General features: G+C 46.1%; 3 protein-coding genes across 3 annotated transcripts; 2 read left to right on the forward strand and 1 right to left on the reverse strand.

Annotated features, from left to right (window-relative positions):
• The first annotated feature begins 38,197 nt into the window (after positions 1–38,197).
• LOC142571176 (uncharacterized) lies at positions 38,198–41,390 on the forward strand. The gene is made up of 3 exons (XM_075679451.1): positions 38,198–38,406; positions 39,117–39,263; positions 40,676–41,390. The coding sequence occupies exons 1-3, from the start codon at positions 38,215–38,217 to the stop codon at positions 41,222–41,224; spliced, it is 888 nt and encodes a 295-aa protein (XP_075535566.1). The 5' UTR covers positions 38,198–38,214; the 3' UTR covers positions 41,225–41,390.
• Positions 41,391–64,836: 23,446 nt separating this feature from the next.
• Positions 64,837–71,549, forward strand: LOC142571177 (isocitrate dehydrogenase [NADP] cytoplasmic-like). The gene is made up of 2 exons (XM_075679452.1): positions 64,837–65,416; positions 70,749–71,549. The coding sequence occupies exons 1-2, from the start codon at positions 64,838–64,840 to the stop codon at positions 71,499–71,501; spliced, it is 1,332 nt and encodes a 443-aa protein (XP_075535567.1). The 5' UTR covers position 64,837; the 3' UTR covers positions 71,502–71,549.
• An 18,598-nt stretch (positions 71,550–90,147) lies between these two features.
• LOC142570673 (uncharacterized) lies at positions 90,148–240,242 on the reverse strand. The gene is made up of 22 exons (XM_075679026.1): positions 240,166–240,242; positions 235,298–235,506; positions 223,863–223,990; positions 198,777–198,851; positions 195,821–195,994; positions 187,142–187,219; positions 184,600–184,763; positions 183,790–183,960; positions 178,579–178,650; positions 163,721–163,824; positions 162,766–163,009; positions 145,315–145,410; positions 142,895–142,984; positions 116,497–116,579; positions 113,123–113,181; positions 104,985–105,036; positions 102,562–102,629; positions 102,097–102,185; positions 99,200–99,265; positions 94,475–94,582; positions 93,516–93,592; positions 90,148–90,455 (listed from the first exon to the last, which is right to left on the reverse strand). Exons 2-22 carry the CDS (start codon positions 235,498–235,500, stop codon positions 90,341–90,343), a joined length of 2,316 nt encoding a protein of 771 aa, XP_075535141.1. The 5' UTR covers positions 235,501–235,506; positions 240,166–240,242; the 3' UTR covers positions 90,148–90,340.
• Between the last annotated feature and the right edge of the window lie 3,551 nt (positions 240,243–243,793).

Raw genomic sequence — 243,793 nt, forward strand, 5'->3', positions numbered from 1 at the left:
TGACCAGGGAGATGTTGAAAAGGGTCGGGGAGATCACCGCCCCATTAGCTGTTTCCTTAGGCCCAAGCTGAATTTCATGGGTCAAAAACACTTCAATCTTGAGTCAAGTGGACCTCGAGGAAAGAAAAGAGCGCACGAAATTGTACGCCCGCTTGCCGACGTGAAACATTGTTAGGCTCTTGAGAATAAATGCGTGTGATATGTTGTCAAAAGGCTTTTCCAAATCCAAGCCGAGAATCGCCTTAGTGTCGGCAGGGGTGGAGTCAATGATTTGGTGCTTGATCAGCCTCATGGCGTCCTGAGTCGAGAGCCCCGACCGAAAGCCAATCATGTTGTGTGTATAGCATTCGTTAAATTCGAGGTGGTCCGTGAGGCGGTTAAGCACGGCGTGCTCGGCGATCTTCCCGACACACGACGTCAGGGAGATGGGCCTTAGATTGTCGATGCTCGGCGCCTTACCTGGCTTAGCTATGAGTACTCTGTAGGCTGCTTTCCAGCTTTTGGGAATGAGGCCACTGCACCAGATTTCGTTCATCTCGTGTGTAAAAAACTCGATTGAGTCGGCGTCGAGATGTTTGAGCGTTTTGATGGTAACCCCGTCGGGCCCAGGGGCAGATCTGCTATACAAGGATGCGAGAACCTGCTTGACCTCTGTCACGGTAAAATCCTCGTCCACAGATGGCGCGTCACGCCTTTCGTACTCGGGAGACTAGGGGGGGGGTACCGGATCATCCATGGCCGCCAGGTACTTGTCTATGAGGTGCTCTGCGACCACCTCATGTGGAGTCCAGTCAGTGGCCCAATGGACAGCTTTCGCCAAAGCTCTCTTCTGATTGGACTTGGTGTTGGCATCGTACAGTACGTGCCTGAGGAGTCTGCGGCTTTTACCGGTCTTGAGCTGGCCCTCCACCAAGTCGCACAGCTCGTCCTATTGCTGCTTGCATAGCCTCTATCGCCTTGTTGATTTTGGAAATTTTATTGCGAAGTCTTCTGTTATGGCGCTGAGTCTTCCATCGCGCAAGCAGTGCCTGGTTCCAACAGATGCGCAAGCCTATTGTCCATACTGTCCACCTCCAGATCGGTTTTGACCTCCTTGCTGGCTCTAGCCACATCCTTTTTTATCTTGTCACACCAAGAGTCTAGGTCCATATCCTGGTTCAGGACGGGCGAGGAGCGGTTGGCTCGGAACAAGTCCCAGTCAGTGAACTTAAAGGTCCTCGTCTTGTTACGGGCAGCCTTGATGACCACTTAGATGATGCAATCATCGCTACCAAGGTCCATGGCTGTATTGGTCCACTTGACGTTTTCCATGTTCTTGGAAAAGGTAAGATCCGGAGTCAAATCTCGGCCCACCGAGTTCCCTCTCCTAGTCGGAAAGTCTTTATCTCTTGCCAGCGTAGGATCTTCCTCCGTTGCCGTGTGCCATATGTCTCTACCCTTTTTCGTATTGGCCAGATAGCCCCACGCCTGATGCTGGGCATTGAAATCCCCCATGACAACTAGAGGTTGACAGCCGGCCAAATGCACGGCCTTCTTGAGAATACCACCAGCCCTTGCTCTGTGAACGCTGGTCTACAGAAAACATTTAGTATGAAGATACTGTTTCTTCTTAAGCGGCGCATAGTTTACTGATAGGTTTGGACACTAGGTGTTTGCGTGTCGTTGTGGTACCGTCATGGTCGTTCCATTGTCGTCATGCTACCTTCGTCATCCGGCTCTCGTTATGTTGTCGTCGTCACGCAATCGTGGTCATACGGTCGTCATGCATTTGTCGTCATACCTTCGTTGTCAACCACTGCCCTCATTACATTGTGGTGTCATCATCCTAGTGGCGCCGTCGTCACGAATTCGTTGTCCTAGCGTCCTTGTGATACCAGTCGTCATTCCAGCTTCTGCATCTAACTTTGGTCATAACACTATCGTCTCGCCTTACAACCTAACCCATTGAACCAAGTCCCGTAATAGCATGGCACAGTAGGTACATGCCCGTCATTTTGATGCCGTCGTGGTTGTTGTATTGTGATTCCAGCTTTGTCCTGCAACACTAGTCATACCGTTGTCATCACGCCATCGTCGCCACGCAGTCGTCATGCATCTCTTGCCGTACAATCGTCATGATGCCGTTGTGGTCATTCTATGGTCGTTATTGCCCACTTGGTCATCTGACTTTCATGCAGTCGTCATCATGCCTTTCACGCCGACATCATGATCCAAGTTGTATAATACCTTAGACCACGAGGTATGTGCTCGCGTTTGTGATGACGCTATGTCGCTGTATTTTCGTAATTCCTGCTTTGTCACTAGACTCGCGTCATGCCCTGCTCTGCCATGGTCTTGATACAATCGTCACGCTTTGGCTGTCGTACTGTGGTCGGGATGCCGCCGTACTCTTAGCATCATCGTCAATCCTGCTTTGTCATCCGATTCTTCTGATGCCGTTGCCGTCACACCATTTTCTCCATAGAGTCGTCGTCATACAATTGTCTAAATTTCTCGAAGTAGGTCGTCACAAAAAAGCCGGTGAGTCACCGGACTTTTTGAGCAACATCATTTGCATAGATGAAGCCCATTTTCGCAGAAACGCCTAGACAGATTTCCATATTGCACACTATACGAGGGACTGCATCTACACTGGGTAAAGGGCAATCACCAGTACCAGTGGTCGCTCAATGTGCAGTTCGCAATTTACGCTGGAGATATAATCGGTTCCATCTTCTTCGATCAGAGACTGACTGGACAGCGTTACGTGAAGGAGAAAACTGGAGGACCTTTAAGCTTCGCCTTCAAGACCGGAACGCAACAGCGTTCCCATCGACCCGCCAAGGGGTGTAAGACAATGCGCTACGGCACAGCGATCACTTAAGAGGCGCCCCGCATAGGACCTTGCACCCACCAATCACGCGATCAGCGCCGAGCAACGCAGCGTTCGGAGCGGCAACGAAACGTGCGCCTGAGCAAGCGGAACGAACCAAAGAACTCGGTGTCTCGGAGGGAGAAATGATCTACGCGAGCCAAATGTCGTCATCGGCACGGACAGCCGGGCCGCGACGCGCCTCCGCACCGGTCCCCGCACGGCCGCGAGAAGTGGGCGAGTGGCGTGCCATCTGTCGGGGCAGCGCCGTACATTGCCAGGAGGGCTCCTATGTGTTTGCCCCAAGAGGGCTCTGCGTGTGCGGCAAGCGCAGAAGAAATGTAGCGGAAACGTACTTCGCTGCAGGTTTAACTGCGACTTCTGCAATTTACATGGTCATAATTACCGATATACACTGCAGTACAACTTTCTACGGCACGTTTATAAGGCAACACCGCATTCAGTAGAGCTGATTTTGTCTCGCTTTGAACTATCGAACTCATGGCTGAGTGGTAGCGTCTCCGTCTAACACTCCGGAGACACTGGTTCGATTCCCACCCAGCCCATCTTGCAAGTTGTTTTTATTTATGAATTGCCTTCTAGGACTTTTCGCTCACGGCCAACGCCGCCGACACCGGCGTTTCTGCGACACGTGCTCCTTAACGCTGTTGCGTTAATACTTGAAGGAGTGGTGGATGACTTTCTCAGCGAAGTCCCGCAGTCATGTTTTCCACTTCTGTGGTATCAGCAAGATGGGGCCACCCGCACACAGCAGCTGTCGAGCACGACATTGGCTGGATGCGACTTTTCATGCGCAATTAATCGGAAGGCACGGGCCTACGAATTGGCCGGCTAGGTCACCTGACCTCTCTCTACTCGATTTGTTTCTTGGAGGTTATCTGAAAGATCGTGCTTACATGATCTAGACGGGACGTCAGATTAGTTAGAGGCAAGGAAACCGGATGTCTGCCGCAGAATTCCGGCGTTGGTCATCAAGAAAGCCACTGACTATGTGATAAAACTTACACAGTACCGCGTAGCTGCAAAAAAGTAGACCTATTCGAACACGTCCTTTAGGCTGGTGTTCAACGGAGCTTACGAATTCATAGATGTCAGGGCACACTAAAATCTCACTTTTTTTTTCGTGCAGAGATCCTGATTGCCAATTCGGCTCACTTAAAAGTGGTTTATTTACTTTCTTAAACGCATCGGTTCTGCGTTTCCTCTGCACATTGGTCGCTTCTCGGTCGGTTTATCTCGCTTTTATTTTTTGAGACGAACCTATTTTTGCAGAACGTACACACTTTCATGAAAAATCAAACGGTCACTTTAATTTCTCGTTAGTCCGAAGCAAGTTTCTGGCGCGAAATATATCTTTGCGCGCGCTCTTTCGATGCGGTGCGAGCAAAGCCGGGATTTTGAAACATTTATGCCTATTACATTGCTTTTCGCATTTCGTGCGTGGTCAGAGCGGCGTTTCGGCCGCGTTATCAAGGGGCTTTTGTTATCAATGTCATCAGTCAGCCTTGAGAGATGGATAATAATTGTGACGTAGAAATGAGGCGAATGAATAGCTGCGAAGCCGCGAAACCTGCTGTTGGTGTTCCTTCCGTACCATTATAAAGGTGATGTGCTACCTCTTCGGTTTTGCGACAGGCAGTGCAGTTGCTTTCAATCAGCTTATTTGACGGCGCTGCTTCATTATGCAGATTTTTCATACCTCGTGAGGGTTCTTTGCCAGTCGGGAAAAAATTGTACGCAATTAGTACGTCGCTGAAAACACCGCAGTTAGATATTATTTAGCGGTGCCTACAAATGCCTCATTGATGCTTTGAGAATTCGGACAGCACTTCTCAAATTAGATAATTGAACGTAATTACCGAAAGAGCTCTTACCATAGGATGGTAAGAACCCGAATTAGCCTAGACTTGAGAAGTGAACGGAAGAAACTGGTACATAAGAAGCCGATCAATGAGTTAGCGATAAGAGGAAAACTAGAGGAATTCCCGATGAAGCTACAGAAGAGGTATTCGGCTTTAGCTCAGGAAGAAGACCTTAGTGTTGCAGATATGAACGACAATCTTATTCGCATCATTAAGGAGTGTGCAATAGAAGTCGGTGGTAACTCTGTTAGACAGGATGCCAGTAAGCTATCGCAGGAGACGGAAGATCTGATCAAGAAACGCCAATGTATGAAAGCCTCTAACCCTACAGCTAGAATAGAACTGGCAGAACTTTCCAAGTTAATCAACAAGCGTAAGATAGCTGCCATAAGGAAGTATAATATGGATAGAATTGAACATGCTCTCAGGAACGGAGAAAGCCTAAAAGCAGTGAAGAAGAAACTAGGAATAGGCAAGACTCAGATGTATGCGTTAAGAGACAAAGCGGGCAATATCATTACTAATGTGGATGAGATAGTTGAAGTGGCTGAGGAGTTCTACAGAGATTTGTACAGTACCAGTCGCACCCACGACAATAATGGAAGATAGACAAACTTGAAATTCCACAAGTAACGCCGGAAGAAGTAAAGAAAGCCTTGGGAGCAATGCAAATGGGGAAGGCAGCTGGGGAGAATCAGGTAACAGCAGATTTGTTGAAGAATGGTGGGCAGATTGTTCTAGAAAAACTGGCCACCATATACGCAATGCATCATGACTTCGAGCGTTCCGGAATCTTGGAAGAACGCTAACATAATCCTAATTCAAGAAGAAAGGGGACGCCAAAGAGATGAAAAATTATAGACCGATCAGCTTACTGTCCGTTGCCTACAAAGTATTTACTAAGGCAATCGCAAATAGAATCAGGAACGCCTTAGTCTTCTGTCAACCAAAGGACCAGGCAGGATTCCGCAAAGGTTACTCAACAATAGACCATATTCGTACTATCAATCAGGTGACAGCGAAATGTGCGGAATATAATCAACACTTATATATAGCTTTCATTCATTGCGAGAAAGCGTTTGATTCAGTCGAAACCTCAGCAGTCATGGAAGCATTACGGAATCAAGGTGTAGACGAGCCGTATGTAAAAACACTGAAAGATATCTATAGCGGCTCCACAGCCACCGTAGTCCTAAATAAAGAAAGCAACAAAATGCCAATAAAAAAGGCATCAGGCAGGGAGATACGATCTCTCCAATGGTATTCACAGCGCGTTTACAGGTGTTTACAGAGGTATTCAGATACCTGGATGGGGAAGAATTGGGAATAGAAATTAATGGAGAATACCTTAGTAACTTGCGATTCGCTGATGATATTGCCTTGCTTAGTAACTCAGGGGGCCAATCGCAATGCATGCTCACTGACCTGGAGAGGCAAAGCAGAAGGGTGGGTCTAAAGATTAATCGACAGAAAACTAAGGTAATGTTTAACAGTCTTGGAAGAGAACAGCAGCTAACGATAGGTAGCGAGGCACTGGAAGTGGTTAGGGAATGCATCTATTTATGGCAGGTAGTGACTGCGGATCCGGATCATGAGACTGGAATAATCAGAAGAATAAGAATGGGCTGGGGTGCGTTTGGCAGGCATTCTCAGATCATGAACAGCAGGTTGCCATTATCCCTCAAGAGAAAAGTATATAACAGCTGTGTCTTACCAGTACTCACGTACGGGGCAGAAACCTGGAGGCTTACGAAAAGGGTTTTACTTAAATTGAGGACGACGCAACGAGCTATGGAAAGAAGAATGATAGGTGTAACGAAAAGAGCAGATTGGGTGAGGAAACAAACGCGAGTTAATGACATCTTAGTTGAAATCAAGAAAAAGAAATGGGGGGAGGGGGAGGGCATGGACAGGACGTTGTAATGAGGAGGGAAGATAACCGATGGTCATTAAGGGTTACAGACTGGATTCCAAGGGAAGGAAAACGTAGCAGGGGACGGCAGAAAGTTAGGTGGGCGGATGAGATTAAGAGGTTTCCAGGAAAAACATGGCCACAATTAGTACATGGCCGGGGTAGTTGGAGAAGTATAGGAGAGGCCTTTGCCCTGCACTGGGCGCAACCAGGCTGCTGCTGCTGCTGATGATGATGACTGAAATAAATTTCAGTGACCAAATAATTACTGGCGGTTGTTAGCTCCACTGCACTGGAAACAATATGCACTGAGTTTTCTTAGAGCAACGCAATTGCTCTTTTTTTAAATGTCTCGATACATGATGGTTGGGGAACACTGTATCATTCACTCAGCAACCGAAATGAGGCCAAGCCGGATTCACTCAAAACCAGAATAAACATCAGTCATGCGCAGGAGCGCTTGTACTAGGACTCACAGAAAAAGAAAAAGAAGACAGAGACAGGCTGCAGTTTCGCCGTAAAGGCGAAGCAATAATAATGAGAGCGAAGTATACGACAGTTACATGAAGGAAGATTACACCACCGAGATGACTTCATCATCATCATCATCATGAGCTGGTTACGCCCACTGCAGGGCAAAGGCCTCTCCCATGCTTCTCCAACAACCCCGGTCATGTACTAATTGTGGCCATGCCTTGGCTGCAAACTTCTTAATCTCATCCGCCCACCTAGCTTTCTGCCGCACCCTGCTACGCTTCCCTTCCCTTGGAATCCAGTCCGTAACCCTTAATGACCATCGGTTATCTTCCCTCCTGATTACATGTCCTGCCATGCCCATTTCTTTTTCTTGATTTCAACTAAGATGTCATTAACTCGCGTTTTTTCCCCCACCCAATATGCTCTTTTCTTATCCCTTAACGTTACACCCATCATTCTTCTTTCCATAGCTCGTTGCGTCGTCCTCAATTTGAGTAGAACCTTTTTCGTAAGCCTCCAGGTTACTGCCCCGTATGGGAGTACTGGTAAGACACAGCTATTATATACTTTTCTCTTGAGGGATAATGGCAACCTGCTGTTCATGATCTGAGAATGCCTGCCAAACGCACCCCAGGCCATTCTTATTCTTCTGATTATTTCCGTCTCATGATCCGGATCCGCCGTCACTACCTGCCCTAAGTAGATGTATTCCCTTACGACTTCCAGTGCCTCGCTGCCCATTGTAAATTGCTGTTCTCTTCCGAGACTGTTAAGCATTACTTTAGTTTTCTGCAGATTAATTTTTAGACCCATTCCTCTGATTTGCCTCTCCAGGTCAGTGAGCATGCATTGCAATTGGTCCCCTGAGTTACTAAGCAAGGCAATATCATCAGCGAATCGCAAGTTACTAAGGTATTCTCCATTAACTTTTATCCCCAATTCTTCCCAATCCCGGTCTCTGAATACCTCCTGTAAACATGCTGTGAATAGCATTGGAGTTATCGTATCTCCCTGCCTGACGCCTTTCTTTATTGGGATTTTGTTGTTTGCTTTATGGAGGACTACGGTGGCTGTGGAGCCGCTATAGATATCTTTCAGTATTTTTACATACGGCTCGTCTACACCCTGATTCCGTAATGCATCCATGACTGCTGAGGTTTCGACAGAATCAAACGCTTTCTCGTAATCAATGAAAGCTATATATAAGGGTTGGTTATATTCCGCACATTCCGAGATGACTTAGGCTGTGAAATTGAACTATCTGCTACTGTGAGGTCTTGTATATGCTCATATAACGCCGTCACTTCAGCGCTCAATCCTGCAAGGCGGGGTTCGGAAAACTGGTCGAGCTTTAGCCCCCCCCCCCCCCGGAACAATGAAACCCCGCCTATGTGCATGTGTATGTGCTCGAATCAACATAATTCAATATAATTAAAATGCTGAGGTTTTACGTGCCAAAGCCAAGATTTGATTATGAGGCAACTCGTCGGGGTTGATCAGTGGCTGTGGTGTCGGGCTACTGAGCACGAGGTGGCAGGATCTAATCCCTGCCACGGCGGCCGCATTTCGATGGGGACGAAAAGCGAAAACACCCATGTGCTTAGATTTAGATGTACGTTAAAGAACCCCAGGTGATCAAAATTTCCGGAGTCCTCCACTACGGCGTGCCTCATAATCAGAAAGTGGTTTTGGCATGTAAAACCCCAGAACTTAATTTTAATTATGAGGCGCGGCGTAATGAGGCACTCGCGATGGCATTCTGCCCCCATCGAAATGCGACCGTGATGGCCTGGATTGGAAACCGTGTCTTCGTGCTTAGCACTGCAACACCATAGCCACGAAGCAACCACGGTGGGTTGGCAGCAACACAAGTCTCAAAATGACAACTACAGATTCTAAATAAAGGTGACCTTAAACAAAACACTGTGTCGCTGCATTAAAAAATTAAATTATGGGGTTTAACGTGCCAAAAACCACTTTCTGATTATGAGGTACGCCGTAGTGGAGGACTCCGAAAATATCGACCACGTGGGGTTTTTTAACGTGCACCTAAATCTAAGCACACGGGTGTTTTCGCATTTCGCACCCATCAAAATGCGGCCGCCGCGGCAGTGATTTGATACCGCGACCTCGTGCTCAGCAGCCCAACACTATAGCCACTGAGCAACCACGGCTGGTATGTCGCTGCATTTCTTGAATGCTAATCACATTACAGTGGACAGTCATCGGGAGATAAGTTATGCTGCAATTTCTTTATTATTGAAGGTGTTGTGATATGCCGTCAGATTGCTTTCAAGTCCCGACACTATCCTCACAATATGACTTACCTCCCTCAAGACCGCCGATTCATCGTTACGCATTCGTCGACATATGAGATAGCCGTCAGAAGCACGTGTGAATGCATACCTTCTTTGTCAGCAGCCATCAAATCGTGCACGAGTTGGGCATGTTCCGGCGTGCCTGCTGGCGGTCCGTAATCTCCGAGGCACGATGTGTAGGCAGGTTTCCATTTATCTACGGCTATGTGGCTCCAGTTGGACAGCATCTCTATATCAAAACTCGCAACGGCCACCTGTTAACGAGCGAAAAAATGCTGTCATTCATGAGTAGATGGGAACAATATCTGAATGTCTATCCCCTGAGCACCGTACAGCATACACTGTTTCCAATACTCCGAAGTAATCGAAAAGCTACGCAGCACAAATAACGGAGGTAACATCAAACATTTGGACTACCCAGAATGAGTGGAACGTGTGCATGCGGTCGCAATAGGATGTGGCGATTTGAATGCCCACAGTGTTTCCAGCGGGTGCTATCCTCAGCAAAAATTTTTGATAAATAAATAAATAAATAAATAAATAAATAAATAAATAAATAAATAAATAAATAAATAAACGCTGTGCAGCAACTAAATAACAATTTATTCTATGCGCATTTTTTGTATGATAGGGTCCTTGCAATTCCAGCTTCGTCGTGCAACATATAGGAGGTGTTGAAAGGTGGTAGTTGTAAATTCCGCTCAATCCGCTCCTTTGGCCCTCTCTGAACACAAATATCCAGCCGACGCTCAGCGTAGCAATGCGTCGCACTTTTGCGCGCCAGACGTTTCTTTTTTTCTCGCACACCAAGCCCTAACACACAGCGGGTACATGAAGTAGACAGGGCTGGTAAGAAATTCACGCATAGGAGTGGCTGCGAGGAATCCGGAAGATATCACTATGGAAAGCTGCGTACAGCGTGTTGCCATGGCATCTCTTCGCCAAGCCGAACACATTGCGAGAAAGACAAGCAGCCGCTCCTGTCTATATCCACCTTAGTTTCTAAGGCCTACGCGAGCGCTAAACTTACCTAGCGCTTTTTTTTTCTCCAACTCTGGCTCTGTTGCCATCCAAAAGAACCACTGTGCGCGATTGTTAGTGTTACCACGTGACACCCGCGGCCAAAAAGGGGTGTACATAATAAACCCTTGCGATTACCGAGCTCCTTGTGCATGCAGTACGCGTTCTTGAACTAGCCTGGATGCAGATTTTTTTTTCTGATGACATTCTTGAATACTTAAGATAGCTGTGGCACTCTTGGAGTCTGGGTATTTGGTCACTTTCGTATCGTCAAAGTAGACGACTTGAGGCTCTCCGGTGCAGGTATAGGAACACCAAAAGCTGTCAAAATTCATCTTGCAATGAGAAAGACGCTGCATGGCATAGCGTGGAGCTATGTACAAGCTAAAGAAGTGGGCCAATCTTAAAGATAGTGCAGGCTAGACAAGAAGAAACATGGTATACTTACACACCCAAGAAGACCCTGTCTTTTTTCAATTTCACTCACCTTTTCTTTTCAATTGGCTATTCACGCAGGCTACCTTTATCACCAGGATTCTCTTACATCGTCTACTTTTATCATTTAATTATGGGGTGACTGGAGCCGAGCGATAAATGATGGGACTAGAAAGACATCACATGGGCGATTATGTGTTCCGTTTCTTGGTCCGTTGTTTAGTACTGTTCCCAAGTTAGCAGCCACGCGCCCAAACGATCAATTTTCAACGTTTTGCGATTTTTTCGTTCATTTATGTGCGCTGTAATTTAACGCTGTGCTCTACTATCCATCTTCTTGTGCAGGGTGTTGACATTCCCTTGCAAACAGTATAGTTCAAATGCTACTACAATGACCTCACCATCAACTTGAAAGGCTTCGCCGGGTCCTCGATGAGGTCGAACACGGGTCGCATATGGATCAAGGCGCCCAGACCGTACTGCAGGGAGAGCTCAATGATTCTTCCTAGCACATCCTCGTCATTGTCGTCTTGCATCGAAGTGAGGTCCAGATTGAATTGACTCATGAACTTGCGCACGCTCTCCGCGTCGTCGACCGGCTGCGATGCGTAGATGAGGCAGGCATCTTGCAGTTGCTGGGCGCTTGGGGGAGCCCTTGCCTGAAGTGGCGCCATCCGCAAGATGTTGTGTTTCACGTCCGGAGAGGGGCTCTCAGGCGAAGTTGCGACAGCTCTTCCACGGTGTTTAGCCTGCGTCACATGGATACATATGCATCACGCGAAAACGTTACAATCAGTGATTGTGGCGCGGAAATGTTTAAAATAAAGTAAAAAGAAATGTGGCTGAAATAATTGCTCATGTTCATCAAAGTAAGCCATAGCCTTAAGGTATTCAATTGCATTGGTTCGGCATTATAGGGTTGAAGAAGACAAAACAGCTGCCATGGTATTGCACGGAAATTCCGGTAAGTGATTGTTATCGTTGTAATCATAGGCAATGGTTTCTAAGGGAATTTTCGTCGTTCATCGCTCCTTGATGATCGTGACAACGTTTGCGTCTATGTCGAACAGAAGACGCTGCCTCTCTTTGGTCAAGGGAACAGCACGTTTCTTCTCAGGTTCCTCCCACCCACAAAGCTCCTTAGCCACAACCTCAGCAGCATGACGACGCTGCAGCTGAGGTGATTGCCGCATGAAAAAACAACAACAATATAGGGTAGCCAAGATTGCTCATTGCCTCAATGCTCTTTGTTGTTACATCTTTACCGAAGCGCGCACACCAGAAATATCTGCGCCGGTCGCACTACGGACGTTGTCCGACTGCGCAAAGCTGCTTTGTTTCAGGTGACAAGATTTCGAACACCTTAACCCGCGAGTCGCACGCTTTCCAGCCGCAGAAAGAGAGGCTTAGAGTCTAACAGCCAGACAACGCTTTGTGTCGGAAGTTAATTGCACAGTGGTTGGGCTGTACCTCTGCAGTATCGTGTACATTGTTAGCGCAGCGTTTCGTGAACAAATTTTGAGTTTATACAAAGGATTTCTTTTTATTTTACGGACTTATGAAAGAGACTTTCGCACGAAGAATGCCCAAGTTGACGTCATTGGCTTGGGCTAATCGTGTGTACTTTGCATTTTGAGTCTCACGTTATGGAGCCCGCTGGCAGGCAGAGGTAGACGCAAAAACCACTGTCTTGCTGCGAGGAAACTCACGTGAATACATTTCAGCCGCACGCTCATCTGGAGCGCTCAAGGTTCTGTGCGGAGTTCCTCTTCGCAATTTAACAGGAAGACATCGTTTGCTTCTTTGTGTGCACCTTATGGCAGTGTGTCTGGGTGGTGCATCGTAAAGGCGCACCTAGCTGACGCTAACAGTATTCTCGCGTCGTGCTCGCTAGAGCACACCTGGGTAACGCCCCCAATAGGCGGTCGTCCTATATCGGTGTACGTATGAGCAGCGCTTAGAGCCCATTGTTAAGGAGCGTGTACCTGCTGAATGCGTGACTTCTTGGCACGGGGCAGTGGTGTGTGGCTGCAGAAAAAAGCGTTGGTCTCCCAGCATGGGTTCGCCTGCTTGCTGATCATTGGAACGAGCCACTTCGCCTGAATTTGACATGCAGCCGTTTCGCACGTTGGCATCCACCTGTACAAGTGTGGCTCCGCCCACTCGTTGGCTGGTGGCCCCTGCGGCGTGCGAAGTGTTGGCATTGCGCTTCGAAATTAATACAAGCGCCATCACTCGAAGAGCAGCGTGGTCTTGCGCGCTTCACACGAGCTCACAGGCCGATAAATTTTCCCTTGCTTAATAACGCTTACGGGCCTGTAAAGCTGCCATTGCTTTAGATTTGGCATTTTCAGCTGGCAAGGATACTTTATACAGGGTGATTAGGACAGCGTCTAGAATGACAGGTGACGTTCTGCGGGAAGACTCCTGGACATAGCGTCGTGACGCTCATTGTACTCGGAAAGCGCGGCACCGCGTAAGCGTGCAAAACCATTGCCCGTGTGCCAGTGGCTGTTAAAACCAGGCTCCAGAGGCTGGATACTAGACAGCTTGCGAGCATGTGGAGCCATGTTTCCTTGGTTTGGAGTCAATACTACCTTGATTGTGCCGCAGGTGCATGTGCTATGTCGATGGGAATTTAGTAGCAGTAAGGACAAGCAATATCCAAAATTAAATATGGAGTGCTAAGTGCCAAAACCACTATCTGTTAATGAGGCACGCCGTAATAGGGGACTCCGAAAATTTGGACCGCCTGGGGTTCTTTAACGTGCCCCTAAATCTATGTACACGGGAGCATGTTTTCGTATTACGCCCTCCGTCCACCGCCGTGGCCGGGATTCGATCCTGCGACCTCGTGCTTAGCAGCCCAACCGCGGCGGTTCAAGCACTATTCGGGAAAAAAAGGTATATCAACAGACCTCAACCCTTCTCCTGTGTTTAACTCAATTTATGCAACAAGGGCTACGCCCCTAACTTCTTCGAATGCTTGAATTCTCCGCAAGACTTCTTAGATACTGTGCCGACTCCCCCCTACTGTACGCCGCAAATACGACGTCACAACTAATAGAGCAGTCCGATGAGAACGGTGGCACGATGGTGCACGGAGTGGCATAATTAAACTCACGGGCACACAACGCAATCGCTTATTTAAGCCCTCAACAGCTGTTCAAGTAACTACATCTGATTATGAATTTAAGAACACCAAGGCAATGATCAGATGTAATGAACGGTCCCTTCTACAGGTATTAATGCCTTAGCTGAAAAAAAGCCTTATACCTAAATCACGAGGCCCACCATCCACAACCAGTACAGAGAACTGTGTAAATCGCATATTTATTTTTATAAATAACGAATTTGTGAATGTGGACGAAATTACTGTCAACGTAAAGGTGCTATAATAGGCAGTTTCAGAATAGCTTGTGTTGCCTTAATTTCGTTAAACGCAAACACATTTGCGAGAAGAAGCCACCTTGCCGCTTCAACGACGACCCATTTCGTTAGGCATAAGAACGTTATGGCATAAGAACGTTAGAGCATTATGGCTTATACCTGCCATGTCAGTTGCCGTCGTGTCGAGGAAGCATTCTCCTCGTCAAGCTACTAAACGTAGAGTAGCTTTAGTCAATGCTCCTCTCCTTTAGCAATGGTCCTTTGCACTAATGTAAATGAAAAGTAAAGATATTAATCTATTGATGTTTCGCGGCCTTGCCCCCGTGGCAACCTACTACTGGGCCTGTTTCCCTTCTGATCGTGCGGTGTACTGACATTCACATTATCTAAGTATTTCTATTCTTCGGAGCACCGCAACATTATTTTCAACTGCAACTTGACGTCAGGCGATACGGTCAAAGAAAAGAAAAAAATATTTTTTAAAGGAAGCTTTAAATATTACATGGCGCATCTCGCGAACAAATGGCGAAGCCAGCTTGCCCCTTTCAATTCCTATGACGCTGGCTGCGTTCAAAGGTGCATTGCTTTGCAGAGCTGCTCGTTCGGGGAATTTTTGAGCCGGAAGAGGAGGCACGCGTGAACACTGCCTCGTAAGTTTCTCTCTGTATGGATTCCAACAAAGCCCGTTGGACCTGCAGATTTCTTTAGGAGACAAGAGCTGAAATACTTGCCGGCGGTGCAGCTTGTCTTGCCATTGGGGCTACAGCGACTGTCGGTATCCCGACTACTGCTCTCGTAGGCGCCACTGTCCTTTCACCAACGCCAGACGAAGATTCAAAAAGCGTCTGAGAAAATAAAATCAAAATAAAATGAGTAAATTCACGGCGCTAGAGAAAATTAAAGAAAGTAGCACAGAACGACATAACATTGCGGGACAAGCTGAGAAGATAAAGGCTTGCGATTGACGGAAATGTAACATGAGTAATATATATATATATATATATATATATATATATATATATATATATATATATATATATATATATATACGTATATATATATATATATATACGTATATATATATATATATATATATATATATGTATATATACGTATATATATATATATATATATATATATATATATGTATATATATATATATTGTCGCGTAGTAGTGACGGTGAGGAACCCAGGATAAACTGTGTATTACAAAACTTATTCTTGATTGGGCCAGCTTGTGCCCCTAAAAGCAAGTGGCGTTCCAAGAAGAGCTCTAGCGGCATGCACGTCGGCGATCGCCGAAAATCTGGTCTGCGGATCAAGTCCGTCGGCTTTTAAGGCACGTTCACACTGAAGGAGCAGCGGGCAAGCGGACAGGCAGATCCGGCCAAGCGGCAACGAAAATCCGCAGCCACATTGCCGGATCGCCCGCACACATATTTTTCTCCTTGCGGAAAAGTTGGACCCTTTGGCCGCAGTCAATCCAAACCCGAGACGGTGGAAGCGCTGGTGAACGAATGCACGCATTCGGCCGAGAGAGTGCAAATGATGTCCACCCCGTCTGCACCGACTGGGTTCTCTATGGAGACGAAAGTACCGCCAGGAGGTGGCACGTCCGTGAAATCGCGAGATGCTCCGCCTCCCCGGCGGCGCGGGCAGCCAGACAACCCTGACGCTATGAACAGCCGAGCGCACTGGCCGCCTACCCGCTTTGGAAATCTGCTTGGCCACTTCACTTTCTGTGTGAACGTGCCTTTATAGACGACTCGTTGAAAGTTCCATCATGATCACTGGTGCCCGCGCGCCTTGCAGACACAACTACACAATTCGTGCCGTGCATACAATCTCATTATAAAATGTTCGTGGACAACATACACAACAGATGAAATCAACGATAATATTCGAGTCTGTTAGTAATCACGCCGGCGCGTCTTGCGCTGAGCGAAAACTAAGTTGTGAGCAAGTGAAATGCAGTGCTCGAAAAAAGGATAAATAATTATATGTGTCAATATATATATATATATATATATATATATATATATATATATATATATATATATATATATATATACATAGCTATTTCGACGGCTACATATAGAGTCATTTATATGTATCCATACATATGTGGTCTCTTGAATTCAAATTTTTGCGAAATCCAGGCAATATACAAAATTTCAAAAATAAATTGCCAGGTTTCACGTGCCAAAAGCACCGTCTAATTATAAGGCATGCTGTAATCACGGCCCTGGCTTACTTTTAAACGCCTGATGGTCTTCGACGTGCACACAATGCACGGTACACTAGCGTTTTTCCATTCCACACCCATCCAAATGCGGCCGCCACGGCCGGGACGGGAACCCGTGACCTCGAGCCCAGTAGCGCGGCGCTATACTCATCATACTTGCGGTGGTTGAACGGCTGCAGTGCGAGATTTATATGTAGGTTCTAGTGCACTCTACCTGTAGAAACAGTTTGAGGAATATCTATGGTTCAGCCTACCTTGCTCGTGTAGTACGCCGACAGACTGAAGACTAGCGCCGACAGGAGCACTACCAGCGTGCACTGCTGCACCCCGATGAGTATTCCAAAAATTTTGCCGGTTTCGCGGGTCCCGTCGAGCACAGAGCGGCTTTCGGGCTCGCTCGATGTTCCACGGTGGGGGGTCACCGGCACCGAATTGCACGCGTCGCGTATCGCGCTTACTGCGAGATCTGGCGTTGTACCGATGTCACTGCGTGTCACGCTGCAACATGGCAACAAGCTGGAAGAAAAATGGGCAAGATACCTGCTTAAAGGCATAATCGTTAATTCTTAAACACAACCCCTTTTGAAGCGCTTGTCCGCAGTAGATGCACGTGATGACATAAAATACAGTTGTTGCAATATGAAGCAGACGCGTGAGCAAGATAAAGTGCCAAATGCAATACCGCACACGCGTAAACATAGAAACTAGCCCATGAAACATATCGTTTCGACAGTGAAGGACCGAGGCAGCATCACAGCACAACATTCAAAATTAAATTGTGGGGTTTTACGTGCCAAAACCACTTTCTGATTATGAGGCACGCCGTAGTGGTGGACTCCGGAAATTTTGACCACCTGGGATTCTTTAACGTGCACCTAAATCTAAGTACACGGGTGTTTTCGCATTTCGCCCCCATCGAAATGCGGCCGCCGTGGCCGGGATTAGATCCCGCGAACTCGTGCTCAGCAGCCTAGCACCATAGCCACTGAGCAACCACGGCGGGTAGAGCACAAAACTGCACGGCACAATGCGTAACAGTACAGATCAAGATTTAAAAAAATTCACGCAGAAACTCTACTGGTTTGTCTAAATATGGGTAAGCATTCTGTCACTTGCCCATCTCTACGCAGCCCGGGGTCGTTATCAATCTTTTCAAACTTGATCCGACTACTACGGATACTTATCAGCCCTTATCGGTCGTTATAAACACTATCGGACGTGATCCGACCCTTATAAACACTTAACGCCTGTTGTCATCCTTATTGGGCTCGATCCCACCATTATCAATCTGGATAAGCTATCGACCTTATCGCAATCAATCTAATCCTTATCAATCCGTATCTGTCCTCATCAACCTTATCGGATTTGACCCGACCCTTATCAACTATTATATGTCCTAATGAACCTTGTCCGACACGATCCGACCCTTATCAACCCTTATCGGTCCTTGTCAACCTTCTCAATATTGCTGAGATCATTGCAAGCACTTATCGCTCTTTAGCACCTTATCCATCCGCCTCGAACATTAGCAAACGTGATGAAACCCATATAGCCCCTCACCTTTTATCATCCTTATCAACTCAATGCCTACTTATCTCTCAGTGTCGCACGACGCGAAGCGCATGAACCCTCAGAGGTTGATCGCATTGCGGTCGGTGCAGGCACGTACCTAGGATTTTTTTTTGCGGGGGGGGGGTGGCTAACCCAAGATAACCTTACTATGCAAATTAAGGGGGCAGTTAGCTTTACTGGTGCAAATGTAAATAGCGCCCACCATTCGCCATAAAGACGCGGAAACCCGCAAAAGAGAAATGAAATAAGGTGTATCTCACAGGTACGCCTGTGAGATACACCTCTCCTTTACTTGGCAAACAAGCAACCACGTCAAATGGACTCGCGCATGAAAGAAGCGCAGGAAGAACACTACCAACAACAAATAAACAAGCGAAAGTGTAAAATAAAGATTGCTGTAGTAGAATACAACTTAAACAAACAGCAGTTGGCAACCAAGGTGCACAAACCGCGCGGGGTTATGTTACTCCGCCAGCCACTCACAGAAGCAAACAAAATCGTCGTCATGCGGCATTTTGAAAATGGCGTCGTACTTAATACCTCCGGAGCGTCTGTTGTTCTTGAAGAGTCTTTCCATCGGCGGAAGCAATGAGGTATGCAACAGACATGGACAAAGTGTATGGAGTCTGAGCATTTCACTCTTCAAAAGTCTGCGGTACAGTTCACTTCACCGCTTAACCCGTCTCAGTCATGAAACTTCACTGCCAACTGAACTGAAACTTGACAATAAATAGTTTCAGAGAAGCAAACATTTTATTTCAGTCCAATAAAGAATTTGGCTTTCGCCATTCGACTATAATAGGCGAGAGAAAACGTATAAAATTACGCGCCACAAATTTTACTTTTTGTGGTTACCGTCTAATTAGGTAAGAGGAAGTGTTTGAAGTACGAATTATTTGCAACTTCGGGAGGAATGATGCTGCTCGTAATGAGGGCGTGGGCGGGGCTTCACTGCAGACTTAAGTTGTATCCGACTATAGTAGCGTGTTTTGAATGAGCTCTGAAAAAATTATAAATATGTCTTTACATATTTATATATATTATATAATATATATTTGCGGAACAACCACAGTTCTTTTGGATCCCTCGTTTACTGCTCTACTAAGTGCCAAAACCGACTCGTATTGCTATTTGGGAAGTTGCGTAACGATGCGTGGCCGATACCCTTACGAAAATGACTTTAGACTGTCTATAGAAAGTCTGTAGACTTTTAATAGAAGACCTTTCCTTTCTATAGATTTGGACTTTTGTTTATATAAAGTCTATAGACTGTCTATAGATGAAAGTCGATAAAGTTTCTATTTCTTTTTGTCTATTCGCAGTCTATAGACGGTCTATAGAAAAAAGTCGATAAGGTGTTTGTTTCCTTTCTGTCGGCTTCCCCTCTATAGAATACCTACAGACGAAAGTCGACACAGTCTCTATCTATTTTTGTCCATACTTTGTCTTTAGACTTTCTATAGACGAAAGTCGATAGGGTTTCTATTTCTTTTTGTCTATTCGCAGTCTATAGACGGTCTATAGAAAAAAGTCGATAAGGTGTTTGTTTCCTTTTTATCTGCTTCCCCTCTATAGAATACCTACAGACGAAAGTGGATACAGTCTCTATCTATATTTGTCCATACTTTGTCTATAGACTTTCTATAGACGAAAGTCGATAGGGTTTCTATTTTTTTTGTCTACTCGCAGTCTATAGACGGTCTATAGAAAAAAGTTGATAAGGTGTTTGTTTCTTTTTTGTCTGCTTCCCCTCTATAGAATACCTACAGACGAAAGTCGACACAGTCTCTATCTATTTTTGTCCATACTTTGTCTATAGACTTTCTATAGACGAAAGTCGATAGGGTTTCTATTTATTTTTGTCTATTCGCAGTCTATAGACGGTCTATAGAAAAAGTCGATAAGGTGTTTGTTTCCTTTTTATCTGCTTCCCCTCTATAGAATACCTACAGACGAAAGTGGATACAGTCTCTATCTATTTTTGCCCATACTTTGTCTATAGACTTTCTATATACGAAAGTCGATAGGGTTTCTATTTCTTTTTGTCTACTCGCAGTCTATAGACGGTCTATAGAAAAAAGTCGATAAGGCGTTTGTGTCTTTTTTGCCTACTTCCCCTCTATGGACTACCTATAGACGAAAGTGGATACAGTCTCTATCTATTTTTGTCCATACTTTGTCTATAGACTTTCTATAGACGAAAGTCGATAAGGTTTCTATTTCTTTTTGTCTACTCGCTGTCTATAGACGGTCTATAGAAAAAGTCGATAAGGTGTTTGTTTCTTTTTGTCTGTTTCCCATCTATGGACTACTTTTAGACGAACGTCGATACAGTGTCTATTTATTTTTGTCCATATACTTTGTATATAGACTTTCTGTTGACGAAAGTCGAGAAGATTTCTATTTCTTTTTGTCTACTCGCAGTCTATAGACGGTCTATAGAAAAAATTCGATAAGGAGTTTGTTTCTTCTTTGTCTACTTCCCCTCTATATGGACTACCTGTAGACGAAAGCCGATACAGTTTCTATTTATTTTTGTCCATACTTTGTCTGTTGACTCTCTATATTATGGACAATAGTCGACAAGGTTTCTATTTTTTTCTCTACTCCTGGCGTATTGAATGTCTATAGAAGAAAGTCGATAATATGTAATTCCGAGTTCCGATACCCCCCGCCCTCTGCGAACGCGATGATACGGCACTGGTTCATGCACGACGGCACCGCAAACCCCGCGGCGCGGCGGGCAAACCGTGCAAACTGCTAGTCTGCGTTCGGTGCAGCTGCACCGAACGAGGATCGCGGCGGAGCAGGCACCGTCCGAGTCACCAAGGTCTTCCGGGCACCCGAAGGCCCTAAACCTGGCTGCTTCCCGGACGTACACTTCGCGAAGACCAGGTGGTGAAGGTCAGATGGTGAAGATGTAGCAAAGGGGGTGAATAAGTGGCGCAAGCCCGCAGACCAGGTGGTGAATTCACCACCTCTGAGTTGTCGTGGTCTTGCATGTCTATAGATTAACAATAGACAAACATCTTTAATCTGGGCCCAACCCGTGTACGCTGTAACCAAGCGCAGGTACCGGTGGATAATACATAGCTGCATTTGATATAAGCCACTAAAGTTGTACACTGCTGAAATTGCTGTAGAGCCTATTGTAGACTTTAGTATACACATAGTGTATACCTCCGCATTTGTTGACCACATATGATCTACGTAGTCGCTCTCGGCAATCCCAAGACAGTCTTCACAGTTGTCGCATCGCTTTTGCGGCAGTAGAATAACGGAAGCAAAACGCCGATCCAATTGTTAAAATATATGTTATGAACGCCAGTTTCAGATACAAGTGGATTCGAAACAGGCATCAAGCTAACAGCAAAGACACTGGTAATGTTTGTAGCTGACAACGCGGACTTTTTGAATGTGCCATGAACTGATGTCGCGCATGTGGTGTTCGCGTTGTGTGTCGTCCGATTCTCGGATACTTTTCACATTGTCTTCATATCTCGGCTGCATCACTAACATCGGGCGACTTTTGTTGCCTAATATCCTGCACTATAAACTCATCAAAGTTTCTCATTCACTTAAAATAGGTGCCAAATTATCTGAGCCCACCCAGTATTTCGCCGGCGGTATGCCTGCGCAGCCACGCATATGCGTACCTCAATGCTGTACTGATTGCTTTGACCTATCATCGGAACAGAAAATTAGCACCAACATACGTGCGGGCATCACATTTGGCGGTACGCTGGAAGATATGCTACAAATACGCTGTATTACTCATCGACGCTGGCAATAATGCGTCTAAAACGTCTGAAGGGCCCCGTTACGGCTTTTACAAACATCGCATTCATGTTAGCGTTGCAATCTCATACGATAGCCCACAGCGTTTGTCATACAACCTGCCAGCGCATATCCTTCGTCCACGAAAAAAATGCATAACGGAAAAGAAAAGCCACCCGTTCCGGCGCGCATGGCGCGCAGAGAGAGAGAAAGAGACAAAGAAAAAAATGAAGGAGAAAAAGGCGCTCACACTCCTCCGAGCGCGCACGCCCTCCCGCGCGGAGCTCCTGCGCATGCTCGGAGCTCTTGCGCATGCGCGGCGGTGCGCCGTCTCAACGAGTGCGCCAGGCACGTAAACGGTTGTGCCGGTGTGCGGTGTCTCCCTGAACGTAGGTGTGTGGGTATGCGTGTCTTCTTTGTGGCATCACACGTCAACTACACTGAATGGTAAGCTTTATCAAAGACGTTTTGCGTCAATACCTCATGATTATGTGAGCGCATTTCGTAGCGCGAACCGGCTGCATGTAGCGCAGGCGACTCGGGTATAGTGTCGGTTTGTCGTTGACATGGTTTGATAACGCGCTCTTGTTCTCGCTTCTACTATACGGAATGTTTTACGGCGAGCGATCGCTCGTGCTTGTTGATTTTATCATTATAGCTTAGGTGAGTAAAAAAGGAAGTACACCATGTTTTAACTTGATACTGAGCTACCACTAAGCGGATTGTGTGTGTTGGGCAGCCAGTGTGGTAGATCTCATTTAGTGGCGCTTGATCCGGCCGCGATGAATGCTGCACCGTATGTGTAGTGAAATTCTCGTGACACGCTTTACGTATATATCTCGAAATTGTGTTAGCATCAAGAATTTTCAAACAGACAGGCATAGTTGAATAACTGCTAGCGTACTCGGATGAAAGGCCGTGTTTGCGGGGCTTGCATCAGCAGTGTGTGCGCTGCCGTTTTCGCATAGTTTAAATGTAGCAGTATTTTTAAGGTTCCTGGCAACCAATCTAAATAATTTTGGGAAGTTACAGCAAGAAAAACACGAGACTTGAAGAAATATCTAGTAGAAATCTCTAGATTCACCCTATCTATTTATATGCAACCACAAACGCTTTTGGAGCATGAAACCTGCGATAAGTTCAGTCACTTGTAGCTTCGCAACTTAGCCGAAAAAATTAGAGAACAATAAATTAGTCGCTCCGGGAACACCTTTACACGTTTCAAACTGAAGGCATTGCGTTTGACGGTAGTTGGAAGATTTGTTTTTTGTCTCTTTTTTAAACAATTTAGCAGCAGAAGTTATCTTTCGAGCTATATGAAAAGAAAGCGTTAAGCGGCTTCCGATGCTTCGGCGTTCTGCAGTTTACGTGCTCTTAATCACAAGGCAGCTGCTGACGCAGATTCGCATTGTGCTAATCGTGCATGGTATGAAGCCATTGTCGTGCGTAATAAGTTGTCCGGTTTTCATTACTGTTGCATGTAGTGCCGTCGTCTTGGACAGACTGCATACAATATGCGCTGTACAAAAGAAAAAAGAGCCAGATTATCAATTTGGTGGTCTTTTCTAAGTAGATAACGCACAGATTATTCAAATAATTCATTTGTTCTACCCTTATCAACACACCTAAGAGATCGTAACATGTTTTAGTTGATAAGTAACCTGATCAGTACGCCCCCAACCCGCCGTGGTAGCTCAGTGGCTATGGTGTTGGGCTGCTGAGCACGAGGCCGCGGGATCGAATCCCGGCCACGGCGGCCGCATTTCGATGGGGGCGAAATGCGAAAACACCCGTGTGCTTAGATTTAGGTGCACGTTAAAGAACCCCAGGTGGTCAAAATTTCCGGAGTCCTCCACTACGGCGTGCCTCATAATCAGAAAGTGGTTTTGGTACGTAAAAACCCCAAATATTATTATTATTAGTACGCCCCCATTCATGTGCATTCTACTGAAAGTGTGGCAAATGTATTCATCTCGAAGTATGAGAAAAGAGACATTGCAGATTGTTCTAAGCGGAAATAAATTGCAAATCTTAACGTGATTTTTCAAAACTACAGTCAGTATGCTGAGCATGTTCGTTCGGCACGGGCATATTGCATTAACACCTGAAAAATGTGCACAGTCAAGCCGGGTATCTTTGTTTCAACAAGTATTATTATAGGAATCGTTTGGGATTCTCGCATTTCTTTTATTTTTATAAGTACACTGTGTGTCACATGAACCTGTCTTAAAACGAAACGTACCGTTGCTGGCACCGGCGACCATTACGGTTGTCTAACTGCTTATCATACTGTAGTATAACGAAACATCATAATGGTACTAATTAATATTGCCATGTAGTCTTTAGTCAGAGGTAAACAAAGTTAACTAGAGGCATAAGTGATGAGAGCAAATTATATTGAAAACTACTATTGAACCGTAAAAATAACTAATTGTATAACTCATTGTATAGTTTTTCCTCACATTGTTGCATTTGCTTTACGTGTGTCTCTGTGTCTTCCGTGCTGTACTCGTGTGGCCATCAATTACGAACTTGCCGAAGCCCTTGTCAGCTTTATTAATCAAGGGATTCAAGTCAGTTGAATCTAATACTGCATGTCCAGTGACTGACGTGTTATTCGTTTTATCTAAATATTATGGACTGGCAGTACTTGGCAAGCATTAAACCACAATATTTTTTTTATTACACTTAAGCTGCAGGCGTCATAGATTGCCAGAAAATTTTCATGAAAACAGCCAGGGAAGGCTTGGAAAAAGATCGGGAAATTTTAAAATTGCCACATAGGTATGCTGTCTTGTTATACGTCATACAAAGTTTCCAGAGAATCTCTCAGTTAAATATATTTTTAAAACGTTTCACCTGATAAAAATTGAAGGAAATTGGTTCCATCTATAGAAAAATAAAAGAAAGTCAAGCTTACTGACAAGGCATTTCTTACTCAATATGTGTTTTTTTTTTGCGTTAACTAAACGTCCTGAACCTCGATAGCCTAGAAAAAATTTTCATCTTTCAAAGCACCTTAAATAATGTACTGTAATAGAATTCATTCGAACTATACTATCAGTTCTGTTTCCTAGGAGGTGCATATCTGTCGTGCCATGACACAAAGTGCTCGTGTGGTATTTCGGGTGCTCATGTGGTATACGTAACTTGGAAACCTGTTAGCTCGCCCAAGAGGCCTCATTACCTGTAACAAATTAAGTGACCATATCGATACAATCAGCCCATCTGCCTTCTGTTGAAGTTATGGCCAATCACCCATTCATTTAAAAGTATAAGAAAGACATTTAAATGTGTATTAACCAAATAAATTACAATCTTAGGCATGATACTGTGAATATTCCAGTCACGTCTTCTGAAAATATCCCTCTGCACGGGCATACTTAACTACCAGCCAAAAAAAAAAGAAAACGTATAGACAGCCCAACTGGGTAACGTTTCAGCAATAAATATGGAGACCATTTGGGATAAGTACAATAATGCATCATATATGAACTTGTCATAAAAGGGAACATACTGTTGCTGGCACGAGCAGCAGTTGTGACTGTTTAATTGTTCACCATACCATGCAATAAAACATTGTATAAAGGTGCTGATTTGTATTGACAAGCAGCCATTGGTCATAGTTAAACCGCATTAAGTATTGACTTAGATGGTTTGAGCAAATATATTAAGCTGCTTAATGAACACACAAAGAATATACACTTGTTATTTTTGCCTCATATTGCTGCATCTACTTATTTGCAGCATACACCTGCAGCACCTTTGCGACTAATGACACAAAGGTCAAGGCCAGCCTGGCGACCATGCTTGCCAAGGAGTAGTGTAAATATTTAATCTGTTTCCATAATAGCATACGACATGAATTTAAGGAATTCATCTATTATATCGAGCAATAAAAACGGTGAATGCGTTGCTGGTGCATTTGTTTTATTTTTCGCACTGCATGATTCAGCACTATATAAATTCTTTCTGTTTATGCAACATATATGAAAGTACAGCTGGTTCAGAAGCATTATTAATCTACTAACGGTAATGCATAAGTGCAGATGAAAAGGAACAGGTGCACATGCATAAATACATTCAAAACTTTTTGCTACCGCATGTAAACAAAAATGTAAACTAACTTGTAGATAGCCGCTATGGAGTTATGGCCTTATACACTCTTTGTAGACTTGTCTATAAGATGTCTGTGTATATAGAGTGCCTATAGATTAAAAAAAATTCATATTTGTTAACAAATGTCTGCAGAATGTCATAGAAAAAAAGTGTATCGGACTATAAAGTTCTGTTTTTGTAGACTGAAGTCTATAGAATGTCTATAGACTATCTATATACATTTGTATATAGACATTCCATAGACTTCAGTCTACAAAAGTAGAACTGTATATATAGTTCTACTTTTGTAGACTGAAGTGTATAAAATGTCTACGGACAAATCTCATCTGTAGACATTCTATAGACTTCAGTCTACAAAAGTAGAACTGTAAGCCTATACACTTGTCCATAGACAGTCTATAGACAGTCTATATCCGCCTTGAGCTTAACCATGCGACAGAATTTTTTGGTGTTGGTTTGAAGCATTGATGGCAAGCTGTTACCAAGAAAGTGATTCCTAGCTTGTTTAACTGCGGTCACATACTGTCGGCCGCCAGTATACATTTGGTCGATCGGGTTACGCTAGATGAACATTTGGCTGATTTGTGCAATCGTTTTTTTTTTATTAGACAGGCGCTTGAGACGGGATGTTATACTATGCGGCGTTTTGGTTACATGCGAGGGTGCGCCGTGGGATGCATTTGTTTGTTAGTTCAGCAATTTTTGCAGCAAACATATACCAGTTGGTCTGAACACTATGGCAGCCGAAGTCGTTCAAAAAGTCGTCTAGAAAAACAGATAATTCAGCATTGATGGCTTCAAAATTTCATTTGCGTAGTTTCTAAAAAATTTGAGTTTTATACTGGTTTTTAGTCGAAATCTATTTATGTCAAACGAAAGTACCGAATGGTCGCTCAAGCCGGGTAAATACGTGATGTCGGAAAGAAGATCAGCCCCCGATGTTAATACAAAGTTAAGTGTGTTCGTTCGGAAACAAGTTGTTATAGGGGAAAAAACAGAGCACATACGTAATAACTTATCCGCTTATGTAAAAGAAAACTTAGTGCCTTTTCACTCTGTGAAGAAGGATGTCCAGAGAAGCTGTGTATGTGGGTCCCTTAATTGCGAACTGCACCTCAGCCCCGGGTCGGCCCGGCATTGCACTATCTCCGGGATCGGCCCACGTATGGGGAGTGCTTAACGCCTGCTTCACGTCCGCTGCGGGTCGGCCTGGCATTTCACTATCTCCGGGATCGGCCCACGTATGGGGAGTTTTTTTGCTTAGCATGCCAACAACGACACAAAAATTTCCCTGGACGGTAGTGGTACACATCTTCGCTGTAAAAATGGTTTAAAGTTGGAAGTTCAGCGTTCCATATTCGGTAGATTAAGATCGGCAAGCAAAACTTAAGGTAATGTAGGATGACGAGATGTCACAATGCTAATGATATCATGCACCTCGTTTACGAAGTCAGATGAATAAGTGGAGGGGGGAGGGAGACGGGCGCGGCGGCAACTAACATCAATTATTAGCTTCCGGCAGTTTAGTTCATTGATGGCCCAAACCGTTTCGAGGTTAGTATTGACGTGAATACACTGAGATGGGAAATCTCTAGAAATGGCTAAGAGCACGCCGCCTCCCTGACGCATTGTTCAGTGTCAACGATACAGCGAAAAATGGTGCGCAGTTTGAGAAAATTCGTTATCTTGAATCTGTGAACGTAGGCGCGTTTCCGCAAGCACTAAAATGTAAGCATTGCAAGTATCTAAATCAGATGTTAAGGAAGCGCGCTTACGCATGATGCTTCGAATACTAGTAAAGAACATTAATAATACACGATTCTGGTCCACTTCCCCTGATGTTTTCCGAAGTGGGCACGTGTTCAGAATCTGCATGCTGGCCGCTATCTCGCGGTTCGTAAGCGCATTCTCGGTAACGGTGTCTGTTGCCGGTTCATATCCGAGCTGTTTTGCAGCGAAGATGTTAACGACTAGTTCCCCAGGATCGTGTCCGTGTGTAGAAACAAAACTTCCCATATGTAGGCCGATCCCGAAGATAGTGCAATGCCGGGCCGAGCCGCGGTTGAGGTGCAGTTCGTCATTAAGGGGCCCATATAGACAGCTTCGCTGATCATCCTTCTTCACAGAGCGGAAGGTCACTGAGTTTCTTTATTCATTATTAGTTGGGTGTACCTTAACTGGAAAGCGCATGGCTGAGGCTAGGTTTTAGCGGACTCAATTGGATTTTAAGAACATGGCGGCTTGCGGGCGAAAACGCTTCGGAAATCTAAATATCATTTTCTCTCAGCTTTGCGCTTGCGGAAAGTACTTTGTCTTTCGTTTTCGTGCGAGTGAATTTAACAACGATTGGCGACACTTACTGGGCATGTAGTGACCAATGCGATGAGCGCGTTCGATTACTGTGTCAGGGAGGTTGTCAGTTTCGTCAGTTAGTGCTTCTATTATGCGTGATTCGGACTCTTACCATGGTTCGCAAGAGTCACGGATGCCGTGACAAAGGAGGGTGTTGCGTCGCGATCTGTACTCGAATTCGTCATCGCGCAATTGAAAAGAGTCAAGCAGAGTTGTTTGCGCTTGTGCCAAAGCCTCAATTCCAGTAATTTCATGATCAAGATGAACGGAAATGCCCTCTTTTAGACAAATTCGAGCAAGAAGGGGGAAACGTGTTAGGCGCAAAATCGTTTTTTTTTAACTTATATGCGAAAGAGGCATGTTCCTGTATAAGCTTGAAGTGCAGACTTCGATATATTGTGCTCTCTGTAACATCTTTGAGACAAAAATTCACCGGCGATTACGATATTCCTCAATGCGAAATTTGAGCGCAGCGCCGTGCGTCTTTTCATTTCGCGATATGCTGGCTGGCGCGGACAATCTGTATCGTGCGGCACGTTGCAAACGGGTGTAAATGCAGCGCGGTGTCTTGGCTAGTGGGAGATCGCAAGAGGCAGCGCGCGGGTGACGTGCGGGAGCGCTTTTGGCAGGGTCCGCAAACAGACCTCCACGAACGCAGTGCTTTGTTTTCATATATCGACGAACAGAAGACGCGCGCTACTCTGGCGCCATCTCATAGCCATCGCCGCTGCAGAGCGGCACCACGCTTTTCTTCTCACGCGTTCACCATGCCCTCCTCCTCCACTTTCCGCCTCATGCTTCCACAGCAGCTTCCTCCTCTGCTTTTCTCGTCGCGCTCTCTTCGCTTTTAATCAACTGCTGCGATCCGCGTTTGCTATTTCATCGTTGGCTGTGGTTGTTTGCTCGGTTACACCGATGACGCTGATGCCGAGGCACGCCTATGCTCAAAGCAGGAACGGGCGCTTAAGAGCTCCTCTCTAATAGCGCCAAAACATGTTTCCGTGATGAAGCCCAACTAAATTTAAAATATATACACTCACAGAGTCTCGATATTCCACACAGTGCCGCATTGCTTACAGGTATTCGCCATAAGGGAGCCTCTTCGATCATCCTGCGCGATATGGAACTTCTTCTTCTTAATCTTCTTAAAGGGACACTAAAGGTTACTAGTCAAGTCAAAGTGATAAAGCAATGCTCTAGAACGTCTAAGGCGTCAATATGATCGCGAACAGAGCTTTAGTAACCGAGGAACTGAGATAAATGCATGACACAATTTGACACCCCCCAGCGACATTCCGGTACTAGCCCGATGACGAAGGCACTCCTCATCATGATTTATATCAATAGTACTCAACTACTCGTATTAAAAAGATCATTTCATTAGGTTATAAGACGGAAGAAAATGCTACTTGTCTACTTTTGTTCGATTCTAAGAAAAATTAACATTTTGACGTTAGCCTTCAGTAGTATGGGTGGTAAAATAGTTTCGTTTTCGCTCGACTCTGCGCCGCGCGCGCTTTGGAGTTTCAGTTGTTTCGGTATCGCGTCGTGCTGCGCTGGTTCGGCTGGCTCGCGAAACTTGCACTTGGAACAAGCAGCGAGAATGCCACGTCCATGTGATGTCGTGGGATGCGCGAATGGTCCGCGGAACTTGGCTAAGGGCAGTTGCAGCGGCGAATCCAACGTTACTTATCACTGTGTGCCAACGAGTGAACCTCTCCGTTCGAAGTGGTTAAGTGCCATACCTCTGCCACAGCGCGTTGGCAAAGTGCCGAAAAATTGCATAGTATGCTCGCTGCACTTTCGCCCCGAGGATTACGAGTTCAACGCCGACTTACTGAAGTCGCATGGAGTGCCTTTCAAAGCAATGCTTTTCCGTAACGCTGTTGCGTCGGTCTTGCCTGCATTCTCCGAAGCGCAAGAACAACTGCAGGTCGGTGAGTGCGGCATTTGGTTTTCCCGAAGGAAAAGCTACAAATGTGCGAATATGTATGTACAGCCATGACATACAATTGCCGTCGTAGTAGTACGCAACGACGCTGACAGCGCGAGCGCTCAGCAGCAGGTCACGTTCATCAGTGCTTAAATCGCTGAAGTCGAGCCCAGCATCGCGAACCAATGTGTCGTTGTGAGGGTCGTCCATTGCAACGAGCGTCAAAGTTGGCGTCATAAAATAAAGAACCAGCTTATCGTCGCGCGCTTTCCCTTCCGCTAGCCACCATAGTTCCGTTTTCACGCTGCTGTCGGCTGTCTTGGCTCTGTTTCTGGCCGTGCGTTTGCGTTTTGAGCAGAAAAGCCGTAGCGCCGTCTGCGGGCGCCGTTTTGCTCACCGACGGCGCAACGTCACTATGAGACCTTGACGTCACCACTCCTCAATCGGAGGGCGGGCGATTTGTACTGCGTTAGAGGTGCGCGGACGCTTCAGAACGCATTTTCTCTTTAAAAATTAGAGGACGCTTAAGCTTCGCCTTCAAGAGTGGAACGCGATAGCTTTATCGCACCCCGTTCGCACCGCCAAGGGGTGTAACACCCGTCGACCCATCAATGGGTGTAAGACAATGCGCTACGGTGCAGTGATCACTTATGAAGCACCCCGCATCGGACTTTGCACCCACCAATCATGCGGTGAGTGCCGAGCAACGCAGCGTTAGGCGCGGCAACGAAGCGTGCGCCTGAGCGAGCGGAACGAACCAAAGAACTCTGTGTCTCGGAGGGAGAAACGATCTACGCGAGCCAAACGTCGTGATCGGCACGACGTTTGGCTCGCGAGTCGGGCCGCGACACGCCATGAAGGCGGACGCGATCATGGAGCTGACGCCTCGATGGGATCGTCCTCTATCTCGCTTGGGAGCACCAAGCAGATGTATGACTCCTCGGAAGCAGCTCGGCACACATCGCAGGGGACGCTTTCCCATCAGACGCGCTACGGCGCAGCGATCACGGCAGAGGCGTCCCGCATCGGACGCTGCACCTAGGAATCGCGCTATGTGCGGAAAGAGGAGCAGCGTCGCCTAAACCCGAGGGTTCGAGTGACGCACGCTGGATGTTGGAAGGGGTGATAGCGAGAAAACTTATTAAACGCAAGGGTATTGGGGCATCCTCGCACCGGTCCCCGCACGTCCCAAAGGGGAGAAGCGGGCGAGTGGCACGCCACGTGTCGGGGCAGTGCCGCACGTTGCTAGGAGGGGGTCTTCTGTATTTGCCGCAAGATGATTCTGTGTCTGCGCAGAGCGCAGAAGAAATGTAGCGGAAACGTACTTCGCTACTCGTGTAACGGCGACTTTTATAATTTACATTGTTATAATACCGATATACACTGCAGTATAACTTTCTACGGCACGTTTCTAAGGCAACACCGCATTCACTAGAGACGCTTTTGTCCCGCTTTGAATCATCGAACTCGTGGCTCACTGGTAGCGTCTCCGTCTCACATTCCAGAGACCCTGGTTCAATTCCCACCCAGCCCATCTTCCAAGTTGTTTTATATTCATGACGTCCCTTGCGCGGTTTATCGCTCACGGCCAACGCCGCTGACGCCGACACCGGCTTTTCTTCGACACGAGCTCCTTAACGCTGTCGCGTTAATAAGTCTCTTCTTCGCATGAAACCAGCGTTTCGAGTTTTCTGGGATGGTATTAAAACAGTCCACGTTGACTTAATAATAACCTTTAGTGTCCCTTTAACATATACGGCATGTGCTCGTAGCGGGGTGTGTTTGATTGGTTCATTGTCCGTGGTTGAAATTGCGCAACGAGCTCTGGGGGCGCTGGGAGGGCGCAATATGGCGAAAACAAATTTGAATGACTGGATTTCTGCGCTATTTTTGGATTCAGTAGGCGCGGCTGATATTTACGTCCATTCCCAGAGGAGGAGGAGGAGGAACTTTATTATTGCAGAAACCGTTGCGCGGTTTACTCCTGGGTGGTTCCCTCTGACAGGGCTCCACTGGCGATCGCGGCTCGCCGGGCCTGGTCGAGGGTCGCCAGTTGGCTTCCCAGGTCCAGTTCGGAGAGTCTCGCCTCCCAAGACCACGTAGTGAGTGTGTGTGTTGTGACTCGTGGCGAAATTGCGTCGCCCGGACGGTCGGTGCATTCGTGTGTTATGTGCGCGAGTGTCGCTGTGTGGTTGCTACACCAGGGACATGTTCGGGACGTATAACTGTCCGGGCAGATTGCGTGTAGACGAGACAAGTGTGGGTATGTGTTAGTTTGCAGGCGGCGCCAGTTTCTTGCCTGGATTTTATTGAGAGCTTTCTGTGGGGGAGCGTATTGCGTTCTTCCGAGCCGTTGGTGCTGTAGTATTTGTTGACCTGTCGTTAATAACTCGTGGTGGGTCGCTCGTCGGTCTGTCGGGGGCTGAAGAACGGTGTGGTCTGCCGCTGGGCTAGTGAGACCTCGAGCTGCGCAGTCCGCCTCTTCGTTGCCCCGCAGGCCTTCGTGCTCGGGGCACCAGACGATAGCGTGGGTCCATTCTAGTGTGCGACCCAGGATTCGAATGGCTTGTATAGGGAGTGTTCCATTCATGTATAAATGACACGCCGCTTGTGAATCAGTAAGGACGCGGGCGGACCTTCCATTCCATGATGGGACATACGTACATTTTTATATGCGGTAAGTGATATATGTCTGTATCTTACATACATTATCTTGATGTATGTCACTGATTTTAGGTAACCAAGCCCTCGGAATGAGTGGCCATAGACACGAGTTTTTCAATGTGGCTTCTTCAGTTTAGCGTCCCGTCATGCGTGATTCTCAGGTATTTAAGACAATCCACCTGAGAACTCTTGGTGCTACATAAATGAAACGTAAACAGCAAAATCTAAAGGAAACAAGAGAAGTGCACCGTTACTAATATTCAGCGGCATGTTTATATTCTCAGTCCAAGTTTCAAGAGTACATAAGTAATTTTGCAACGATTGCTCAAGTGAATGTAGATCATTATTCTATGCTAAAAAGCGATTTCACCGGCGTAGACGTATTAACGTTTAGGTAAGATGGGTAGCATAAGCGCATGAATTTTTAGTACAATTAATGTCCTTGAGCATAGGAATGGAGCTTGAAATATATATTGAATAAAACAGGAGGTAACACTGACCATTGTGGGACCCCGCGCTTAAGTTTATACTTAGATGATGGGCGCCCGCTTTAAAAACAATAGAATTATCTTTCCTTTAAAAATTCTGAAATCGATGCCGTCGTGGATTTTAGAAAACTGTAATTCTCTAGTTGATTTAGCAGTATTCCATGCACCACGGAATATTAAGCTTTACCTTGATGTAGGACCAGTAAAGCTGAATATCTTCCTCGGCGCCGAGCAAGTTGTTTGCGTCTCTCTAAGACCGCGTGCGCACACCATGTCGAGCACACAGATCTAAAGCCACTTTGGCTGAGGCTAAGCATTGAATTTCCAGAAATACAGGGCCGTCATTCAGCAATTCACAATTTTTTCTATTAGTTTAACCAGAGTGGAGGGGACAAAAGTTGCTAAATAAGAAAAACGAGAAAATGGGAGAGAAAATCAAAACCATATCCACCTGCCTGTTATTTAAGTATCAGAAAGTCTCCAATCTTAATGTATCCAGGCATTTCTTATAGGTTAATTTAGCACAGTCAGAATTTCTTGCGGGTACAGTTCATTCAGAATTTTCATCATGGCTGCAGTAATTAGATGCGATCCTGGTACTGAAAAAGGCAAAGGGCGAACAACATTCCCCTGTTCTGGCAATGTGACTTCCCCGAATTCTTCAAGCGGTAACGGTTTCAGTAGGCACGGTGGGACGATTGAAGTGAACCTGTCTTCTGGTCACTTTCCGATATTTTCTCATCATTCGGACAATTCACGTGGTGAAAGGAAAAAACAATCGATATTTGCTGGAACCGGAATCATCTTTCGAGAATGTGAAAATCTAAAGAAGATTTCAATGGAGGCGAAATGCGAAAAAACCCATGTGCTTAGGTTTAGGTGCACGTTAAAGAACTCCAGATAGTCCAAATTTCCGGAGTGTCCCACGACGGCGTGTCTCATAATCGGATCGTGGTTCTCGTACGTAAAACCCCATAATTTTATTTTTTAAGAGTAATCTGAAAAGGGCTTTCTTGTTCTTAGATTTAGACAGATAAGTGAACTTGTTCATATCAACTAATCTTTGGCTTTAGACATGGTACGCTTGACAGCTGCAGCAATAAGAAAACAGCCGTGTACTTAGACTTAGGTGTACTTGTTAAAGAACTCCAGATGGTCCAAATTATTCCGCAGTCCCCTACAACATAGTTCAGTGCCCGCATAATGGGCAGCTCGAAGATAGGGTGCCAAGCAAAGCACGACAAAACTTAAGTGCGTTGCGACACCTGAGCGGTTTATGAAATCAATCTGCCTTGTAGAAAGTCCTATATAGGACAAAAAAGGCCGCAAACAGGTGCATGCTAATAATCTGTAGAGGGACTTCACTGCGCATCTTTCAATGCGCTGTAAAGCCTGCCCTTGTAAGCCGGTATTTCATGATGTGAGGAACCTGGGCAGAAGTAAAGATAAAGCGGCACGTGAGCTATTAGAAGCGTTTTACATAAAACGAAAAAGTGGTGCCTGCGTAAGCGCGACATCTGTTGTTTTGTACACTGCGGAGCTTACTTCCTTTAGATCTACAAAGTGATCTTGCCAGGTCTGATAATCGCCCTCGGTAATGGTAGGTGCACCTGCGTTTTGAGAACAGTTTATATACTCTTCGCGCTCTCTTTCAAATAAAGTTGTTAGTAGCTCCTGTGACGTGTTCTGTGTCTCTTTTTTGTAATTGTACCTTCACGCTACACTACGTCGATAAGCAAACGCCTACTAGCCCAACAACGAGCACCTCTACAGAATATTCCTTGGCTTCTGTCGGTTGGCTTCATGTAGATTGTGATTAACCACAATCATGACACTCCGTTTATTATTTTTTCATGCGTCGGAAGACCCTCGCCATATAACAACCAGCGTATATCTTCGCAAGTCTTGTAGTCCTTTTTTTCTGGTCTAACACATACTTTTAAGAGGTAAATAACCATGACCAATTCATTTTTTTTTCTGGTTGTGACAGCTGGCCTGGTGCTTCTTATCACGCTGAAGTTCGAGATATTAATTGAAAGTGTTACGCCGGGCTCTTCGAAAATATTTGGAGACTTTAAGTAACACTGTCATATATGTAACCAAAATGTCCAATAACGTATTTCCATCTACTATTTCCTCAAAAGAATCAAACTCGCCTTCTGTATTTTAACAGCAACGCTGCATCATTCACGGATGCGGTTGACTACGGTTCTGATATCATCTCACAGGTTAATGATAATCTTAAGCTTTCAGCAAGAGCCGACTTTCCCAAAGACAAATGTAACAACTCTCTCGAACTTTCCCAAGACAATTGTAATGACAACTGTAAACTGTAACTGTAAATGTTAAAAAAGCAACAAGCAGAACTTCTGTGCCGACTTCGTTTTGCCCTTTTTACAGCCTTCTTCAAGATATACCATACCAAACGACAGTAAAATAAAAAAGCGTTTCTTGTATTTGTTTAGTTCCGGTAACGCAAAATTTTCATTAAACTTCAAAGCGCAAAGAACACGTCATGCCTTCTTTGAAGTTTGAATGCCTTCAAAGCGCAAGGAACACGTAATTTAACCTCATGTCGTGGACTTTATCGATTCTGACTGTTTTTCTTTTCCGTTCTTCCGAGCAGCAATATTTCAAGCACCTGTCTTTTTCACAATCTTCCTGTTAATCATGTTGTTAACTGTTAAACAGACTGCACTTGTCATGACTTTGCCAAGGCTTTTTGATAAGGTACCGCACCAACACATAATGTTAATATTACCCTTTTGAAACATACAGCCTAACTTACTGGCTTAGATTAATGAGGTCTGGAATAATCGTTCTCAGTCAGCGTTCATGTTTTCCGTGGAAGTGTTATCCAGCATCGCTCAGGGCAAGAGCCAGGCAGCGCTGTCTAACGCTGCCACGGCAAATGTCTCGCACAAAAACCCAAGTGCGCGAGGGGATGGCGGCCGCAGTAGTTTTACTTGATAAAGCCTATCATGCGTTATGCGAAGCATGTGGGTTCACTCCACACCTTCGGCAAGCTTTCTTTTCGTCTACTTTCATTTCCCTGTGTACTTTAATATTGGTACAGTTAAAATAAACGTAACAATTACCTACCTCCATGATTCCTGCGGCTTCATTGTCTGGCACCTTGTATGGTTGTTGGGACAAACAAAAGATTGATCCCCTCAGATGTCCTGATGTTTCTCGCTCGTTTTCTCATTTGATTTATGTAAAGATCTTACGCATGTTTCGATGACACTGATAATCGAAAACTGAATTGAAGGTGTCAGTGTCGCTGCTCTAAAGCGCCCAGTCACGTGGTGTTTTTTGTTTTCACGCTTCGCATGCTCTCTGCACAACTTGTGAACCTTGTACACACCCCGACTATCTTCGTGTGACGAAACTGATAGGACATTTCTGAATATGGTCCGCAAGTTATTCGTTTTAGACTTGCATTCCAGTCACTGATGTAAATATTAGCTTGGTGATATTTCTTAAATCAGTAGTTTTATCGCAAAAATAATTTTCGTTGCCCAAGACAACTTTAAACAATACCGAGCTTTTGTTTTCCCGATCCTTACGTGTTGTTTCATTGCTGAAGCTTTCCACTAATTATAGCTGAAACACGTTGCGTAACGAAAATGGCTAATAGCGTTTTCACTGCTATGAAATCTCCTACACAGCGTACCAACTCGCCTGAGTCATCCTGGTCACTGACTCTCGGCATTAATCATATGTGGGGAAGTTGTCCTCTGGTCTGGGAGTTAACAGCACTGCATTCGATCTTTTGAAGAGCGAGCGGTTTTGCGTCACGATCATTGCCTTTGTTATATCGTGAAGAGGGCTATACATCCAGCGGTGCATGAATTAGCGCGTGTTTCACAGGTGCAGAGGGCGCTTGCGCTCATGCCTTGGAACGAGCCACATGCTGGCATTTTTTGTTGAGAAAGATTGCACTTAAAGCAACTGCCTGAAGTCCAAACTGGAGGCAACTGTATGCCACAGGAGACTACATCTAATACAAGGTTGTACCTGCTGGGTATTCGCTGTGTACCTATTCGCTGGTTTGTTACTGATTGCGCTGTTAACTATCTCGAATTTCACACGTTATTTCTCCTTCCTCAGAGCTACAGTCGCTAAATAAATGCAGAATGGTGCAGTATATAGTCGCGATTGGTCCCGGCGCAATGTTTCTTTAACCGTGGCAGCGGGGGCACCACTGTTAAAATAAAAAAAAGGCTGTTTGTGTTGCATTCATGCACTCATAATTACACCGTGGGCATCACTGCGTGTACTTGTACGTTAATTTACGCTAGCGCAACAAAAGTACTCTAGAAACAGTAATCCCTTCGCTCAACAAATGGCAACGTTGTGGCTGGTATTCATAAGGGGTTTAGGCTTGGCTGCCGGTTTTTGCATGACACGGTAAATTAATCAAGAAAAAGAAAGAACGAAGCTTGTAGCTTGACCGTGTTTCTCCATTAGTGCGCTAACATAACAAACAACACAACATAAACACCGGCCGCGTAAACGATGGTGAAAGGGCAGAAAGGCAAGAGAGTGTTTCTACAATCACGCAATACACGCTCACGATGAGGTCTCTGTCGCCACTGTCGCCGGCGTGCGGACAACGAGACAGCGTGAAATTCCTCCGCGCGTGTTAGCTTTCACGACGCGCAACAAGCATCTGCGCGCTTTCGGGCCTCCCGGTGAACTAGCTGCTGACCTGCCCGTGGCTGTCGGCAGTTTCCTACGTGTGTGGGGGGCAAAAGAATGTTTTACGAAATGCGATGGCCAGAGGCGACGCAGTGGGAGAGGGCGCTCTTTTTTTCGTTTTCGAAACTTGGCCATGTTTCGTCGTTCTACAGTATAAAAACATGCTCTGTTGGGGCGAAGATTCTGTAGACGACGGTTGTGTATTCCTTCGGATAGTGTGGTGTGTCGCTGGAACCTTCAAAGCAGCCGCAATGTTGTCGACGAAGGTGAGTTATCAGAACCCCAAACTTCTCCAACATATACGTTTTTCTTTATTTGTTTCATTGTTTGGTTGCTTGTTTGTTTATACGTTTACTCGCAAATTAAAGACTATGACAGAGGTTGAAATTCGCATAATCAGAACTGGCAAATTTTATGGGAAGGTTATATGATGTTTTTGTTATTATCGCCAGGTATCGCTAATGATGGGCAGTTTGGGATTCCCAAACTTTTCCCCACTCTCCATTGGCATCCCCATGATTGGTGTGGCCCCGTAACCTTTGGCCCGCCTATGATGTAGTCTGCTGAACATGTCTTTTTCTGACTTGCCTATCCTTGAAAAGAAAAATAGAAGAATGTCGAGAAGAATATCCAGAAGAATGTGAAATTATCCACAAGGAGATTTCAAATTATGTCTATAGAGCTCTCTCTACTTAAGCGAATGTTTGCACTCAAGCTATTACACGTCTTACCAAGGTATATTGCAGATGTATTTGCTTCACCTGCTTTCGTAAAGTTATCGGCCACAATTGTTCTTACTCGTGCATATATTACATTACTGGAGCGATGGCTAACTTCAAAGTCGTGGGTATATATCTTTTGCGGTTGAACTTCGGGTGTTGTAGAAGTAGGGGGCAAAATATTTCTGGGCCATCCAGACATAAGAAAGCGCTCAATTATGCACCTATAATTATGAGCGCCGGTGTTTTCTTCCAAGGCCCATGTTCTTTTTGCCTGCCTCTTGGCAAAAACCTACGGGCTCAGTCACCACCAGCCCGTGGCAGGATACCAGAACCCTGGTTACAACGGCTACGCCGCTCCAGTGGGTGCCGCTCCTTACCAAGGATACGCTAACTACGCAGCTGTAAGTGCATTATTTGTGCAGTATTTTGTTTGCTCGATGCACCGGTGACAACCGAATAACCTAATGCGCGGATATTATTATTATTATGTCTTACATAACATTCGAGATCAAGATTTAATATATATTTTCGTGTCGCTTGTATGAGAGTCATAGCCACTCTTCAGCTATTAGTTGTACTCGATTGTTAGTTGTTAAGTACACTCGATTGAAGCACACTCGCCACCCGCAACACTATTAGGATATTGTGAATACACAATAGCCAACACGGTGACAACGCAGTAGGGAGTTTAGCAGTACACACACTAATGCCTGTAGTATTCTAACTTCTGTTTTTCATCAAATCTTGGGCGTGATCACTATGCGAGTTGATCAGAATTTCGTGACACTTTAGCAAAAAGCTTTATTTTCCCTTTAATTGAGCGCTGTTTTGTTTCATATCTTTCTTAAAAATTTTAGCTCAGTGGGTTTGATGCTGAGTAATAAGCTGACGTAAACGATAGTAACACCATTTAGAAAGTTATATATAAAATATAAAATTCGTAAGGGAGAAATGAAACAAAATTTAAATTGAGTACAGTACATGAATTACTATTATTTACACGGCTTTCTTGTTTGCGCTATGAAACAAAATAAGCGCACTATGTATACGATGAAACCATTACGTAAGTTGGGATAGCTGGTAATGTTCTGAATTTTTCGAAACTTTTTTTTCGCTCGAAGGCCTGCAAGCATACTCGCATGAGTGTCAGCGTCAGTATAATTTCAGCCCCTCACAAGTTTTGATAACGACTACGGCCACTGTTCTGCGGCTCACTTGGCTGATTAAGATTAATTTACACGCATAGTGCATACGCCAGACTCAAATGATGAACCTCGCGCATGATTCACAATATTGCGCTTGTAATATAGTCGCAAAGCTTTTTTTCTGCGTACAATCTCTTCAGTGAATACTTCTTGTATTTCAATCATGATGAGTTGGGCGTTACGTCTTCTAAGTATCAGAAATGTACATAAAAAGTGACCTAATGTTTCAGTTATGTGTAATAAAGTGGGAAATGCCCAAACTTATTCTATTTTTCTCACGCGAGACACCTCTTCGATATGGCTTCATTAACGCCGCGTAAAACATAATTTAAGTGCTGAGTATTATACTAGTTCTGGTGTTCTAGTTTTATAGAAACGCATACCAAATTAAAAAAGAAACCATAACTTGGATCTCCACGGCTTACGTTGCCGTTATGGCCAACAGGCATTGATGCACAATGTGTTTTGGGCCTTTCCGTCCTATTGCGCAGTCGACCTTATAGGATGCCCCTATTTGAGAATAAATTCGTCATACATATTTTTGGACATGCCAGAAGCTAAGCGGAATGTTTATTTCTAGCACCAAACCCACACTTTTCCCTTTCTAGCCGCCTCAACCTTACAGCTTTGGCTACGACACGGTGGACGAGCTCGGCAACCGGCAGTTCCGGAGCGAGCAGGGCGACTCTAACAACGTTAAGACCGGTTCCTACGGATACCGGGATGTTAATGGGCTCTACCGGCGAGTAAGCTACATCGCCGACGCCAACGGCTTCCGCGCAACGGTAGACACCAACGAGCCAGGCACTGCACCTGGAGCAAGCGCGGACGCCGTGTTCAACGCCGCCCCGGTCGTCGCGCCGGTGCCGGCTGGAGCACCTACTGCCGGCGCATACGGCACCAGGACGCCAGCGCCGGCCTACGCCGGATACGGCGGATACGGTCAATACGGATACGACCAATATGGCCGTCGGGCCGGTGGCTATGGGTACGGCGGTTACGGTCAGTCTGGCTACGCTCCCAACGGACCAGCGCTCGGTGGGTACACCTACGGAGCTTCCTCTCCTTACGGCTACGGTGCCGCAGGCTACGCTGGAGGACGCTACGCGCCTGCCGCCTACGGTACCAGGGTTGCCGGTTGGCGCCGTCGGCGATGAACTGTGTGCGTGATGCGTGGAATTTCTCATCCGTGATGTAGTGGTCTGGCGGCATGTTAGCGCCCTCGTTCAGTATCGTAAATATACTGGTGACATCGTAGTGGGGTGCTGGCCACGTAATGCGCCATGACGCTCACCTCCCGCGTTTGGCGTTTGGCGAGGCGAAAGATGCAATAATAAAGTAAATTTATTAAACTGATGTCTTTTCTCAAGGTGTACTCTGGGGAAGCTAATATTAATTTCGCTGCAATGCTTGCGTATTTTATGTCTGCCGCGCCTCATATTGCTTTATGATGGCATTGTTCTCAAGCAAGTTTTCAAATGATTCCGCGCACCGTCATGTTCATTTGAAGCAAACTAAAATTACCAGGACTATTGGAAATCTATAGTTCATATACCATCAAGTTAACAATGCTAAAGCAATACTGTGAGAGAAAGAAAAAAAGAAGGCACGTTGCTTATACAAAGAGTAGTATCTCAGATGTGCAAGTGGGATGAAATACCTGTGCAATACGAGATTTAAAAAATTCAGCGGCGATTTACCGGTAAACGCGAAAGAAATACGTAAGCGTTGCGTCGCACTTCTTTTATTTCCCGGATTCTTTATTTAAACCAAGTTCCTAACGTTGCTAAGTGTGGTTCTGAAGCTCACTTCACAAGCGTCCTGCCTCTTCGAGGAAGTACGTGCCTTACAGCGCTGCCAATGCATTGGTGCAACAACAATAAATAAAATGCCAAATTGACAAATGTTGACAAATTCGATTTCGCCCTGCCATCTGCTAGCCGCCTGGTTAGCTCACATGGTAGAGCGGCTGCCCCGGAAAAGCGATGGTCCCGGGTTCGAGTCCCGGACGAGCACGACTCTCTCTTCAACTGCGAGGATTTTCTTTCCAGGAACCCGTATGGGTTTCCTTTGCAGCAATTGCTACTATTGGGTGGATGTGTCATTCTCCCTTTATTAATTACTTCCCTCCACCTTGCGGATTTCCGCAGAACTATAATGTCAATCTTGAATAATTATATAATCAATATTACCAGAAAAAATTATCAAGTTCGCCCGAGACGACTGCTGACAACACACAGTTGTTGCCATCTTTGTATCACGTAGCCCCTGTTTTCATATAACTTAGCCTGTGTTATCTTGGACACCCGTTACCCATATGAAAATTTTCATTTACGAAACGTACTCCTTCCTGGTAAATGGCCGCGAGTACTTCGGAAGTGGTTCGTACCTCTGCATGGATGTTGCCCTTCTCCACGCCACAAATGAGAAACGTATACAATTAAATTATGGCTTCAGCACAAAAATTGGGGATGGGGCGGATAAAAAATGGAGCACCCAATAATTTCGCTTTAAATAGTCAATGTTGACAACAAATGGTAACAGTGACAACACCACGGTTTGTCTAAACGTGTTTCTACAGCGTGAATGTCCCGACCCCCGGCCCTACACCGCTTGCTACTCGGTTATATAAATGTCCAGAACTTTATTACATGGGAAGGTGCTATAATATAATTTGCCGTTTCTTGCCGCGAATGTCTTGCTTCAAAAGCAGTGTTTAGTGTTCCCGCCTTGCGTTCGCTTTGATGCGATCTTAGGTAATGGTCTGAAGAAAAAAGATCCTAATTTGGATTTGAGTGCCATGCCAGATACATCCTTTGATAATCGTGGTAGTGAATGTTTGTCCTTGCTTCTACACTAATCACTATTATTTTCGTAGCGCACTAGGGAAATTTGATTATTTTTATTGCGATGGCGGTTATATGGATACTCCAGGCGCATTTATGCTGTCGGCGTAGCTGTGAGTTTGCGTATAAGGTGCAAGGGCGGTGCTTCGCAAATAAATAGAAATTTTAATATATCTAACCCCGCACAAGTGTAGACTACCCAAGGGATTCGCCAAGGAGAAATAGCGAGAGTATGAAGAAATCAAGGCCAGCACAAGTAACGGAGTCACGATCCCCATTGTCGATCACAGTCGAGTCCATGGTATGCTGATAGAAAAAGGACATTGCTACCGGACAGACTGTTAAAAGTCTCAGGCATAAGACTACAAATGCTGTCAGACTCCTTAAACGAGCCACCCTGAAGAGGAGTAACATGAGGGAAGACAGTCTTATTAGGCTGATCCACTCCTTCGTCATTTGTCATATTGCATATGTGACACTATGCACAACTGGTACAGATGCGAGATGCATACAATCAATATTGTCACGTGGTGGTGACGTAGAAGAACACAGTAGCAAATACTGTGAAAGACAAAACTAACTTTTATTGGGCGAACCTGTGCCCACAAAAACAGGCTACACTTATAGCACAACGATAGCGGCGAACACGGTCGGCGATCGTCGAAAATCTGATCAGCGGGTCAAGTGCGTCGGCTTTTATACAGCAGTCATCGAATGTTCCAGACTAATCGTTGGGACCCGCATGCCTTCCACAAAGTTCTACAACATTCGAGTCACGCGAAGAAATCAGATAACACAAGGTTCGGCGACAACAGACAGCGGATAGAAGCATCGATAACTTTCCAGAAACTTCGGATACATGCAGACGCGTCCCGCGCTGTGCGATAACATTTGTTAGGCGGCGAAACGTGGTCGCCCGTTAAATATAAGTACACGTGTCAATACCCCCCTCTTAAAAAGCATCGACCCGATGCTGCAAACAAACGAAAGTAATAAAAGAAAAGCACTCCTAGCAAAGAAAACAACAAAATAAGGAAGTTCGCCAGCGTCCGTAAAAGGGTTTAAAACGCACCACGTGGACCACTTCAGATCGTGCGCGGCGTCGCTGCGAATGTGAAATGCCGTCTGGCACGACCTCATAGTCCAGTGCGCCAATACGTCGGATGACCTTGTAGGGTCCGAAATATTGTCGCAGCAGTTTTTCACTGAGTCCTCGTCGGCGTATCGGGGTACACTTATAGCACAACGATAGCGGCGAACACGGTCGGCGATCGTCGAAAATCTGATCAGCGGGTCAAGTGCGTCGACTTTTATACAGCAGTCATCGAATGTTACAGACTAATCGTTGGGACCCGCATGCCTTCCACAAAGTTCTACAACATTCGAGTCACGCGAAGAAATCAGATAACACAAGGTTCGGCGACAACAGACAGCGGATAGAAGCATCGATAACTTTCCAGAAACTTAATAATAATATTTGGGGTTTTACGTGCCAAAACCACTTTCTGATTATGAAGCACGCCGTAGCGGAGGACTCCGGAAATTTTGACCACCTGGGGTTCTTTAACGTGCACCTAAATCTAAGCACACGGGTGTTTTCGCATTTCGCCCCCGTCGAAATGCGGCCGCCGTGGCCGGGATTCGTTCCCGCGACCTCGTGCTCAGCAGCCCAACACCATAGCCACTGAGCAACCACGGCGGGTTTCCAGAAACTTCGGATACATGCAGACGCGTCCCGCGCTGTGCGATAACATTTGTTAGGCGGCGAAACGTGGTCGCCCGTTAAATATAAGTACACGCGTCAATATAATCATCAGTAGGGTATACAAGAGTTCACCCAGACTGCCCGAAGCCACCAATAGATAAACGACTACAGATTGAACTACACAAGATGAGGTATCAGAAGCATAGATGATTTCGTACCACGAAAGACTCACCACCACTAGCACAAGAAGACACATTTTAAAGCGCTAAACAACACTTACTACTGTCACCACGTGACAAAGTCTATATGCCAAGAAAGATAGAAGAGAAAATCGAAGTAGCCTCGATACCAAGAAACATGCATCCATCTTACAACCAGGGATGCATAAAGGCCACGGCCATGACACTGCTACGTGAATATCACAACGAGATAGAGGCAAGATTCACAGACGCAGCTGGCTACCCGGATGGCCGACGATTCGCAACTGCAGTCGTCAACAGCGACAGCAAAGCTACGCACACAGCCAGTATCAAGACCAAACAATCCCAAATGGCCGAAGAAATGGCCATTGCTCTTGCTATGGCTGACATAGAAACACAAGTTATCCTGGGAGAGGAAGACGAAGTGCCTTTCAGGCAGAACACCGAGTCTTCCAGCTCTACTTATTTTGTGGATTTTTCAGACTTTGCCAGTGAACTGCTATTTCCTCCTTTACTGCGATGGAGATGGAGTCTCACGCGCGTCCGCCGGAGTCGGCAGTGCCCGCGGCGGCTTCCTCCAGGAAGCGCAACGGCACTGAGAGTGACACTGACAGCGACGACACCATGCAGTACTATGTCAGCGGTGAAGATTCTTGTGACGACGCCTTCGAGCTGGTGCGGAGTCGTAAAGCCAAACGAAGGTTTCTCAGCGCATCTTCGAATTCGAGTGAGTCCACCGTGAGATCTTCGCGGAATACCGAGGAGCTCACCATCCTGTTCACGCCAGTTCTCGCTACTGACAACCTGAGACACCTCAACAGGCAAGCCGTGTCTTCACATCTAGAGGGACTGGTTCCTAATGAAATCAAAGACATCAGAGTGAACACCCGTAAGAATGTCCTAGCGATTGACGTAGAACACGCGGCTGCGTTGGATTCGTTGCGCAATGTCAAGGAATTTGACGGGATGAAAGTCCGCCATCATATTCCGCTGGGCAAACATATCAGCAGTGGCGTAATTTACGATGTTGATGAGACCATTGTCGACTCCGATCTGTCGATCTTAATCAAGCTAGCTACAGAAAACACCACCATCACAAACGTGTTTCGTCTCGGCACGTCACGGTGTGTCAAAATCATATTTAAAGGCGAATCCCTACCATCGCATGTAAAAGTGGGCCACTTCCGACACGCAGTTCGCCCCTTCATACCAAAACCACTGCAGTGCTGGAAGTACATGAAGTTTGGGCATGTGAGTAGTGTGTGCAAAAACACTACCGTCTGTTCTCGCTGCACTGGGCCCCACACCGCTAACACGTGCGAAGCCAGTGTGCTGAAGTGCACAAACTGCAACGGCCCTCACGATGCCTCCTCGAAGGAATGCCCTTTAATTCGCAAGGAAATGGCAATATTGAGGAAGTTGGTTAGAGACCACTCGTCTCACCGAGAAGCAGCAACATCTATTAGGCGGCGACGATCGCGTCGCCGAAGTCGATCCCGAACCTCCAAAGCCTCTGCAGAGCGCCAGCCACGTACACTGCCACCCACTCTTCCGCCCAGACCAAACGCAGTCAGCACAAAGGACAAAGATGCAACGAACAGCCCTGCCGCTGACGCGTGGCCTGCACTCCCGAGGCTACATGCTCCTACTGAGCGAAATCAGCCTTCTACAGCAAGGGACACTTCGACTGTTCCTGATAGACTGACGGACCAAGATCAGCAAGTTGTTGTCATGATCAGCTCTCTGGTGAGTGCTATTCGTGTTCTTCTGGACAAGATAAAGACACCAACAGCTCGAAGTGCGTTGCAAATGCTGGATGCCATCAATCCGGTTCTAGCGAGCCTTCAGAAGTCCAGTGCTTGAGAACTTCTACAGCAGAACCATGGCTCATCGACAACAACAGCGATCGTTCCGGGATGATGTCAGAAGTGCCTCCATATTCCAATGGAATGCGAGAGGCCTAAAGTCACGTATTTCGGATTTTCGACAGTTCGTGTATGGAGCCCGTGAGGCTCCATTCTCTATGGAAGAGTTAGAAGCTGCTATGGCGCTCTGTAGGTGTTCGTCTTCACCAGGGCCCGATGGCATAACATATACTGCTTTGCGCCACCTAGGCCGAGAAGCACGAAGAGAACTCCTCAGCCTTTTTAATAGTTCATGGCAAGATGGTGTCGTCCCACAGGAGTGGAAACGCAGCCGCCTGGCACCGCTACTAAAAGCAGGGAAGTCGCCGCTCGAACTGGCATCGTATCGGCCTATAGCACTTGCCAGCTGCGTCGGGAAACTCATGGAACGCATTATCCTCATGCGTCTCGAATGGTACCTAGAACACCACAAGATTTACCCTGATTCTATGGCGGGAGTTCGACGAGGCCGTTCGTAGATTGACAGTGTCATCGATTTAGTGTCATCTGTAGAACAGCAAAAATCTTGGAAACGATTATCAGTAGCGCTCTTTCTGGACGTGAAAGGCGCTTACGACAACGTTTTCCATCAACCCATTCTAGACGCACTTTTGACAATTGAACTAGGAGGGCGAGTATATCGATGGATCAGAAACTACTTCGCACAAAGATCATTGTTCGTACGTACGGAAGATGGTCCGACTACCGACCACTACATATGCCGAGGAGTTCCCCAAGGTGGGGTTCTAAGCCCTATTCTTTTCAACCTCGCACTTCTTGGGCTGGCCGACTCCCTACCGAAAACAGTGAGTGCCTCAATCTACGCCGACGACGTCTGCAGGTTCGCGCAAGGCTGCAGAAAGCAGCAACACAGGCATCTCACTATCTTCACACACAAGGCCTTACCATCTCACCAGAAAAATGTGCGTTAGTCGCCTTTACACGAAAACTAATGTCTCGTTATCCAGTATGCATTAATGGCCAGCCTATCTCCTACAAGAGAAACCATCGGTTTTTGGGTGTCATTGTGGACCGGGACCTCTCTTGGAGCCCTCACGTTGCCCACTTGAAGAAGAAGCTCATATCTATTGTTCATGTCTTCAAGTTTATCGCCGGGAAAACATGGGGATCGTCAGTGGGCTCCATGCTACAGTTATATCGAGTACTTTTTATCGGATTGCTACGTTATAGTTCTCCCGTGCTTGCTAAAACATGCAAGTCAAATCTTCGAGAACTACAGAGCGTGCAAGCACAGGCACTACGTGTTTGCCTAGGACTTCCGCGGAGCGCTTCAACAGCAGGAACCATTATATTGGCTCGAGACCATCCGATCGCGACTTACATTAGCATCTACACGCTTAGGGCCCATGTTCGTCATGTTTCACGCATGCAATCAAGCTCTCTTGCCTGCCTGCCAGAACGACGACCACAGGCGTCCTTCTCCAGCGAGGTCAGCATCCATCGTGCCTGTCTACCATCGGGCTTCACACCCTCAGCATGTTCAACCTCAGCTTTGTGGTGTTTAAAACAACCTCAAGTGCGTCTCACGGTTCCAGGGATAAGAAAGAAGACCGATCTGCCTACCTTGGCCCTGAAGCAAGCAGCTCTGGATTGTTTGAACACTTTCTACTTTGACCGAGTTCACATATATACGGCTGGCTCTTCCACTCAGACCAGCTCCACCGGCGCAGTGGTTATACCATCACGATCAATTAGCGTACGATACAAGATTTCTCACATGACAACATCGATCGGATCGGAGCTTGTTGCCCTCCGAGGTGCCGTTGATTACATCAACAACCAACCCGGACACTACGTCGTGTTTCAGTGGCTGCCTGGCCATTACGGTATCTCCGGCAACGACCTCGCTGACGAAGCTGCTAGGAAAGCACACGAAGGAGCAACCCTTGTTTCTGTACCTTTATCGCGGACCGACGCATCCCAACACCTAAGCAAGGTAGCACACCGTATGACATTAGAGAAGTGGCACACGCCTGAATTCACCCAAGACTGATCGCATTCCCTCGACCCCTCTATGCAACTGCGGCTGTTACCAGGGCTTCTGCGAAATGAGGAAACAATGCTGTGCCGCTTACGCTTGGGCGTCGCATTCACCAATGCATATACGTTTTTGATTGGAATGACTGATAGCGCCGACTGTAATGCCTGCGGTGCCGAGGAAACTATAGAACATCTACTGTGCTACTGCCCATCTTTTCAAAACGAAAGACATGACCTCTGAACAGCTCTCAATCAGCTAGATGGAACACCGTTCACCTTGAAGAAGATCTTGGGACCATGGCCTCGCATATCGCAGCTACAAAAGGCCACAAAAGCTTTGCTGCGATATTTGAAGGCTGCTGGATTGACTCAGCGTCTGTGATCTGAACTGAGTGACCGAACGATATACCCAGTAGACTTTCTTTTCTTCTTTTAATCTTTCCGTCCCCTTTTCCCTTTCCCCAGTGTAGGGTAGCCAACCGGGCTCAGTCCTGGTTAATCTCCCTATCTTTCCTTTATCATTTGCTCTCTCTCTCTCTCAAGTTATCCTGAGCGACTCACGCACAGCAGTCCGAAATTACAGCAAGGGAAGAATTTCACCAGAAGCTTTCTGGATTCAACTCTAGCTCGGGAAGCCCGGATCACTGTGATCTCCTTCCCAGACCTCATAGGCGCAGTCAGTCTAAACTTACCAAACTTAACGAGATCGCACGCTCTGCTGCAGGCGACGTAATTAACCGCCACGGAACAGCCCTCGAGGTAGGCGCAGACAAGGACAGGCGAACGAGCTAGAATGAAATAAGTAAGGCAAATTTCTATCAGGCGCGACGAAGTTTCCCTCCGCCTAAGTAGAAGTTATGCAGAGCCCAAGTGACCACCTGGCGGCAACTACAGACTGATACTTATCCGAACACGCCAGCATAACTTAGTTTCTTCCCTGAAATCTATCAGCACAGCACCTGCAAGGTCTGCGGCTTAGAACCTGCTACACTAAAACACGTGCTCTGAGAATGGGAGGCAAACACTAAAGGCATTAATCCCGATGCTCTCTCGGCGAGGTGGACCGATGCCCTGCCGAGCTCCACGCTCGCTGACTAAATCTGGGTCGTTGAGAAGGCCCGCGAAGGGGCGACTAGGCAAGGCGTGGACGTTCCTACGTTGGAGACCTTAGCGCGGGTCATCATTCTGCAGGACAATCAATAAGAGTTTTTACTAACCAATGAATTCGTCCCCTAACGGCATGTGCTGTACGTGCGGGTGAAAGCTTCCGAGGGTAGCTGGCCATCGCAGCTCAATCTCGCGCACGGAACGGAGGAAAGCGGGCAGGAAGCGCGCCGTCTTCAGCCGCCCGACAGGCTACGGGGGAAGGGTACGGAGGGGGGGCGGGGGGCGTTCTACTCGGGGCCGCCGAGCACCGCCACCCAGGCCCCTGTATCTTGAGAGCCATCTGCGACGGGGACGGCAGCCGGCCACACGCAGTGTTTTCGCGGCTTTAGTTCACGTAGATGAGAGACGCAGCATGAAGGTCAATTCGCTCGTTGCTGCTGCCGCGCTTCCTCCCTCCAGCGTTTCGCTAGCATGTTTCCATGGCCAAGTGAGACGTGTTGGTGTTTGCTTGTGCGCGCGGGACACCATGCTTGATAATTTAGTTAGTACGCCTATGTTTACAAGCTTATACGGTCAATAAAACCGCTATTCATACTTCGCATAGCTAGCTGTCGTTTGCTATGGCAATCGATGCTTCGCCTTTCAGCACAAACTGCGACTTTTTTCACCCTCCCGCTGCTTCTCTTACCTTCGAAGAATGTTCCTCCAACTTGTCGCTACTATTCTATGACTGATTTTATCAATATTAAATCTATTGGTAAATTAGTACACGTAAGTTTGGTACCAGCCAAAGGATTTCATATTGGTCTGCATAAATGTTGATGTTGATTCCTGTACATCAGTTAATTAAATAATTTTTCTTGTTCATTCAAGTTCACGAACGTTATGATGATAGCGGTGTCAACTGCGTTGTACTTATAACTTTTCTGATAAAAATTCTGTTAGGCTAATGTTGCGCATTTTCCCATTTTATTTCTATTTCTTCGTCAATTGTCTTTGTTTTGTGTATATTTCGTTACCTTCAGTCAGACGATCCCCCTAGTGAGTACCTTCATTGGAGCAGCTTCATGCCACGTGGAGTGTAGTTGCTTGCTCAGAGTAAATACTTTCCAATCCAGCGAAGGTAACCGATACATATAACGAATTCCATCTTAGTCATAAAAGGGTGACTTTGCTCTAGAAAAGTGAACATTTAAAGAACAAATAGGAACAACCTGCGGCATTGAAACGACACTGCATTAGTGGCAGCAAGTATAAAGAACTTAAACTCATTCTCAAGGTCATATAAGAAAGAAATGAAGCTCTCCTTTTCCTAGACACAAACTATACTAAACTGATAACGGCAGTTGAAGGACAAGGGATTCATGATACCGTATTTTGCGCACTATACACCGCACCCGGTCTGTAGTCCGCCTGTGCCAATTTGGGCTTAAAATAATTATTTTCTTAGATAGCCCGGAGCCAGCTATATAGTCCACAGGGACGAATTTCTATTGAAATAGGGTTTTTACCTAGTCTGCAAAAACATAACAGTAGGTAAGCAAAAAGCTTTTTTTTTCAACCAGTAAAAGCCTGGAACCTTTATTAGACTGCATATACGGGTCAACTCTAAAGGCCGTCAATATCATTCTCGTCGGGGCTATCTGAACAAAAAAAGTCAAGCATGTCGGATTTGATGAACGGCCCTTGAATTCCTTCATTGCACTTCACAATCTCCAGTTCTTGTGCATGCTCGACTGCACGGAGCAGGAGCATTGCCATGGAAGCTCTTGGTTGATTTTTGTGCCATCACAACTGCTGATGTGTTTTGCGCATATATGAAGTCCCGCATAAACGCATCACGCATCTTGCAATGAGGTTTCGCGCATTTTGGCAACAGCGTTTTGCGCAAGTATTGAAAAGTGGACTGCTTTAAGTATTGCAAGCAGCATTCACTTGCATATCGCAAGCTGCCAGAATGAGCTGGAAATACTGCTCGTTGTTTGAATCCCACCGATGGCAACGGTTGTTGTGGTCGCACCGATGGTACGACCTGTTGGGAACTCGGCGCTGACGCCCGTTGTTGCACCTGGGTCGCAAGCCCCAAGGGTAGCGTTGGCCTGGCGGCCTGGGGTACAACTGGAAGCATCCGAAGGTCCCGGCAAAGCATGAGTCGACTGGTAACAACAAAACAACTTGTTTATTTTAACATCGCAAAGAGTTGGCGGTCAGGTTGACCGAAGAGAGAGAGACGGGAGTGCACTTTACTCAACAGAAGAAATCGGAGCCCTCCTTTTGGCGTCCGGGGGCAGCTGTTTTTATACTCTCGCAGTTGAGGGCAAGAAGGAACCCCTCAATAGACGAGCACGTGATTGTACAATGGGATAAGGTGACGCATACTGTCGTAGCGCCGCCGGTCGGGCACAAAGACTGGAAGGAGAAGGTGACTCCTGCTGTCGTATCGCCTCCGGTCGGGCACAATGGCTGGGAGGAGAAGGTGACTCCTACTGTCGTATCGCCTCCGGTCGGGCACAATGGCACATACACTCACACACGCACATGAAGACACGTGGCATCGGAACATGCCTGGACGCGCTTGGCGGGGAGCGTAGCGGCGACGCTGAACGGGCCAAAATGTCTGCCGCTTTGTTGCAGTCGCGCCGGCTAAACCGCGCGTCGTAGGCGAAACGTAACAGACCGCCCCGCCGGGGGAAGGAGATCCCGATGGACAGGGGACTGCATCCGCTGTCCGGAGGGATGTCGCTCGATGATGCTCATAACCGAAGTCGGGCGTCCCTCGACGTTTCTTGAGCGCAGCGCACAGAGAAGGCCTCGTTCTCTCGTTCAGGTTCGCACAGGACACTGCAAAGTGACTTCGGGAGAGTTCACATTCTTGTTCTCGTTCCCGGCAAGCGTTAGAACTACGCTGAAACTCAACCGCTCAGTCAGCAAGCACGGCACGACCCTCACTAAGCCCTGCCAGGCTCTTTCCCCTTCTATACCACTGCCTAGTTCCTTACAGTAGTCTAGCAGCACTTAGAACGCGTCCACAAATTGGAAAATTGCACTAGAAAGCATGTCATCACTTTGAAACACTAAACAAAAGCAATATGTTAAAAAATCCTGCCTCAGGAAGAAAAACATCAATAACAAACAATTTTGAGGCTGATTCCTACGTTAGGGGCTTCGACTTAAGCCATCGGCGTTACCGTTGAGACTCCCCTTTTTGTAACGCACCTCAAAGGAATATTGTTGCAAAGCGAGGCTCCAGCGCAGGAGGCGGCCATTTTTGGGAGAGATGGTCTGCAGCCATTGGAGAGGGCAGTGATCCGTCTCAATGATAAACCTCGAGCCGGCTAGATAGCATGACAATTTCTGAACGGCCCACACGAGACATGCACACTCTTTCTCGGTGGCGCTATACGCCTGCTCACGACTGGTCAGCTTACGACTAGCATACAGGACGGGGTGTTCTACTTCTCCATTTTCCCGTTGGCACAGTACAACGCCCATGCCTCGCTCACTAGCATCGCACTGAACAACGAACCCTTTAGTATAGTCTGGCGATCGTAGCACAGGCTGGCTTGTTAGGGCACTCTTTAGGGCGCTAAAAGCTCTTTCCTTTGTCTCGTCCCAGACGACTGTTTGAGGCTCTGTTTTTCTTAGAGCATCCGTCAGGGAAGCCGCGATATCAGAGTACCTGGGGATGTACCTCTGATAGTAGCCGGCGACACCTAAGAACGACCGAATATCGGTCTTCGTGCGCGGTTGCGGAAAGTCTCGCACAGCGGCCACTTTTATTTCAGAGGGGCGGCGACGACCCTGACCAATCACGTGACCGAGGTAGACAACCTCGGCCTGTGCTAACTGGCACTTAGGAGCCTTGACTGTCAAGCCCGCTTCGCGCAGGCGGGTTAGCACTGCCCGCAAGTGTGCCATATGCTCAGACCAGGATGCGGAGAATATCGCTACGTCGTCTAGATACGGTAAAGCGAATTCTTGCTGTCCCCGCAACACTTTATCCATGAGGCTTGAAAAACAGTATGGCGCGTTCTTCAAACCAAAACTCAACACTTTAGGACGGAATGTTCTCATTGGTGAAATGAACGCCGCATACCTACTAGCCTCTTCTGTAAGTGGAACCTGCCAATAACCCCTGACAAGATCTAGGGTGGAAATAAACTGAGCGCTACTAACTTTCTCAAGGCGCTCCTCGATGTTAGGGATCGGATAAATTTGATCCTTTGTGATGGAATTAAGCCTGCGGTAGTCGACGCAAGGACGAGGTTCCTTGCCCGGTAGCTCAACTAAAATCAAAGGGGAGGTATAATCACTCTCACCTGCCTCAATAACACCGAGCTGTAGCATTTTCTTTACCTCAGCCTCCATAATATTGCTCTGGCGGGGTGACACCCGATACGCCTTGGATCGTACTGGCTCTGGGGAGGTAAGTTCTATATCATGAGTAAGTACAGAAGTCCTACCAGGCCTCTCAGAGAACAGACCTTGAAACTCTTGTAAGAGCTGGTGTAGTTCGGTTTTCTGCTCAGGCGACAGCGATGCTCCACTGACTAAGTTACTAATGACTTGACCGGTGTCTTCCCTGTTCGTCACTGAGCCTAGTCCCGGAAGCTCGACCGGAAGCTCTTCAGGAACGTTTACCATCATGCACACCACTGCTTCCCTTTGTCTATAAGGTTTGAGCAGATTACAGTGGTAAACTTGCTGTGCTTTCCGCTTTCCTGGCAGACTTACCACGTAGTTAACGTCCGACAGTTTCTGAACAATTCGTGCTGGGCCCTCCCACTGCACGTCTAGTTTGTTGTTTAGCGATGTGCGCAATATCATGACCTCATTGCCCACCTCAAAACGACGGGCCCTGGCGGTCCGATCATAATAAACCTTGGCCCTCTGCTGGGCCTTTGTCATTGCTTCACCTGACAACTCCTGTGCCCTTCTTAAGCGTTCGAGGAGCTTAAGCACGTACTCCACCACGACTGGGTCGTCGCCCCTGCCTTCCCACGATTCTCGAAGCATGCGAAGCGGAGACCGAAGCGAGCGACCGTACACCAGCTCAGCTGGCGAAAACCCCGTAGCCGCATGCGGCGCGGTCCTTAAAGCAAACATCACCCCAGGCAGACACAGCTCCCAGTCAGTTAGATGTTCAAAACACAATGCTCTCAACACGCGCTTCATGACGGAGTGGAGCTTCTCAACGGAATTCGACTGTGGGTGGTACACTGAGCTGTGTAGCAGCTTTACCCCACACCTTTCGAGAAAAGTTGTCGTCAAAGCGCTAGTAAACACTGTGCCCTGATCTGATTGGATTTCCGCAGGAAAACCAACTCGCGCAAATATGGACAGTAGTGCATTGACTATCTCAACTGAGCTGAGTTCTTTAAGCGGCACTGCTTCAGGGAACTTTGTCGCTGGGCAGATCACAGTCAAAATGTGTCTGTACCCCGTGACTGTTACCGGCAGAGGTCCCACTGTATCAATAACGAGCCGTCTAAAAGGCTCCGTAATGATAGGTACCAATCTCAACGGCGCCCTCGATTTGTCCCCTGGTTTGCCCACCCGCTGACAGGTGTCACATGTCCTCACGAAATGGTCTGCGTCCCGAAAACACCCTGGCCAATTGTACTCTTGCAAGAGACGGTCCTTAGTTTTCTTAACTCCTAGGTGTCCGGACCACGAACCCCCGTGCGTCAAGCGCAACAGATCCTGACGATAGCATTGAGGAACGATCAGCTGATCGAACTCCACTCCTCTGCGGTCTAGATACTTCCGGTACAGGACTCCACCTCTTTCCACAAAACGCGCATTTTTCCTGGCGATACCTTCCTTGACATTGCAGCGTATGTTTTCTAGGCTACCATCCTTCTTTTGCTCGGCTATCAAAGCCGACCGGCTGACTTTTAGCAACCTGTCAAGTCCGTCTGACGTAGGCGCGATGAGCAAATCAGTAGATAGCTCTTCTAACTTTCCCGTGTCGGGCGTTTTCTCTCCAGTATCTGGCGCCTTCAACGCTACAGGCTCAATTTTATTCAGTTCGTCAGCTTGCTGCACCTCTGACCCTTTTTCATTGTTCGATAACGTCGGCCCCGCAACTACCGCCTTTGCAGCGAGCTCCCGAACCTTCGACCTGGTTAAGGCCTGAACGCTAGCCTCACCAAACAAAAGCCCCTTCTCGCGCAGGAGGTGATCGGACCTGTTCGAAAATAGGTACGGGTACTGGGGGGGCAGCATAGATGACACTGCGGCCTCCGTCTCAAGCGCTCGGAAAGGTCCTTCGATAAGCACCTTTGCTACCGGCAGACACACGCTATGAGCTTCCACGGCTTGCTTGATCCATGCGCACTCGCCCGTGAACATATGGGGTTCTACATAAGACGGGTGAACTACATCCATCGTAGCTGCGGAATCGCGAAGCACTCGGCACTCTTTCCCGTTCACGAGGAGGTCTCGCATGTAAGGCTCGAGAAGCTTCATGTTCTCGTCAGTGCTGCATAATGAAAAGAACACAACTTTTGGTGTTGTTTCCGGACACTGCGCCGAAAAGTGACCCGGCTTCTGGCACGTATAACACACGCGCGCTTGCCTCATCTCGAACCGCTTTCTGCGTTCGGCTTCGGCTGCCGCCGTCTCTTTACGTTTGGTCGGACTGCTTTCACTCGCATCCTCACTACGCGTGTTCCCCTTTAATCTCATGGGCGTGAACTTCGGCCTCTCAAACTTCGAGTCAAATTCACCCTTTTGACCGTCCTTAGCTCCGCGAGCCCGACGCGTCACAAACTCCTCGGGTAGCTCAGCGGCTTTAGCCACTGTACAAACGTCTGGCCTATCCAAGACCCAGTACCGCACGTTCTCAGGTAACCAACTATAAAACTGTTCTAGCCCAAAACACTGCAGAACTTTATCGTGGTCACCGAACGCTTTCTCTTCTTTGAGCCACTCCTGCATGTTTGACATAAGCTTGTACACAAATTCTGTGTATGACTCACTTCTGCTTTTCTCATTTTCCCGAAACTTCCGACGGAAAGCCTCCGCTGACAGCCGGTACTTTTTTAGCAGACTCGATTTCACTTTGTCGAAATCCTCTGCCTCCTCTCTATCCAAGCGAGCGACTACGTCGGCCGCCTCGCCGGGTAACAAAGTGAGCAAGCGCTGTGGCCACGTTTCCCGAGAGAACCCCTGCTTCTCGCACGTTCGCTCAAAGTTAACCAGGAACAAACCAATGTCCTCTCCAAGCTTAAACGGCCGCATCAGGTCAGTCATTTTGAACAATACGCGTTCTCCTGCACCGTGTGCCTGACTTCCATTACGAGCGCTTTCCATCTCTACCTCAAGACGCTTCATTTCCAAAGCGTGTTGACGGTCGCGCTCTTGTTGCTCTCGCTCTTTCTGTTCTTTACGTTCACGCTCTTCTTTTTCTTTCTGTTCTTTACGTTCACGCTCTTCTTCTTCTTTCTGTTCTTTTCGTTCACGCTCATCTTTTTCTTTCTGTTCTTTAAGTTCGCGCTCCTGTCTTTTTGCAGTCTCCCTCTCCTCAATGGTCTCAAGGCATTCCGACAGCTCGTCATCCTCAGCTTCTAACTCAAGAATAGCCTTTAGCAGTTCAGGTTTTCTGAGTTTGTCTGAGACATCCAGACCCAACTCTCTTGCAAGCTCCAGCAATTTCGGTTTGCGCAACGACTTCAAATCCATGGCTGCTCTGAATGCTGCTTTCTCTACTGCTTACTATTGTCTTGCCGCAAACTAACCCGGCAGCAACGACAACCACAATTACCAGCTCTGTTTCTGACACTAACAAAAGCCTGGCAAAGCTCAGAAGAAGAAAGTCCCGCACTCACCAAACCTCGCAGCCAAGAGTTCAGCGCAGTCGTTCCGCTGCAGGCAACCAGTCATCACACAGGGCTCGTTGCACTGCTCCCGGATCGTCGTTGAGCTGCTCAGCATACAGTCAACTGCATATCTTCGCTGCTGGCCTCCGTTGTCGCGATCTCACCGCTGGCAGACAGTTGTTTGAATCCCACCGATGGCAACGGTTGTTGTGGTCGCACCGATGGTACGACCTGTTGGGAACTCGGCGCTGACGCCCGTTGTTGCACCTGGGTCGCAAGCCCCAAGGGTAGCGTTGGCCTGGCGGCCTGGGGTACAACTGGAAGCATCCGAAGGTCCCGGCAAAGCATGAGTCGACTGGTAACAACAAAACAACTTGTTTATTTTAACATCGCAAAGAGTTGGCGGTCAGGTTGACCGAAGAGAGAGAGACGGGAGTGCACTTTACTCAACAGAAGAAATCGGAGCCCTCCTTTTGGCGTCCGGGGGCAGCTGTTTTTATACTCTCGCAGTTGAGGGCAAGAAGGAACCCCTTAATAGACGAGCACGTGATTGTACAATGGGATAAGGTGACGCATACTGTCGTAGCGCCGCCGGTCGGGCACAAAGACTGGGAGGAGAAGGTGACTCCTGCTGTCGTATCGCCTCCGGTCGGGCACAATGGCTGGGAGGAGAAGGTGACTCCTACTGTCGTATCGCCTCCGGTCGGGCACAATGGCACATACACTCACACACGCACATGAAGACACGTGGCATCGGAACATGCCTGGACGCGCTTGGCGGGGAGCGTAGCGGCGACGCCGAACGGGCCAAAATGTCTGCCGCTTTGTTGCAGTCGCGCCGGCTAAACCGCGCGTCGTAGGCGAAACGTAACATCGTGTGTAGCGACGCTGATTAGCGGAGTCTATCTCGCCACACATGATTTAGCCGCAGGAAATATTGCAAGCGTAGTCTGGCCCAACCAAACACTCGCCTCGTTAATAGGAGATTACGTTTGTTTGCTGTGAAAGCGAATAGCTTTGCCTAGCTTGACAGGCTCTCATCGGCTGACACGAGGCGAAGAGCGCGAAAACGTGGAGAGGGCTTTGGTAGAGCCGAGCTAGCGTAGCTAAAGGGGCCCGGAACCACTTTTTATGAAAGTCAAAAGATGCATATCTCGTTAAAATAGGTCATTTCAGAAATACTTTGCAGCAAAAAAAGTACTTCAATGCGTTCCGCAGAAGCGGTGCTTCTGCTAAACCGCTCCTTCTGTATTGCGTTGCACTGCGAAGGCGACGGCGCTGCTGGACTCGCCCAAAACGCTCCACCTATATACTGAACGCCATCATGGCGCACAGCTCAAATTTGATTTGGATGTTAACGCAGACGGCACTACTTCCGCTTTCGGCGCCGACGACACGACAATCGCAAGCCCAACGCGGTTGTCCTCAGCTCGCCGCAGTGAGCTCAGCCAGTGGGCTCGCCGCAGGACCACGCGGCGGCCAACGGTGTATGCGCTACGTAGCCGATCGCAGCTACATGCAACTCAGTGCATTCGCAGCGTTTCGCTTTGAGTGCGACAAGGCTTGAGTGCACGCTCGCACTCATACGCTCATCTGGCCATGTTATGGGGTGCGGACGGGCTTTGTAGATAGTCGCCAAATCGAACTTGCGTGTTTTGAAGCGCTATCAATAAGCCTTGGCAAGCTGTTATAACCAGGAGCGGCCAGGAGTCAGTGCACGCAGGGAAGTGTGCGTGTGGTCTGACCTTAAGTTTCGCGTGGTTCGAGGTTTGTTGAGTGTTCAAAACTAGTCGAAATCAGCGAAGACCGGCGGCTACGACACAAGTAAGCAGGGCGGCCTAAGCTTATCGCCTATGCGGCCGGCCGCGGCCGCGCATGAACAGATGATAATCCGCTTCTTCTGTTAGTACACAGTTACTATCAATATTCCTAAACAGATTGTCGCTTACTTCAATCTGTTTATTAAACTGCGTCAATGAATACACACTGTAACAGTCGGAAGAAGCACACTTCCTGAATGCAGTCCGCTCTTGGTCAATAGCAGCCGCGTGTAAGAATCTGCTGTATTACGAAATAAAGCGTCCGGAAGAGACTGAGTAGCAGGCTTCTATAAAAAAAAGAGCGTTTGAGAGACAAAAAATCATGAGCTATTGCACTATGTGAAGCTGGTCGACCAACGAAGCTGTTTAACACGGGACACGGTAAGGACATATAGTTTTGAACACAGGTACGAACTCATGAGCAATTATCTTGATCGCTGGTCGTCGTGCCAAACAGGTACGCACCCTCATTTCCTGCCTTCATCGGCGGTCATTATTTCACTCGCAACTGTAATCACTTTCATAGATAATGTCAAATCCATGGACGTACGCCGCCGGGTGGTCGGTTGGGCCAGATCGGTGTGGCATCGCAATGGATATGTCTGCAACACGGAACGCGTAATGCACTCCCTTTTCGGTACCGACACATCCACATTGAAATCACCGACCATGAGGACAGGGGTAGTGCAATCGCAGCTAATTCACGCGAAGTGAGTAGCCAATGACTCATAGTCCCTTACGGGACTATGAGTCATTGCATTTTTTGCTTGCTGATGGTGGTATGAGTCATTCCTTACAAGGGGCACGAGCCATTGATGGTGTCAGTTTTCGACATGCTGTTCTGTATGTTGTATGCGTAATTAGAAGCACTGTTCGCTTCACCTTGCTGAGTGCTTGCAGCCTCTGCTTTACGGGGCTACGAGCCATTGAAGGTATTGCTTGCTTACGGATCATGAATGCTTACGGGGGTGTGAGCGATTGATCATAATAGTTTTTCTTCACGGGGAAAAAAAACTGCACGATGCCCTAGCCGTATACAGCTTCGCTGTGAAAGGTGACTTCGCGCTCCACCAGTGAGCTCCACGTGCCTAGCGCGACTGCAAACTTTGGCTGAGATATTCACAGCAGCGTATCTTATCCGCGGACTGTGTTTCTTCACCAAGCCCAAGTGGTGGTTAAGGACCCCTTTAAAGTAGATAACCGGATGAGGGGAGTGGTGATGGTGTCTGCAAATAGGCCAGCTTCCTCTTGCTTACCTTGCAGTAACTGGTCAAAAATCGCGATGGCCTGCAACGGAAAGCTAAAAATGCCGTTAAAGCGGGTCCTCAGCAAAGAAAAGTTAGAAAAAGCGAATTTGTATACATGTCGACAAGATTCCATTGGCGCTGAAAACGCTTTTTTATTGCGTGCAAAGAAACCCATTCTTGTCGGCAGTTCCGAGTATCCAATACCAAAGCGATGCAGCCGTATTCCATTCCTATCGGAACGACGCAGTCTGCGCCTTTGTAGAAAAAAGAAAGTTTTTCCGTCAAAGTAATGCATCTTTACTGCGCTGACGTCACTTGGACGTAATGAGTTTTTGCGCTATTTTTCGGTCTCCTGACAAACCGGCGAAGTGGGAGCAACCCCGGAATAATATTTTCACCAATCGCGAATGGCTAATGGCGAAAAGAGCCCCGAACCAGAGAGCACTTTTTCTTCTCTTGGTCGGCATATTCGTGCGTGATCAATGCGTACACGTCATATTGGATGGGGAGTTCTTGCAGTCTGGCGAAGTTGGCACGGAAAGACAATTTTTGAGCAATCGTCGGAGGCTAATAGAAAAAAACTAGCATAGAAACAAATTGGTATAGGTTTATCTTATACCGCCCCAGCACCCCGCGAAATTTCAAGTTTAAAACTTGTATAGTGGGTGGACTATAGCCCGCAAAATAAGGTAACATTGAAAGATTGAGTTATGTAGAACGCTACGTTTTCTAGGATCTATAACAGACGAAGATCACAGCTCTACTAAATAATTTCAGGACAGTATGGTACCAGCAAAGAGAACAATGGGTAGATTTTGAAGCATTACGAAATGTCATAACTAAAACTAAATAATAGTGGGTTAAGGCTGTAGTTCTTCCCGTAGTGATGAAACGGTGTGTGTGCTGGACTTTGCGGAAGTTTGAGCGAAAGAAACTTCAACCTTTCGAGACCTGGTGCTGATGGAAAGTCTCGAAAATGTCACGTGTTGCCACACAAACCGATCTTTCGGTCATAAGGGAGGATAAACCAAATTTTATTTCGAAGGAAAATCGTGAAAATGAATCTTCTTTATTTCGGTCGTGTCAAGTGCGATGCCGCTTCATGAGACGCAAATAATGCTTCCTATTTACGAAAGTGCGATAAAACTTTGATACAATTGCAAGACGCGGGATTCTGCAGGCCACAGCAAGCGTCTAAGCCGGCGCAAAGAACTTGTTCCAAGCAGATCTCACTGGCTATTACATGCTCTTCGTGTCACCAAGAGTCGACAGCCAGTCGACGCTACGCAAACTTTGTAAGAAAAAAAAATGAAAGACATTGAATTAAGCATCCCTCCATCTGCACGGGAATGAGGGAAAACTACTCCGCTGCTCTCCGCAGAACCTCTTCTAACTCATTAATTCCACGCTTCCCGACGCTTACTTCACCTTATTTGAAGAGTTCCCGCTAAGTGCCTGATGTACGCTGCAGCCTCTGCGATCACCTGCCGCTTAAAACTGAAACAGCCTCTCCACGCAACGCCACAAAGTAGGCGAGGGAGCAAATTATTCCCGCAGTGTGGCGCTATCTGCGAGAAAAAAAAGTGGGATACAAAATTCGCACGCTAGTATCACATATATTTTGATAGAAGCATGCTCTTATTGATGCGTTTGTACTTAAAAGACATACAAGACTATGTAAGAAGCCTATGCATGCATACGTGAAAAATTATTCTGAAGCAACGACTGAGTCAAAGCACCCGCCTAATACTTTTCACATTTAAAACTTGAAAATCCTTATTTTTGAAGACTTATGCGCTCACACTCTGGTGCTGAGTTGTTCTGCATGAACTTTCAGCGGAAACTTCTTAGCGAGACCTGAACGTGATAGTGCTAATGATACAGCTATGCTCAAATCAGCTCAAGCAAGGCGCAATTCTTAGCACTTAGGATTTCATGTTACCTCTCTGTCACTGGCAGTGGGATTGCCTATCGCATCCGCTCATAAAAGCTTTTGTTTGTTTCCTTTAAAAGCTTTATCTGCTAGCGTGGGTAACAACTCAAAATTCTGTTGAGAGAGAAAGAGAGGGAGACAACGTTATTTACGGCATAACGAGGTCGTTAAATTATCTTGACGGCGATCAGAAGGGTGGTAAATTGCTTGCCACGACTGTTTCGGCCCAGTTAGCCACTTCTGCCTCAATCTGGTAGTCAGTCCACGACAGGAGTGACTCCCACATCTCTTGGGAGGGAGTTGACAGTATTAGCTGTGGAAGAGGGCTTCCCTCGCATTTCCAAAAAATGTGATTTTGGGTAGCCTTCATGCAGTTGCAATGTTGGCAGTTTGGTTGGAGTTCATCCGGGTACGACTAATTTTTGGCACTTTTGAGTGAGCCCCCATCAGCTATTAAAAATCAGGCAAAGCATTTTTGAAGTGCTATTAATTACTCACGGTGTACCTCATCGCTAGCTTATTTATCACAACTACAATACCTTTGCGAAGTAGTGCGCGTAGAAGCTGGCGAATCGTTAAAATGAAAACGAACGCTAGCCGCGTGCGTTCTTAGTGTTACAGCTCACGGATCCGATTTCAATTTTTATATCTTATAAACAAGAACCCATGGCCCAGGTTGAGTCTCTAAAACAATGGGGAATCCTCTATAATGATAGAAAAATCAACTGGAGTCGACACAAGAAGTGTAGCGTCTAAGGCTGGTATTGCCCAGGTTTGTGGCTAGTAATGTTATCTATCAAGAAGCGCGCCTACCGACATTGCCCTGCAGATTTCGGACCTTAACGATTCGAAAATTGCAGAAATTTAGAGCATGTCGCTTAGACGATCTGAATACGCCTTTATTAATTATCCAAATTCCTTTTTTCTTGCTCATTGGCATCGTTTTCACACTCCACAGATTGTATTTGTATAAAAAGAATTATATAGCCTAAACGTGAACATTCGAGATGTAATTCCATCAACTGAATGAAATCAAAATAATAAAACAGAATTTGATGATACTTCCACGAAACCCTAAGTTACAATCAGTCACCTTCTTAAATAAACTGTTGCGAGATTATCTTGCACACGTAAAAATAAAATAATAACTACAGACATTTCAGTGAACAACGAAAAGGCGGGCGTAGGCTTTTTCTCGCTTTTGCTTGCTTGGTAATTCTTTTTGAGACTGCCAGGCTTTATCTGCGTTTTTGAAGCCGAGCTTTTAGCAATGATTTTAGCGCTTTGTAAGCTCCCTTCGATCGCAATAAGTGCAGTTATTATAACAGATTCCCTTTTTGTCTGTACTTCGTTTACAGCTTCATCCAATTCGGCGACTCTAAAGACGTTTCTAACATTAGTTCCTCCACAGTTGAATTTTCTAAAACTATTATGGGTACTAGGCCACTGTGAATTATGTTTAAATGAAATTGCAGACTCATTAGCGCGAGCATCCCTGAGTGGACCTATAATGCCGGTTCTTTTAGTAGTGACGCAAATAACAGCAATTAGTTATCGAAAATATTCAATTCATAGAGATGTCGTTGAATCAATAATATATGAACAGAATTTCAGAACCTAAAATTTCCATGGAAAACCTAGTGGTGTCCACCAAAACCATCAGAACTGGTGATCACCAGATTATTCTGCCCTGTCCTTCCATTAACTCTAAATTTACACAGGAAAGGTCCGACGTTATCAGCCCTGTGTCCATACTGACAAGAAGCAGAATTCCTAGATCACTATTTTTGTAATGTTGCCGATAAAAATTGTTAGGGAAAATACTTCTAGAAATTTCACTCGCTAAATTAGGGCTAGTGTTATAATCAGAAGTAACACTACCTTTCGATACGTCAGTTATTGGTTGCAGCCACACGGACGAGTTTGATGCCGTTTGCGGTTACATACAATCAACTAAACGAATAACTTTTTCAGTATTCTTTCATTATTAGCTTGTCATTGAATGTTTTTTTTTCCTTTTATTAATCTATTATGTTCTCTTTTAAAAGATTAGGTAAATGTTTCGGCACACAATTCTTCGCCAATCTTCCAGTGTGGGTATTAGTCATCCTCATCATCATCACCTGTGGCACGATCAGCTCGTGGTGGCGAGCACGATCTGCCGCGAGACGAACGCGCTCGTTTATGCAGCAGGCTGCCGATAACTCTGCCCAGCGAGCATCGACCCAGCCCAGCCGCTATACGACCGGCTGTCCCTCGCGCTCCATGGAGAAGCTCAAGTGCGGGCCCGTGGTCGAGATGCGGGGCGACGACATGGCGCGCGTCGTGTGGGACCTGGTCCGCGAGAAGCTCATCGTGCCGTACGTGGACGCCGACCTGAGGGTGTTCGACCTGTCGATCGAGCATCGCAACCAGACCAACGACACGGTCACCCTGGAGGCCACCCAGGCGCTGAAGACGCACAACGTTGGCGTCAAGTGCGCCACCATCACGGCCGAGAAGGACGTCCTCGAGAAGTACCACCTGAAGCGCATGTGGATGTCGCCCAACGCCGCCATCCGCAACGCCCTCGGCGGTGCCGTCTTCCGGGAGCCCATCGTGTGCCGCAACATCCCGCCGCTCGTGAAGCAGTGGCGCAAGCCCATCATCATCGCGCGCCACGCGTTCGGCGACCAGTACAACTGCAAGGACTTCGTGGTCCCCGGACCCGGCACGCTCCAGATCAACTACTCGCCCACCATCGGAGCCCCCTACCACCTTGACGTAAGCGCCGGCGGATTTAATGCGTAGCAGATGCGCGGACACGTAGGTGCGACAGCACTTGGGAACAGGACAAGAAGACAGAATAAGATTAGACTGCACGAGTGCACTTGCTGGATCTAATCTGGTCTGTCTTTTCGTGGTTTTCCCATGTGTTCTCGTAGATATACCAGGTGATCTATAATAACGGAAAGACATCTTTTTTAAATACCGTTGAATTGGTGCCGATGACGCTTTCTTTACTATTCACTCTTTCAGCATGCCCGAGTAGAAATTGGTCACAAGAGAATGAGCTCAAGTAGCTCAGAATTAGTTCGAGTAGTTCAGATGATCGATTGGCAATTACGGTTCCTTCGCGAATTAGATAAGGTTGGTCAATTACATTGCCAATAATTGCTTTAATGCTTAGTTGCAAAGATGGTATTGGAGGAGGACGCAGTTTGAAGCACACGTAATTTAAAAGGTTTTAAATAAGGAGTCTCATACTGAGATATTCGTCACGAAAGCTTCTTTCCCTCGCTTGCGCGACCCAAAATGTTTCCAAAAAGAAAATGAGGGACTTTTGACTGTGGAAGATTGCCTGTGTTGCGCTTAAATATTGGTTTGCGTGAATACTAAGGACGACGACGCATTTTGCTGCGTCGGCTTGCCAAACTTCCGCCCAAACGGGATTATAATAGCCGACACAGGGTGTGTATTTGCGAAGTGTCAGTTGTTCTGTCGTCAATGGTTGGCTCGTGTCACTGGGGCGTGTAACATAAAGTTTGCCGTTTCGCAGTCAATCTTCGATGCTCAATTAGTGGGGCGCGTCATGGGTGGCGGGATGAGTACGTGCCACATGGGCACGCTCTGCGTATGCGCGGCGCAGCCATGAACATGAAAGTCCGTATAACGCGCAATTGATTATTTAACACTAAACGAATCTGCAGCAATAACGCGTGCTAATTTATTGGTATGCTGCATCGAACGCGGCATCTACCGAAACACTCAGCCCTCGCGCTTGGTGCCAAGTCGCTTCGCCCCCCTTGCCAGAAACCGAAAGCGTGATGGCGAAACATAGGGGAAACAGGTAAAGCCTAGTGGCGAAACGTAGCATAACAAACGGCAGTGTAGAAAAGAAATGTGAAAAATATATAATGATGTAGAAACTTAAAAAAAAGACAAAGAAATTGCGTGCAGAGTTTCCTATGTGAAGTGTAAGCGTGTGCTACAAATCAAATGCTGTTTCGTCATTCTATGATGATGTCTTTGGTGTGATGGCGACAAACACCACGAAAGAGTCATGACAACACCGAAATGTTGGCTGATGCCAGCATGCCATGAAGAGGTCGCGAGCAGTAGCAATGTTCACTCATGTCATATGATAGCGCGTTTGGAAGATGAGCATTGGCCGTTGCGTGCTGTAGTACGTGACGTTATTGAACAGTATCTCGTTGATAGACCTCGTGCATAGACGTGGTCGAAGACACTGCCTGCTCGCGATGTGAACCATTATCCATTGTAATCAACCACACTCCGACGGTGGCCGCGTATGGCGTGGCCGCATGGGCCCAATGCTGAAAGCTGCCTGCGATGAGGACAGAGTGCGTGGAGTGCTGATAGCTTCGTGTGCGCTGTGCTTTCGCCACTTAGTTCGGGTTGAAGCTCGAGGCAGCACGAATGTCCATTCGCTCGCTGCTGCGGGCTCTCCCTTGAAGCGATCGTTGCACGTGACAGAAGTGCGGACGGGTTTTCTCCTTGGGTAGGAAAAGAAACTCTTACGCATGTAAAAGCTGAACGAGGGAATTCTACAACACGCCCCTTATTGACTAGTCGAATGCTTCGGTGCGGCGCCACAAAAGCCTAACGAAGGGCTCCCTGAATCCTGAGTATTTATCCTTTGCCGCGAAATGCAGCTCGGCTAGAGACAAACGGAGCTAAGCTCACTCTCCTCCGTTGGACTAGTACCTAAGAAAGGGCAGCGTTCGAGGAGTAAAAGTCACCACGGCTCTCGCGCAATTCATGCATGCGCACAATGGTCGCGTAAGCGCGAGAAAGGAGGTCTCGCATATTCGCCGAGAAAAATGCATTTTTCGCTTTGCCACCGAGACGGGGACCCGCAAAGAGCTAATGCCCCGGGCACGGTATTCACGGTGCTGCCTCGAAGTAGCTCGCTGTGATGTCCTGCTGAGGCATTGAATCCGCCGTCGCTCGTTTGTGACGCAAGCGACATAAGCCTTCGTTTTATCTCACTCTTAACTCTTCTCTTATCTTCATAAGACGCCCGCACAAGCGGTCAACTCGTTGACGTAAAGAAACCAAACGAGGCGGAAAGCGCCAGGCGGGCACTCTGGTTGCTCATTGTGTGCCAAGTTTCGGTATTGGAGTGAGTGTGAAACGCCCATCTTTCGTCGATGATTATCTTAGGACTTTTTTAAAATCGCGTAAATTTATTTTCCTTTCTTGCGACGTCTTCCTCCAATACTCGCATTGCAGCATTGGTGTTAGAAGCAGTAATTACAAATTTAGATAACGAATATTAGTTAATCAGCAACAGACTACGACGGGCTGTTCGGCAACCTAGTGCCCGCTGTGCTGAAAGAAGGCATAGTGAAGAAAGCGTCATCGCATCATATAGATTCAATTTAAAAAATCTTATTCCACTGAAGTAGATCACACGATACATCAGCAAGTTCTTTTCATCCGCTCTGCAACCACGGAGCAAGAATTACTGACGAAGCGAAACAGCGCTCGCTCGGGCGTCCCAATAAAGTCATGTCATCGTGCACGGCGTCGACGCGCCCTCTGTCGTTAGTCGGCTGTCGTTAGTCGGCTGTCTGTCGTTAGTCGAACGCGCGCAGTGCGCTCTCTGATAAGGCTCACCGGTTCAAGGCCGTTCGATTACGATTTACCGCTGTTCTTTTACGCACGTTTCTTGCGTCTCTTCGCCGGCTCCAGATGCCTTGAAAAAATAGCAGAAAGAAATGCTTCACTTAGAGAGCAATTACCTCTGTGATGTATTTTTTAAAACACGAAATCCATAACGCATCCCTTTTTTTTAAACGCGAGATTGATACGTTATGATTTGTTCCAGCCAATGACAATACTTACCCTGTATGCCATTAGTTCACATTTAGATTGTTCCAGTAACTTGTTCCCCGTCGCGCCCTAGATGATTGAAAGCATCGTTAATGACCATTGCTGGGAAGCGCTTACTCCTACGAAATCGCTTCAAGTGTCTGAAGATGCGTAGGACGCTGAAAAATAAATCTGCGCGGTTTGCACTATGCCTTCTTTTGTATCCCGCTGGCGAGCTAATTCGAGCGAGCGAACTGTGGCAGCGTCGGCAGACGTCGTCTGCTCAGGGATTACAACTAGTTGCTCGTTTCAAGACCAGTGCGGCGTGTTATTAGGACAGTATTCATTAATAGCTGCGGCTAAAATGTTCGCCACTAATATTTATTGACGTTCCAGAATGAAATACGGGAAAAGTTTCAGTACATGTGACGATATCGCAATTTTTGTGTCTATAGAAGAACATGTAAACGCAGTTATCGCCGCAGCTCGACAGATGACCCGTCGTGCGTGTTGCCATCATTTAGTCCGCGCCCGACCGTGACTTTATCGGGCCGCCCGCGCGCGCTGTCGCGGCCTAGCAGATTCCGCTCCTCAAACACTTCTTTATCCATGTCTGCAAATTCGATATGCTGCACCACTTGGACGAGTCCGCGCCGTAGCTATTGTATCGAAGCTCTCTAATTATTTATTTATTTATTTATTTATTTATTGAACACACCTTACAGGCCCCTTGACAGGGCATTGAGTAAGGGGGCTAATAAAAAGTACAATGTAACTTGTCAGTGTACAAACGTATGGCTGAAATTTGCAATTTAACACAAAGGAGAGGAATCGATGATAATGTGGTATGACGGCAAATACAAGGTTGGGCGGGAAAAAGGATAACACGAAGAGGAAAAAAATATATATTGGCTGGAATTATACATATGGCAAAACTGCACACAAGAACTATAAAGTATACCGTTTATAATGACAACAGTAACAAGAAAAGAAACTAAAATCAAAGATAAACTGACAAATATGCGGAATCTAGGCGCATGAACAGTTGGCAGGGTTTAAAAGACGCACAAAGGTAGGGCATGATAAGAACGCAGGAACTAATGGCGTGCGCAGTAAAAACATTTATCAATATAAGAAATACAGTCGGGCACAAAGTGGGATACTGAAAAAAAAAACATATATATATATATATATATATATATATATATATATATATATATATATATATATATATATATATATATATATATATATATATGACACAGATATCATTTGTATACACTAAATTACTGACATTTTATTGGTGTTGTAGCTGTCTTTCCGGTTTTATTACCGCTCCAACAGAATACTACTCAAGTACCAAAGGTGTGTAAGAGCATATGGTGCACAAATTACCACAAATATTGCATACGTAAATATTTCGAATAACTGTTTCTCATAACGTGCTCATGTTATTCGATGTGATTTTTGTCAATGCGATGGTGGGCTCGTAGTGTGTGTCACCGATGACTCATTGCTTCTCATAAAAAGCTTTTGCTCCGCCAAATATAAATCACCGGAACGTGCATACACGTGATAGTTGCTTCAAATCAATAGCGAAGAAAATAACAAACTACATTTAGTAAAACCTATTCTGGGAGAATGGAGATCATTCAGGCATCAGGAACGTTTCATAGAAGTAATTTTATGCCTCCTGCGCATCGGACACACACACCTACCACAACTTTCTACTGACAAAACAAGACAAACCCTTATGTGAGAAATGTGGAGATGAACTCACTGTAAATCATATTTTATTGTCATACACACAACTCGAACGGCTAAGAAAAAAATATTTTACTGTATTTTAGAATGAATGCATTCCTTTCCATCCCAGTCTACTTTTAGGAGATAATCCACTTATAGGAACTTCATCTGTTTTTAGTTTTTTAAAAGACGCAGCGATACTAAATGAAATATATCACAGAACTACTAATTCAAAAAATTCTTACCCAGTTTTTTTTCACGCATCTTATGATGCACCTCACCCCTTTTCTCAGTCCTGAGAAGAAGGCTGAGGTCTCTATTTGATTTGTTGGGCTCCTCAGAGTCCTTGTCCGGACAAGGACCTTCGCTGAGGATACCCAATTTTTGAAATAAATTATACCATGTGTTTGGCACATGATAGCCTGCGTTGCTTAGGCGCCATAAAACCCAATACAGTACAATACAACTCAGTCTTTTCGCTCATTTGAAATAGGCCTACGTTACAACCGGACGTCCTTTGTATTCTCAACAGATTTACGACTTCGACGACACGCTGGGAGTGGCGGCCGCCATGTGCAACACGGACCGCTCCATCACCGAGTTCGCGTACTGCTGCTTCCAGTTCGCGCTGCAGCGCGGCTACCCGCTGTTCCTGAGCACCAAGGAGACCATCATGAAGAAGTACGACGGCCGCTTCAAGGGCATATTCGAGCTGCTCTACCAGAAGAAGTACAAGAGCCGCTTCATGGAGAAGGGCATCTTCTTCCAGCACCGGCTCATGGACGACATGGTGGCGCGCTCGCTGCGCATGGAGGGCGGCTTCGTGTGGGCCTGCAAGAACTACGACGGCGACATCCAGTCGGACTTCATCGCGCAGGGCTTCGGCTCGCTGGGGCTCATGACGAGCGTGCTCATCTGCCCCGACAACAAGACGACGATGACCGAGGCGGCGCACGGCACCGTCACCAAGCACTACCGGCGCCACACCGCGGGGCTGGAGACCTCCACCAACGCGCTGTCCTCGGTGTACACCTGGACCAAGGGGCTCGCGCACCGGGGCAAGCTCGACGGCGACGCCAAGATCATCGCGTTCGCCAGGTGTCTGGAGCGGGTGTGCCTCGACACGGTCGAGTCGGGCTTCATGACCAAGGACCTGGCGTCTTGCGTCAAGGGGTTCGGCAAGGTCGACCGGAGGGACTACCTCAACACCTTCGAATTCGTGGACAAGCTGGCGCAGCAGCTGGACGTTAGGTTCAAGGAGCTGTTCACGGAAGGACTAGAGTAGCCGCGCATCCCTTAAGAAATATATAGAACAATAAAATAGTGCGATTGCTCAACGACTTGGTCGAGTATTTGTTTGCATCGCACGCGAATCAGCATTCACTGTAGACTCAACATGCCGGCGCTGTTGTTGACGAAGTCTACCGCCTAACATGTTATCTACTACAAAAACTGACACACGAAGGGTAGAAGTTTATAGGCGTTGTTTGCGGGTAATTACGAAATCTTCTTCGTTGGTCTTAGTCCCGTTGGAGTGTAGGGTCGGCTCTTTATGTCGCTGTACATTTTTCCCTCAGTCGCCCGGGCCAGTTCAGTGCGGAGCCATGTGGTGACGAGATCGAAGCTTAGCGTATCTATCCAAGTGCTATTTCAATCGGCCCTTGGACACTTTGCGGGCACCTTTGTGGCTGTAGTCAATCCATGTTCTGTTGGATGTAGTCGCCGATACACCAACTCGCCCGGCTATTCCCAATTGTACGATACAACAAGTACATCAAAATTGACTGTTCATGCAAACGAGTTTTCAATATTTTATTACATCATGACCAATATACATGAAAACAACCGTGTATTCCAATACTTTTTCACGGGTACGGAACAGCAAGCTTAACGTTTGTATGCTCAACATAGAATATTTCATTGCGCACCTTAAGTTTATGCTTTCAATTTCATTTGTACACCTTCTCGTTAGGAAGCAGCTAGTTCTAATTTTTAAGGCACGCCTAATTAAGCAATATTACGGCAGTGCTCCTCTTACGATAACTTTAGAAGGTAATGCGAGTAGCATTCGAGCGATGTGGCGACACCGTATTTCTGTCTGTTTACCATGGGTTCTATTGCATTGGTTATATGTGGTAGAATACAGTATCTTTCCATGTTGATATAGTACTCGCATACCATAATAATGCTTGAAGGTGGTGGCATGGCGACGACTTTATGACGCCGATGAACTAACGTATATGGAATGACAAAGAAAGTGACTCCGACAGAAAGACAAAGGCCGTATGACGAAAATGGTATGATGACATGACATTAATATAACCACGTCGCCTCACCATACCGACCGGAGGACTACTGGATGACGACGAGTGTATGACGACGGTATGATGACAACCGAAAGATGAGGCCGAAATTACTAGAAATGCACGACGAGGATGGCATGGTGACGACGGTATGACAACGGTGGCATAGTTACGCTAAAAGCCGAAGCAGGATTAACGTTGATAGAAAGAAGGCATTACGACGACGAAGGCAGGACGATCATAAATGACGTTACTGAATCGACGACAGTTGTATGACGATAACTACGTAAAGACGGCGGCATGACGAAAATTGGATGACGAAGTTAGAATTAAGAGCATAGAACGACCGCGACGGCCTCATGATCACGGTGCGACGATAAATGCATGACGACGACTGTATTACAACCACAGAATGACGACGATGGCATGACAGTGGTATGACAAGAATCGGATGATGACGAGTGTATGACGACAATGGCGTAACGACGTCTGTATAACGAAGTCTATATGTCGACGATGGTCCAGCGACGATTGGGTGACGACAACAGTAGGACGAGATGCGATTGACGAAGCTGGAATGGCGATGTTGCAACCACCACGACAGCATCACCACCTCCAAGCTAATTGACATCTTTGGCCACTGGGTCGGCGTCGACGGTGTGCGACGCCGGCATGGCGAGATACAGGTCACAAAGCTGAAATGAGAACGATGAAACCACCACGACGGAACCACAGCCAGCAGCACATACCTAGTGGTCGAAGATATTAGACAACTTGGCCCAGTGGGTCGGCGTAGAAGGCTTGACGACTTCGACATAATTAAAGTAAGATAACAAAGGTGAAATCACGACGATGGAATGACCATGACGGCACCACGACAATGAGCACAAGTGTAATAGCTCAAGCTGTTAGGCAACTCGGATCACTGGGCAGGCGTAAGAGGCTAGATAGATAGGATACCACTTGAGCCCGATCCCTCGTCCCGATCCCCCTTCCCCCTCCCCCCTTTCAATAAAGTTTATCACCACCATCACCACCACCACTGATGGAATCAAAACGCCGGAACCAGGCAAATAATGCTAATAGCAGTAATCACAAATTTTAAAACGAAGCTTCTTTGCATCTTCCCCACGGTTTGGCGGGCGTCGTCGCTTGCCAAATATATATGTGGCTCTATACATGAAGTCCAGGAAAACCAAGGGGTAGGTAGGAGATGTAAATTCAAGACGATGAACAAAACTAAAGCAAGGTAAAAGCGGGCGCCAACGTTTCGACAAGTGGACTTGTGGCCTTGAAAAAGACAAGTGCGCTTGTCGATACGTTGGCTCCCGCTCTTACCCTTTTCTCTTTTGCTCATCGTCTATACACTAAGTTTACTACCAGCTTCGTGACAAGATGCGACGAACGCTTCCTCCTTCGAATTTGGGAGGTGGCGGGTTCAAACACCTTGCGGTGTATATTGTGAACCCACTACCGGTGAAACCGTGATTACGTCCAGCTGTACTTGGCGTCTCTGCGTGGAGTGCGTAAATAGGACTTATACACGAGTAGGTATAAGGGCATATACAAACACTGTATTCTAACCGCTGAAGTGAGGCGAATAAACGCATCTCCGTTCTTCGTAATAAGAAAAAAAGAATTACCGCGCAGAATGTGAACACATGAAGCTCGGCTGAAAGGCAACTCTAAAGCACATCGATATCTTAATAGAATAGTGCATTATAATCAGCGTCTTTTTTGATATACTAGATTTTCTTTGATGTAACCACTCGTCGTGTGCCAGTCTGCGAGTGCCCATTCTTGACTAATGCTCCATAATTGGTAAGTCCTACTCCAGAATTTACGCGTTGCCAAATGAATATTTATTGCCACACAGTTTGGGTTACAACGACACAACAGAATTAACAAAGCCTTCTTCTTGCACAGAAGCGTGCGATAAGACTGATAGCTAATATACCGTGGAATGTTCACACCAGAGAATATTTCAGGCAGTTCAATATTTTAAGAATAACTACCTTGTATGTGTTCAAACTGCTTTGAATTTACAAAACTGCTGTAGCTACGAACAATAACCTTAGGCTAACAATGTTTAAGCTAGTACGTGATCAACCTACATATGATGTACGTCACTCTATATCATGGACCGGACCGTTAGGTCGTACCAAATACCGTAGACAATCTTCATCGTACAGTCTGCGTAGGTACCTAAATGTTCTGGAAGATAATAGTTTTTCTCTTAGGTTGCTTTCTATACAAACTTTAATGGAATTCATAAATCTTTTGGAGCCTTCGAACGAATAGCTCACCTGTCTAACTGTATGACAATGCATTGTAGGGGACTTGAATGAATTCTATTTATCTGTATTTTTTGTCTACCTTGGCGTGAGAATTGTGTAATGGGAATTGGTGAAGAAATTGTGTAATTGCGTTAATTGTGTAAAATCATGACAATGTAATAGATTACGTGTGAAATTACGATTATGCAATAGATTAAGAGTATTGTGATTTTGAATTCTGTTTCTGTGTAGACTTTGCAACCTGTCGCATTGCCTTTGTTTATCACCACACTGCTGCTCTGTAGGGCGTAGGGGGTCTTCAAGCTGCATTCGGCAGCTTTTTCCCTTCCGTCCTCTCTCATTTCTGTACTTTGTTGAGAGAAATAAAAAATCTATCTAATTAAAAAAAACGGTACCTAAATATCCTCAGTGCAACAAATATACACGCCTTGAAGGGAATAATTCTTTTATTAAACAGATGTTCTACTGATTCTTCACCGGCTCTTGGCGCGTCTGCTCTGTCGGCTTGTTGATGAGTAAGGTTGGCCAGGTCATGGAGACATACAGCAGCATCGCTCAGCCCAAAGGTGGCGTAATGAAAAGTGGGTCTATCTCGGAGGCAGTGTGATCCACAGTCACGTGGGTTGCACGGTGGGGCTGTCCCTGTCTTGCTGATTTGCATAGAAAGCCGGAATTGTCTATGCAGCAAAACGCGTTGCGGAACTTGAGCAATTTTATGGCATTAAAGAGCGCTTAACCAAAGGATTTCATTTAACTGAAACGCAATGTGTGACCCTTTATCAGCACGACATTATCATAAATTCTCGTCTGTTCAAAACGCGGGCACGCTCATACTCCGCGCGTCAATCTGCTACCAGAAGCGCCGCAAACATATATCTCATCGAGCGACGAGCTCGCGATTTATTCTGCACATTTGTTCATGAATCTCATCTTAATAACCTCTGTACATTTCACTTAATTTGTAGCTCCGGTTAGCTGTTTTTTTTTCTATACTTGCATGACCGGGCAATGGACCCCTGGCAGCCTAGCTCCGGGTACCAACAGCTATAGCCGACGGACAAATAAAGTATATTCCTATGTTATCCTACACTTGCATGAGACCTGCCGTTCTCTTCTAGCAGCTGCTGTTAAGTATTACGTAATAAAGCAGGAAAACAGTGCGAACGTATGTTACATCATATATAGGGTGCCATGACTAACGAGAACCATTTTAGGTAGGAAATATATCCGCTACAAGATTCGATCATGGGACCAACGGTGTCTTGTTATCAGTAGCACACTGGAGCCAATGAAGGAATGCCCTTTATTCTAGAGCGCGCGCGCTTCTAAAGCTTTTGCCAAAACGCTGGCACCGTTTCCGAGACACTAGCGGCGCTTCGCAGACGCTGTTGGTGCGATGGCACTACACTGTTCACCCCCCCCCCCCCGCCACTTTTTTTTAATTATAACCCCTACGCTTGCGCTTCTGGCGCTCTCTTGTGCTTCTCTGGAGAGGGATGGGACTGGATGATTCTACGTTGTCCACGCCTGATTGGCCGAGGTCGGGGAATTGGGATGGAGTCGCTTCAGGCGTATGGCAAGCAGGTCCCTTTTCTTGTGGCGTTGCTTGCTCTTGTTGTCTGTCTTCGACAGATGGAGCCTATGCAGGCGAATCAGATTCTGTCGGAGGGAGTGTCTGCCGGGTTCTTGGGAATGGCACAGGAAGAGGAATCACGGACTGCTCAGGAGCAGGAAACGTTGTCTATACCAGATGGTCTGCGTGAACGAACCGCTCTTGGTTCGGTATGTGCACAACATAATCACAACACTGATTCGTTTGACGATTATACCAGTAATCCATGGCGGTTCACCTGTTCTAGTTCCCTTCACCCGCACTGTGTCACCTTTGTTGAACTCGTACCAGTGGGCAGCAGGCTGCTGGACGTGCCGTCGCTCGTCCTTACCCAAACGGTTGTGAAGCTCGAGGTGGAGCATGGTTAGCCGTGTCCTTGGACTCCATAATAGGAGAAATTCGGCCAGGGTTTTCCCGGTTGCCGCAAATGGGGTGTTTCTTTAGTAGAAAAGGAACTGGTCAACGCGATGTTGAATAGATTTGGAAACTCCCGCTCGCTCTTCATCCTTTAACTGTTTTTCCAGGATCCTTTTCGTGGTCTGAATGAGGTGTTCAGCAGCTCCATTAGACGCCGGATGATAAGGTGGTGTCGTCTTGTGTCGGATTCCGTTTGACCAGAGGAAAACTGCGAACTCCGACGACATGAACTGTGGGCCGTTGTCGGTTACAACCTCTTCCGGCAGGCCGAAAGCTGCGAAAATAGTTCGTGGTTTTTCCACCGTTTTGGCTGCAGTTGTGAGAGACATGCAGATGAACTCTACCCATCTCGAGTTAGCGTGTACAAGAACAAGCAACCAATGAGGTTTGCAGTGTGCGAAGTCAAGGTGAATTCTCTGCCACCGTCGTGTTGGCCAATGCCACGAAGTGATAGGAAGGCGTTGCGCAGCATTTTGAGTGAATTGGAAACTTGTGCATTCCCTCACTGTTTATTCAATGTCCTCAGTTTGCTTATGCCACCAGACATGACTTCGTGCAATCATTTTTATGCATCTCTCCCGGTTGCCCCTCGTGCAAGAGTTTCAGTACCAAGCATTTCAGCGAATTTGGTATGAGCACCCAGTTGAGCCATGTAATACAGTCATTGCCAAAACATTAGCTCATAACGCCTAACAAAGTACGGCATGAGCGCTTCTTCGGTTACTCTTGAAGGCCATCCGTGCCGCGTGTACAGCAGTATTTTCGACAAGACTCGGTCACGGCTGGTTTCTTTGGGAAACTTATCTGCCGATACCGGCAGCCCATCAGTCACAGAAAAGAATTGGACGTAGTCACTGACGTCGTTCATATTTTTCCCCGTTGCCTTTGCGGAATTGACACGTGTAGCGATAGGCTGCGTGCAAAAGCATCCATCTTTGTATGCAGGTTGCTGCTGAGGTAGATATTAGTTTATCATGTCCGAGCAACCCTTTCAGCCGCAGATGGTCCGAGAAAATGGTAAACTCACGGCCGAAAATGTACTTGTGAGAGCGTTTTATCCCCAAAACAACAGCCAATGCCTCTTTTTCTAGGTGTGAATAGCCCATTTCTGCTTTGCTCCGGATGCGCGAAGCGTATGCTATCGGCTTTTCATGGCCGTTCACAACATGAAAAAGAACTGCTCCTACCGTAGGTAGATGCGTCTGCCAGTGATCCTAGTGGTTTGGAGAGATCCTAGGAGGTCAAAACGTTGCTGCTTGTCAGCCATTGCTTGCTTTATTTGAAGCAGCGTTCTTCCTTATTTGACCAATGCCAGCTTTGATCCTTCTTCAGTAGGTTGTACAGTGGGTTCAGTTTAGCAGGCATGTTCGGAGTTAATTTGGCACAAAAAGCAAGCATGCCAAGGTAGGCCTTTAGTTCCGTCTGGTTTGTGGGTCGCTTTTGACAGCATTAACCTTCTCTGTGCAAGGGCGCACACCCGAATTTTCAACAACATGGCCTAAATACTTCACAGAGGGTTGGAAAAACTTGCATTTGCCTTGCTTTGAAACATTGCAATGATGAGATGATGAGGGGATGATGATGAGATGATGATGAGATGAAACCTTGCCAGCACAGCATCAACTCGATTCTGGCCTTCCTTGATAGATGCACCAGCAATGAGGACGTCATCACTGTAGCACACGACTGCTTCCAGTCCCTTCATAATCTCGTCCAGAACGGACTGAAAAATATCCAGGGCACTTGAAATGCCGTACGGCATGCGCGGACACTTGAACAAGCCAAGATAGGTGTTAATAGTAAGCAACTTCCGCGAATCCTCATGCACTGGCAGCTGCTGATATGCCGTGGTTAAATCAAGCACTGTAAAGACATTTCCGCGAACCAGTACTGTAAAAATATCCTCTACGAGTGGTAATGGGTAGTCTTCAGTCATTATGAAAGAATTTAATGCGACTTTATAGTCTCCGCATAGTCTCACCTTGTGCTCAGGCTTTGGGACGACTACAAGTGGTGTGGCCCAGTCGCTCTGCATGACTGGCTGCAAACACCCTCTGTCCTTGAGTGCGAGCAATTCTTGTTCAACGACATTTTTAGTGCATATGCAACAGGACGAGCCTTGCAGAAGACCGCACGAGCCTCTTCTTTTAAAACTATTTTCGCTTCATAGCCCTTTACCAAACCAACTTGCGAACTGAACACGTCAGGGTACTTCTGCAGCAGAAGTTTTACTTTTTGCTCTGCTTCCACGTTAAAAACGTGATTCCAGTTCAATTTAAGATGCGCAAGCCAGTAGTGCCCTAGTAGGCATGGTTGAGTTCCAGGAACGACAATCACTGCCAAAGTTTTCTTTTGACTGTCATACTCGACACTTACATGTGTCTGTCCTGTCGTCTCGAGCGGCGTGCCACCGCAAATTTTCAGTTCGAGATGCCACTTTGTGAGACCTGGCCTCCGAGGCAGTTGAGCGTAGATCTGCTCGTTGATAATAGATACGGCTACACCAGTATCTATATGCATCCTCACAGGTTGACCCGCAATTTTCACTTCTACCAGATAGGGCCTCTGAATTTGCTTGTTTAAATCAACTTGAAAAAGGTGCAAGTGGTCCGGCTCTGTCTGTACTTCGAGTGCATTTACCGCTTTGCTATTTTTCTTCATGCAAACCTTCGCTAAATGGCCTACTTTCTTGCACCAGTTACATCATGCCTTACGATATTTGCAATCATTTGCATTGTGCTTGTCTCCACATCCGCAAAGACAGAAACCTCGTGGTGGGCTTAACCTAAGATTTTGTTGTGGACGCCCTTTCTTGCTGAAAGCGTGGATGGCTTCGTCCGTTTGCGGATTTCCATTGAACGGTCGGAAGCTCTTTGACTCTCTTTCGGCGAGTTCCGCTGCTTTCGCCAAGTCGCACGCTGTTTCGAAGTTGAGCTCTTTCCTCTCGAGCAACGGTCCTTGAATTGCCGGGTTTCGGAGCCCCACACAAAGCGGTCACGTAGCGGGTCGTGCAGAATAGTCTCGAACGCGCACTGGGCAGCCATATGTGTATAGTTAAATGGCAAACGCTGAGACGGACTCCATTTCGAGCTGGTGCCGGCGATTGAACTTTAACCTCTCAGCTATTACTTGGCTACCCGGCGCGTAGTGCTCTTTCAAGACATGGACCACGTCCTCAAACGACTTGTCCTCCGTTGTAGCAGGCAACAGCAGGTCCTTGAAGGTCTTGCACGTATGTCTTCCGGATGCAGTGTTGGAAGCGTATTTCTCCAAGTTGCCGTCTTCAATTTGCGTTACTTTCCAGTAATGGTCGAAACGCTCTACATACGCTCACTGTCTTCGACGTAGGAATCGAATTCCCAAAACTTCGACATGTTCAGTCACTCTGCTCGACGCACTTCAATCGGTGCCAATGGTAACCCGACAGGCGCTGCTCAAAGACGCGATCCCATCCTCGTCGCCAGATGATACAGCAAGGCAGACGCACACTGGAGCCAACGAACGAATGCCCTTTATTCCAGAGCGCGCGCGCTAGTATAGCTTTTGACAAAACTCTGGCAACGTTTCCAATAACTTCTGTACATTTCACTTAGTTTCTAGCTCCGGTTAGCTGTTCTTTTTTTCTATACTTGTATGAGACCTGCCGTTTTTTTCTAGCAGCTGCTGTTCAGTATTACGTAATAAAGCACGATAACAGTGCGAACGTATGTTACATTATACATAGGGTGCCCTGACTAACGAGAACCATTTTAGGTAGGAAATATATGTGCTACAATATACGATCATGGGACCAATGTTGTCTTGTCATCAGTCGCTTTGCTCAAACTAGCAAGTTTTTCTGTTATTTTTGATGAACTAACTAGCAAAATTATTTACGTGTACAAGACTTACTCGCATATTGCAAAAGCTCGATTATGAAATTGTGCATTCCAATAGAAAATATTATATTGAACAGACTCCATCTTGGGAGCAATTTTACAATTTTTTTCATAGCTTGAATGTTGTGCCTGAAAACGCGAAAAAGAATGCGATTTCATAACGCGGCCATCGCATAAGGAATACCATACCATACCATAACGCGACCGCGCGCCTCGCGTGCGCTATGCGCTACAGCAGCGTGGCTAAAAGGGGTTTGATGAGACTATTGGGCGTGAGACCCACCACTGGGTATGCAGGTGATGCAATCGTTTTGACGTGCAAAGTCGGATCACGCGATCGCACCATGCCCCAAAGAAGGGAATGCGACGGTTGGAACGCAGTCTTTAACAGCGATTTCCTAGTGTTTCAGTTAGGCGCCCGTTCCTGCGGCGAGCGTAGGCAGCAGCAGCGGCGTCAGCGGCGTAAACCGACCGAACCAGCGCGGCGAAAGATGAATGAGCGAACGCGGAGCACTAGGTGAAAGACGCGAGACGCGAACGCGGAGGCCAGTGAGAGAAACCCCTTCGTGACGTGCCTGCGGAAAACTGGTTTCATGCGGACCCGCCCGACTGCTCGTGGCGTACTCGTATCTGGGGCCGTATAACGTAAAACTATTCCAATATGTTTTTCATTCAATCTCCTGACGTCAAGTTTGCGTAGCCGCCGACTCAAGCATCGGGCGGTCATCCGCAGGGTTGTCTGAACAAACCAGTCAAATGCTCCCCTCGTTCATAGACGGTCACTTTTGTTTGCTTGAAAAACGAATAACATTGCCTGCACTAAGCGGCTTGTCTTATCTAATTGGCTTACAAGAGGCGAGGAGCATGCTCAAGTGGAGAGGGATTCGATGGGGCCGAGCCGCTGCAGTGAATATTGATAACCGGATGAAGAGGGTGGTGCCGGTGTCTGCGATTGGTCCGCTTCCTCTCACTTGGCTTGCGGTTGCTCGTCGACAATCTCGGCGGCATGCAACGGAAGCTTAAGAATTACGCTAAAACGGAGCCTCAGCAAAGAAGAGTTGGCAGAATGAGCTCGTAAACGTGCCGAAAGTTATCGAAAACGTCACACGGCCACGCGGAAGGTTTGATTACACGCAAATAAGCCCATGCTCTCCGGAAGGGGCGAGTGGCCAGTGCCGGAGTGATTGGCAGCAGCCATCGTTTATTCCTTTCGGAAAGGGGTAGCCTGCGTCTATTCAGAAGAAAATTCACTTTTGTTCGGCATATTAATGCATCTTTAATGCGTACACGTCACTTTGACGCGGTAAGTTTTTGCGGTTTTATGACGTCGCCTGAGAGGCAGGTGAAGTGGGTGCCGCCCGAAAACTTTTGTCCAATAGCCGAGGGTTCATGGCGAAACGCGTCGAATCAGAAATAAGTATTTTTGTTTTGTTCGGTCAAATTATGCATAATCAGTGTGTACACGTCATATCAGATGGGGGAGCTATCGCGCTTTTTGTGACGTCGCGTCACAGAAATGTGAAGTGGGGGTAGTCCAAAAAAGTTTTTCACCAATCGCGGTGGGCTGATTGGAGAATTGGAATAGAAAAGCTTGGAATAGTTTTACGTTATAGCGCCCCTGGTCTTAGTCGGACCACTAATTTCGTACTATCGTCTGCTCGCGTTTGTTTGGTTAGCTTGCTTTGGTCTCGCTAGCGCTTGTTTCGATTGTCATGATTTGCTGTTTTGTATTCTGATTGTACGCGCGACGCGAACTGTCTAGTACTTTCTGGGAGCCAAGCGGCACCAGTATTTACACTGGGACCTTCGACGAGCCATGTACAAAAGCCGACACGCTTGACCCGGATGACAGTTTCGGCGATCGCTGATTCCGCTACAAGTCTCTCTCGAATTGTTTGCCTCAATACATCGCGAAATGAAAACACGCCTGGAGTTGCGCTCAAATTTCGTATTAGGAAGTATCGTAATGGTCGGTGTATTTTTTCCCTTAGAACAACGTTGTTTTGCGCTCACTTCATGTGCACGGCGCATGACTGATAAATCTCCGATAGGGTAAGCAAGTTTTCGGCAGGTCTCGGAAGCGTCTCTGCAGCTCGCAGGCTGGTCTATTGCCCCATTTTACTTCATTCTTTAATAAATATTTATTAAGGCTTTATGGCACATAAAATAGTGTTGTGTGCTTGTTCGAATGAAAATGTGATGAGAAAAAATATAATGCAACGCTGCCATACGAAGATACTTTTCACAAGGTATCTAAGTGGTGCGACACATGGAAAATGCAACTAAAACGCCAAAAGTGCAAACTAATGAGGATTTCCCACTATACTGCTTCGTCTAACCTATCCAATTATCACTCGATGAACTCTGTACTCAAAGAAGTCACTTCCTATAAATACTTAGGCGTCCACATAACATCTAATTTTTCCTGACAAACACGCATAAACCACATCACTAACAATACTAACCGCACGCTTAGTTACCTCCGTCGCAATTTCTCTATGGCCCCCTGCTAACTTAAAGCTGCTTCTGTGCAAAACACTAATACGTCCTATGCTTAAATATGCCTCTTCTGTCTGGGATCCTGGCTTAGGTTCATTAACAAATGCAATAGAATTTACAAAATCGTAGCGCACGCTTCATTCTTACTAACTATTCTCGGACATCAAGCGTTACATCTATGAAAGCTACTTTAAACATCCCTCTCCTCTCATCCCGTAGGAAGTTAGCAGGCTTATCACTGCTGCACAAAATTTATTACGATCCGGAATTAAAAAGTGAACTTTTCTTCGAACCTGCATACATATCATCTCGTACTGACCATCACCATAATTTCAGCGTTCCACATTGTCCCACGAACCTATTTTTTTATTCATTTATTCCTAAAACTACCAATAAATGGAATCATCTTCGAGCCTCAATTCTTAACGTAACCGGTACATCTGCTTCTAGAACTACTCTTGAAAAATACTTTTGTTAATCTGCATTATTTTATTTTCTCATTACTATCACCTGTGATCTGCACATGCTCTGTATTTCGTTCCACTCCCTTGTGTAACGCCTTCTGGCCTTGAAGGTACAATAAAAAAAATCAATTGGTTTGGCAGTCTCCAAATTGATACATGTTTTGGTGCAGCCACAATACCTGTGGCTGTGCCTCGGTAGTGCTTCGTCCGTCATAAAAATGGCGTCTGCAGACTTGCTCGTCTGATATTGTTCCAAGCTACTCTTTTAAGCCAAAAGTACGAATAATTTGGCGTGGAATCGGCTTTGAACAGCGCGGAAGGAGGGCGACAAGCGTGCAGGAATTCAAATTGAGAAAACGGATGCACTTACGATTGTCGGGGCACCGTGTACAAGTGGTCGTTACAAGAGGGATCAGCAGATGGTGCCACCACCGGATGCGACACGCTGGCCGCGCGACCCTTCTTAGCACTCCGCTTCCGCCCTCTGCAACCCCCCTTCTCCACTGTATCGTAGAATATTTTGAATATGCACGCCTTCCTGGTGTCATAGAGAATGGGGAACGAATTAAAGCGAAGCTATTAGCCCCTCTGTGGTCCGAATTTTTCGCGTCCGTCCATAAACAAATATTATCATCAGCAATGGCTCATACCCCAGTAAGAAAGCAAATATGCAATGGCTCATGTTCCGCGTACTACAGAGACATTATGCACTCAAACCGGACAAAAAACTCAAGGCACAAAGGTGAAACAGGAATATCAGGCACGAACTAGTCAGGCTCAACAAAGAAATCGAAACATGTGCGATTAAACTCAACGAGCAGTACATAAGTAAAAAACGCTAGTAAGTAAAAAATGCAAGCTAGTACAAACCAGGTGAGAGCGAGGCATGGTTTCATAGGCATACATGACGAGCTCATTAGAGGACTACAAGGGACCTCCCAACCCAGATCTCGATGCGCCCATCACCACGACAGAACTTAGAGCAGAGCTTAATAACCTCAGAAAGCGATCGGCCCCCGGTCCGGACGGGATAACGAACACAGCTCTCAGGAATCTAGACGATGAGTCCATCATCGCGCTAACCAAATACATGAACCAGGTGGGGGAGAATGAGAAATCCGAAAGATTTGGAAACGGGTGAAGGTAGTCTTTATTCCAAAGCCAGGCAAAGTACCCGGCTTGAACACCATGCGCAATATCTCCCTAACTTCGCCTGTAGCGAAATTGACGGAACATGTTGTTCAAACGAGAGTGACCAGGTACATGGAGGAGAACGATCTCTAGCCGTATGAAATGGTTGGATTCAGACCAGGGCTCAGTACACAATATGTCATGCTCAGACTTAAGCATGATATCCCAGACCGATACGACTCAACTGACACCAGGGCGATCCTAGGCCTCGACCTCACCAAGGCATTTGACAACGTTAGCCACACGGCTATCTTGGCATGCCTCGAAGAGGTGGGTGTGGGAGACAGGGCACATGCATACATCAGAGACTTTCCGTCACACAGGGAGGCCAATATAAAATTTCTGGATACAAAGTTCCCTCTTATCACACTTGGGAGCAAGGGGACACCGCAAGGGCCGGTGCTATCACCCTTCCTGTTCAACATAGCGAGGAGGGGTCTCCCTGCGGAACTCAATAAGATTAAATTCATAAAATTTATCATGTACGCAGATGGTATCAATACAAGAGTGGGTGTGACGCAACCATGGAACTTAGACTACAGATAGTGACGAATATGGTGGAAGAGAATGCGGCCAGGAGAGGCTTGGCGTGCTCGCCACAGAAATCGGAGCTATTAATCATTGAGCAAAAACATCAAAGGGGGCACGCTGAGAGCAGAAGACCCATCAGTGTTTTCGTAAATGGAAATGAGGTTCCCAAAGTGGAGGAAATCAGAATTCTGGGCATGTATATCCAGAGGTATGGATACAAGCTCACGACAATCAAGAAGTTAGAAGGACACGCGGCGCAGGTCACGGGGATCTTTAGGAGAGTTGCACTCAAAGGTAGTGGCCTCAAAGAGAACAGCCTCTTCAGACTCATGCAAGCCTTTATTACCAGCTGAATAGCGTATGCAACACCGTATCTACTGTTTAAACAAGAAGAAAATGAGAAAAAGGATGCGATCATTAGGAAGAGTGTTGAGAGAGCCCTAGGATTCCCAGGCTCGACCTCGACAAACCTCCTTGTCAAAATGGTGGTTCACAACACGCTAGCGGAGCTCAATGAGGCAGTACGAGTGTCTCAGTTGGAAGGATTAGGCCAGTCCAAAACAGGGATAAAAATCATGGAATGGGTAGGAATCCAATACGACAGGGGTGCCCCGATTGGCAAGGAGGACATTCCGTTGGACGTGCGTGAACGCTTCCGAATTGCTCCTCTACTAAAAATATGCATCCTATCTACAACAAAGAGAAGAGAGCTCACAGGGCTGAGGCGCTAGTAAATAAACTGAAAAGCACATCGGCCTCTGTCTCTGCCACACGTGGACGCCGCTTGCGGCAGAGACAGGGCTGCGGTATTGACGGTGGTTGATGGCATTGGGTGCGTTAAGATGGCGTGCTCCACGTGCAGGAGGGACGCCTGTACAGCCGAGGAGGTTACAGTAGCGCTCGCTTGTGCGGGTACATAAGCGGGAATCATATTATGCGATAGCAAATTAACTATCCGAAATTTTAGCACAGGGAGAATCTCGGAAGAGGCCCTCCAAATTCTACTCAAAAATCCTCCTAGGAGGGACATAACATTTACTTGGGTTCCGGCTCATGAAGAAGTCCCACGTAACGAAGCCGCTCACGAGCTCACCCGAGAACTCTACCACCGGGCAACTCTAGAGCAGCCAGTTCCAGGGATCAATGATAGCATCATCAAGTACACGGAAATTGTAGATCATTACAAAAACGAAAGAAGAATCTTTCCGCCTCCGAAACGGTCTCTCTCCCTGGAGGACGCTCGCATTTGGCGACGCCTCCAGGGAAACAATTATACATCACCATATTGGATCGACTTAACTCAAATGAGGGACTATAACGACGTCCTCTGCAACATTTGTAAGGAGAAAGGTGCGCTAGACCATGTAATATGGTAGTGAGCTGGCTCCACAGGGGCCAAGGAAAACATTGACAGTAGAGAAGCCTGGGAAACCATGCTCCGGAGCAAGGCTGAAGACCGCCAGCCTCGAGCAATCCGCCTGGCCGTTGAGGCCAGTGAAGACTCACTGTCTTCAACGCGCGGGGACTGCTTCGTCCTTCCCTCTTCTACCTGCGTGTAGGTTAAGAGGCGGGCACCCCAGCTCGGTGCAATAATAAAGTCTTCAATCAATCAATTATAGGCACTTAGCAAAATGAAGCGAACAGTGCATATAAGCAATGGAATCGCGCCTAGAACGCACAGAACAGCGCACGTTTAAATAAAGAACAAGCATTAAACAAGCATCTATCATCATCACCAATGGATCATTCCCCCTGTAAGGCAGAAGCAACAAGCGTTCAGCAGAGTGAAGCGAAGAGTGTATACGTTCATTTTAATGGCCGGCACAACAGTTAGAACATCGTACATTTCAATAAAGAACAAGCTGAAAGCAAGCATCCGAACCACCAATAAGGCGATCCATACCCCCTTCAGCGGACATCCTCTTTCGCAGGGCAGGGATGGCGATGATGACGATGAAACAACTTGTATTCAAAACGGCAGTTGTCAGAGAAGTTTACCACACCCCTCCCTTACATTGCGGCTAGGAGGCCTTGGGTCCTGGCGGCTTCTTCGGCTTGCCTGATGACTTGTAGTTAGACTTCGCTGTCTGAACTAAGCAGCGAGGCGTCCCACTGCTCCGCATTCCTACACGTGTTGTTTGGACCCCTGCACTATGTCGGGGCAAGCCCACATCATGTGTCTGAGGTCCGCCAGCTGGTTACAGTCTTTACATCTATCTGAATAGAGTTCCCGGTAACAATGATTATAAGCGATCTGGTTTGAGGAAATGTTTATAGTAGGCGACATGCTGTCTCCTGCTGTTTAGTTAATGAGTAGTGTGGTGGGAGATGGTACTGCCTCCCTAATCTGTAGTGTTTGGTTATTTCATTATGTTTGGCCGTGCGGTCTCTCTGCGAAATCGGGCCCCGCGTTGTCCCTGCCCCTGCTCGGCACGCTAACTCTTGAGCTAGGGTGTGTGCGGTTTCGTTGCCCGGGAGGGAGGAGTGGGTGGGCGTCCATATGACGGGCGGCGAGCCCATTTATTTTTTCTACCGTTGCCATACCAACAGCGGATCTCGCGCTGCAGTTGCAGGCTGTTCATAGATGCTGCCGCCGCCTGTGGTGCCGCACTCGCCGCTAGCGGATGATACGGCGCGGAAGAGCACCTTTAAGATGTGTTCGAACCCTATTTGGTCGAAGAAGTCTGTAGCTCGCACGGTGCTCCATGGAACTACTGGAACAGAGTATAACAATGTGGCTGACTTGGAAAAACAAAGCGGTGGTGTACCTTTTGGCTAGTGCTATAAGCTAAAAACCTATAAGCAGCTGCATTACGGAAGGGAGGCAGGCCGGCCGACCCACCGATCGACAGACAGACAACGCATTCCGACTAGCGTTCCCATTTCTTTCAGGGTAAAAAACCTCACCATGTTCCCTGTTCCTTTCGTTGAATGGCATTGCGTTAATTTATGGCATTCAAAGCAGGGGTAGAGTTGTATGGCAAACTTCACGTTTCTCCCTTCCTTAAATTTGACAGCCCCTGGGATAATGCATTGGTACATCAACTTTACGGTTGCCAGCAGCGAGACGCTCGCCAAGGTTAGGAACTTAGCGATGGTGTGCTTTTTTTTTTCTTTTGCCAGCCTATAGGTTCATCGCAAAAAATGCTGTTATTCGGGTGGCAGCCTAATTGTAAGCTGCATAGCACTTCTAAGGATAAGAAGATAGCTATTCCACGCTTAGTTCTCTCGTACTTATATAATGCATAGTGTACCAGCTAAGACGGGCCAGTCTTTTTTGAAGAAAGGCGCTAAGATATGCGTAGGCGGGATGAAGGGTGTTTAGTTAGCTGTTACCCTGAGCAAGCTGAAAATTTTTTTCTCGTTACTAATCAGCCAATTCAACAAAATTATATACCGAGATAATGAACACTTGCATAATCGCGTAACCTCGACCGCTAATCGCATACCCCGTTCCGAAACATTACATTAAATAATTTCCACTTTTCTTTTTCGAAAACAACATCTTCCATCAAGAAACTACGCAACTACAGACGTTTAGTATAGCATTCATAAAGAAACGCAAGCACCTTTCAGGCATAAAGAAATAATGTTCTAATGGTGCGTGTTCCGTACGCTATTTCTTTTTCCACTAGCGTGTAAATTTTATGTCAGCGGACACCATTTAGTGAACTAAAGGTACACATCATGTTATCGCATGCTAGGAAACAGTGTCAACTTCCATGACTCCCCCTTCACGTATATTTTCCCAAAGGGTGAGATCACCATAGCGCTGTCCGATAAATGGATCCGAGACTGTTGAATTATTCTGGCGTCATATAGGGCTGAAGAGATACGGCAGTATAGACATGCCAGGAGTTATAACGCATTACAATAAATATTTTAAGCGTAAGCATCAATTAAATAAGTGACGAACGAAAATGGAAAGCTTCTGCTGTCTCTCACCTCACACCTCGCGATGTGTCATTAAAAGCAAGCTACAAGGACAAAATTATAATCCCAAAATTTATTTTTGGTCAAGCAAGTACTTGCTATGGCTGAAGCCATTACTCGCGCCACAGACTGGTCGTTCACCTGCAGAAGATGTATCGGAGATAGAAGCTAGGTTGTTTACTTATTCATTCACCTAATATGCATGTTTATCCTGGCCTGATCGAATAATTACATCTTTGTACTTATCCTATTACGACCTGATCGGTATAATCAATTGTGCTTAATAGAAGCACGCAAAAGTTGTCAAGGTAAAAACTGCAGTCAAAAGTTGTATCTCGTCGCACAGGTAGGCAGTAGAGGTGCGCCAGAAATAAATTCTGCGCAGTTTTGTCGCGATGCTGGCGTGGACGAGCTTAGAATAGTGGCTCGATAAAATTGTAACAATTCCATTACGCACCACAAAATAGCTTGCTAGGCAAGCGTTTCGGAACATTTTTGGCATCTGAAGGTAAAACATGGAAGGAAATGGCGAAATACTGTGTTTCGTAAGGCAGATATCAGTAGTAATTATTAAGTTAATTAAATCGGAGTAGGCGATGGGCTATTCTTAGTATTTAACTTGCTAGTCCACTTTCGCAAAGATAGCTTTTATATGGCTTTGCATGGGCGTAAGCCGAGAACAACACAAGAAGCTCCAGGTAAGCAGCGTATGTACTGCTGCAGGCATTCTGCAAAAAATAATAATAATAAATCAATAATCACTAAACTCAACAATGCGCAACGTACATGGCATATGTCAACGCTCGTTTATTTTACTTGAGGAGATAATTAGAATAGCACAACAGCTTATCGTGCCCAAAATGTTCTCCATCAGTGGCGACAGATGACTAGTAACGATGGCATTGAAAACGCCAAATAACGTGCCACACGTTGTACACGCACTCTCGAAGGTCGCACACACACACGCCCGGCACGGGGACGACCATCTTCATGCGACGGTTACCGCCTCCAGAAGTGGCAGTCTTGGTAGTTTCGTGCCAGGTGCATTCGCTGCTTGGCAGTGCAGCCGAAGTGCTTCGTGAATCGCGGCATGTGTCTTGCTAATATGGTGAGCCTGCGAGCCCGACCAGGAGGATTCTGTGAGAAGGCGTGCACATGACACACCGTTTCTATCAGCGAAAGCTAAGTTATTATTTGTGAATAAGTTTCTCGGGATTGATGCATGCTTTCGTCGGAGCCATGCGGACGTTCAGTGATGGCTTACATATAGTAATTATTCAAGCAATTAAATAAAATTGCCTAATTAACTATTTGCCAGGCTGAGACGCACCATCGCAATAAGAAAATTGAAGCGACTTTGCCGTACATGCCAAATTATCGCTTTAAGCTGAAAAATTGCCATTGCCGTTGCCGCTGTAGCGCGTCGATTGGGGCCTCTTGGGGCGCGCGAAAAGGAAATTGGGATCGATGAGGATAGCAATAGGGGCTTGTTGGTACGGCATATCTTATTTTGTTATAGCGCAAGCTTGACACGGACAACAGAAGGCACATCTGACACACACATTTCTCGTTCAACGGGCTCTTTAAAAATAGAACTGAATTATCTTTGTTCGCGTTGAACGTGTACATGTCTGTGAATATGTGAGTCAAGAAACTGCCAGGTGCGGTTCCCAGTTTGTATTATTTTTTGTTTATTTTTCCAAAAATGTTACACGTGCTGTGTGACGGGTCGAGGGTGTATATATAGCGACGAGAACGATAAATAAATCTGTTGTTGAAAGAAAAAAGCGCTGTGTGTGTCAGATGTGCCTTCTGTTCTCCGTGACAAGCTTGCGCTATAAAAAAATAGGAAATTGGGAGTCGTCACTCAGACGGAATATCAGAGCGCCTCGGGCCTTTGTCTGCATCGCCGAGCTCTAAAGACCAAGCTCATATAGTTAGCCATTGACAGCATGGAGCGGCGTCGTTCTACCACGACGAGCTGAAGTGTTATTTATCAAAACACTAAACAGGGCGTTTCTCATCAGAGCGGTGAGCGCGTCGCCAGGTGTATGTAAAATACAGTGCAAATACAGGGCAGTGCGAAACAATAAAAATAACGAAAAAGAAGAGTTGACGATTCGCGAGTCCTGAATAATGGTACCGTTTTGAAGTAAGCGATATCTGCTGAATACCTTTGCTAGGTTTTATGTGGCTACGAAGACGAAGGGTCATGCTTTAACTGTTAACCGTTTAACTTAGCCAACGCCTGCGTGGCTGAGAGCAGACACGCCAGCTTGGGTGCGCGCGCGTATGCGAAGCTCAACACCACGATCAGCGTGCGCCTTTGCTACCTGATTTTGAACAACGTGTTCGATGAATTTCTCACAGAAGGGTATATGAATCTGTAAAGATGGGGATGTTCTTCAGTAATCAATGAAGAGTTAGAAAGTAATGTCCTTCCTGGCTAGAACACGAGGCCTCAGTGGAGTGTCAGGTTTTTAGCCTCTTCTTTTTACTTCCTTTGTACTCTTACCCATATAAAACTATCTACGGGATGTATTTACAAGGATACAGAATGTTGATGGAGACGGAAGAGAGTGAGGCCAGCCAGGCTGTGATGACTTTTGGCTGTCTATGGTGACTTTGTCGTCGTTCGCTTCTTCGCCTCACCGTAACGTAATCCTGGCAGAAAAAAGTACCTTCCTGTTGCGTCGAACGGGACTATCGGGAAGAGTATAGTAAAGCTTTAGCTGCGCGATGTGAAAGACGTCAGGAAATGTTATCCCAGATGACATTGTAGAGCTGATGGGAACTATCTCATAGGTGACATTGGTCACTTGACGTAGGACGCGGTAAGGGCACTTGTAGCACGGAATGATTTTTTGCTAGAGCACCACTGCGTGGCAAGGGGACGCGAGCACCATAAGAGAAGTTCGTGACAAATGTTACGTCATGGTACCGGCGATTCTAAACACGCTTTTGATTTTCTTGCGATGCCAACAGGCACGAGCATGGGCTCGTGAGCGTCATCTCAGCGAAACAGTATTATTTACCCATCAAATTATTGAGTGCCGCCAAAAACACTTCGTGGACGATACAGTGTTTGCTGCACCACATTTTCAAAGTCTACAAGCACATCTATTTTTGAACCTAATTCAGTCATTTGATTAACGAACGCTTTGTTGATTGAACTAACTACGAACCAAAATAGCGCAACATGAACTGCAGAATGACGAGAGCGCCAGAACCATTTACGTAGTGCATTAAGGACAGCGCCTTATTCTTCTCTGAGCGCATTTGAGTAGTTACGCGTATTCATATTGTAACGACGTCGGATCGACGAGGATGTGGAGCAGCACCACCAAGAAACACACTTTATCAGTAGTCAAAGAAAGCCAACAACGTCTTCTTCGTCTCCACATCTAGCCTAAACACTATCGCTACTTCAACCTCGTCCCCACTGGCACATACCCGCGGCAATATAGTTGTGCCAAATATAGTTGTGTCAATATGTATCAAAACATTTGTTCGAACGCACATGTCAACGAAAATTAAAATTTCAGCATATCGTTGCGATAGAGTTATACATAATTTGGTGGGCGTCATATGCAGGAGGAGATAACATAGTCTCAGACTGTACGGAGACCTCCTATGATGATAAATTTAGTAGAAAGGATAAGTTACAATTAAAAAACATGGTTAAAAGTTATTTAAAGCAAGTATATATTTATTAAGTGTACATTTATTTAAAGCAAGTATAGATTTTATTTAAAAGCAAGTATACAGTACAAAATAAGCATAAGAAAGAAGCCGATAAAAGGCAACTACGTGACCAAAAGCTCATCGCTATAGGAAAAAGAAGGGTCGGGCATATTGTAATAGGCTATGAAAAGGAAAAAGCAAGAAAGTTTCAACCGCGTGTAAAATAAACAAAGGACAATAACAATGCACAAAATGGAGAATTTTTCTGAAATTACAACCAATATGAACCCTAAACACGCATATTCTAAAGCAATGTTGCTAATAACAGCTTTAACTATCTGCTGCTTCGTGTCTCAAACTTGAGTATGTAAGTTTTTATTCGGAGTGCGAATGCTAACATGCGTGCTGCTATTATTTAAGGAATATCTAATTCCTCTGGCCATTTTAAGTTTACCGCTAAACTGCTATTAAACAAAAAGGGCATTCCTACCTCTGCTCAGCCGTCTTCGCTCCATAGTCCGAGTTCAAGAGTCTGGCAGTGGCGCCATCGGTACGTGCACAGAGTTCCTGAACAAAAGTCAAGCAGACCGTTAACACACCATAAATAAGAATTGTGGCAGATAAACTGTGCTCGAAGATTGGTTTGCCGTAACTACTGGCTTCTGAAGCTTTTGCATTTCGCCGTTTAACGCCATTAGCATAGCCGTGGAAACAGTACCAAACTACTTATATGAAAACGATGCCTACTGACGACGTGTGGAGATCTCGTAGAAGGATTTAGACTCAGAGTTGCTTCTTCAACGCAGAAATCTTGAGCACGTGCTTTATGTAAGTTTTGTCTCTTGTTACTGGCACAGTGGTAATAGATTTTGTGAAACATATCTTGTGATGCAATAATTTTGCTCAAAGCCTCGCGCTACATTTGTCGCTGTGTTTACAAGTATGCGCAATGAATAATAACAAAAAATTACACAACGGAAAAGAATATTCACGGGATACGGTTACCGAACATTTTCATGCTGTGCGGGCAACTTTCTAAGCAATTATGACAGATTGCACAGTTATTTCAGTGTGATGCTTTTGCTAAAGTGCACCTATGAAAATATGTACAGCCTGTTCACACTATCCACTAAGCTCGTGCTGCCTTGAGCGCATTTTCATTGTTGCAGTGCATGTACCAAGCACGTAAAATCATTGAACACGATGTGAAAGCTGCGTACGGGTGAAGCATGACGCTAATGACACTTATAAGGTGCAGAATTATAGTTAAATTCGGTAACCGTCGCAATGCTTATGCGGTAAAATGCACGAAGATAATACCCAATATATGTGCACACCAGATGGGGGCGCTGGTGTTTTCTCATAAGCATTTGTTCTTGCTATCTGCTGCTATGCGGTGGTTGAGATGGAGCCGGAAAGCTTCACTCGGCTTCTGCGTTTTTCACTCACCGATGCCAGAGCTACGAAGAACTGCGTCGTTGAAGGGACCGACTTGAGGAAAGGCAGTCGAATGTCCTCGTGCTTTTGCTTGTTGAAGTTCACGGTATCCACGAATATCTGCGTACAGCAACGTGAACATATTCTGTAGGCTATTTGCATGGTATACATGCCCATGACTACACAAATAAGTGATATTACATACCGCAGTGCGCACCCTTAACTGTGACTCGTAATACCGTAGAACTGTAGAAGAGATCAGAGTTTAGCGAGTCGGGTATGAGGGCACGTGCTTTAACAAGGGTTTGGCTGAGTATGCGCCCTTTTGGCCACGCTTTGACGATTGCGCCGGTGATACCCAATGCTACAGGAACCTTCAGCGTCAGTAAACAATAGGCACGCGGTCAATTGATTAGTTATGCAAGGCTATAATATTATCAAGGATGATGATGCGTGCATAAGTCATGCTTCTATGTCGTGGTCACAGAAGTGGCCATTCTGGGTTATACATGACTTTCTGTTTTTGTTTTTACTTCTCGATGGTCTTTGCTTGTTGTTACTGAAGTTTCTTTTTGTGATCGTGGCGGCATCCTCCGTATAAATTGTTGCACGTGACATTAAATTGCAGTCGAAATTCAACGCCTTGTGAATTATGACTACCATAGAACGGCAATTTGCCCCATGTCTTGGACACTATGACGTAAATACCACTAAATAGAAGTGGGTTTCGCTAGCCCGTTACATACAACTGGAATTTACTGCCTCGCTAGGCCTCATGTTACCGCACTTGCAGCGCAGCACAGCCTGAACTTGGAGGAAAGTGCGTGGATGTATCTGAAATTTATGCCAGGACACAGGCAGGCACTTCTACAAAACCCAAATGAGATGCTCGACTGTCCCTCTCAAGCGCCGTTCAGAGCACGCGCTCCTATGCGTAGCGGGAAACTCTGCGCGATATTGGAATCATCTAAAAGAGACTGTCACTATCATTAATACGATTCTTCTCAAAGTAGAGTAGGCGCTCGAATTGTCATAGAATAAGATTAGTCTGCTATATAGTTTTTTATATAGTTACGAAGCCAGTAGGCTGCAAATTTTAACTAAAGTTTCTTACAGCGGTCTTCTATGTTTTGTCATGGACGTTTGTACGGGCCGCCGCGGCCGTATCTCCACAGGGGCGACGTGCCAAAACGGCCGTGTGCCGTGCATTGGGTGCACGTTAAAGAACCCCCGATGGTCAAAATGATTCAGCAGACCCCCTGTGGCGTGCCTCATAATCATATCGTGGTTTTGACACGTTCCACCCAAGAATTTAATTAATTTAGGTCATGGATGCTAAGTCGCGGAAGAATACTGCTATGGTGGCATCCGTATGGGCGTTCAGCTGCTAGATAAAAAGAAGAGCCAGTAGAACCAGCCCTCGGTTGATATCTTTGTAAGCGATAACCTGTGAATTAAGACAAAATACGCTCTCAAGATTTCAGAGACCAGCGCATCTCTGAGCCGCCTTGGTGAATCTTGAAAAGAAAACTGTACTGTTATTCAGCATTAAAACGTGTTGAAACGCAAGACACGATGGGACTGAACTCGTAAGAATGTGACATGGCGTCACAATACGATGAACAACGCGCCGCGAATTTCGAAGACGAACACGTCCCGTAACTTCAATCTTCATTGCAACCGAGAAGGTGCGTGCGCTCACATTTTATAAGTAAACTTTTCATAATGCGACGCGCCATACGCGGCAAGCGGCTTCAGAGCTGGTATGCACTTTCGCTAGCCTGCGCGCGTGGAATTGTGGTTAGATCACACGAAAACTATTGTAGTGCACACAGACGAGGAAGCAAAAAAGCGCACGAAACTAAGAGGTTTCTAGATAACACGCAGCACATCTCATGGGTAGATAACACAGGCACATGGAACCATGAGTTTCATAGATGTGAACTTTGGCTTTGCTGACAATCACACTTGCTGATCATATCATCCTAGTGCAAATAAGCCTACCATTTATTTCATCCCATTCGAAGTTGGTGAAAATAGGGGTGGCCAAATATGTGCTTTGAATACGCATTATAAAGCCGTGCCAGCATTTACTGCACGCAACCTTCAGGCTGTGGGCTACAAGCCTTCGCAAGAGGGGGGACGCCTCGTTGCTGTGGAAGCCTAGTCGCATGATGCATTGGCTCCGTCTTTTTTCGTGTGTTTTCCCTCGACGCTTGTGATTATTGAACCATAGCAGCTGTAAGTGGCCTGCTGTCGAGAAATACCTCTTCAATGGAAATCGCATCCGCCAGCTAAAATTCATCGCCAATTCTTCTAAACATTCGAACCCCCGCGCCGCTGCCACGCAACGCCGGCAGTGTGCGTCCGCGGTAGCAGATGCAGAAGCCATGAGCCAGGTTGGCGTGGTCGACAGCGTCGACAAGCCTCCGGATTAGATCCTCGATTGGCGCGAGAAATTTTTTAATGCGACGCCAAGAAGCCTTAGCCCCCCACCCCTCTCAGCACCCTAAAAACTCTAGCGCACGTAAGCCATATTCTGCCTCGTCTTCCTCCACTCCTGGCCGCTAAACACAAAATCATTTTCCGTGTACATGGTGGCGTCAACTGCGCCAACACGCAGCCTCTCTCCAGAACATCGGCCTCAAGTCTACTGGCCTCTCCGCGGCTTGAATATCACTAGATCAACTCCGGGCCAACAAGATTCACAGTACAATCATCATAAGCACCTCCTGCATGGACAGGGTGGATCGCTATTTGAAGGTCGCCACCATCACCATCATGCACAAGAGCTAGGAGGCCTCCGCGAACGTGGCCGACCTTCAAAATTCATGCAGGGGCATCATCAAGCTGCCGGCCTCCCTCCACCATGGTAGAAGGGAACGTGTTGGCTAACCTTCGAGAGTCCAATCCCACAATCAACATCCTAGCTGCTCGAAGAATGGGCTCTACGAAATCTGTCCTTGACACTTTCGAAGGCTCCAAGGTCCCCTTCTCCATTGAGTACCTGCTCACAGACCTCTACTGCCAACCATATCGGCAAAAAAGTGGAGGCGTATATTAAGCACCGGCAGCTCGACCATCGCCAACACGTCTGCCCCAATGTGACCATATGTCTCTGCTCAAAATGCGGCACGCCAGATCTTCCTGAGGACCACAGCTGCACCCCCACTCACATCATCTGCAACGGAACACATTAGACTGGTTCCTCAGAGTGCAAACATCGTTACAAACCACGGGCACACCCCCCACAGTGCCCTCAGAGACTAAATCGACATTTCCGGTCAACAATAATATGCAGGCCGCCTGCTAGCGCCCAGCGCAAGAAATGCCGCACAGTAGTTCTGGCCACAAGAACCCTGCAACAGCGGCCCAGCTCCCATCATCGAAGCAAGCTTGGCCGCCGCTGACTCCAAGCAACGAGGCGATTACCCATCAACCATTTAAAGGTGAGCTAGGACACCGGTAGTCTCCCACAGTAGCAGCTCCTCAGAAGATGCTCATAGCTGTCTCATCAAACACTTGCTTAATCCGAAGTAAATATTTAAAAACGAAATCAAACAGCTCGAGGCAATGCTCGACCCCTCTCCCATCTAAATCAATGACACGTACTCCTGCCGCAACTTACAACCCACTGCCACAAACGCTTGCACCCACACTTACACAGTCTCTGACAGAACAAAAACAGTGTTTCATCCACTGCTACGACGGAAGCAGCAGCTCTAAGGTCGCCTTCACCACTCAAGTAGCTCCCACCGGCAAAAATGAAGAATGCCGAAATAGCAGACACTGACAAGACCGTTGAAAACGCCATATTCGTCCTTAATGATCATATGAACACAACAAATATGTTGTGCTCAGAAATCGGCTGCCAAGCTAGCATGATGCCTTTATTTGTGAGGCATCTGCGAAGTTCTGCAGATTCCAAGAACTAATCGACAGCTAAGGAAGACGGGCCGCAACGTCGCAAGCTCCCATTTCACAATAACAACAATAATAATGAAGCCAGCGCGGAGTCTTTTCATCTGGAAGTGGAACTCTAGGTGATTCCGCAACTATCGCTCTAATCTAGCGCTATTTTTACAGAGTCTTGAGAAGCTGCTTGACGTTATAGCTTTGCAGAAAACACTAGAAAAACATTCCACCTCAATACAACATATTTCAAGATCCTCACATAGACAAGCCCAACTTTGGCGTACTTGTAAGACATGTTTCTGTTAAATGGGAAACATTCAGTAGTACTGACCCCCCCCCCCCCACCCGCGATTTAATAGAAATTCTTCCTCGAAGTCGCAAGGAACGCACCATATACGTGTTGTATGTTTATAGCTTTCCCAATCCCCGACAACACCGCTTTGAGCACACGCTTGTTCATTACAAAGTTAAGGCTAATAAACAGCCGCTAGTCGTAATAAGCGACTTCGATGCCTCCCATCAAATGTAGGACCACTCCGCATCCACGCATATAGAAAGGGCCCTCTGGCAGCACATATAGAATCAAGATTTCACCGTCCACAATAACTTTACTCTGTGCTGATTTGCTGAGAAAGGGCCACTGTCCCATACTTGGTTCGCTTGAAAGTGTGAATCAAACTGATATCAATACTAGCAAGCACAGTGCGGAGTGCATAATGAAAGAATTACTTTCAAGCGAAGCAATAATCTCGTTTGATGGACTTTTGCAACATCACATGTACGAAGTCTGCCTCCTGACATAGCATTGGAATTCTCACTCACCTCGAGCAGCAGGTTGGCTGCGGCGATTTCAGCGATAGTCTCGTAACTTTCCACGCCGTTTTGAATCTGCGAATTTTAAATATGACAAAACTGAAGCAAATCGGGCACCGTGTAATTGTGCTCTCAACAGAACAGAAAGTATCTTTAGAAACACAGAATATTGGGCGACTGGGTACTGGTTCAAACTGTATATAGGTTGTGCGATAAACACACAGAAAAGTAGGGAAGCAGCATATGACCAGATCACAAACGCTCAAGTAGCATTTTTATAGGCACTGCGATTTGACGATGACGACGAAAGTTATCACGGTGATCGTGATGACTTACTGACATCCCCTCTGTAACGGGGCGGTGGCAAATAGTCACCAAACTAGTTTGAGCTGCGCAGGCACGTCCAAAGCATTTTGCCTATTTCTCCTTTATCTTTTTTTTTTCTTTTTATAAAAGCCCTGTCACTGCCAATGTGCACATACATATGCTTGTAAGAACTACCGTTCTATCAATACCTTCATTTGTTTTTTTTTTCAGCATTATTCGGTCTCTGCTGCTGACCATTTAATGCTTCCATGCTCTTTGAATCTCATTATTTCAGCAAGGTGCACGTTTCCTACTTGTCTTTGCTGGGGGATTACAATGACATTCCGTTACCATGTGCTCTGTCGTTTACGGGTGTTCGCTACAGCAGACACATTCATCACACTAGTGCGAATATTTGCTCCGATTCGATTTTTGCGAAACCTGCTGTCAAGATTGTTAATACAACATCTGGGCAGTGGCGAGGGAGACGAGAAAAGACTAGGCTATTTTAAGTTCGTTATAGCGGCTCAATGAAAATGCAACAGCGGCTTGTTTTCGAGCGCGTTGTGTTGTAGTGCGAAATAAGGGAAAATGGTCTCGACACTCACCTTCATTTGCTCTAAACTTCTGTTTACCTGGCTAAAGAAGGACTCACTTAAGATCAAAGATCGTCAAAATAAACGTAACATACTCATACTGACTCATAAGTTATGTTTTTGCTAAGGGCCTCGCACGGACTTAACTCAGTCAGGCTCACTTGAACGTTTAATCACAAGAATTCTAACCAGCCGAATTCACTCGGACTTGCCATAGTTCTACTAGGCTGGGCTCACACGGACTCAACATAATCAGACTCATGCACGTGTACTTGACCTACCGACCTTTACGAATTCGGTCCTTTTCACTAATTCAACATATCAATGATTACAAAACTTTCATAAATAATATATACCACGCGCAGAGGGATTACATAAGCTAATTTATAACAAAGTCAGAATTACAATTATATTAAGCACGCCTGTGGCAACGGGCTGCGTGCCAGCGTGGTCCGCCATGTTGATTTCCAGTTTCCAGTTGGCACTCGCCCAAACAAAAGCTGCCGGTTGACCCCCTAGAAGCTATGACACTCCGTGAGCTAAAATGCGGTGTATGCATGTTGCGACATAATTCTTGCAAATACACACCCAGGTGAAAATTTCTCAAACGAGGGGCATCGCCGCGTTTGCAGTGTTCGAAACACAAATGTCATTGCTGTGAGCAGTGCAATTATCGTCCTCGAATTTTCAGAAAGTTGACTTAATAAACAGGAAGTAGGTTTATTCCTATAGCAATAATATGGACACTCCACGTGCATTTCAGCCGTCGCCGTCGCCGTAAAGTTTCGTATGAAGTCCACGGGCGATAAAAGCATCCGCGCGCGCCGTATGCTCTTATGTGCGAGAGAAAGCGTGTGGAAGTGGGCCGGCGAACGCAGTTCAATCTCGCATGCGCGAACGAGGAACGCGGCCCGGATGCGTGTCCTCTCCTGTCGCGCGCGAGGCATGGGGTCAGGCGAGGGAGAATGGGATTTCTTCTCCGGCTGCTGCTAGGGTGCATCGATGTCCTCCTCGCCCGCCACTGAGTACAAAGTGGAGACAACCACGGTGTCTACTACGGCATTGGCCACGCGAATCGCCGACTCCGTAGACCCCTTTGGCGGACGTCGTGGGGACGCGCTGGCGGCGCTTGTCGGCCTTGGAAGCAATGTGCGATGTGGCCAAAGTTCGTGCCCGTGCTAGTCTCATTTTTAAAACGATCTGCGAACGTCTGCAGAGCGCTCGTAGTGCCGATAGCTTCGTATGCGTTGTGCTTTCAACGTTTCGTTCGCGTTGCAGCGAGAGATGCATGAAGGTCAATTCGCTTGCTGCTGCCGCTATACTTCACTCCGCAAGCTTGAGAGCTAGTTTCTGCGCTCATCGAGCGAAATCTGTTCATGCTTACCTTTGCGCGCGTGACACCGTGCTGGTTAATTTCGGTAAACCACATTGGCAGGCTAGTTCGTTTGAATGCATGATAGAATCTGTAAGCGCGACTGAACAAGGACGTAGAGAGAAGCAGACTCACAAAGACAGCGCTGTCTCTGTGTGTCTGTTTCTTCCCACGTCCTCATTCAGTCGCGCTTACACATTCTATCATAGTTAATTTAGCTAGTAAGTGAATTTTAAAAGGTAATACGGCGTCTAAATCTACTATCAATACTTCGTACAGCTGTCCACTAATTTGCTGTAGCAATCGGTGCTTCGCCTTTCGGGCAAAACTGCTAATTTCTTCGGTCTAGGCGAACTTCTCAATGTGCCTGCCGAAGGAGTAGTGCATACGGAAGCAAAACCATCCTCTGCTTCCATATAATGTTTTCTGAGATTCAATGCTCCTGGTAATTATGCAGAGTTGGCTATTATAGTTGTTTGCGACACAGGATTATTATTGCGCCTTTTTATTAACCTAGCGCATCGGCCACCAAAGGCGGAATGATCTTCCGTTTGCCACCGATAATGCCAGTGCCAACGCAAAATGAAACTATCAGTAGAGTTCGCAGCTTGTGTGCTGCAGCTTTTGCTCACATCAAATTGTGCGTCGAGCTTTTGCACGCATTGCTCCACCTTTTCGTAGCGTAGGATCGACATCGTGCGCTTGTTGACCCACCACTGACCTGCGTTGCAAATATTCAGAAATGTAGCTTCACGTATACAAAACATGGTCCAACGCTTCCACTCACAAACATTAAACTGAAGCCAAACAAAAACTAGCGTTGATTAGACATTCTAGCCCAAAGTACCGCCCTACCATTCACCTAAACCCCTCTTGCACATACACATGTTGTACACCGATGTGTGTGGGTGTGTGTGTGCGTGTGTGTGTGCGCGCGCGCGCGTGTGTGTGTGTGTGTGTGTGTGTGTGTGTGTGTGTGTGTGTGTGCGTGTGCGTGTGCGTGTGTGTGTGTGTGTGTGTGTGTGTGTGTGTGTGTGTGTGTGTGTGTGTGCTTTTCGGCATGTGTGCTTGTCGTTTTACTGAAAAAACAGACTTACTGCGATAGTCAAAGACCTTGAATAGTTCGCGAATCACCTTGAATCCGTACACAGGGAGGTTGAAAGGGCTGCAAGGAAACGCAGTTACTGTTCTGTACAATAAAGAGTGCAGTCAAATGTTACGGTAGTGTAAAAGTGCCACAGTTTCACTATAAGGGCATAAGAATTAATGCGACAGCCCCCCCTTCCCGCCCCCCCCCCCGACATGTTAGATTATTAAACCAAGTTCAAGTTTCGTAGATGTAATAGTAGTATGGATTGAAGTAAACGTAAGCTGACTATTTAACAATGAGCTCTTGTGCTAGGGGTCCTCTGCGTGAATCCTGCTTCCAACAGTATCATTTACGTTTAATAATTAAAGTCAAGGTCCTTCTTAGGGACTTTACAACCACTTTTCTGTATCGGATGTGTTTCAAACTTTTTTTGCTGGGTCGATTCCAGCGGTAGCGCACAGCCGCGCCTATAAATTTTGAGCTATATTCTTTCGCGCTTGTAATACTTAGGCCTGAAAATATTTACGGTAAAAGTCGTGCGCTGTTGCTGTTTTGTCCACGACATTTGTTTGCTGGCTGGCATTCTCAAGATTCTGAGAAATAATTTTCTGAACAGTGCAACGCGTAGTGTGAGCCGATATGGAGTTAGAATGGTGTGCCAATATAACATACATATACCGCATATCATACATCATACATATACTAAATAAATACGAAACCTCACGTCAATGGCGACAACGACGGCAAAAATTAGCCTTGAGTGTCCAGATAATTGCAATAAAATGTTCAGACGTCATCATCATCATCATCAGCCTAGTTACGCCCACTGCAGGGCAAAAGCCTCTCCCATATTTCTCCAACAACCCCGGTCATGTACTAATTGCGGCCATGCCGTCCCTGCAAACTTCTTAATCTCATCCGCCCACCTAACTTTCTGCCGCCCCCTGCTACGCTTCCCTTCCCTTGGAATCCAGTCCGTAACCCTTAATAACCATCGGTTATCTTCCCTCCTCATTACATGTCCTGCCCATGCCCATTTATTTTTCTTGATTTCAACTAAGATGTCATTAACTCGCGTTTGTTCCCTCACCCAATCTGCTCTTTTCTTATCCCTTAACGTTACACCTGTCATTCTTCTTTCCATAGCTCGTTGCGTCGTCCTCAATTTAAGTAGAACCCTTTTCGTAAGCCTCCAGGTTTCTGCCCCATATGTTAGTACTGGTAACACACAGCTGTTATACACTTTCCTTTTGAGGGATAGTGGCAACCTGCTGTTCATGATTTGAGAATGCCTGCCAAACGCACCCCAGCCCATTCTTATTCTTCTGGTTATTTCAGTCTCATGATCCGGATCCGTGGTCACTACCTGCCCTAAGTAGATGTATTCCCTTACCACTTCCAGTGCCTCGCTACCTATCGTAAACTGCTGTTCTCTTCCGAGACTGTTAAACATTACTTTAGTTTTCTGCAGATTAATTTTCAGACCCACCCTTCTGCTTTGCCTCTCCAGGTCAGTGAGCATACATTGCTATTGGTCTCCTGAGTTACTAAGCAAGGCAATATCATCAGCGAATCGCAAGTTGCTAAGGTATTCTCCATCAACTTTTATCCCCAATTCTTCCCACTCCAGGTCTCGGAATACCCCCTGTAAACATGCTGTGAATAGCATTGGAGAGATCGTATCTCCCTGTCTGACGCCTTTCTTTATTGGGATTTTGTTGCTTTCTTTGTGGAGGACTACGGTGGCTGTGGAGCCGCTATAGATATCTTCCAGTATTTTTACATATGGCTCATCTACACCCTGATTCCGTAATGCCTCCATGTTCAGACATATTATGTCATAAATAGCCGCACAACAAAGAGCGTTCGGGCCCAAGATTAGCTTATCGTGAAGTATTCCGCTTTGCCATATGTGAATATGGGAATACATCTCAAAGTCGATACACCTACATACTGTTTCTTTGCTAGGTATTGTGATGACGGTCAGATCACCATGCGCGAATTTTCATTTTGACACGCGAAAGACACATGAAGCAACGTGTTCCTTGGATGTTATTTTTTCAGCATGACGCAAGAAGTGCTCAACAGAGAATGCCCGTTCTAATTTCGCGGAAACATCAATCGCCCACTGAAGGAACTTCACTGCGGTTTCGTGATCCTGGCTCCTCTCATTTTCTCACAAAAGCTTCGAGGTATGCCATAACTTATAGCGAAGGAATTTTACAACGAGGGCAATTCTGACAAGGCAGATCGCAGAATAGCACTGCGAAGATTAAGTTGCGATAAAGTTCATATTCTCTCAGCGCAAATGCAAAGCGTAATTGAGAGAGATACGAAGCGATTTCTATTATGACGCGGTTATTAGTTCCCGTGAAGTTATAGTGTGCTCACATCCAGTCACAGTGGCACTAGAAAAAGAACGAGCCTTACAGTTTGCTTTTTTTGTCCATGTATGCCCACACAAAAACCGAGTAGGGCACGTCTGCAAAAAAAAAAGAAAGAAAAAGAAAAAAAATAATTGATTGGAAACTGCAGTTGTCTGAAACAGAGCCATTCTCAATATAAAAGATTTCCCTGATGTTTCGCGAATGTGGGATCCCTTAACCTCTAGCGCGCATGTGCTCGTGTGAGCATGCCTTCAATGGGGAAAGAAAAAAAATCTTTGGTAACACAGCCTTGCCCTAACAAGGGCAACAAGGTAATGAAACGTACGAAACCACCTTCATTTTTCACGATTTCACGAAGTCATATTTGGGGAGCGTTTGTTTTCTCGAAGAGTTCTAGGCTGTTTCCGTGTTGGCCTTTATTAAGATGAAAGCTTTAAGTCTGGAGCAACACAGATATTTCAATTCGTATGCACAATAAATGTATGCAGTTATTAGGCAATCTCTGAACCGCAGTGAATGAAATTCAGCGTGTGAGAGAAAATGAATAATTTTCTTTCGGAGCAGCGCCGTTTTTGCATGAATTTCCGAAGATGGTATGCTTTAAGCAAACTAAGAACAAATTTTACGAATCCGTAACTCAGAATCAAAATTACGCATTGCAGTTTTGTGTAATGCATGCTACAGCCTCTGAAGTGGTCAACGTCTGATATATGTGTACAGGCTGTGTGAAACTGTTGCAAAGTGTGCGATGGTTTTGCTAAACTATTATACGCATAAGTTAGCCGCCCGTATTACAGCAATGAGTACATCATCCTTTTTACATTTGAATGTGTAGCTAGAGGCAGTTTATAGAATTTTGAAATCACGACATCACTCGTTATTGCGCCGTTACAGAGCTGTGTACACGTGCCGTTTCAGATGTAATGAGTCTCAAGTTTATTAACAAATATCGTAAATTATTTTAATGTCCTAATAAATAACGCTGCCACTATTAGTAGGCACGTCTGACGCTCGCCATTACATTCAACAAACTTTGTCCAGTCCGGAGAAACGGAGGCTGAGCAAAACGAGTCAACCGTTCCTATGTGAATAGATAGGAGCTCGTGCTGCGAATCGTCCTGTTGGAAGAACATCTAATAAAATTGTGTAGAAACCAGCAAATAACACACTCAAGCTAAGCGAACACCTCGAATGAATCTACGAACGAACGGTCCAATGAACGGGAGAGAGAAAGAACGAATGAACGAACCCTTTTTCTTACCGAGTCTGGCCATCGACCACCCGACGACTACCGACCAAGCACAAAAATAGCCAAAAGAGCCAAGTAAACATATTCGCTTAAAAAATACTGCCCGCGATTGGAAATCTTCGTGGAAATTAGCCTGTTGCGGCGCTTCAATCAAATTCTACAGACCGGGGATAGCGGGCTGTCTGGCAACGGAAAAACCGGTGGTGCTTGCGAGATACCACGCGTGGCCCAAATTAATTTTAGTGGATAAGAATGGTTTCTTACTAGCCAGCCACCTATCTTCACTGACACGCTCCTGGTCTTACAAATTAATCTATAATTGGCACATTTTTCTTCAAGCTGATTCACATGCTGCAATTTTCATCCAATGGAAGGTGCTGTTTCCAGCGCGTTTGACGGAAATCGCCATCTCACTTTCCCCGAAATGCCTGCGATGTGCGATCACTATCTCGGTCGCTATGCAAACAACGAACAATAAAGAGGAGGTAAGAGCCATCAAAATTGAGCCGATAGTTATTTCGACGTTTGTTTGGGTTGTAGTGATGGCTGTGGAATGGCGTCTGCCGTTTAACAAATCCTCAAGACCGCAACTCGTGTTCAGCGGCCATGAATTACCGCATCCGGTACGTACCATCAGCCCTGACTGGCGAGCGAAAAATAGTAATAACGCTACTGAACATATTATTCTGCAATTTCTATGCGTTTGTTGACGCACCAAGTACAGATAGAAGCGCATTCATTTTCAAATTGGATTCTGGTCTTGACAGAACGCGAGTTTCATTCCATTTCAATTTATTCACGCGTTCTGCCAGTAACCAACCCTACGAGGTGTCGCCCGCGATAAGAAATGGTTTTAGAATGTCGTCGCAATTGATTTTTTTCGCACATGCCACTCGCGATACAAAAACACCGTAGTTGTAGCTTTCTTCGGACATATAAATTACGAATAAGTCGCGCGTACGCAATGTCTTTAGGTATATTACTACCTCAGCCAAATGCTGTATTACGGTCACATCACATGATACGGTACAGCTAATGTTTCAACGTTTCGCTGCTCGAGGGACCACTTAGTTGCATTTAGTTCATGTCGGTTTCCGCGCGTTCATGTCGGTTCATGTCGGTTTCAGTCGGTGGAACGTGTAAATCAAGGGTTTTGTTACCTCAGCTATGACACAGGATTGTTCATTGACAACTTACGTATTAAGCGTGTAGACTATATCGTAACGCATATTAAAGCGCAGCTCGTAGACACCCCTTCCCTCGGCGTAACTGAGCGAACGAGCAAAGCGAAGGATGGAAGATCGCGGAGCGCCGCGGGGGATGAAATACGGCGAGAGCGAAGAGAGCGTGATGAGGAAAGCGGAGGAGGAGAGTATGGCGAAAGGCTGATGCGGCAAGTGGGGTGGCGCACGAGACGGGCTCCGCGGCAGCGACTAGACACGCAGCGAACGCGTTCACCAATACCACATATGGAAACAAAGCGCTGGCGTAGGCTTCAGGCGCACGGCGCATGCGCTATTTCGCCTGCACCGCCGTCGCTAGAGGGTGCGCTCCGCGCGAGCCACGCGTTCCGGCGTCCAGGCTTCGTGAACAATGAGCGACGCAAGCGGTGTAAATTCTTCGTCTGCTGCTGCTATACTGGACGAGCGGCCAGAGCTAGGGAGCCTACATGCAAGCGCTGATTGCATGTAGGCTCCCTAGCCCGAGCAGAGGCTCAGCGCAACCGCCGAGAGGACCCTGTCGTTCCGAGTCGAATTCTTTGCCACAGTATATCGCGAATTCAAAACACCTAAACAGCTGCGCTCAAAATTAGCGTTAGTGAATATCGTAATCGCGGGTAAATTTTTAACGTTGTGACGTAAAAAAAAACAATATCGTCATATAGTTTACAAGCGCTAATGCACAAAAAAGTATTCTCAATAGCTTTATATCACCCATCTGACCGAGAACTTTCTTTTTTTTTTTCGCGGGGAAACGTATAAACTTAGAAAAGTTTGCACAGTACGTGTCTTTATTTCAACTATATTAACCATCATTTTGCGAGATAATTAGGCCTCTGCAGATCTATTAATATACAATCTCATTATGTAACATTCATGATAATACAACTCAGTGCAATGACACGACTTCACTGGAGTTAATTCCTACGAAAATGTGAATAGCTGCAAACGTTCGCCATGTTTTCATCCACTGAATAGTAGGAGTAACGGCTACTGCGTCCTCCAAAATAAACGCAAAGCAACAAAACATTATTTGAATTGCTAAACGCGCATATTATTTGCTCATATTAAGTTAGAATCTATATGATCATTGCGTACATAAATTTATTCGGCGTGTGCCGTAAATGTTGGCAGCGAAGAACTCATGGCCACTCACCAACACGCTCACTAACGTGTGAAAATTGACATCAGAATTCGCATTACGGTGTGAGCGGCTGCACCAATTTCTTTTGTTTCATTCATAGCATATGAAACTTTACTCATTTTACCAGCACAAAATAGACGGGACGTAGAGGCGACATACAGACACCACGAACGTCCCTCCTATTTCTCGCTGTCTCCTCTCCGTCCTCTTGGCGCTGGTAAAGTGAATTAAGATTGACTCAGTCAATTAGCATGTTTAATTGCACTACTCACAGTACATGAAATGGCCTTAGGCGATATAGGCGTATTCACTAAGCGATCAAAACAATTGATGTTTTCGTAGCACAGGTACATGCCGAATTCTGATAGTGAATATATTTCTGAAGGAGGTGGGGTAGCCACCAGTTCTTTCTTATCAAACAAAATTCTGCGTGAACTAGGCCCAAAAGCTGCGTTCATAAAATAGCTGCTTCCGTCACGTCGTAAAGATTTCCAATATGGCCGTCTTTCCGATGGGATCGTGTGCATGGCAACCGATTGCAATGTGCTCTACACACGACGCCTGCACAACTGGAGGTGCAGTGAGAGCCGGCAGTTCTGCGAGAGAATTATTGTACTTTTGCTGCCAGCTTCTGCGCTGTTCTTATGCTTTCCGTTAGTTTTTGCAACGCCTCCTTTACTAGATGCCCGCCGCGTTGCTCGCTTTCCCACTGTAGCGGCGGTTCCCTTAGTTCAGCATAAATTCCGTGAGGCGGCGCTTGTTGCCTTTTCGACTTCCGGCGGATGTGGCAGCCGCGGCTGAATGCTTCTGCCGGCTAGTTTAGAGTTACTGTATGTGCTACCGCGGGTAGCAGAGTTGCACGTCTGTTTTATCACGCCGCTAGCGCCTCTATTGGCAGAACGTCATCACGTGGTAGCCAAGCAACCGTGTATTGCGGAGAAGCAGATGTTCGGGCCAATTTTTGTATTTCCCGACGCCGCCGCTGCAGCGAACTGGATTCACACAAGTTATCGCCAGTCAAATTCAAATCCAATCCGGCCGATCTTGCCGTTCGCTGTTCACGTGCGTGCTAGCTGCGTAGCAACAACGCAACGTGCTCAGCGCATCTCACGTTTGTTTCGTCGGCCTGCCTCGTTACACCTTACTGCAGTAACTGTTTTTCTTCCTTTGTAAAACTATTGTGAAGGGTGTTCAGGTAAAGACACCTGAACAAACAAATTTTCCGTCAACTGCCTATTGCGTCAAGTGTGTATGAGATGAAATTGCTTGACTAACAGCTACGTGCTTTCTTGGGCTGTGCTAAAAAAATCACAGCCGGAATATTAAAAGCTACTGCAAGTCTGGATTTTTTAAAAGAATGATGGAAGCACGTAGAGTTATACAGGAGATTTAGCTGGAATTACCAGTTTTCTGCATGTGATGCACCACACTGCTTTCACCGAAGTGTCGTAAAAAAGCCAGCTCACATTTTCATGATTATGCACTGCTTGGGTTGTTTCTGAATATGAAAGAGGTTACTACTAAGGAAATATATTTAATCTACTACAGCTTATGTGAAGCAGGATGCAAGAGGAATGAATGTCGTCATTTAACATACGGTAAGGGCCTAACTGTGTTTTGAATTATTCCCTATAATGTAGCTATGTTAATCCTGTGAGAAAAACTTTCGCTACACTCCCACAGAAGGCTACTTTTGGAATCCCTGCAGTGAAAAGGCACATAATGAAATCACACTTGCAGGTGTAGCTGATATCCATTGCTTGCTGGTAGATGGATATGTTCCTACACAAGATCTAATGGGGTACCAGAGTCGAAATATCAATGGTTGGTCATTGATTGACCTGTAATATTTTAGACTGGCTACATGTTGAGAGCTATGGCACATAAGCAAGTATGGGCCTCATTATATTTAGTACAGTTCCCTTTGTGAAAGAGCACCACTTGATAAAGCTCACTACATCAAAATATTTGCACGCACATACACTAGTGTTTTTGTTTTTTTCTCTGAAATTCGCATTGTGATTTTATTGCCAGTTGCGGCAGTTGCGGCTCGGTGCTTTTTGTTACTGTTTCCATGCTAAAAGAGCACTGCACTGCTCTTAGTAGCGTATTTATCTCTGTTGAAACAACAGCTGAGTGCCAAGCAGTATTCAAGCGAATGAAAGTTATTAACGTATCTGATTGTTCACCTCAATTACTAACGTTTGTCCAGTTTTTAATACGCTATGTTATTTCGGACCTTATACTACTTTGTGAAGTAGCTTTTTCGCACAAAACTTTTTGTAGCATTTCCGGAATCTATAAAACAACATCACCATATTCCCTAAGTTTATTCGGTGCGATCTAATCGTTACCGTCGCGGTTCACGAATGCTGCATCTGATCGGCGTATATAGAATACAGAATCTATTCTAGATACGCGAGTGCCCATGCGTTATTAGGGCGGAGAAAGTGCACAGGGGAATGCAAGTCCAAAAAACAACTAATATACGCGCTGCATCTTACGCCGCGCGCTAAAAAAGGGCAGCGCCTTTTTCTTCACAATCTAATCCAGTCAGCTGTTTCGATGCGCTTTGTTTGCGATTAGGCGGAAAAGCGGTGCACAGCGATGCAAAAGCGCCCACGGTCGATCGACGATACGCTAGGCATGTCGCCTGCAAAAACGGAGTGCGGCTTAGCCGCATAGACTTGGTTGCTTCTCAGGCAAGATGGCGGACCTACGCGCAACTCTGCTACCTACGGTAGCATATACAGTAACTCTAGGCTAGTTATATGCGCGGGCGTGTGTTAGCAAGCGTTATCGTGGGACTCCGAGACGATGACAGATGCCATGGTAATCTCAGAGGCCGCAGCACGTGATCGAAGTTGCAGGCGTTCGCCATGAGAGGCGCTCGTTGCCTTTTCGCGGAGACGAGAAAAGGGAGAGGGCACGGAACAGAGCTTACCGGACAACGCGGCAGGCATCTAGTAAAGAAGGCGTTGGTTTTTGTATTGCGCCGTACTACGCTGTGCGACTGTGAAATGATCACATCACAACAGAACGAGCTTTCTTTATTTGAGGCATGTCTCGCTAGTACAGAAGAAGAAAAATATTCACCGACGATTACGACACTCGCTAATGCGAAAGTTGAACGTAGCTCTATGCATATATTCATTCTTATTTATTTTTCAGATGCTGCCGGCTACCTATCGGAAGCCATGGCAGAAGTGGGCACATCGATTTTATAAAGAATAAATCATACATTGCAATGCTTCAAGTTGGTTCCTTAAGGGCACAATTGAGTTGAACTTTCAAATCACGCTTTTGAAAACGTTCGATTCTTCGCTGTCACTACGACGTGACAATATTTTAGAGAAAGCTATCTTACCTCCGTATGATGCAATATTTCCTGTTCCGCTTGCGCGATTTATTATGAACACAAGGTCGCCTATATGTAGTACCAAACGCTGCTTTCCCTGTGCGAGACATCTTGGCTGATCAAATGCTCCATGTTAAGCAATAATCGAACCAATTGAAGGAAACATTGTTGCGTATAAGGCCTACGCAATAAGGAAAATATGTGTCAGCCTTTTTAAAGTGTATTTAAAGAGAAAAAGAAACTTTTAGAACGGGCAAATTGGTTAATGCACCTAGCTTACGTTATGTCGCGTATTTAAACGGACACCTTTTTGAACCCCTAGGAAAAACCACGTAGCAGCATATCAAATCCCCGTAGTAAAATACAAATTCTTGCTTTGTTGCAACGTATGTCAAAATTCAGTGAAAGTCGTCATAGCTACAGGGTATTCAGCCATTCCGCGCGAACAACGTGAAGCAGTGTGTTAACGTGACGCTATCAGTTATTCCCGAGACAGCGTCACCAGCAAACGTAGGCTAGCCACCTGCATATACGCTGCGGTATCCCCGTTGTTATGGCGTCGGGCTGCAGAGCTCGATGTCTGGGGGCTTGAGCCCGTCCTCAGCGTCAGTAGGTTAAAGGAAAGCTACATGCAAAACGACCGAGAAGTTTGTTTTAGGTTCGCGTTAAATAACCCTAAGGGGTCAAAATTGATCCGCAGCCCAGCGTTTCGGCGTGCCTCATAATCGGATCCTGGTTTTCGCAGGCAAAATCTAAGTCGACGCAAGTCGCCAGACTATCAACCTGCTTCTATTGTAGCAAGTTCCGAAGAGTTGAGTGTGCAGCAGCCGAGCTTCTTTGAGGTGCTCAGTCACTGCAAAACTGGGCTGCAATTTTATTCAGATGGGTAGGCGGTTTCTACTGCCACTTTTCCAGCCGGCATTGTATTAACACTCGCATGCAATTAAATAGAAGATGTCTTCCGTACTCTCTTCAACACATGAAACAAATTCTGTCCCTGTCCAGCTTCAATTCTGAAATGCTGTCTACGACATTGTACAATTTGCGTATTAGAAACAGGAATTACTGTCCTGTAGGCTGGCTTCTTGATGTTAAGAAGCATATTCTTCCATAGCGATTAATCATAGCGGAATCGCTCTTTTTTTTCACTTCAGCTTGGTGCTGCATTCAATCAGAAAACTATTTAAATACAGCCTTCGCAGTTACGTACAGAGTGTGTTCTGGTGCGGAACGTACAACGGTTCGTGAGCAAAGGTGTGTAGAGGCCAACTGGAAAATAAGCACAAGAAGAAACAGCATGGAGTACAGTACAAATGACTAGAACACTTAAGGGCTATGTGTGAAAAAGTATTAGTAGAAAGTGTATCTAGAGCGAACTATGTATATTAGCCTTCGGAACATAACACACATGCAAAGCGCGAGTAAATATAAACTGCAAATTGCTCCAGATAGTTGATCAAAAATATGCGTGCTTTAAGTGCGTGCGGCTAGAGGTAGCGCAATCAAAGTGAAGCAACTAGACTTCGTGAACGTCGAACACATGAAATTATTTAATTTTCTTACGGCGAAACCTGGTACACAACTGTAATTTGTAAAGCTCAGGAGGCACCATAAATTAGCAAAGATGTCAGAATAACTAAAAAAAGGCGATATGTCGTCTACCAAAATATCAGTAGAAATCACTGCCCAAGCACTCCGTACAGATAGTTAACCAGCGAAGCCTAAACGTGCGCTCCTAGTGCTTATCGCTGGGCTAATCCCGACGGTTCACTGAACGACGGCTTGGTAGGCTGCCGGATCCTCGGTACGCAGTTGCTGCTTGCGCTCCATTGCAGGAGCCTGTTCTTGTGCCCGGGCTGCAGCATCGGCACTCCGTAGACGAGCTCCTTCCCGGTTCTGCTCGCGGCATTGCTGATCTAAAGCTGCCTGCTCCTCAGGAGCACGTATGATGCGTGGCCTACTCATTTCGGAGCCGGAGAGAAACAGCTGCGCGAGCGCTCGGCTGCGACAGAGAGCAATGACGTCACTACTGGTGCAGATAATCGTGCTTCTCTCTTTCTGTTTTTTTTTTTCGCGCATGCGCATGGGGTTGCGTCAGAGGAGCTTTCGGCGTGCAGGCGACCGAGACGAATCGGCTAGCCATATAGAGCTTTGCTGTAATACCAGACCTATAGAGCGAACCCCATGCTAGCTAGCCTGCGATCTCCCGCTTTCGTACAAAAGGAATATGAAATGTCACAGGCTGGCACTGCACATGCGCGGAGCATGCGCAGTGCCATTTCGTCGTCTGTCCGATTGCTCCGACCGTCCGTCTGTCGGCCGCCTCTACACCGAAAACTCCGCCGGCGCAACTCAATGCGCCTGCCCGGAAAAAATACAAGAAAAAGAGGCGCGCGTTTAGCCAACACCACCTATATTGCACAAGGCCTCTTTACTCCGATCCATGACGTCACCCTACCTGGCCCGAAATTTCCATTGACAAGGCTGGCGTGATGAAAGCGGTGACGTCAAAATCACCGTTGCCTACTCGGAAGCATCCTCATCAGATTCTATGGCACTCGGGCCAGGTAGCATGCCATCATAGATCGGAGTGAAAAGGCCTTGTACTATCTAGGCGGTGTTGGATTAGCTGCGCCAGTGGTGAAGTCGTTGTTCTTCGTCGCAGCGGAGCGAGCGCACAGTAATTTGTCTCAGGCTCCGAATTCAATAGGCCACGCATCATACGTACTCGTGAGGAGCCGGCAGCTTTCTACTAGCAACGCGGCGAGAAGAACCGGGAACGAGATCGTCTACGCCACGCCGATGCTGCAGACCGGGCACGAGGACAGGTTCGTGCAACCGCGCGCAAGCAGCAACTGCGTACTGAGGATCCGGTAGCATACCAAGCCGTCGTTTAATCAACCTTCGGGATTAACCCAGTGATAAACACCGGGGCCGCTCTTTTCAGCTTCGCTGGTTAACTGTCTGTACGGAGTGCTTGGGCGGTGATTCTCTAATGTTCTTAGTAATGACCGCTCTAAACTTTATTTACCTCTGCGGAAACATTCATGCTACCAATTTTTCAGAGAATTGAAACTATACGGTAAGACACCGTACATTTGCGACAAATGGGATCAAACAAGGCATCCAATTACCTGGGCCGCTCACAATGCCTAAATAAAGCTCGACATGAGTCAAACCATAAACAAACACTTTCAGGCTGACTATACTGCAATGTTTGGCACAATCTTGCTGGCTTAGGTCTTTTTTCAACCAGGATACAGCGCTTGTTTTGTGGGACACTGTGGCAGCATTAGCGCTTTTCACCTGAGCGATGCAGAATCTTACAACTGAGGAGCCACGCAAGGCGTTCTTTTCCTTATGCTTTTATATGTATTTCGTATGTTCTGCTTTCTGATACGTAATCTAGTAACACGAATGAAGCCTTTAGTTATTTAACGTTTAGGCCCGAACTGTGCTCTTCCTTGGTTTCTTTTGGTTTTATTGTTTTGTTTTGTTTTTTTTCCGTCAGCCCCAAATGCGAGCCGCGCTTGTCAATTAAGTTCGTGTCGCGTATTTTGGTTTCGTTGCCTAAATATGTTCTCCAATGCGTTGGATTCCTATATTTATCATCTGTTCAGATAATCACGCTTGAACCTCACGCATTTGCTGAGTGTTAGTGTCTTTTCGAAGTATATTTTTTTTTCATTCGTACTGAAGGTGAATACCAGAAGCAAATCGCTAAGCTAACTACAAGAATCAAGACAAGTGCATAAATTCGCACACCTTACTAAAGAAATGCGCGTAGTACAGAGTAAAAATGTATGTTAAGATGAAAGCGCCAAAATCGACAAACGCGGTGTACAAAAATACGTCTAAGTTTAACGTAACTACTAATCAAGCTAGCCATCTCTAAGTGACGCCGCGACGGTGACGACCCCTGACGATCCAAGTCCCTGCTTAAAGGCCTGAATTCTCCACTTTCGCTGCATTGTTAACAATGGACAGGCACAGGTGCCTGAACGTCACGTTTATTGAAATCGTTCTTTATTCTGCTTTTGGTGAGTATCGGTAATTTTCTGAAAATGTTGTTTCCAAGCCTGATGATGCTTCGTTAAGCCGGCGACTACATTGTATGGGCGTAATTCTTCCTGCGGGATCCTTGCAACAGCTTTTACAGCAAGGCAAACTTGTCGAACCACTTCCTAGGCGACGGTTGAGTATTTTATCGAAGCGTCGCGATAAGTGTCGGTTGATTTGGAGTGCGCATTCAGCCTCGTAAGCAGACGCAAGTTGCTATGTCCTTTCAGTGTCTCCTACGGCAAAAATATTAATCTCCATCTTCTTTATGCCGTCCTCTTCCAATATCTGAATCGGGGCATGCGGAGCGCGCAAGTTCGACAATAACTGCTTTTGTCGATTCGAACGTTCCACGAATTGAGCGGCATTGCATTTGTTGCATGTGTTGCAGCCACGTTGCTACATTGCCTGCAAATAAACAATTTCATTGTGCAGAAGTGAATTCACAAACCTTAGCGGCAACATGGAAGCTCCGAAGCTTATAATGCCACAGCTTAGATGGCCCAACTTTCCAGTGGCACTCACCTGGCGAGTTCGCTGAGGCGTTGCAACCTCCTTTGTGAAAGAACATTCGTCCACCTTGCGAGCACATCGCCCTTTGCGCTAAACTGAAAAATAAACAAATTGATCATTAAAGGCATTGTACATTTTATAGCACGGATTTGTCACTTAAAAAAAAAATTTGCAGTTCCGCTGGAAAGTGAAGCACCGATTGCGATAGAAAGTTAGCAGATAGCTGTACGAAGTAACGATAGTAGTTTCAGCGGCCGTATAAGCTTGTAAGCATTCGCTTACTAACTAAACTAACAATGACAGAATGCGTAACCGTGACTCAACGAGGACGTAGAAAGAAACAGACACACGGAGACAGCGCGGTTTCTGTGTGTCTGCTTTTTTCTAAGTCCTTGTTCAGTCGCGCTCACGCGTTATATCTTGGATTCAAACCAACTAGACGTCAACGTGGCACCAGAATGATATCACGTTTGCACAGGCGAACATGAACACACATCGCCCCGTGATAGCGGAAACTATCTGTGAAACGCTGGAGTTAGGAATCGCGGCAGCAGCCGCGAGCCAATTGACCTCCGTGCATTTGTCGCTTTAACGCGCACGAAACGTCGAAAGCACAACGCATTCGACGCTACCGGCACTACGTGCCCTCTGCAAACATCGGAGATGGTGGTGGTGGTGGAAAACTTTATTAATTTTTCAGAGGGAAGAGGAGAGTAAGGAAAAGGGTAGGGTGGGGAGGGAAGCGGTTGGGTGGGTCCCTATTCCAGGACACCAGTGGGGATCCTGGCTACTCTCTCCGCCTGGTCCAAGAGGCCCCTTTCGGCCCCCAGCCCCGGCCGGGCGAGGTGGATCTCCCACGGCTCCTTATTGTAGGTAAGCATCTCAGGCGAGTTCGGTTCTCGTGGTCTTTTTGTACATTCCCACGTCACATGTGGCAGCGACGGCCACGCACCGCACCATGGACAAGCGCCGGCATGTAGTGTGGGATTCATGTGCTGGGCTCTTTCCAAGTGAGGATAGGTGTGTGTCTGTATTCTTCTGTATGCGCGGGCTTCTTGTACCCCCAGTTGCCCATGCGGCGGGGCAAGGCGCTCTCTCGTGCGACGTTCGTGTTCGAGGAGGTCTCGGGCTGTAAGTGGACTATCTTGGGAAGGGCTGTGGTTCCCCGCTCGGTTCGTGTGTTCTCGAGCTAGCGAGTGTGCCCTCTCATTGCCGGGGATGCCCTCGTGTCCTGGACACCATATGATTGCATGTTCTTCTTGGAGTGCGTTGCCTAGGATTCTCAGCGCGATTAGTGGCAATCTGCCTTGCATGTACATTCTGCATGCTGCTTGAGAGTCGGAAATAACCACTGCCGAGTGCCCGCTGCTGTTGCTGTGTTTGATTGCCATCGCGATTGCTAAAGCTTCAGCAGTGGCTGTGCATGTTGTGTTTATTGAGGCCGTTATTTCGTCTCTTTACCGCTGCGTGTTGCGAACTGCTACTAAGACGTGTCCTCTAGCAGTCCGAGCGGCGTCCGTGTATTGCACTTCTTGATTATTCCCAAAGCTTTTGATAAGTTGCTTGGCACGGGCTTGTCTTCGGCCTTTGTGGTGTTCGGGATTCATGTTCATTTGTATCGGTGTGGCTTGTATTTGCTTCCTGATGTGGCCTGGTATCTGGTGGATTTGGTCACTGCAATATTACGGTTTCACCGAATATCTTAGTTCAGTCAGTAGTTGTTCGGCTTGTGTGAGACACAGGCGCTCTGTCTGATTTATCATAACCGCTACCCTGAGCTCTTCAAAGGTGTTGTAAACTCCTGTGTCGTGTAGTCTTTCATTTGCGGTGTTCACCGGTAATCCTATCGCCACCTTGTACGCGCAACGTATGATCTGGTTCACCATCTTGATTTCTGTGCGATTTAAGTTTTGTTAGGGTACAGCATATGTTAGCCGGCTGATGACAAAACCTTGAATGAGTCGTATCGTTTCGCTTTTGTATAGGCCTCTCCCTTTCTTTGTGATTCTTCCTATTAGTCTTGCTATTTGCTTCGTTGTCACTTTAAAGGTCGCGATAGTGTGATCCGCTCGCCTGTTCCTTTGGATCCAGAGGCCCAAGACACGAACCTTGGTCTTTTCGGGAAGCATTCGATTTTCTAGCATAACTGCGAGTCGGCCTAGTTGGAACATATTCATATTTATACGTTTTGTGCGCAAACAAACAGGGACGAAGAATAGGGGCAACACAAGGACGAACACAACACAAGCGCTCGTCCTTGTGTTGCCTCTATTCTTCGTCCCTGTTTGTTTGCGCACAAAACGTATCGATTCTCTAGTTGGAAGTGCAGGTTTGGCCTTTTACGGTAGTTTCGTCCATGGACTCTGATCCCTTCGGACTTTTCTGTTGCACAGGCCAAGCCGCGTTCTGCCACGAAGTGTTGAATGGTGTTGATGGCTTCTTGTAAAGTGTTTTTTTGTGGCCTAACGATCCTTTGTGCATACATAAGATGATATCATCCGCTCACAGCGCGAATTTGAGATCTTGAATTTGATGCAACTTTCTTGCCAAATTGTTCATGCTAATGTTAAACAATAATGGCGAGAGTATAGCTCCATGTGGAGTTCCTTTGTTGGGGAGATTGAGCTTGGGTGATCGCATATCTTCTAAACCTATTGTGGCAGTCCTACCAGTTTAGGAGGATTTGACGTAGTCAAAAATTCTTTTTCCGCATCCCATTTCTTCTAGTTCCTCCATGATGAGCCTATGGGACATAGTGTCGAATGCGCTCTGTAGGTCCAACGCCACCACTATGCTTTCTTCACCAGTCGCCACGTTGTCATGACTTAGTCTCTTAGCCTAACGAAAACATCCTGTGTGAAAGATGTTTGCGGAAACCGTACATGTACCCTGATAGGAGGTTGTGATTTCGATATAATCGGTTAACCTGGTGAGTATCACTTTTTCAAACAGCTTCCCTAGACATGACGTAGGTGAGATTGGTCTCAAGTTCTGAATAGTTTTCTGTTTTCCCGGTTTAGGGATTAGGACTACGGTGGCTTCCTTCCACTGCTGTGGAATGGTACCAGTTTCCCATATGCCCTTGTTGAAGTAGTCGACTAGTCGGCCGAGCTGCTCATTGCGCAGGCTGCGCAGCATTGCGTTGGTGATGCCGTCCCCTCCTGGTGCTGTGTTTTGTCTGATGTCCTTTGCCGCTGCATACAGTTCCGCAACCGTAACGAGCTCATCTAGAGGTTTGTTTGTCGGCCCTTTGTAGCTGAGAGATTCGAGACTATCGCGCCCTGTTTTAATGTACTTGTCCCTGAGCGCTTGGATCAGTTTATCGGTGTCACCTTTGTATTCACCTACTAGGGTGCGTATTGTTCTCGCTGTTGCCGGCCTTTTAGAGTCCGGGTCTATCATGCTGCGTAAGATAGCCCGCGTCTTAGCGGTGGATAACGTCCCTTTCAGTGAATCGCAAAATTGGAGCCAATTTTCCGCTTGCAGCTCTTTGGCATACTCATTTTTTTATTTATTTACAGATACTGCAGGCCCATCTCGGGCCCATGCAGGAGTGGATACTAAGAATACAAACAAGAGAAGTAACTTTAAACTAATTACTTGACATAATTGCAAAGATATAATACATAAAAAGTGAGAAAAACAAAAAAATATGGCAATACACTGGACATAGATGACAAATGAATACGCGAACAAGGCAATATTATCAACTCAGTGTGTACACCACTTGGACTGGAATTTCAACAAAAGTTGACATTACTAATACATTCAACAAATGATTCCAGCGAAGCGGAGTTCACTGCCTCCTCAGAACGTATTCCAATAATAAATTGCGCGAGGAAATAAAGAGAACTTGTGAACATTGATGTGGCTGACTGGCTGTCTAATAGTTTTACTGTGGTGCGTTCGCTCTGATCGTTTGAAAGGATCCTGTCGATATCGTTCCCGTGATAGCTTAAAGTTGTCATGATAAAGTTGGTAAATAAATGTTAATCTAGATATTATCCTGCGCTGCTCAAATTTTTCTAGGTTGGCCCTATTGCGTATGTTGCTGACACTAGAGTGACGGGAGTAAACAGAATAAATAAAACGCAAAGCTAAATTCTGTACTCTTTCGATTTTGTTAATCAAGTATTGTTGGCAAGGGCTCCAAATAACTATTCTTGCTATTCTTGCCCTAAGCTTTCTGTTCAGCCTGAGTTTTCCAGCGCTTGGTTAAGCTGCGCCGCCCCCCCCCCCCCCAAAGGTGCAGTAGGTGTGGGTCGACTGCAGGTGTTTTCGCGTTAATGGATATGTTTTGTGTTGTGGCTTCGTGCGGAACTTTGAGTTCCTTTGCCCAATCCTCAGCTGTGCTGGGGGGTGTTGTGGACATTGGATATTTCCTGTACGCCGTGCAGTTTGTGATTCTGGCCTGCTTTGGTGGAAGCTTGAGCCGGGGTGTAGTCATTGAATAGCTAATAACATTGTGGTCACTTCCCAGATTTTCGTCTAAATTTCTCCGTTGCCCATCCGCTATGTTTAGTGTGAAGGTTAGGTCGGGGTAGGTGTCCCCGCACACGCTATTTCCTAATCTAGTGGGTGTTAGTGGGAGAGTTGCTAGTTCTAGATCATATTTGTCTGTAATTTCTACCAGGCTTCTGCCTTTGAGGGTATCTCGTCGGTATCTCCAATTGGTGTGGGGAGCGTTGAAGTCGCCTAGGAGTACAAATTTCTCTTTTCCTCTCAGGTGGCCTAATGCGTATTCAATAATATTCGCAAAGTCCGGTCGACGTTCCCTGGAAGGGCTGTATAAGTTGCAAATAAAGGTATTTGTTCTCCCTTTCTTCGATGTGTGTATTTCAATGATTTGGTGCTTGGTTGTGCATTGAGCGACATAGCGTGAGCTCACCGCTATTCCTTTATGCACTAATGTAGCAACCCGCGGTTACTGCTGATTTGTAACTGTGTAGTAATCCCTTAGCTTGACAGTACCCTTTCCTACTTCTTGGAGGCATATAATATCAGTTTTGCTGATGACCGAATTGATGTAAGTCTGTAGCGCGGGCCGCTCTTCTTTCTAAATAGCGGCGGTTCCAGTGCCATATCTCAGCGGTGTCTACGGTTCTGGGCGTTTTACTGGCCATTGTTGATGACGCTTTCGACGTCTGTCGAGCACGAGATTATGCCATTCTTGTCTTTCCTAGCCGACGGTGCGCTGGGGTTGCTATTCGCTCTTTTACGCAGTGGTCGTTGTCGGCCTAGCGCTTCTTCTACGTATCCTTTAAGTCCCTGTAAATCAGCGTATAGTTGTTCTTGGAAGTTTTGGATGCTTCGCATCCGTTGCACTAAGAGTTGTAGTGTTTTGTCCGTAGTGGGTGTCGCTTTCGAGTGTTCTTGGTGCGCCGCATGCGTGGGTTTTGCTTGTTCCGCCTTAGCTGTAAGTTGGCTTTTAACTATGGCGATCTCCAGCCTAAATTCTTCTAAGCTTCGCTTGAGTTGCGTATCTTCTAATACAATTTTTGGGTATTCTGGATTCGATGTTATGGGAGCCATGGTACGAACTATCCCCGCCCAGCTCCCCTTGTTGTCGGTGGGTTCCTTCTTCCTTGTTGGAGTGGGAGATCTTTGCCTGGACCTTGTAAGAATAGGCTAGTGGTTGGAAGTGGGGTGGTCTGAAGAGTAAGAGTCCTTACGTCGCCTTCGTCGCGGTCTTGATCGGGATCGCTGTCGTCGTGGCGACACCGCTTGTAGGTCTTCTTGTCACTTTAATGGTGGCCATCCATCGTCGTCCGTTTCATCCGTGTCGTACCACCGTGGCCTTGGTACAGACTCCTTGATCAGAGTTTTGAGTAGTCTGGAGGAAGACTTCCTATGCGCTTTGTTCTGCCGTGGCTGTTTGTACCATTCCTTGCAGTCCTTCGACCCGGCAAGATGCTCCTCTCTACAAGTGGAGCAGGTGGGTTTACATTCGTACTCTGGATCTGGCTCCTTAGTGCCACATTTGCTGCATACTGAGATATGGGGTTGAGGGCACACGTCCGTCCTGTGGCCTGTTTGTATGCAGGCGTTGCAGAATAGTACGGTGTTCTTGAATGGGTAACAGTTCATTTCTCCTCCCATGTAGTAGACAAAGCGTGGTATCATGGGGCCATAGAAAGTAATGACCGCTGTCTGTGTTTCCCCAAGCATGCGCGCTCGTAGTATCTCCGCTCCTTGCGTTCTGATGCGCAGGTTGGCTTGGAGTGTTTCCGGACTCGTGTGCTGTGCCAATCCGTGCACTACACCTTTCTTTGTGCCTTCTCCGGCCGTCACGTAAGCGTTTACTGCGTGTTGTTTGCCGTTGATAACGAGCGTCGTTATCTTCCTGACTATATATTCTACCTCTTGTTTGGGGGTAGATATGGTAAATATGTTTGATCCTGGCTTTAGTCGTAAAAGAAAGTGTTCCACTCTCACCTTCCTTTGTGTGGCCATGATGACCGCTTCGGAAATCTGCGGAGCAGTCAATCTTTAACTGGTAGCCCTTGATGTGGTCGGATTATTATTTTGAAGTCTTCCTTAGGTAACGGAGGTAGTCTGTTGACTCGTGGCTTTTTCTTCATTGGCGGTTTCTTGGCTGGCCCGAGGTGCTGGCTCGACGAGTCGTAGGCACCCCCTGCTCCCACGGTTTTTCTTCCAACTCTTGCGAGAGCCTTCTTCTGGCGAACAGTTAGCACTGTTTGCCAGCCTCCTTCTTTGTCCTCCTCCTGCCCGACGCGTGTGACGGGCATATCGGTGTCTTGTAGGATGATACTAACTTCTCGTCGGTGTCTTGGTACTCCATTTGTTCCCGGTGCACCTCCGAGAGCGTCGCTCGTACTTTTAGTGGGTCGTGCGAGCTTGAAGCTTCAATATACTTTGGTTTAGGCGTGCTCGTCGTAGCGTTCGTCGCCCCCGTGGGCATCGCAGCTCCGGACGCAGCCGGCGTCGCCATCTGTTGCGACAGCGCGCATGGCGTCTCCCGCGCAGCAGCCGCCGCCGCTGTAGTCGGCGTGTTAGCAATCCGCACACGTGTGGAGGGCACGTCCTGGCCCGTAATTACGAAAAGACAAAGGGCTCACCGCTAACACTGGTATGTGCAGAGTCCTTAGATGTTTCCGAATCACGTATTCCACGCGAAATTCAGCACATCATAGGAAAAACTGGTCAAAAGATAGAAAATCACGGAGCTCCCTGCAGAGCCAACCGCTCTGCTCGGCTCCACCTCGGCGTTCCTCCCATCGCAGATCGCTTTGAAGATGAGGCTAAATGGTTAAATGGCTAAAGATGGCTAAATGGCCAAATGCATTGCCGAGACGTGGCTAAAGCGCCCGCGCGGGCGCTCACTTTACCACGTCGGATACCGCTTGCAAGACACATAAGCGCCGGCAACGCGTCCCTACGGTGCCCGCCAAAGGCGTCTGCAACGGCGTCCGCGATTCGCGTGGCGAATGCCGTAGTAGACGCGGCGGTTGTGTCCACTCTGTACTGAGCGGCGGGCGAGGAGCATCGAGCGGCATCGAGACACCGTAGCAGCCGCCGAAGAAGAACGCCCCTGCTCTCTCGCCTCACCCCCCTGTCTTGCGTGCCACAGGAGAGATGGTGGTGGTAGAAACATTTATTGCCAATGATATGAATGGTGGGGGCGAAGCCCCCTACATCATAGAGTTTCAATTTTGTAGGAAACTCTATGCCCTACATGGCACTTGGGTGCTCCTTTACTGTGCTCCCTTACTACTCACAAAGCGAAGGAGAGTCCTTGGAACGCAATCCCTCTCGTAGCACTGGAGATGATCGGGCACTGGTCTTGAGCGCAGGTGCAGGTCCAAAGGGTCTCCGAGTAAGACTCCATCAAGGCAGGTGATGGGGGATGAGGGAAGGTGGGGCATGTGAGGAGGGTGTGTAGGAAGTCTCCTGGTTTGCCGCAAAGTTTGCATGTTGAGGGGAATTGGACTGCGTATCGGGCATGTAGTAGTATGGGGCATGGAGCAGTCCGAGTTTGTAGTCGTCGGCAGTGTGCGGCCTGCTCTGTGGTGAGCGATGAGGCTTGGGGCGCGTATTCCCTTTGTTTGTCCCGGTAGGACGACAGAATATCACGGAAGGAGAGCAGCACTCGGCAGCCCGTAGAGGGGGCTCGACTCCTACTGCCCGGAATGTGAGACGTCGGGCCAAGGAGTAAGCCTCCTCGCTGTCAGGGTGGCTGGCATGTGCTGGCATCCAGATTAGGGCTATGAGGCCCCAGCGCTGCCAGAAGCCTAGTAAGCGCACAGCGGTGCGGGATCTGTAGCCATTGGCATAGTTGAGAATGGCGGATTTGGTGTCTGTGATAATTGTGGAAGCAGATGTAGCGCTGAGAGCAAGCGCGGTGGCTGCCTCTTCTGCCTCTGTGGTGGAATTGGTGATTATTTCGCTGTAGCTTAGAAGCTTTGCGACGAGAGGGCACGCATGCTTTACCCACTGGCGCACGTGAGACTGAACCGCGTTCGCCGGCTCATCCTGACACGTTTTCACCCCTACGCAACCTCACGGCGACGTCGACGCCGACAGCATAAATCCACCGGGAGTGTCTATACAATGGTTATTGCAATAAAAAGAAAACACTTTCCGTAATGTATGCTGGTTCCGCAACAACCGTCCATCGTGGTGACTCTGGAACTATGGCGTTGTGCTACTGAGCACACGATCACAGTATCGATATTCAGCGTCGACGGCACCATTGTCATGTGTTGGCACGCGAAAACACTCCGGCAGTTGATCTAGCTGCCCGTTAGTTTACACATGGTCGGAATAAATTCAAAGTCCGCCCATGCGGCGTTTCTTAAAGCCCACAACTTCTTTTGTAACGGTAAAATTCATAACAAAAACGGTTATTTTTTCTTACAATCATTTTCTGACGCATGAAGCTGAGAAAGTGGTGTAGTTATTGAGAATATTGCTCGACTTTGACATTGAATATGGTTCAACAAATGTCGGTTTCAGTACCTTCAGATAAAATTTTAGTCCAGTATATAATTTTCGGAGGCAAGTCCAGCCCTTGCCTCCGAAATGAGGTCTGAATTCAGCTTGTGTGCGCGTCGCAGTTATTCGTGTGCTGGCTTCTAGTCAACGCATTCTTAAACAAGGCTTCTCATAAGACTCGGGTGTTCGGAATATTTCGCAATGGTAATTCTATAGGAGCTCCCACAACAGTGATACATTCATAGAGGGTAGTAGTTTAAAGTATGCAGCAACAGTGCGTCCACTAGCCAGTTCCGTATCAAGAGTGCGGGGGTGTAGATTAATGGCAAATTTTGGTTTAGCACGTATTTGTCTCCTGCTTGTGTGTATGCCTTTGCACTTGCAGTGCGCTCTTGCGTGATCCATTTGACGAGAGCGCGAGGTCGTATGCGAAATGGCGTGCGTTTAAATTTTTGGCGAAGCGTGCTGTAGCTCTCTGTGCTACTGAATTTTATCGTGATAGAAATATATGAGCACTCCAGGCGCATTTTTCTGCCGTCGCCGTGATGTTCCGTATGAAGTCCAAGGGCAATAACACCCTCGCCGCGCCTCATATGTCGTATGTGCGACTGACAGCAAGCGAGAGAAGGCGACGATCGTGGTTGAGGCTGGCGCACGCGGAGGAAAGCGGAGAGCAAACTCGCCGTCCTCCGTCACGCAAAAGGCCGTGGGGGTGATGGTAACGAGGGAGGGGGGCGGCATTGTGCTCCGGCAGCAACCGCATATTTCGCGACCGGGCGCAAGGGGAACTGACGATGGCGCCTCAATCTGGCGCTGGTAGCAGGGCCGCGCGCGGTCGCACGCGCCGTATATTTAAAATGATCTGGAGACGGCTCGTACCTTTGTGCGCGCTGCGTTCTCGCCTCTCTTGCGCTCAAGCGATAGACAGCACGAATGTTACTTCGCTCGCAGCTGCTGCCGCGCTTCCTTACACCGCGAGTGTCCGCGCTCATCGAGTGTAATATGTTCATGTGGGCTTGCGCGCGCTGACATCATGCTTGCAAATTCATTTACTAAGCGAATGTTTCCATGTTTATACAGCCAAAAGAACTACTATCCATACTTCGTATAGCTGTCTACTAATTTGCTATCGCAATCGATGCTTCGCCTTTGGTGCGAAACTGCGACTTCTTTTGACTCCCACTAGACCGAGTTTCATAGATGACCATGCAAAATCAGTTGTGAATCTGTTCGACAATGTTCTGGCTGAAAAGTGTTCCTATATTCATCGCAGTGGCATCATACTGCCCTGGTCTGCACCGGATCACTGGTGACGGCCCGAACTGCGGGCAATCGCTGGATCTTCTCGCTTTGTATGCTTGGAATGCTTCTCCGAATGACCACACAAGTCTGAGAAAGTAAGTTTCTTTTTGCTTCTTCTGGGTGAAGAGCTGGCATATTGCAGTCAAGATCTAAGGATCCGAATTTGTTAATTTCTGCTGGTTGTCCAGATTAAGCCAAAGCAGACCTGTTCCCATAGGGTCCGTGTTTGTTCTCCTCATGGCATCCGCATACAGGACTAACGAGAACGAATGAACAACCAGCTGGCCTCGAACCCAGCACACTTCATCTGCCTCAGCTCCGGAGGCCCACAGCACCTTCTATCGCCCAGCAACGACACTTCGCCTCCCAACTATTACTGCTCACGCCAGTCTACAAGCAGAGGTAGATGTCGCCGCTTTACCCACTGCTTTGGATCTCCGCGCTACGCGAATTCACATTCACCTCGACCGCAACACTAGAAGAATTGCGTGTACTGCCCCTACTGCTGCTTCAGCTGGAAACCCTAATAGCGTGTGTTATCTCGAACCTTTCCCGCATTTATAATACCACCGCCCCAAACACCTGTTGAGGTGTTATATGCAATATCGACCCACATACCTCTTCCCACAAAATCATGGTCAGCTTTCGGGACCAAGGTTTCGAGGTTCTTGCAGCGCGCATGTTGCGTGCCACACGTACTGCTATCACAGTTGACCGGCTCTCAAATACAAATGCGAGGTTCCTACCAAAAGGTCCTCCTTCACTGCACCCAGTTAGGCAATCTAAGAGTGCTTACCTATTCAGCTTTTCCACGATTTGTGTTGCATTGCAGTTTCGGCGTTTTGAGGCTGCCACGCCGCTATATTATCAGTCAGTCAACAATTTTATTGGCAGAAGATTATTTATCGAAATCTACCAGTATTATGGATGCTCCGAAGACAGTAAAGGCACAGTTAAACTGGCTAACGCGAGCCCTGAATATTGGAATTTTACGGCCGTAAAGCTTTGCGGTAGTAAACTAGGCCACCGCACTAATATGCATTCAGAAGCTTGTCCTCCATCCTCTTCCTGGCCATCGTGGAGCGAATCAGTAATGGCCCCTTGGCTGCCCGCGTTGAGTGGGAGATTATCAGCCTAATGATCGTACGTGCAAAATTTGTGCGGATGCGGTTTACGCCCTGCGCAAGTTGGTAAAATTATAGCCGTCTTTGGCTCCCATAGCCACCCTTAAATTGCTATCTTCGAAGGCTGTGAAGCTTAGGCTAACATTCTCTTGGCGAACACACGAAAGCACAATAGGTCCTGTTTTCGTTCCGGCAGCCTTTCTCGTTCAGCAATGAAATTGCCGAGGGTCAGTCAGCCACAAAGCCCTCGACTCCCATTCACATCGCAGGCCCACGTCGGTTACACAATGCTCAGTCCTGTCAAGCAAAACACGACTACCATGTAGCTTTTCTTCGATCGGCTTCGTTCCAAATTGAATCTACACTTTCTGCAACCCCTGCTCTGACGGAAACTACTACCCCGAAGGATTCCCATGGCTGAAGGACACCGCTCTTCTATTTCTTCAGATATGTACGCTCGGTCCCTTCCCGCCTCCACCTCCAGCAATACGCCACTTAACCTGCCACTCGCGCAACGTGATCCTGACATCCTCACTATTTGGTTAACCTGAATGCGTGCATCGCCCCTCAGAGCCCCGTTCTGACCCGTCCACCTTTCCCGCCGCTGCAACCCTTGAGAAATTACCCGCTACCCCGCTAAATTCTGGTAATCTATTCCACAACATATCCGTGCTGTCATTATGAAGTCTTTCAACCGGTCTTCATTCAGAAGCCTTGCTGCACGTGAGGACGACCTTGCCCCCTCGCGCAGTGCCTGTAGCAGTAATCGGGGGACCTCCTATGACAGACCGGATGGCTCCTGCAACGGCTGGGATCATGGTGGCTTCCTCACTACATGCGCAGCAACGGAACTGCAGGGGGCTCATCGTCAACAACACGCTCCTCTTGCAGTTCATCGCTGCACAGACCCAAAAGCAAGATATCCTCCTTCTCTAGGAAACTAATCATCCTATGCATTAAACAGGACGCATACTTAATTGCATGCATGACCACACAGAGGACTGTCGTGCTTAAGGGCCCTACCGTCTCTGTCATGCACGAATGCTCCCCCAATTTCACTCTTCAGTTATTTCCTATCGCTGAGTTGACGCATCAACCTACATAACTCCAGCACTAGCGTATATTGCTCCCGTCGAGATTCACTAACCTAGCTTGATGGCGTGCTGCGGCTACAACCCAAACGGCGTTTCACTCACTGAATCGGGGGTGAATAGGTTCATTCGTATTGCCTGGGGCTACATTCGAAGCTGATGCAAGGGCACCAACGTACTCATCTCAGTTAAGCATCAAACCGTTTAGCTTCTCATTGATTGTTTTTTTTTGCCAACAAGACACAGGAATTATTTCGAACACGACACCAAGGCATACATCACACTTCGCAAGGGCCCAATTTCAGCACCTTGGCTCTCCGCACATCAATACACTGACCAGCGACCACACACACATTGTTTTAACGCGATAGCGTTAAGGAGCTCGTGTCGCAGAAAAGCCGGTGTCGTCGGCGTCGGCGTCCGCGGCGTTGGCCGTGTGCGATAAATCACGGCAGGCACTTCGTAAATAAAAAGCAACTTCCAAGATGGGCTGGGTGGGAATCGAACCAGGGTCTCCGGAGTGTGAGACGGAGACGCTACCACTGAGCCACGAGTTCTTTTTTTTTCTTTATTGCCCGATTGTCAGTACACAACTATTTACAAGAGGAAACAATCACCGAAACAAAAAACAAGATACAACATACGTTTGCTGTTGGGCACGTATTCAACCAGTATCGTACTGGCTGAGTCTAATCAAAATTCGCGCAAATTAACCAACGGCTCTACTCTTGGGAGCCACTCAGGTGGTTCCTCTGTCGCCTTATGGAGAGCGACAAACCAGTGCATCTGTTCCCTGAAATACATTCGTGCAGGCCGCGCATCTTTATCAACATGGTATCCCGCCATTCTCGCGCGCCAAATACAGTGGAGGCCCAAGAGCATAATTAGGTCAAAAGGCACCCCGTCCTCGTTATCTATGCTTAAGTAACGAATGCCATACGCGTCTAGTGGAAATTCTTTCTTTAGTGTCCTCTGCAATACATCCCAGAAGAACACGCCTCCCCAACAGTTTAAAAAAACATGATCTATTGTCTCTGGCTGCTTGCAAATTAAACAGTGTGTTCCCCACGGTAAATACACTCCCTTTGCCTCCAAAAACTTCTTAACTGGTAATGTTTCCGTGTGTAATTTAAAGAAGAAGGTCTTTGTTCCTGGCGGGACCTGCATTTTCTTTACTCTTTTTAAAACATCGCTGCTTGGGCCTCCACCGTACAAGGACCTGTACAGTGGCACTGGGAAAAGGACGTCGCACAAAGCACAATACAGTTTCTTTTTGTTCACAACGGAAAGGAAATCATTCGAGAAGCGCACTGAAAGAAATCGAACACTCGATACAACTTCTTTGTAAAAACCTCGAATCCCTCCCGAAAACTCTGCGGTTGAAACCACATACTCTGGTATTTGTCTACTCAGCCTTATTTGACATACCGTGCGCAAGAAAGGGTCGGTTGAGTCCCTAAAGAACAAGAACCGGTTTACCAGCTGCCGCACAAAGAGGTGGCCCAATCCCAGCCCCCCGTCTTTTACCCTCCGGAACAAGTTGGTCCGGCTACAGCGCTCCCATCCGTACACCCAGACAAAGACGGCAAAAATCCTGTGTAGCTTCTGAACGTTGGACCGGGAACAGTGCAATACCTGCATTACGTACCAAAGCTTGCTGATAAAGAAAAGGTTACAAACGGTGGCTCTGGCAAAAATAGAAAGGTTAGTGCCTTTCCACTTCTCAGCTCTCTCCCGTGTGTCTTTGACCTGCCCTCTCCAGTACTGCTCGCTATCACGATAGGCATCGAGCGGGACGCCCAAGTACTTGCCTGGGGTCGTCACCCAATGCACGTTGGCAAAATGATCTGGCTTCGTTGGCCATGATCCATGCCAGAGCCCAAGGCACTTCGACCAGTTAACTCCACTACCAGTGACATGGCTAAATTTACGGACACATTTGACAGCCTCAATTATGCTCCCCTGATCCTCCGCAAAAACAGTGACATCATCTGCATAAGCCAGCAGCTTCACTTCAACTGCTTGAAGCTTAAATCCCGTAATTCTATTGTTTTCAATCAATCTCATACACAGGGTTTCAATGTAGATAGAAAACAACAGAGGGCTGAGGGGGCAGCCCTGACGCACAGAACGTTGCAGGCTGATGGGAGCCCCTAAACTCTTATTCACGATCAATCTGGTCGTGCAGTTACGGTACGCCAGGGCGACCCCCTCGCAGATTACAGATACGAGATTGGCATAGTCTAAAACGGCAAACAGGATTTCATGAGCCACGCAATCAAAAGCCTTCTCGAGGTCAATCTGTAAAATGGCAATCCGACTATTACAATCATCACAGCACTCAAGTACACTGCGCGCTTTGTGAATATTGGTAACAATAGTCCGGCCTTTAATCCCACATGTCTGGTGAGGCCCGACGATGTCCTGTATCACTGTCTGCAATCTTCGCGCCAATATCTTCATAAAGATTTTATACTCGATATTGGTGAGTGCTATGGGACGATACGCCGTAACATATCTTAATTTCGCTGCATCATCAGTTTTAGGAATGAGTACTGTGTGTGACAACCCATAAGACGGAGGCAAAGTGTTCCATTTGTAAGCTTCGTTAAAGATTACATTCAATACAGGGCTAATTTCGTGCTTAAATTCTTTATAAAAACCGGCGCTAAAGCCGTCTGGTCCAGGCGATTTTCCAGGGTTTAAGTTGTCTATGGCCTGTTCAACTTCGGATTCTGTTATCTCTAGTTCCACTCTTTGCTTTCTTTCGTCGTCCAGTCGGGGTATAGCACGTAAAAACTCATTCCCAAATGTGGTAGCGTCTACTTTGTGGTACGAGAATAGCGCCTGGTAATGCTCATGAAAAGCTGCTTTGATGTCGTCTGTGTCCGTTGTTAAGGTCCCGCGCCATTCTATTCCGTCGATGTGGTTTCTTTCAGCGCGTGCTTTTTCTAACCCTAGCGCTCGTTTCGAAGGCGCTTCACCTGCAGCTGTGTCTTCAGCCCTTGCCCTCACCAGGGCTCCCCGATAGCGTTGCTCTTCAAGTAGCTCTAACTGTTGTTTCACTTTTCTGATGTCCTCTATCCATTTGCCCGGTGCCTGAGATTCCTGCCTCAGCAGTTTATGAAGAAGTGCCTTTAACTCAGTCTCTTTTTGTTTCTCCGCGTAACGAATACAGGTAGCCCTCTCTATAGCCTTTATTTTTAGGGTTTCCTTACTCAGCTCCCACTGTTGCCATACATGAAGGTTTTTACTGGGGTCTATTTTCCTTATTTCTTCTCTTACTGCTCGGTTAAACTGTTCATCCTGAAGAAGCTTATTATTTAATTTCCACGTTTCCCATGAGAAAGTGTTACCTCGCTTTGGAATGCCTATGCAGCACTGAACTAAACAATGGTCAGAGAAAGACACTGGCACTACTTGGTAACTGTTACATTCCGGAAGGATGTCAACAGACGCATAAATGCGGTCGAGCCGTGCGTGACTAGAGCCCTCAAACCGTGTGTACTTCACAGCACGCGCTCCTTCGAGGCACTCTGCCACATCCTCAAGGTCCCAGTTCTCTACGATTCGCGACAACACTTCAGTGCTTTTGTCTCTAAAGCCACGAACGCTTGTTTTATCCCGCGCACTGAGGACACAGTTGAAATCGCCCATTACTATGAGCTGTTTTCCTTTGCATAGACGCTGTTCAATTTGGTGAAAAAACTGAGCCCTTTCATCCACCTTATTCGGCGCGTACAAGCATACAATACGCCACTCGTTGTTGTTGAACGAAAAATCAACGACAACACACCGACCAGACACACACGAATAAATTGCATGCACCTCTAGCCCCGGCAACTTCTTAACAAAAAGAACACAGCCAGCGGATGTGCCCACCGCATGACTGACTACGGCAGAAAACCTAGACGTGAAACGCCGCACCATAACGCCGGTCTCCTCTTCACCATCGACTTTCGTCTCCTGCACGGCTAGCACATCAATGTCGTGCTCCGTTATAAGTCGGTAAAGCTGGCCTTGCTTTCTTTTCCCTGCCAGTCCTCGAACATTTAGAGTGGCGACTTTCAACGGACACGTTGGAGCCATTTTAACAATAGGGCAAGAGACCGGCAATATGGTGCTTACCTCCCGCGTCCAGCACGAAGCTAGACGCCGCCATCGCCGCCAGTGCGGTCCGGCGGAAGAACATGAGCATGTCCTAGGGACTCCAAATTTCCGGCACGCTGGTCTACCGGAACGTTAGGGCGCGGCCGAAGCGATGAACGCCGGCCTTGAGGCGCCTTTGCCGGGGGCTCCTCGGCTCCAGGCGTTGCCGTCTGGCCACCGTCGACGCTGGTTTGGGCGTGGGAACGCTTCGCCGCAGCGGAGACGCTGGTCGGCGTGCGGGCACCACTCTTGTCCGGTTGCAGCTCGTTCGGACCCTTGGGCTCGACGACCTTGGGCTCCGGAGTGTTCTCGCCATCCTTTCCGGTTGTCTCGCTCGACCTATGCAAGTCATCCGCTGGTTGTTGGCTCGCTGAACCATCCCCAGTGAGGGTGTTTCTGCCGGAAGGCGCTGACGAGTCGAGTAGCCCCGTCTGCTTGCCGGCTTCGTCCGTTCCCCTCGCTGCATCCTCGGCTTCAACGACGTCCATGAGTTCCGCGATCTCGTCCGTCTTCCCCTGCCCGATAGCCGACGCGTAGGTACGGACGCAGTCAGCGTCCGCGTGTCCGTAGCGTCTGCACTTCGAGCACCTGGGCACCTTGCAGTCGCGGCGAACATTGCCCGTGCCATGGCAGCGCAGGCACTGCATAGGCCGCCCGGGTACCACCACAAGGGCCAACTCACCGGCGACTCGAACCTGGTGGGGTAGGTCGTTCACCTTCATTCCCGGCTTGAGCTTGAGCAGCACGGTTCTCGTGGTTGATCCCTTCTCTCTCATGCCTTGGACGCGCCAACGCTCCCGCGTCACCTCGGTTACGTTACCGAACGCCGCAAAAGCAGTCCGGATGTCTTCATCTTGCACTCCGTGGAGCATCCAATGCAGCCGCAGTTTAACCTGCTGGTCCTCAGGGTCAATAACAATGCAGCGGCGGCCTTTAACCTGCAGCTCCTTGAAAGCAGCCAGTTTCCTTGTGGCTTCCGTGCTGTTGAACGTCACCGCCCACACATGGTTGATCTGGTACGCTCCCAACGCCACGACCTCGGGGAGCACACCAGCATTGGAGAGGGCGTCTCGGAAATCTTCGACCCTGTAGGGCCTCACCCGCACGTCACCGTGCAAAAACAACGTGTTTAAAACAACACGACCGGTGGGCAGAGTAGGCAGCACGATCTCGTAGTCCTTTTCGTCTTCGACGCTGCTCCTGTTTCCGCGGCCGGCGAGGGCCGCAAACGCCGCTCCAGCGGAGCTCATGATCCTGCGTCCGTTCGCTAGCACGTCGGGAAGTAGAATGAGCCACGAGTTCGATGCTTGAAAGCGGTACAAACGCGCTTCTAGTGAACGCGCTGTTGCCTTAAAAACTTGCCGTAGAAAGTTATACTGCGGTGTATATCGGTAATTATGAGCATGTAACTTAGAGAAGTCGCATTTACACGAGTAGCGAAGTACGTTTCCTCTATATTTCTTCTGCGCTTACCGCACACGCAGAGCCATCTTGCGGCAAACACAGAAGACCCCCTTCTCTCAATGTACGGCGCTGCCCCGACATGTGGCGCGCCATGCGCGCATTAGGGCTGTGCGCGGACCGGTGCCAGGCGCGTCGCAGCCCCGACTCCCTCTCCCCTGAAGACGCTTCGCCGTGCTCCCACGCGGGTTGCAGAATCAAGCGCCGTTCCTTTCTTTAGATTACTATCTATCTATCTCTCTGCCCGTGCCGATCACGACGTTTGGCTGGCGTAGATCGTTTCCCCCTCCGAGACACCGAGTTCTTTGGTTCGTTCCGTTTGCTCAGGCGCACGTTTCCTTGCCGCGCCGAACGCTGCGTTGCTCGACGCTCTCCGTGTGATAGGTGGGCGCAAAGTCCGATGCGGGGCGCCTCGTAAGTGATCCCTGCGCCGTAGCCCATTGTCTTACACCCCTTGGCGGGTGGATGGGAACGCTGTCGCGTTCCACTCTTGAAGGCGAAGCTTAAGCGTCCTCCAATTTTTTTACTTGTATACCATGCCTTTCAATGGCAAGTGCGCACCTCTCGTCTCGTTGATTCATGCAGCTTAGGGTCCTTTAGGGCGTGCACTAGCGCGCAGCGGGCCGCTCCCACGTCGGGACAGAGAGGCCGAGCCTCTCCGCCGCGTCGCGGGCCCGTTGGACAGCCCATAACTGTTCTTCGAGGTTGGGGCTGTGTAGCACCGCATCCCATCGTGAAGAAGTGTTGTTTTCATCGCCGCGTAACGCGGGACATCGCCAGAGCATGTGAGGTAAGTTCGCTAAGTCATTGCATGACCGCAGTGAATTAGCCATGTTGTTCTCTCTAAGCAAGTGGAAAATGTACGTGTATGGAAACACAGTCCCAATTCACACGGCCCTCCCAGGGTCGAAAATCGCCTCCTTCAACAATCGCAAACCCATCACGCTTGCTTTACCCTTAAAAGGGCAGCAATTGCAATCGCCGTCCTCGCCTTCGCAACAATATTGAAGATGAAATTGCTATATAATCTGATCAACTGAAGAAAGAGAAAAATTATTCCGTGCGCGAACAGCTTAATAACGCTTTGCAGCTTGCTCTTGCGGGCCTCCTCAATCCACAAATCCCGACAAAACAAAACACAATGTCAAAACACACGTGCTGACTGGTACCTTCATCCTGACGCCCACTACGAAAATCGTTGTTCCAATTTCCTTGCTTCGCCATCTGCGCCAAACTTTGCCCATTATTTAGTAGCCGCGAATCAGGAGTCTACTCTGTGCTACTATTAGTTTGATCAAGCTTCGCCATGATGTTGCCCTACTTAGGAACAAGATTTCCCCAGGATCGGATGTTTTCTTTTGGTAAAGAATAAAACTGATCGTGGCTTCAAACGTACGTAGATACACACTTTCTCAGCAGCGCAACGAACGTGCACCAATGCAGACTGGTGTTCTCTCGATCCGTGCGATTATCTGGAGGAGACGCACGTACTGCGATCAGTTTCTATTAACTTGAGCTATGACTAGAGATATAACAGATACATTTGTGGTTACTGAGACAAACGTTTCCATTAACTTGCGTAAGCAGTTCGATACACCTGCTTATCACAGACGGTGTATCAAAAGGCAAAACCGTGCTGACGGAGAAATTGCGCTCTTCTTCAAAAATAGCTAGAATAGAGTGCCTTTTTACGTTTACTGTTCGTGTGCTGAATCTTTGGCTCTACATATTCACGGATTGTCGTTCGCCATCTTTAGAAGAGAGAGAGAGACAACTTCATGTAGTCGCCTGCAGAACGACACCATGCCTAAATGGCGCCGTGACGCGGGCCCTGACGTCTTCTCAGCGGGTGGTCTCTACTCAACTCCAGCGCGTGTTACTCCCGCGGTCGGTCGCCCTGAGGGGCAACGTTCCGTCGGTTTCGCTCGGCCTTCGTCTTTCAAGAGCCGCCGAGACCTGCTGGACGGCCCAGGTTTGACTTTCGTGCTCGTAGCATCCGCCGCCACGTTGGACGGTCAGTTGCAGCGGCGCGGTTGGTTAGCGCTCGCGCCACTGCGTGTGCCGTCTCGTTGTGGTTATCGCGCTTCTCGGACGCATCGTTGCCCGCGTGCGCCGGGAACGACTTGATTCTAACATACCGATTCTGTCGTTTCAGGTTAGCCGAGCACAGAACGCGCACAGCCTCACCACACACTTTACCCTTTGCATAATTCCGCACTGCACTTCGCGAATCGCACAACACCGTCTGGCACCCGGGGTCGGCAATGGCCAGGGCAATGACCACCACCTCCGCCTGACACGCCTCTCGGATCCGTAAGCTCGCCGCTGCCCTCGTTGCGCCGGACGACGCATTCGATGACGGTAGCTACGAACGCCGCGCAGTCTCCCTGGTATTCTGCCCCATCCACGAACCTTGCGTGCTCGTCCTTGGCGTGAAAGTCGATGAGGGCCTTGGCCCTCGCCGCTCTTCTCTCCCTGTTATACTCCGGGTTCATGTTTCTCGGGATGAGGTCTTACCCGAATCCGTCGGCGGGTTCCGTCCGGGACAGAAACGTCGCTACTCGCCGCTTTCGCTCCGGGCGTGAAGCCCAAGTATTGAAGTATGCGCCTGCCGGCTTCGGTCATAGAGAGCCGCTCCAGCTGGGCGGTCCGTTGCGCTTCCGCAATTTCGTCGAGGGAACAATTTATTATCAACCTCGGCAGAAATGTTTGCAACTACGTGGAAGAACTCAGCGCAGTGTCTTTTCCTGCCCAGAGTACTTCGATATTTGAAGAAAATGAGCGCCACAATGACGCGGATTAAGAGAAGAACATGTACGGCTGATAGGCGCGACAAGTATGTCAAACCAACTCGCCCACATCAAGCTTCTAGTATTTCAATAATTCGAGGCATGATTATTGATTTCATACAAATTAAGAAGACAACTATTGGATATCGAAACGTCCTTTCGGCCTGTGGTACTGATACCTTAATAACTGCTCTTACTAGGCTCTTGGGGGGCGCTTTGGTGTCACCCATGCACTGACCACGAGAACATTCCTTCCAAGCAACGGGAGGTCGATTCCTTTGTTATTGAGCAACAAATCCAGCAGAACCCGCCTCTTGATGAATGTCGACGGTACTGCTATTAGCACTGAAGCATTATACCAACACACCACATTGCGACCGCCAGTTGCGCTTTGTATATGGCTTGCATGCGGCCAAGATGCTCTCTGGCATTTCCCTCTGACCATGCCGCACCATCTAGTGTCGCCGGAGAAAAGTCCCCGCGGACGTGTGTGTGAATGTATAGTCAGACAAGACTTTATGTATTCATGACGCGGGTTCGGCTCCGCGCACTAACTGAGACATTTAGACTATTTTTCTCCGCTCAACGGCCCATGCCCAGCGACCTAAGTTGTCGTCAAAGAGGTTTATTGAAGAGCGGCACATATCCAGTCACACACAACAAGTTACCAAGTCGACGTAAGACACGTTCATGAAAGAGCGGCACTTGCCCAGCGACACATAGCCACAGACGAGAGTTGGCGTGGAACAGGCTTATTGCAGAGTGTCGCATACCATGTGTCACCTAATGACCCACGTTAGCGTCAAAAAGGTTCATAGAAGAGCGGCGCATACCTAGGGGCACATACCCAGTGACACAGCGATGACACTTATTTTCATAGAAATTAGAAATTACAAACAAATTACTTGAATACTTAGTCGTCGTGACCGAAAATTATTCATGCGCTTAGCATTCTTATGCCCCGTCGTTCCCACTGAAAAATGTCCGGTCCGCAACAACATCGGCAACCGGAAATTTGACATCGCGCGACGTGACAGTAAAAAAAGAAGAAAAAAAACATCGTCGCGCCCATCGCTACGAGACCAATTGTCGTCACCGGATAAAACAAGCATCACTTGTCGCAAGCGGATCAGAACGCGGGATTACGAGAGAACGGATTCGATAAGGGCGGATGGGGTCACGGATTAAGGACAGTTGCTCCTATGAGGGCGGGCAGCGCGTCTAAGAAATGTTCAGTTGTGTTAGGCTTCGCCGCAAGCGACACCACATGTTCGGCTGGCCTTTCGCTCCGCCGTCGTTGCTGGGGGCATCACGAAACCATCAAAGCTTCAAGCTACCAAAGCAGGTGCTCCTCCGGCGGTGCAGAACATGAATTTGATGCATAGCCTCCGAGATATGCGCGCGGGCTGGTTTTGCTCCGGCAGTCCCATTCGCGCGCTCCTCAGAAAGTGTAATGCGGCGTGCGCGCCTGGCTGCCCCGAGAGAGCGCTGTTAGCCGAGGCCTATGGCGCCAGAGGAGGCGGCGGTAGAAGGCAGACCACGCAAGATGCCGACGTGCGCATTGCTTCTTTTTACGCCTTTTGCGGAGCACTTGCACAACCAAAGGCAAGCAGCAGCGCCCATATCTAAATTCATTTATTTAGTCCTAATATACGAAGGAATTGCTCAGTTTTCCAAAATTAGATCGTTTTAAGGATATACCTTATTGTTTGTACTAGTATTACGTTAGTTCATTTGAGTCCGCTTCTTCGTAGAGTAAAATATCCTGATGTGGGAAATACGTTATAGGGGTAGCCTTCTTTGCTCAAGAAATATCTCAAGAAATTGGACGCATTGTGCTCGCTGATGCATTCTGTTATCCCCCCATTCCACGAAACATCACCTTACTATTTGATCGCTCACAGATATTGATGAGGTCTGGACAAACCCAGGCTGGGCTATTTTCTGTGTCATAATTAGCCCATTTGAAGGCAAAAGCCCTTAGATCGTCAGCTGTCGCCGACGTAGTTCGCTGTGCAATAAGGGCTGGCAGCTCTGAAATATTTAAAAGCATTCTGACTCCTGACTCTCGTTCGTGGTTTATATTCTTTATTTAATATCTGCGTTACTATCTATGTCTGCGCAAGTCATTTGTGTCCTTTTATAATGCACGTGTTTCCGGAAGCTTAGCAAAACCAAATATTTTCTCCTGTCACACTAGTTGGTGTGGCAACGGAGCCATTCGTAAGATCCCAACTGTCATCTGAGAAAAAAAATCCACTGGGAAACTGGTCACACCAGCCAGCTGGTTCAATGCCATATCGAGATAGAAATTCCAGAGAAGGTGCCTTATCCTCAATTTCATTTATCGTCTGCGTGAACTTGTGAACGAAAGCGCTGTGCTCAAAGAGGTATGGAAAGTGGGCGTGGCATAGGTCAGCAAACCCACATATGAGCGCTCAATCACACTTACACTGACCCGTGAGTGTGAGGCTGGCTGAGTAGAATTTTGGTGAATCTGAGTCCGAGTGAGCTTCAAGCAAAAAATAAATGTTCTGATTATTTTCTCACTATATGGTGAACTAGAAAAACGCTTCGCTAAAATCGCTGCGGCCGTGGCAGCGACAAAACTTTATCGAAGCGGAGTTCACCCTACTCCTACCGAGTGTATCGAGAGAAAAGGACCCATCACGGAACTACGCGACCGCCGCGTCATCGGCAGCACAACGCCCGCACGTATACGCTGAACTTCCCATTCCTTGACGCACACCTGCGCACATATGCACATAGGAGCTTTACGCTCGCACCGTCAGCTCCAGTCCGGAGCCGTCCCAGTGGCGACGACGCTCAGACGAGACGTTCGGCCACTTCCACCGTCTTCACTGCCCAGTGCTTCTCGTCATACTCCTAAAAGTTTGTGTGCACATTGCGCGCCTCCGTGACACGGCGGAGGGAGTTTAGAAGGGAAACGCTGGAAGCCTCGCAAGCGAGCGTAACTTTCGCTTTCTCCGCCAGTGCCGCATGGTCTGGCGGTCCCTAACCTTCCTCACGAAGGTGAGGTGAGCAGGCACAGGCATCGGCAGACCTGGTGGCGCCGACGATGTCGCGAGAAGCGAGCGTCTTCTATGCGGAGTGCCGAGTTTGGTCGGTGCAGTTACGGTCAGCGTACGGTCGACTTTCTTTCTATGTAATGCGCGCAGGCTACTTAAACTGAGCGTTTGCGCTGTTGGCTTGTTCGAATGCGTTCAGCGTAACTGAGAGGAAATATCGATGTCGCCGCTTGGAGTGTACATTTAAAGGCTATCATAATACGAAATTCTGGGTGTACGGGCGAAAAAAGCAATATGGTTAGGAGGCACACTGTAACGCGGAGCTCCGAAATAATTTTTACCTCTCAGCGTTCTCTCACGTGCACATCAATCTAAGTACACTGGCGATTGCGGCAGCTTTCTGTGGGCGGGCCGTGCTACGTCTTGCTTCACGTCATATTGTCACCAGCTATTACAACTAAAACAGTTTACCACCGACAGATTGGCAAAAAAACGTCTGCCTTTTTGCGATGGCTGGTCCTCGGAGAGCGTGCGTGCAACCACGAACTTCGTCGTTCGTGGTGCTTGTGTCATCACGTGCAAACTCATTTCGCGTCATTGCTCCTCTCTCAAAAGCGACCGGCCCGGTCGCTTCAAGGGCAGCGGGCGCGCACTATAGGCAAGAGTGCCAACATGAAAAGACAAAAAAAAAAGCATACAGGAATGTACACAATGCTGAAGCGGTTTGTGAGGGTTGCTTATCCCTCGCGTGCGTAGTACGGCTTCACCCGTACTTCAGAGCTTTGAGGCACCACCTCGTAGTACACATCACTGAGGCGGCGTACAACTTCATAGGGGCCGAAATAGCGGCGCAACAATTTCTCTGAGAGCCCACGGTGTCGGATAGGTGTCCACACCCACACGCGGTGGCCTGGTAAGTACTGGACGTTCCGTTGGGTCCGGTTGTAACGGTAGGCGTCGGTGTTCTGCTGGGTGCGGATGCGATTCAGAGCAAACTGGCGAGCTTCCTCGGCTTTCTCGACGAAATCTTCAGTGGTGTCATTCCTTGTGGTTCCGTGGTCTACCGGGAGCATGGCGTCTAAAGGGGTTGTAACGCAACGTCCGTAAACAAGCTCGAATGGTGTAAACTCGGTGGTCTCCTGCGCAGCGGTATTGTAAGCAAACGTGACGTATGGCAAAATTTCATCCCATTTTCTGTGTTCCACATCAATGTACATGGAGAGCATGTCGGCTAATGTTCTGTTTAGGCGCTCTGTTAAGCCGTTAGTTTGGGGATGATAGGCTGTGGTCTTTCGGTGGTCGGTATGGGTCAGTGCGACGACTTGTTGCAATAACTCCGCTGTAAACGCTGCACCGCGGGCAGTAATGAGTACAGCGGGTGCACCGTGGCGAAACACGATTTTGTGGACTAAGAAGCTGGCGACTTCAGCAGCAGTTTCCCGCGGCACAGCTTTCTTCTGGAGTGAAAGGAGTGATTTTCCTTTAAATCAACTCTCTCTTTGCCTCGACTGGCGCACAGCTCAACCGACTCTGGAAAAATGCAGCAGGCTTTACTCGAGCTATGCAACACGCACTCCTGCGATCTGCCCTCTACTGCACTGCCCAGCTCACGCTGTGCATCGACACAGAACTAGTCCGTCTCCATCGCTGTCTCACGCGCACAGCCCGAATGATTCCTGACTAAACCATCCTTCTCTCGGCTATCTAGACTGGCGGTCGGCTGCACCAATCCCTGAACCATACAGTTGTCTTCCCTTGAGCTACGCAGCTCTCAATCCTGCGTACTGCCCTCAATTGCTTAGGGACCCCCTCCTCTAGAGAAGACTGTTCCGAAAAAATGGCCTATAGCGCGTGTTCGGAATTATTGATAATATCAGTGCGTATACTTTTTCTACAAGAAATATTACCATGTTTTCTGCTACCTCAATACCAAGAGAGTTCAACGCTGTACGGACCGCATAGCCTTAATTGCAACACCATATTGTGGGCAACTGAGGCTACTACGTTTCTTTCTCTGCGACATAGTCCTTTGCTACCCCATCCTTTTTTCTGTTTAAGCATTTGTTTTTCGTGCTAAAATATATATCGCAACAAAATGTACGTAATACCAAATTATATTATTTAATTGAACTACGTTTCCACTTCCTGTTGGCACTTGCGCAGGATTTATGGTAAAAAAATAACTTACTGTAAAGACAGGCTACTCGCGCAGTTTCAAACGGTGGAAGACAAGCAAAAATCACGCAGTTGTCGGTGTACTGGCGAATGTACACCGAACGTACAGCGAATGTTTAATGTTTTAATCATCGTTTTAATTTTACCGTCACATGACGATTTCTAACCGACTTCCCTTTCAGACATTTAGAATTGAGATTCTATAGACCGAAGAAAACTTCAGAAAGCATAACTCTTTATGCAAAATATGTATTTCCGTTTTTCGGAACCAGTTTCGTGAGCAACATTTCAGAAAAGGCCTGTGAACGTACATCAAGCTTCAAATATATACTTACTGAGTTCGTACTTATGTTTTTTACGAAGTCGCTTACATCGCGGTCTTCCAGTTTCCATGGGTAGAATAATCTGAATTTAATTCCGTGAAGCTGGAAGACAAGAGGATTTGCCACTGTTCAGCACTTCGTGAAACGCCACGATAGTAAAAAGGAAATTTGAAATTTTAGCGAGGCGATTTATGCGCTGAAAGGTTTGATTTCCTCTGTCATAATGTCAAAAACGAATTTCCTCATAATTAAGTGCAGACGCGGCACAAGAGATGCGTAGTAATTTCGAAAACATTTTTCACAGCAAGCTGAAGGACAGACAAAGATAACCGATACCCTAGTAAAATCTACCTGCTCGAATTTTATTGAGACAATCATGTTCTTGTGGCTAACTACTCAACAGACGTCAGCAGCCACCAGTTCTGATAGCAGCGGTAGGTAGCGACGTGAATCTTTCGCTGGGTGTGTGCCACTCAGCATGTACCATTCTCCAATTAAGTTATTTGACGCCAGCTTGCGTCACGACAGGAAACAGAGCCACCGAATATGTGCCACTCATTGAAAAACCTCTTTGACGTCAACTTTATTCACCAGTAATTAGGTAAATTGTTAATCGCGTTAAAGTCGCCCATTATCACTAAACGTAGACACACCGCCAATTTTTTTTTGCACTACTTGAAGGATTGAGTCATTGAGGCACCATAATAAATAGCGTCGGCTATTTAGCAACTGAGAATAGACATGCTCAAGCTATGCTGCGATAGATTAAAGCTTAAGAACAGCTGCATACGGTATATATGGTGCATTGCAGATCGATGGAAAATAAGCGCGCAGGAAGACCCACACGAACAGCCTAGAAAGACACATGACTGGTGCTAACATTAAAGCTGAAAGATGTTAATTTTTGAATGAAGTGTTCATTGTGCAAACGCTGCATCTTGCAAGTAGTAGATAAATCTAGCAGCAGCGCACTTTTCTCTTTGGCATCACCAACGAAGCGTTTTCTCCTGGAGCTTCCGATTATTGCTGTAACGTTGGTACACACGCATTGAACACCAGGTCATTATTTTTTGTTATTTTACCTGTGTACTTCATTTTACTCGAATCTCGTTTAATATAGCAGTACTCTTTGACAGAGGCGAGGATTTCATTGCTTAACATAGCCCATTGTTGTTTGACTATAAAGAAACAAGCAAATGCATAAGACAGAACGCACCTAGGCAAAAGGGAAGTCATATAAGAAGATAGAAACGTTATACTGTAGCCTACATCAAACATTACTTTTAGCAACGTACAGCCTTATTCGCACAGTCGTCATCAATCCGCTCATTATCACGGCGCCGGCGTTCATTAGGGGATAGCGTTTCTTAGCTTCCTCGCTAATTTCTCCTAAAATTGGACGCCGCGCGGCGTCATTGCCCGACATTCTTATTAATGCGACGGCGTTAAGGGCCCCGTGTCGCAGAAAATACGACGTCGGCCTCCCGCGCCTAGCGTTCATCGTCGTTTCTGCAAAAGCCATTCCGAGCCATGCAAACCCAACCACACATACCCAACTATGCAGACCCTCCGTGTAGCGCGAATAAGTTACTGAAGTAACTAAATTTCTCAAAGTAGAATACGCCAGAAAAATCGTAAAGTGCGACTTACACACATGCTACAGACATGATAGCGTCGAATTGTAATTTCAACACACTCAAAACTCAAACACTGTGTGTTTGATTTTTGCTACGCGAAACGTGAAACACAAAACCCTTTTCCAGCGTTTCTACCATCCATAGACCGGCCACCCGGTCCTAGATTTGCGCGCCGGTGTTTGCAAATATCGGAGGCCACGTAACTGCGCGCCCGGTTTTTCGCAGCACCTCCAGATGGTGCTGGTGCTCCAGTCCACGCAAGAGGCTGCGTTTCTACCAGAAAGTTCACCTTTGTCCATGGCGTTCGCCAACAGCGTTTCGCAGTAAATATTATTGTTACATAAACTGCAGTTGCCGGGAAGCGTGAAAATCAGTCAGGGATCTTTGAATGCTACCGCGTTACACTCTTAAAGGGGAAGCTTAAGCGTCCTCCAAATTTTTATCGCAGGCGTGGAGTTTTTCATAAAAACCGGCAGAGAAACACTCTCCTGACTGACGCGATTGCCAGGACTGTGACGGGACGGGGTGCGTCTACGGCTGTGTGCATAAGGAATAACAGCAATTGTCTGGGAAAAAAAATAAAATAAGACACATGTGTCACGACGCGAAATCAATGTAAGAAAACATGAACAAGTACGCTGTATTGACTCATGAATTCGGTCGTAAATATGGCATGTGGTAGATGGCATTGTAAACGACCCATTGGAAATGTGCTGGTTGATGAATTCGCTTGAGATGTGCACCCTGAGATTGGAAGCAGGAAGAATCTGTTCACTAGTATACTTAGAAACTTACCTTATTTTTTGCTTCCGTGACGTCTTCTTCATCAAGCACAGACCGTTCAAGCGCCGAACTCATTTGACCAATCAGCTTTTGCAGTGCCTTCTCCGCCTACAGAGGCGAATAAAGAAACGCACTTTGAGGACGCTGTTATTGTATGCAACTGAACGAGATGCTTCAAACATGTGGCGCAGACAAAAATATACTCTCACGACCTCATATAAATTCCAAGGCCACGATTCATAACAAGCGCGAGCTGTCTGACACACAGTTTTTTTTTTTTTATTTAGGATAGTACTTTACCGGAACAGCGAAGCTTGCTATCGAAAGTGTGCGCCTGGCGGAAGCTGACTACGCAGTAGCAATGACAATACTCTCCGAGAAATTTGGCCGTCATAATTCCCTCGATGACCACCACATTGACAGTGTGGTCAATGTGGTGCCCGTCGACCACTCTTCTCAAGTGTCGCAGCTGCGGGAGCTATGCGAAGAAGTGCACTTTCGTAAAAGGTGCCTCGACAGCCTCGAGGTTCCAGCGTTCGAATGGGCCGTAATATTTCATCGCGGCTTTATGCGTTCACTTCCCGAAGTTACCGCCATTCTATACCGCGTTTCCATGAAGGAGACTGAGGCCGACAGCAGTGCTACTCCATGGTTGCGACGAGAGGAAGCAGAAAAGGGGATAAAGTTCCTGCAGATGAGAGCCGACACCAGCGAAGAGAGTCATGCCGCTCGTTCTAGGTACCTTATGAAAACCACCCCTGCGGTGCGGTACGGGTGATTCCAATAGTCTCAACCATCGCAGGTACCGTAAGCATTAGCCTTGGCCGCAAGATCCGCATCGAAAGACCATCCCTGATGTGCACTGTGCGATCACTCACACCACGCAGTAAAGGATTGCCACGTCTCGTTGTCGGCGGATGAGATAGCATGCCGATGGACTAGAAATCACTGCTGTTTTAAATGCGGCCGGGAAGCACATATTGAACGAAAGTGCCACCACGCAGCATGGCTCAAGTGCAAATACTGCTCGAAAGACCATCTTTCAGCATATTTAGGTATATGGAGACATGTCAGTAGCAGCTCGTCGTCATAGTGTAGTCAAACACGTGTCCACCATGATACAACAAAAAGTGACAAGTCGCAAGTGACAAACACCAGTACTACCTCGGCACCTGTCCTCTTGCAAACGGCCACAGTATGGACGTTTGGAAAGCACCATTCCGCGTTAGTTCGGTTACTGCAGGACACTGGCAGCCAGGGAGCATTCATACGACGCGGCCTGTCCAAAAGGCACGACCTGCCTTCTGTTGGGACAGAACAGCTCTCGGTGCTGATGTTTGGTGCTTTTAAGTGTTTCCACCATTTCAGTTTTGGAACCGTCAGACTCAAATTTTACTTTGACTTCCGTGACATTGCGATACATGCATTGGAGATACGTAAAGTCTGCACCGTGAAGGTCTGCACCGCTGCAGCAGCACTACCGCACTACCGCAGCACTACCGCTTGCAAACAGTTAAATAAATGCTTCGAACTTCTCAGGAACTGCAGCAAGAAAGTCAGGGCCACATACAGCACGCGCCGAAGACCAATACCAAACCATTGGTCAAGTTCAGGCTTACAAAGACTGTAACGTTAACGTGGGACGAACCTGCCCTCGTTGTCTACAAAAGGACGTCGTCACATCAGGCCTGCCACACATACACATTCAGCAGTGGAACCGACAGCAAGAAGGCTACTTAAAATTATGCAGAAGCTCCACTGCAGTTTTCTAAGTGTACATGCGCACTGTGCAACTTGCCCATTGCCACACAGCACGGCGTTATTATCAATCTTATCAAGCTTGATCCGACCAGCATAAACCCCTATAAAGCCTTATCGGCTGTTATGAAATTTACCTGAATCGATGCAACCGCTATCAAACCTTCACGGTTTTTATCAATCTTACAGGACTCGATCCCACCCTTATCAACCCTAGTCTGTCGTTATCAACCTTACTGCAATTAATGCGATCCCTGTCAATTATTATCTCTCCTTAACAACCTTATCGGTCATGATCCGCCCCTATCAATCTTATCGCACTTGATTCCACATTAAAAGCCCTTGTCGCTGTTTAGAAGGTTACCTATCGGCGTCGAACCATTGTCAACCGTAATGAGACCCCATATAACCCTTCTTCACTTCTTGTCAACTCACTGACTGCTTACGTATCTGTGTTGCGCAACCTTAAGCGCATGAGCCCTCAGAGATCGGTGGAATTTCGGGCGGTGAAGGAACGTGCCAACAGAAGGTGCATCCCGCGACAACCGAAACGCATAGGGGATGTGGTGTGTTTGGCATTACATTTTGGCAAAACCGAAATTTCCCTGAGGTCTACAAGCCTCTAAGTCGGCTCTGCATGTGGTCTCAGAGATGCATTTTATTCCACCATCAGCAAATAGTTAAAAAAAGCCATCATAAAATCTGTTCCTCTTTGACGTTTGTTTTGAAGCGCCGATACAACGCCACCAAATGGTTCAGATATAATCACCTGTTGCAAGCGTTGGTATTTAGCCCGGTGGGTAAGACTGCTTCTGTTTGTTGGGTCGCAGGTTCAAACCTCAGCACTGCCAAGGTTTCTTTCACCTTCAAATTTATTCATGGGAAAGCGTCGAATAGCTCATTGACCGAGAAAGCCGGCCTCTGTAGCAGCGAAGCGACGCTTAAATTCCCATTGGCTGCGACGCCACGTCCAACCGCGCCTCGACGGAGTTCCCATTGGCTACGACTCCACTGCTCGAGCGTGTCTCGGCGGAGCAGAGCGGACGGGAGGGAACACGTGCTGCCGCAGTAACCTGCCAGGAGTTGCGCGAGGGGAGACCGCATCGCCGCGACGCCCCGTCACCATCGGTCTCTGAAGCCTGTGTTCCGCGAAAGGTCTCGCCTGCGTTCTGCCTGTGCTTCGGTAAGGCCAAATCAAAACGCGCCAACAATCTCAACGCGCTCGGTTGCCCGGGAGGAGTTTATAACTCCAAGGACCGATAAGCGGCGCTCACTTGAACATTAATACTATCGTATTCACAACTCATAAGAAGTGCTTGGGTGTACTTGGATTTTTTTTTTTGCTTTCCTTTATGGCGTGCATCGTGAGACGCCTTACGGTCTGACGGACAGATTTCCTGGGTGAATCAGAATGCGTACGCATTGAAAGTGCTGGACATGCGCGAAGTGAAACGCGATGACTCCCGATAGCCATACCACTGAAAGTGAGAGTGGCGCTTAGGAACAGAATTTCGCATCTGAGTTATCACTAATTCATGGCAAGATTCATCATCATCATCATCATCATCATCATCATCATCATCATCAGCCTATATTTATGTCCACGGCAGGACAAAGGCGATCCCCCCGAGATCTGCAATTACCCCTGTTTTGTTCTAGCTGATTCCAAATTGCGCCGGAAAATTTCTTAATTTCATAACCTCATTTAGTTTTCTGCCGTCCTCGACTCCGCTTCCCTTCCCGTGGCACCCATTCCGTAATTCTAATGATCCACCGGTTACTTACCCTAGGCATTACATTGCCTGCACAGCTAAATTTTTAAATGCGTAAGCATATCTTTGCCTACCAACGAGAAACCTGTCCGTAATGTAGGACGAATTCAAAGGCTCATACCACTGTAAGCAGACAAAGTCATCTAAATACACCATACTACACACATAACAGTACAGGTTTGAATAAATAACAAGCTCTAAACAAACATCCTAACCATCAAAGAAGCATTGCGTAATTTATAAGGGTGGGATGATATTCGATAAGGTTGATAATGACACCGGGCTGCATGGACGTAAGGCAGTGCCGCGCCGCCGCAGTTCGGGTCGCCACGGCACTGCTGGATTTAGCGTAATGATGTCAAGACGACCACAGCCCCTTAGTGAAAAAGAACGGAAACGCAGAAATGCAGACTATCAGCGTCAGTACAGGAAGTGGCATGAACAAATAAACGACTCTGCGCAGAGCGGGGAGCAAGACGCTCACGAGCACAACCAAGAAGAGGAAAGGCGCCATGCCGCTGCCGCCCGACAATGATATTGCAGGGAACCTCACAGCGTAGAACAACAAGCGCGGGATATACAGACACGCAATACCCAACGTCACCATAAACAACGCCTCGACGCCCGAGGCCACTAAGAGCAACATTGCATACCCCCCGCAGCAAATGTAGTGGTGGTTTTGCCACAGCTTCTCAAAATTAACCCTAATTCACCTTAATACCAAAGAGCGTGGGTTCGACTCCTACCAAAGGTGCAATGTTCGGGTGCCTTAATTAACTGTATTTTATTTACCTGTGGCTAATTAACTTTACCTTTATTAACGGCAGTGGTCGTGGGTTTGAGTGGCGTATTGAACACCACCTTAAACCTCCCTTATCATATTCGCTATCGAACATGATAAGCGAACGACCGATGAGGGTTGATAAGGGTTTATACTGGTCGGATCAAGTTCCATATCATCGCTCTCTGTGAGGTCTTGAATATGTTCTGGAGCTTCTTCGTTAACCTCCAAGTTGCTAAGTCATATGTTAGTACCGGTAGAATGTAATGATTGTTGGCATATTTCAGCGACAGCGGTAAGCTCCCAGTAAGTATTTGGCAAGGCCGGCGCTATAAACTCGAACCCATTTTAATTATTCTCTAAATCTCCTGATGATTACGGAACCCGGTGAGTAATTGACCTAGATAAACGTACTCATGTACAGACTCTAGAGGCTGTCTGGCAATCCCTAATTCTTGTTACCTCGCCAGGCTATTGAACATTATCCATGTCCTCTGCGTAATAATCTGCTACCTCACGCTTACACTTTCACGCTTAAGATCCTTAATCAGCTGTAATTCGTCCGAAGTTTTGCTGAACAGGACCATGTCATCTGCAAACCGAAGGTTGCTAAGATATTCGCCGTTGATCTTCACTACTTAGCCTTCCCATTCTTATAGCTTGAATATTGCTTCTAAGCATTCAGCGAATACCATTGGTGAGATTGTGTGTTCTTGCCCGATCCTTTCATTGGTAGGTAACTTGCTTCTTTTATTGTGAAGAACCAAGGTAGCTGTGGAACCTTCGCAGATATTTCTCAGTATATTCAGATGCATTCTGCACTCCTTGATTGCACAATGCCTCTATGACTGCTAGTATCTGAACTCATTCAAATGCTGTTTCATAATATTTGAAAGTAATATCGAGAGATTGACTATAATCCGCAGATTTCTCGATTACCTGATTGCTACCTGAACATCACAAATTTATCAACGTAGACGTTGATTGTATACCTGTCATCGCACTCATTGACACTGGCGCCCACATACAGATCATGAAGTGAAACCTTCGTATTCGTCTGAAGAATGTTCTTATCTCTGCTCAGATCGCTGTAGTCCGCGTAGCCGATGGTGCGACTCCGGCTGTTCCTGGGTTGTGTACCGCCCGTGTTCCTGTTGCCAGACGCCACACTTCAGTTGGGTCTTACGTCTCGGATCAGTGCCTGCATGCAATAATCTTAGGGCTTGACTTTCTCTCGGCAGATTCGACTCTTATTGACTGCCCTGCTGGGATTATCCAGTTTGCTTTACATCACGCCGTTGAGCCTTTTGATCTCGCTCCGAGTCGGCTCTGTTCCACCGATTACATTCGTCTACCACATCTAGCCGTGGCGTACGTCAACCTCTCTCCTGATACCCCTGTGGACGATGGCGATTGCATCGTGTCGCCCAACGCTATCATCCTCTGTTCGCAAAATGTCATGTTCCGGCACTCGGTCATCAGCATAAAGAGCAATGCCACATGTCTCCCTATTATGAATCTTGACCATGCCGTCAAGTACCCCAGGGGACAGCCTTATCGCAACCCTAGCTCCAGCCTCCGCCTATGATGTTTCCGTCTTGAATGAGCCTATTGCACCGCCTCCTGCTGCTATTGAATGGAACCCCACCATGCTAGATAACATAAAGATTATCGACACTGACATTCCATCCGAACACGTACACGCGCTTCGGGGCCTGCTCATGTCATACCAGGACTTTCTTTATCTCAGTGACCGACCGCTGGGCCAAACAACAGTTGTTAGTCATCGTATTCACACCGGCGATGCCAAACCCATACGCCGACGTCCCTATCGTGTGTCTTCCGCTGAGCGCCAAGTTACACAAAAGGAAGTTGACAAAATGCCCGCTCGTGATATCATCGAACCTTCTTCAAGCCCATGGGCATTTCCTGTCGTACTCGTTGGAAAGAAGGACAATAGCTGACGCTTCTGTATCGACTACCGGAATCTTAACCAAGTAAAAAAAAGACGTGTACTTCTCACCTCGTATAGATGAAGCTCTTGATTGCCTCACTGGTTCGAAGTAATTTTTTTTCGATAGACCTTCGTTCCGGGTATTCGCTGATTGCACTTGAGGACAAGGATCGTGAAAAAACGGCGTCTATTCAAACTAATGGGCTTTGTCAGTTTAGGTGAGGCCATTCGGGCTATACAATGCTCCCGCCACATTCGAACGAATGATGGACGCCCTCCTTCATGGCTTAAAGTGGTCAATCTGCTTTTGCTACCTCGAGGAAGTGATTGTCTCTTCGTCGATTTTTGACACACACCTGGAGCGTCTCTCGACAGTTCTTTCCGTGTTCCTCAAGGCGAGACTTCAGATCAACTCGACGAAATGTCACTTGGGCCGCCGGAAACTTACTGTGCTCGGACACCCCGTCGACTCTTCCGGTGTTCGTCCCGATCCGGAGAAAGTTCGAGCGGTCAAGAATTTCCCTGTGCCCACCTGCGCAACCGACGTTCGAAGCTTTGTTCACGCTAAGCTATAGAGGAAAAGGGCCAAGGAGATAAAGACCAACTCGAAAGAATGGCCTAGATCGTATTTCAATGGGCTGAAGACGGCCAGTTTGTAGGGCTGTTGGTTCTTTGTGGTGCTGACAAGATTTACAGTAGGCGACGTAACAGCACGAATCTGCTCATACTTCCGCAGATTCGTGTAAAATTTCGCTGACATCGCACGCCTTCTAATAGAACTTCTTAAGAAAGAGGCGACTTTTGTCTGGGGTCCCGACCAAGCTAGTGCATTCGCTGAGCTGACGACGCGACTCAGGCCGCCACCGATTCTCGGTCACTATGACGTGTCCGCCTCAACGAAGGTTCGCACCGACGCCAGTGGCCACGGTATCGGTGCTGTTCTGGCAGAATGACAGCACGGTTGCGACTGTGTCATTGCGTACACAAGCCATCTTCTGTCACCAGCCGAACGCAATTAGTCGATCACCGAACGCGAATGCCTCGCCCTTGTGTGGACAGTGGGTGCATTTCGCCCCTACTTCTATGGACGGCCTTTCGCCGTTATCACCGATCACCACGCGCTATGTTGGCTTTCGTCATTAGAAGATCCAGCTGGACGACTCGGTCGCTGGGCTCTACGGCTCTTACACAGTGGTGTATGAGACAGGCCGACTGGGTGAGGACGCTGATTGCTTGTCACGTCATCCAGTAGAGCCATCAGACGAGCCTGATACCGGCGAGTCAACTTGCGTCCTCGCGCTTACCGCGTTTGGTGATATCGCCGATGAGCAAAGACGCGACCCTTACTTGCGAGACATCGTACTCAGCATGAAGCACCTGCCAATTTTCCCCTCTTCGCGTATGTTTGTACTGCAAGATGGCATAGTGTGCTGTTACAGCACGCACTCTGATGGGGCTGAACTGCTATTAGTCGTTCCGAAGCATATGCATGAGACTGTGCTCGCACAGTTGCATGATGTGCAACTATGCGAGTGCAGTACAAGGTGCGAATACAAATACAAGGTTTGCCCTTGCGGGCAAACCTTGTATTTGTGTTGCCCTAATAAAATGAAAATGAAAATGTCCCAACCGCTGGTCATCTGAGAGTCTCAAAGACATATGACCATATTCGGCGTTGATTCTTTTGGCTCAGCATTTAGCGTTCCGTTTGCTGTTACGTCGCCTACTGTAAATCTTGTCAGCACCGCAAAGAACCAACAGCCTGACCAATTGGCCGTCTTCAGCTCATTGAAATACAATCTGGGCAATTCTTTCGAATTGGTCTTGATCTCCTTGGCCCTTTTCCTCTATAGCTTAGGGTGAACAAGTGGATAGAAGTTGCTAGGGGCTACACCACCCGGTACGCGATCACGCTGGTTCTCCCGACCAGTTGAGCAACCGACATCGCTCACTTCCTTCTCGACGCAGTGATACTTCACCACGGCGCTCCACGACAACGCCTTACTAACCGGGGCCGCTACTTTCTCTCACAGGTTGTCCATGGCATATTGAAGACCTGCGCTACACAGCACAGGTTTACAATGGAGTATCCACCTCAGATCAACAACCTCACGGTGCGGCTCAATAAAACTATTACAGAAATGCTTGCTATGTACGTCTCTTTGCCGTTCTGTGATGCTGCTCTGCCGTTCGTCACATTCGCCTACAGAACGTCCCGCCATGATTCTGCTCGTTTCTCTCCCTTTATTCTCTTGTATGGATAAGACCCTGTGCTACCATTTGACACGATCCTCCTAGCCGTTTCCGATACAACGTCAGAATATGCCAGAGATGCCACTTCTAGAGCTACCGAGGCATGTGAGATTGCACGTCTGCGCCTGACCCCTTCCCCGGAAAAGCAAGGACGTATATATGACGCTCGTCACCACGACGCCCACTTTAACCCTGGTGATATCGTGCTTCTTTGGCAACCAGCACGGCGAGTTGGTCGTTGTGAGAAGCTGAATTCGCCCTTACTCAGGCCCATACCATGTCTTGTGTCAAGTGACAGACGTGACCTACGAGTTACATTCTCTCGATACCTCCCCACCGCGATACTCCTCTGACATTGTTCACGCCTCCCGACTGAAGCGATACCACTGAAACCTACAAAGTGCCGGGACGGCGCCTTCGCCGCCGGGGGTCATGCTACGAGGCGCTGCAGTAGCGAACGATGATGAGAGGACTGACGAAGACAACGATCGCCGATAGTCGCGCACACGGGCTCCATCTTGCATGCCTGTCCTCTGCCCGTTGTATATATGTTGTAAATATATTGTCAAGTGTCTTTTCTCCCCTTAACAATACAAATGTGATTCATTGCAGAATATCCCTTCCTGAAGCCAGCCTGTTCACTTGGTTGATTGAAGTGTTATTTTATTTATTTCCAATACTGTTAGCCCTTACGGGCTGTTACAGTGGTGGGGAAAAAGAATTTTCCACAAACACGCAACACCAGTTCCGCAATAAACAAACAATGCATTCAGCAAACACATGACAGTTTACGCTCAAATGATTCAGTTGTGTGCGTTTCAATAAATACATCTACCCGCCATGCTTGGTCAATGGCTATGGCGTCAGGCTGCTGAGCACGAGGTCGCGGTATCGAATCCCGGCAACGGCGGCCGCATATCGATGGGGGCGAAATGCGAAAAACACCCGTGTACTTAGATTTAGGTGCGCGTTAAAGAACCCCAGGTGGTCAAAATTTCCGGAGTCCTCCGCTACGCCATGCCTCATAATCAGAAAGTGGTTTTGGCACGTTAAACCCCATAATTTAGTTCTTTAAATACATGTGGGTAAAGTTTCTTCCAATCGACTATAGTTTTCACAAGAAAGAAAAATTTGAAGGCATCAACGCGCGGCACATGGGGAATTACAGCATGGGGTGACCTGTACGTGGGGACACTCGTCCAGGGGGACGCAAGTATAGTCTGGAGTCCAAATTGAATCTATTGTTGTACATTTGGTACAAGAATTTCAACCTGGCTATATTACTGCGCGTTACGAGTTCGGGCAAACCGGCACCAGATAATAACGCAGTTACAGACTGCGTCCTTTGATAAGCATCAAAGATAAACCATTAAAGATAAATTCGTTCCAGTTTACTTGTCAAGCCCACTTGGTGCGGATCCCAGACTATAAATGCGTATTCCAGTGTCGGCAGTACAACTGTTTTGTACGCCTTGAGCTTTACCTCGGGTGCAGCATCTTTCAACTTTCGCCTTAACAGACCGAGTTTGCGTTGAGCAGAACCACACATATTTTCTATGTGTGCGTTCCAATTCAAATTGTGCGTGATTGTGACCCCGAGATACTTAAGCTTACTAACATGTTGAAGTGGGCTATTATTTATTCTGTAAGAAAAAAGCAACGGGGTTTTGTAAGCTAATTGCGACATGTCATGACGAAGTCATGACATGACGTCATGCAGCTGTAAGGCCAAGCAGCTGTGATGTCAAGCAGTCATGTAAGCTGATTTACCGAAATTAATTTTCATGTCCCACGTAACACACCAGTCATAAATTCTTTGCAAGCATTTGTTCAACAACACATGATCCTGGACATTCTTAACGCGACAGTAAATAAGGCAATCATCCGCAAATAGACACAGTTCAATGTTAGGATGCAAGTCATTAGCAATGTCATTTACATATTATAGAAACAAAATTGGTCCTAAAGCCGAACCCTGTGGCACACCAGATAAAACGGGTAAGGAGGATGATCTTTCGCCTGCTATTTGAACATATTGCTTTCTATTTCTAAGGTACGCATGGATCCATGTCATAATTTGTGTATTAACTCCAAGTTTATACAATTTCTCAATAAGTTTTGTGTGACACACGCGGTCGAAAGCCTTCGAAAAATCAATTGCTATAACATCAATTTGTTCTTTGTTGATAATTGCGACGCCGAAAGCATGAGACACCTCAAAAAGCTGCGTCACTGTTGACAGACGTTGGCAAAACCCATGCTGCTTGCTGTAGAATAAGGTGTTATTTTCAATATATTCAACCAGATGCTTCGATATTATGTGTTCTAACATTTTATACGCGGAGCATGTAATGGAAATTGGCCGATAGTTTTTCGACAATAACTTAATGCCCGCTTTAAAAATAGGTAAAAATAGCCAATCTTCTGGCATACATACGATACGAAATGACATTGCGAAAATTGTAGACAAAAAATGTGATGTCCATTCGCAATAACACCCTAAAAACTCATTGGGTATCTCATCGGGGCCATAGAATTTTTTGGCATCCAGTTATAACAACAATGCTAGAATGCCTTCTCGAGAAAGTTCAATATCATTTCTATCTTCACACAGCAACAAATCATCGCTCGCATTTATGGGGTGCCTAGCTAATACAGAGTTAAATACAGAGTTAAACATACTGTTAAAAGCATGTGCGATCAAAGCTGGTTTAGTGCAGACATTTCCGTCTACCTTCATTTCATTAATGTTGCACGTAGAACCAGATAAGTAATTCCACAATTTTGCAAGTAATCCACCAGTGTTGTAGAAAAAAATGCCGCCTTCGCGTCTTTTAATTCTTTTCTAACTTGCATACTGACACTGGCTATTTCTGCACATCGTCTTGGCATCCTTCTACGTGCACGATTCAGTCGCTGTTTTAAATGAATAATCTTTCTGGTTACCCATGGACTGGGTTTTCCTATGCGCTCGATTTTCTTGGGCACGCATTTTTCTAAACAGGCGCGAACAACTGATACAAAGTATCGCCAAAGCCTATTTATGTCATTATCAACCGGCATATTATCAAGAGCACGTTCTAAGTAGCCGATAATCAACGTGTCGTCAGCCCGATTAAAATTATACACATATACAGAGGGATATTTTTCTAATTGCGTGTTTCCTACACTTAAAATTGTTACTACTGTTTTATGATCTGTTACGCCATCCTCCATGTCGACATTATAATTCAATGCTCCGTTAGTCAAAAATAACAAATCCAGCGCAGATTTATTTTGCCCCTGTGTCCTGGTCGGCTCATGCACTAGCTGAAGAAAGTTATGCTTAAGCATAAGCTCGAACATTATATCAGCGCTAGGCTTTTCCACTGGCCCCGTAAGTTTTGCATCCCAATCAACACCTCGTAAATTAAAATTCCCTGTTAGAATAATTCTACTTCTGGCATTCCTTATGTTATTTAAATGCTGGTGAAGCGCTTACAACAATTCAACAGGGCTTCCGGGGGCTCTATAGATAATGCCAACTAGCAAAATGGTATTGCCAAGAAATAGTTTGCATCACACACTTTCATGCCCGTTTATGGATGGCACAGTTTCATATCTGAGTGGTTTCTTCTCTAGAAGAGCCACGCCACCACCTCGTGTTGCTCTACCATTGCGGATTACATTGTAAGTGCTTGGAAATAGCTAATCGTCCTTGACGCCACTGGGGAACCAAGTTTCTTTTATGGCAATAAGCTCTGCGTCGGGAAGCAATGACAATTATTCAAGCTGTTGTACCTTATTCAGTATACTCCGTGCATTATAGTTCAGTAACCTTATTTCGGGGTGCCTTGCGCGTCAGTCAACTTTTTTGGTGGCAGGTAGTCGTTCATTGCGCAGTCTCTTGCGCACATTCTGCTGAAAGTCCCATGTGTAAGCAATGCTATTGATGAAAAGCTTACCGTGAACAAGACTGACTGACCTGGTTATATTTTAATTTATGTTGGTGAATATTTATACAATTCCGAAAGCAAGCTAATGGGCCTATAATTCTTTAAGTCGTATAATGTTGGTGTTCTTCCAGCTCTCTCTTACACTTCGTGATGCATTTGCGTATAAAGGGCTGTAAGCTTTTCAAGCATGATATCACGTCCAGCTTTGATTAAATTATTTATTTATTATTTATTTTATTTATTTCGTACTGCCAGCCTGTTTTAGCGGCCCTAGTCAGGAGTGGGATCTACATAAGGGTTTAACAACCTACTAACATGTGAAACACAAGAAAGAAAAGAAAGGAAAAAAGGCGGCAACAAGCAAAGCGTCATCTTGTTACAATGCAAAAAAGAAGAAACAACAACAAAAAAGGAAGAAAGAAAGGAAGAAAGATATCAAAGAATTCTGCAATACAGCACATGTTTACACAAAGGCTTATACACAAAAAATAAGGGCGATATGATATGATCTATATCACATAGTATATGCAATAAGACAGAGATCGTGGGAAACGCTTCGGGTCATAGATTAATGAGGGCGTGCACAAAGGACGATAAGGTTGAGCTTTGAAGAACGATTTCAGGCAGGGCGTTCCAGTCATGGATGGTTCGGGGGAAAAACGACTGCTTAAATAAAGTGGTATAGTGCGAATACTCGTCTAACCTGAATGATTGTGATGAACGCGTTGGGTGCCGGCTAAGGGTTAATATACAATTTTTTATCTAGCTTTACCTGCTTCCGATCACTTAAATATAACATTTTGAGCCTCTCTCGATACCGTCTTACCTCTAGGGTTTCCAGCTTCGCCCCCTATAAAAAAACGCTAACTGATGTATGGCGGCGGTAGGAATTAAAAATAAACCTGACTGATTTCCGCTTCATCATTTCAATGATATTTACGCTTGCTTGGGTGTAAGGGTCCCGGACAGGAGTAGCGTACTCTAACAATGGTCTGATGAGAGCCTGGTATGCTAATAATTTTATATTACTTGTAGATTTAGCCAAGGTCCTCCTCAGGTATCCGAACTTCTTCATGGCTTTTTTTTAATGTGAGCTACATGGCTATTCCAACTAAGGTCCAACCTAATTACTAAACCAGGGTATTTATATTTTGTAACAGAGGATAAGTTATGGCCATTATTGCTGTATACAAAGGGTAACGGCTTCTTTTTGCGTGTAATGAACATTCATACTGTTTTTCTTAGGTTAACGCTCATTTGCTACTTTAAGCACCATGTCGCTATTGCCGATAAAGATGAATTTAGGGTCGTCTGATGTGCCTCGCTGTGAATTTCATGATAAATTACGCAGTCATCTGCAAACAGCCGAATTTTAACTGGTATATTATTCACTAGATCATTGATAAAATCTAGAAAGAAAGGAGGGCCCAAGACTGATCCCTGAGGGATTCCAGATTGCACATCGGATAAGTCTGATTTCGCATTACCAACAACGACTGTCTGTCGCCTGCCCGTAAGATACGCCTCAATCCAGTGAAGTAGTTGGTCGTCTTTGAAAATAGGTTTCAACTTCGATAACAACTTTTGGTGGCACACGGTCGAAGTCTTTCTCAAAATCTAAGAATACCATGTCAATTTGGCCTTGAGTGTCTAGTACTGCCACGATTTCATGCACTGTTTCTAATAGTTGTATTACGGTGGATTTACCGCGACGGAAGCCGTACTGTCGCGCGTCACAGAGACCCTTACTTTCTATGAAGACTGAGATGTGCTTAAACATTATGTGTTCTATCAGTTTTCATGAAGTACAAAGTAGGGAGATAGGACGGTAAGATTGGAGCAATGAATGGTCACCTGATTTTGGGATGGGAATTAATTTTGTATGTTTCCAATCACGTGGGATTTCTGCACATGAAAGTGATTTATTATAGATAACGCAAAGATATTTGGCGCACCATTCTGCGTATCTCACCTAAAAAGCATTATGTATTTCGTCGACGCCTGGCGACTTCTTTATATCAAGATCAAGAAGCAAGGACAGTACACCTGCTTCGTTTACGTCGAGATCACCGATGGATGGCATATCATTTAAAACAGCTATGTGTGGTGTCTTTCCATCATCGTTTGTGAATACAGAGCAAAAGTACTTGTTAAATGTATTCGCAATTTGCAGTTTATCTGTCAGTATGAAACCATCCACACAAATATCGGACATGTGGGTTTTTTTCGCCAATAAGTACCGCCATAACTTATCCGGGGATGACAGAAGATAGCTTTTTAAAACAACATTTTGATAATAGTCTTTAGCTTTCCAAATACTAGTTTTAATCTGTAGACGCTGGTTGGTTAGCTTTTCGACGTTTGCCTTTGAGGGTCGTGCTTTATGTTGCTTTCTTACTTTCTTTAGTTTTCGCCCAATTCGTACAAGGTCTCTTGTCATCCACAGATTCGTTTCACATGTGCTTTTTTGGCTCAAAAGTGTCGACGTAGTTGTGAAATGGACTGGTATTCCATCTTCTCCTGCCGCTTATCCGCGGTTCATGTCCTGCAAGGCCCTTTTAACTTCATCGATAGTTACAGAAAGAGCCTCTCTATCCTGTTCATCGCTACTTCGAATAAAGGTAGCATGGCACCTCTGGCTACTGTACAGGTCAGTATAGAATGCTTCTGCTAATTTTACTATATAATCGAAATTGGTGATGACATTACCCTGCATATCCTTCAGTGCATACATCTTGTCTTGTCCTATGTAAATTTTTTTCTCACTGATTTCATGCTGCGACTATTTTGTACTGCTTCCCCAATTTTTCCCACGTTATCCTTTCGAATATCCCTTACTTTCTTGTTGATCAGTTTTGACAGCTTAGGGATTCCTATCTGAGCTCTAGAGTTGGGCACTTTTATGCATTGTCATTTCCTTATTAGGCCCTTTGTGCTTGCGAGAGCTTACCTACTGGTTGGCCTGGTGCCTTACTTCCCACTTCAATTGCTCCTTCGGATATCAGCCTAGTTACCGTTTCATTCATTACCTCTATGTTACCTTCATTTTCCTGTTCTAAAGTTGCACATTTGTTTGCGAGCGCCAGTCTAAATTCGTTTGCTTTTATCCTTACTGCATCTAGGTTGACCTATTTCTTGATGACTAATTTTGACCTTTCTCTCTTTAAATCCAGAGAAATCATAGTCCTCACTAACCAAAGGTCACTGCGCTTTACCCTACCTAACACTTCTACGTACATCCCGACTATGCAGGGATAAGCGAAGCGTATGAAATCTATTACGTTTCTTGTTTCGCCACTGGGGCTTTTCAAGGTTCACTTCCTGTCACTGCGTTCCTGACGAAGGTATTCATTATTTCTAGCCTGTTCCTTTCCAAACTCTACGAACATCTATGCTCTAGCGTTCCTAGAATCGATGCCATAGATTACAATTGTTTGTTCCCCAGCCTGCTTTTTCCACACTTTTGCATTGAAGTCGCGGGTGACTACAGTACGCTGAGTTTGCACCTTTCTTATCGCTAATTCTACATCTTTATAAAACTGTTATATTTCTTCATCATCGTAACTGTAGGTTGGAACGTAGGCTTCTACTACCTTTATGCTATACCTTCTATCCATCTTTATTACGACGACTGCTACCATGTCATTTATTACAGTAGACTTCATCAATGTTGCCCGCTATGTGAAACACCGTTCCGCACCTCACTCTCTCATTAATTGCTATATTTGGGGAACCAACAAATTTATTCCACTCTCTCCACGGCCACAGAAGCCCGTTGCTAATATGCTCTCTATATCTGAAGGAGGGAAAATCCTGTGAACCCTATCGACAATTGCCGTTGCTTTGACAACGAGACTTCTCGTCATCCGTGCGCTCTACTCCTGCGCTCCGGCTCTCGCACTGTTGAGCTGTGTTTTTCCATGTTACCAACAAGCCAGGCTAACAAATATTTGGCAGCTCATCTTCTGGAGGGCCATTGCCCACTTTCTTTTGTCCTGAGCGCTTTTGCAGTAGCGTCAGTATATCCACATCCCGAGTGCTTTTTTTTTCTCAAATCAGCATAAACTCGTGCAGGCTATTCTAGAATGCGGCGCACTCTATAATCTATGAAATGGTGAATGACCGCAGATGGCATTAATAGCATTTCGCCCTGTGAGATAGTTGATTGCATTTACCATCGGAAAACTCCGACAGTCACCTTATCATTATTGACCACTCCGGTTTTAGTACCGCTCACTTAAAAGTTTTGTACAAGTGCGTTTTCACTGCTTTCTTCTACTAACAATCGCACACCAACTGGCGGGAGATTGTTATACGATAACTGAGATCGCCTACTTATGTCCTATATGCCACAGACAGTGGCATATAGCCACTGTCTATCGCCACCGCGGCTATTGCTTCTATTAGGCATTGCAGCGGTTTCTGCTCTGCTATAACGAATAATTTAAACCTGTGACATTCCGAGCGCTTATATTCGCTATGGCATGTTGTAACCTGCATTATACCAATGTAGTCACGAGCTAAAACAAAGGAATGTCGGTCTCATCATAAAAGCGCAGCTGAATTTCCTTACTTCGCACATCGGAAAAGTGCATTAGAAGAGCAGCAAAAAGAATGTTTGTTGCTGTGGTAATTACGTCACGAGTGAACAAAACAAGTGGAGATCGTTTATAATTGCTTGTGTTCTATGTGCAATCGTTACTTTGCTTTATTGCGTTCTCTATCCCTGCAGCTTACTTATCTCTTATTCGCTCTCTGTGATTTGGTGAGTTCATTTGAGGGTCTATGGCATAATTAAACTGTTAGTAAAATATTCCACTTTGTCATAGCACAATGTGAGCGACGGGGACACGGGAAAGCACATTTCACAAACACACAGCGCTGCGTTTAGCGCTTTGTGTCAAATGTGCCTTTCTGTGACCCTCTCGTGGAGCTTGCGCCGCAACAAAGTAGAAGACGCCATACCAACGAAGCCACGTAGCTACCCTCATCAGTTGCCAAGAGCCCAACCTGTTTTGCGACCTTCGGATCGATGTCGCCATGCTCGGACACGTGCAATCGGCGCAGCAAATCCACGTAGTATGGCCGCCACACGTACTCCATCGCGTCCAGGCAGCGAATCTCAACGTGCGGCGGCTCGTTCATGAAGTGCGTGTAGCGATAGTAGAGCTGCGCCAGCGACGTCGCCCGCTGGCCGAAGAGCGAAAACCGGAGGATTACTCGGAATCGTATCATGTTGACGAGAACCAGTTTTCTGCATAGATGCCGAGGAGAAGAGTGCGAGACGTATCGTGTTTTAGGCATTATGCGTGAATGACATGACCGACTTGTCTAAAATATAAGGTCATCGTGATAGTAACAGGGCAAAGAGTACATACAAGCCTAGCCGAAAAGCAGCAATATATTGCGCAGAGAACGCGAAATGGTGCTCGGGTAGACATTTCCGTTTCATAAAGTTCTACAAAATTAGGTAGCTTCGGCATTCCATCGCACCTTCTCCATCTTTGCATAAATTAAAACAAACATTCATATAATACGTCTTGGTGTCACAAAGTAAGGTAAAATTAATCTCAAATGACTAAACCACGGTCACTAGAACTTCATAGACGTCGCTTGAAGACACACATAAGTTTGCCCTGCAGGCGCCGATAGAGGTCAACTTCCGAATTTGATCAACTTAGACGACTAGTGCAAGTCAGACACTGGTATATAGTTGCACAAACGCTGCGGGATAGTGGATATCGGCCAGCACACTATACACAACGACAGCAACGCAAAACGTGTATTTTCTCATGCGTATAGGTATAATATCTGGAGAGAAGCATAACTCTTATTTATTACTTTGACAATGCATATCAGCGTCGACGCAACGACAAGCTTGTTAGTCGGTTGGGACATTATGCAGTACACAAAACTAGCATAACTAAGTATGTTATGTAAAGAAAATGCATGCTTGGCTTCTTACGAAGTCTCGTTGATTAGGGCTTCGAGGCCTCTGTAGTATTCAGAGTCGGTCCATACGATTCGACCATCGCATTCGAGGGATTGTTGCGCTCCAGGGTCTACAAGCTGTAAATAGAAGGACAATAATCAGTCAATTCTTCCTTCTTTAGCTGAGCCGCCAATACGACGGTATTTCAGCGCGAACGCTGCTGCTAAAGTGAGATATTCTTGCAAGAAACTCGCATCGGATATTTCGAACGCTTTCACATACCTAAAATATTGAACATGCCGTTACAGTTTAAAAAATGTAGTTGGCGCTCAAATATTTTGTTTGTCGCAGTGTAAATGCTGTTTGTTTATTGCGAACTACTTCTATTTAACAGAAGTGACTGGACGTTTCCCCGTCCGTCCACTAGAAAGAGCTTGATGAGTACAACATCCCTGGAAAGTTCACGTCGACTAATGTGCATACGCATGTGCAATCCTTCTAGCCTTCCTCTATTCTGCGCTGTTCTGCGTCGCAGTCTGCTAAGCAGTAAAGCGAAGTTACAATCGCTTCGCTTCTTAATAGCCTACACTGAATCAGTAATATAAAAAAGGCTTAACCAACGCCATTTTGAAAGCCTCTCTTTTTGAAAGCTACAGAAAGGGTCACAGTAAGATAGGATTGGTAAACTCTTTAACATTGGACTAACAATAGAATCCTCATCTCAAGGCCAGCAGGCGGAGTGACAAACACAAGTCGTAAAGAAATACATGTCGAATGGGTCCCCACAAGAAGGTCACTGTATAGTCAAAATACGTATTTTTAGAAAGACCACAAAGAGTGGAAATGCAAATAGACAAAATGCAAAAGAATGTAATACATGGCACACTGCCGTTGTTGTATCGTCAGAGTTTATGAGCGAAGAATTGTAAAGTTCATCTGAGGGTCCTGTCACTCCAAAGTACGTCATGGTTGCCTGTAAGCGTGGGTGCCGGGCACTGTGACGTGTTCTTACCATGTCTGCTTGAGCCACTGTGCGTCTCCGACTTAATGCATCTTTTCTCATAAGCATACTCTACATCAGATGACAGTGCCTACTCGTTGCACTTATTGTTTCTCATTTCTTGCGCACGTTCTCGGTATCCTGGATTCTGGCTTGATTTATGTGGCGTTTATTTTTGGTGCAAGGGCCAGATATGACCAAACAGCGCCGTGGCACTTCGTGAGTAGTAATCAATGAATTGGGAAAAGAAATTCCAAACGGGAGAAGTAACGCGGATATGAAAAGGCCTTAAAATCAGTCACAGTAAATTCCGTATACTGTACAAGTATTAAAAAAAACCTCTTGAGGCGCTATGTGGACAATTGTGCAGACGAAGCTATTACGTCAAAATTAAAACCACTTATTGAAATACAAAAAAATTAGAATATGCCACGAACATCATGAAACACTTTTGATTGGACTTGTGCTGCGGGTATGAGTAATAAGTGTAACGGTTGTTAGCAAAATGAGTTGGAAGTTTGATGACTGGATCTTTGCCCTCGCAGTGTCAGTATGCCTTCGCTGTTTTCACAATCTTTGTCATTAGGCACTCATTTCAAGTGTCTGACTAGGTTCCTTCCAAGTATGCTAGACATGAAATACCTTGTATCTGATGCTCCTATAATTAGTTTTCGCATGCAGTCCACATTTAGTGAACTTCATGAAACACGCTGAAAAAGTTAAAATCCCTAATTTGTTCTACAGCTGTACAGTTTTCATGAATTTAAAAGGTACATAAAATATGACGATACTAAATTTTCAATGGACAGAATTAATTGGCGCCAGAAAGGGATAATGACAATACGACCATAAAGGTTTAGTTAGAAATTGATGACTTAGTAAAACTTATATGTGGCAGTAAAACTAGTGTCTAAACAAAACAAAGCAATTAAATTCAATTGCTGGAAGGCAAGAGCTCTACAAAAATGCTTACATTGCAAGTACAACCTCGAGGGGGGGGGGGGGGTGTACTACAAATTCAGGCCAAATGATCTTTAGTATGCATGTTTCCGCTAAAAAGGTCAATGTTGATTTAAAATTAAAAAGCGATTCTTTGAGCAGAAAAAAACCTGTTCAGGATACGCGGAAGGGAAATATTTTTTCTCTTAATTCTATTTCACGACGCTGGAGAAGAACATCGAGAACTGGCAGACTATTGTCGCACCAGCTGCATGTCGGAGAATTGCTTCCATTTCGCAAGTAAGAGTACGTAGTGTACGTATGCGCCATTATTTTTAGTCTACAAAGAAGCACTTTCTTGCCTCTGGCCTTCAGGATATCGAGTGCCCTAATTTTGGCTGATCAAGTGACCCACTACTGTTGCCAATATTTGCTCAACTCTTTGCGTAAGAAGGACTTGAGCTTTGCGATTGGTATAGGTATGTTTATTTCTGTGTCGATAAGAGCAACTGACGTAGCGTTTTTTTATTACTTATGCTTCCGGAAACTCACTAAGGCTCGTACAACAGTTGTGAGCCTGTGAGTACTGTAGATCTTTTGAGATCTCTATTTGCTTGATATGATTCACAGCGGAACGTATCACGTAAGCTTCTGCAGTGAAAATAATTGTATTTTGATTTAGAGCGCTCAAAGCCAAAAACGCCGTCCAATGAGCTGCATAGGTCATAGCAGTGGGTAACTCTGAAGCATAAATATAAAATTCTGCGCAGGAGTACTTCACCTGAAATTCAAGGAAGTACGAGTGCATATGTCCGAGGTTCATCTTTTGTTGTTTCGCCAAAACAGATACCGCACTCCATGATGTGCCATGTCCAAGACAGTGGAAAGTGATGGGGACCCTATAAGAACCTTTCTCAAAGGCGGGCTTCTGTTTGTTCTGTCATTGGTTCCAAGCGTGGGAACAAAGCTCTGATATCTGGGCGGTTATGATGACATCTGGCAGTGGACAAGCCGCAAATACCTAAATCCCATGCACATTCGATATCTAATTTTACCTTCATGCAGGAGCGACCTAAATATGTTCTTTGGACGTGTAGGGATCACTTGTTCAACACAACATACAGGCTTTCCACAAGGCATATCCTGAAGGCACCTGCCGCCAGGCGAATATCGAAGTTGCGGCCTGAGTCCAGCATTTTTAAGGCACTGCGTGTTGCAGAATGGTATAACAAAAGTTACATAATATAAAACCTATCTGCACATCATCCCCATATACATAAAATCGGTAGAAATTCTGAGAATTCTGCAGGAATGCATAGGCATTGTTGGCTAAGCTGTGACTGCTTTCTTGCTTAGTTTTACTTGCTTGCTTTCCCTAGATTATTCGCGTTTATCCATGACCTCTCCGGCGGCAAAGAATGCTTAGGCTTTAGTAGACGATTGCGACATTTTCTCGCCTCATCCGGCCCCCATAAATGCAATCGTACCAATTGAGCCGGAACGCCGCGCACGAGCGCACCTCGACGGAGCACAGCGGTCGAAAGGGAACACCCGCCACCGCAGTAGCGCGTGAGGCGTCACCTAAGGAGAGAATGCATCGCCGCGATGCCATGTGACCGTCGGTGTCGCTGTCGTAAGCTTTTGTTATGCGCGCATTCCTTGTCCCCAAAACCTCTCGCCTGCGTTCTGACTGCGCCTCGGTAAGGCCAAGAGAAAAGGCACCGAGCGTCTCAAAGCGCTTGCTTGCCCGCGAGGTGTTCATGACTCTAAGGACGCTCAGTAGCGTTCGGTTGGACATCGGGCTACCCCAAAATCTCAAGTGAGCCCACCCCCAAATTTTAATTAGCCACGTCCAAATTTCACGTTGACCCAGCCCCAAATACAAGTTAGCCTGCTCCCAAATTAAGTTGGATCATCCTATAATTTCAAATTTGCCCAACCCCACATTTCAGGTTGACCCACCTCCAAACTTAAGTTGACCCACATCAAAATTTTCAGTTGGCCCACCCCATATTTCAATTGGCTCACATACAAATTTCACGTTGGCGCACCCCTATTTAAGTTGACCCACTTCCAAATTTAAGTAAGGCTACCCTCAAATTTCAAGTTAACTCACGCCCTAACATGGGGGGCCGACCCCCACATTTCAACTTGGCTTACCCACAAATTTCAATTAGCCCACGTACAAATTTCAAGTTGGCCCATCCCCCCCCCGCCAAATTTTAAGTTTCCGCACCCCCTCATTTAAGTTGGCCACCCCATATTACAAGTTGACCTACCCAGAAATTTCAAGTTGGCCCACTTGCAAATTTCAAGCTAGCTCACCACCAAACTTAAGTTGGCGCACACTCAAATTTCAAGTTAACCGAACTCCGAATTTCAAGTTGGCCATCCCAAATTTTAGTTGGCCCACGCCTTCTAGAACTCCGCCATGCATTTTCTAAGAAGACTTGCGAATCTCTATGGGCATTCTTCTTTTTTAATATTTTTTAAGCGCTGCTTTACTCCGTGGCTGGAAGTTGGCATATTTAGAGCCTGTACATAAGAGTGGGCCGCGCAACAACGTTCAGAACTAAAGACTGGTGTCGTTAACAAGTACCCCACGCAAAATAATAGAGCATGTAATTTGTTTTTCTATAATGTTGCATGTTGAAAAGTATAATCTTCTAAATGACAGACAGGCCGCAACGTTCGAGCGCACGATTGACACCGTTCTTCGTGGCCTGAAGTGGAAGACTTGCTTGTGCTATCTGGATGATATTGTTGTTTTCTCGTCAACCTTCTCTCAGTACCTGAAACGTCGGGATGAAGTCCTCACGTGCTTTGCCAACGCTGGACTTCAGCTAAGCAGCAAAAAATGTCGTTTTGCGAGCAAGACGATCAAGGTATTGGGTCACATTGTGAGCAAAGACGGCATTCGTCCTGATGCTGACAATGTTTTGGCAGCTCGGCACTTCCCTCGTCCCAAAAAGACCAAAGATTTGTATAGTTTCCTAGGCCTCGCTTCCAATTTTTGCTGATTTATACGAGACTTCGCCTCAATAACGTCACCTCTGCACAAATTACTGGGTTCTAATGTTCCCTTTGTGTAGTCTCCCGAATGTGAATCAGCGTTCGCCCATCTGAAGCGCGCTCTCACATCTGAACCAGTACTTCGCCATTACGATGAAGCTGCTCCTACCCTCTTGCAAACGGATGCTAGTGGCCACGGCGTTGATGGCGTTCTCCTACAGCGAGACGATACTTGATGTGAGAGGGTCATCGCGTACCCAAGTCGCATACTGACAAATGCCGAAAATAATTACACCATAACGGAGCAAGAATGCCTAGCTATCGTTTGGTCTGTGCGCAACTTTCGACCTTATCTTCACGGCCGCCATTTTACCGTCGTTACAGACCATCATGCATTATGCTGGCTTTCAACGCTGAAGAGCTTATCTGGACGACTTGGTCGGTGGATTCTTCGTCTGCAAGAATACGACTTTACTATTGCCTACAAGTGCGGTAAAAACACCAGGATGCAGACGCGTTTTCTCGCTGTCCGCTCCCTACGATACCATGCAATGGACCTCCAACTACCTTTCGTGACAAGCTTTCTCGTTGGCGACTGTAGACGATACGGCTCCACACGACAACAGATTCTTCCAATCTCATCAACTTGCCGACTCTTACTGTCGGCGGATCACAGACCGCCTTCATGGAGCATCACGCCCACCTAACGCCCGCCTTTGTCGACAGCTGACGCACTTTAAGATTGACAACCGCGTTCTGTAGCACCATGTCTACCACCCTGACGGTCAACGCTGGGTTCCTGTCCTGCCACGCTCTGTACGTGCTCATGTCCTGCAGGCTTCTCACCGCGACATGACTGCTGGTCACCTTGGTTTCCAGAAAACCTATGATCGCATCACAGGCCGCTTCTACTGCCTGGCTTGTCCGCCAGTGTAGCAAGGTATGTGGCTTCTTGGGCCCTATGTCAGCGTCGAAAGCTCCCGAGATCAGCTCAAAGCGGACAACTGCAACCGCTTCTGTGTCAGTCGCAACCATTTGAAGTCGTTGGCATTGACCTGTATGGTCCTCTTCCTGTGACTCTCACCGGTAAACTATGGTGTGACAGCTGTTGACCAATTGACACGCTACGCCGAAACAGCTTGTGTGAGTGCTGCCTCAGCCGCTGAAGTTGCTACATTCATACTTCAAGCCTTAATACTGCGTCACGGTGCTCCTCGTGTCCTCCTGAGCAACCGTGGAAAAGCACTCCTCTCGCAACTCGTTAACGAAGTACTCAGAGCCTCCCGAACCGCCCACATGACTACCTCCACTTACCATCCGCAAACCAATGGCTTAACAGAGCGATTTGATCGCACGGTGTCAGCCATGCTATCCATGACAATCGAACCAGAGCATAGAAACTGCGACGGAATTTCGCTATTCGTGACTTTTGCGTATAACACCACCGTTCAACGCACGACGGGTTACTCGCCATTCTACCTCGTCTATGGTCGTTCGCCCTCTTACTGTCTTGACGTCTCTTTCTTCGCACCAACTGTTAATCGATGTCCATACTCCTGTGAAGAATATGTGTCCCGCATTCTGCATTGTCGTCAGCGCGCCCGCATCAACACCAAAGCACGGCAACAGGACAGCAACGAGCATTACGACGCCTGTTGCGTCGTGTGCTTCTGCCCTGGCGAGGACGTACTACTGTGGTCACCAGTTCGTACTCCTGGCTTGTGTGACAAGTTTAAGCTTTGGTTCATCGGCTCCTACAAAGTCTTGCAGTAGACCTCTCCGGTTAACTATTTCGTGACATCAGTTATTGTTCCAAATGACCGCCGCTGCCGCGCTGATAAGGTTGTCCACGTTTCCTGTATGAAGCCTTTTACAAGGCGTTCGCCGCCCCTTTGAATTGTGGCCTGGACGGCCGCTCTCACGCGAGGGGACATTACTGTAGAGATTTATTAAGCTATTCTTTGTCATCTGTACATGAGCATCATCATGTGGGTTTCACATGGCGTCGTTCTTCATCATCGCTTGTGGGGCTTTCTATTAAGCGTGATTCGTCCTGTGGGCGTGGTCGGTGCGCCGCATCTCCGACACGTAATAAACGTCGTGATAATTGCTGCGTCACAATATACATGGTATGTGAGCAACATCGAGACATTTCATAGTAAAACGCAATGTGCTTATGTGGCTGAAAAAATGCATATACAGATCCTCCCTAGTGACATGACGAATAAGAACTAATAACGTGGAGCATCTGTCGGTGCACTGTCTAACACATCATGTCAACAGTTACGACAAAAGTATGACGCAAACGGCGATGGAATGACCACCAATATTTTAAAGAGCAACTCTTAGGCGCCCGTTCCTGCATTTAGTGTCGGCGTCCCTCGTCAGCGTTCCTCGGCGTAACCAAGCGAACGAGCACAGCAAAGGATGAAAGAGCGAACGCGGAGCGCAGTGGGTGATTAAAGACGGCGACAGCGAAGAGAGCGCGAGGAGGAAAGAGGAGGGCGAGGATATGAAGAAAGCATGAGAAGAAAAGCGTAGTGCCGCGCAAGACGGGCTCTGTGATGACGCCCGCTGCGAGATCGCGCGAGAGTAGCGCGCCGTCGTCTGTTCACCGATGGCATACGGCGAGCGCGTCCACCGATACCGTATATGGAAATAAAGCGCTACATGAATAGAAGTCTGTCTGCGGCGTTGAGTCGCGTACAACGTTGAGTCGCGTCCAAGCGTAACCCACGCGCTACCTCTCGCGATTTCCTGATTAGCCAGACAGTCACAACCCACTTCGCTTGGTGTGCAACGTGCCGCACGAGACAGGTTGTCCGCGCCAGCCTATATATCGCGAAATGAAAACACGTATAGAGTTACACTAAAATTTCGCATTAGGGAGTATCGTAATGATCGGTTAATTTGTCAAGACGATATCTTCTTTGGCGGCGTCATACGGGAGATCTTAGTATCTATCTGGCCTCTTTGTCAAAAACAGCTCTTTCGCGCCCCCAAAGCGTCTTAGCGAGTTGCAAAAAAGTATAATAGTTGGGTCTTAAGAAGACAAAAAACGTGAACTAGTCGCAGAGTACGTGGAACGAACGGTACAGGAGTAAGACGCACCAATATAGTCGAAAATTAACCACATTGCACCATGCGCTGCTCTATCACCCGGATCGACCTATGTGGAAAGGAAAAAGATAGAAAGAAAGAAGGTTCTTTATGCAAAGTCCGCGGGAATGAAGAAAACCTCGGCGCGTGACATGCGAGTAAAAAAGCGAATGGGCATGGAACCGGCAACATGACGGTGGCCCTTATCAACCTTGTTCTGCTCATGCAGGTTATGCTGCTGAGCATTTATTCGACGTCAGTCCCTTCATCAGCTCCGTTATTCGGTGAAGTTGGCCCAGCGCTGGATTATAACAGGACAGGGGAGACTCTGCATGCCGTGGATCCCCAAGTGTGTTTGGCCGATGCCGAATTTGGATTTCTTGCGTATTCAGCTGCGCACTCTGTGCCCTTGGCCGGGCTGACCCTCGATTACAAATTCCCAGCGGCCCCACTTGGACAGCAGGGCGTGAAACGGGCAACATGACGATAGCCCTTATCAACGTTGTTCTGCTCATGCAGGTTGGTCCCCTTCACCGTTCGCTTAAAAGCTATTGTCTTGTATTGCCGGTACCACCCCAAGCATTTTTCGTTATGTGCTCTAGCCGGGGCCTGAATTCTCTATTACTGAAAAATGTTTGTGTGAGGGGTCACTTTTGGTTTTTGCGAAATCCTGAATTTTATTTTTTGTTCCTATTGTTATGTGGCGGGGACGTTGAATTGAATCGAGGCCCTGGTTCTGGTAATTTCAAAGAACTCCTTAGTAGTCAAGCTGCGATATTGTCGAAGTTGACATCAACTGAAGCAAAACAAACTCAGTTCACTTTTGAGGTAACTGCTTTGAAAACCCGGCTTTCGTCACTTAAAAGGAGCTTTGAAAACATAGATACAATGCATGCTTGTCTGAATACTGTTGAAGTTCAGTAACGTCAGGGCTATACCGCGTTGTCAAGTATTGTAATCAAGACTGATGATCCAGAAAAAAAAGACAGACAGAACAATCTTGTTTTTTACGGCTTGAGCGACGCGGATAGTGGCGAGGCGGTAGTGAAATCAGAGGAATTGGTTGTCAATCTGTGCAACAAACTTCTTAGTTTGTCTTCTGTGGGTTTGGCTCGCGCCATCGTAAAGGCATGTTCTGCTCCGAAAATAAACACCCTGTGCTTGTTGAGTGCTCTTCGGTCAGGGAACGCCAATCAATTCTTACAAGGGCTCACATGCTGAAAGGGGCAGTATTCGGCATATCCGACGATTTCAAACGCACCGGCCGAGAAAAGCGCAAAATGTTGCATGCATACGCTGACGAAAGGGCCCAACAGGGCACAAAGGCTAAACTGAAGTATGACATACTGCATTTCAGGCGAACAGGCTGCAGTGGGACATCAGGACTGAAAACATTCAGATATGACCTCGCGATGCACCTGATGTCAAAAGGACCATAAGTGTTTTGCTGAGAAACTACTGAGCATGAAAAATAAAATATATAACTTCCACTTTCTCCTTTGATCGCTTGAGCCAAGTATCGTGTTGGGTACAAAATCATGTCTTGAGCCAAGTACTTCGAACGACGAGGGAATTCCTGAAGGATATGAGTGCTTTCGACGCGATCGTAATGCTCGCAGTGGTGGTGCCCTTATGCTTATTCATTCCAATATAACATGTGTGCCACTGGAATTTCTTGACACTGAGTGTAAAACAGTTTTTTGTAGATTGCGTTGGGAGAATGGAAAAGGGCTTTTAATCGGCTCGTTCTATCGCACGCCTGGTGCGTCCTCTCAGCCCTTTGTGCATTTGTATGTCTACTTTAAAACCCTTACGAGTGATCACAATATTCTTAGTAGTGATCTTAATCTGCCTGATATTCACTGGTCATACAACAACCCTAAACATTTAAGCAAAGAGAGCATGTGCTCTGCATTTTTTTGACATTTTAGATCACTTCAAACTTGGAAGGCATGTTTGCGATGCTTCACGCGGGGACGGTACAGGTCATGTTCTCGACTTGTTGCTATGCAATGCACCAAAGGTTGTGTCAAATGTGCAAGTTTAGCCCGGAATTAGTGATCATAAAATTGTGGTAGCTGACGTTCTCGTTGAAGATGTTCTTGTCCCAAGGAAACTGCCAAGATTGATCGTTGTTTATAGTAAAGCGAACTACTGGCAATCAATTGGGCATTAGAAGCCTACTTCCCAACACTTGATACTCTCGCTGATGAAATGACCATAGGGGAATTGTGGAACTTAAGGAAAACCTGCACCATCTAAGCAAAGTGTTTCGGCTGTGTCGGGTCCTGTCAATTAGGCGCACCCGGGATCAACACTAGTTCAATGCTGAGTTACGTTCTCTGGTTCGCAGTGAGAAACTGGTATATACTAACTACAAGAGAAATCAATTTCCCGCTCATTTTGCTCTGCTGAGTCAAATAAAATGTAATTTTAAACACATAAAGGATTTTGCAAAGAAGGCTTACTTTCCCAACCTCGGGCAAAAATTTGTAGCGGACCCGAAAGAGTTCAGGAAGTACGTCCACCGACATGGAAGAGGGGATAGCACTATCCCTGCCTTACAATACAATGGAACCATTATTCACAATGACGAATTCAAAGTAGATTGTTTTGCTCATTACTTTTCGTCTGTGTTTGCCCCTAGTAACACGCACGATATTGAAGTTTTGCGTCCGATTTAAGTATATCGCATGCCCGCGGTGTCTTTTTCGATAATGGGTGTTCATCGATTTCTATATGATATAAAGGAGAGCAAAGCCAGCGGTCCTGATGACATCCCGGCTGCAATTCTCAAGCACTGTTCAAGGTTTGTAAGTTTGTAACTTTCTCGGTTATTTCAATATTTTTTAAACGATGCTGCTTTACCCCATGGCTGGAAGTTCGCATATTTAGACCCTGTACCACCCTGAGTGGGCCACGCAACAACGTTCAGAACTACACACCGGTGTCGTTAACAATAGATAATAATGTAGTAACATTAATGGAGCATGTAATCTGTTCTTCTATAATGTCGCTTGTTGAAAAGTATAATCTTTTAAATGGCAGACAGCACGGATTTCGTCGCGAATTTTCATGTGCTACACAGCTGGTAGAATTCACAGATCATTTGGCTCTGGCTGTTGACAGGCGGCTAGTTATTGAGTGTGTTTTCATGGATTCTCGCACGGCGTTTGATGTTGTTGCGCATGGCTTACTTATATGAAAACTAAGAGCTTATAATGAAGATGAAAATATGCTCAAATGGACTGCTGAATATCTGTCTTTCTGGCAGCAGTCTGTTCTGAACGGTTTTTCTTCGGTCAACGCCCCAGTCACTTCCGGGGTAGCCCAAGGATCAGAAGTGGGGCCACTCTTATTCCTACTGTTCATTATTGACATTACGGATAACATCAAGTCAACGTTTCAGATGTTTGCCGATGACTGTCTCTTATGCAGAGTCATTAACGATCACAGTGAACACGTAGCTTTGCAAATGATTTGGACATTGTGGCAACATCGTGTGCACGTTGGAAAATGCCGCTAAATGTGAGCAAATGTAGGCACGTCACCTTTATTAGGAAGCGCTCCTACCAAGAGCACACGTATCGAATCCTTGAGGCTAGTTTAGTTACTGCAAAGGAATCCAAATATTTACGGTTTTCTTTTCACCTCGGATTTGTAGTAGACTGGGCACAGAAATTACTTAACGAATAAGGCGACGTCGGTGTCCAGTTTCTTGAGGCGGAATTTCAGTCACCTACCTAAAGGCCGGAAGAAACAATTGTATTTCACACATATACGATCAACGCTCCAATACTCGTGTGTTTTCTGGGACCCTCACACCTCGGAATTAATTAACAAACTTGAAAGAATACAAAACAGGGCTGCCACGTTTGTCTTTGTAAACTATGACAGAAAATTCAGCATGACAGAAGCTGATCACGCTATCGTCGGACCTAAAGACTCTCAGGAGAAAGCTGCGTTTGAAATTCATTTATAGCATATATGATTCCCACACTGGAAATAGAAGAGAGAAATACATGAAACCACCTTCGTATGTTTTCCAAAGAAAGGATCACCCTTGGAAAGTCAAGGAACTTGTTTTTAAATGTGACGTTTACAGACATTCTTTTTTTTTTGTCTAGAGAGCACGCGCCTGGAATATTCTTCCGCTTAAGGTCCAACTAATTACATCTGTTGATGCTTTTAACCACGCTTTCAGCGTACAGATACCCTTCTATAAAGTTTCATATTTCGAATGAAATCCCCCCTTCTGTAATGCCTTATTGGCGTTGCAAGTACTGAATAAGTGAACATACAAATAAATAAATAAATAAAACCTACTTGAATAAAAATATTTACCGACACTTACGATACTCCTTAAGGCGAAATTTGAGCGCAGCTGTATACGTGTTTTCATTCCACGATATATCGGCTGGCGCCGACAGTCGGTCTTGTGCGGAACGTTGCAAACGGAGAGAAGTGTGGCGAGAATGCTTCGCTAAGCCGCAGATCACGAAAGCCAGCGCGTGGGTGACGCGTGAACGCGATTCATAGCAGCCACAACCACCGACAAACCTCCCAGACGACGCGCGCTACTCTGGTGCCATCTCGTAGCCATCGTAGCCGCACTACGCTTCACTTCTGATGCTTTCGCCATACCCTCCTACTCCGCTGTCTGCCTAAGGTTACCGCTGTACCCTCCTCCTTCGCTTTTTTCCTCGTGTCTTTCATCCTCCGCTTCGCTCCGCTTTCGTTCTTTCATATATATATATATATATATATATATATATATATATATATATATATATATATATATATATATATATATATATATATATATATATATATACTTCGCTGTGCTCGTTCACTCGGTTACGCCGACGCCTACGCTCGCCGTAGAAACGGCTGCCAAAGAGCTGCGTAATAAAAAAATAGGCGGTCCGAGGAAAGACATATCTAAAGTCAGAAATGGAACAAAGAAAATACTGCAAATGAGGCAAAATTATTACGCAAATATGCAAGATTTCATGATCTGCAATTTCAGCAGAATCAAATACGTATACCATGTACATCAAGTTTTCTTTCGCGTCGACTGTAGTTGACACGTCTTTCCTTTATGGCCCCGGTGAACAGACATTACCACCTATTCCGTTTCGGTTTGGGCTTATGCCGAAGGTTTGGGCTTATGTCACGCAATGTCTACATAGCGCTACCTGCTACGGGGAAAGCACTGGGGCAAATCACAGCATTAGACCGCTTTAAAGTGAGCGACGCTTCCAATTCGTTTCGCTCGCATTTCAATAGTTCATACACTCCCGAGATCTGTCACTGATATAGGGTTTTACTCAAAGTGAAACGACGCGAAATCAGGTTAGCAGTTAAAGCACAATCGGCAACGAAGAAGTGCGAGGATAGCGTTTTGACGAAACGATTTCTGTGCGAAGGAGCGCTACTGTTACTCCTTCCCTCTGGGTAACAGTGTACAACTGTGTGCCAGATGTTAGAAAATGCTATTACCTTACGAAATAAACGGAAAGTTAAAAAAAACATTGCGTAACTTCGAGAGCTGTACAAATCTAGAACCATGCGGATAATTCTGCTCTGCCCAAGCCGAAATTACACGAAGTCATAGAGTGACGGATACTTTAAAGGCCAATGTGGCTCTGCGGTTAAAATATTATGCCGTCGCAAGGGCTGGGGAATTTTGAGCCTGTATATCACTGTGCAAAATTTTTCTAACAGACAAATTGCGTCACTGCCTAGGGTTGAATTGACTTTGCATGTACCACTCTAATAATTAATTAGGAGTCTGAGTGTTTTTACAACTTTTCTGCTCTTGACCTACGCACGAAGTTAGCCCTTTGTGACTAGAAATGAATTCGAATAGTTCCTCATCTGCAAGGCACGCTACCAAAAGGGACATACTCTTTTGTCGTGTTTCAACGCACGTAAGTGCCTTTCCGTTACACATAGTGCAAAAGCCTTGGGAGTGTCTGTGGTATAACACATTTTCTCAAAGTGATAACGGCCACGTGGGTAGGATGTAGGAAACTGGCATGGTCTCGCCTTCATTTATCTTGTGCATGCGGTGTGGCCAAGCGAAAGGCAGTTGTAAAGCTTGTTTTCATTCGGTTGCTTTATTGCAGCGATTGTAACCAAACGTTTGCTGTACTAAGTTTAACTGTGTGGTAGCTAGCGGGCGGGGCCGCATGGTTACAACACAGGGCTTCTGTGCTGGGAGGCCGAGGTCGGATTCCATTATCGAACACGTTCTCCTGTTCATCAAAGATGCCCGAAATAGGCTAAGACAGCACGCTGCCTATCTACTGCCCATTGCCTGGAATGAGGCAAGGATTCTTCGCGTCAAAATATTGCCACTCCTGAGCACCAGCAGATCAGGTGCTAAATGTCGCCGCGTAGTGGCGTCATTGTTGCGAGTGCTGTCTTGTTTAGGCGTGAGGAAGCTTGCGCGACCTGTAGTAAGGAAAGGGCACAGACTCAATTCAGACCACTACTCGGGAACACAGCACCATCATAAGGCATTTTGCTCGAGTTGGGTTGGCTGCGAGAGCTTTAACAGCGAACTGTGTCATATATGACGATTTACTTGATAAAAAATAGAATATCTGCTGAGAGCATTCTGTTTGTGGTGCTATTATTTAAGTAACCGTTCTGTGTTTTCTAACATGACCACAGGAACTTGAAGGCTAGCATTTGCATGTGTAAATCAAATTTTAAAAGCAAACTAGCACTAGTTTTATTATTAACAAAAATGATAGGACATGTTGCTAAAATATGAGAAACAGGCCACTCGCGTTATTTTCAACTCACTAAGAAATTAAAAGTTCGTACGGACCTTTTCTAAACCTTCTTGAGGTGACGCGACTTCCAATGGCCGATACATTTGTCGCTTAGGGTCACCCATGAGCTGAAAAAATGAGGAATCATTGCAGAAAGCTTCAAGTGGTGCACTCTACTCGAAAGTTAAGCCCTAATTCTGAGTGAAACACACGAGCGCTTGCACTAACGGAACAAGACTACAACATGCAAGAGCAGATATACGCCATTACTTCAATATCGCAATTCTTGCAGACGCGGATTGCGAGTATTACGTATAATTAAAGGAGCTTCCCGCTGGAGGACTGAGCTATGGACTAGCTAGAAGTTTGTAACTAAACAACTAATACAGAAGAAACTGAGTCGACTCAACAAAACTTTAGAAACACATGAACATGTGTAAACTGGGCCGCTTCTATAAATCTTGCCCTCACAGAAAACTCACGCCATTTGAGAGTGCAGAAGTCTAGCAACCTATTCCCCTCCCCCCTCCCCCCCAATCATTTGATATGACAGCAGAGTCACGTCTTCTTCCTTGAGCCAAGCTCCGCAGCCTGTCTAACGGAAACATTTCATTTACGAGCTTCATTACACCATGAAAAATAGCTCAGCCACCATACGTTAAGCATGAATGACGCAAAAAATATTAAAAGAAAGTATGGTGACCGTCGTGCGCGCCTGCTTACTGATAATATTTACATGTACAACAGCCCACGAAAGTATGTGGCCCATGTGCTATGAAGAAGCTTTCAGTGTAACAGTTTCACTGTGACGTGTCTACTTAGCAGGTCTCTTATAGGGTACAAAAAGAAAAAAAATGTAGTTTAATGCACTAAGATATAGCACCCGCTAGCAACACCTCACAAACTTGAACTAAGCTTCCAGCACACCGAGAAATCCACAAAACAACCTGACACATTGCTTCTCCGAATTTTCTGTGAATACCATGAAGCATGATGACCATTAAATGAGCCCCCTACTGGCCTTACAACGTGCGAAGAAACGAATGCAAAAGCAAAGAGCCATTTCTTAACGCAACAGTGTTAAAAAAGCGCGTGTCGCTGAAAATCCGGCGGCGGCGTCCGCGTACAGCAGCGGCGCCCAGCGTCAGACGTCGCATGGCCAAAGTAATTTTTCCAACCACACATGCCGAGGCATTTCATGTGACGCAAGGAATTCTCTGAACTAATTGAATTTCTCAAGCTAAAATACGTAGAAAAATCGTAGGCTACAATTTACACACAACCTACAAGGATGACAGCCCTCGGATTGTAACTTGAATATACGAAAAAAGATAGTTTTGTTACGCGAAAACTCAAACAAACCCCTTTTCCTGCGTTTCTACAATGGAGAGACCGGAGATGGCGTCCGCCATTTGCGCCCGCCGGCGCGTAAATATCTCAGAGACCACGGAGCCACGTGCCCGCTTCGTTGAAAGACTTCCAGATGACGCCGGCTCCGCCGCATCGCGGCCCCTGCAAGAGGCCGCGTTTCTACGAGAAAGCCCGCCTTCGTGCATAGCGTTCGCCACGAGCGTTTCCCGGTAAACATTACGGTTACATACGCTGCAGTTGCCGGGAAGCGTGAGCAGTAGTCAGGGATCTTTGAATGCTATCGTGTTCCACTCTTAAAGACGAAACTTAAGCATCCTCCAAATACTTGCTGATTGCCCGCAATGCGCAGCACTGCTACTTTCGCGAATGATGACCGTGGCTGTGAACTGTACGGGATGCGCACATTTATTGAGAATGTGTACGAAAAATTACAAATGTGATTTAGGGACTCCTTACCAGTGAAATACCAAGAAAAATGTATAAAACAATTTTTACAACTCAATATGAGTGACAGTATGCATGAGATGGTGCCTACTGCTTACTAGTTGGATAACTAAGTGATAATTTTTGTAATTTATCTTTATATTGCGCTTGCGGCCCTTCAGTTATCCGGAACGGAAATCAAGTTACGCAGATGATTTTTGCTTAATAGTGTTGAAGACACACCTGCCGTTCTCAAGATATTCGTCTTAAAATTGTAATAAAATAGGTATTGGCTGTGAACTTTACATTGCTGACGTGTATAGGGGAATCTTCAAGTCTCCAAGTCAATGTCCAAGTTAGTACCCCATATGAATCAGTATTGTTTATCCAAAGACAGAGGGTACTTCGGTCATCTTGCATATATTTACCACAGAGGCACGCATGTAGAGGTAGCCATAAATCAATCACGAACAAATTTTCTGCTCCGCAAAAGAAGTAACAAAATTATGCAGTTGCAACTTACAGTCGCGGCCGCTGCTAGCGGGAACACTGGAGCCAGGGCGTCGCTCTGCGGAGAGCCCCACAACGGGCGCCTCATGAGGTCTTGCGGCGCATGCGCAATCAAAGCGATTGGTGAAAATCCCAGCGCATTGTGTACTAAGGTGAGTCGTCTGCTACGAGTTCATGAGGCACAGTTGGTGGCATTCCGCGGAGGGCTGCCACGAACTACCGTGTTCCCGCTAGGAGTGGCCGCGCGTGTACATCTTAGAAGCTACGTGAGTTGAAGCTTCGGCGAAATCGGTTAATCAAATGACATAATATTTTTTCCCCATTTCATTGCTGCGTCCTTTGCTTAAAGGAGACTGCATCGCTCGTATGTGCTCTCGCGCACTCCTCCTACCCACTGGGACACAAGCAGCGATTATCTCAAAGCAGTGTTATTCTGGCCTACAGTAATGAACAAAATGTGATTGTGGCCAAATATTACTTATTTCATTCGTTATATTACCCTCAGGGCTTATCAGCATTACAGAGGGGAGCAGGCACGGGTGAAATACAACAAATAAGATAATGCGGCGCAATCGAAAACAACTAAGCAAATATACAAAGAACAGAAATAGCTGAACATAGCAATACAAGCAGTGCAAGGTAAAAAGAAAAACATGCGTTACTCGTAAGCAAAAAAAAAAAAAATGAGCTACCGTATTTCGAAAACGGGAGGGATAAGTTATAAGAGAAATGCTTGAATGGAGGCTATTCCAATATATGTTTGTTGTTGGCGGAAAAGATTCAGAATATGTTTCTGTTTTCCGTCCGGGCACATCAGCTTACTCTCGCGTGATCGAGGCGTGAGGATCGGGATCTATGATAGCGTTTTTATCAAAAGCAAGTGGAGGTAGCGATTATGGCAAAATGCTTAGTGGAACAAACAGAGGAGAGATAACTGCAAGCTTGTGTGCAAGCAAGGGTAGAATAAGCTTTCGCTTCGTATACGATATACGCTAGACGTGCAGTTGTAGTCGGATATTATATGAAATATGCGCAGCGATCTTGTATTGCTTCTGATTAGTTAGTTGAAGTGATGCTACCCGGGTCATATTGTTTAACTTATTTAAGAAGCAGGCGAATATAAATAGTAAACAGTAAGTTCTTTATTGGGAGTGGTGCCAAGAGGAGGTTTCGTCTAATGTAGCCAAACTTGCGGTTAGCGTATGCGGTAGTCGAAATTATATGATGCTCCGCGTTAAGTTACTAGTAATGCGGACACCCATGTATTTGTTCGACGGAACACAGGCAAGAGCAGTTTTAATGAGAATGTAGTTGGATAAGCTCATGAACCGCGAGACACACATGCGTTTATATTTTATTATATGTAGATCATTTTTCCATCTGACGTACTAGTTAAAAGTGGTATCCATGCCTCCTCGAAGGCCACTGACCTCGTAATGATTAGTTATTACGCGTTAAATGACACATTTCGCCGCGAATAAGCATATGTTTGATACGGTTATATATTGCGTACTATTATAGCTTTGGACTGCTTGGCTGGGGGACCGCCTTTCGATCTCAGCATCGGGCCCGCACCGTATTTTACTGGGATAATTCGAACACGAATGTAGGTTGACCCATCTTTATTTAATTCGCCGAGAAGTACGAAATAACGTTTCCAATATAGGCAGACCGAAACCCTTGTGGAAAAAATAAATAAACTCTGAATCGGACAGACCTTATTTACCCTAACCTCGGCTACTAGACTTCTCTAGCCGATGCCACAGGATGCACCCTTGTCGGAACGGCAAGACCAGTCGTCTCGTCGAATGCTTCGCGGGCGCCCGCAGTGTCATCATGTGCCTTTGTATATGCAACGTTTCTCAAGACCAGTCTGAATAATGTGCAAACTGGCTTCACGGCAGTCGCAGTGGAGGGTCTCACGCTGGCTCGGCACCACTAGCTTTGTTCACGAGGGCAGGCCAGCATTCTTTTGTTACGAATGTAAGTCCATAATTATTTTGCTCGCACCAGATCGCTAACTAGGCCGGTAGTAAGTTCAGCTTGCCACGTCCACCCTGGGTGCCTGGCCCAAACTGTTTTTAATTTTTGTGTATGGTTTGAAGTGTCTGAATATACTTGTCAATTTTTTTGTTGTTGCTCATGATTTGCTTTCTTTCCCCCTGTCTCGAGATTTTTATTCCTGTTTACAATGAGGGCAACACTTTCTTAAAAAAGAAAAGTTGACCTATTGAATAAATTTATATTTCTTTTTTTTCTTACAAGCGCGGTTTATTCGACAAGGATATAGCACCTTGGAATTAGGGTCACGTATGTCCGGAAAGGTTCGGAAAGAAGTTTTCGTTGGTTCTAAAAAAGAATTTGGCTAGCACACAGCACTTCGAAGTAAAATATATCCCTAATAATTTTGGTAAATACATAACCTATTAGTAACAATGTCTACGCAACTAAAATGAAGTAAGATTACCTTTTTTTCTCTCCCTCAGCCCACTGGATGCTTATATGGTATGCTACTGAGATCCTGTGCCCCATTTACAAGCTTCAGCGGGCATTCAGTCAATGTCTGGTCACCTACATAAATATAAAATTTAAATTAAAGCAAGATAGAAAGTATTTAACAGCCGCTTAGGGTCGGATATGGATTCTGCTGTGTGAGACGACTGAGAGGATATGTTTGCTTGTTTACTTTAAGGTGAAAATGAGTATCCGGTTATGCGCATTTGAGCACGTCATCCCCCTCTGCGGCGCCACGTAGCTCCAACGTCTTGTGACTTGCGCCTTGTGTAAATTTTCTGGTTCGGCCAAGTAGGCATGACCAACACGTCAACACAACGCGCGGCAACGTACCCGCAAGGCTTTGTTTCGGCGTCTGTGCTTAGAGTGCTTACTTTAGTCTCGCACTGTCCACCTGAACTACGATAAACGAACATGCCTAACTTCTTACGTTGGAAACCTGAATGTACCTCAGCAAGGCGCTTCTGGAAGGTGAAGAAGTCTACGAGGTCATAGCGGAACATGTTGTTTCTCGGCTGGAAAGCATTGTCGTAGTAATCTTCAAACGCTTTGATGAAGTTGCTCTTGAACTCCGAGCTCTGGAACATGGCGTTCGGGAAGAACATCGTGGGCGGATACAACTGCGAACGGAACAAGAACTACAGTTTCAGGGGTTAAGGCACAGCATGATGAGCTTGTTAGCCGTTCAACAGCATTTCGTCGCCATCGCAACAGTGCCGCTAACGTGATCTCTGCTGTGAACAATATAACAGGACTCTACTCAGAATAAAAATTATGCGGTTAAGTTCGCAAAGCCGTACTTTAGTAAGGCCTATTTACGATTGACAGGCTGCTGCCGTTATTGTTTGATAACACATTTGGCTGAAGTCTCCTTTTGCAAAAAGATCCTTGTGTAAAAGCTTTGCCAGTATGGGTCCTCATACGACGTGAACCTTTCCTGCGCTATAGCTTGAGCACACGCCGTCGGCCTTCCAGTTAGGCTTTTGTGATTTGAGAAAATAAGACTTCATTACGTAAGCACACTTTGTCTTGTTTTCGTACTTTATCGTTTCTTCTTAACGAGATGATGGTCCCTGGGGTAAGCCAAATCAGCCATAAGTCAACTACTTGGAGCTTTATTAGAACATCAACCTTTCCGACGAAGAAAGAGCGTCTGGAAGCTTCAAAAAGAAAATAACTAACGAGCTACAAATGACCCAACGGGTAGACTGCCTACAGCCGACCTGTCGAGACACGGTACGGCCAACCAGTGAACTTACGTAGCAGGTGCCGTCATTCTCTTTGACCACTTCGAATACGAAGGTTTCACCCATGGGATAGCCGATGTTGCTGAAGAGATTGCTTGGTTCCTCTGGCCCGGACTGCCCGCTCCTTCGGTTCATAATTTCTCCTTCCAGGTACTCGATGATAGCGAAGTGGTACTCTGCAATGTTGAAGGTCCCTGATACCCGTTTGGAACGTACAGCGGTCACTAGCGAGGATACAGTTTCATCTGAGAGGTATATGTGCGGCGTGGTTTAAGTGGCAATTAACTATTTGCAACAACCACCGAGCAGGCAGCTCCTTTGCACTGACATCCAAGATTGAGGCACGCTTATATGAATGTACATCCTTGAGACCATAGTCATAGAAGCCTACATAGCCGCATAGCCCAATTTCTTATGTAAGATGCTAACCTTCCAACAGAATATGTTAAAAAAATAAACGTGCACGAGTTTTCATCTTTCTATATATATATACATATATAACAGGTGTTTTTTTTTTTAGTCGTCTTCAGTAATATATCTGACAACACTGCTGGCCGGCATCTGCATTTACTACCATGTTCAACGTAAGGACGTGTTCGCCATTACAATGAAGTAAAATAAATTGAAGTCGGGGGATTTACGTTGCAAAACCACAATATGAGTTTGAGGCACGGTGCAGTGGGGGGCTAGGGTTCTGCACCCAATCCATGATACACGGGCGTTCCTCCATTTCGCCATCATCTAAACGTCGTCGCTGCGCTCGGGATTTGACCCCAAGCTACCGTGCTTAGCAGCGCAACGTCAAGGCCGCTACACCACCATGTCGAGTGCAATAAAACAATCGGCTTCTTGCTATTGTAGCAGAAATATAAACACATTATGGCTGAAATTCATGCGAGACAACATTAGCCATCAGCTAGGTGGATGAATTCGGGCCTTTAAAAATATTTTATTGAGAAGTACTTGAGAACGCTATACTACTGTTACCTGCAATCGGCCACTTTGATTTTCCTCCTTTTAGTTTATATACGGTAGAAAACGGAGGCATGTAAATGTAAGTAAGAAGACAAAGGCTTAACGTTTATGGTGCAAATATGAGATCTGCAAATTATTACCTAGCACTTGTTTTCTATTATTTCACGAGTTACGCGTAGCGCCCGCGGAGCCCTCCTTCATCTGAATAATGCTCTGTTTTATTTATTTATTTTTTGTCAAGCTAGGGGTCAAGTTTTTTGTTGATATGCAGGAAAGGTCAAAGTGCTCGGTTTGTTTACGATCTCACCAGGAACTAATTATGGCAGTGCTCGAGAGCTAAGGTAGGTTTTGCGAATGGCATGCAATTTAGCTAGCTGTATTCGAAGAGCTATTGGTAAGTCCGGAATCCATTACATGTGCCCGCAACACTGTCCAAATAAACAAAGGAGGCTACTACGTCCCGGTTCACGGCCGCTCTGTCGCTTGGTGCTGTGCTCGCGTGTCTCGTTTCTGGCGCAGAATCAAGATGTTCCGTCGAAGCCTAAAGGATCAGCTGCCGAATACCTTATTTAGATCGGTCTCAAAGACTTCAGCGACGAGACCGCGAAAATTATTGCGTGGTGCGTGCTAACGTTCGGCCTGCGTAGCGAGCCGCACCACATTTTTCTTAAAAACGAAGAGCCTTTCAAGCGAGCCGGAGGTTAAAAGAGGAGGGTTCGTGCGTAGCAGGCCTCTCCTAAAGGTGCAGGCATTTGTTAACAGGTGTTGCTTCCCTGGTACAGGTGCGATACTTCACTATTTTCGACCTTCACATACAACTCCGCACTCCGGTTCGTCTTGCAGTATATCACATATAACATGTCACAATCTACGGCAGTAGCGTGTGCAGTGTTTTCAGAAGCTAACTACGGATATTTTGCGCCGATGGAATGCGGCTAAAGATTGTAATTTCTACCTGGTTAGTGCGTCATGGGAGGAAAAAAGTGAGAGTTCCGTTTGTGAGTCGGGGCGCATCTTTATTTTTTTTATTTTGCTGATAGGTGCGATAAGTTCGTCTGCGTCCGATGACTCGCACTTGTTCGTGCTCGCAGTACGCAGTGTTCGAGGCAAGGTCTAGGGCTTGAGAACACAGCAGGCTGTTGCCGCCCGTAGGATTTCTCAAACCCTGGTGAAACGTGAAAAGTGAATAACAACCATTCGGAGCAACTTCGGTGCCTTCGGACCAGTTTCCAAAATTTATCCATAGTTTTCTTTGGTCAAAGGGCATCTATGGTAACGTTTTGCAGAAACCGAAATGACGCTGCACAGTAAGGCAGCAGCAGTTTGCTGAGTAACGTCGATTCCAAGAGTGCCTGGGATGTGAGTATTCTTCCGCCTCGCTTTCCTGACTGAGTGGCCTCGTGTTATTATTTAGTATGTCACACTATTTAAATACCAAGCGCTTATATTGTGCGGCACTGTGAGCACCGCAAGACGCGATATTTCAAGTTTCCTCCCGTGTAATCTGACTATACCAGGCTACAAGTAAGTAGCGATTATAAGCGCTTTCCCTCTTTCCCCACATTGCTTTCCTACTCACCGTCACTGGTGCGACATTGGGCGTATAGGTCTCTCACATTCAGGAGGAGGACAGAGTAGGCCTTCTTTGTCTCCACCCCTGCAAAGCATGAAACGCGAAGAACAAATGTTGCGTAAGAAGACAAAAGACCGTAGCTATAGGCGTACATCGTGCATCCTACATGTTGACAGCCTGTCCGCAAATGCCTACACTCACAGAAACTTTGTAATCATATAAGCACCACAGTACACTTCAATGCAATGTCGTGATTGGGTGATTTTTTGATAGATTCTTTCGTTTAGCGAATATGTTCACCATTTTAAAGCAGCTTAGGGAGAACGAAGCTGGCCATAATGGAAGGTGAGCTGGGCCCTACAACGTAAAACTATTCCAATCTGTTGTTATTCCAATCTCCTGACGTAAAAATTTACGTAACCGCCAACGCAAGCTTCAGGCGGTGACCCGCAGCGTTGCCTGAACAGCCCAATCAAACGCTCTCCTAGTTTATACGAGGTCACTTTTGTTTGCTTTCAAAACAAATAACTTTGCGTACATTGAGCAGTTTTTCTTATCCATTTGGCTGAGAAGAGGCAGAGCTCGCGCTCAAGTGGAGAAGGTTTCGATGGGGCCGAGCCAGTGCACTGAAAATAGATAATCGGATGAAGAGAGAGGTGTCGTCGTCTGCGATTGGTCCGCTTCCCTTGCTTAGCTTACGCTGGCTTGTATAAAATCGAAGCGGCGTGCAACGGACAGTTAAAAATGCCGCTAAAACGGATCTTCAGCAAAAAGGCGATGGCAAAGTGACGTCGTATACGTGCCTAAAGCGCTCGATAACGTTATACGGCCATGCAAAACGCTTTGTTATGCGCAAATAAACCCATGCTTTCAGGCATGTGCGAGTAGGCAGTGCCCGAGCGATCGGCAGCAGCCATCTCCTATTGCTTTCGAAACGGAGCAGTGTCCGGCTATTCAGAAAAAAAATCAAATTTTGTTTGGCATATTAATGTATCTTTAACGCGTACACGTCACCTTGACGCAATGAGCTTTCGCGGTTTTTTGACGCCGAATGACAGACAGGTGAAGTGGGTGCAGCCTCAAACCTTTTGACCAATAGCAGAGGGTTAATGACGAAAAGGCACTGAATCGGAAATAATTACTTTTCTTTTGTTCGGTTAGATCACGCATAATCAGCGTGTATACATCATGTCAGATTGGGAGCTATCGCGGTTTTCGTGACGTCGCGTGACAGATAGGCGACGTGGGGTGGCCAAAAATGTTATTAATCACTCGCGGAGGGCTGATTGCGGAATTGGAATCGAAAGGTTTGGAATAGTTTTACGTTATAGCGCCCCTGCTTTGTTTCGGGCCATGACAGTTTTGTATATATATATATCGGTGTTATGGAATGACAGCTCTTCTCATTTTAATAGCTGTTGGTGTCCGTCGCAGGAATTCCAATGCGCTTTCCCTGAAAATTCTTATAAGATTCGAAATCTGGGCCATCGCATTTCAATAAAGCTCTCCCACTCAAGCATACCACCTATGCTATTGCAGATAATATTGAGCCTCGAGAGCATTCTCGCCCTATAGGGTGTTGTGACTGACACACGCATTCTGACTCGCTGCCTTAATACTCCTAGGCTACAGTTATTTCATTGACCAATAGCAGGCCTGTCATGATTGAAGTGATGATGATGACGACGGTATGACCTGGCACGGACTGTTCGTTCTGGGCAGGGCTACATGCAGGCACGCAAGCAGGATTTTTTTTTTCGGGGGAGGGGGGAGGCACCACAAGGTAACTTTTCTATGCAAATGAGGGGGAAGATGCTTTTACTAGTACAATTGTGAATAATGCCCACCATTTGCCATAAAGACGCGTAAATCCGCAGAAGAAAATTCAAATAACGTGTATCTCACAGGTACGCCTGTGAGATATACCTCTTCTTGGCAAACAAAGAACCACATAAAATGGATTCGCGCATGAAAGGTGCACAGGAAGAACCTTGCCAAGAACAAGTTAACACGCGAAAGTGCAAAATAAACTCTTTTAGTAGCGTTTTCGAATTAGCTCTTGAAAAATTATGGAGAAATGTATATTTGCGGAACAATCATAGTTCTTTTGGATCCCTCGTTTACTGCGCTACCAAGAAGCAAAACCGACTCGTGTTGTCACTTAGGAAGTTGCGTAACGATGCATGGTCACCAGTCCCGTACAACTGCGTAGAGCACAAGACGCTGAACTTCTAGACGTACCGCGCCCAGCGCGGAAGGTTAGAAAAAAAACCCCATTTGCACAGCAGGCAAGTGGCTACGTCAGGCGGCTCGATTGATAACTGTAGAAGCGTCATTTAAACACACGTAATTATTCTCTACTTCCGGCGGGGTTTTCTCTACTTCCTTCTTAGATAAAAATATGTTGATCCATAAATATTTTCACAAACAATTTTCGCTTTTCCTCCAAGTTTGGCTGTTGCCTTGTCTTTCTCCCTTAGTAGGTGCTTAATTTCTCATCTCCTTGCAACTCTTGTTTCCAGTTGCCAATTTTGCACGAAAACCGCTCTGGGATAAGGGAAAAACCAGACGAGGTAACGGGTGAGAGTCATATTGCTTAAGGGTTCAGCGGTTATTGCAGGGTCTGATGATGGACGCTGTTTCTCAATATCTTATTTTCCACCTTATATAGTAACCCATATCGCGGATATATGGTTCCGAGGGTCTGCAGCGTTGGGGCGAGCCGTCACTCGAGGAAATGATGAATCAAAATGAAAAGTTAAACGCAACTGGCGTTTTATCCGGCCACAACTCGTTCCACGAGCACAGACCAGCCGACTATGAACCCAATCCCTTTCTTGGCCCCTGGATCAGTCTAAACAAAGAAGACTAACTAACAAAGCAACAGGGATGCGCGTGCTCGCTGAATAGATGGTGACATAAAAATTGTGTTGGGCATTATAACTAAAATAAAACATTTTAATTCAAGCAATAAACTACGCCCTGCCTGCTGCAATAGATGGTGACAACTGAATTCATATTGAGTTAATCCCGTGGGCACTGAATCGATGAGAAAACTGGCCTCCACACCCCAGAAGATGCCGATAACTACCGTCATCCAGAAGGAGTGAAAAAATTGACAACCATTCCACTCTGTGAAGATGGTATGGTAGCGAAAGCTGACAACAGTCAAAGCTCCCAAACAAAAAGCAAAGTGTTTCACCTCCGCTGCGGGTCGGTCTAAAGATAGTTCAATACCGGACCGACCCGCGGCGGAGGTGAAGCAGGCGTTAAGCCGCCCCCCCCCCGCCATACGTGGGCCGCTCCCGAAGATAGTGCAACATCGGGGCGACCCTCGTCGGAGGTGAACCAGGCGTTAAGCACTCCACATACGTGAGCCGATCCCGAAAGTAGTGCAACGCCGGCCCGACCCGCGGCAAAGGTGAAGCACTCATTAATAACTCCCCATACGTAGGCCGATCCCGAAGATGTTGCTATAGCGGGCGCACCCGCGGCGGAGATGAAGCAGCCGTTAAGCGCTCTCCACCCGTGGGTCCATGCCGAAGGTAGTGCAATGCCGGGCCGACCCGCCGTGGAGGTGGAGCAAGCATTAAGAACTCCTCATACGTAGGCCAATCCCGAAGATATTTCAATGCCGGGCCCACCCGTGGGTCCATCCCGAAGGTAGTGCAATGCCGGGCCGACTCGCGGTGCAGGTGAACCAGGCGTTAAGCACTCCCCATACTTGGCAACATCCCGAAGATTCCGAAGGGCGCGTTTAGGTTCCCGAGTCCACACGGGGTATGTGCCGTTGATCTTGGACCCTTCTTTCCCTATCACCATGATCGGGCCACATGCTGATTGTTGCTGTTAACGCATGCCGAAAAAAACTACGGAAGTTAGCCATACACTGCTTTCACTGTAAAAGGCAGGAAAATGTTGACCGCCAAGTAGATTGATTTGTCGACGCTTTAGGAATGTGTGAGGAGTGGTGCCTTGGGCGGATAGAGGGGGGGGGGGAGGGTATGGCGCTTAACTTCGCTCCTCCCCCCCCCCTTTGGTTATGTGCCTGGCTACATGCATATGCGCTTGTAAATATACCTGTAGATAGTCTGTCCCGCGCACCGTTATACGTAACATATTTGGTGGAGGTTTGCGGTCCAAGTCCTCGCCACAGATCTCCGCAGCGGACGCTCACTCGAGGCTTTCACCATGCCTCCGGCCAATCAACCTCGACCACACCGGCCGCCTTACCTACCACAAAGACTTCCGTCACGCCTATACCGCCCCCATGCATCCTGGAATCTCAGGCCTCGACGGCATCGAGGTGGATGACTGATTGAAACTCTACGAACGCCTCAGCACTAACAACACGTGGGACCCTACTATCACGTTCGCGAACGTTATTTTTTATCTCGACGGAACACCTCGAGTATAGCTTCAAACTTCAAACTTCAACTTCAATTTTCAAACCGAGATCACAAGCTCGGACACCTTCAAGCAGAAGTTTCGCGACTAATTTGGGCACCCCTTGGGTCGACAGTTAGCTGCCAAGAAGGAATTGCCTACTCGTGCGTCGACGTCAACGGAGCCATATGTACCCTACATATAAAAGGTCTCAGCTCTCTGCTGCAAAGCCGATGAAAACATCGGAGAGGCGGACAAAGTTGCGCATGTTCTTAAAGGGATTGCCGCGACACTTTCAACTTTCTTGTGTTTATCAAGGTTACAACTGTTTACGCCATTAAAGAATGGCGCCGTCTGGAACAAGCCGAAAGCCGACACATCACACATGAGTTGCAGCGCCTGCCGAATAATACAGCGACATCATCGTTTGACTATCTCTTTCGCCGGGCCAGCGCCTGCGTTAATGTTACGCGTATCGTTCGGCGTGAATTCGAGGCCGCCGCTCCAACTGCCCAGGCGCCTATATCCGTGAACCCGCCTTCGGTTTCTGTACTTCTCATCCAAGCTGTCGTCTTACAGGAGATCCTAAATGAGATCGCCAATATGGGGATCTACTGTTTCCTCGGCTCCTCGCTCCGATGTCCAGCCACATTTTGCAACTCCCCCTCGACCCACATCAGACTTTTCTCCATGGTTCAGTAATCCGCCCGCATGGGGAACTCCCGACGACAAGCCTATTTGTTTTCATCGTCACCGCGTTGGCCACACCTCCTGCCACTGCCGAAATCGCTGGAGTTCGACAGCACAGATGAATTTTCCGGGTTACATTAATGCACCTGGCCGCTATCACTCGTATATGTCCTGATATGACCAAGTTGCCCCTCAAGAACATGTAGCTGATCCCCGGTGCTCCCGCTTGCCTTCCCCCCAACGCCGCCGTCGCTCCCCCCAGCCCCGCAGACCATCTTCTCCGACCTGTCTACTATGCTGCCAGACGGATAACAAAGCAATGCGGATCCTAGAGGAGGCGCTGCAATGCTTCAATCAAGCCGAAATCCTATTCTGACAATCCATACCGAACAGAAATTCCTGGATGTACAGATACACGGTGCACAAATAACTGCACTCATCAACACTGGAGCACACCTTTCTGTCATGAGTGCTGAATTTCGCCGAAGGCTAAAAAAAAATTGTGACGCCTGGAATGACTCAAGTCGTCCGTGTAGCCAATGGCGTAACAGCTGCAGTCGTTGGGATGTGCACCGCTCATGTCTGCATCGCTTATTATCAGACAGTTGCTCTATTCGCCGTCCTGGCCGAAGGCCCGCACGATGTAGTCCTGGTCCTCAACTTTCTTGCCGCGTACTCCACCCTTATCGACTGTTCAGCCAACACACTCTGTCTCGATATTCCCCTTCTGGACACCGCTGACCCACCTCCAAGCTATCTCTGTTCCACCGAGTATGCCCGCTTGCCACCACAGACGTAGACTTACTTCGACTTCGTGTTGTCGCCGCCAGTTCCTGACGGTGACTAGTTTTGGCGCCCACGCCTCGTTCACGACATCACAGTACCCCAGACCTTTCTTTCTATAGTGGCGAACTGCATCTCCCTTCTTGTGAATTTCAGCATGACACCACAAATGCTGCCACAAGGCAGCACTTTCTTGGTCGTCCTCAAAACCGTCGCTGGCAGCAGCGTTCTTGGACGGGGAAATTGCGAATTTCGCCGTCGCGTGGTGCTTGACATTCACCTGTTATGTATTGCTGTCGGAGAAAGCTGCGTATGCAAGCTACCGTGGCAATGTTCAGCTATTACTCGCAGGAGTCGTTTAGTGGCTATGGTGTTGGGCTGCTAAGCACGAGGTCGCGGGATCAAATACCGGCCACGGCGGCCGTATTTAGATCGGGGCGAAATGCGAGAACACTCGTGTACTTATATTTAGGTGCAAGTTAGTGGCACAAATTATTCCGCAGTCTCTCCCAACGGCGTGCTTCATAATAATACTGTGGTTTTGGCAGGTAAAAATCCATAATTTATATGTTCTAATGTTCAGAGGTTAGAAAACACTACCATGGTCTTGGGTGTCGCCTGCATTTACAAAATTGAAGATAGTCGCGCTGTATATTACTCTTACATTTATTGATCGTGGCACTGCTTGAACCAATGCCCTCAAGTCATAAAAATTTCCGCCTAGAGGCTCTTCAGCGAAGGCTTACGCCAGGTTTACCGTCATTAACTGTGCCAATAGGGCTGCAAAACGGACCACAAAAGATGGCCAGAAACTAAGGCATCAAATCAATCAACAAAATAAGTGCCTGGCTGGTGGTTATTGAGCAAATCCATCAATTTGTTTTTTGCACATTGTATTCGGGTAATACACGCGTTTTTACACTCTAAGACAATTATCTCAAAACTTCACTTTTTTGTTCATTTGTCTCATCACTTCAGCAACCGAAAATGCTAAGCAAAAGCTTTTGCCCCAGTGTCAGGTGTTGAGGCTTCAAAATCTACTCAAGTAAAATAATTTTTCTTGAATAAATAATGATTGTCGCAATAAATATTTAAGACTTATACTCACTAAAAATTGAGCATAAGTAAAAAATTGTACAAAAGCGTGCTGCATGGTATCCAGTGAACTTTCCTCTACAATAAAGAAAATAATTCGGAATACAAGGATACTAGTATAATTTTTCAAACTCAGATGTTTACCGAGAAAACATCGCCTAAAATATATGGTGGTTATAGTTAGGGCTTTATTTTGTGCCGGTCAATCAAGAGGATCTAATAAAATAGTGGTACGCAGTAATACCATTTTGACACCTATTATCATCTGCCACAGTGTTTTTAAGCAAGTTGGGCTGCTTCTTTCCTTCAGAATCTCAACGCTGTCATTAGTAGGAAATCTTTTTTTTTTCCTTGTTGCTCAAGATTGGTTGCATCGACGTCGTCTCCATGCTTAATCTTCGTGGTCAGATTATGAAATTCAGATATCCAGTAAAAGTGAGCGCTTTGTTTTTCTTCTACTCAAGCCACAGGCATTCGACATACTGGCCCCACGTGTTTCCGTAGACGAGTAACAATATTATAAAGCAGTGTTTTTTGTTAAATTCATGCGATTAGGCCTATTTATGCCGCTCAGCTATGCACGCTTCTCGTATGAAATATATAAGCAGTCGAGTGCTTCGCCTAAAAAAGGTGGTGACCCTTCTCTTCTAAATCATTCGCAGTTGAAGTGAAGAAGTTCCAGTGGATCTACTAACCGCCGATGAAGTGGTCGGTTGTTATACCCCCGCCCCTAGCCCCTCTTTCCCGGATTATCTAAAAACCAGAGCGATAAAAAGGTTGGCAGTTCATCGAAAGGCTGAGTGACCAACCTGCGTGCACACGTTGCTCAGAAAACCTAAATATGTGTTTTGCAAGGGACGGAAACACATGAAAAAGAAATGGAATGCGCTCACATGAAAGGCTAAAAACCTGCAAAAGGCCTACAGACGGCTTGTAGTGCCAACACGTGTGGAATTCGTGTAGAATGACCAACATTCCGTGCACTGCGACACAAAGAGGAAGTTTAGATGGTTGTCAACGGAATCAACTACGTTTCCAGTAATTGCCAAGTTTTGCTCTGCGTGAGGTATTTCGGACTGATACACAAGTTAACATATTCGTTCACAAAATACAGGGTACCGTTATCCCACGTGTAAAGACTTCAATTTTCTTTAAATAGCTCATTCGTTCAATGCTTAAGATTGGTACTACATCTGATGTCTTAGCATAGGCATGTATACAACGGCAAATATGTGTGCCACAATTTTCTCTTGAGTTCCCCGAACCAATAAAAAGCTGGAATGTATCGAATATGTTACTCGAGTAGTAGTTCAACGTACACTCTTAATAACTTAAATTTCATTGGACATGACAAACAGCTGAGCCGTATACAAAGCTTCAAAGTGTGCGGGTAAAGTACATTTCATATCTTTGGTTTGGTACAGCAAGCTAAAATTATTACTGGAACTGCTCGAAATATACGGTTTCACTACAAACGGCGGTTGGATTTTTCAGCAAGGACAGAGGTTCCATAAGCGCATTTACGGTAGGCTGTAGAAGCAGTCCGCAACTGCATCATTTTCCTTCAAAACGCCGTGCCGAGCCATATACGACACTTTCAAGCTTTTCTGCTGTTCTTCGCTCTTCAACCTCTCTCTGGATGAGGAAATAGTCTTCGCAATCTCACTGAACCAGTGCTTTCGACAAAATGCAATGAAACCGCAGCAACAGCCGCGAGGTCGTGAGGCTTGCCTTTCTGTAGGAGCGAGGCAAGTAGCTGGTACTCCGAGTTGATGAAGTCCAGGTGCGACTCGTAGATGGCCAGGTTGAGGTCCACAGCCTCCTTCTGGAAACCCGTGCAGGCGTACAGGAAATAGCTGTCACATGGGTTGCTGCGCCAATCGACGAAGCCCATGGTGCGGTGCTCTGCGAGACATCCGCCGATTTGTTTGACGATGGATTTCCGGTGGTCAACTTTTGACAGGACAGGTTTCCCGGTCACGGCTCTCAGGATCACTTAGCACTAAGTTGCGAAGTAATAACAATGGTTAGGATGGCCTGCTCAATATATGTTTCTGCCTGTTAACTAGATTTAGACTTCTTCCTTAGTCTACTCTAGCTTATCTATGTAAACAATAGCTAAAACACATCCTCTGGTGGTGAACCAATTGCTGGAGTACGAAAAAATAAAACCTCTCGTGTGAAGCTTTATCAGACACTCAACGTGGCACATACCTAGCTATTCAACTAAATTATTTCAGGAGGTCGAAATTCTTTCACTGGAAATCAAAATGTGCAGCTTAATCTACTTTTAACTAAATACTTATGCGCACATGTTACAATACGCGAATTGAAGCCCGTGATTTCACAAGGCACACTGACTTGGAATGAATTTTGAAACACGAACCAGGTGTGAGATAAGCGCTATCAAACTTGCGGTACAAATTCACTGTTGTTCCAGTTGAATACCTTTTCTTGAACAAAACGTTTCTTTTTTTTTCATTAAAACTAGACATTTCAGGAACACCAACGCATGTCGATGCATGATTTCGGAACGTATATTTCGAAATTGTGTTATCCTCAGGTTTGGTTCGAACTGGATATGATTTTCGAAGACACAATCTAAAAATCGTGAATTGCAATGTGTGCCGTAAAGTAATTATTTAGACCTTAATCAGCAAGATCCTGTAAATCACTCAAACTTATTGTGCTGGAAATGTCCGCCTCTGAGAAAAATCAAGCTCAATATATATATAATTGTGCTGCATGCTACCGGTGACATTCAAAAATTTTGTTAAGGAAAGAACATGCATATTTTTAAAAGAGGATTATTCATATCTGATGGCAACAACTGTTTTTAGGATAATTGCCCTGCAGCGCGCTGGTTATGCACAATCTCACAGCCGTAAAAGCCTCTCCTGAGACGTGCGCAGTCAACCTCTTCAGACGTCGAGTGACAGTTCACGCTGGAGGTCCACACTCCCTTAACAATGTTTGGTTGTTCCTATTGGCCGTGGCCATAAACCGCGTGAATCGTTGAAAATACACATACAACAATGTTTAGGTCAGCCTTCCATAGCGTATTACAGTTTCAAATTGTATTTATGCAATAGAGTTACGCAACTCTATATTGCTTGCACACAGTGGTGGTTTTCTAGCATGTCCAAGATGTAGACCACATAGCGGAACATGTGTGGAAAAGTAGAGTTTCAGAAATTAAAAAAGCGATAAATATGAAACTACCATAAAAAGCTAGGACCTCATCGTGCAACGCATTGCTATAGGCAAGTAAGCTCAGTCTAAAGCAAGCTTTATTTACATCCACCGCAACACCTATCCCGCTCCCATCCCTCCAAAATAGTCTGTGTGCTACTACAGCTAATTTATAGGAAACATGCATGCACCGCAGCGATACGGGACCTGACAACACGTTTCATATAGTGCAAAAGTAATTTGTTTGCTTTGACCCTCCAACCTACAGCCGCCACGCAAACAGAAGCGCCACGAAACATCATTGCATATTCCCTCACCTGCTTCATGACGAAAATATTTCCGCCTGTGCAGATTCCTCGAAAGATACGACCGCGTTGAATCTGTCCACGACAGTATATTACTTCAGCTACTTACATCTCGATTACAATTGAGCACAACGAAAAGCATTTCCAATATCTAATAAAATGTTGCAGTGCATAGTTTCTTCCCAGAACATTCGGGAGTGGGACCAGGTTCACTGATTTACAGTTACCAACAGCAAGCATCAATCAAATGTTTTTGATCTAGCCGGCAAGATATACTGAGAAATTTATTTTCTATTACGTTGGTACGAAAGTGTATTAGCAGATAATAGTAGTAAGATATTGTCCCCTTTAAGTGACAGAGAAGAACGAGGCAATGCCAAAGTATCAATCACGAATCCAACTATTGATTGTGCAAAATTATGCCAGCAAAAGAAATTGACTTTCAAACCACAACGATAGCAGATGCCGACACAATGGCCGGCAGCCGAAATTTGATCTATGGGACAACAGGGTCGGCTGCTTAGACGTAAATCACTGAAGTTTCAGCATAATTACTGCTCCTCCCAATGAGTTCAGACAAAGACCAACAAGATAACACCCCAGATTTGCTGCGAAGGCGATATAAAGAGTACGAAAAGTCTGCACCATTTTACAGTTCAGCATGAGCAATTTCCACCATGTAACATGGCGACACAATGTTATTTGCATCCATCCAACGGCAGTCTACAGAGACTTTGAAAACACAGCTTTTGCATTAAAACATCATTTTGCACGAAGCGTCTGCGTCAGTTTAAAAGCAACTGCCCAAAACAAAGTCGTAGTGTCACCACTACGGCTTCTACAACATGGCTATTGTTTATTTATTTATTTATTCCCTCAAAGGTCTCTGTTGAGACATTACATGAGGGAGTGGGGAGTTTGTCACAAAGATAGATACTACAAATTAAAGAGGGATATTTCCGATGAGTCGCTTGAATGCAAGTGGGTCAATGATAGTGGCAACTTCGGCGGGCAGGCCATTCCAGCCTCGTGTTGCTTTGACACAAACTGTGAGACTCAATCAAACAATTACTGACTGCGTCAAATATTTCGGTGTGTATTCTCGCCATACTGTAAGTTCCTTCACAAGGTTTTCTGTGCGTCAACTAGGCTGCTTCTTGCTGACGGATTAAGAGAAAGCAGATTCTCACCATACTCCTCGCATCCTTCGTCGTCGCAGATGTCGTACTGGCTTTCGTGTAAGTGGGATGCTGCTCCGGTAGAGACTGCGCGTACAATACAGGAGAGCAGGATGTTAGCGTATCACTCGAACAAGCATTAAAATGCGGCATAATTATCGTTGTGTTAATGTTAATAGCAGAAAGGATTGAGAAGCACAAAACGAGCTCACGAACACAACCAATCGATTACGTGACGCGCACAGTGCACTAAATTTTCTCTCGTTACTTCTGCCAAAGCCCGATATATTGGCACAAGCCTGATTGAAAATATCCCACCACTCGTTATCCACTGAAAAATGGCTTGTGTCGACGAAAAGGAAAGCTTTTTTATGAGTCTACCATTGGAAAGAAAGCTCGTTCTATAGTAAATGCAAGAGCTTAAAAAATCTTTACTGCAGGCTGTCATTCTCTCTTGCAGCACATGATGTCATTGATGGTCCCTTAAATCAAATGACCAACCCTTCCCCTACCAGAAAATGGGAATAAGCGGGTCCTGCGTGCGCCTGACCTTCATCACGCTTAAGTAACCCACAGGTAACGGTGCCGGATTGCTTCGGCCTCCCGCTCCATCAGCTCGGTATGTTGTTCTCGTTGCTGTCGGATTGCGTGGGCTCGGGCGGCTCTAAAGGCGAGTTTATGGTCCGACGTTATCGGTGCGCGGGCGAGCATCGCTCGACGTGGGCCGCGTCAGAGCGCGTTGGCAGCGTCCGGTTACGTTATTTGCGCCAGTGCGTCGAACCATAGGTGGAACTATAGACGCTATTGCTCTCGCCAGCGTGACATAACGTCTGTGCGCGCTCGCGCTACGTCGGACTACATTTAGACCTTAACGGCTGAATCGGCGCACTGACTGCTAGCCCTTTCACGGGCGAGTTCTCGCCGCCGCTCGTTGAAGGCTGTCCTTTCCTTGGGGGAACGCACAAAGCGTGGCCGTCCCATCCGTTTTCCGTGACTGAATTGAACAAAAATGAAGCAGGCGCAGTGCGCGCGAAACCAGTTACTGCTCTTTCCCATCCCGGCGGATGCGAAACGGCTATGATTGGTTGTGGCCGTTGCGTGAGCGCGCGCCTATGCAGCTGGAATCCTCACAAATTCTTTGTCATTGTGCAGCGTTGAACTTATAAAATAGAAAGATGCAGTCCTCCATATTCGAAGACGCACTTTGACTCGGTGGACCTCTCTCGCTTTGCCCGAATACAGTATAGCGCCGATACTTCACCTAAGAAAAACGAAAGGCCCTACTAGGTTTCTCAGCGGCTATGGTTTTTTGCTGCTATGAAACGAGGTCGCGGGATCAAAGCCCGGCCGCAACGCCCGCATTTCGATGGGGGCGAAATGCGAAAATGCCCGCGGGCCCTGCATTGGGCAACATCATAGATCCGCTGGTGGAAAAATTAATCCGAAGTCTCCCACTGATGTGTGGCTCATAATTAAATCGCGGTCCTGGCACGTAAAACCCCAGAATTCATTCAAGGAAAACGAAACAAGCGATTCAACTTCATCAATGCACCTCGATGCGGTTACGATGTCCAGAAGTTGCCTTGCAACGTACATTTCCATCCTAGTGCCGAATCCCGCCGTGGTGAGTTTGTGGCCGCAACTCGCTTTATGCAAGCGGCGCGTCACAGGAGCGATTGTAAAGCGTACTGGCCTATATTCTGAAGAGAGTGGAATGGCAAAACCGTCATGTACGAATTTAAATTACGTGTACATTGCAGAGTGATGATGTAGTGGATATAAAAAAAAGACAGAATTTCGCTCCGCAGTGCGTCGCAAGGGAATTTTCACCGGTATTAAGTAAAACGAAAAAAATGAACTCTTATTTAACAAGGATGTTCCCTTTGTTCAAATTTTAAACTAAACATATATGCGTTTCGCGAGTGGATGCATAGAATACATGCCGAGCGTAAGCCATGTGACGTATTGTGAATGGTTGGAATATCCGAGAACATCTATTTGTCAAACAGCAGTGCGGAGGAGCCCATTGAGCTTAATATGTCGACATAATCTATATGTACGATGCTCAGAATTGCCAGAGAAAACTGGATATAATGATCATATGCAGCACTATAAAGAAAGCTAGAAAATATTAAAATAAAGAAATACTTCTTTACCACAACAAATTTATTTCGACGTGAACTAAAAAGATTCCTAATTTTCAAATAGTATTTTTCTATTTATATAGGCGAAACAGTTTTTTTCTTCGTCATGTTTTTTGTCGTAAGCGCTGCCCGCAAAGTTATTTTTGGTTATCTCTTTTCCATCCTCAATGGAACCTTCATTGCAGCTGTAGGCAAAGAAATTAGTCGTCCCTTGTGAGAAACAGTACACCTGCTCATGAAGCCAATCAGTGCCACTGGGAGCGTAATTATATAGGGTGTCCCAGCTAACGTAAACCAAGCTGTTCAACAACAAAAAATATTTGAAAAGCACGGTGCAAGACGCAATCTTAATGCTACGGTTTTCGGTCGGCATACATCTAACAAGCGAACGCCGCCGCTTTTATAAGTGTGTCCTGCACCGTGTTTCTTCGTGCTTTCTTTTTCTTTGAATAGCTTAGCTAAGGTTAGCTGGGCCACACGGTATATATTCGTAGAGCTGAGAGCTGCCATTTAGCCAGTGTCCTGAAGTGCTGAGTGTCTCGTCGTTTCTCGTATGTTCTATATACCATGGTTACCTCTACTGGCATTTCTTACAACCGCATTGCTGTATTAGAGTGCATACGTGAACTCTTGGAACAGCGACTTGATCGTTTGTTTTGCTGACATAATGCTACGTAACAAAACAGGATATTCGTAATATGGAGGATCCGTTCTCGAAGCTCTACCGTTTTCAAAAACGAAAGTGAGGGTGGCAGCAATGTTGAAGAAGCTTTCTCCGTATTTCATCCTCATGTGTTTTTAGCGTGTAGTGCCAGTGTACATTTAGAAAAAGGTTGAACACCGCCCTCACCCGCTGTGAAGGGTAGCAAGCCAGAACTACCTACGGTTACCTACGCTGCCTTGCTGCTGATCCGAACTCTCTCCCCTTGTCTTCGACGTCACCAGCCAATCACGTAGATGCAGAAAGGGCTTCATCATGAAAATATACCTCAGTGTAGCTATCGAAAACACTGCGTATGATTGCCTCATTTCACTACAGTAAATAAATACGAGTCCTGAAAATAGACGAATTGGATCGTTGCGCGTAAAGATGTTGCTGTAACACTTTTTGACGTCAAGTGCATGGAAATGAATTCAAGTATTCTGCGCCATGTTAAGTTGAAATCAGCTTTCCGGAATTTTGAAACTAGCGATTTTCGCCACAAATAATGACAACATTAGCATTTGCTTCATTTGCGCAGCAGATGTTTTTATGATATCGAGGTGAATGTGCAAGCGTTGTAAAATTAAAATGGCCATTCGGGAGGTATGTGCGCGCAGATTGTAGGGGACTTCTTGCCCGTACCCTAAAGTGTACCAGTAAATTTTGGAACGCCAACGTTTGCATTACGCTGAGAAAACGCGAGGAAAACTGTTTGGCAGGGCAAGTGAATTCTCCCATTCGATATTGGGGCATTTCTTGTTGGGCTAGTTGGCGAAGCATTTCTTAGAAGAGGAACACAAAGAGACTCATATAGGCATAAAAGGAGCCATAAAATGAGCGCGACTACTAACTGTTTCATTCGGTTTTGAAAGATCGCCTATATGCAGCGCACATTGACACAAAGCCGTGCGCAAAACCGCCAGTCAACTGATGAACGACAGAAGAGCAACAAGCGCAGGCCCCCAATGCGGGAAACGCTAGAAATTAATGTTTTCCAAGTATACCTGCTCCTTCCTCCCCCCCCCCCCCGCACACACACGCACACAAGGAACAATGCAGTCAGATACATAAGTGATATGTCTGTATTCTCGTACCGGTCGCAAAGCACCTAGTTCAAACGCTCAGCCCGAAATAAAAATGCGCCTGTATTCTACCCTGTGAAAGCGTTTGTACTAAAGCGACGTCGTTGTCGACGTTAGGCTATCACCACCAACACAAGCGAAAAGCGTTACGTCCCGCACGCACGCACGCACCTGTGCCGAAGTGCAGCCTGCATCCTCATTCTTCTTCGCATTCAGAAGAAAGTTTCGGATTGTTATTCGAATATACGAGAAAATATAAACCTGTTATGCGGAAAGTTCCTGAAAGACAGCTGCCGCTTCAGCTGCTGTCTGAGCGACTGCGGCCGCTACGTGGCACTACCATTAGTGAAGCATACACCCTGCTTCTTGTTGGCCCTCCCCATCGCGCAAGTGCGTTATTTCTCTAAGCAAAATGCGCAGAAACTTCGTAAAGTATGACTTACACACAACCTGCAGAGATGATAGCATCGGATTGTAATGCGAATATACGAGCAAACATAATTCTGTTACGCAGGAACTCAAACATATGGCCTTCCAACACTGTAAAAAATTTCTGTCATTATGCAGAGGATTTCCGTCATTATACGGAGAATTGCAGGTAAATATACGGAAAGTATGCCATATCTCAGAAATACGGCAAAATCTTCCGTTAATATACGGAAAGTGGTCTCCGTTTTAGGCTTCACGGACATTTCACTGTAATCATATAGCGGCTAAACACTGTTTTGCACGAAATAGGCAGAATTCCGTATTTTGTTATGCGAACATCCATATTATTGTGAGAAAATTTAAGCTGTCTGAATGAGCACTCGTACTCACAACGTTTCAGCTAACTATATTTTATTGAACACACAAACTGTACGCATTATGAAGAGACGTACGAAATGTGAGAGCTAGCCTTCTACAAAAAGCCGCAATAAGAGATCGTATAAATATATATACGCATCTGCTATTCCTGTCGCAGTTTCCCGCGCATATGGGCCTTGTAACGCTGGTCATATGCGCAAATATATGCGTGTTCTCGCAATGTTCTGGAATTGAACGCTTTGTAGTTGATAATACTGCATATATGTTTAAGTTAAGGAAGAGCCGTGGGCATACGTGTATACGTAAACAAGCTTGCAGCATTCAGGTGCTGGTGCACTGGGAAAGACACTGGTGCTCTATGCGCCAAAAATTGTGCGCCCTCTAAATCAGTACCGAAACGCAGGGAGTGGTATAATGGCCGTAACTGCGTTTACATTTAGCAACAAATGGTCTCGAAGGGGACTGGCGGCCTATAGATCCAAGTACAACGGTCGGATGAAATTTTCGAATGCGGCAAACAATTAACCCAAGTGTGAAAGGGCTTTGCTGAACTGGAATGTAGTTGGTTTAACTCATTCCCATAATATTTACAAAATCTCTCGTCTCTATCAATAACTGCCGATTCATTAAGACAAATAGATTACGCATAATCTTCACTGTTCATGTGTTAATTCTTGCGGTAAGATGTAATCGCAAACATTTGGCGCTTCATCTTGAAAATAGACCGGTAAGCGCGCTCTTTCTTGTACGGCTTAGTAAAGAACGCGAACATGCACCGACATGTGTGCAAACTACTGGAATGTGACTGAAGATGAAGGATCTATTACCGTGCTAGTACTGTGTGCACTGTCAAAAAGAACAAAAAAAAAGACGGAAAGAAAGAATGCCCAGTGCAGACATGTAACGATTCAAGGTTTATTTCTTTTTGACCCAGAATGCAACGCCATTATTTCCATGTGCTTTAAAATTCGGTAAATGTTATGACACACCTGATTATTAACCCGTTCATTACATGCGCCAACCAGCCCAAATTATCACTATAATAGAGCTTACTGATGCAGCGTAGTGCACTTGCCTTGCGCTTCATTGCAGCACAGGGGTTTGCTATCCCCAGTAGCGAACAGTTTGGTTGACCTGCCTGCCTTTCTGCTTCTTGCATTCTTTCTCCTTTTGTATAAAACGCACTAACTCGTGGGAGAGAAATCGTTCTCGTCTTTTAGAATTCAATTATTTGTCACGCAATTATTTTGCAGTTCAAGTAACTAGAGCACAAATGCGAAAACGAAACTGAATCTGTTCTTTTCTCCGCGCTCACAGAGTGCGGCACCAGGGGGCAGCGCGTGCTGCGCTTCCCCCTTGTGAACGGCTGAGGAATATGGAAGAAAGCAACTGGGCTGGGAGAATGTTCAGGTATCTGTACAGGAAAAACATTGATTCCCATTGGAGGAAAAGAACTAGGAAGCTTACCACCAAGTATGCGGCCTGTAGCGTGGGCAGCACAGCAACAAAGAAGGTCAAGCGAAAAGTCAGAAAGGCTGAAATAATCTCATGGGTGGCGGCAATGGAAAAGAAACCTGCCATGAGTAGCTACTTAAGAGGAAAAAACGAGATCAGGAAACGAACCATTTATGATAACTCAAAGGGAAGCTCATTACTTTTTGAAGTGAGATCGGGATGCCTTATAGCACGCACCTACAAAGCGAGATATATGAAGGAAGAAGAAGCATGTGCTAGCTGTGGTAAAGCTAGGGAAACGACGGAGCATCTTTTATTAGAATGTGAAGACGTCTGCCCAGTGGTCGATTTAGGCATCACTGGCCTCCTTGAAGCCCTTGGGCTCAGCGGGAGCATTGGTAAAGCAAACATGTCCCCAACAGGCATTAATAAGAGGCGATTAGAGGGTTAGTGGAAGAAAAGTAGGGAAACGACAAAAGGCGGAGACGTACAAAAGCACAGTTCGCAATAGGGTATCAAAAAATTTGGGCGTGGTAGTTCATAGGGTTTCTCTTTTTCTTTTTTCATTGTTTAACTGAGGTAGGACATTAGGCAGTATAACAGCAAGAGCTTGGTGGCGCAACCCACCGCCCGTTCCAAAGGGGATGCTCATAACATCATCCATCCATCCGTTAGGAGGGGTGGACGAACCGGCCTATGTGTAGTCAGCCGGCATTTATCGTGTCATCTTGTAAAAGTTGTTAATTTGCAGGAAATGTCTCTTGGTTTGTACTCAAGAGTGGAGGAAGACCCCAAAGAAGATAGGTTGACGCATCGGGAGTGAAGAACAGAAACGATGGATGGTTACGCTGCTTGGGTCTCGGCACATTCGAATCGACAAAGTTCAGAATTTGTAGCCGTGTGGTGTACGCTTGTGCGCTCGTCATTTGCTGTCATCGCGCGGGGATATTTGGGCTGAATGTCTTTCACTTCGTGTACAAAACTCTTCACGCTGCGGCATAGAAGAAGTTGTCCTGTGTTTTGGTGCACGTATGCGCTTGGACACGCGATAGCCTGCTTACTCTCAACGGGTCTTCAACAGTCTACGAGCGCTCGTAACTTGGTCATGAGGTAAGCCCATTTTAATCCTATTTGGTTTGCAAAATGTAGGTGTAAAAATGATGTGTGGTAAGCCGGTGTCGCGAACAGAAATGTTGTTTCAGAACACCACTATGCAACGTCTTAGGGCAGAAGTCATGCATGAATAGGGAAAAGGATCACGCTATCTTTTCAGATCGATTCCAGAGGTAGCGCGATCAGCTCGATCGCAATTTCCGTGTGGCACTTCTAACCTCTTGCTCGATTGCGTTAAAAGCGTAGAATAAACTGCGTTCAGGTGCGCACTTGTATTGACGCTTGTATTGGCTTGAGAGCGTACTGTACCGATAAAAGACGTTCTGTTAGAATAAGGAAATAACCGTTCGAGGCAATAGCAGTGGCTCACTACCTGTGATCGTTACTTCCTTGCTTGGGTGCACGTTTTAATTGTAGTGACTAAAAGAGATGTTCTTGGCTCTGGCTGCTCTGCCGTGTCTCCTTGGTGCAACTTCTTGCGGTGCAGCAAGACGTGTTGCTTCGAATGATGTCTGGGCAGTCAAGGCATTCGTGTCAGTAAGCAAGCAGTAAACGGTGTATGAGTGCAAAAAATTTGGACATACAAGATACGCGAATGGTATCATCATAGACTCTACTTTACGTATAATTCAGTTGTATTACTAAAGCGGAGAGTGGATATGCATGAAAGACAGATTGTATTGATACTCGGCAAAGACAAGGTAACTTATCATTACTAATTAATCCTTTTCTGTTACTGAAAGGCAAGTTGCTGTTGTTCTGCTGGAGCTGAGAAGAGGTCTGCTGCCTGCAATGGGTCCATCTCTCTCAAGTTATCGCAGTAATGCAGCTCTCAAAATGAGTGGATTTTTTTTCTCTTAGCTATTTGCTACCTGAATCATGACCATCTACTTAGGTGTGTAGGCGATCACTGTTAGTGACATTGGAGTGCTGGTGGACAAGCACTCATTTGTTATTGCAACGCATATGACAGAGTGCAGCTGTGGCAGCATGCGAATGTGTTAATCTATTAGCCAAATTAGGTTCTTTTAGTTAATATTTTAATATATTGATGTCATTGGATTGTGGTCTAGCAGGCAAAAATGCTGAACACGGAGCAGTAATCTTAATTTGCACTTGATAAGATGTGCAAGCAATTCTGGCTGTTATACATGAAATGGGACATTTGTAGATGTCTTCTACAATGCTGCAGTCCTGAATAGCTTGAGAGTTAAGTGATACCACTATAATTTCTCTGTAAAGCATGCAGCACGGTTTAGCATTGGGGGAGGCTGTCATCAACAGACGTCTACTTACTGTGAAGTTCAAAAGTGGTGTTACTGTTGGGCTGACTATATAATGTATGCTTTAGTTCTAATCTTGTATGAGGCAGACATAGTTTAACCAATTGGTTAAACAATAGCAATGTAATGTCTATGTACACAAGTATTACCCATTCATTTCTGCCATTTGGACAATTGCAGAAATACATGGGTAATACTTGTACGCATAGACATTAGATCACTATTGTTTAACCAACTGGTGTCTCTGCATGCTAAAATTTACAAGGCTATTATTAAGTAATGTCAACGTTTGTGTTAACATTAAGGCACCGTTTTATATTATTGCAGATTACCACCATTGTGTACCACCATAGTGTGATATTTGCACTAAATGTATTTGACTTTGCTATTAAACCCTGCACAGTGGTGCGTCATGAAATTTTTTTTCTATAATTTCTGGCCTCAGAATGCACTTCATGTTACATTCTTGTTTGCAACAAGACTATAATGCAGTTTTCTCTCCTTATATTTTGTGGCACTTCAAACTGCGGCGAGCTAAGCCAACGGGCAGCAATACTGGAATCGCTACTGCGTCTGGAGCAGTCTTCAAACACACACAAGGAGTACATAATTATTTTTGAGCACAAAACAACGGACACCAGAAAGACGACCTCCTCCCCCCCCCCCCCCCAGGGCAAGGCGCTACTCCCAACTGACATCACTTTATTGCGTCACTCCTTTATAGATAACAGAATCTAGAAGAACATGCGCTGTGAGCACCATGTGCAGGGACCACCAACATTCGATCACAAGAGCGCATTCATGCGACAGAATAACAAAAAACATATTCAGCGCTGTACAAGGTTAAATAAGGCACACTAGTGCACTGTGACCCCAATGACTGTATGAAGAAAGCTTCCGATAATTCTCGGGACGTGGTATCACGGCTCTTTTTCAAAATCGTAGTATCACGAAACATGGCGAACATGAGCGATCCATACCAACAGGCACAGGTTCCCATTTGTCTCAACATTGTAAAATATGGAAGTGCAAAGCCATGTTTCGTGACACTACGACTTTGAAATAGTGTTGTGATGCCACAGCCTAAGAGTTATCGGAAGCTTTCTTCATACAATCATTGGGGTCACAGTGCATTAGTGTGCCTTCTTTAACCTTGTGCAGGGCTCAAGATGGTTTTCAGGATTCCGTCGCATGAGTGCCCTCTTGTGATCGGATATTGGTGGCTCGTGCACATGGTGCTCAATGCGCATGTTCTTCTAGATTCTGCTTTCTATAAAGGAGTGACGCAATAAAGTGATGTCAGTTGAGAGTAGCTCCTTGTGCTGGGGGGGGGGGGGGGGTCGTCTTTCTTGTGTCCGGTATTTTGCGCTAAACAAAGTATTTATGGATTCGCACCAAATAGCCCGCCAACGCATTGTGTTGAACACAAGGAAACACGGCTTTGCCTTGTTTGACTGTGTTGCGGGCACTTCTGAAGTAATGTCTGTCCAATAACCTCGGTGGCATGGAAGTGCCGTCCACTTCTATGCATTGCTTTCTGTTTCATTGTGACATCACATCGCATTATAATCATAATGTGTATGTACTTTTTCTAAGAGACCTATATTCTTATCCTTGTGTTATATTTGCTGTCGCATTATTTATGTGCAAATGATCAGTGCTCCTAGTTCCATTTTATCGCAAAGTAAACTACTGGTACCTAAACAGTTCTGTATATCAGAAAACCAAAGCCGAACTGCCGAACAGTACCAAGCAGCAGCATTAGTGCAGTGTCAAGTAGTCAGATTTTATTGGTCACGCAGAGCTGCACAGCGTACCTCTGTATTACTTGCTGAACAATTAAGCTGTGTGAAAACTGAGTATTCATGTAGCTTCAACCACATGCTACTGGCCATTGCTCCTGCCCTCAGCAAATGTGGAAGATTACCACGGCATTCCTTTTTCTAACTCTTTTTCCTTATTACAGTGGGATTAGTGCCTGTGTAAGTAGGAAACGGATCACGTAGGCAATCAAAATCCAACAATGTGTAAACTTGGAACATTGATTGTGCAGTTTGATGACTCAGAATAAGTAGAAATAGACCATAAACGATTGACAATTAACTTTTGCTTGACACAGGGCTAGAGCATACAGTAAGCATACTGTATGCTCATGCGGTGTCACCAAAATTTAAATTTTAGTGTAGCTTTCCAGTGTATGCTTCTATTGTTGCCTTCTGTCAAAGGGATGGTTGCGTTTCGCATGTCTAGCAACTAGACTGTCTATATATAGCAGTCAAAATGTGCGAACTGTATTTTTAAATGATTTGATAGAATGTGTAAAAAATAAAGCCATACAATCAACGCACAGTGATGTGACTTTCTCTGCACATGTTGCCGGTTCAAAAAAGTATGGTAGAAGTTGTTGCCAAGGTTCCAACCAGAAAATAAAGCCAGTATAAAAGGGTCCACACCACTGATCTCTACTACAGGGGATGGACAGCACATCGAGCGCCCTCGACTGAAGCTGACCTTGTCCCGGAAGTTGGTGCTTCACAACTTTGCAGCAGCACTTCGTCTGCACGGGTGTGTGGCATTTCTTCACTTACCATGCATGTCTGATGTGCCATAAAGTACCCAAGCAGTGTTTCGAGGTGTCCAGAATTTTTCCATTGTAGTGTCTACAGTGTCGCTAACATAAGTGGCGTGCAATGGAAACTGGTAAATCAGAAAAACCTGATGTAAAAGTACACTATCGTATACGGGTTCGGATTGTCGTAAAAACGCTTACCAGACATGTAAAGACACCTCCTAAAATGTGAAAAACCACAAAGAAAATTTTTTACGGCAGCAATATTATCTGATCGCACGCGCTAGTTAGTCCACCATACGCCCTGCTTCCAGGATAAGCGACTGCATGACACCGCATTTCCATTGGCTTCACCTGCATCCGGTGCGGTGTGCTGCATCCAGCAAAACATATTACAAATCAGTGGTGCACAGTATTTTCTGTCCCCTTTCTCGACGCCTACTGAACACATATTAAACTGTTTCCAAAGCAGAAAAACAGAGGAAAAGGGCCCTGAACACATTGCATATTAAAGTGGCTGGTACTGGGTAACGCAAGCACTGTGGCGTAGTAGATTTTCACCAGGCAACCTGGGAGCCCAAAAAGACTGCTGGTTACTTGCAAATGGCCAACGTATTGTTAGCATGTTGAAGCTCTTTTTTTATTGTCATCGCTTATTTAGCTAGTGAACACATCTTTCGCAACTGGAGAAGAAGCCTTGGAAGCATGAAACACTTCACAAAACCAGCTTCAATATATCATGTGTCTGCATCACACAATTTCATGGCTGCATGAGTGAACCCTCTGGTTAACATGTAAGAGTGTTCATGATGTTTGCCGTGCATTATCCACTTTATCTACAGGTCAACCCTATCTTGAGACTTAAGCTGATGTTGCGTTTAGAGAAATTATGGCCGAGAGCCAGCTTTTGAGCATGCAGACTGAGCTCGACATATTAAACGCCAGAACAAGTCGTTGAGGATTTCAGATCAAGAATCTTCAAAGGCCAGTTCATTTAGTGGTGTTAATATTCTGCTCAAGGTTGTTACGTTCATATGGTGCCCAAGCATTGCGGTAACAACTTCACTTGGCGTACATAGCAAGGGTCTACTCGACGTAAGCTGGTGGCTTCTTGCAGCAGTTTCAAAAACTGGTTTCTTGTTCAGTTGAGATCTTCAAATTTTGCATTGTTTATTAGGTGTTGTGTCCGGTTTCCTTTTCCTGCAGCTTCTTAGTTAAACATCTGAATAGTGAACACAACTTGACTTTTTCTTGATTTACTAGATTACACGCCCTCGATGCAAAACAATTTCACTTCAAAACTGCTTGTACCGTACTGAAAGAATAACTGGAAGCAGCCATAGCCACCAATAACACGCAAGAGATGATTATGAAAATTTTAATATTGTTTTTTGGTCTACAGGGTGTCTTAACTATCGTGCACCAAGATTTAGAAATATGTAAATGCGATGTAACTAGACAATATGAAGGTAATGTTGTTTGCCATCGCTTGGAGATACTCGGATTGCTTTTTGGATTCTGCCAAATTACATAATATTTCTTAATTAGTTAATAAACATTTCAAATAATTAAATGAAAAGTGCCAATGAAAAGTTGTACAGCAATATGAAAGCCTCCCGACACACTTTTCTGTTACTCATTGTATGGTACGTAAAACTTTTTCCAAGGAATAAGCCTGCGAATACACGTAAAGTCTCTTGAGTGGCCAGTCACGTGGCAATTTTGTGGTGAAAAGCCACGAATACAACTTGAATGTCTCCTTTTAAGGAAAATACTTGGCTCAAAAAATTATCCTTCTTTATGCAGCCTGTGGAGACAAGGTTTCTTAGACATGGCCATTGCCTCAAGGAAGATGCCGAGGCCACAGGCAGTTCCTCCAGTGACCGTGAAAAGGTCCCCTGGGGCACAAGTCTAATCTGGCACCCCCACCTTTCTCCTGCAGCTTTTCTGTCTACTTAGCTAACCAGGAAGGTCAAAGATGGCAAAGGGAAAAGGAATCAGCAGTTTCAAACATAGAACTTGCTCAAGCTCAATGCGTTTTTGGTGTGAAGTTTTTCCCTTATCAGTTATCAAGAAACGGCTAATAAGTATATGATATGGTCTTCATACGGACACCTCTTTACCACAGAGAATTAGCAGTAAAAAAAGCAGCTTATGAAGGCTTGAATATTAGCTAGGATGATGTGGCATAGATAGATAACGATTATGAATGTTTATGGTGAAGGTAGTGGTAGTAGAGTGAACAATCAGAGTTTATGTATAGATTAAAAGACATTTCGTTCCAGTGCCAGAATTTTAAATCATCCCAAATAGTTCTTGTGTTTGGTCTATGCACATCGAGTGGCAGTGTTTCTTGATGCTTGCTTCTTGCTGACATCATTGTTATGCTGCATAATTCACCTGTTTAAATTCCCTGTTTCCCCCATGAGAAGCAACTTTACATTCATCATAAGAAACCTCGTAGATGAGTTCCAGAAACTTGCGAATGAGATTAGAGGGTGGCGTGCACCCCAGGCTTAGATATGCATTCAGGAGCCTCATATCTTGCAAATGTTAGAAGTACTCTTGCTAAGCAAGTTCTTGGTGTCATACAAGGTTATTTGCGAATACGAATTTGCCTAAATTGGGAAAACAGTCAATCTAAAACATGCACAATCGCTGACAATGCATACACATTCCAACTGAACTAAATACAAATAAATATAGCACCAAATGCAAAAATCATTGGCATGATGCCATTATTTGAGTGGAATAAAATCTGTCCGGCGTTGTAAATCTGGAATCCTTTATAATCCAGACTACTAAATACCTCATGAGGGTTGCGACGTGAAATATACATGTATTTATTCGTCACTTTTTTACTTTAAGACCCAATATTGCTTAAACAGCAGTGAAAGAACTGAGATCACAGTACTTAATACTTTATATGGCTCCAGAAATCAGTTTCTCTGCCGATCGCAGCATCCGCCACTAACAATTTTTGACAGCAAATGTGAGACAGAAGGCACATAACACTTAGGGTGGTGCTATTCACTTTGATTGTTTGGGAACGAAAGCCTATAATGTACATGTTATGGCCCTACGTGTCATTACCTTTAAACAACAAAAAGGTAGGCGGTTTGCGTTTTGCAAAACTGCATGGAGGTTTTTACTGTGTGCAATTAAAATGAGAAACCTTCACAGCTGATACTAAATGCATTCTCCACAGATTTAAGCTATACAGGTGCACTCACTACTTCACACAGAACACACTCATTACCTCGTCACGGCCCAGGTGGTGATTCAGATTCTTCAAATGTGTTTCATTCTGTGGGATGGCATATCGCGCTCCACTTATTTGCAGAATATTGCACTCCAATTTTGTCATATGAGATAAATCCATTAGAGAGCTTTAACTTGCCCTAAATGTATAACACATGTGTACTGGTAAACTGGCAGCAGCGTGCAGTGCTTGTGGAAAAACTGTTGTAACTGCCATATTATATGTAACTGCTGGTGCACAGGCATCGGCAACAGCAATGGTTAGGGTACACTTGTTTCTTCTACTCTGGGGTATGCATCCTCCACCAGAACATAGTTATTTCGTCTTCCTCTTCTACCACATTGGAATGTAAAATGGGGTGTAATTTGTAGGGTATACTCTTGCATAAACTTCATAAGCATTTCTCCTTGTCTGTGCCACAGGTCATTGTTGCTACGACTGTAAAAGCAGGGTGCCTGTTTACAGCACCCATAGGGAACAGTCTGTGAATCTTTAATGAACCGTAAGGATAATGAATAATCAAGTAATTTTTAGTAATCTTCAACAAATTTAGCACTCTTTGCCTTCCACTGTGGTGTTTTCAAACTCTAATGTTGGCACAAGGTTTGACTGCAGGATGTCATTTTGTGTGAAAGAGTGCATTTGTGCGCATAACACCTCATCGGCAACATTCTGCTGCACAGAATGTCATTAGCTTTTGTATGCATTGGTCACTATCTCACAAACCGGCTGCTCCTTTGTTAGTTGGAACGTAGCATTAATGTAAAGCACATTTGGTGTTCTAACAAAAAAAAAAAATTCTGCCCTCTTATCCCCTAATTCTTCTCACTTGATGCCAGTGGCGTAGCCAGAAATTTCGTTCGTGGGGGGCTCACATTGCAGCTCGGTCTCTTCCTTCAGAGGAAGCTATAGCTTGGGTGCTCGTATCTAAATACATGTAGAAGGAGAATTCGTTTTTCTCGGCAACCAATGAACCAAATTTGACCACGTTTGTTGCATTTAAGAGGAAAACTTAAATTCTAGTGACTTTTGGTTCGAATTTTTCATTTAGGTTGTCAATTCTTTGTTGTAAATTCACCAATATCGCCAATTTTCCGAAATTCAAACTATCAAGTTTAAAACTATGTCACTCCGTAATGAAAAATGATATCACAATTCTGTTACTTGCACCTAATAGTACGTCTACAGCGGAAGAATTTCTATGTTACACGTGAATCTCAAGAAATTTAGCATTATGGAAATACGGCTTTCGCAGAATCCTTGTACACAACGTAACCAATTCACGTAAGATACGAATTGACACACCAAATTTGTCAGCTTTGACTTATAATAGATGCCGTTTACTGAACAGCCACATGTGTGCTTCATGCAGAGCTATTAGTTTGTAAACGTCGTGCTTCTATTTTTTTTACTTTCGAGTTTTTCAACATATTCAAAACAATGTTCAGGCCCTAAATCGAAATTCCGCGTACAACAGACACTAGAATTTAACTTTCTCTCTCAAGTGCAACAAATTTCATTAAACGCAATCCGGGGGTTATCACAGAAAAGCGTTTCTGCGTTTTACATGTATTTGAATAGGCCGCATCGGAGTTGGGCGCGAGCTAAAGCTTCCTCTTAAACAATTAGTCTGGGGATCAAATACATGAATAATAACTCCATTGTCATTGCTAACAATGTTGCAAATGAATTCTTGAGTGCTACGCACTGTCAGAACAAGTAAAATATGTATTTTCTCATAAAAGAATATACTTGTATGTACCAAAAATTGTGCCCAAAATAACCGATATCAATGTTTCCATGTTTTTTCTCTATTTAATAAATAAATAAAATATCACACGAACTTTAGAACTATATCAGCTCGAAACCAGCAAGGCAGTGCATGCCGCTGATATGAAAAATGTAAAGGCCATGAAATTAACAAGCTGAGGACAAATATTGTAATGAAACTTTGTCATTCAAGAACCTTGTTTTGATTATTGTACATATGCAACGGCCAGTGAAAAATGCCAATGACACTGTCATTTATTCCAATGTATTACGCAGGAGCAGCTGTCACCGGTCGTGTATCGTGAGTAATTGCACCGAAATCACAGCCGCAACAGAGAGCACGTATAAAAAGCAGGGGTTCTGAAAAATAAACGAGGGCGAGTCAAATGAAAGTCAGCCAATGCGAATATATGACAAACGGGGTACCTTATATATAAGTAGTCTCCATGATCATTTAGACCTTTGTCCCGTTGTCTAACGAGACGCGTGATTCCCGTCTCATTAAATTCCTTGGGTTGCTGCTTCGAAAGTCTGCAATTGACTCTTTCACGTCATCGTACGACACGAATCTGGTTCGCTTGAGCTGTTTTTTCAGATGCTCCAAAAAAGTGGAAGTCGCAAGGCGACAGGTCTGAGCTGTATGGCGGATGTTGCAGTGTTTTCCAATTGAACATTGCCAGTTTTGTATTAACCACATCAGCGACGTGGGGACGGCATTGTCGTGGAACAAGATGACCCTATTCGTCAGTTTTCCGCGTAGTTTGTTCTTGATTGTGACACCCAGCCGATCTGGCGCTTTACATAAACGAAACAAATTGATAGCCTCTCAAGAGTTAGCAAATTCTATCAGTAATGGCCCCTGACGATCTAAAAAGACCACAACACCTTTCCGGCGGGGATGATGGCCTTTCCTTTCTTTAGGGTGGTGAATTCGAATGTTTCCATTGTAAGCTTTGCTGTCGCGTTTCAGGCTCGTAGAAGTGGCACCATGGTTCGTTCCCGATCACAATTGGAGACAAGAATTCGTCACCCTTATTGTGATACCGGATGAGATGAGTCAAGGCAGCGCTGAACTTCTTCGTCCTCTGGCGGTAATTCAAAATCTTGGGCAACCATTGCGCACGCAAGAGCGGATAACCGAGATGTTCATGAATTATGGCGTGAACCGAGCAATGACTGATGTTCACACACTCTGCCAGTTCATCGCTGCTTATGCTCCGTTCTTGTCCCATCAGCTCATCAACCTTTGCAATTTTGTTAGGGGTGATTCCACGATGGCTTTGGCCCGGCCTTGGATAATCTTTGCAACTTTCACGTCCTTCTTTGAACCGTTTGCTCGAACGCTTAACAGTGGCCAATGAAATGCAATGTTCAACGTACACGACAGTCATACGGCGACTAATTTCTTCTTGGGAAATACCTTCAGCTGTCAAAAACCTCACGGCACCACGGTTCTCAACTTCTAGAGCGTCCATTATGTCGCGCAACCATGTTCAACCCAGTGTATCAGAGCATTAAGCAATCTTGATACTCACACCTGCGTGTCACTGGAACACCCGTGTGCTTAGATTTAGGTGCACGTTAAAGAACCCCAGGTGGTCAAAATTTCCGGAGTCCTCCACTACGGCGTGCCTCATAATCAGAAAGTGGTTTTGGCACGTAAAACCCCAAATATTATTGCGTGTAACTTTTGTAATAGAGAGATGCCCTGTGTTACGTGCACGCCTTGCCGATAATGGAGCGAACAATTATTCCGCGGGATGGTTTGGCTGACTTTGATTTTACTCGCCTTCGTACATTAGAAATGCGAAGATACAATGGAATATACAAATGCGAAGATACAGCTTGATAAAAGGCAAAAAAAGTGTCACTGGAAACGAAGTACACTGCACGTATACACAAAACCCCGCAACAAGATATTCGAATATACGTATAAGTCTCCAATAAATCTACGTATCTAAAAAATGTCACTGTATACAATACGTCAAACAAGGCAAATAAACATGTTGCGCAATCAGAGATTCCCAGAATCTTAGATTGCACCCCCATTCCACAGACTCCCTCCGATGTATCGCGCGCGAGGGAAGGCGCTGCGCTTGCCCCCGCTTTTCTCTTTTGCCCACACAAGACAGAGCCTCCATTGTTGTCTTACCCATTCCAGCCCCCCATCCCACTCCCTACGCTTTCACTCGCACATACAGCATGCGGCGCGCGGTCACGATATTATCGCCCTTGGACTTTATACGAAAGATGAGGGCGACGGCGACGGCAGGGATGCGCCTGGTTCGTCCATATAATTGCTATCGCAATACTATATAATAATAAGACTATCCGGCAACTAAAGCGTTCCGTGGCCCATTACTGTCCGCGAAAGAAAAAGTAACAAAATCGAAGTTTCACCATGCGACAATTCGCTGCGCCACAACAATGTCTCTTTCTTTTTGGGGGGGGGGGGGGGGCACTGAAATGAAAAAGCGCAAAATATGTTGGCCACAATCGAATGCCTACTTTGGGCACCTATAATAGCTCCCGAAAGAATATCGAAGAAAACGTGAGACACTTGGTCCACCGAGAACCATACGCATATTGCTCGGTATCCTACACTGGCGAGACAAGACTTTCCGGAGAGGTTGCGCTCAAGCGAACGCAGTGCAATTCGTCGAGTCCCCACAGTGATGGCGGCGAGCGACGATAGTTTCTTTTTCTCGTCTGCTAGCCAGAAAGTGCCCAAAATTCTGCCAGGGGAAAATCCACTCAGCCACAGAAAAGCGAACGCGCACCGAAGTGCGCCGCGCGGTGGTCGCAGTGACACGAGAAAAACGCATTCGCTCTGGCAGCCTCTGGCAGCCCGCGGGTAGGGTAGCGTGGACAAAAAAAATTTAAGAGGCTCAATGGTTCCTCGCGAACAAAAGTCGAAGTAGAAAAAATCAATAAGAACATAGTTATCTTGGCTGACTTTAGTGCCTTGACATGGATGCTTTGGCGTAGATGAAAAAAAAAACTTTGATATTTTTTATGTGCCATGACGCTACGAATGAACCACCACAACGCTTCATTTCATCCGACCTCGCTGCTGGCTTTGTCGACTTGTCTAATAGTGTGTTGATTTGGCTTGTCTCGTTCTATGGTCAGATGTAAGACTTCAGAAAAGTGAATGCACCTTTGGCGTCCAATATTTATAGTAACATCAAGCCCACAAAGTTCCGCAATTGAAGATCTAAAGCACAACTTTGGAAATGTCAATGCATCTTTCACATCAAAAGTTTGAGAACTTTATACCCATAAATTTCGTAATTGACATGCATGCGCTGCGTAGACTCCGCGGCCTCCGCAAGATGCCGTGGCGAGCCCGTTCGCCATCAAAACGCCCCTGAAACTTTGTGCTCGGATGGGGCTGCTTGGCGTTATGTGACTCCCGGTGCATAGGCACTGCCGCGAATTGCAGCTCGAGTTCTCAAGGTTCGCGTTGAAATGACTTTCCGAGCGTGAAAAAGACATTCTAGAGAAAATATAGAATGATTTCCGGCACCGGGGATTGCTTGGGTGGGTTGTGCATGGACAGCACGAAAAAATTTTGGGGGGGGGGGGGGGGAGGGCTGAAGCCCCATAAGCCCCGTCCCCCCCTGGCTACGCCCCTGCTTGATGCCTAGGGTTATAATAGCATGGTTTACACCATGAGCGTCAGTCTGGTATATAATTGTGTGTATGGTGGGGTGGGGGGTGCACAATAACTTCAGCAACTTTTCCAGATGACTTAAATCAGTATTGTGGAATGCTGTTTTTTTTTTCACTCTGTTACCAAGTTTCACTTTGGTTGTGGCAACATGTATGTAGTTCGCTAGGGCTCCTGCCAACATATATAATGTGCAGGCATCTGTGTTAAAAATAAAAGACCAGCTAATGGTTTGCCAGGAGCTAACGTCCGTTTAGACATTAAATTTTGAGCTTACACCTGTGGAAATAACTGGTGAATTAAAGCCCACCCAGGAGAACTGCCTATAATATTTTCTTTCATTATAGTAATGCTGAAGCTTTGAACAGCATTTGAACTGACGTCTTTAAAAAATGACCCATTTCCTTGTTCCAGTAAAACAAAGGTTCCACAGGAAGACAGAAACTTGAAGCCGTCAACAGTAGCATGAATATAAACAGCGGTCGACGTTTTGCAATCTTGTGCATTATCATATTGTGCATCCCATTTTTTCCCACAGGCTGTTCTTTACTGTTTTATGGTCATACCCAGTTTAATTTTGATGTCCCTATTTTTTAATATTTGGTCAATATATCTTTTCTTCATCGGCTGTCAACAAAATTTGTATTCATAATGTGCCTTCATTTAACATTTACACTGATCTTAACCGGATGCATCTTGATACAAAATTTCTTTGCGTTAATTCTTCGTTTCCTTTTTCCAAATGTGCGAACTGTTTATCTTAATACTTATTTTGACTTCTGGGAAGATTAGGTCTGCTGGATTAATGACTGCTTACATATGTACATTGTTTTCTGTTTTGGTCACCCCTACTCTTAGCAAGTACTGACAGCAGTGCTCATACCCGCTCCATCACAATCATTACTGCTAAGCACACCCTTCCTGCCTTTATTTTAATACTTTGGCTTCTGTTGGCCTCTTATATGCACCAGCTTCTTCTCCCCCGGTGAGGCTAGGGGCCAGGCAGCTATGCACAATCCAAAACAACATAGCCAAGGAAAACATTTGCTACCCTGATGACAAGCACCTATGTCGAAATGTTGGCTACAGCAACTTTCCTTGTTCCAACAATGTTGGTCTACTTACATGTTTTCCTAACACACAAGTTAGTGCTTTGTTGTTTTCTGTGATTATACTTTTTTGCCGCTTTCTCTAGGATGGCAATTCACGAATACTATTTGTTTCTCCTAACAACAGCAAGTTTATCCTTGCAAGGCGTAGGGGGGCAAGAACAACTTTCACCAGGACAAAGTGCAAGACCAGTGACTGAAGAAAATAAAGTTGCTTCTGTGATCTAAAAACTTGAGGACCGAAATGTTGCGCCTTTTTGTATATATGCTATGCAATGCATTCGTATCACAAAGTGCAAGCTGTTTTACCTCTGCAGCCATGTCAGAGTGTTGGCAAGACAATTTTCTCAATGGTGACCTGCTGCTTCGGCTATCAGCTCCCTTCATGACATTTGCATTAAAGGAGACGTACTACGTGGATAAAAGTACCCTGGAAGTGCGAGCACCGACGAAATTGCATTTCTGTTCGAGACTGCTGAAAACAGTGGGTCACGTATGAAGATTCCGAACGCAGATGTTAGTACGGCTGATCCCAGCAAATAGTGCACCAATAAAATTCGGTCAAATATCGCGCGTCCTGGGCAATTTTGTCCCCGATGGCACATTCTCCAAACAATGGATGTTCTCTGCAAGACTAACTAAGAGAAGCACCTGTACTTTAACGGATATAGTACAGATTCAGCATACGGAGTCTTTCGTTTTCTGAATACGTCAAGCACCTGTATTTTAACTGTCATAGCACAGATTCAGCATACAGTGTGTTCCGCTTTCTGAATACGAGAAGCACTGTACTTTAATGGTTATAGCACAGATTCAGAATACAGAGTCTTCCGTTTTCTAGATACAGAATCACTCGTATCTTGTATTACGGTCTCTCTTTTACAGTTGTCCGTTCTACGGAAATGACCGTTCTTTATTTACGGAAAAGTATTCGGTCACAAATTACCAGCAGATTTCCGGTAAAGTAAGGGAAATTTTTTTTACAGTGCAGCCACTGTCTTCTTTCTTCTTTTTTTTTTTGCAAGCACCGCGCACGCCGACACGAAATATCATGACCAACTAGAGGCTAACAGCTTCGTTGTAAAATATTATTACACTTCATTTCAATATTTCAGCGGCTGTCTTGCATCCCTAGGAATCTAACTCGGGCATTGCGTGAAATATATAGGTGACTCTGGGAGGCGATTAAAGCAGTTGGTGGGAGCGCTGTTTTAACGCGATAGGGTTTAGGGCCCCGTGTCGCAGGAAATGTGGCGTTTGCCTCCCGCCTCGGTGTCCGTCGTTCAGAGTCGGACGTTCTTCCGGCAAAGAGATTTTTTGCAGCACCCATACCCAGGCCCTCCATGTGGCGCAAGGAAGCCACTGAAGTAATTTAATTTCTCAAGTAAAGTACGCAGAAAAAAATCGTAAATTACGACTTACACAAAACATGCAGACATGATAGCGTCGGATTGTAATTTCACTATACGATAAAACATATTTCTGTTAAGCGAAAACTCAAATAAACCCCTTTTCCAGCTTTTCTGCCATTCAGACTGGCCACGGCGTCCGCCATTTGCGAGCGCGGGCCAGTAAGTATCTCAGGGGTCATGGAGCGGCGCGCCCGGCTCCTTGCAATGCCTCCAGACGGCGCTCGCCTCCACCGCATCGCAGCCCACGCACGAGGCCGCGTTTCTATCAAAAAGCCTGCCTTCATGCGTGGCGCTCGCGGCCAGCGTTTCCCGGTCAGCATTAAGGTTACATAGGCTCCAGTTGCCGGGAAGCGTGAGAAGCAGTCACGGGTCGTTAAATGCTAGTTTAAACACTGTAAATGGTATGATTTAAATGTTCCACTCTTAAAGGCGAAACTTAAGCGTCCTCCATCTTTTTTTGTCCGTCCTTCTCCGCATATATATTTCAATTGGCACATTTATAATATTATGCTGCAACTGATAATGCTCCTGCGAACTAATACAGTATTGTCTTAACATTGTATATTTTTCTCTAATATTGTATATTTCTCTCTAATATTGAAATACTTCCACAGCGCTTTTCTGTTAGCTCCTTATAAGGGAACGATTTCATGTTGCCGTCCAAGTAACCCCAATGAATTGGGCACATCTTGCAGGTGCATGAAATGGTCGCTACTAATTAATGGCAGCAGGCGAACGACAAGACCTAAATCGAACTTCCTTCGAATTATCGACTGCATCAACGCCAACCGAATCCCTTCCGACCGCGCTATTCTAGTTACTTCGGATTTTCTTACCTTTACACCAACATACCCACGAGTGAAGGAATTAAAGCCGTTTCTAAGTCCCTCGCAATCAATCACCAAGCGAACGCTCCTGAAGCTTACCTGTCGCTCCTTAGGTTAGTTCTCGCGCTCAACTATACCGAATTCGATTCTATTCACTACCTGCAAATTTTCGGCACTAGCATGGGTACACCATTCGCTCCCACGCATGCGAACATTTTCATGGGACAGTTAGAAGCAGACCTGTGGAAATCCAACCCTTCAAAACCCTTCACCTATCTTCGTTACATTGACGACATGTTTATAATATGGGAACACGGAACAAGCGCGTTAACCCACTTAATTAGCCATTTCAGTCGTTTTAACCCGAGCATTAAATTTACGGCTCACCACTCCTAGTCAGATCAACTTCCTCCACACGACGGGCTACATAGAAAATGGAAAGCTGAGACCGACACTTTACCGGAAGCCCACGGATAGCCAGCAATATTTAGACCACAACAGTCATCACCCGAGACACTGCACGCGAGGAATTTTTGTCGGACAAGCGAAACGAATAAGAAGAATCTGCAGCGAAGGCCGCGATTATATCCACCACCTAAACGACCTTAAAACAACGCTAGCAGGAAGGAACTATCCCCAAGTTGCTCTCCATAGAGCTTATGATGCCGCGTCAAGATTGGAGAGACAGTCGGAACTGGCGAAGAAACAGCCCACACTAGAATCTGACATACCGTCGGCCTTGATAACAAAATATTCTAATGCACTCCCAAACACAAAAAACATCCTACGAAAATACCACCCAATATCTTCAAGTAACGAGCGTCAGAGAAAAGCGTTCGCGGATGTACCTATGGTTACCTGTCGCCGAAACAGGAACTTTAAAGACATGTTAGTGCACGCAACAGTCAGCCAACAGCATTCCCTCGTAATAAAAGCGTGTTGTCGCCCCATGTGCAAAACCTGCAGGCACCTTCAAAGTAGCATCAAATTAGGAGCACCGCAAATAGTTATACACACAAACTCAAATCCAGCTTCACTTGTACAAGTTCAGATGTGATTTATATGCTTGAATGTTCCTTCTGTAAGAAACAATATATCGGTGAAACAGGACAATCAATGATTATCGTCTGCGTACAAAAGACATTTCAATGTGAACGGAAAAAGCGCAACTCATTGATATATGTGAAAAGCAATACGGGACACTAAATAAGTTACAGGTAAATCCCTTCTAAAATATTTCAGTGTTTAGCAGAGCATTCATTCACATAAACCAGCTTCTGTGCATGAAATAAAACGCTTGCAATCCTAGATAACTTTGGCCAATTGCAGACCAAATGTTCGCGGCACGCCAAAAAAAAATAAATAAATCGTGGTGTTTTGCGTGCCAAAACCACGCTCTCATTATGAGACACGCCGTAGTATGGTACTCGGGAATAATTGGGACCACCTGGAGTTCTTTAACGTGCACCTCATGGAACGTTAAATTCGGCGATTGCCATCGTCGCTAAGCGTAGCAAATTATCGTACATTCACTGCCACTACCGGATATGCGGTGCATCTTCGATTACTACAGGTGTCAATGCCGCATGTTGCATATTTACTCAGAGAGATAGCGGAGAAGCCGTTCGGAGTGTGTCGATGGGATCGAAACAAGGTTTTTAGAACAAAAGCAACATTCCTTAGGTTCACTGTTATAGTAAAATGGGCACTAGAATATGTTCTTCGGGGAACTTTCGAGAAATTAAGGTCACTGTGTTATTTACGAGTATTTTCCTTTTAGACTACCACCACTGCTATGCGCATCACGGATAGGAGCGGCACGTTAAAGGTGTCACACACTTCGCAAGTGTGAAATCTACAAGTCGTATGACATGCCGTCCTCTGCTCACAGAATGTCTCCACCAGCGCGTACGAGAGAGCCGCGTAGACGACGACACCGAGGAAACTGGTGAGCATGCCGAGCATCAGGAACACCTCGAGGGTCTTGCGATGAGGGTTGTACTCCAGCGCATGCTCCCTGCATAGAGGGCCGGGCAAAAAAATTCGCTTTGAGTTTTTATTCTTACTGATTCAGAGGTCAGATTAAATTTCAAAGCGACAAGTTTGCTATCAGTGACTGTGCTTTTATTGTACTTCGACTGATGCATAGGACGCAGCAAAGTAAAATCTCGAGCAAATTTTCTCATTACCTGCCCTTGTGACCAAAACGCACTAGATAGCGTACAAAAACGTGTGAAATATACGAAACATGTATGTGAATAACATGTTAAATGATGGTCAGCACCATTAAAACTGTGCGACTGTACTGTTACACACACACACACGTGTAACCACGTACGCACACACACACGCATGCTCGCATGCAGGCGCCACAGATCTAAACCGAAGAACGCGGAACGTGGGAGAGGAGCTCTTATGACTTCTTACGTCAGATATTGAACGTAAAATGATACACATATTACAAATCATTCGACATAATCATACACACGAGCACTATAGTCACCATATATTACCATGTTCTTTCACGAGCGGTGCGCTAGGTCAAACTCGTTTGCTACAAAATGCGTGAAATTCACAGCTACTGTAGCAAATAAGTCAGCTACCAAACTGTGGTTACATGTTCACGCTTATCCACGAGCACTGCAGGTCCAGCACGAAGCTGGTGTTAAATCTGGGGGAATCAAAACAGGACTGCAACATGATTTATTGGTATCCCATTGAAACGGGGGGGGGGGGGGGGGGCGGTGATCAAAAATCACCTCGCATTTTTTTTATTTCTTCAGATATTCTATGCATGTTTTCATTCTAGCATTTGTGTATACACCTCGTTAATTATTTTTTCCTTCCTATAAACTTCTCTATCTACCTTGTATCTCTACTTATGCTGTAGTGGGTCCGTTCGTGTGAATCTCCTCCTTTCTTTTGCATATTTACTGTAACGTTTCTTGCTTATGTCCACTACTGACTGGTTGATGCTTCCGCCCACTTTAAATGCAAGTGCTTCTGGAACGTTACCTACGGGTCTCAATGGGTGAATCCGTTCGTATTCCATTGGTATGTGCTGAGTCGCCTCCGGATTTCACAGCGAAGCTGTATATGGCTAGAGTTCCGTGTATTTATCGTGTGCGTCAACAAAAATTATCATAATCAATCACTCATACCGTCGCAAGCACTCACAACCCCGTAAGGAAGCAAAATATACAATGCCTCATAGCCCAGCAAAGCAGAGGCTATAAGCACTCAACAAAGTGAAGCGAATAGTGCTTACATTTTTTTTCTAATCACGCATACAACATAGAGAAAAGCGTGAAGAAAACTGTCAACATCAATGGCTTATACGCCCGAAAGCAAGCAAAAAATGTAATGGCTCAAGCCTCCTGAGGTTCATGACTACAAAACGTATGTACAATTGTCCTCTTGACTCGTAAGACAATGCCAGCGGCTGCGGCGACAGATGTCTGTGCCGTACAAGTGAAAGACGGAATTGTGATATCTACTGTGCATATATCTCCAGGCACACCCTAGTGTGATATCGAGAAGCTCATGACCACACACTTCGGATGGGTTAGCCTTGATAACAGTACCCCTGTCATCATCGTTGGAGACTTCATTGTGGACATATCAAAATCAGACAAAAATATGGTTCACTCGGGTTGTGCAAGAAAAGTTTGGTTTGAAGTGACGCACCAATCCAAGTCACTCAACTACTCAACAACGGTTTTGTACAGATTTGACTGTGGTCAAGATTCTGTCTAAAGTTGTAACCGAACCAATCAGTGTATGTCACAGTAATCACAAAGCCATCGTCACTGCCATCAAATGATGAAAATACATTTACGCTTGCCTAACCCGGTGTGATGTGCTTAAGCTTGGCTCGTCATCCACCTTCACAGATTGGAATGACTCCTCAACTTTTTTTTTGGTACAGCTAACACATGCCTCTTATGGCGCATATTTGCTTCGGTATGTCTTTCTCCTTAGGCAACCAGCTCGAGCTTTCTTCGCACTCTTGTAAACGTCCATGGTCTTTGTGAGTGCGGATCACTTTACGGGCCCTGGATGCCGTCCGTCCAATGTCGTTTGGCGTCACGCACCCAGGCTGATACTGAAACTAAAGTTTTGGCATCAGCCTGGGTTTGGCGCCTTCTCAGGTGGGACGCCCTCTCTTAAGTATACTCAAGAGAGGGCGCCACACTCTCTTGGGCATCATAAAGCGAGATATATGAAGGAAGAAGAAGCATGTGCTTGCCGTGGTAAAGTTAGGGAAACTATGTAGCATGTTTTATTAGAATGTGAAGACGTCTGCCCAGCGGTCGATTTAGGCACCACTGGCCTCCTTGAAGCCCTTGGATTCACTGAGAGCAGTGGAAAAGTAAACATGTCCGCAGTAGGGCTTAGTAAGAGGCGATTGGAGGGTTGCTGAAATAAAAGTAGGCAAACGACAAGAAACCCAGACGTGCAAAAGCACAGTTCGCAAAAGGGCATCAGAAAATTTGGTTGTGGGAGTTCATAGCTGTTGTTTTTTTTTTTTTTTTTGCTGTTTAACACAGGTAGGACACTAGGCAGTATAATAACAAGAGCTTGGCGGCGCAATCCCCCGCCCCATTCCAAAGGGGACGTTCATAACATCCATCCATCCACCATACACCCATCATTGAACGAATTTAATTTATAAAGGTACGGGGGAGAAAGACAGAATCAACTCGTATAGGCCGTTGACCATTACATCAGTAATATACAGGCTAGCAATGCAGGCAATGAAATTAAAGCTTCAAGCATGGGCAGAGAATAATGGCATTTTGGGAGAACTTCAGCATGGCTTCAGAATAGGTACGCGCTTAGATGATAACTTATTTCTTCTTACTCAGTGTATTGAAATATCAAAAGTACAAAGCAGACCATTGTATGTGGCCTTTTTAGACATTACAGGAGCCTATGACAACGTAGACAACAACATTCTGCGGGATATTCTTGAAGGGGAAGGCTTAGGCCACGATTGTCTACAACGTTTGAGAGAGTTTTACCTAGAAAATACCGCTTGCGCTGAATGGGAAGGGATGAAGAGCGAGGAGAAAGTTCATATCAACAAGGGACTGAGGCAGGGGTGCCCTTTATTCCAGCTGGTGTTTATGATGTACATGGTGAGGAGGGAGATGGCGCTAGAAGGAAGTAATATCGGGTTTAATCTCTCATACAAACAGGCGGGAACAGTAGTAGAGCAGCAGCTCCCAGGTTTATTTTATGCGGACGGCATTGTGTTGCTAGCTAACAGGCAATGTGATATGCATCGTCTGGCTAATACCTGTGGACAGGAAGGCAACAATTTAGGTTTCAAATTTGGTGTTTGAAAATCAGGTGTTATGGTATTGAATGAAAACATTGAATAGACAGTGGAGATACAGGGCCAGGAAATACCTCGGGTAACAGAATATAAATTCCTTTCTACATGGATAAACAAAGGCAATAGATATTTGGAAACACAGGAAAAAACAATAACAGTGAAGGGGAAGAGAAATTCAGCCATAATGAAGCACAGAGCGCTATGGGGATACAATAGGTACGAGGTCCTTCGAGGTATGTGGAAAGGTGTAATGGTTCCATGACTTGCTTTTGGAAAGGCGGTTGTTTGCTTTAAATCACGGGTACAATCAGGACTCGACGGGAACCAAAGGTCAGTGGGTCGCCTCGCATTGGGCGCTCACGGGAAGACTACAAACGAAGACGTGCAGGGTGATATGGGCTGGACTAGTTTTGAAGTGAGGGAAGCTCGCAGCAAAATTGAGTACGAAGATCGACTGAGGAATATGGAAGAAAGTAAATGGGCTGGGAGTGTTGAGGTATGTTGATGTAAAGGTGGGAGAGTGCTCATTGCTTTTGGAAGCGCGATCGGGATGCCTTAGAACACGCACCTATAAATCGAGATATAAGAAGGAAGAAGAAGCATATGCTTACTGCCGTAAAGGTAGGGAAACGATGAAGCATGTTTTATTAGAATGTGAAGACGTCTACCAAGCGGTCGATTTCGGCACCACTGGCCTCCTTGAAGTCCTTGGGTTCAGTGAGAGAAGTGGAAAAGTAAACATGCCCACAACAGGGATTAGTAAGAGGCGACTGGAGGAATGGTAGAAGTACGCAAACGACAAAGAACGGTGACGTACAAAAGCACAGTTCGCAATAGGGGATCACAAAATTTGGTTGTGGGAGTTCATAGTGTTTTCTATTCTTTTTATTGTTTAACCTAGGTAGGGCATTAGGCAGTAGAATAGCAAGAGCTTGGTGGTACAACGCACCATCCCGTTCCAAAGGGGACGCTCATAACATCCATCCATCCATCCATCCATCCATCCATCCATCCATCCCTCCATCCATCACGCACTTAGGCTGATACCTAAGCTAGTCAAGGGAAGGCGCCACAGCATGTTGGGCGTCGGTTTGGTTTGGGAGAAGCGGTTTGGATATTGTGGCGAATGGACGTGCTTTTCGGGGCTCCGTGGCTGCGACGAAATGATAAGTTATTGTGCATGCTTTGAGCTTGCTTCTTTTCTTGATTTGCAGATTTTTTTCCTTTAAATAGTAATTGGGTGGTTTCCTTTTTCTTTCTTTTTTTTCTTTGTTTCTCGTATTTCGGGTGTGCGGGTGTGTTAAGTGCACATTTGGTTTTGCAGGATGGCTAAAGCGTTCTTTAGCGCCAAGTACTTGTACACGTGCAGCCGGGTGGGACGTTGAATATTTGTAGCCTTTAAATGGTAGCTTGCAAGTTTTCAAAACTAATAGCTATTAGTGGTTTTACTGTGCGTGTTTTGGTAGAAAAGTGAGAGCGTGGCCGCGTGGTTGAGCGCCTGCGAGAGCATGTCATACCTTCGGTCTCCGCGGCATTGATTCCTTTTGAAACGGTGGTGAGAGTTGCTTTGCGGCAGTTTGAGGATGTGGATCCTGTGCGTATCGGCTTTTGCCAAAAAGGCAAGTGCTCTGCATTGATATAGTATTATAGTATTTGCATCAGTAGTAGCATTATTATAGTAATATAGCATTTGCAAAAAGCCGTGCAACTGGCGAGAAAGCAGGGAAAGGAGGCAGCGCGCGGGGGGTCCCTCAAGGCAAATGAGGAGACGGATAAGAATGGAGAGGGCGTCGAAACAACCGGCACACAATGTGATGTCGATACTACGCTGCAGAAAATGGAGGCTTTCTAGGAAGAGTATTTCAAACAGGTGCAAGAGCTCAAAAATGAGCTAAACAGGGAGCGTGATGCACGAAAGGTATTTGAAAAATACTTTAAGCAGCCGAGGAAAAGCTGAACAGGGCCGCCATTGTGAACGAGAATGTGCGTGACCATAGAACGCAGAACCCTGATGCGACAGGAGAGGGAGTGTCAGCAAAGTACGGGGAATGCGTGCAGCGTGATGAAGGGTTAGCTGGAAAGAGCGGCACTTACCTTGACGCCGCCAGGCGGCAAAAGCAGGAGCCCAGGGCACAATGCCTCTTGTCGAGTCCGAATCACGCGGAAAAGGGCAAAGGGAAGCAGGAGGAGGTAGGAGAGAGTGAAACGGTGATTATCGCCGGCGACTCAAACCTGGCTGGGTGCTCGAAAGCAATTGTGGAGAGGGTGAAAGGTGATAAAAGAGTGGCGGTAGGGACATTTCCAGGGCGGACACTGGGTTCTGTCATGGAGCGAGCAAAAGAAAAGCTCGCGGAAAATGTCCACGTGCGCAACTTTGTCATAGTAGCAGGTGGGCTAAATGACGTCCTAAACAGAAAAGGAACAGGACCAGGCCAGCGCTTGGCGAAGGGGGTGGATGACTTGCGCGAGTTATCCCCTCAGGTGCGGATCGTGGTGTGCACGGTACCGGAGGTGCCTGTGCGTGACAGTCACGTACAAAGAGCCGTAGTGACTGCTAATGAGGCGATATGTAAATTGAGCCGAGAGAAAGGCTTCGAGGTTGTCGAAGTAAACAGGGAAGTGAGAAGGTGTAGTGGTTTTAAACGAGACGGGATCCACTTCAATTACAGTCTGGCACGAGAAGTGGGCTGGCGACTTGGTGGTCGCGTTGTTGCTTCTTTAGGAGGCCCGCTGGCGCTTAGGAGGCCAGAGTAGGTAGTAATGAAGAAGGTCCTATAGGGGAACCTCAGAAGAGCATCACCGTCGATAACAGAAAAAGGAGGAAAGCAAGAAAGAGATCGCCATGTAATAGGCTACATAAACATGCAGGGCGGCAGAAGAAAAAAAAGTGGGCAGAGATTGAGGAGCAGTTGCATAGAGAACAAATAGGGGTGTATGCGGTTACAGAACCGCACTTTGGAGACCCAGAAGAGGCGCCGTTACTGAGAGTTATGTTTGGGAAGGGTGCAAGAGAACTAAGTCGGAAAGAAAGGGAGTAGGAGTCGGAATGCTCCTCCATCAGGGTGCCAAAAGGAAAAGAGTAAATTCATCAATGTCAAGAGTGTCTTTGTTTATCAGGTACAATGAGTGGGAAAAAACTTGGCTGGGCGTTACGTATTTGTTGACCGGAAATAATTGTACAGGGAAGAATAAAGAGTTAGTGGAATGCATAAGCGCTGAAATTAAGGGTTTCGGGAATGGTGCTGAAATTGTGCTTTTAAGTGACATGAATGCGCACATACAGGGTTTAGATGGCTATACCGACAACAACGGGAAGTCAATGCTAGACCTTTGTGAGCAACATAATCTCGTTATCTTGAACACAAGGCCTAAGTGTAAAGGACAGATCACGTGGGAAGTGGGAAACCGGCAATCGAGCATTCATTACTGTCTGATGACAGAAGGAATTCATAATAAGTTGAGAGAAATCGTCATCGATGAGGAAGGGTTTAGCAGCATAAGGAGTGGCCATAAACGCGTCATTTTGAAAATGGGATATGTAGTTGGGAAAGAGAGCAAGGAGCGCAAAATGCCCAGTCCAAATTTTAACGCCGAACAAAGAGCCAATATAGTCACTAGAGTCGAGGAAGAACTTGGCAAATGGCTAAGTAAAGAGTGGAAATATGGTGAGCTTGTAAAATTAATAACGACAGAAATACGGAAAGATAAACAATATGTTTGCTGGAAAGGAAAAAAAGAAACCGAAAGGCTGGCGGAGCAGGGAGATACGAGAAGCGATCGCCGAACGACAGAAAGCATCTCGAGAGCACAGGCAGGCAAAGAAGGCGCCGTTGCCGCAGGATGAAGCAACCAGTAAACGGGAAATATACGGGGAGAAAAAGTCTATGGATCAAATACTGGTGCAATCAAGATTAAAAGGTGAAAGTGGACGTTGGTTGTAAGAAATACGTGACAAAAAGAAAGCCGCACCTAGAATATTTTGGAACCACATAAACTTATTAAACAGGAAGCAAACAATACAACAACATATCCTAGACACAGATGGAAACAAACTAGGCGGGGAAGCGGCATTAAATTACATCCGAAGAATAATAGCCGAACCTTTCCAAAGTAATGAGGAAGTTGTATTTGACAAAAAAGAGCATGAAAGAGAACCAGATGGAAAAGGAGCCCGTGCTGACAAATTTCAACTAGAAGAAAGCCGAAGAGAAAATTCCTAAGCGCACAGCCACAGGGCTAACGAGGTTCCCGTTAGGCTGATTAATGAACTAGGACGAAAAAGTAAGGAAGCTCGGGTGAAAGCAGGGGAAGAAACTTTAAAAGATAGACGAATACGAGACAGTTGGCGACAAAGTAGAATGAATTTAATTTATAAAGGTAAGAGCGAGAAACATAGAATTCACTCGTATAGATCGTTGACTATTACATCGGTAATATACAGGCTAGCAATGCAGGCAATGAAATTAAAGCTTCAAGCATGGGCAGAGAATAATGGCATTTTGGGAAAGCTTCAGAATGGCTTCAGAATAGGTAGGCGTTTGGATGATAACTTATTTCTTCTTACTCAGTGTACTGAAATATGAAAAGTACAAAGCAGACCGTTGTATGTGGCCTTTTTAGACATTACAGGAGCCTATGACAACGTAGACAACACCATTCTGCGGGATATTCTTAAAGGGGAAGGCTTAGCCGACGATTGTCTACAACTTTTGAGTGAGCTTTACCTAGAAAATACCGCTTGCGTTTAATGGGAAGGGATGAGGAGCGAAAAAAAAGTTCATATCAACAAGGGACTGAGGCAGGGGTGCCCTTTATCCCCGCTGCTGTTTATGATGTACATGGTGACGAGGGAGATGGCGCTAGAAGTAATATCGGGTTTAATCTCTCATACAAACAGGCGGGAACAGTAGTAGAGCAGCAGCTACCAGGTTTATTTTATGCGGATGACATTGTGTTGCTAGCTAACAGGCAAAGTGATTTGCATCGTCTGGCTAATATCTGTGGACAGGAAGGCAACACTTTAGGTTTCAAATTTGGTGTTAGAAAATCAGGTGTTATGGTATTGAATGAAAACATTGAATAGACAGTTGAGATACAGGGCCAGCAAATACGTCGGGTAACAGAATATAAATACCTTGGTATATGGATAAACGAAGGGAATAGATATTTGGAAACACAGGAAAAAACAATAACAGTGAAGGGGGAGAGAAACGCAGCCATAATGAAGCACAGAGGGCTATGGGGATACAATAGGTACGAGGTCCTCCGAGGTATGTGGAAAGGTGTAATGGCTCCATGACTTACTTTGGAAATGAGGTTGTTTGCTTTAAATCAGTGGTACAATCAGTACTCGATGGGAACCAAAGGTCAGTGGGTCGCATCGCAATGGGCGCTCACGGGAAGACTACAAGCGAAGCCGTGTAGGGTGATATGGGTTGGACTAACTTTGAAGTTAGGGAAGGTCGCAGTAAAATTGCGTATGAAGAACGACTGAGGAATATGGAAGAAAGTAAATGGGCTGGGAGAGTGTTGGGGTATCTGTATAGAAAAAATATTGATTCACAGTGGAGGAAAAGAACTAGGAAGCTTACCAGTAAGTATGCAGCCAGTAGGGTGGGCAACACAGTAACAAAGAACGTTTAGCGGAAAGTCAGAGAGGCTTAAATAATCTCATGTGTGCGGCAATGAAAAAGAAACCTACAATTATTAACTACTTAGGAGGAAAAAACGAAATCAGGAAAAAAACAATTTATGATAACTCAAAGGGAAGCTCATTACATATCGAGGCGAGATCGGGATGCCTTAGAACACGCACCTATAAAGCGAGATATAAGAAGGAAGAAGAATGTGTTTGCTACTGTAAAGCTAGGGTAACGATAGAACATGTTTTATTAGAATGCGAAGATGTCTTCGCAGCGGTCGATTTACGCACCACTGTCGTCCTTGAAGCCCTTGGGTTCAGCAAGAGCAGGGAAAAATAAACGCGTCCGGAATATAGATTAGTAAGTGGCGATTGGATGATTGATGGAACAAAAGTAGGGAAACAACATAAAACAGCGACATACAAAAGCAAAGTTCGCAATAGAGGGTCAGAAAATTTGGATGTGGGAGTTCATAGCGTTCTTTTTTTTTCTTTTTTAACCGAGGTAGGACATTAGGCAGTATAACAGCATGAGCTTGGTGGTGCAACCCACCGCCCAGTTCCAAAGGGGACGCGCATAACACACACAAACATACATACATACATACATACATACATACATACATACATACATACATACATACATACATACATACATACATACATACATACATACATACATACATACATACATACATACATACATACATACATACATACATACATACATGCCCATCAATCCATCCATCGATAGAGTCCGCGAGCAAAGAGCCGGTCTTGCTCGCCTTGGACTTCCAACAGTTGGTACGGATCGAGCGACAGCGGGTGCTTGCCCACAAGGTTCTCGCAACAATAACACAAGGGAAACACAGGCGAATCACTGCACCGCGCTTCCGACAGCTTTCTCGTTCAGTGGAACTGCATCCATTTTTGTTTCCATTCTGTGCACCCAATTCGCTTTCTCTGTTTCTCCAACTTTCATTCTGATGACTCCTGGTTGTCCACTGTCTTCCCTAATCTTATTCTTTGTAAATTTCAGTTCAAGATAATAAATAATTTCCGATTTGCTTTCTAAGGTTACATTGTCTGTGACTTTGCGTTGCCGAAACTCCTTTGCGCAAGCCCAGAATCACGTAACCCCTTCATGATTATTTAGGAGCTAAGCCGCCAACAAAACACATCGCGGTGTAGGGAATTGCAGCATGCAGTGAGCTCTTGGCGTGTTCAGCCATATAAGAGCCAAAAATGTATCTGTAGAAGGATTGTGATTCTGTAGACCGAGGCGGATGCTTTCTTGGAAAGTTAATACAGTTAGATTCTGTCCCAGGATTTTTTATTGGCCTGGTAAATCCTGCTCACATCAGCCAGAGAATAATATAGTGTAGGGCATACTAATAGCATTACCTGGTGGTGAATCCTAAGCGCCCACGGAATTCGTTAAATTTTGTTTCGCTAGCATTCTTTAACCAAATGCTTTCTTTTTCTTGTGCTCGTAGTGGATTTTGCATCAGCATTTTTCTGTTCCATTCTCAATCTTGCACAGAGCTTACGCTTGCTATACTGATCGCTTTATTAATCTGAGTTAGAAGTATCCTCTGTTATCGTGAGATAGGGCTGCATGCTAACACTTGCGTGCGCAGTGACTTATGGGAATGGGCACTCCAAACCATAATTTCAAGGTTACATCTATGCGTGAATAGCCTACAGTATAATTTAAAACCTAACAGTATCGCACGCGACAGTGTCATTGTAACACGACAAATGTCAACGTCCCAAAAAAGACGTCATACATTACCGATTTTCAATGACAACCGCGCTGAGAAGTACCATTTGGCGGCGGCAAAATACCGCAATAATTTCCGCTTCAGCACTTTTAATCCGTTCTTCTTCCTTATATGTTTTCTCTTCGTGGTGGTTTTTTTCAAAGCACAGCTTTCGAAACATTTGCTAAAAAGCAACCTTTTTATTGCGAGCAAAGCCACATAAAGCAACGTATAGTATTATAGTAGTTCCTTCTCTTGATAGCTCTGTAATCAGTTTTACACATTTCACTCGTGAGCGGTGGCTCTCAAAGTTATAAGGTTCTGTTCCCAAAAAAGTGCAGAAAGGAAGACACACACGTACACACACATACGTTATCTCTCTCTCTCTCTCTCTCTCTCTCTCTCTCTATATATATATATATATATATATATATATATATATATATATATATATATATATATATATATATATATATATATATATATATATATATATATATATATATATATATATATATTACTAGGAAGATTTCCTCCCTTTCTCTACAGTAGTTCTTTCATACAAGACTGAGTGCTTACACGAGGTTCCTCTCTTCTATTGGCTTTCCCATCTCGACGACCTCCGGTGGCAACATGTCGGGGTCGGCCATCAGGTCCAGCTTCACCGGCTCACCAGCAGGAGAAGTTTTGCCGGCAGCAGCGGCGCCTCTTGGCGACAAAGGGGCCGCACCCGGTGGGTTCCCCCGCTGAGCAGGAATATCGCCAGGCTGCGGTGGATTCATCGCTGTCTGCGGACAAAAATGCCACACGTCATAGATAAGCTCAATGTTGAGCGTACTGTTGCATTTTATATATTTGCGTATATGTACAAGTAGAAATTGCTGGGACATATAAATAGTGTAAAGCCAATGATAACTGGAGAATAATACCGCGCGATAAAGCGATATAATAGCTCTAAAAACATATTATTACTAATATATTATATGTGTGGCACTTTATGTTTTTCCTTTTAATTTTGAAAGCTTGCCCTAGGCTTAACCTAGCGGGCGTGAAAAATACGTCAACAAATGCGTTATTTGACTCGCAGCAAAGTTTACTGTACGGGGGCTTTTACATTTTGCCAACATTGAAATTTGGCAGCAGTGATCGAACCCGCAAACTTGCGCTTGGCAGCGCATAGCTGCTAAGCAGTCGTGGTGGGTGCAGGACATGTGCATTTCGATGGCGGACATAACAGTTGTGGGAAGAGTTCTGAATATTTCTGGAATGTTGCAATTATCTGGAAAGAAAGTTCGCATAAATAATAACATTGACTTTGCTCCTTGCAATGAAACAGATCGCGTGGCATGTCGCAGCGCGGCATGCCGCGCTGTGACATTACGCGACAAAGCGCGCAGTCGGAGGCATTTTCCAGAAGTTACAGAGATATAGTGTATTTTGCATAAGAGTTCAAGTGAAATTGAGTTCGTACGTTGCTACAACGGCGATTTCTTAAAGTGTATGGTTGCTCGCGAAACAACAAATTTAGCAGTATTCGTATATAAAATATGCATACATCAGCTTTCCATATATCTGATGCGATATACGTATGATTAATCTATACAGTCCCTTAACACGGCTAATACATATCTACCACATGCATGCGCGGAAGCACTCATCGAAAATGCCCATTTGCGGAAAGCGCTAGCGCAACCGAAAACCGAAACCTCTAGCGAAAGGTTCGGACTACTTAGCGCAGTAATACGTGTCTAGACTACGCCCACGTAGCTTTCACTGCACTGCCACAGAAAGTTGTCGGCAGGTATAGGCGCGCCGAGGGCCGATAGCATCGTGTGCGGTATAGCGCCCATACGCATGCGCTTCAACCGCGTTCACGAAGCGAGACGTCACTGTAACTTTCTTCTTTAGAGCTTAGAGCTAAGCTTTTATTGCCTCTTCCTTCGACTTTCCCACTGTTGCTGCTGCTGTCTAGCGCACCACGTCAGGCATGGTTCAGAACATGTGAGTACATCACGGAAGCTGGGCCGAGAGGAAAGGCGACTCGAGAAACTCGTTTTGACATTTGCACCGCGTCCAATGTACACAATGCCCTCTGGAGCTCCCTGAGCATCTCCACATCAGCATCTTAACAGCTGCAATTATACCTGACTCTCTGCAAAAGTATTATAGAAATCGCAGCGCTTACCTTTCCACTAACCTGCAAGCACAAAAGGAAGCTAGATAGAATGGTAGAGAGGAGGGCGAGAGGAGGCAGAGAGTGGGTAGAACCGACGCAGTCGCGAAACGAGTGCCTCGACACTTTTCGCTCGCAGTTACCACATAGGGGGGTTGCTAGGGAAAAGATGACGTGAGAAGGAACAAAACGCTACTACTATGGACGTGACAGAAGTTGCGGGCAAACGGGACAAATTTAAGTACAAGGCACGGTGCTGTTGGTTTCTGCTATTTCGAAAAATAAACAGCCTGCTAATGTGTCAAGCGGTTCAGTTACGCAGGCGCGAAAAAGTACAGCCACGTTAGAGGGAACCCTATCGTCTAGGCGACACCACGGAAGCAGTCACACGTCAGATCAATACTGCTGTGCACATCGCGGTATCTTTGCGGCTATGACATAGCTCGAGGTCGCGGAATCGTTCCGAACCGCGGCAGCCGCATTTCGACAGAGGCGAAGTAAAAAATCATCGTGCACTTACATTTAAGGACACGTTTCAAAACACCCTGGTGTCAAAATTAATCCGGAGTCCACCATTACGGCGCGCCTCATAATCCGATCGTGATTTTGGCACGTACAGCCCCATAATTCAATTAAAATTTAATACTTCAGCCACGATGCTATGTGCCATGTGAGGCAACGAATATGCTCAACTCTCCCAGAGGTTATGAAGTATGGCGCACCACAACGTCTCAAGCAAGGACCTCCTCCTGTGTATTCTTTGTACTACACAAACAAAGAGCAGTGGTGCACGCAAGGTGACGTTTAACACCAACTCACCACTATCTCGTTGGACTAAACGTTGAAGAAATTAAAAGTTCGCCGTCAATCTCACCGCTAGTGATCGTTAATCAAAGCGAACAGCACATAAAGATTCGCTTACATCGATTGCCGCAGTACGTGGCATCTATATAGTTTTTCTTGTTTACTTTGAAATTGTAACGTTGTGCCTGTTGCGCTCGAAGCACAGAGGTACACTGTATTTGCGAGGCCATGTGAAAAGTTTCCACCCCACCTCACATATCCGTTTATTGTAAGCTCGTGAAACAATGCCTCATTCGCCACTTTGGCAACTACGCCCTCGTTAAACCGTCTTGTAGCTTCTGCGCAGCAGGATGTTTCTTTAACCAACCTTTGGGCCTTAAGGTAGAGGGGTGCGGAGTGGGGGCTACGGGGGAGCTAAATACTCACTGCGCCTGCTGATGGATAAGCCTGGCAGTATGATAAATGAATGCCATATAAACTACGCTGATCAAACAGGCAATGACACAAAGAGGTATTTGTACTGTACATCTATCAGACTAATAAAAGTGGAAGGGCGAAGTCGAACCCACCAACTCTTTGCTTTAAGTTCTTGATAAATTTGACTTCGCCCTGCCATCTGCTAGCCGCTTGGTTGGCTCAGATGGCAGACCGGTTACCCCGGAAAGGAGGTGGTCCCGGGTTCGCGTACACCACCAGGACGAATTTTCCTTCAACTGCTAGGCTTTTCTTTCGAGGAATCCGCATGGGTTTCTTTTGTAGAAATTTGCTACGATTGGGTGGATGTCTCATTTTCCCTTTATTTATTAGTTCTCTCCACCGTGTGGATTTCTGTCGAGTTATTACGTCAAATCGACCAGGATAGCCACAATCCAAAAAAAAAAGTGCGTAAGTGAGTTGACGCTCACGTCGTGTTATCTGCCGCTTTAATCTCTCTCTACTGATCGCTCCTTTGAAGTAACTGCGCATGTATTGACCACGTGATAAAATCAGTCAGTCATTAGTTCTGCATTGTGGTAGAGTTCCTTGTCCTCTTGCATGCCCTTAAGTAACGTATAGCGCAGAGGTTGTTGCGTAGCGCTTTCTCTTGAAGGAGCACTATACAATTCGTAGGCAAACCTAGCATGGTCTCACACGACCTGCGTACTGCTTTTTTCGTGTTGAATACTTTTGTCAAATGCTGGCCATTAGACTAGCAGCAGACTTTTTTTTTGCACTTAACTTTGTAAGGAATGATAGGATGCCATGCGACACGAGGCATAACTTCTCACTTTATTTGATGCTGTTGTCACGGTAAACTCCTTTAGGATACGTCAAAAAAAAATATCAATTGATATATAGTTTGCCGCGAACAAGCTTTCTTAACTCCTTACTCTTACACAAGTTACATTATTGTATTGCTTGCCCGTTGTAACAACTCCAATAATTGCCTAAATGGATTGCAAATGGCCCCGATGCGCGAGTGGAATTATTCGAGCCTATTGCTTCTATTAGTTGCCTCCAATGGTATAGATTCAGCTATAACTGTCAATGTAGCGGACAATGAGGCTGCAGTCAAAGTCGCTATTGAAACTTTAGTTCCAAGCTATACCTTCAAATTTTCGGACACGTTCAAAGGGAGACTGCCGCCGTGTATTCGTTAAAATGATGTGATGACCGCAAAAGTTTAGTAGTTTCGCTTAAAAGCGGAAGCAAGGAAAGCGATAGAAAAGTTTGGCTTTGCGATGAAGCTCCTCGGCCGGTGTTGTAACAAGGCGCAGAAGCGACAGTCTGGCGCGGCGTATCCCGCCGCGCAACTGCTGCTGAGCAGCAGGAACAACACCAAGGATCCTACCAGGCGTCTCAGAAAACTTCCGTCACAGGAGCAAGTCCTGTGAAATTGCAGCCATCGAACATCGATGGTACACAAAATAGACAGATTTAGCGGAGCGTTTACAGTCCGCTCCACTCAAACTAGTGTACCCCACAATATACACACAGCTACTCAGCAGAACGCTAGCGGGAACAGTAGCACGCGTGCATACAGCCCTCACGCCGGCAGCGGAATGTAGAACGTTGCGCACGTCCTGCTACGGAACCAAATTAGCGGAGCGTTCCGGTGCGTCTACTTGATTCCTTTATTTGGTTACTTGGCTTGTTTACTTGAAATTGGTGCCGCCTCTGGAAGGCGCGCTTGTTAAATATGCGAAATCAACGCAGTTCATGCATACACCGGAGCGCGTGAAATATACGCGGAGCGTATAAGCAACGTTCTGCTGAAACTGTAGTCGCATTTCGAATGTTTATGCGCCATCAATGAGATTTGCGCGCACGGCGTTGGCTTCACGCGAGAGCAACCAGCTTTAACCCCGTAATCGGAAATGCATCTTAGCTCGAAGCCCGTGCCTGACTCGATCTGAGTGACGCCTCTGCTGTTTTTCTTTGCTGCTTGAGATTCTCTTTGGAAGCCGCGAATTGGTTCTGAAGGACTCACCTTTTTTTCACGGGGCACCAAGCGAAAACAGGTCGCGTAGAAACGAGCTGTACTTCTTCTTCTACTACACACGACGAAAGCGCATCGGGGCCACGAGAAAAACGATGATGATGATGATAAAAATGCGTTGTGGCGCGAGCACACAAAAGGAAACGCAATGATTCTCGGGCAGCATGAGGCAGAAGTGCGATTGAGGACATGTTTTACACGGTGGATGCTGCAGATTAGTGGGAAGCGATGGTGTATGATACCAATTAAAAAAATGAAGGATAACTACTTCAAAAGCGGTTATTGGTTGTCTTTTCTGAAATTATTGGCGTAAAAATAAAACAAAGACCCACAATATTCGCCGCCATTTTCCACCATTTTATTATTCTGGTGTTTGTTAACAGTAAGCTCAATCATTAGTGCTAAGTATTAGATCGCTAATAGTGCTAAGTATTAAGTGCTAGTGCTAAGTATTAGATCGCTAAAGTGGAAGGCAGTCACATAGAGGTAACTTTTTACACTGAGCGTTCAGCGATGATGAGAACTCGATTGGAAGCTGGTCCTGATATCCATCATGAAAGATCATATATTTGCACTATAAAAAGAGCAGTATGTGTAAAACTAATTTTAGGTGTTTCGCGGGCACTAGCCGTGTTCACAAAATCTAGTCACAGAAATTCGTCTGCGACGCGCGCTGGCATTCATTTAAAGGAGCGAACTTTAATTCATAATTTTTGGTGCCGTCCTGATATGTCGAATTTTAGTGCCGCGATTTCGTACAGTGTGCTGAACGGCGGATATATGTTGTTACAATAATCATCAAGAGATGGCGCCACACGTACCAAAACTCCTTTGTTTGTGAAAGTAGCGACACTCTAAGATCTTTGGTGCCGCACCCTCAGCCGCGCCACTGCACTTCTGTCTTACGTCATCACTGTCGACGCGCTTGCGCTTCCCGCACATTGATTGGCTGCGGCGCGCGAAACCGGCCTATCAGCTGACCCTCACGTTAGGGAGACGTGAGGTTCAACTTGTTTTAGCAATTTTTTCTTACTGTTTTTCTGGCCGCCATTCGCGGGCCACGTGTTGATCACGCTGCAGCGGCACACGTGCGTTTTGCAATTAGGTAAGCTTCGTTCGCCGGATAAATGCCTGGTGTTAACCAATGGAGCGAGCTTTCATGCATAGTGTTAGTTCACTGTGCGCAGTGCATTGCGCCCCTATTTAGTGCAAGTTTCGTATTCATAACAATGTCATTGCCGTGCCCTTGGGAGCTGCATTTATATGAAAAAATTATGTTCACGCATCAAAAAAGAACAAAAAAACATTCAGGTCGCAATAGCTATGCCGAGGTTAATGTCCAAGAAAATATATTTTTTTGCGAATCGCCCACCAGTCTCGAACGCTTCATCACCCCTGCAAATCTCTGAAGCACTTGTCCCGTTCATTAATTAGTACTCGCATCCCTAGAAGCTCGACAGTTCTCTAGAGTTAAGTGCCGGAAATTCTAGAACACCGGCTGCGAATGGCTTCAAGAACCAAAAAAAAAAAAATTGCACGTAAACAAAGGTATCCTCTCAAACCAAATCATCTTAAGTTCTTATGCATCAATTTGAGAACGTTGCCTGATTTTTCAAAAGCATACTGTAGGCACCACCCTTGTTTGTGAGGTTCCGATAAAAAGATCACTTAACCGCTGTTAAAAGTAATGTCGGCATCCGCTGTGCAGTAAGCAGCCAGCAACACGAACGAAAATCGCATAACTGACGGGATTTATTCGCGGCTTGTCACAGAATACGAGCTACACGCATTTCATTTGGCTCCCATAATTCTGCAGAATGTGCGTGTTGCATGCTGTTGGTTTATTGTGAAGCGAAGTTCAAGCGCGTGCATTGTTTCCCTTATTGACTGTTCACACAAGCCCACAATGCGTCTAGCGCAGCAGCATTTGCTCGTGCTTTTGGTGCCCTCAGTAAAGGTGGATTTACTGTAAAAAACCATTATGTGTATTCTTGCTTATTTTTCTTAAGTTTTTTTTTAAAGCTACGCATATGAAATGAACACATGAATTGTTTGCACTGCTTAATTTCACCGCACACCGTACTCCGCCGTGCTATGGATGCCCAAAGCGGCGCGGCCACCGATAGCAAGCCACTGAATGACAGCCATTGTTTAGGGTGCTTCCACTAGTTTATCTCGGGGTTTATTTTCGAAAATATTCGTCAGCACGACCTATATCGCAAGTTTAGCATAGTCGTATCAGTGCTCCCGCCCCCCCCCCCCCCCACTAGGAGATGACTTCTACAATAACACTTCAAACGACTGAAGCAATAAGCGTGAGCATTCCTTCTTCCGCGCCGGCCGCTGGCCTGAAAAGCGTGCCGTGGGCATTGCGCCGGCCCGTGGTGGAGTGAAATCAGGGGAAAGTTGAGGAGAAAAGTGCGCGCGAGGAGGAGAGTGTCACTACTTTCCTGAATATAGCGGTTTTAGTACTCAGAGTTTTACACATGCCCGCGCGCCGCTTCTGAAACATCCGTCGCGGCTTCGTCCTCTGTGGAGTCGGAGCAGACGAAGTGTCCATGTTACGTCTGGATAAATAAACCCTGTTAACACCCTTAACAAAACTCCAGTGCTCTATCGTCCGCTATGCAAGACATTACGAAACATGGTGTCCGATGTGAACTAGTCCTAAAATCAGCGCATCACTAATGGAGAAGATTCTTTCATCTCCGAAATTCGACTCCAGATGAAACACTACGGAACAATGGAGAGCCTTCAAGCAGAGTTTCACATTGTACCTCAAAGCAACTGACATGGCGACAGCACCATCTCACCGGCAAGCAGCACTTCTTTTGACCGTCGGTGGTTCTTCACTGCTTCATATCTACAAGAATCTTGCACTTCGGTAAACCGACTGAAGAAGAACCAAATCCAGAATTTAAGTATGCTTATGTCATCAGCTTCCTCGGCGAGCATTTCTTACCGAAGCACAGCGAGCTGTACTGGCTATACGTCTTCCAAACTCACATCCAACGGGAGGAAGACGTATAGTTCGACAGCTTCGTAACAGACGTGAAACTCAAAGTGCGCGACTGTAGATTCAGAAACGAAAGAGAAAAAATGGTCCGCAACCAGATCGTCTGCGGCATCTATGACGAAAAGGCCCATGCAGACATTCTCAAGCTAGAACATTTGTCCCTAGAGAAGGTTGAAAAGGTGTGTCGAGTAGACGAAGCAACGAAAATTCAAACGCAGTGAAGAAATTCGTCTATCTCACCAATGCCAACTCGAAGAGCGCAAAAGGAAAGCCACAAGAATATAGCGTACCAAAATGCAGGTCATGCGGTAGTAGCCACGAGCGCAAAATAGAAGCATGCTCAGCTAGGAAACAAACAAGCGACAAGTGCAATAAACGAAATCACTTTGTGGCAGTTTTTAAAAGCAGCAAGGTAGTTGTAGGCCTGGCATAGTTAGCGAGGATGAAACTATACTGGCATATCAAAGCCAGAAACTAAGCTCAGTCCACACATTTCTGTGTGCAAAGGGAACACAAGTAAAATTTCAAGTGGACACCAGTGCAGCTGTTGACGACATCCCAGCTAGACACGTCAGACTGTAGGAAATGCAACCGTGCACAAGA

Source organism: Dermacentor variabilis, chromosome 2, assembly GCF_050947875.1.
Source record: "Dermacentor variabilis isolate Ectoservices chromosome 2, ASM5094787v1, whole genome shotgun sequence".
Lineage (NCBI taxonomy): Eukaryota > Metazoa > Arthropoda > Arachnida > Ixodida > Ixodidae > Dermacentor > Dermacentor variabilis.

Excerpts from the sequence above, each read along its gene's own strand:
- LOC142571176 (XM_075679451.1), top strand. The coding sequence starts at position 38,215 with ATGGCCAGAGGCGACGCAGTGGGAGAGGGCGCTCTTTTTTTCGTTTTC. Across the intron at positions 38,407-39,116 it reads CCGCAATGTTGTCGACGAAG|GCCCATGTTCTTTTTGCCTG; the intron begins GTGAGTTATCAG and ends TTTTCTTCCAAG. Across the intron at positions 39,264-40,675 it reads GATACGCTAACTACGCAGCT|CCGCCTCAACCTTACAGCTT; the intron begins GTAAGTGCATTA and ends TTCCCTTTCTAG.
- LOC142571177 (XM_075679452.1), top strand. The coding sequence starts at position 64,838 with ATGCAGCAGGCTGCCGATAACTCTGCCCAGCGAGCATCGACCCAGCCC. Across the intron at positions 65,417-70,748 it reads GAGCCCCCTACCACCTTGAC|ATTTACGACTTCGACGACAC; the intron begins GTAAGCGCCGGC and ends TATTCTCAACAG.
- LOC142570673 (XM_075679026.1), bottom strand. The coding sequence starts at position 235,500 with ATGAATCCACCGCAGCCTGGCGATATTCCTGCTCAGCGGGGGAACCCA. Across the intron at positions 195,995-198,776 it reads CGAAGGATGCGAGGAGTATG|AGCACCGCACCATGGGCTTC; the intron begins GTGAGAATCTGC and ends GATGTCTCGCAG. Across the intron at positions 178,651-183,789 it reads TCCAGAAGCGCCTTGCTGAG|CTCATGGGTGACCCTAAGCG; the intron begins GTACATTCAGGT and ends TCATTTTTTCAG.